General features: G+C 41.7%; 4 protein-coding genes across 11 annotated transcripts; 1 reads left to right on the top strand and 3 right to left on the bottom strand.

Moving 5' to 3' along the window:
• Positions 1–31,388: 31,388 nt before the first annotated feature.
• On the bottom strand, positions 31,389–42,487 carry CHAMP1 (chromosome alignment maintaining phosphoprotein 1). Of its 5 annotated transcripts, none has more exons than XM_042867817.1 (3): positions 42,410–42,487; positions 41,852–41,967; positions 31,389–35,039 (listed from the first exon to the last, which is right to left on the bottom strand). In XM_042867817.1, exon 3 carries the CDS (start codon positions 34,978–34,980, stop codon positions 32,167–32,169), a length of 2,814 nt encoding a protein of 937 aa, XP_042723751.1. In that variant the 5' UTR covers positions 34,981–35,039; positions 41,852–41,967; positions 42,410–42,487; the 3' UTR covers positions 31,389–32,166. The 5 variants fall into 5 exon arrangements, with proteins under 5 accessions (XP_042723751.1, XP_042723753.1, XP_042723752.1 ...); XM_042867819.1 differs by having other exon boundaries at positions 41,867–41,967; XM_042867818.1 differs by lacking the exon at positions 42,410–42,487 and adding an exon at positions 42,119–42,205.
• Positions 42,488–48,493: 6,006 nt separating this feature from the next.
• On the bottom strand, positions 48,494–68,540 carry UPF3A (UPF3A regulator of nonsense mediated mRNA decay). Its single transcript, XM_042868429.1, has 9 exons — positions 68,452–68,540; positions 68,010–68,116; positions 59,262–59,360; positions 59,061–59,171; positions 55,020–55,075; positions 54,770–54,928; positions 52,752–52,912; positions 50,574–50,868; positions 48,494–48,752 (listed from the first exon to the last, which is right to left on the bottom strand). Exons 2-9 carry the CDS (start codon positions 68,041–68,043, stop codon positions 48,579–48,581), a joined length of 1,089 nt encoding a protein of 362 aa, XP_042724363.1. The 5' UTR covers positions 68,044–68,116; positions 68,452–68,540; the 3' UTR covers positions 48,494–48,578.
• A 2,327-nt stretch (positions 68,541–70,867) lies between these two features.
• CDC16 (cell division cycle 16) lies at positions 70,868–90,067 on the bottom strand. 2 transcript variants are annotated; one of them, XM_042868145.1, is made up of 18 exons: positions 89,957–90,067; positions 89,549–89,603; positions 88,839–88,936; positions 88,155–88,193; positions 87,531–87,671; positions 85,473–85,632; positions 84,718–84,812; positions 83,985–84,118; positions 82,039–82,118; positions 80,515–80,564; positions 79,825–79,898; positions 78,126–78,251; positions 77,882–78,034; positions 77,375–77,438; positions 75,901–75,962; positions 73,782–73,917; positions 72,659–72,749; positions 70,868–72,223 (listed from the first exon to the last, which is right to left on the bottom strand). In XM_042868145.1, the coding sequence occupies exons 1-18, from the start codon at positions 90,002–90,004 to the stop codon at positions 71,958–71,960; spliced, it is 1,872 nt and encodes a 623-aa protein (XP_042724079.1). In that variant the 5' UTR covers positions 90,005–90,067; the 3' UTR covers positions 70,868–71,957. The 2 variants fall into 2 exon arrangements, with proteins under 2 accessions (XP_042724079.1, XP_042724080.1); XM_042868146.1 differs by lacking the exon at positions 89,957–90,067 and having other exon boundaries at positions 88,839–88,934.
• Positions 90,068–135,221: 45,154 nt separating this feature from the next.
• Positions 135,222–265,156, top strand: RASA3 (RAS p21 protein activator 3). 3 transcript variants are annotated; one of them, XM_042867738.1, is made up of 26 exons: positions 135,222–135,331; positions 170,109–170,226; positions 182,031–182,134; positions 194,321–194,415; positions 208,528–208,604; positions 229,837–229,917; positions 232,703–232,775; positions 236,823–236,902; positions 240,294–240,398; positions 240,923–240,948; positions 241,030–241,079; positions 241,914–242,062; positions 245,912–246,026; positions 246,933–247,007; positions 247,393–247,516; positions 248,812–248,918; positions 249,520–249,597; positions 250,418–250,495; positions 251,058–251,131; positions 252,100–252,147; positions 254,896–255,002; positions 255,958–256,040; positions 259,812–260,023; positions 260,795–260,898; positions 262,694–262,877; positions 263,285–265,156. In XM_042867738.1, the coding sequence occupies exons 1-26, from the start codon at positions 135,277–135,279 to the stop codon at positions 263,358–263,360; spliced, it is 2,478 nt and encodes an 825-aa protein (XP_042723672.1). In that variant the 5' UTR covers positions 135,222–135,276; the 3' UTR covers positions 263,361–265,156. The 3 variants fall into 3 exon arrangements, with proteins under 3 accessions (XP_042723672.1, XP_042723670.1, XP_042723671.1); XM_042867736.1 differs by having other exon boundaries at positions 240,923–241,079; XM_042867737.1 differs by lacking the exon at positions 252,100–252,147 and having other exon boundaries at positions 240,923–241,079.
• Positions 265,157–288,358: the final 23,202 nt, after the last annotated feature.

Here is a 288,358-nt window from a genome sequence, read left to right as displayed (position 1 = left end):
CACTTAAATGCGGTTACTCGTAAATGACAATGGAGCTGTGCTAGCCAGAACCTGCTGTACCAGACCATTTTTGCTCAGTGTGAGCCTCCTTGGTGGTGATTGCCACCAGACGGATTTCTGTGCTTAATATCTGTGCTTTAAATCTATTGTTTCTTTCCTTTGTCTTATGCCAAAATAGATTATTTTTTAATCTACAGAGTACATAGTATATCTGGAGAGCAAGCAAACACCAGCAGTCATATGCCCTTCCAAACAATGACACGCTGCCAAAATACTTGGATTAGAATTCTTCTACTGAATTATGTATGGGTTTGAGGCTTTATTCGTGCCTTTGTAACACACACACTTTTATGGTCACACCTTCCATCATACTTATATAAAGATGGCTTTGCAAAGAGGCTGTTCTTTCCAGAAATAACTATTTCCCCATTAAGATGGTTATCTCAGTACTCGTTCATAGGCAAATAATATTTCAGAGCTGAGCTATCCTGCCCATGACAGTAAGAATCTCTTATATACGTGGCAGAAATTTCTTGTGCCTTTTCTGTACTAGCAGGAGCAAATAGTTGTTTGATAGCGGTCTTTCAAGGACAGCAAGTTCCCTTCCAATTCAAATGATTCTATGATTCTAGGATTCAGAAATGACTTTCAGGAAGATCAAATACCAAAGAAGCAGAAGCAGTTTGCCCTGAATCAAGGTTTCACCTCAGGTGCCACTAACAAGCAGGAAGAGATCTCAAAAATTCCTTGATCTAATGGCTGTTCCTTAAATCCACAGATATGGGAATGCTAAATGGATTATACCATCAATACGAATTTCAGCTTCTTTTATTATCCGTACAGAGATCTCTCCCTCAGCAGATTGAAGCCATTTCAGAACAAGAGGTTTTGATTTTCTCCCACGAGCTCTAGACTTCCCCATCTGCTCACAGTGCAAGCTGGGAGCCCCAGGCACATTTATTTGCTCTGCGAGTCCTGACAGCAAACCAGTGCTGGGGCCCCAGGGACCTTCACTGGAGGAGATGGCAGCAGAACCTGCAAGTGCTGTCTCCTCATGGCTATTTGCATTCTCCTCCTGCTCTCTCTCTTCTTCTCACCTGGAAAGCAACTTAAGTTACATGGACAGATGCAGGAATTATGTCTTGGAGGTCCTTCTTTTACTGGCACAAGAAGCTTCAGTAACGTCACAATGCTGGGTTTTAATTGTTTGGTCAGAAAAAAAACTAAAATGCTTTTTGGGGAAAAAAAAATCTTTTGTTTCAGTTCTGGTTTCCTTTCAGAACGAAATGCATCTCTTTTCAGCTTTCTCTTTCAATGTTTCCTTCAAGTTCACTTCCTACTAAATGAAATATGAAAGAAAACGCTCAAAGCTGGTGCATTTTAGGTCAAACCAAGTAATTCATTTATCCTCAAATTCTTTTTCTCAAGCCTTTTGATTTCACCATCTGTTTTGGAAATGTTTCTCTTTCAATGCAAGTCAAAATATTTCTTTCTTTCTGCTTTTTCTGAACTCTCTCTGATTCAGGATGTCCACTATCCGTGCTGTCCTACTTCCAGATGAATAACCGAGACCTGCTTGCAGAGAAGACTTTTCAACACTGATAATTTAACACAGAGATTCTTAACTTTCTGATGAAAGAAATGGAAATATTTGTGATCCTTCATTTCAAGCATGAGCCAAATGCCAGCAGGCAGAAGATACTGCTTGTGATGAGTTGTAGCAAAAGGATGGTGCCAGCATGTTGTATAAAGCTGAGCCAGAAAATAAAAGGACGCGAGAGGAGATGAAACGTCTTTAGAAATACATTAACTTCAGATCTGGCTTGAAAGCATTTTCACTCCCAGCTGAGGAGTGCTTAGAGTTTGTTGTCCTGAAATCCTCAGGAACAAAATTTTAAGCAAAGTCAAGGCACTCCATGTGGATTTCAGGTTTTGCTTATTTAAAGCTTTCAGTTGTTGTCACTGCAGGCCTGACAATCTATGGGAAACTCCTGTATCTGTTCAAAGAATCTGCTCATGGGGGGCAACACTGATAGCTTCCTCACGTGGGGGCCCTTTGGACGTGGGTATGTGGCAGTACTTGGGACTGAGGCCCTGTGCTTGGGAGGGCTGGCCCAGAACTCTTTAGAGCACACATTCAAGAAAAAAAGAAAAAAAAAGAAAAGAAAAGATTATGGGAAAGATATTGGTTAAAAAAAAATCAGTTTTCCAGTACCCCATACATCTAAATATCTAATTCCATACACTTGAATGTCTAATGTGAAAGAATAAAAGGGATTGTTATATGAAATAATTCTACATCTGCAAGTGATTTTGAAGGCCAGCACATATGCTGCAGACATAAAAGGAAGCTAAACAAAGTAGACAGATGGTCAGTCACCAAATTAGATGCAATCAGAATATGGAAAGGTAATTTATCACACCCCCCTTCCCAGCTTTTCATGTAGATGCTGGACATGGCAAGCTGTTAATCTATCCTGATGAGTGCTTACAGTAGATCTGGGAGTTCTGAATGCTGCCAGACCTCATTTGCATTCCTCTACCTATGTCTGTGGTTTCAAAGTGCAGTAAATCCATTACTAGGAGCATTAGGACTCCTGGTAATCGTACACGTTGCAGCTACACAATGCAAGTGCTGACTTAGGCTTTGGTGCTTTGCAAGTTCCCACAATTTATTTGTTGTATTGGCAAGATTTTCTCCATGAGATCTAGCATCACCTGCTTGCACCTCTCTACCATTATGCTCAGTCACCTGCCATCCCTTGCAGCCAGCCTAAAAGCAGCATAAATCTCCTGCCACACGCTCCTCCTTCCCCAGGGACACAGGAATCACGTGCCCTGGGCTGATCCGCGTGACATCTGTGCTGGGATCTGGTGTGCACAGAGCCAGATTATGGCACCCCATTTTTTCCCTGCATTCCCCCATATGTTAAGACTGAGCATCCCTTGAGTAACAAATGTGCTGTTCTGATTTTTCATTTGACTTCCCCAGAAGATTTTGGAGCGCACCAGTTAATCCCAGCAGCAGGATGTGAAAGCCTGCCCCTGCATTTCAACTTCCCTTTTCCTCATTTTCATTTCTCTCTGCTATCCTAGAGGATCATGTAACTTCCCCCAAGCCAGAGGCTTAGCAAAGCCCATCTAACAGTGGCTCCTGGGGCTGAGGTCTGCCATGGTGCCACGATTCAGCAGCTGTGAGCAGTAGGGCTGCATTTGGAGAAGACAGCTCACCTGTTCCGGCACTCACTGTTTCCAATGAGATCTGCCCCTTTCCTTCCCAACCCCTGCTCTTCCTCAGCACACACTCCCATCCTTGCTGGTTCCCTCCAGTAAATGTATCCAGTTTACTGCCACAGCAAGGATTTACTTCTTTGTGGAGTTGGTTTCCTGCACTCTTAACAAAGGTGGATCAGAAAAGCACAAGTGTCAGGCTGAACAAATCAGCAATAGCAAAGGAAAGAAGGGGGCAGGTGCTTTTCGCAGCAATACTCCTCTACACTGATTGAGATTGTGTTGTCTAAACATACCTTTTGCTGTGCCCCCATCACTCACATTAACTACTAAGATCACAATGTAAGAAAGGGCAGAGACTTTTCCATACTGTAAGACTCTCCCACACTGTAGGACTTTCTCATACTATAATGACAGAAACACTAGAAGCAGCATTTAACACTGAACCTGTAGAAGACAAAACACAGGTTTGTGACCATTCACCTGTGCTTGTCCCTCTCCTGGGGTCCATACCACTAATGTAGAAACAACATAGGTTGCTCTGAAAATAATGCCTCCTATTTATTTCCATGGAAACTCCAACAGATACAAAGAGCACATTAACACTATTTGATAGAGCACATTCTCAACTACAAAACACTCTTTGTCAGCATAGTCGCCAGCAGTAGCTCTGCATTTTCATCAGCAATAAAAAAGAACCTGCATGTCATGCTTGTAAAAATCCTCACTAGCAGAGGTGACCACTGTTACACAGCTGCTGTGACAGCATCATTGCTAGGAAAATGTCATGCACGTCTCTTCTATCAGCTCAAACAGATAGAAGTTGGAAAGTGCCAAATCTGGACTATAGAGTGAATGTGGTAGGACGGTGCAGCCAGTCCAGTTCCCTGTTCATAATCTGCCTATTCATGCAAGTGAGCTGAGCAAGACATTCTGCATTTCGTGATGCGACATCTGTACATGGCTGTTTGGAACATGATTTGTCATTTATGTCACTGTTGCCACTGCCAAAACACACCACCCACTGCCTCACTGTGGTCACATCCACTGTTTGGTCTCCATAAGTGTTCATCAACCATCAGTGAATGTCAGTGGGTGCCATTTTGTCTGCATGGAGGAGTTCAGTGACACACCTTTACTTCATGCACTTCCACGTCAGACGCTATTCTGTCAGGATGCCCCTCTGCTGCCATCTGTCACATGGCAACAACATGTAATGGAATATTGGTGGGAAGATTCAGCTTCTACTGCCATACCATCATCTGCCTAAGATGTTGTGGGCCAACACAGCAAAATAGAAGGCATTACTTTTGGAGCAGCCCTTGTACATTAATGTGTAACTTGCATGTCTTTGCATGGCATGGAATAAAAAGTTCCATCACAATGTACCTGCTGGAGAGTACTTCTCTCTACTAGCATAACACAAGCTCACCACCATCCCTGCTGCTGTGTCTACTTCAGAGGGAAAGATTTTTTTCCCACTGTGTTTTGACAATTCTCTACTTTGTTTCCTTCTCAGTGACATATAAATTGGCAGGGATTTCTTCATCACTCTAACAAGACAAGGACCCATGCTGTATATCTACAGCCACGTGCTGAGAGACAGCTTCTAGGGAAATTACTTGTGTCATATCCATTTCTGCAAATGAGCTGGAGAATCTGCCACCAAATTTGGTGCTCCAGCAAGGAGCTGATTTCAAAAGTTGCCTACAGCAGTGTGAAATTACCTCCACCAAAACAGACCATTCCTGTGCAAAAAGACAGCTCCTTATGTTTGGGCTCCCTATGGCTCCTCTGTCTGACAAGGGATAATGCCCCTTGAAGATGCCAGATATACAGGTAGGCAGAAAACGCTACATACTATTTTAGACAACTTCAGAAAACTATGTCAATGGTTGGATCCCAGATGTTGCATCCAGTTTTTAATTTCTACTGCAATAAAAGGATCAAACAATAACTGTTGACCAGACACATGGTGCTGCAGAACACAACATGTCACTGTGGTCTACCTACTCCAGCCAACGTCTTGCCACAGGCCAGGGACCTTAGCTAACACACCTTCCCTTAGGTTACATAACAAGGTGCTCCTTGCCCAACAGATTGTTTCTGAAGCTACCAAAACAGAAAAGCTTATCAAAACCTATTCCTACTTGAAACATTCATATTGTTCAGTTTACTTGGGCGTTGTTCTCCTCAAGATGCTACACACTGTGTAACCTCCTCCAGATGAAAATAGGTTGAAGAGATAGGAAATACTTGTAGCAGTACTAATGATCAGGTCAAAAGCCAAGAGAAATATGTTGTCCCTGGTCCACTATTAGCATAATTAAGGAGAATTTGGACTTGGATCAGTCCAAACCTGGCAAACTTCATTGCTCTCTCGTTGCAGATGGGCTGGCACATTTCAGTCCTGCGCCAAGAACACAACCGCAGGTTCTGGGACTTTGGTTAGAGAAGGGTGGTCATCAATGGTTCTGTGTCCAGGTGGAGGCCGGTAACGAGCGGCGTCCCCCAGGGGTCTGCCTTGGGAGCGGTGCTCTTTAACATCTTTATCAATGACATCGATGACAGAATTGAGTGCACCCTCAGCAACTTTGCTGACGACACCAAGGCTGAGTGGTACAGTTGACATGGTGGAAGGAAAGGATGCCATTCAGAGAGATCTCAACAGGCTTGAAAGGTGGGCCCGGGTGAACCTGATGAGGTTCAACACAGCAGAGTGCAAGGTTTTGAACTTGGGCCGAAGGAATCCAAGGCATCCATACAGACTGGAAGGAGCAGCCCTTGAGAGCAGCCCTGCGGAGAAGGACTGGGGATTCCTGATGGATGAAAAGCTTAACATGAGCCAGCAGTGTGCTCCTGCAGCTCAGAAAGCAAATGGTATCCTGGGCTCCATCAGAAGAGCAGTGGCCAGCAGGGACAGGGAAGTCATTGTGCCTCTCTACTCTGCTCTTGTGAGGCCCCACCTGGAATGCTGAGTCCAGGTCTGGAGCCCCCAGTACAAGAAAGACAGGGAGCTGTTGGAGAGGGTCCAGAGGAGAGCCACAAAAATGATCAGAGGACAGGAGCACCTCCCCTACAACGACAGGCTGAGGGAGCTGGGCTTGTTCAGCCTGGAGAAAAGAAGGCTGCGGGGTGACCTCATTGTAGCCTTTCAGTACCTAAATGGAGCCTACAAACAGAAGGGGAGTCAACTCTCTGAAAGGGTAGATAACAGCAGGACAAGGGGAAATGGTTTTAAGTTGAGGGAGGGAAGATTTAGGTTGGATGTCAAGGGGAAGTTCTTTACAGAGAGAGTGGTGAGGTTGCCCAGAGAAGTTGTGGATGCGACATCCCTGGAGGTGTTCAAGGCCAGGTTGGATGGGGCCCTGGGCAGCCTGGTTTAGTGTTAAATGGGGAGGTTGGCAGAGGGGTTGGAGATTCATGATCCTTGAGGTCCCTTCCAACCCGGGCCATTCTGTGATTCTGTGATAGAAGCCACCAGCTTATAGATCTTAGCAGTGCTTTCTAATTAGCTTGAGTAGTTTGACTGCTACCACTGGCACATTTTCTTGTCCTGCTAGCAAGCTTTAGGAATTGGTCTCACCATTACATTTTCTCCCATTCTATACTGATTACATAATTCAGTGATAAACGTCAGATATTTAGATGCCTTATCCAAGGACTTGACATCAGTCATCTAGCCAACTCTATCTCTTTTTCTGTCAAACCAGGAGAAGTGAAAAAAAGGGGGAGAAAGCAACAGCTGGCAACAGATACCAAAGACCTCTGCTAATTCCCCTCAGAATTTCACAAAAGGATTATTGTCATCCAGGCTGCACAAAGAACAGCACTGCATGGGTGTATGCCAGTCCCCACAGGCCTGCTTGCCACTTTTTTACTCACTCACTCCCAGCCTTTAATGTAGGCAAATTCTGGTGCTGATGAAAGCAGCTATCCTGGCCAATTCAGTGTCTGCAAAACAGTGTGGCTTCATTACAAGAAGGGCACCTGGGAAGGGCTACCAACAGCTTTGCCAGCTTTCTGTTAATACAGGAGGGCCACAGAAAAGGCTTTTACATATCTTACACGAGCAAGATCATGCAGCAAACTTGACAGGAAAGACTGATCACCCCTTGAAACAATTCACTTACTTAAAGCATCACAGCTGGTACACAGAGCAGCACCAAGGGGCCTCCTCACCTGAGCCTCACACTCACAAGTTCTTTAATTTTTGTCTGAGGCTGGCCACAGGTGAGATGGGGAGAATGTCACAGAATGCTGTGGATTTTTTAAAGCAAAAAGCTCAAAGTCTGCAGCACGAGGATATTTTTTAAATAGCCAACCACAGCACAGCCAGAAAAAGAATGCAGTTCCTAATGTTGCTTGTCCCAAGGAGGAAAGGCTTCCTGATCTGGTTCTACTGCAGCTGCCACCTGCCACTTTTCCTTCTTGTTCCTCTTCTCTGTTTTGAGCCATCTGAGCAGGCAGCATCAGGGCCAGCAGAGCTGGGCAGGGGGCATGGCTCAATGAGAGGAGCTGAGTGAAGCCTTCCCTGTTTCCCAAAGAGGGTCTGAGTCTCTGTCTGCTCTGGGAAGTATGAAAAAGGAATTCCAACTGAAACAGCTACAAAATGATAGAGCTCAGTGTGGCACCTTTTGCCTATTTGGCTGCCTAGCTCCTTGTGACAGGCCCATGGCACAAACCCAGGGCTGACTCAGAGCTGATCCATGGATGGCGGAGAGCTTGTTAGCTTGTGAAATGGGGAGAGCAGTTAGACTCTCTGAGGGTTGCATATGGGTTGCTGGCCTCCAAATCAGGTATGGGAACCACTCATCTTGCTGTCAAATGGGAAATGAGAAAGTCCTTACCTTCATCTCTTCCCCTTGGTGCATGGCAAAATGAAAAGTCATCAAGCCACTTACAGAAAGAAAGGTAAAAGAAAGAGAGAAAGAAAGGTAAAAGCTTGCTGCTTCCTACAGAAAAGACTGGATTCTGGGCTGCCTGATTCCAAGGGAAAGGTGTGCATTAGTGCTGACACTGATTGCTTTGCTGTTTCCGACAGAGAAGAGACGATTGCCAGCCCGCAGAGGGAAAGCTGAAATGTTAATGCTGTCAGTAAGAAATTAGGGGGAAGAATTATTTTACCACACAAAATGTGTGGTACAATGGGAAGGAAATTACCAACTTCAGCTCTGAAGCTGAACTTAGCCTTATTGCTGAACCCAAGCAGAGTAGCATGCAGGCGTTTCCAGCCTATGACTGAGTCACCTTCAGAAGTTACAGATTTGCTGGTACATGCCCATAGCAAACACCCAAGATCTGATGGTGACTACAGGGCCATGCATCAAAAAGTAGAGGAGGGCATAATCTAATTCTGTTAAACCAAGAGTGCGAGCTAATTAAAAACGGAAACTAACCACCAGATCTGCAGTGATAACGTCAAATGAGGACATTGTTGGCATTTGATTACTTCTCTCTCAGCATCCTATCCTTCCAGATGGGAATTATTTGTACTTGGATTTGTGCTAAGTCTTTCATTAGTGTGCTTAGAAATTTATAGATGAAAAGATATACACAAGGCAAAAATAGCAACAATTATTATTTCTATGGTGATCTTTTCCATTAGTAAACGTTTAAAAATATGCACAATATGCTAAGTATGAGGCTTTATTACTTCCTTCATTTAACTCTATTATTACTTTGCAGTATATGTACTTCATTTCTTTTGCTTTATCTGGAGTAGTGCGTCCAGGCTTGCGGCCTCCAGCACAAGAAAGATGTGGAACTCTTGGAACCAGTCCAGAGGAGGACCATAAGATGATCAGATGGCTGGAGCACCTCTCCTGTGAAGAAAGGTTGAGGGAATTGGGCTTGTTTAGCTTGGAGAAGGCTCTGGGGAGACCTTACTGTGGCCTTCCAATATTTGAAGGGAGTATATAAACAGGAGGGGGAACGGCTGTTTCCAAGGGTGGATAGGACAAGGGGGAATGGTTTTAAACTGAGACAGGGGAGGTTTAGGTTAGATGTTAGGAGGAAGTTTTTCACACGAGGGTTGTGATGCACTGGAACAAGTTGCCCAAGGAGGTTGTGGATGTCCTATCTCTGGAGGCATTCAAGGCCAGGCTGGATGTGGCTCTGGGCAGCCTGGTCTGGTGGTTGGTGACCCTGCACATAGCAGGGGGTTGAAACTAGATGATCATTGTGGTCCTTTTCAACCCAGGTCATTCTATGATTCTATGATTCTGCAATCTCTGTGACAGACTCACTGTGAACTAGATCCTGCTGAACTAAGTGATATACAGAAAAGGAGGAGGTGAGCACTGCCCCAGCCCTTTAATCTGTTGGCAGTATGAAGAAGAGGAAACAATCAAAGGCTGACACAAAGGCAGTCAGTGCAATTGGCAGTAGTGCTAGTGCAGTAACTAGCCTGCTGTTACTGCTGCCGGGCAGCATGGTAAAATGGGATTTTAAGGAAAGGCTGTGAGGAAGGTCAGGAGGGGCCTTCGGTGATGCCTGTGGGGAATGGCTTTCTAAGAGAAAGGGAAGAAGTCTCAATACTTCTCATCAAGGTATTTCAGGCCTAGCACAGGACCACTCACGTAGGGGTACTGCAGAGGGTCATGGTTGCAATACAAAAGAAACACAAATAGGTTGTGAAATTTTGTTTAGTTACCCTTTGCATAGAAAATGCTGTACAAACTGAGAAGTATCTTGAAAAGCCTTCTGTTTCCAATGTTCCTCATCACATTTAGTCAAATGATCACAAAAGCTTGTTTGTACAGCAGTTCCACAAAGATTTGCATTTATATCCACAAAGAAAGGGCGCAAGACTGAAGGTTTGCCTCTTACTGTTACTAATTTGCTGTTGCTGTTGTTTGTTCACGCATGTGAATGGTTGCTTTGTACAATTTTTATACCTACTGTTCTGCAGTCATTTCCTGGATCATCATCTCATGTTTCCTGAAGCAGATCACAAACCAGGGATTTTCCCTAACCCCATGTCTGGAAGTGGGTTCAACTGTATTTGAAATAGCTTAAATGTCACCCAGCTAATGGCTGCTACCACCTCCAGTGACAGAGCAAGGAATGGGAAGACAATGAGTTTGGAGTATCTCTGCTCAGTTAAGCCACAGCTGACAGCTACAACCTGCTGTGGTGGCAGCGCAGCAGCAGGCCGTGCTGGAAGTCTTAGCAGAAGAGACAGACTTTTCAGGTAGGAAAATGCACAAATCTTTCAAACCAATTCCCACTGATGGTACTTTTATGTTCCATGCGATTGTGCAGCAGGGAACTCAAATGCTTTGCTACTTTGTATTAGAAAGAACGGAATTCAGGTTACAAAAGTCATGCGGCGCTACATTCGAAGTCAAGACCGGTGCAAAAAATCATCGAATCATAGAATCACAGAATCACTGAGGTTGGAAAAGACCTTAAAGATCACGGAGTCCAACCACAAGCTAACCATCCTACCCTAACTCTAACAACCCTTCTCTAAATCATGTCCCTGAGCACCACATCCAATGGTTTTTAAACACATCCAGGGATGGTGACTCAACCACCTCCCTGGGGAGCCAATTCCAGTGCTTCACAACCCTTTCTGTAAAGAAGTTTCTCCTCATATCCAACCTAAACCTCCCCTGCAAAGAGGGATGATGAAAAATGTCAGAGACGTTGCATGTTTTCTTAGAAGATATTGGAGCAAATTTGGCCATATTTTCTCTGAGAACAATGTGGTGAGCAACCTCTCTATTTTGAGAATTTTTACATTTCGTATGTCCTAAATTGAATGCTCTAATTTCTTCTGAAGAACATTATATTCTTTCCATAATACATCCTCTGACTCAGATGCCGAAAATCTGTTGCTAAAGCCTGCTGTCTATATTACCTGCCAGTATACTGAAAATGAGTAATGCTGAGAAGTAGAACAAATGTCCCTAAAGGGGAAGAAAACCCCTCTTTTCTTAGGAATGGAAAGCTTGATAAGGAGCAGAAATTGTTTAACAGGCCTTGCTTATTAACAAGAAAAGACAAAAAGATGTCTTAGGAGAGTTACAACCAGCACTAAGGACTTTGACTTAGAAAGAGACAGGGAGATAGAGACTAAGAGTCTAGAAAGACAGGCTAGAACAGCAGGCTGCTTCAGCACTAGACAAAGGCAATATAAAGCGAGGAATTCCCACATCTCAAAGCTTCAATATCACTCGTGCATTAATATTATCTAAGAGACTGCATTTAGTGTGACACCATCTTCCCACTCAAAGTTAGACCAAGTGCCCCTTCTGTCTGCCTGTCCCAGACATGTCAATCCTGCCAGTCCAATCCATGCCTTAGAGTCTCTCTTCTCATCAGTTAAGCACCTCTGAGGTTCTCATCATTTTACTCAGCACAGTCTACACAAATGTAGTAAGTATTGTGCAAAAACAGGAAGCACAGTGTGGCCATTCCTGGTGGAATTTTGCGATGGGACATGAGTTTTAACCAAACCCTGCATTGCATACATTGTTAATATCAAAGGACTTTGAATACACATTGAACAATCCATGGGCTTAGATGTAACATGTACTATCATTTCCAGGCATGTTTCTGGAGTAGACTGAGCTTTGATGCCAGTGAATGAGAAGGGACACCCTTAGAGGGAAGAGGATCCTTTCAGGAAAGTAAATAAAGACAGAGGAGGACTGAGAACTCGTGCACAGCTGATGAGGCTGCTCAATACTAGGAGAAGGGGCTGTGAGTGAGGAGTTTGTCAGGATCTGCTGATAACCAGCACTGAACATCAAAGTATAGCATTTCTCTGGATACAGGGCAGCATAAGGCCTTGCCACTTGGTTCTGAAATACCGACAAAGAGCAGCTGGGTCACACTTTAATATGGATTTAACAGGCATGCTGCTACAAGAGCTAAACCATAGCAATTGTTTCTTGCTGGAAGGAATCCTCACTCTCACTTGCTGAACAAAACACAAGTTCCAGTATTTTTTCCATACACTGAAACTAATTCTTAAGGTCTACATACTTTCTCAGAGAAGAGTTGTCAGATATGGAGTACACTGGAGGAATACTTCACCTCTTCAGGGAATGTGCTTGCAGAGAAAAATAGGCCCAGTGAACCCACCTAGAAGAGGTTAATCTTTGGAGGAGAAGCTAATGATGGATTACAGTGGCAAGGAACAGCCTATAAAGTCCTATAAAGTATTTCTGAATCCCTGCACTAACTCAGAGCACCTTGGTCTGGTGCCAGCACTTCATGCACCCATCATATTTGTGAACAGGCAACAGACAGAACCTAAAAACAACACGCGCCGTCTTACATCAATCACGTTACAGTTATTGTGGACACGTTACATGTGGGTGACAGAATGATGCTGTTGCTGGGAAAAATGCAGATATACTTCACAACGTGAATCTACTCCCACTCCTCCAGAGGAACACGAGAAGCCCTGCATTTCCCAAGACATTTTAAAAGATAATTCTAACTTCTGCTTCTCTTTCTTTACGTTACTAGACAGAGAGAAGGTGTAATAAGGATAATGCCTCTCCAGTAATAAATCAGTTCTGAACCAACTTCCCCTTGGAGGAGCTAAAGCTAAATTTTCCAGATTTATTTCTGAACATAGAGAGGTGGATGTGTCTTGCTCAAGTACAGCTTTGTAGGATGATCTGATCCAAAAATGGTTGCTTAGGCTTCCTGTATGGAGGTGGGTGTCTGAAACAAGGCAGATGACACGTAGGAGATGCCTACACACAGTAGCTGTGCCCCAAACATGGGAGGAGCCCAAGCCCTGGTCTGGGATGACACAGCAGTACACAGATGGCTGTGGTCAGATGGGGAATTCCACGAAGGGCAAGTAATCCTTTGTGGGGAGTGCAGTGCTTTGAGCAGGGTGCCAGGTCCCAGTTTCTCCTCTTCTAGGCACACAGCCCCATGGCTGCCAGCATGCCTCCAGAAGTTGGAAGTTAGTGAGAAGTGGATATTATTGCTTCGGAGGCTGGCAGCCAGCTAATCCCTACATGAAGTGGCAGCTGCCATTGAGCTCAAGAAATATGCACTTCACCACACACCTTGGAGCACCCGACCCAAGTGCCAACATTTCCAACTCTGGGAGACAAGTGGAGGGCAAACTTCCTGGGACAGCACAGGGCAAACCTTCAGCTGTGACTGAAGGGTGGGAGTCACGTTGTATGAAAAAGCTTTGTGTGGGAATGATACCTACCTTCACATCTCTGCTCTCAGTTCAGGCTTTTCTGCTGCCCTGATGCCAGCCGATCTGGAATGACTCACCACAGCGCGATGAAGCAGCAAACTGTGAGCACATTTCCTCGTGTTATCTAATGGTGATGCATTGGGGATGTTAATTAGAGAATCATCCTCACCCTGTCAGACTTTCTCCAGTGGAAACTGATTGCTAGGTGATTGTGAAACTGATGATCTGATAGCCACAAAAGCATTTAAGCTTACACACTGCCCTGCAGGTCACCTGCTAGGTAGCAATAACCACAAATATGTAAACAATGTAAAAAATGTAAAAAATGCAATAGATTAAAAAAAAAATCCACCTTTTTTTTTCTTTGTGAAAGTTTGCAGACTGTGCTGTTAACTCCTCTGAGGCCATAACAAAGCAGCAGATATAGAATTGCAGAATCATAGAATTGCTCAGGTTGGAAAAGACCTTCAAGATCATCAAGTCCAACTGCGACCTACATACTACCCTAACTCTAACAAACCTCTGCTAAATCACATCCTTGAGCAAATACTCATGTCAAAGAGCTGTGGATGGGGAATGAAAGCAATCTGCTGCCAAGGATGGCAGCAAAATCACATACCATCTCAAAGCAGGTCATTTCTGCAAGCACAGACAGCCACACAGGCTGGAGTCCTAGCAGTGAATGGTACCTCTATTTTTTTTGTCTCTGGAAGAGTATTTGCTTCCTGTTCATAGAATCATAGAATCACAAGGTTGGAAACAACCTATAAGATCATCCAGTCCAACCGTCTCCCCATTACCATTGCCACCACAAGCTACTAAATCACATCATGCAGCACATCATCTAGACACCTCTTGAACACTGCCAGGGATGGTGACTCCACCACCTCCCTGGGCAACCATTCCAGTGCCTGACCACTCTGAGAGGAAAAGTTCTTTCTTATGTCTAATCTTAACCTCCTCTGATACAGCTTGCGGCCATCTATACAGCAAGGAGAGTTCTGTGTTTTTTTGTTTTTCCTTTTCCAATGCATTTGGAGCTCTAGATTGCAAATACTATTTCTGTGGATAAAAAAAGGAACACAGCTTAAAGGAACTTAATGAAACCTGATCACAGAAACACAGAATGGCAAGGTTGGAAGGGACCTCAAAGATCATGAATCTCCAACCCCCCTGCCACATGCAGGGCCACCAACCTCCCCATTTAACACTAGACCAAGCTGCCCAGGGCCCCATCCAATCTGGCCTTGAACACCTCCAGGGATGGGGCCTTCTTTTCTCCAGGCTGAACAAGCCCAGTTCCCTCAGCTTGTCTTTGCAGGGGAGGTGCTCCAGTCCTCTGATCATCTTTGTGGCTCTCCTCTGGACCCTCTCCAACAGCTCCCTGTCCTTCTTGTACTGGGGCTCCAGACCTGGACTCAGCATTCCAGGTGGGGCCTCACAAGAGCAGAGCAGAGAGGGACAATCACATCCCTGTCCCTGCTGGCCACCCCTCTTCTGATGGAGCCCAGGATACCATTTGCCTTCCGAGCTGCAGGAGCACACTGCTGGCTCATGTTAAGCTTTTCATCCATCAGGAACCCTCGGTCCTTCTCCGCAGGGCTGCTCTCAAGGGCTGCTCCTTCCAGTCTGTATGGATGCCTGAGATAAGGATTACTATAGTCATGGTTGATAGCTCATGCCAGAAAATAACCTTGGTTTCAATTGTTTATAACTTTAAACAGATGGTCTGAAATTTTCCATTCTGACTTCAGTTTGATTTAGTGAAATGTTTGGAGGGGGGAGAGGTAGCCTCTGTTCTTGTCAGCTGTGAGAGATCGGGTGCTATGACAAGGGACACCAAGGGACACTTGCTTTTCATGTTAAAAATATAAAGGTTGCAGTGTCACCATCCTCAGCAGGAAGGAATGGCAGTTGGACAGGAAACGTGCTTTTCCTTAGAATCAGGTTACAAATGTCTGAAAAAATAGGCTGGATATGCTCAGTAAAGACATCCTAGGGACTTCTATCTTAATTTTCATAAGGGACATGAAACTACTCAAGTGTCCAAAGGAGGGCTACGAAGATGGTGAATGTTCTGAAGGGGAAAAAGTATGGGGAGCAGCTGAGGCCCCTGTGTGCTCAGCGCAGAGCAGAGGAGCTGAGGGGAGGCCTGATGGCGGCTGCAGCTCCTCACAGGGAGCGGAGGGGCAGCGCTGAGCTCTGCTCTGTGTGACAGCAACAGGGCCCGAGGGAACGGCATGGAGCTGTCAGGGAAAGGGGCTGCACCAGGGAGTGGTCAGGCCTTGGAAAAGAATCACAGAATCACAGTAGGGATTAGGAGGGTCCTCTGGAAATCATCAAGTCCAACCCTCCTGCTGAAGCAGGCTCCCTACAGCAGTTTGCAGATGAAAGCATCCAGGCAGGTTTTGACCCCAACTCCTCTGGGCAGCCTGTTCCAGTGCTCTTCACCCTCAAAGTCAAGTTGTTCTTTCTCATGCTCATATGGAACTTCTTGTGTTTCAGTTGGCACTCGTTGCCCCTTGTTCTGTCCTTGGGCACCATCAAAAAGAGCCTGGCGCCGTCCACTTGACTCCCACCCTTAAGATATTTATAAGCATTGACAAGATCTGTTCTCAGACTTCTCCAGGCTGAACAGCCCCAGGTCTCAGCCTGTCCTCATAAAGGCGATGCTCCAGGCCCCTCACCATCTTTGTGGACTTCCACTGGGCTCTCTGCAGCAGCTCCCTGTCTTTCTTGAATTGAGGAGCCCAAAAACAGACGCAGTATTCCAGATGTGGCCTCACCAGGGCAGAGTAGAGGGGGAGGATCACCCCCCTTGATTTCCTGGCCATGTTCTTTTTAAGGTACCCCAGAACCTGACTGACCTTCTTGGCCACCAGGGCACACTGCTGGCTCATGGCCAGCCTGTTGTCCACCAGGACACCCATGTCCTTCTCTGTAGAGCTCTTCTCCAGGAGGTCAGCCCCCAGCCTGTCCTGATGCATGTGGTTATTCCTCCCCAGATATAGGACTCTGTACTTGCTCTTGTTGAACCTCATAATGTTCCTCTCTGCTCAACTCTGCGGTCTGTCCAGGTCTCGCTGTAGGGCACCGCAGCCTTCTGGTGTGTCAGCCACTCCTCCCAGCTTCATATCATCAGCAAACTTGCTGAAGGTGGACTCTATCCCTTCATCCAGGTGACTGATGAAGTCATTAAATAAGACTAGACCCAGCACCCTTGGGAACACTGCTAGATGCAGGCCTCCAACCAGACTCTGCGCCCACTGATTACAATTCTCTCAGCTCTGCCATTCAGACTGTTCTCAATCCACCTAACTGTCCAATCATCTGTTCCACATTTCTTAAGCTTACCTATAAGGACGTTATGGGAAACACTGTCAGATGGTCTCCCGAGGGCAATGGTCACAGCCCCAAGCTACTGGAGTACAAGAAGCATTTGGACAATGCTCTCAGACATAGAGTTTAATTTTTGGGCGGTTCTGCATGGAGCCAGGTGTAGGAGTTGATTATCCTTGTGGGTCTCTTCTAGCTTGGGATGTTCTGTGCTTCTGTGATTTTCTGGAAACATCTCCAACTTAGAGCTGGGTAAGTCATCCCCGGTAAAAGCAGTTCCTTCGTATTCTTGGCCATCCTGAGTACAGCTGAGGAGCTGAGACCAGGATTCTTTTCTCTCCAGAATTTTGAGTTTCAGAAAGAAGCTAAGAAAAATTCTTCCCTACAGGGCTTACATTGAGTTATCTGGCTTGATTAAAGAAAAGGTCAAATGCCAGCTGCTCCAAAAACTGGTCTCTGTTCTTTGACAATGATACTCTGGTGTGATCCCTTGGCTGTTTTTGTCCCAGGCCTTCTGTACAGCCAGAGCAAATGACTCTGTGACTGTGCCATTGGTGACCCTTGGAATGCTGATTAGATGAGAACCAGGTGCTTTGCACTGAGGAAACTCATCCTTGGGCATATTCTTATCTAACAGCAGTGATGGATCCCCACTGTTTCTAGCTGCTGCCAGCACAGCAGGGAAGGAGCCTGAATTTATGCGTGAGGAGATACCAGCACTTGTCCTAACAAAGAAAACTGCTAAAGCAAAATGCACAGAAAATGATGGCTGGAACGCAGAATAAAGAGCAATCTGAAGTTTACCAGGTAGCTGCATTGTAAGAGAAAGATATCAGTACCATATAGGGTTGAAATAAGATTGAATACATAAGAAATATAAGATATCCCACCATATTCTGATGACATGTAATACATTTTTGTTAAGATACAATTGTGCCTCATTTGTTTTAATATCAAATCAACAAGAAAGCTTTCTTCTACATTAATGAACTTGAATCCCAGCAAGTTTGCTGTGTGAGTAAAAACACAAGAGGAGGGCAGGATCACAAAATAATACCCACTCATCAATCACACTGCCAGGGGATCTTGTTTCCAGCCCCCTGGATAAGTTAGTATTTCTCCCTAGAGTCCTGCTCACATAAGTGCCAATCAGCTCAGTCAGGGGAAGCACAGAGCTGTCTCAAGAGCATGAGCTGGGTCTGAAGCTCAGGAAAATCAACACTTCACCACTGTTTCTAACAGCACCCATGCGGAAACAGCCGCCAGAAAATGGCCTCATCTGTCTCTAAGCACTGCAGCTTCTTAAATCTCTAAATCAGCAATAAGCTTTTGCTCTCCTTTAGTAAACTGTTATGAAAACTGAAACATCTTTAACGCACCCTTGTTTTTTTCAATCTGCCAGTGGTGCTTGTGGCAGCGGACTGGAATGATTGCAGCAATAGGCAGAGGAGCCAGAGAGCTCTGGCCAAACGCCAGCCAGCTCGCATCCTCTCCAGTAACCAGGTTATGAGCATCAGGGAAATGATGTCCTTTCAAAGAAAACTGCTGAGGTCAACTGCTGAAATCTGTTGCTTGATGGGTTTTTAAGTACTTCTCTCCAGACCGCAGACGAAAGACACCAGGATAGGTTGAAGCACTTTTCGGAAGTGGACACACTGTATGTTAAGGTGTTGGAAGCCCGTGGTTCTTGCTCCTCTGTTCTTTGAGTGAGATTATCTGTGAGCCAGCCAGGGCCCAGTGAGTCATTGCTAAGGTCAGATGACAGCTTGTCTTCAGTGAGGGTCAGACCAAATCCTGATGCTTCACTTTTCTTGCTGATAGCGGGGTGGTAGGACAAAAGTCATGTGAGTTCATTGATAATCAGCCAAGAAAATAATGTTTGTGATCAGTTAGCCTAAGCTTCTTCAAAACTGTCTCTAGAATTCCCTGAGTTTCAGTTTGAACCAAAGTTGTTCCTTCAAACAGGAATTCATGCAGGGAGTCTGCTGGCTTAATGCTGTGTATGTTTGGGAAGAGATGAGGAACTGAACCATAGCAGCTTGCTATGAGATTAAAAAAAAAAAACAACAAAACAGACAGAAGGAAGACTTGGTTTTAAATATGATAGTGGCAACAAAAACATTCACATTTGTTCCAGTAAATTTAGCATCCAGAGTGAAGCTTTAAATGCCGCATCTTTTTTTATTATTATTTGTTATTGTTATTCATGGTGAACTTGCATATTTTGAATGAAAAACATTCTGAAAGACAAGGAGAAAATAATTTAAGAAAACAACTTTAATGTTAATATGCTTCAGTTGCTAACTGTGACTGGTATCATCCCGTCTCATCTCACCTATGCTATCCCAGGTATGTTTTCACCATGCTCATTAGAGAGGAATGTGAATGCCTTCTAACCATGCACTAAATGATGCCTCCAGCAGCTGTCATACCTCATTTGCTCTCTTCCCTTATCATCTCCCCAAGGCGAGATGAGTATCTGTAATGTTTTGATAGAGGTGTTTTCAGATGTACGTGCTGTTTATATTAGGTTGGACAGATGGAAGAAGTACACTTGATACTTGCAGTGAATGACAACACTTTTGTGTGATTCTAAATGTCATCTTCCTTGTCTGCTGTATATATTTCAACACTTGTTTTCACATTTTTGTGGCTTTAAGCCCCTGTCCCTAACACAAACTGCTTCATACTTCTTTTTCCAGAGCCCTCTATGAACTATTTTTGTGATCATATATTAAAACATTGCTTGCTGTACACTGGTGGAAATGGTGAGGGCTGTCTCAGTTGGACCAGGACATCTGGTCCGTGCAGCTCTCCTAGTGTGGGCTGCTTACTGCCACAGATTTATTCCCATGGGCTGTGCTGACATAAGCACTAAGGACCCATCCTTGGGGGCTGTGCTGCTTTAACTAAAATTTGCCTGATTGCACTGCTGCAAAGGCTGCACAGATGAGCCTTCGTGGCCTGAAATCCCAGTGAAGTGCTTTTGACTCAGGGCCACGCTGAAGAAAGGCAAGACTCTGCTTGTTTAGTCAGCAGATGAAAGTTGTCATACTAGAAATACCATTACGGCAAGATTAGCAGTGTATGGAACTTGTAATAATTAGTTATCCTACCAGCATATAAATAACAGGACAAACTGCTGACAAAAACCTTTATATACTTGTAGTGAATGGAAGTTAAGATGATGGCTGTTTTCAAAACCAGGAGGAGGTCTGACAATTTCTGTTTGACCCCTGACACATCTCGTGGGATGGACATTTTTTTCCTCAGAGGCTTATGATAAAATTCCCATGGTGGTTCACTAGGGCTCTTTTGTCAGAGCTTAGCCAAACATCTGCAGGATATCAGGCTGCAATATATACAGATTAAATCAGCCCTGGATAAAGAATCAGTGCTCTCCTGCAAAGCATTAAAAAGGAGGTGTTCTTTATGAGTCTGGCAAAAGAACATGAAGCATTGAATAAACTCTTGTAATTTAGGGAAGGGGAGTCTTTGTGCTATTTTTGTTTAAAAGTTTTGTTTAAAATGGGAACAGATGGAAGCGAGGTGTACTTCCCCTCATGGAAAAAGTGTGCCCCATAGCAGCACTGCTGCTGGAACAAGAAAATCTGATGGTACATGTGGTGCTCTTCTGGTGAACCATGCAGCTGGAGGAGTTCTCAGAAGGGACACCAGTGCCCACCACATTGCAGCCACATGTGGCAGTTCTGACATGTATGGATGACCTGTGCTACCTGGTGTAGGGAACCTGCTTTGGCAGGGGGGTTGGACTCGATGATCTCTGGAGGTCCCTTCCAACCCCTACAATTCTGTGATTCTGTGATTCTGTGATAATCCATGACAGCCCAATGGCTGCATTCAGAGAGACTCAGGCTCTCAGCAAACTTGCATGCAAGTTTCCAACTGATGTGGCCCATGAAGACCATCCGCCACGTTTCTGCAAGGTGTTTCCTATGCAGCCATGATCTTCAAATGCAGAGTCCCTGAGCAACTGTAAGCACAAATTACATGTTTATTTGTTACATTATTTTAAAAGTAAATGGACACTCCAGAATAGCTTTCAATGAAGCTACTTATTTAAAGAGCTTACAGGCACAGGGTCTCTGCTAGGCCAAACCATCCCTGGCAGAACTGACAGGAGAGCCTGGACAACATGCTCCAGCCAGACAGATAATGCCAGAAGGGATGCATTCTGCTCTTCCCATCTACCAGGACTCTGAGAACAGAGGCTCCTGGATGCCCAGAGCAGTGGTATCTGCTGCATTATCACCCGTGAGCATGTGGGGAGGAGGGGCAGAACAGGGCTCCCGTTACACAGCTGTGCTCCACAGAGTCTGCCGAGGGAGCACTGAGCCGTGGTATCCCTGTGCCTTCTTCTGGAGCTGGTTTGTAGAGAAAAAGAAGCCAGTTTGGAAATGCACATTAAAACAGAACCCAGTAAATGTGGTGGTTTTTCCCTACCAGAGTGTTTTTCTGTGGTTTTACATGCACAGGTAAGTGCTACTTGAGCCCTGTGCGTTTGGTGCTGCCTGCAGTGAGGCTGTTAAACACACACTCATCATCGTAGTCCAAATAACTACACCACCATAACCCAATGTGTGACACGATTCATGTTTAAGTTGGGAAAGCACAAGTGTCCAAGCAAAGATTAAGGAAGCATGGGCATCTTAGAGAAGCGGGGGCATTTACAATAAAAAATATATTACAATGTGAGGTAGAATCATAGAATCGTAGAATCATAGAATCATCAAGGCTGGAAAGACCTCTCAGATCATCCAGTCCAACCATCAGCCCACCCCTACCATTCCCACTGACCACATCTCTCACTGTCACATCCACACGGTTCTTAAACACCTCAGGGATGGTGACTCCAACACCTCTCTGGGCAGCCTGTGCCACTGCCTCACCATTCCTTCTGAGAAGAAATGTTGTCTAACACCCCACCTCAACCTCCCCTGGTACAACCTGAGGCCATTACTTTCCATCCTGTTGCTGTTACTGGGAGAAGAGGCCAAATTCCACTAAAATAATTACAAAGAAGTAACATAAAGAAAAGCTTGATTTATGATTCTTATAAAATTCTCAAGGTTCTTTCTTGGCAAAATCCATTCCACCAGCTTACTCATCCTACCCTGGGCCCAGCTGAGCAGCTCCCAGAAGGGGACTGCTGTGTGAGCACTGCAGTGTGAATGAGATGAGGTGGTATTCTGAGCTCCCCTCCCAGCAGAGCTGCACTGCAGATGACCAGCCTGCATGCAGAGCACCCAGCCTGTGTCTCACACCTTCCTTCATGCCTCTCATGCCACCGGTGACTCAGGGCAGGGAAAAGAGTCACCCTGAACTGCCAGCACCATAAATCATGTCCCACTGAAATGACATGGAAACGCAATCAAAACATCATGCTGATGAACTCAGCTTGTCTGCTGGATTTTGAACTCTGTACGCATCACCTATGATGTCAAAGGTACCAGCTCTAACCAAACAGCTGCAGCACAGCAGCAGGAACACTTCAGAATGGCCAAACACACCAACAGCATTTGCAGACGGGCGGTTGGACTCTGTGCTCCACCCAAGGAACAGGAACAGCGCTGTTTGCAGCCCTGATTATTCTTAGCTGAGTTGCCATGGAACAAAGCCTGGCTAATCCTGGTGGACTGATTCAGGAACAATCTCTAATCTTATTGCCTAATTCTGTATTGCTCCCATTAGGGCAGATTTTATCCCAGCTGTAAGAGCAGCGAGGTTTCAAGGAGCTGTCACTGTGCTGTTTGACTGGTAGCAGCACTGTCTCCTTATCAAGAAAAAGGGATTCTGTTTCTCTCTGAATCAGGATGAAACTTTTTCCCTTCCAGATGTAGATTAAATCTCCCTCATGATCTCCTTGAATTCACAGGACTCAGTACACATGAGTTCATGTGTTCCCCTGCACACTCAGTCAGTGGCGCTGCCTCAGTTGCTGGCTAATGACTGCTTCAGAGAACACACACGTAATGAGACAAATGAGCTTCTAATTGCACTGACTGGGTTTGCTTTTCCTGTTGCCAGCCCCACAGCCACCTTGCATCCACCATGAGTCCAACATCACAGCACTAACTTCAATACCTCAGCACCTCCTGGACATGAGGCAGCACCATGAGGGCATACGTGGTAAGGGCAGGAAGCCCAGCTGTGCAGCGGGAGCTTTGTGGGATAAATTCTGTGCTTTCTCCCTGGGTTGTGACTTAGAGGTGGACTGGGGGACAACCCAAAGGCACCCCATATCTCATGTATCAGAACACAGCTGTAAGGGCAAGGTGCACACACGTGTGGGGAAAGCTGTGCTCTGCAGGATGGTCAGGTAATGGAAAGGAGATGCTGGGGAAAGGAGTCCTGTTCCTGGCTGCAACTTGCTCCTTGCAGAAACATGTCCACAAAGACCTCCTTGAGTACATCCCCAGAAAAAAACCATGATGCTTCCTGCACCGAGCTGAGCTCAGCATGGTTGGAGCTCGTGTCCAGCCATGTTTCCTTTACAGAAGCTGTGCCGTAAGGTCACTGTGCCGTTCTGTTGGCTGTTGGAGATTCTGGGGAACAAAAACATTGGATGTAAGCCCTCCCCACTGGAGTGAACTTCAAAAGGATATTAAAAAATCACCGACATTGGAAGTATTTAAAGAGGAAGGGTGTTTTGAGACAGATGGTGACTGTAATTAACTTTGGCATTTTCTCTTATAAACCACTGAGTTTAAACTCAATTAGCCAGTGATTTTTTTCCCTTCTTTAATTAAATAAACCCAATTGCATCTCTTCAGCAGCCAGCCTGCATGCAAACAACCCAGAGGCCAGCTGCAAGACAAGCCCAGCCCAGCCAGCAGCCACCACAGCACTGGACAGCTCGGGGTCCCCCAAGGTTGTGCTCAGCACTGGGGTCCCCCAACAGGGCCCTGCCCAGTGCCCACACCACCCCAAGTGCCTGTGCTGCATTTGCAGGATGCCCGACACGGCTGCGGCACAACAGTGTCACTGCTGCTGGGCTTGCCAGTGGTGGGGCTTTTGTGTTCTGTGTGATTTATCAGCCAAACTGGAATCTTCACTTCAGCTGTTTGGACATAAATGTCCTGACATAGCGCAGAGGAGATAAATCATTCCAGTTGTGTTGCAAACGCAGAGGTATGCAAACCCTTCCTTGCAGCTTCAAGGCTGCAGAGAGGGCTGTGCCAGCAGTCCCGCCCCGCATCATTTGTCATAGGCATTTTGTCAGTTTGTCCCGCAGCAGGACATCACTGCTGAAAGGAGCATGTGCTTCCAAATGATCTGACCTTGTTTTGTATTTATTGTTCTCAATATAAAGAACATGGGTTTTAATACAAAAACAAGTGCTCCTCCTCCTCCCTGGGAGTCTCCAGAAGCTATCTGGCCATGGCCCTGGGCACCATGCTCTGGGTGGCCCTGCTGGGGAGGGGTGGGCCAGAGGGACCCAGAGAGCCCTGCCAGCATCAGCCACCCTGTGGCTATGTGGATTGAAAGAGCCTTACAGCTTCACCTGGGCTTCTTTAACCGAATGCGTCAAGGGATTTCTTACCAACAGCTTCAGAATATCTAATGATGGAAGTCTTCAGACTTCTCCCTCCTGATTCTTTGTGCCTCTTGATTGCAGTGTTTCACTGTTGAATAATTCCTAAAGAAGTTTGAAAGCAAGAGAGTTCTGGATTTTTTTTTCTCCATAAGCAAAGCAGGAAGGTTTTGGGTTGCCATGGCAGAGCTGTTACCTCTGTGTGTCCCTGTGTTTTCGATGACAACACAGTTGTGTTAAGGCTAAGCTGACCATTTGGCTTACCCCCATCAAATGAGTGCGAGGAGAGAGAATGCTGGAGCAGGCCCAGGCCCTCTTGTTGATACAATCTAATGCAGGACAGCAGTCTGGGGGCATGTTTGTACTTTATAACTGTAAACAGCTTTTGTCTCAGGAAGTTGAATAGCGCACGGCCTCATCCCAGCAGAATTCCTGGTTCTGGTCCTTCCATTGCCCTCAGTGCTGCAGTCAGATTGTTTTTTCAGGGATGAAATCAGTCTTTGAAATACCGGTATAAATAACACACGTGCTGTGTGGACAGGACACGTGTGCAGCAGGGAAGGGTTTCAAAGAAAATAAACAAGTGCCTTAAAACTGAGGTCTTGCATACAGTGGTAGAGAGGCTGGGCTCTGTAGGGCCAAAATTAATTCACCGCAACGAGGAGGAAAGCCCAGAGCTCATTTCTGAACCTATTGTTGAGGTGCTGTTATTCCATACGCGTGTTTAATAGGTGTAAAAACGATGCCCTATAGCTGAAGTACTCATACATTGCTCTGCAGCTCCCTCTAATGGATCGTTTGGCCAGAAGGGGGCTAAGGGCAGCAAATGCGATAAAGCAGCGCTCGCTGCAGACTAACACCGAGAGCTCCGCATCATTGCCGCTGTTATCTCTCCCCGTCCATTCCTCACTTCACTTTTATCTCAGCAGCTATTGCAGCTCGGCTTCTATGAGCTGAGGGGAGCAGGCACAGCTAAACAAGAAGGCGAAGGGCTGCAGCAGGGTGGGAGAGGTGGGAGACACTGGGGGACAGAGCTGGCACATTGCTCTGCAACCTGCTGAGTCCACATCAGTTGAAGTCTCTTAGGATCAGGGGTCTAAAGAATGTATTATGGCCTAAAGGCTGCTTGGCCTTCAGTTCTGAACTTTATCTTGGTTCTGAGATTTGCAGGAAGGAGGACATGAGGGAAAGCCGTGACAAAATCTCTCACATCTCAACAAGTGATACCCATAAAAATCATATTTCATTTGCACACACGACAGTCTCTTCCCATCACATTTCTATCTCGTGCTTATGCACACCAGCAAGATTCACTCTGATCCTTTGTGTCAAGCCCTACCTGCAGACAGCCACAACCCCGCTTTTTTTTTTTTTTTTCAGAAGAAGATAATATTCTATATTGCCTGTTATTTCAGATTCTGACTTTGAAACCACAGTGCTGTTTTAGAAGTGGAGGAAGAAGAGCAATGGAAAGGGCACTTGGCAGAAACAAGAGGAAAACAGTATTTAACAGAGTGCTAGCACCAGACTCTTTCTTCTGAGAAGAGTGGTGATGAAGTCTGGGCACAGGCTGTCCAGGAAGGTAGAGGAGTCACTGTCCCTGGAGGTGTTCCAGAACTGTGTGGATGTGGCACTGAGGGACGTGGTGGGGGTGGTGATGGTTGGACACGATGATCTTAGAGGTCTCTTCCAACCTGCATGGTTCCATAATTTAACCTCTACAGAAATAATAAATTGATGCAGTGAATGGTTTGAACTTCAAGCAATGGCACTGACCATTCAAGTGGGTGCTGCTGTGCCTGTCAGCAACAAAGAAAGTATTTCATTTAACAGGACACAGATGAGAGCACCTGAGGTGACTTGTGGCAGTGGATTAATTCAGGATATAAGCTTTTGGTCCACGTATGGCATTCTTGTTTGCTAAGCAGCATGTATCTCCTAGCCACCATTCAGCCCTACCTGATTTGCTCTGCCCCTTCTGGCTACTAAAACCCTGCCTGCACCACAGCAGGATACTTTGTTTAACCACTAATCCAGACGCCTGCAAATGATTCCCATCCTTAAAAAGAAATTTACAGCCAAGACTTCTTACAGACTTGTTTCTGCTTTGGGAATCACACAGGAGAGCTGTCCAACAACGAGAAGTTAAGGAATGGTGCCTGGATTAAGGCAAGCAGTAATCCCCTAAATATGACCTACAGCGGGGAGGTCACATCCCTATCTCTTTAGTGCACATATGCTCTTCATGTTAAGCCTCCTGTCCCATCTGTGAGGCTGCACCACCAATATATGTGTCACTGACACACTGAGACATATCAGCTACAGAAATCTGATTTCCTCCAACCTCCTCATCTGGTCACTCTCAGCTCTCTGAAACAAACCAGCACAGCATGCCAGTGGGCTGGCTTACATCTGCAGCAACAGCACTGCTGAGCAATTCAGGTCGTGTTTTTGGGAGAACTGAAGGAATTGGAGCTTTCTTCAGTCATTCCAACAGCATTGCTCTGTGATCACATACAACTCCAGTCCCTCCAGCTTGTTGGCCACCCTGCAAGCATTTGTGCATATTGCACACACTTGATCCAGACTTCCTTTCACCTTGTCATTTTTCCTAAGGTGTCTCCAGATGCCATGCTGTCCACATCTTTTATTTTCCACTCCTTTCCAAAGTTACTTTCACTTAAAAACAGGTTGTGATCTGCCTTTCCTAATCAGCTTTTCCACAGAATGACAGTATCATTAAGGTTGGGAAAGACCTCTCAGATCATCCAGTCCAATCACCAGTCCGTGCCCACCATGTCCACTGACCACGTCCCTCAGTACCACATCCACAGAGTACTTCAACAGTGACTCCACCTCCTCCCTGGGCAGCCTGTGCCAGTGCCAGATGCTGTGCGACAAACACATGAGCATCTGACACAGGTAATCAAGCAACAAGTTCCTGATACCGATACAAATCTCAGCTGCAGTCTAGGTGCAATTGGAGCTGCCCCACAGCCTGTCAGCAGGGCTCAGCCCAGAAGCCAGGGCTCAGCTAACCAAGCTCTCAGCATGTATACACGATGTATCCACATTGCCTGGGGTTATAACTTATGGTTTCAGCACTCTTTCACAACCCATAAAAAGAATCTTGCCTGGAACGGTCAGTGAAATACAGACTAAGAAGGTGGAGGCACTGAAGGAAAAGACCAGCCCAACAAGCAGCTGACTGATAAAGTAGATGTGAGGAAATCACACAGCTGAGTGACCAGGACACTCCTGCAAGCATCTCACCATGCAGTCCAGGATTCAGATGTTCTTCCAGCATTGCCATAAGCCCATCTGAGTCCACTGTCCCTTCTGTCCCTTTGTTTTGAGATGCAACATCCCCTGTGTCCAGTGCATGGGGCCTGCAGCTGCAAGGCAAGGCTGGTCAGCAGGCTGCCCTTGCTCCACAACACAAGGGAAAAAAAGCAGCCAGTTTCCAGCAGTATCAGCAAACTGCTCCTCATTGCCATAACGCTGTATGACTGCAGAGTGGACAGAAGAAAGGTGGTTATGATGTACCACAGGGGCAAGGGAGAAACTGCTACTTGTCTTTTTCCTCTTTTCCAGAGAGAACTTGCAGTTCCATTTCCCTGAGCTGAACATGAAGGGACAAGGCAGCTTCTTATGAAGTGGAGATGACAACGCTTCGCTAGTGGCAAAAAATAAAAATAAAATAAAATAAAATGAATAGATCTAACCTTGTGATTGTACAGCTGGGGAAAAAAATAGTCCGCCAAATAAAAATAAGCAAAAATTACTTTGATTTGGCTTCTATGAAAGGGACTAAAAATAAATACTTCTTTCAGAGGCCCTTTCTCCGAACAGGGGATTATGGAGGACACACAATCCTTGTATCAAAACACTGAATTAGTGAATCCAAAATGGTCTCAATTTTAAAAAGTGGTTTTTCCACAGTTAATTTGCTTATTAATACAAGAACCATTAGTGTTATATTAATATTCATGCTGCAGTGGTTGTACTCCAGATGATTCCTTTGATCTAGAACTGATCTACCAGGACAGACATTTAGTTACTCCTGGGTATGCTGAAGGAAATTAAAATATTTACTGCTGAAAATAACAATTATTGCAAGAAAATCCAGAGAATTTGAATGTTGGTGTTATACCCAACTATAAACTGAGCGTATACACCAAAGTTGGGGAATGATTGTACTATGCTGACTTACATTAGCATGCATTGTTTGTTACTGCAACAAAACAAGTGTTTCCCAACATTTGGGAAGCAGAGAAAACTAACCTTCAGACTTCTGTGCCATCATGAGTAAATTACTTGGTGTTTTTTGTTGACTTCCAGTTCCCTTGAGTCTTTCTACACTAAAATGCAGTCCACAGGACGTACCAAGCAGTAAGCCTCAAAATGCATTCAACTTACTTACATACAAATAGCAGCAGTTAAGTCATTTCTGAGTCTTAGAAGTTTTGCAAAACCAGGTCGAAAGCTTTCTGATATTTTATATATATAATTTTCAGTGTCAATTATGTGTAGGATGCCTATAGCTGTGATCTTTAAAAACAACTGATCAACGTCCAAGTGCTGATCCAGCCTGACTGTGCCTGCAGTTAAAAAAGCACATTTTGGACTTCTCCTTTGACTAAGAAATCCATTAGAAACCATTTTGTGTGATTGATTTTAGTGCACGCTGAACTAAATCATACAAACCTACAGGAAAGAAAATGCAAAGCATTATACGTGCACCAGGAATTGTTAATGTTACATACCTGAAAAGAAATTAATCGTGTTTTTTCAGATTACTACAAACCATACATAGAAAGCTTGGAATTCAGGTGCAGCCCCACACATCCATCTATTTCCTTCTCAGTTTCACACTCACTTCCATAAATCTCACATTCTCCAAGTTTTAAGTTGATTTATCTAGCTTCGATACTTCCTTAATCAACCTTTCTCACTCCCCATGGAAAGTAAGTACCAGAAGCTATGTATGCAATTATTTGACCACCACTTACTTACACACAGAATCACACAGAATCACAGAATCACCCGGGTTGGAAGGGACCCCAAGGATCATGTAGTTCCAACCCCCCTGCCTGGCAGGGCCACCAAACATACACATTCAGATCAGGTTGCCCAGGACCCCGTCCAACCTGGCCTTAAACACGTCCAAGGACGGAGCATCCACAACCTCCCTGGGCAGCCCGTTCCAGGGCCTAACCACTCTCCTAGTAAAGAACTTCCCCCTAACATCCAACCTAAATCTTCCCTCCTTCAACTTAAAACCATTTCCCCTAGTCCTGCTGTTATCAGCCCTTTTGAAGAGTTTACTCCCCTCCTGGGTGTAGGTTCCCTTCAGGTATTGATAGGCTGCAATGAGGTCACCCCGCAGCCTTCTCTTCTCCAGGCTGAATGCCTACTTACATGGAAGTCTGTTCAGTCCTGCTAGTAACAGCAGCACAATGGCAAGCAGTTCAACTTCTTCCCCTCTCCTGCCCTTGTTAAAATATTATGTATGAGCTCAGCAATAGTTGTGGTGACACAATCTGCTATACTCAATCCCTAAATTATTTTACATGATTAAAAAACTGTACTTAAAATATACACGAAAAATCCATCTTCAGCTCTAAAGAACTCACCTTAATTTCTTTGCAGCCCCGCTCCCACAGGAGTTCTACGCTTCCTCTACATTTGAAAATACCATTTCTAAAGAGATCTTTTTTTTTTTTTTTTCCTCAAACCAAGGTAATCTCTTCATAGCTGTATGCATCACCTATGAATCACTGCATACCTTGTATAGTCTGTGATACTGTATGTGGAATTTGTTTTTGCCTACTGCATTTCTCAGTACAGGCTATCAATGGCCTTCTGGTGGAAGGGTAGGGAACACCAGAGAACTGTCTTCTTTATACCTGACACACGTAATAATGCTCTTTTTCAGGCATGAGCAGCCCACATGGTTCAGACAGGGAAGGAACTGCAGTGTCTGTAATAGTTGTACTGTATAGAAACCTCTTGATTTTTTTCCCCAGTTCCTAGCCCCTAACCTGATTGTGTTCCTACACCAAACTTCACTTCCAAAAGCAAACTGAAGTTAGAACAAATCAGTTCAGAACCCAAAGGGTCTTCCTCATTGAAATGAGCCAGATCCATTCAGATTCCCACCAGATCATCCTACACATCTTAAGGACCTCAGAGCTAGCAGTGTGTACAGGAGAGGTGAAACAGCAGTCTGAACACAATACACACACCAGAAACGTCCTTCAATTTTCCATAAGCCATACTACTTCCAAGTCAAACAAATCCTACCTTGATTTCTTCCTGTTATCCAATGGCACGTGGCATATTTTTAACCAAAGGGCTGTGCCAAGATTGATTAAGTCATAGCCGCAGAGAAAGACAGCTTTTACACAAAGTAAAACTAGCAGAGCTTTAGTAGTCAAGAGCTGGATTAATGAACTAGTTGCTTAGATTTCTGTTCTTGCTCAAAGAAAGAAAAACAATCTAGAATTCTATTCTTGAGCCCATGGAAATACAAAGATGATGCTGCAATTGGCAGGATGGATTACAATCGCTTCTATGTAGGAGCAAGATTTCCTGCAAAGTGCTCTTAAGAGGAAGCAATGAGAAGACACCTAAATATAAAGCCTGAAATGCTTTCTTCCTCCCTTCCAGAATTCTTGAAACACAACACAGCAGGCACGACACAAGCTTCAACCAGATCACTCTGAAGCTCTCAGGTAGGAGCTTACAGATGGAGATCTCCCAGTCCGACAGCTTCTTGTTTGGTTGCTGTTGGTTTCAGGGCTGCTTTTTTTTTTTTCTTTTAATACTACCACCTTCCAATTCCACACTGACATGTACAACTGCTTCAGCCCACCCACGATTCAGCCTAGGGAAAATGAAACCTTTGTACTACCTGCATTTATAACCCATGCTCCTGCTGGATTACGGAGTGCTTACGTGAAGTACGCAGAGCCGAACTCTAGGGTGATTTTGCATCTTTTGTTGCCAAAGACAATACGTTGAACATGAAAAGTTCTGCTCTTGATTTGGAGGAAAAGAGAAATGGCCAATGCCAGGTTGGGGTGCTTTCTTTTATTGTTAAAAGATTAAAGCATAACATTTCACCAGATACAAGAAATGTATTTTTTCCTGACATTACAAACATCTGAATTATCAAGAGAAAATGTTGAGCTATACGTAATCTGACTTAATCCATCAATTTAATGTATATTAGTTCATGCTTAACACATGGCCAAAATACATAATCACAAAATAAGTACCTCAATGCTTCTAAAACTGAGACAAGAAAGACAGAGAATTGAGTGCAAGAAATTTCCAACAAATGACTATACACTCAATTACAACCTCAGGGCCAAGTTATTCCAGAAGGGTTGGTAGTTTCTCGTGCCTGGCTCATTCACTTTTAATTTGGTAAGAAATTTCATCTTAAAAATTTGATAAAAACATTTTTAAAAATAAGACATCTAACAAATGCAAAAAACCAAGCTCATTCTTCACAGAAATACATGGGTTGCTTGCCACTCCAGTCCTTAATTGCCTGTATGTTTTACAAATCTTTACAAAACTAGTTTGCATCCATTTTGGTTTCAAAAACATAGTACATCCAAAAAAATATGACTCTACTGATGGGTAATAAAAAGACATGGACATGTATTTAAAATGACTTTGAAAAGTAAATAATTTCAGTAAAACATCTATAAGACAAGTTAAACATAGTACAACAAACCATGCATCTTCTGACTTGTCAGATCAGCTAAACTACTCGGATAACATACAGCAACACTTCTGAACACTGTTGTAAATTCAGCTTTTCTAACACAAGGAAAAATACGAGTTAAATTTGTTCTTCAAGTGGTTCAAGGCTGTCCAAGTGTTTTTTAGGTGTATCATCATTATGACGGCTTTGGCAATGGGTTAAGTGTTTCTTAAAGCCTCGGGGAAAATTTGATTCAAAATTACAACGCGGACACTTCAATAAACTTTGACCATGAGCAGCAACATGGTTTTTAAGAAGGGACTCCAAGAGAAAAGCCTTGCCACATATCTTACATTTGTACGGGCTCTGCACGTTATGCTTGTTGACTAAATGATGCAAGACGGCACCTTTTTTCATCGCACGACAGCAACAAATTTTGCAGTAATATTTCCCCTTGCCACGCTTCATATACTTTGCTATTTCTTCCTCAGAAATGAAAGCCTCTTTCTCTTCGGTAAATTGAAGAACGCACTGCGGCTGACTGGGAGTAGTTGCACCTATTTTGCTCTCTATGCTGTAATCAGAAGATTCCATATCATACTGCTCTTGGTCACTGTTGGATTCTCGCTCCTTCATCTCCATCGAGTCCATCTCTGCTTTTCCACACTCACTGCTATTCAGTTCAGAATCTGAATTGTCCTGGTTTTCCTTCCTGGGCTTCTTTTTGGGGCATGAGTATAACATGTCTTCGGGTGATTCTTTGGCTAATATGGATTGTTCATCTGGTGAGAATAAGTCATCCAGTGGTTTCTGATCATCTAAACTGTGAGAAAGAAAGTCACTCTCACCAGACTCACTGGGTGTCTGGGGCTCAGAGGAAAAACCAGGAACACATTTGTGGGACTCGGAGAACAGGATGTTTCTTGGGATTTCAGAAGGTACAGTAGTTTCACTATGTCTCTGGACATCAGAGGACATAGAAGCAGCAGGTTTCTGCATCTCAGAAAATACAGCTTGCTTTTGAATATCAGGGGATACAGCAGATTTCTGGGAGTCAGGAAAAAGAGCTTGTTTCTGTGTGTCTGGAGAGACAGAATGAGCCTGTTTATGGGCCTCATTGAAGAGGCTGTGCTTCTGAATTTCAGGAGAAGTTGATTTCTGAGACTCCAAAAAGGAAGCATGGTCCTGAACTTCAGGGGAAATGGGAGCAAGTTTTTGGGCTTCAGAAAATAGGGCATGCTTCTGGACCTCAGGAGAAACAAGAGCTGACTTCTGCACTTCCGAACATAAGGCATGTTTTTGGCCTTCAGTAGAAGCAAGAGAAGCAGACACCTTATTTTGGGTCTCAGAAAAGACAGCGCGTTTCTGGACATCGGGAGAAACAGCAGGATTAGATTTACGTGACTCTGGGAACAGAGCTCTTTTACGAGGCTCAGGGAAATGGGATCGTTTCTGAACCTCGAAGGAAGCAGCAGAAGTGGACTTCTGAGTTTCAGAAAAGAACATAGATTTCCGGGACTCAGAGAGTTTCCAAGATTCAGGAGACACCGAGGAAGCAGGTTTACGGACCTCGGGAAAGAAAGAAGGCTTCCAAGAGTCAGAGGAAACAGCGTGACTGGATTTCCGAAGCTCAGCAGAAACAGGGGAAGAATGCTTCCACGTATCAGGGGACAGAACAGGTTTCCAGCCTTCTGGGTAAACAGATGAGATGGGTTTCCATGGCTCAGTAGAAACAAGAGTGGACTTCTGGGATTCAGAAAAAGACGTCGATTTCCACGAGTCAGATACGAGCCTCCTAGACTCTGGTGATGCAACAGGGCCAGACCTTCGGGACTCGGGGGCAGACCTTCGAGACTCTATGGAAGCCTTTGGAGCCCAGGGAGAAACCGTGGAAGACTTCTGCATTTCATGAGGCGCAGATCTCCAGGGTTCAGGGGAAACGGTGGGACCAGGTCTCCACGACTCTGGTGAAACTGCAGGAGCGGGCCTCCGGGTTTCAGGAGAAGAAGCAGAAGCAGGCCTACGCATTTGAGAAGCGTGCCTCCGAGGCTCCGGAGACACAGCCGGGGAATACCTTCGTGGTTCAGGGGATACAGCTGGAGTAGGTTTCTTTGGCTCTGGTGACACACCCGGGGAGTATCTACGGGGCTCTGGAGACACGGCTGGAGAATGGCGACGGGGCTCAGGTGATACAGCAGGGGAATGACGACGGGGCTCTGGAGACATTGCTGGGGAATGGCGACGGGGCTCTGGAGACACAGCCACGGCCGGTTTCTGTGGGTCTGGGGACCCTGCAGGGGCTGGCTTCTGTGGGTCAGGGGATGCATCAGGGGATTGTTTCTGTGGGTCGGGGGACGCATCAGGGGATGACCTTTCTGAGTCTGAGGACACAGCTGAGACTAATTTCTCCAGATCTGGAGACACAGCCTGAACTGACTTTTCTGAATCTGGGGACATGATCTGGGCTGGCTTCTCCGGCTCAGAGGAAGAAGTCTGAGCTGACTTCTGGGACTCTGGGGACACTGACGATTTCTGAAGCTTGGATTCAGATTTGGGGACTTCAGGAGAAAGAGCAGGTTTGAGAGACTCAGGGGAAGGGGTAGACTTCTGGGGCTCCACAGCACCATTCTTTTTGGAGGAATCTGAACCTCCTTCTACCTGTCCTTTCCGCTCCTCATTCCATTTCTCTGGTGCTGCATGTTGTGCCGTGATGTGATAATACACGTTGCAATACATCTTGCTGGTAAAGAAACATTTGTGGCAGTGGAACAGTTTTGCACTTTTTTGATAAAAGATAAGTTTCCCCAAACCAGCAGCATCCATTTCATCACAATACTCTGGGTGTATGGTGCCCATGTGAATCTGTATGTTTTCATAGTCCGTTCCTCTGAAGCTGCAGTGATCACACTCCAAGCGTTCTGTGGTTTTACGCAGTATCTGCAACATGTCCATTTTTCTACGTTAATAGTCTTCACAGCACTTCACCTTACAAAGAGCAAGCTTCAGAGTTCCTGAAACAAAGGGGGGGGGGGGGAAAAATCTGTACAGTTAGCTCTCAGTGTTCATTTTAGTTTTGTCAAATAACTGTATGTTCCCCCCCCTCCCTCCCATCATTTTCAGAAGCATAAGTTTTGCACGGGTACTAACTACTTCATAAACAAATGCAAATATAGGCCACTCTGGTTTTTCCAAGTCAGCTTGCATCAGTAGAACTTGAAAAAACAAAGCTTTATCTAACAGCAGGCCTTTCTAACAATGTAAAAAATACATAAGTAAATTCTAAGAAAAGAATCCAGGCAATGAAGAGTTAAGTTCACATTCCATTTGAGAAACATGACTTGCTTTCTCAGTTGTCCTTTCTTCCAAGACGTGGAGTGTTTTCGTTTATGTTATGCATGTAAACTGAAATCAGAAAGTACTTTGAAACAGTGCCAGTAAAAACAAGCCATTTCAAAACTGCATTCTCCATCATAAAATTCTGGAACAAATTAAATGTTTTTGATAAAACAAACAAAAAAAAATTCAGTAAGATAACAGAAGCCTAAATCCTACGCTCTGCCTTCTTCCATTAAACACTATTTTCCTTTCACTAATTACATGAAAAAATAAAAGCCACTGCTCATAAAAACTTTATCTATTGTAAGAACAATTTTTCCATTGTTTCATCTTGTTGCCCTAATAACATCAACAGTGCTATCTCAAAAACCAAACAGCAGTGACTTTTATCCAATCTGTGTGCCAGTCCTCATATACAAGATGTTTTGTTTGTTTCGGTGCAGGATGGCAACGTCTCAGAATTACTGTTTCTGTAAGACCTCATAAAAACCAACAAAAACACAGAAATGCTGCATCAAGAATGCAAAGCATTTATAATAATTTTGCTGTATTCCATCATCTCCATCAGAAGCTACCCCAATTACCTACCACAATAAATAGAAAATGAAGTCTGAATGATGTCTAAGCCACTTCCACCTAGACATGGATGTTACCACTGCTGAAAAGGAATATTTGGACATTTCTCAGTACTTATGTGAATTGCACACTTGATTTTTTTTTTCCACGCTACCACATCAACCTAATTTGTAAGACATACATCCAGATGTATCCAAAGTTTGTGTGTCAATTTAACATTATTTTTCCTGCTTGAGTGTATTTATAGATTAATAACTAGTCAAAAAATATGTTCCCAATGCAAGTTTTCTCAATTTACTCCTACAGCATTATTTTTAAGCTCTGGTTTCTTATGGAAATGAGACTTACACAAAAACATTGCCCTTCAGTGAATACCAATCAAATTGGGCAAAGCAAGATAAAAGCAGGTTACATTTCTACAAGTTTTGTGGAAAACAGAAACCGAGTAGCAGAAGGCTAAGGAAATGTAACCACTGAGGTAAAGGCTGAAGATTTCACTTAACTGTTACTGGTTCTGTTCAGCTTATAATTAGAACACGGCCAGTATACAACCAGTCTTAAAGCCTGCAGAACAAGCCGTGTCTGACTCTGGTTATAATGAGGGACAGAAGGAAAGCAGGCTAGCAGTACTGCTGAAGGATGGCATGGGCACAGCAAAAAAACCCAGCAAGGAGCTGGCTGAAGGTCAGAGGGCACACATTCATAGGAAACAAAGGTTCACTGGTATGGTGGTTCATGGAACGATGACTTTGCACATGCTGGATCTACGTGCTTTACATTAAGTACAGGAACAGGGAGCTTTTCAAAACAAGCACGTGTTCCAGTCAAGAAGCACGGTGAGTACACAGACAGAGCCTGAAGATGAATCATGCTTTACATGGATGAGGTATGAGAACAATGTGCATCTACACAAGAAGTAACTGCATGGCTCTACAATTATTGTAAATTATACAAGAACTCCTTCCAGTTCAATGTTCCAGCACTCCGAGGAACCACACAACGGTCTGTATCTGTGCAATAGCAAACAACTCGCCAAGTGGAAAAACCCATAGCAAGCCTTGTCCTAATGCTCCAACAGATCCAGAATTCCTCAGGAATTCAGGTTCTCTTCCTTTTTTTGGCTGAGAGATTTGCAGCAATGGGTGAGAAGGAAATTTTGAAAGTCAAAACCAACAGACTGATCACATGGCGCTATAGGAAACAAATGTGTTTTAACCCAATCTCAGCAAAACATAATCAGGACAATAACAACACACTGCACTAATCACATTTTCAGACCTGTAAGAGAATACAAATTGTCAATAAATCTGAATTCTCCATTCCCTCCCCCCCCTCCATGGAGAACAAAAAAAAAAAAAAAAAAAAAAAGGAAAAAAAGAAGTATTTTCCAACTGAAAAATATCACAGTATACAATACAGTTTTCCACGCAATCTCTTCTACCTTTTTTGTGATTTTCCTCTCCTTCACACAGAACCTGCATATTGCAATTTCAGGAGCTGTCGGTTACTTTCATCTCTTAACTCTACTTCACCCAGACTCCATCCTCTGCCTTTATTTGGACCTCTTACTTCACAATGAACATTTCCATTTTCTTTCAAATACAACATGAGAAGAAGTCCCTGCCTCCCTTCCACAAGCTGTCCCAGTTGCTGCTAAGTTTATCTGACCAGGAAGTGATTCTAGAAGTGGAAAACTTACAGGCACTTCCTCATTCTCATCTCCAGATATTAAAGGGTTGACATTCAGGGCTTTAATATATGAGTAACATTAAAGAGTTTGGGTTACTTTCTCTTGCACTCACCATGATTGATTTTTATTACTTCAGCGCACCGTAGCTGGCAGTCACTACAGAAGTGCCTCTTCTGCTGACATCTCTACTTAATTTAGGTGTACTACTGAGCAAGAGATCCTCAGTACTGCCACATCTTAGGCAATGACTATACAGAACAGTAACTCTAGCTTTAAAGTAGCTATTCTGAGACCAGTAACAAATGTGCATGGTGCTGAGCTACTACTAACTTGTACTGCCATTTAAATTAAGCAGGTTCACTGAGCATGCATCTGAACAGCCAGTCTGTAAGACTTTCTTGTTAACATCCTTACTCACTTCTCCTTTTGAGCTCAAAATGCCACTGCTTCCACATATCCGATTATTGCCCTCCTCTATCTTAAAGTCACAGAATGATTTGGGTTGGAAGGGACCTTAGAGACCACCTGGTTCCAGGCTGCCATCCAACCTGGTCTTCAACATCTCCAGGAAGGAGCACCCACAGATTCTCCGGACAGCCTGTGCCAGTGCCTTACCACACTCATGGTAAGGAATTTCCTCCTTGCATCTAATCTAAATGATAGTATCACAGAACCACTCGGGTTGGAAAAGACCTTAAAGATCACTGAGTCCAGCCACAACCTAACCATACTACCCTAACTCTAACAACCCTCCACTAAATCATGTCCCTGAGCAGGACATGATTGACACAACAAATCAACCCTCCTTTAGTTTAAAACTCTCATGTCTTACCCCACTGCTATGCACCCTGATAAAAAGACCCTCTCCAGTGTTCCTGCAGGCTGCCTTTTAAGCATGGAAGGCAACAACGATGTCTCTTCTCCAGGCTAAATAACTCCAGCTTTCTTAGCCTTTCTTTGTAGGAGAGGTGCTGCAGCCTCCAGTCAGCTATACTCAGCTTTGTCACATGGATAACTGCATGATTTGTATTTCTCTTTGCCTTCAAGCAGACCATATTTTAGACTGGAATGTGCCTTAGATGCTGCCTTGCATAGTTGGGTGCAGTTTGAAGAACAGCAAGTCACTGTTTTCCCAACAGCCCCAAGCCAGCCAGGCTAGCAACCATGTGGTCAATAACCAAGTTTCCATGGCTTGGGACCTGCATGAACTGTGATGTAGCACAACATTTGCTCAGCAGCATCTTTGAGACAACGCTAAACAAGGTGGACCATGCTGCTTCTTCATAAATGCTTCAAAGCAAAACTCAAAGGAACCTACCTCTACACTGCTCCAACTCCGGCCCATAAAAAGGGTAAAGACCCAGCAAAATGCCCCATGTGCATTTGACCAAATAGTAAGCTCAAACATTGCTCTGATCATCTGGAAGTCCCTTCTGAAGAAGTGTGAATCTCAGGATGAAGATCAAGCAGCATGCATGACAAACAAGATCCCACAAAAAACAACAGACATGACATGGATGTGGGAGTTTCTTTCAGACCTGCTGAAGATCCCTAAGATTAAAGAAGAGCTGCTGTCTGCACAAGTACAAATAACTGCTGTGCAGTTTTTCTAAATGCTCTGTCAGGTCCCAACCCACAGCTGCAGGACACACCATGCCACAGTGACTGCAGCTGAGGCTTCGTGCCACTTTGCAACTACACAGTGCTCTGGATTACTTAATTGCTATTGCTGCATCGCCTCCTGCTTTCCTCATTTTGCAGGACAAAACAAACCACAAATGCAGATATAACCAAACAGAACCAATTAACTATGTAAGAACACATTACAAGTGAAGCAGAAGGTTGAAGCCCTGCATTTACACTTGCCCTGTCCACACGTTCTGCTTCAAGACCAAGTACTGACAACAAAAGATGCCTCTACTACGATTCTGGAGTTTGCAGTAGTACTTCAGCTAAGGGCAGCCAAGGCTTCTTCAAATTTTTCCTGAGACATTAAGATTTCCAGTGAATCTGAACAGCAAAGTTCTCCTGTCTACAAACTCACCATACCCAGTTATCAAGCATGGCAACAGCGCTGGCACCAGCTCAGCTCTTAACTCGACCGCAGGTTTTTCCTGGCCTGTAGGGATACAGATCAACACCCAGGACTCAAGTGAAAATCTGATGAAGGGACTCAGCTTGTGTTAAGCTGAGCAACAGGAACAGTCCAAACTAATGCAGAAAGCAAACAGATCTCCAGATTCTTCCCCAGCAGGACTTATGGCCACTTCAGACTCAGTTCCAAGATTCAGCATCTCACTGTTTGTCAGGATCCCAGTACAGGATTAACCATTCATCCCAACACCTCTCACAAACCTCCCAGTGGCATAAAAGAAATCTGCAGGAGACCCTGCGTACCAGCAAACATTGGCCCAGCAGTAGGCAAACACAATGACACTGGCAACTAACAAAATGTCTCCACTTCTCAATCCCATTTCAATTCCATAGCTACACAACTGTTTAATAAACATTTTGTACTCTGTTGCAAAACTTAATGCATCTGTACAGAAGATAAGCTGTGATTGTCATGAGGCAGTGCCAGTGAAGCAAGGAAAGGCTCAAAGCTAAAGATCTACACTGCCTGTGAACATAGAAAATTACAGGTTGTTTCTAACAGGACATGTAGAATTTCAGAATATGGCAACAAGCAAACTGTTGTATCATCCTTCAAAACCAGTCCAACCTGGTTCTTAGTGACAGAAAGAGATATCCTTCTCTTCCTCTTGATAAAGAATTGATCCTAATGAGAGACAAGCAGAGAATGAGGATGTACAAAGCACATCAGGAGTGCAGCTTCAAAGGCCCTCAAAAGAAAGTCATATTTTATATGATTCCCTATATCCACATTGTTTTCTCCGTATCCAGTGGGACTTAAAAATAGTGCTGTCATCCACACAATCTTGAAAAATGAACAACATACTAGCATGAAGAAATGGTTTCCAGCAACCTCTCACACAAGTGCACAACACCATTCTATCAGTTCACCAAGCAAAGGACGAAGTAAGCCTACTCTCCTATAAATGTCTTCCTCAGATAATCCTCCCACTTTCCCAAGCTACCACTTGTTACAGCTTTGCTTTGCAGTGACAAACCCTGTCACCGCATAAGAAAGATGGCTCTTCACTTTCATCAGCAAAGCTCAGGCAAACACTTCAGCCACATCATCTGTCAACGAAGATGGTTGACTGTAAAGTTAATACCCAGCACCAGACAACTGGATACAGCTGCACCATCGCTTCCACCAGCAGGAACAGACCAGACTGCCACTGTGTTTAACCAAAGGGGAAAGTGACACATTCCTGCAGTGCCAAGAACTAGGTGGTAGCTGTCTTGTGGCAACACCATGCTTGGTGTTCACACACCTGAACCTGTGTGATGGCCAAAAAGAAACAGAAGCTCAGCTCCCACAGTGGTGAAGCAGAGCAGGTGCTTCCCAGCAATACACAGAGGAGATGTGAGAGTCGGCGCAACACATGGAGAACAAGAGGCAACACCATGCTCTTGCTAAACCACATAGCCCACAGGAACCTGACTGTACCAAGCTGCCCGCCACCAGCCACCCCCTTTGTGCAGTGCTCCATGAGCAGTGATTGCTGGGTCCAGCCTTTAGAACTGCACTAAGAATGGAGGCTCCAACACCCTGACCTCACTAGCCACCAACACTAAGATATGTGCTAGGAGAGCAGGCACCTGGTCCAGCAAGGGAGCTGTTGCACAATGCAGTCCCAGGTTCAACTCAGAGGAAAACTGAACAGTGACATCAGTGCTTAATGCAGATGGCTTGGAGAACATGAAGGATGTAGCACTTTACCTACCTCATGGGCCTTCTGTCTTTGCTAGAAGGATAGTCTACAGAGCAACATGAGATCCTAATACAAGACCTAAGGGCAACCCGAAGTACAAAGTATCTGACATCCACACTGTGGATGCGCCACCCCTGGAGGCATTCAAGGCCAGGCTGAATGTGGCTCTGGACAGCCTGGTCTGGTGGCTGGCAACTGTGCACATAGCAGGGCGTTGAAACTAGATGATCACTGTGGTCCTTTTCAACCCAGGTCATTTTATGTTTCTATGACATACCTACATCAAGACTAAGATAAGAAATTACCATTTCACATAATTCTGACAGGGCAGATTGCCTCTGTATTAGGCAATAAAGCACTACTAGTTTCCAAAACTGACCTCAAAATAACGTACTTCTGCAGAGCTGAGCCGATAAAGCACCACGGGATCAACCAGCGCACACAACCACGCCGTACCATACCCTTCCCGCGATGACCTCGGGCTAAGAACTCCACCTGCATTACACCGAAACAAAATGCGACGTGAGGACGGCTCAGGGAAGAGAAGAATGAAGTCCGGATCTCCACCTCCCCGACACGAACGGCTCAGCACGGCCCGCGCCCCAGCTCCTCCCGTTCCCTGCAGTAACGGCTCCCAGCTCCGTACCTCCCTCGCCGCGGGGCCCGGCTCGGCACGAGGCCGGTTCCGACCTCCCCGGCGGCATTTCCCGACGCTCCGCTCCCGCCCCGAGGTCTCCGGGCGGCGGCGGCGGCAGCAGCAGCAGCGTCGGTGGCCCGGCGCATCGCCGCCCCCCTGCCTCGCCCCCACCCGAACCCCGCGGCCCCCCGCCCGGCGGCCCCGAGGCGGCCCCGGCGGAGGGGAAGGCCCCGGCCCGCCGCCCGGGAGCAGAGGAGCCCGCTCGGCGCCGGGGAGGGCCGCCCCTCCGACCGCACTCACCGCCGAAGCACCTCCAGCGGCCGGGCACAGCCCAGGGAAGGAGGCGGCGGGCCGGGCCGGGCCGGCGGCGCTGGCGGGCTCAGGCCGTGCGAGGGGCGGGGAGGAGGAATAGCAGGAGGAGGATGGGGCGGGGGGACATGGGGGGGCGCCGGGAGGAGGCGCGCGGCCGAATGGCGGCCTCCTCACCGCCCCCCCCGGCCCGCCAGCCACCCAACCGGAAGCGCCGGCTCCGCTCGTGGCCCCGCCCCTCGCGGCCTCCCGCCTTCCCTCGCCGTGACGGGCGGGCGGCGCGCGGCGCCGGTCACGTGGTGCCGCCGTGAGGCGGAGCGGCGCCGCTCGGCCCGTGGAGGGGCCGCTGAGGAGGCGGGAGGCTACTGAGGCGCCAGTGGGGCGGTCACCTGCGGGACGGCGTGCGGGGTTTCTCCGGTCCGCATCTTGCCGTGTTATATTAAATTACAGATCTAAATTGTATTAAGGGGCGAATCTCTCGTTTACAGTGACGCCTGCAAAGATTGTGTTTAATTCGGAAAAGTCGCGTTCCCTTTGTCAATTCGGTACCCTTCTTCAAGCCAGCAGGCAGATGTCCCATGTCAGCTGTCGTGCTGGGTCACCCACTCAGCCCGTCTGTGTTCTGCTGTCCTCTACAATGCTCAGAAAGGCACTTCTGTGTGAAACCTACTCTTGTCTTGCTAAAACAGCGCTAGGTGAAGCTTTGTTTGGCCAGTGAAATACAGCTTTCTGTCTGGAAACACTTCTTTGCAGAAAGGGTTGTGAAGCACTGGAATTGGCTCCCCAGGGAGGTGGTTGAGTCACCATCCCTGGATGTGTTTAAAAGCCGTTTGGATGTGGTGCTCAGGGACATGATTTAGCGGAGGCTTGTTAGAGTTAGGGTAGGATGGTTAGCTTGTGGTTGGACTCTGTGATCTTTAAGGTCTTTTCCAACCTCAGTGATTCTATGATTCACAGTATTTGTGTAGCTGTGTTTAGTTCTGCCCCTTCCAAAACCACTTTGTTATTTATTTTGCCGGCATTTTAATATAAATATTTCATAGAATCATAGAATAGCAGCTGAGGTAAGAGGTCCTGTCCAGAAAGTAAACCCTGTAGTACCTTTTTTTCCTTTTAAAATCTCCTGACCGTTGGATCTTAGTCTAGTGCTTCTGAATAAATTGTTGGTCTTTTGCCAAAGGTTTTGGGCTACTGTATCTTGGATGCAAATTTCAGTAGCAATGAAATAACAAGGTCTTTTGGTAATGTTTATTTATAGCAGTAAGAATGAGAGTCACTGTGAAGAGCTGCCACATGCCATCACCACATTGAATGAAAGAATCTCAGATGTCCAGACATAAGGAGGAATAAAAGTTACAGTCCAAACTTTAAGGTTGTATTACTACCAGCTTTGATGTATTGATTTTATTCAGGGAAAAATGATTTGGGATGTTAGTAGGGAAATCTGTGACGTTGTCACCTGAGTACTATCAGCAAACAAGTTGGGTGTAAGGATATTTTAAGAGTAAATGAGAATAAATCTATGGGTGAGAAACATATCATCTTTTTCTGTTCAACGTCTTAAATCCTTTGATAGGTCATCCACAAAAGGCAGTACCCATCAGTATCTCTTCAGCCATGTTGCAGGCTGATTTCTGCTTTAAAGATCCTCAGCATAGTGCCAGTTGAACTTGAACCACCAAAACCAGGTGCTGGCTGTCCACTGGTCCTCGTGTTCAGACAGAGGGCTGTGTGAAGCCCTTTCCTGTCATGGGGACTGAGTGATGACTTAGTGCATGCTTGGTGGAGCCGAGCTCTGCACAGACCTAGCTTTATCCTGTCAATCTCGTAGTTTCATACTGATCTCTTAAAAACATATCTTAAAAATGTTTTCTAATGGTAAAATTCAGGGGAAAAAAAAGAAACATTTGACACATGGAGCTTCTTACCGTACCTTCAGTCAAGAAAATACTGTAAAAATAATTTCAGCCATCCCCATGAATATTTGGCTCAAAGTTTCCATAATTAACAAACATAATTTGAACAATTATATCTTTTCACACTTGCATTACAGAAAGCTTTCTCCCAGAAAGCTGGGAGAAAGGACAGCCTGCCAGGACTGAGATGAAGTAGTAGATGAAGTGGCAGACAGGTTTGGTGTTGCTGTGTACAGGTTAGGAGGAATGAGCGTGGTGGTGTCCTCACCACAGGAGACCCATCTTGAGCTCTGCTCTCCCTCACCCAGCAAAGGCTTCCACTGCATCTCCATCGCTGGTGCAGAGGTGAGGAGGCCCAGATGCAGGCATGCTCTCAAGCATGCACTAATGCCAGTAAGTAGAAAAAGTTTATTGCACTGTTACACTTCTGGAAATGAAAATCTCTGTTGTTGTTAAAGCTGCTCAGCATGCTGGGAATCTGTCAGACAGCTCTGACTTTATAGTAATGGCAAAAGATATTTTGAAAAGTGACATAATTTAAATGCTGTAATTTATACTGAATGCTCCTTCCTGCCTGCTGAGCACGATTCTGATGGGAAATGTTTCTCCAGAGAAAGCACAAATTTACATTTCTTTTTCAAGCGTGAAGTTCTGTGATACTTCCCTTCTTCTGGTTTTTGAAAGTCCTCTGTGGTTTTTGTTTGAACAATAGCACATCATAGAACAGTGCACATACGAAAAAAATCATAATAGCACAAAGTTAAACACAAAGTTAATTAAGAAATTAAATAACTGAGAGCTGGGTGACAGCAGTAATTGGCTTTCTTTTCTAAGTCTTTTGGCACGAGGATATTTTTAAAAGCAACTCAGACGCAAGAGTTTAATTCCTCTCCTTTAAAGGAGGTCCATCACTGATTTTGTCTGTTTTTTGGCTGTTTGGTTTGGTTTGGGTTTTTTTTGAGAAGAGAATGTGTCCACTCCATGTTTTATATGTGTTTGATACAGCAGTTATCATCGTTTGCCACCTGAGGATCTCTGGCTTACAGTGTGGGGAAAACCGCAAGACCTCCAAAACAAAAGCTTCTGCTCTCACTTTCAGATAGAATCTACATACAAACCTCAGCAGTGCTAAAACATCAACCAAAAAACATTAACCAAAACGTGCAGTGTTTTCAGAAGGGCTGGTAGTTGTCTCCCTGATCTGCTGTAACATCAGGTGGCATTTAGCAGTGATCCGTCACACCTCACAGCCCACACGGAGGCAGTATGTTTTGTCAGCACTCGTGGCTAAGTGTCTCTCTCTCTGTAGGTACAACGGGAACAGGCTGGCACCACAGATGGGGCACCTGCATGCTTTTTAGGTTCATTTCCTTTTGAATACAAGACGTGGATGTCGGAGTGGTCACTTGTCATCAGCTCCCAGCTCTTTATGCAAAGGCACATGACAGCAAGCTAAGGCTTGTTGCTCTTCTCCTATTCTCTGGGGAAAATCTTCCAGCCCAAACCGTGTATGCAGCGTGAAGAAGTAAGCCACGTATCTCCCAAGACTTTCTGGAAATGGCTCATAGCCATTTGTTTTTTATTAAAAATAAACAGCAGAATGTGTTTAAAAATGGAATCTGAAATTGGCAGAATGATGTTTGGGAACTGAATTGCCTGCTCTTGACAACTGCTACAGGCGTGAGTGCAGATTTTTTTACTGAATATTTATATCCCACATCCGTTTCCTTTGACACAATAGATCATGACAGAATGGAGCCTAACTCCATCTTGACAGACGAGGTGATTTCCATATTGCAAAATTCTGATGACCTTGGAATCCAGTAAGAAATAGGACAACAGAAATTGAGGGAGGCTATCAAGGTGGTGAAGATTTGTATTAAAGAAGAGAGCGCTATACTGTAAAAACAAAGAAGCAGATGGCACCGAAATCAGCTGTGATGCAACTAGATACAATTCCCGTTTCTCAGGGAAGCCGGATCTACTTTCAGCAAAGCTGAATTTGCAAAACAAAGTTGCTATTGTGGAAATAAAGCTCTCACGCCACAGTGACTCTGTACAAAGACAGGCTGCAAGCCTGCATTTATTTTGTGTCATCAGGAGGCGCATAGGAAAAAGAGCAAGCACTGAGCAGGTGGCAGCTCCTCCTGCCTGGCTTTCCCTGTGAATATCAATGTTCTGGATACCCCGTCTGTGCAGATGTGTAAACCCAAGGCCAGCTTCCCTGCAGTCAGATGGGATGCAGGTGTCCTAGTTAGTGAGGGGGTGACAGCTTTTCCCGAAATATGTGAATGTTGAAGCCCTGACAGTTTTTACTGAGTCAAGCTTTCAAGTCCAATCTTTGGTAACTAAAATGTGGCAAGTCCTCAAGTGGAAGTTTACTGCTACAGAAGCTATTTAGTTCCTCACCTATAATGCCACCAAGAGATACTTATAGCCCAAGCACGCATGGGATAGTGAGAAAGTAGCCTGGTAGCCACCTTTGGCCAAAAATACCAAGCACGTGAGCATGTGCACAAGCTCTTTTTCTCTTGCTCTTACAGGTTCCTCTCACAAACAAGACCCCTCCTTGAGCCAGCACAGCTCTGCCCACGTCCCCTGGGCACCTCAATGGGTTGCAAATGATTGCTTTTACACAGACCCCAATCCATTGAACCCTGTCTGCCTCTACTGCAGAACTGTCCTGGTTAGGTCTCCTTTTCAGACCAAGTCAGGCTCTTTCACACAGCCAGGAAGCTGAGCTCAAATCACTTCTCAGCAGACAGAATAAACCTGGTGAACAAGATAAACTTTAGATGAAGATAAAACCAAATGGTTTTCCAACAGTTGTTTCACTTAAGCTTTGAAGTAGTTTTAGTTGGCCTCTCACTTACATAGTTTGATATTAAAATTCTTCTCAATGCTATTTTTATCTGTTTCTGAGGAATACTGAGTAGCACAGCATTCTACTTATGGTTTTTTTTTTTAGAGTACAGACAAAAAAAAACCCCAAACTACAGAAGATCAGTTCTTAAAATCATAGTGAAAATCTTGTTGCTTTTATTCACGTAATGCTTAGTATCTTGGAAAATACAATCAATAAGTTTTCAGTTCTAGAACAACTAAATGTTATGCTTAACAAAATGCTAAAAGAGGATGTAAAAAATAAATGAATGTCTTACAATTAACTTAATCAACACAGCAGGTCTCGGTTTTGGATGACTGTGAAACTTTCAGCTGTAAAAGATGAGTGAGTTTTGCCCTTCCATAAACATGCAGCTGTTGTTGAAACCGATGGAAACACTGTAAATATATATATATACACACACATATATGTATGTGTCTGCATCAGAGGGCAGAATCTGACTTGGATCTTACAAAATGGGACTTTGCAGCTGACACTCGTGTTTGTTTTTCTTCAAACAAATCGAACTCTCACGTGTCTCACATTGTCCAGACCCTGCAACTGCAACTCACATCAAACATCAGCATATAAAAGGTCATCACTGTACAATCACTTTTTGAAAAGTCAGTGTCAAAACCATAAAAAAACCCAGCTAATTCAAGAAAACCAGACGCACTGTTTAAGTGCTGAGGTTTGTGTTAGCTTTTTTCTGCTTCAAGTACAAGAATCCATTAAAACATAAAAGGCAGAAGTGGCTCCAAAAATGACAAACACTCTAACAACACACTTGTAGCTTTACTAACACTTGTTAGACGCTGTAGTTAATTGAAAAACAATGTGAACACAACAAGGTACATACAGACACCCACTGCCATTCCTGTGCCCTGCAAACACTGCTGGCTGCAGAGCTCCCCGGGCTGCACAGCGCTGGGCAGCACCACCGTGTGCAGGAGAGGGCCCTGGGACTGCCAGGCACCTGACACACTGGAAGTGCTTCAGGCCTCACAATGACACAAATCCACATTTTGTTTCTTTAGACTTGGAAAGGTGAGATCACTTCTGAGGTTTTCTATAAATATTCCTTTAAAACTATTAGAGATTTGATATCTCAAGGTGAATCTAATAAAACATCAGACTGCTTTTACATTGGGCAAATGGTGTTCGCTCTGCTTTATGTAAAAAAGCAATCATATCCCTTTGTTGTAAGATACTTTATATATCTCCAGTCACTCTTTCCTTTATTTCAGAGGAAGTAAGAGAAAGCTATGACAATTTTGTTGATGGGCTTCTGAAACAGCTCTGTGTGGCGATGTTGAATCTGAAGTTCATCCCTTTCCACAAGTCTTTCCTCCAGTTTGTTTTATTCTGCTTCCTCACTCTTCTCAGAGCCACCTCCCACTGAGTTTTCCACCTCGTATTTTTTGTCAAGAGCTTCTTCAGAAGACTTCCCACTGCAGTCGTAGGCTTTACTCGTGGATCCCATATGCGTTCGGATGCGAGCCCCTGGCTGGTACAGCTGCATGGCTGGGCGATCCTAGGGGGGAGCAGATGAGGTTAACTCTCTGAGAAACCTGTGTGGGATACACAGGTGGGGTTTTAAAGAGATTAGTTTTTGTGAAGAAAGCAGATTTTGTGTTAAATTACTTCATGTATCGTAAGAGCTGGGAAAAAATGAAGTGTAAGGAAAATCAACTGAGTATTTAATATCTGTCTTGCTTCCAACACTATTCTTGAAAGCCAAGCATTTTGAATAAGTGAAGAAAGCTGTAAAAAGGAAAGATCTTATGACACATTTGACATAAACAAGGAGAAATACTGCTGGCTGTTATCAAACACAGTACTACTATGCATGCCTAGGTAAAACTCTGAAATATGTTGCTACCTTCACCAGCAGCAATCAGAAACGACAGCCTGCACACTTGCAACTTGGCAGATGAGTGAGAAATACTAACTATAAGCACAATGAAATGAGACAAACCAGTAGGCCCGTTAGCAGATAACAGCTAGAAAATGATCCTCAACTGAATGTGTTCAGTGCTGCTGACTCAGTCGCATGTGTGACCCAACAACACACTGATTTGACCACTGGGAAATGGGAGAAAAAGAGGAAAAGAGACCTTGAGCCTGCAAACAGGGAAGTTCCACAGCTCTTGCGAGTGCTTTTTATTCTTGAAATTTCAAGAATAAAATGTATTACAGAAACACTGCTTAAGAAGCCTTTTCCTAGTAGACTGTTTATTTTACTCACGCAAATACCAGTTTTTAATGTTATGGAGCAACCCATTCACCACAACCACAGCTTTTTGATCAAATTCTTGCATTAAGCTTTGCAAACAAAATAAGCAGCCTATTTTAAAACAGCCCTTTTTTTTTTTTTTCCCCACAAACTGACCCACACGGCTTGCATAGTGAGTCCACCCGGGCCAGCTTTGTATGTGATCCATATGGACTCATGCCACCATGTGACCAGCTCACTCCTTGGCAGCTCTCGCCCCCAACCCTTATCAGGAATTTGGTTTGAAAGAAGAGATTCACATGCTGAATAAATTTCTACACAAAATAATGTTTCAGTCATCTTGTGCAGAAAATCTAGGACCAGAACAGATAGAGAATGAGGTTGACAAGGATAACCACCTCCTGAAAAGACTCTGGCACATCCATGAAATCAGAGCCTGAGAAAAATGATGCCTGTGTCCCTAGGAGATGAGGAGGGACAGCTCTGCTACACACCCTGCTACCAGCCCCATTTGCACTGGTTTTGCACCTGTTCTTTCCCTGACATTGAACACAAATCCTAAGCAAACAACATCCTTCTCCAACGGACAGGTATACAATATTGAAGAAATGGCACATTCCTCTAAATACCTTCTGCATACCTAAATACTTTCTGAATTAGCTATTTAGATATGTCATTACTCACATTATGTCCTTAGTGATGTCCTGGCCAATTGTAAGGGCTTTATGGGCAGGGTAATGGAAACACAAAGATGAGCATGCCACAGTTGTTGAGTTTCATTGCAAACTAGAAGTGTAACAATTTTTAATAGGCTCATAAAATACAAGGCTTCCAAGAATAGCATTCTAAAAATGCTAGGATTGAAAGTAAGACAGAAGGTATTGTTGAATATGGTACATACAAATCAGCAGAGACCTGTGACCATAACTTATTTTAACTGCTGTTGTTCTTTGACGGCAATAAAAAGAAGTTGGGGTTTTACTGAAAATGAAATAAAGAATTGTTCTTTTTTTTTTTTTTTTTTAAAAAAGTATCTTTATGCTAAGTTTGCAAAAGGAAAACCTGTGATCTTGAAGCATATTTAACTAATGAAAGATTATCCTAAATGAATAAAAGAACCTTATTTCTTATGCGCTCCTTTTTGGATGCCATGTCATCACACTTGTCCTCTTTACCCAGTTTGTCTACTGCCTCCACAGTGAAGCTGTAGTTGTGGTTCCCTTTCTTTCCTCTGTCTTGGTTGTATCCTTTCCCCCATTTCAGCTCTTCTTCAGTCCTTCTCACAAACTTGTCAAACTCATAGTGAGTTCTATGCTTTCTGCCATCATCCAGTCGATACCTTTGCCTTTCAGGTTCTTTTTCTCGAAATCTTCTCTCCAAATCTCTTTGCTCTTTGTCACTATCATTTTGTGACCTGTATGAATGTAGAAAAAGAAAGGAAATCCAAGCAATAAACAGCTTAAAAAAAAAAAGCTATTGACATATGGAATACAAAGCTTCATTTCATCTTCAACAGTCTTTAGGTCAGTTATGTATGAAGGCTTTTTCCTTTAATAAAGAAGAGTTATGTGCAATTTTGCTGAATGTCTCACTTATGTATATCCAGCTCTCCATGATGCATTAAGTTCAAAAAGCAGCAGATAAAACTTTGCAAGCAAAATCTGGTTTTTGTGCACCTGCTGTGGGAGGCCTCTGCTCCAACCTTTATCCCCCTCTGCAATCCCTTATGTGGTTCCCCAGTGCTCCTCACATAACCCTGTGCTGCATCACCAGGTCTTGCGGCCGCTCTTGAGAAGAGCCGTACCTATGGACAAGAGTGCTACCTTGAAAGGAAGCATTCAGGGCCCAAAGGAACTGTGCACATCCTGCACAACCATTTATTAGCAAAAGTTATTCACTGACAAACATTGGAACTTTGGGGAGGTATCTGAAAATGAATGCTTGCGTTCCCAGCATTTATTTTGTCTCCAAACACTTTTGCCTACCTTAATATTTCTTTTTGTTGGGCATCATTACCTTATCACCACGTAATACTTAAATTTATGCTCTGCTGCAATGGGTTTATATTATAAAGACTCTTAGTTTGCAACATTTTGCTGCCTGTCTGATACAACTCTCAGCTCTCCCATTCACTTCATTGTTCCAGTTCAGCAAGCCTGCGCTTCTCTCATAAAACAAAACTGTAAATAATGAAGGAAGATTACAGAGCAGATTAAATTTTAAAAGCAGCAAATATGGGTAGTTTCTTTTTGTATGTTTCATACATTTGAATGCTTAAAATTGAAGGTCCTAGCAAGGCTCTGCAGCGTGTCGTGACCAAAGACAGGGGGCACACCCAGATTTGCTGCTGCAGAGCTTCCCAGTGCCTTGCTATCTCCTCCTGCAAGTGATGGAGGAACACTTGTGCCCAGTGAGAGGGAGACAGACCCCAGCTGCAGTATGGCCAGAGCAGCTTTCTACAGTTCAGTCACAGGGAAGAGGAGTGGAAACAAAGGGATAAGCAATAACTTGATTACAAAGTAAATGTAGAAAGCTATAGCTAGCAAGCCTTAAATCAGCCCCTCTTGTAGAGTTCCAAGTTCTGGTTTATTTCTGTGTCAATAACACAGTATCTATTTACCCTAATAATCAATAGTCATGATGAAGCAAGCACTTGGAAAGACAAGGTAACTTACTGTACATGCACAGCCAAAAGGATTCTCTTTTACACTTGGAAAAGCTATACTGATGCCTTGTTAAATTTACAGGATCATTACTGAAAATGCTATATGGCAGAACATAAAGCTTAGTCCATAAAAAGCCTTACTAGCAAAAAATTGACTTGCCCCTACGAGCATTTTTGGGCACTTTTCCTGTCCTGTTTTTCCTTTGCTGAAGAACATCAACTCAAGATTTCCTGAATATTTTCATTTTCCACCAGAGAATGGAAGTTTTCAGCACCTTTCAGGACCTTTCAGAACACGGCATGCTGAAACTTTGAGCCCATGTTTCAGGTCCCTGGTCACAGATAAAAGAGATGAGCAATATATGTATATTACTTTTCATGCAGAAATCCTTCCAATCTGGGATTTCAAAGCATTTCACAAATAACAAACTGCATCCACTATTACTACCATCAGGTCACTAAGTTGTTACTAAACACCTTTTACAAAAAGGACAGTGAGAGATTCATACACATGCAAAATGAAATCAGCTCCCTTCTGACGAACACCCAACCAAGCTCTTACATCCTGGCTAAGCCTTCAAATCAAAGATTTTTGGAACTAATTTGGAGCCTCTAAGATAAATAACACTTACTTCTCCTTAAGCTCTTTTAATGAACCTTCCAACGACTTGGATCTGATACTCCCAGGTCCAGGAGACTTATCCCACTTGTTTTCTTCAGTGTCAGCTTCTTCATCTTTTTCTTTGTGCCTCTCACTGGCTGGCTCATCTCCTTTTTCAGGCTTCTTAAGAAGCTAAAAATATTTGTTTATGTTATGACATAAAGTTATTATCTTTATATAACGGACATTTTAACAACGTATTGAATATAACAACGACCTGTTCAGATTTAAGATATCTTATTAAATGCTGTGAATATCTTTTATAAAGTATATATTTTTAAAAGTTATTTTTTTGAACAGCAGTTTCCTTTTGGTAAGGAGGTGCAGTCACTAACAGGCATTCACCAGCATGCTTTGAATTTGTCAAGAATATTGGAGAAAGCACTTACCTACTCTTCTTTCCTGAGTTTTATGTACAGTCAATGATTTCTTAGAAATCATGTAACAGCAGAGCTCAACGTCATTGCCAATAAAATAAAAGCAGAACCTCTACAATACTACAAGAAGAGCAGGATTAATAGTTCACTCCTTCAAGTATTATATATAAAATGTGTGATGCTATTTGGGACTGACTGGCATGTGGAAATTGGTGCTTCGTATGAATACACCTTAACAAAAATACAGACTGAAGGAAAATGAAGGAGTTAGCAGGAAATACTGTATTACTTTGTAACTTTGGAGATTAAACCTTTCAAGAATTCTGTTAATTCCTCAACAAATAATCCACACAGGGCAGTATCTAGAGTTACAGCAATAACCTCTATAGAAGGACCAAGTGTCTCAAGGTAGTCTTCTAACATTTCAATAACGAGTAGAATATCTCAACAAACTTTTCATTCCACCTTTTTTTTTTTTTCCCCTGAAAAGTTTTTATTCTTCAATACCTAGGAGAACCTACAATGTTTCTCTCAGGTAGTATTTTTCCTTTCCTCAGGGACAGAACTAGTTTTCAAGGTCACATTCCCATAGATGACAGATCAGAAATACTAGGGCTTTTTGGACAACAAATTTTGGGGAATATCTTTTAAAGGACAAGTCCCTTTTGTTCTGCAGTTCTAGAATGTTTGCCCTTACACACAAATATGAAAAAAGTGTAGCTGCTTCAGAACGTGCTGTTCCCATAAATTTAGATGGAGGCAAGTGTTGTCTGAGATGAAAAGGAAGAGGAGGAAGCTACATAGCTTTGTGCTTTGACTCCCTCACAAGATCTGGAGTGAATCTCTGCATCCTTACATCAGTTTACCTCATCAAAGACCTACCAAACTTTTCCAGCACTACCAAATTTAAATGAAGTGATTAGGTTTTTTTTATGTTTCTTGTCTTATACAAAGAAGGTTTTAAATGTGGAGACTTAATACCACAAAATGCATCCATCTAAGTCATTAAAAGTACATCCGTTCAGAGTGTTAAAATATAATACAGATTGAAATTATATATAATGTTGTTACTATATACAATTAGTATAGTTATATATGATAATATTTACACATTCTATGAAATCAATGTATAATTATAACATTATTAAAATATATCCTTATTTATAAATTATAACAAGCCTTTTTAATAACTGGGTAAAAGGATACTATTAAAATAAACCAGTTCTGAGCATAAACAAAAAACACCCTCAGCACATACGGCTAGATTTACACGACAAAGAGCTAAAAGCCATATTTGCATTAATGCTCTGATGTGTTAGCACAGAGCAATCTGGTTCTGTCAGGTTATGTCAGCACAGAATGTGGCATTGTTATATAAGGACATACAGTTGCCTGTCACTGTAACTGCATTAGCACATCATTGCATCTAAGGTTTTCAGTCAGGCTTTTCAACAACAGTGCTCAGCCTAAGCCTTACTTTATTCCTCCTTCCAGTAAAAACGACTTTGCTATCACCACACCATACCGTGGTACACGGTATAAACAGCCTGAAACCAAAAGAACTTCTGAGTAACTTCAGCAGAGGAGGTTTGCTTTGGTTTTGTTAAGGTACCTTGATCCTTATCTCTTTGTCAGAAATTTTCTTATGTTTCTCTGCTTCTTTCCTTTTACGTCTTTCCTCTTCTCTGCGTTTCCTTTTCTCTTCTTCTCTCAGACGCTTCTTCTCCAATTCCCTCCGCCTTCGTTCCTCCCTTTTCTCCTCTCGAATTCTCTGAAGAGTTCAAAACGATTAATTGTGAATTGCCCAAAGGAAAACCACTTGAAACATAAATGTTGAACTTCAGGCAAAAATCTGAACGTACCTGCTTTTCTAATTTTCTATTTTTAATATATTCCAAAAGGGGTGTTGTTCTTCTAGCTAAAACACAAAAAATTTGTGATATAGTGTTCAACTCCTAAAATATGTACTCATTTCTTTACTTCAGTACTAATCCCTTCTTTCTAACTTTATCTGCAAGAGAGCCAAATAATATATAAATCTATTTATTTTGTATGGATGGTGTTCCCATCATTCCATTTTAGAAGCACATTATTTGGGATTGTTGGTTTTTTTCTTTTGCTGATAGGGTAAGAAGCAACAGAGATATGTTGCTTGATTATTTAACTTTTAAATTTAAAATCATATATTTTCAGAAAATGGCATTTTTCTCTTGCTCATCAAAAAAATAACCGTGTTCAGTATCTAATTCTGCCACATTCCTACTACTGTATCTATTCCTCTTTTAACTTTTGTACATCAAAACCTAGTTAGATTGCTGTTCACGTACAGTCCACATATCTCACATATCACTCTTCAGTCCCAAATTTCAAAGTACATTATGAAAGAAACATTCTCATTCACATATAACATTTCCATTGGACTCCCATTTAGCATTCACCATTCCATGGAAAAACAAGAATAATAAAAGATAAATAGGATATAGGATATAGGATATAGGATATAGGATATAGGATACAACAAAGTGTCAACAGATTCAACAAAGCTCTGGTTTCCCAAATAACATATTTGGGTGATCATTTGCTGGATCACACAGCCATTCTTACGTTACAGAACTATCTTCACACCCCAAAATCAAGCCTAAGTCACTTGCCTGAGCCATCCTCAAATTCTACTGAAGCTTGAAGACATCATCAAATTTTGTATCATACATAAGGCACCTACGATTGTCAACGCTGAATTCAAATTTGAACCCACATACTGTGAGCAGAAAAGAATGTTACAGAAAATACTTAGCTAAAAAATGCTCTACAATTTTTACAGTCTCTTCCTGAAACCAGAAGAGAACAGCAAATGATACGATTTGGAAGAAAGAACAGAAAAGGCAAAAGAAAAAAAGAAATTCTCAATCAAATTTCAAATGGCGTAGCCGAAATCCAGACATACCCTCCTATCCCAAAACCATTTGAATGTTTTTGTTTAGAATATCTAAATAACTTAAGAGCAAAAAAACAAACAAACAAGAAACCTAAACAAAAAAGCTTTGTTGTGAAGTTATGAATTAATAAGTTTGATTTGATTCAGTGTTTATCTTTAGCAAATATCAATGTTCAAAAGCAAGAAGCAAAACAGACTTGCTGGTTTGGGATATTCCTCTCTCTACCCCATACTTCCAGTGCTTTTTCTTTCTTTCCTCTGTGCCCACAATTTCTGACAAATTTTAGGTCCTCACTGTCCTCCCTTCCAGTCTCCCAAATCTGCAGCTCTGCTGCCCTCTCCTGCCCCTGTAAATTCCCTGTCTGAGCATCTCTGGTCATTTCCACACGCTGGAATTGACCACAGATTGTCACCAGAAGGTATGAGGAAGAATCTGCCACACCAGGGGTCCAGCACCTGATTCTAGACATGACTAATGCTGTAGTGCAAGGGGTTGGATCAGAAATGGCAACATGGAAGTTCACAGAAGAGAGGCAGTGTGACGAGTACTATCAGAAGAGGAAGATAAAAAAAGATGCATATCAATAAAATTTGAATCATACTCCCCTCATTTATAAGCCTTACTCTAAATAAAAATCTAAGGTTTTTCTGTAAACGTTTAAGAAATGTTGAAAGAAAATACATTACAAAATGAAGAAATCCATCAGCAACAACTTTTATATTTTATCTTGCTTTCTACAAACAAGCCAGAAGAATGAGCTTACCTTTATCCTGTTACAGAGAAATTCTGTTTTATATCTCTCTGTCACACTGAAATTGAGGAGCTAACGCATCTGACGTGATGCACAAACCATGCTGGCTTGCAGTAGCAACGCTACCTGGAGAAATGCTGAGAATGTAAGGCCCAATTCTGCCAACAAAGTCCTGGGCACATCTTTCATTAACTTACGCAGTTATTAGCACCTTTGAAACTAGACATACACATAACCTAACGTCTCACACGCTTTTGCTATAAACTTGCCATCCACTGAAGTGATCTATGTTTTTGTACTGGTAGCAAAAAACAACTGATTAGATTTTCTGTGGTTTAACACACACAGACTGTTAACATTCCTTATGTCCAGCTGCTTTCAGGCAACTTTGTTATTTTGAAATCTGTGGCTCTCAAAGCTGATCATCTTCACTGCGAGTCAGAGTATTTTTAAGTTCATCTTTCTGGAAACTGTAGACTTTCTTAGAAAAAGTTGAGTGCTTGTGCTCTGCTCTTCAATACTAGGATGATTTGGGGGTAAATAAAAATTACTGGGGAAACTTCCATAGTGAGAAGAGCCACAGTGTTACTGATAACAGAATTTGCTAAATGGCCACAGTTCTGTAACTTCCATTTCCTCCACATTGTTGAAGTTCCACATCTTCCCAGCACACTATTAATTTATGCACATGAAGACAAACTAATGCTGCTCTGCATAAATGCTTGTTACACACAGGGACCAAAAAAAAAAAAAAAAAAAAAAGCAGGCTACTTTTAAATTATAGAGAAATAACAGCAAAAGTTGGTTTTTGGTTGGTTTTGTTTGTTTGTTTGTTTTTTCCTAGCAAATTGTCACACCAGGGGAAAGAGTGAGTGCTCTACAGGTTGTCACTTAGAGGTGCAGCACACCAATAATCCCTGTTACCCTGAAAGCTGAGTTCTGGCAGCTGCCAAGTTCCAGTATTCTGGAAAGAGTTATCTGTGTTTCTCAGTGTGATGTAGCACTATTATTTAGAGGCTTTGAAAAGACATAGATCACATCACATCTGCAATGAAAAATAGGTCTTCCATACCAGGAAAATTTTCTCTCAGTAATGTAAGAGTTCTGAAAGAGCTTTGACAATGTGCTAAAATGCAGAACTACTCCAAGCCAGAGCTGGGCAGGGCTTCTTGCCCTTAGCATGATGGTAGGGAGGCTTCATCACCTGTGACCACCTCCTGCAATGCTTACTGCTCCTCATCATTCATGTCTGTGCTGCAAACTCCTTTAACAGCTTTATTTTTCTCTATGTAGTTCAGTATTCTAACAGTCCTAGCAATTAAAATATTCTGACCTCAGAAAAACGTGAGCAGTCAGCACTGCTGTGCTGAGTGCTGCATTTCATCCCATCTGCTTTTTTTTTTTTCCACATCTTTCCAGGTCTGTTTTGTGCATCTTCTAATAACAGCCTTCTTCTACATGTTTGCTGATAGTCAAATAATTATCTAAAGCATGGCACTGCTGTGGAGTGTTACAGTCACTAAGTCAGTCCCATAAAGGTACTCTTTGAAAGACTGAATTGAAAAGAAGACAAAGCATCATATTTCTGTTATACAGCGCAATATGGATCACAGCACACAGTTTGCCCTTCGTTGACAACACACTCATGATTTGTGCTTGTAACTAGTAATATTCATATTGCTGAAACCTGTAATTGAAATTTGATGCAATTTGTTCAGGAAGATTTCAGCGATATCTTATTAAAGATTCCCCGTGAGACTGTGAAAGTCATGCTGCATGCATATAGAGAATAAAGCGTAGCCTTACTTTCAAAGCTTTTGCAAAAGCTTGCCCATGAGAACAGAGGTCATTTCATGTTTCACAATAAAAGCAGCTAATGTCAGAGAGCAACTGTTAGGCATTTAGCTATTTTATCTTTTGAAAATAAATCTTACATCTTTTTATAACACATCCGTAAGCATTTAGAAGTACGAAGGACCTAACTGAAGCCACTCCCCATGCAGAACTTCTGGTGAAGTCAAGTGATTCCATGCACGGAGCCTCAAAAGAACAGGAGAGGTGTTTCCTCTCACTACTTGGCTGGGGAATAAAATTCCTAAGTGTGATAACCTCAGCCTCTACCAGATTGAACAGGTCATATCATGCAGTAATACGTTAAAGATATAAAAATAATATATTAAATATTCTCAAAAATAAGAAAAGTCAAGAAAACAGACCAATGAGTTCCCTTGTTTTGGCCTCAATCTCTCCCAAAAGAGTCTCAGGATTGGCACAGATTTTCTCTTCATCAGCACAGTAACTTTCTAAAAATTTCCTATATTCTGGGTCTGTGAAGATAAATTTTTGAACTATGTTAGTACTTCACACGACAGAAATGGAATGTATTTTCCACTGTGACATCATGAAGGTATGCTTACCATCTTCAATGCTCCCAGCTTTGGCATCTTTCTTTTTCAACTTCTTTTTAGAAATCTTCTGAAATGGAGCAAATTCAACCACTGCAGGGTACTCCAAACCTTAAAAGAGATCATCACTTAATTTTTATTTTGGGAAGCATTCCTTGTATTCAAGTAAGGTTTTCCAAACCCTTCAAATCTGCGTTGGGTAGCCTTACTTGAAAGCAAAGGTGGATGTTTCTAAATTCCCATCCTAAATTTCTAAGGACGAATCGCACATGGCTGTATTTTGGATTCAAAACAAAATACTTTAATATTTGAATCACATACTTCAACATTATTATTATTACATTATTATTTTGACATGCTAGCAAAAGCTGTCAAAATGAAGACGAGTGCTGTTGCACAGTAAAAGTTTTACATTATCATTTATAATTCTCTTTCAATTCTTCAAAGATTGCCATTGAATAGAAAAAACTGACATCAAATCTCATGCTGACAAACGAGTAAGTACTACTGGGAGGTGAATTTTAAACAACTGAGCAACTTCTGTAACATTTTGTTGCCAGAAATCTTAATTTAAAAAAAAAACCCAACCAACCAAACAACTGGCTAATATACAGTCGAAAGAAATGCTGCCTTCTTTCAGAATTCTAAAACTCACAGTGTACAAGTGTGTGAAACTCTTCCTTCTGCTTTCTATTATGGTGAACTGCACAACTTCTAGTTTGTGTTTATGGGCTAGATTCTTTGGTTTTGAGTTTTGCCTTGCACCCTGGAATCGTCTTTGGATTGCTGTGAGGACAACATGTAGCTTTTGAATTTTGCCTGGTTTCCACTTAATGCAGGTTCAAGACCACACTTAGCTCAAGTCTACTGAAAATATGATTTAAATCTGTTAACCATTCTGAACCTAGTAATCCTTATTTTAGTTTGAGCCTCATAAATGAAACGCTGCCACAAGCTTCACTAGAAGGCACTTGCAATCCAAGCTTGGGCTTGATATTTGCAAACAACCATGCCAAACTGACTAGCTGTCTCCAAACTCAGTTTTGTAGTGCACACAATATTCTGGCTTCAATCCAGCATAACACTGAGGAATGTGCCTAATTTAGACTACGTGGAGTCTTGGCAAAATCATAAAAATAGTTTATTTCTACTTCAGCTAAAACAACCCAGCTGTTTCAGAGAAGAAGGCAAGATAAAACACAAACATTAAGGAACTCTGTTAGTAAGGAGTTGCCCTGTCTCCTACTTTACAGCAGAATTTGAAATCTGGCAATCACATACAGTGAGGAATGTGCTGTTCTCCACCTTTGGAAAAATCTATCCAAATCCAAGTTAGAAGCTTATCACAGAATTAACTGGTTTGGGTTGGAAGGGACCTCAAAGATCAGGCTGCCCAAAGCCCCATCCAACCTGGTCTTGAACACTTTGAGTGATGAAACATATGAAATATCTGAGGTAGGAAAAGCTGCAGAGATACTTATTAGTTTGGCAGACAGCTTCAACGGAGAATAACTCTCCAGTAAGACCAGACAAGACTATTTCACAGGACCTCTGCAACACTCAGCACACAAAATAGACAATGTTCAATAAAACCCACAAATCAAGTTTCTTTTTATACAACCCACGCAATTTCTAACAGAATCTGTGAGTGAGGCAAGGAACAGCTACAGTAACACACTGTTTCTTGGCTATGGCTGCTTAAAACTATTGTAGATCAGAATTTATGCACACCTACATTACAGAGATCTGTTGGACAAACTTGCAAACTGAACATTTCAAAGGCGGCAACTAATCTCATCACTCCTTTGCTTGCAACTCAAGATGTTCAGGCTCTTATCGACAAATACAGGTAAGCACACACAGTTATGGAAATCAGGCTGAAAGCATCTGAGGTTCTATCAAACATAAATGCTCTCTGAAAAGTCAAGGCATACATATCTCATATCGTGCAACCAAAATGGTGAGGACAATGTTTTGCTTTCTCAGAAGGGGAATGCATAGCACTGCTTTATCTCACAGAAACACACCAAAGAATCCAGCCACTCGTGCTTGCAATGTTTTGGGTCACTGTTGTGGTGAATTGTGAAGCTCACATAAGATAATGAATAGGATCCTGACAGTGTGCTGCTTGAGTTACAAAAATGCAGATGAATTGTGCACACCACGCAGACAAGCAAGACTGCATGGACAAATACATTTTTCACTTCATTATCTTTAAATAGCCAGATTTTGCTTTAGTGTACTTTTATGTAATTAACTGTATATTGAGGAAAAAAAAAAAGCTTAATTATAAAAAATGAAATGAATTAATGTTCTAAAATGGTATGTAGGTATGTATGTATTCACATGTAATATCTTACAAATAGTCCAACCTTTATTATCAATGAAGACATAGCCATCAAAGCGATCTCTAAAAAGAAGGATGTCCTCAGGATTTCTAAAGTTAATGTATGCTCTTGAGTAGAGATGAGGATAAAGGCTGCAACAAGAAACAATGTTATTTTCTGTTATTTACTGTTCCGTTCAGGCCTGGAAAAATGAAATAGATAGATCACACTGCCATTCTCATTCTCTTTGGGAAACGGCTACCTTAATCATGCATACTTAAGTCTCTACATACATATAAAAATATCTATTATGTCTATCAACTCTGTGACTGAATTCCTGATCCAACTGTGAAATTTATTCTGAGCAAATGTTTCTAGCTTGTTTTGTCTCCTTAAATTGCAGAGCATACGTTTCCATTTCGTAGGATCAAAGCTTGAAGTCTATTTGTTCATGACTTGAGAAATGAATAACAGCAGTGCTTTTGGAGAACTTCTTGGGCATGATAGGAAAGTCTTCCATTGCTGACACAGTAGAAGTAAAAGCTTTCAGTGAACTGGAAGTCGCCAAGCCATCACTGTATTTAAAGAGATTCCCACCTTAAAGAAAGATTAAATAACCTAATACTTGGCAAGCTAATATGCCGCATTCCATACAAATAAACTCAATTGGACATGTGCATGAATATGTATGCAATGTCTAATTGTGGAGAAAAATTACTGAACAAATCAAAAACCTTTTTTAGCAAAAGAAAGAACAGGTACTTACCCAATATAATTGTGATCCTTCAAGAATTTGTTGGCACTGGTTCCACTCTAAATATTAGCGTGCCAGATCAAAACCTCAGGGCTGGCACACCACCTCTACCAATGGAACTATGGTAATGTAATGCATTACCACTCATCAGCTAAGTGTCAGGTGCACACTTAACTCTCTCTCCCACACAATTATGATGTAAAAAGGTTTGGCTTAATCTGCTTTTAGTGATGTCTGCATGTTAATACATTTTTTTAATATACTTGAATGTATCTGATTTGAACGTGAGCCCATAAATTTAATATATCTGTATTCATCGTACTGCTGCCATACAAGCACTGTCTTAAGATAAACTCACCAGCAGCAGCAGAAGACAATCAGCACACACAGTTGCAACCAGATTTAAAATCACAGCTATTTCAGAATGAGATTTTCACATCCGGTGAGAAAGAGCAAAGATAGAGGTCACGTGTGTGGCATCTCAAAGAGTAACAGTTACTACAAGACAAGTAATCATTTTCTCTTTTTCAGATGTGTGTCTATGTGAATTCCACTTTGCATTTTGCAAGGTGACCAAAGAGCAGCACTGCTGATATCTAACCATGTTGTAAAATGCCCCAACTTGTGCTTGACATCGTAGTCAGGAGAAGCACAAAGTGCTTCAAGTGGAAGTTACAGTGGAAGTAAAGTCTTACACTTTACAAGTGCAAGAGGGCTTTTCTCACTTAGATGTTTTACAAGGTGCCTCTAAAGCATGCAGAAGATGCGCCCTCTAATTCTATGGAATTGTTATTTCATACATATTTATTCACTATTTTGACATTCTAGGAAGGGAATAGCCTTGAATGAACTGCAAGCAGGTATCACAGAAGCACAGGACGGCTCAGGCTGGCAGGGACCCTCTGGGTCCCTCTGGTCCAACCCCTGCTCCAGCAGGGCCACTCAGAGCAGGGTGCCCAGGGCCATGGGGCTTCAGAAGATCTCCAAGAAGGGAGGCAACCACAGAAATGCCTGACTGGGCACAGCTAGTGCTATGCTGTTGACACAAAGCAGTGCTGAAAGATGCTACACAGAGCACACTTCCTTATCCAGCACAGCTCACACAGGTGGTACAGTCTGCTCGCAGGAAACATCTAGACAGCTCAACCAAATGAGCATGGGTACATATGGCTGTGCTTTGCCATGGAGTTCTTCCACACACCCTGCAGAGTTCTACGTTATCAGATTTGCAAACCTCCGGTCTGCACATGAAACACAAGGCATCTCCAGGAGCGCGTGGAGTCATTAGCAACATGCAGTGCAGCAGAAACAAGCCAGCTTCCATCTCAGTGTTTTCAAAGCAAGAAAAAAAAGGATGAAATTTAACAGCTTTCATGATTTTTAACAGTATATACTGTCAAAAAGTAATATTAGAAAACTCTTTAGAAAACAGTAAGAGTTGCAAGTGTCTGCAAAGAAAGAAAGTCTACTGTGACACTTCATAGTTGTGCTGGAAGAAGTGCCTCTTAACTGCTGCATCAGCAAAGAAGTCTGGTAAGTGATGGCTCCCAGGAAGGAACAAACCTCTCTCACTTCCATGGTGATCACCATCCATCCATTTCCCATCTGATTCGGAAATATTATCTTTTCCAACATAGGATTTTTCTAACGTTTTTTGCTTAGACTTTGATATCAAAGTATCTTTCAAACAGAGAAACATGTATTAGTAAGAGAACAACGTGCATCTGGAACATGTAAATGTTCTCTGGACACAGTCCCTGGAAAGCAAGGATTTAGACTTTGTCTTCAAAAATAAGGGATCCAACGTAATTGAGATACATTTTAAGTCTTCAAGAACTTCACATCAGCAGAAACATACTAAATATACTAAACATACATACTAAAGCATGCTTGTCTACAGTGTGATATTGGTATGCACAGTAGCACAATCAAATTGGATTCTCTCTCCATTACTGTTGCCGTGTATCAGGGTAGAAGGTGACAGACAAATAGCTGTGACAATGCTTAGAAAGTACACGATGCAGTCACTTCTACAAATAAAGAGCCCGTCCTCAAACACGAGTGGGATATCAGTTACATAAAAGCCTGATCTGTGTTTCGGATCCCTTCAAGCTTTTTATCCAACAGCAGCAGTGCATCTGAAAAAAAGAATGCATGAAACTCAACTTCCAAATGGGAAGCTGACTAAACCTAGCAGATCAGAAATGCCTAATAGCAGCCTGGGTTTCAGGGACCTTCCAACTGCAGCTGCCTGCTCCAGATTCTCTCGCCATTTATCCATCCTCTAAGAACTCAGCAGTGCTGCTGAGCAGCAGAAAGCACATGCTTCACACGGCTGGGAGGCCACTGTGGCTGCCGTCCTCTCACAGGAAGGTACAGTCCAACTCTCTGAAGACATTGGAGAAAACAGCTTTTGCTCTGCAGGGCTTTGCCTTCCACACGAGTTCCCCAGGCACTGCTCTACAAAAGGGACCCTGGGCCCTGCACGTCTCCTCTTTTTCTCAATCATCTGCCAGCACAGATACCACCTGGGATTTGAAGTTCAGTTTCGAGATTGCATGGCTAGTTTTACCATCACACAGCTGGTTCTCTTTACCCATGTTTACTTTCTGTAAAGCTGCTTTCCATCCACATCATATTTTGGACAGATGCACTGCACATGATGCTGGCATCTCTGTGATATTAATTACAGGCATTTCTATGGAAATAACCCAGACAAGTCTGACTATTCACATGTCTTCACTTCAACATACAGTTTCTTTGCTTTCTGTTGTGCGCTGCAGGATATTCAATCTTTTAGGTAATGGGCATTTTTATAATACTAACTACAACATCCCCTTAAACTTTTCCGACAATTTCTACAACAAAAATGTTCTAAAAGCTATCTTTTTCTTATCTTTTAGCACCATTTTGTAAGAAGATACAGCAAGGTTGTTATCTAAAATATAAACAGTAACATATAATACCAACTTATCATTTGTGGTGCACATACATATGTACATACACATGCATTAACATACGTATATTAAATACATATATAAAATCAACATATAAATTTTGGAGTGCCCTGTAAACTCCTCCATCCACTCATGTGTTTAAGCATAATTTTGGATCAAACTTGATAACTCTTTGTACACCAAGCTAAAATCCACTGGCCTTCATCGTTGTCTCTACCTATTGCCATTCATACAGTGGATGGTACTGGTGTAATTTTTAATGAACTGAGCTTTCCCTTTTTACAGATAGAAAACAAGCACAATTTGTCTGGCAGCCAAGAATCAGCAACACCGCAGCTGTGGTGACCAACCAAGAACCACTGCCTCCTTTATCACACCACATGTGATTCCCTTAAAGGTGTTGTTCTTCAGTTCCTGCGTGCACGCTGCCATCCTGCAGTAGGAATGCTGTTTGCCTACAATGATCCTCCACAAAACACTGGGAAGCACCTATGATGGCAGAGGAGGAGTGTTGTTTGCAAGATTCTGTCTTTGATACAAGGTAAGGCATCAACTACTTGGCTGGCTTTCACAGAAGCAAAGCTCCTGTTCTCATCTCTTTACTCTTACATTTTTAGTGAGTTCTGCAGTCACTGCCAGTCTTGAGGGATGACCCAAGTCCTGCAGGAGCAGAGCTCAACCGCTGCACTAGAGTTCTAGAAGGCTCACAAACACACGCAGCCTTAAAAGAATATCTAGAAGATGTAGTTATTTTTTTGGCACCTGAGAACAAGACCGGACCACCAAGTAGGCAGCCTCTTCACTGTCAACTACAGGTAGCATGCTTATCAAACCCTCCTGAAGGCCACAGAATCAGTGACAAACACACTGCTTTGCTTGTATTTTGATACCAATGTACAAGAGAGAAAACGGAACTTAATGCAGTGAATCAAATGCATCAGAAAAAATGAATGAATTACAACACAAGAGTCAAACTTTGTGAAATGATTTTACTGAAATGGATGTAACAGTGTTACACAATAATGACATCTGAGTTATATGAAATTGTTAAAAGTTTTACAGTTTGGTTATAATAACAGGACATTATAAAATTACAAGTAACCTTTATCACAAGAACAGTAAAACCAGACTTGATATATGGATGCGTATCTTACAAAAACACATGGGTAGACCACAAATGTTTGTTCTGTCCTGTGGGGTGAGATGACCTTGGTAAGAAAAAAGAAGTCCTCTCTGAGCACAACAGGTAGGGGATGCTTAGAGGAAATGTATAAATAAGAGGAAACTACAAACTGACACTTCACCTACTGCATCATTTCAGCCATTTGCAGCCCAGGGACTTTGTAATTCAAAACTCACACCCTTGTGTTTAATAGGTCTTCATGGATTAATACTTGTATAGTTCAGTATTTGGCTTCTGAACCATTTTGAACCTCCATTTCTGACATTGTTCTCAAGCACAAAGTTGCACAGCTTAAGAGTGAAAAAGTATTATGTCTGTATTCCACAGCTGGAGAAAACTGAATGAACTATTACAAATTTCTGTTCTCTGGAATCCCCACATGGGGCTAAAATGGGATCTAACAGCATTTAAGGACAAACTTGTCTGCTTCTGAATCATAACCTGTCCATTTGTATGCCTCACTCTCCTTCCAAAAAGTGTCCTCCTCTCTGAGTAGCTTCTCCAAGCCATTCTTTCATTGGGTAGCATTTAATCTCTATGAATTCACTGCCACTCAACTTCCTGTATTGGTTGCTACTATGTGCCTGGTACAAGATCTAGAAAGAGTGGAATCAGTGGAAGACAAAAAGACCATGTATAGAAAACATGACCTGGGATGGGCAACATGATGCTGGTCCAGTAAAACAACAAATAGTCATAGAAAGCCAACTGTTGCCCGTTGCTTATCTTTCTGAAGACTGGTGATAACCTAGATTCTTAAGCCAACAACTGCTTTGGAAAGTTAAAATTTTCATTTTTGAACTGGTTCCTGGCATTTGCGCAGTTAGGATGAAGACACTCTTTGGAGAAAGCAAGCACCAAACTGTCACTAAACAGATATTGGTTACTTTTTGTGGAATTGACTCTGAGAGAACATGTATATATGTACATATATAAATATGTACGCCTATGGAGGATGATTCACCGCACACCAAGACAGCCTAAGCTGGGCAAGATGAATCACATCCTTTAGTTATTCTGAGCACAAGGAGATGTAGCAGATAGGATGCTTTGGTTACTTCTATGGTTAAATTCATCTAGAAATTGTTCTGTTCAAAAGGGAATGGCATTCTGCCACTGTGATACCGAGTATGTTAATGAATAAAAGTTGATTACTTGAAAAAAAAATTGGTATGAAATAAAGACAGGAATACATAAGCAAATTAAGAAATTGAGGTCGAATGGCACTCATGAAAAATTTGGTGATGTTTCCCCTCAGTTGTCTTTATCATAGCCAATAAACAACAATTTTTACTAATTAAAAGCAGGGTGATGGTTTCAAACAAAACTATGCTCTATTTGCACACAAAAAAAAATTGTTTTAAAACCGTTGAGTACATATGGAAGAGACAGGAATGTATTATCTCTGCAAATATATATATCCAAATATTTTATGTAACTTACAAATGGGCTCCATGGACAAAATAAGTAATTGAGTGTCCAAACTGCCTTAATAATGCTTTAAGCACCTGAAATCCTACACAGACAGCTCATCCTCACCTGGGATCAGCAGTGCAAAACTCAAAATAATCATGAGCAGGGAGAGGGTGTAGCTGCTCCTCCAGCTGCTCCTTGGTTAGACAAGGAGGGAGCCGTCGAATAACCACCTGCGTAGATAAAAGGGAGAGTTATCTTCCATCTGAATAGCACGAAAAAGACCAAATCGATCGCGCCGGTCCTCTTCTAAAAGCCCCTCCTTAACCTGGGAGCTGCGGCTGCAGCCTCAGCCTCGGTGTCCCTTGGAGGATCGGCGCTGGGCGGTACCCGGCAGCCCAGCACACCGCACACAGGACATCCGCGGCGCCGCTTTCCCGATGCGGCACGGGGGAAGGCAGCGCTCCCCACACGGTGCCGCGGTGCCTCAGCGCCCGCAGCCGCACCCCGCCACGAGCGCGGCGGTTACGCGCCCCCACCCCGCCACCCCCAGCCCCGCACCCCTCACTTTGCTCAGCGCCGTTTTTTTCTCATCTCGCAGTTTAACCGGCGCCGAGGGAAGCGGTGGGGCCGGGGACGGCGGCGGGTTGGGCGCGGTGTCCGGCTCCCGGCGCGGAGACTCCCGCCCCAGGGGAACCTCCATGGGTCGCTTCTCGCGGCCGCAGCCGCCGCCCCTCGCCGGTCCCAGCCCAGGCTCCCGCTCCGACCGCATGGAGCCGCCGCCCGCAGCGAGGCGGAAACCTCGCGAGAACTGCCCAGTTGCCGGGCGGAATCTCGCGAGACTTGGCTGAGGGGCGAAGGGAGTTCCTCCGCCCCCGGAGTAGCGACGGCGGGGCTGTCCTTGTCCTTGTGCGTCGCCATCGTTGTTCTCATCCCCGTCCTGTCTGCTGGATGTTCTGAGGAGAGGTGCTTTCAGGAATCCCGCAGGGCCTCCATTGTGTGCACAGAAAGGGCAATTGAAGAACCGTCCTATCGTGGTCCGCGAGCCCAATTGCCTTGTAGACAGCGGACACTTGGCTCTGCCCTCCCTGCCACAGCCTCAGCCACGTCTCCTGTGGCAGGATGGGAGCAGCAGTCATTGAATCACAGAACGGTTTGGTTTTGAAGGAACCTCAAAGCCGAGCCTGCCGTGGGCTGCCCCCACCAACTCAGGCTGCATGGAGTAGCACTCTACCTGCCCTTGACCACCTCCAGGGATGAGGCACCACAGCTTCTCTGGGCAGCTGTGCCACTGCCTCACTGCCCTCTCACTGAGAAATGTACCCCTGACATCTAATCTGAATCTTAGTTTCAAACCATTCCCCTTTGGCCTGGTGGGCTAGGGCTGAAAGCTAGCCAGGTGCTGGGGATGCCACACCATGAGGAAAGGGACAGTTGTTTCTGGCATCAGCTTGCAGGTCCTGTGTCCATGAGTTTTCAAATCATGAAAACCTTGAAGACAACAGCAGTGTCCCCCCACAGTGGGTTAGGATTGCTAGAGAGCAGGTTACGTGTAAGACGTTGCTTTAGCAGGCATGTTAGTCATAGGCTGGAGCAGGACAGGTACTGGGAGGCACAGCAGGAGATGCAGGTGCAAAGATGAAGATTCGGACAGAACACGAGCAGTAAACAGAAATAAGGAAAGAAGCTTTTCCTGAAGTCCTCTCTGAGGCATGCACAACATTAGCTTAACAAGCACTAACCTAATTGTATCTGCCTGAAGAACTGGAAGCCAAACCAGGCTTCATCAAGAATTCCTCTGATGTTGCCCAGGAAAAATCATTCACAGTCTAAGACATTTTGAAAATGTTTCCTTCTAGGTAACTTTTAGTGGCAATAAAGAAGGGCTAGCAACAACCAGCCAAAAAACTTCAGCAGATAGCTGCAGAATTGAAGGGTCATGACACATTGCCTTTAGAGCAAGAGCAGTTTTCTGTACCCTCCCTTTTCTCTCCACTCAGCCCCACTGACGACTTTTACACAGCGGTTCACAATTTTTCAACCTGAGAGATCAGACAGAGAAAAGCTTTTTAAGTGCTAGGCGAGTTCCCATACCTGATTTACACCCTAAGCATACAAATTTGTATTACAACAGCTCTGGAAGTGGCTAAGGGGCAAGCCAATTGCTCTCAGCAGTGCAGGAATACAACTAAGCAGGATTGCCATCAGAGCCAACACACCATCAGATCAGAACTGATATCAAATATTATCAATTTTTAAGACTAGTTAGTCAATGAAAAAAGCAGCAACATAGGAAAAAAAGAAAAAAATCCACAGACGTCCATGGCTGACATTAGCAAGAGGCCAGATTTGCTGGAGTATTTAGCCAACATGTATGTAGAAACTTCTTTCCGGGATGCATGACTAGAATCTTAAATTTACCTACTGTAGATTAAAAATAAACAAATGTATTATCATTTTATCATATCAAGACTGCTAATGAAAGAAGATAGACTACCAAAAAACAAGAAAAAAGGAAGATTTCAGTATATATGTATATACTTGGGCTCATCCCTTGTCTCTTCTTATTTATGAAAAGCATCAATAAAAATTAGTATAGGAAATATTTAATGACTTGCACTAGTATGCCACTTGTTTTTTAAACCATGTCCTAGTAAAGCAGATGAAAATTGTATCACACATGTTTTGTGCTGAAGATAGAACTGAAAAATGATTGTTTAAATGCCAACACGAATGTAGTGAAATACGGTATAAAAATTGTATTTTAGACCAATCATTCTATTTTGCTAAAAGACAAATTAGCTTTGTTTTTTTTTTTTTTTTTTTTTTTTTTTTAAACTTAATGAAAAATCCTTATCTACAGAAAAAGCTAGCTTTTGAGCACTGAAATACTTACTACTGAAGCCTGGACTATTAAACCTCAGAGAATCTTTTCTTTACATTAAATGTCAAAATCCAGCAAGAAGTCACGGAAGAAAAAATTATGACAGCTTGTAGCATTATGTTTTTAATTTTAAGCCCACCGTAGTGACATAGGTGAAACAGGCACAAAGGGAAAGGAGCTATTTACACAAAATACATTCAACATTCATACTATGAAGGCAGACAGACCCAATTCTGTTCAGTGGACGGACAAATCATTGCTTCTCTACAGAAACATATGCTTTAATTCATTGTTTTTCAGTGAGCCAATGGCATTTAAAAACACCACTCTAGAGACTTGTAAAAGTTTTATATTATTCAGTTTATCCTTTGCCTTGGCAAAACAACTGTGTGTAAAGAGAATGACTGCATTTTCTACAGAAGTACACTGTGGCTTACAACTTTATTATTACACTACTGAAAAATAGTTCAGGTATCATTCATTGCAGGAAACACCAATTTACCTCGGTATTTTCACCATTCATATTGTTGTCCCATCAGCTTACCAGAAACAGTTCTCACACGACCTCTCAGTAGCACAATATAGAATAACAACAAAGAAGCCAACAATAATTCGGACAAGGCATAACAAAGTAACATGCTTTGTCATCAATTTAATGCACGTCCAATTAGAGTCAAGTGATGGGAATCCACTGGAATCACTCTGTGAAGAAATACATACTTATGAAGTAGTAAGTGTAAAACCTCATGGATTTTTTGGTCTATTTACTAAGAAAGCATTCCTCACAGACGGGATGAAAACTCAGAAGCTACAATAATACTGTGTTAGACCTTGGCTAATCCATTTGGCAATACTGTAAACTCTTCCATGTTAGGTATTATTTTTAAACCTTCACAGTCTTACTGATGGCAGACACAAGGATCAGTAAACAGTTTTAAAAACATAATGTGCATTTATTTATTTGTTTTTACTTTATCACATATGATTAACTTTGTAGAAATAATAAAATTGGAAATAGTCCCTCATGTATTTTTTAATCATCCTTAAGGCAAGCATTATTTCTGTGGTGTTAAATACAGCATAGTAGTATGAATTCATATAAAAATAGCAAATTCCTGAAAGTATAACACCATAACAAAAACACTAAAACAAATACTTAGACAAAATGTGCCCACTATCAGAACTTATGGTCATGTACTGTGGTCTGACATTGATGTTTCTAGCATCATATCGCTTTCATTCATTTCTATCTCAAATGTTTCTTCCAGTGGACGGCTGGTATCAGTATTTGTCCTTTGATGTGATGTCTCTAACGTTACTATACCACTCTCATCCAGAGTCTGTCTTTCTATGTCAAATTCTCTGAAATCCCAGGCAGGTGAAATAATGTTCTTTAAGGTCTTCATTGTGTGTACATCAAAGTCATAACATCTTAGTTTGTCTTTGATCTCTGTTCCTAGGAAAACAGACAAACCATCAGTTTGTCCCTAACAAACATTCCCAAAACATATCACGAAACAATATCCAGAAACGACTCTGGTTCTCTGTGTATTCAGAACACTAAAGTTTAAGTGTTGGTCTGACAAAAATCTAGCAGCCTACTACCTACCTACACACACAAAGTAAAATTCAGATTCAAAGTCTATTACTAGAAGCAGCTGCCAGTTCCCTTCTCAGCTTTCTATGAGGGTTTTTTCATTGTTTAAAGTTGATACAACCCATGATGCATGTAAGGTATTTAACACAGCTGCATCGTTCTTCCAGATGTATTAACTGACAATATTGAGAAGAAACATCTGCTTCAATTGTGAGAAAAAATTGCTGGAAAAGCAGGATGACAGTAGACAGTCTTTTTGATGCAAGATCTCTCTCCAAGGATTCAATGACTTACCAATGTAAGCTTCAGAATCACCAATATACATTTCTATGCAATGTCCGAGCATTGTGACTGAAAACGTGTCATCCCTCCTAAGTCCAAGGGCCTATTAAAAAAAATAAAACAATAAAATAAAATCAAAACAGGAAAAAGTCTTTAGCTGCATAGAAAACCATTTGTATCTTAAGTCCGCTATTCTGAGTTTGTTGGTTGACAATGTGATCAAAGTAGTCCCTGCTGTAAAAGCAAAATACCGTGCAACCAAAATATTTTCATATGAACTGACTTAAGAAAGCAAACCACAAAAATACAACTAGAAATGGAAATGTATCCAGACAGAGAATCGCTCATAAGCCATGAAGATACACTAATAAAATAATTCTAAAAGCTGCAAGGAACTTAATTTTACATAGCTAAACTACAATTGATAATGAAATAGACTGAGACATACTTAAGTAATTACAATTAAATTTACATGATACAAGCTTCTAAGTACATATAACTGCAGCTAAATTCTCAACCCTATCAACCTGAATGCTGAAAAATCTAGCACTCACTGAAATTCACTGTTACTGAGTGAAGACATGAAAAAATCCAAAAACTGCCCTGGAAATAATAAAATACAATCACAGAATCATAGAATTGTTTGGGTTGGAAAAGACCTTAAAGATCACGGAGTCCAACCACAAGCTAACCATCCTACCCTAACTCTAACAACCCTCCGCTAAATCATGTCCCTGAGCACCACATCCAAACGGCTTTTAAACACATCCAGAAAAATCCATGACAACAGAAAGCGGCCTATTTTTAAAATCTACACTTAGTGCAGAATTTCTTTGAAGCATAGGTTGGAATTACTTCAAACCACTTCAGCTGTAGAAGTTGTTAACATACACACAACGTGTAGGATAATTCAGTTGGTTTACAAGAAGGATCCACCAACAGAGTTTAAAAAAGTGGCTTTAAAAAAAATAATGATTAGACTTAACTCATAGAAAACTAGGGAAGACTTCTTAAAAAAAATAAATAAAATGAACAGTAATTTGGGGGTTGGATAAAACATTCAATCTGTTCCAAAATCAAAACCAAATGAAATGGTAAATACAGACTCAGCGACCAGCGCTTTAAGCATACATACCGTATGAAAATAGTCAATAGCACTTTCAAAATTGCCCATAAGACTGTGTATGTAGCCAATGGCAGAGTAAGTGGAAGCGTTTTGAGGAATCAGTACTAGAGCCTGGCGATGGTATTCCAGTGCTTCTTCATACTTCCTGATGGGGTTAAATACAGAATATCTATTAGCAAGCTTCAGAACGGAAGATGTTGTTATAGTATTCTGTTGATAATTTCCTTACCTCTGTGACAGACAATCCTGTCAAGAACTTTGAAGTTTCTGATTTGTTTTCTTAACATAAAAAGCACACAAGAGTCACAGATGTTGATAATTTTCTTCCTCAGCATAATTGAGAAATCACTGTTCCCCTTATGTAGCGCAATAGCTGTCTGCAGCTAGGTCCCATTTGGAGAAAATTCTAGTCATTAGATATGGTAAATTTCTTTAGATATTTAATGCTGCTCACTGCAAAATTAGGTTTCTTTCTGTAGCTCTCATTTTTCTTCCCAGGGGAGTAAAGGAGCAATGAGACTGAATCACTCATTGTTCAAAATGAGAAAAGCTCCCCAAGCAGAAATTTCACAACCCTTTAGTGCTGCATACAGGACTTTTGTTACTTCCACTTTGACACCGTTTTCATTAGAACAGCAAGACTTACACAGTCACAATTTTTTTCAAGTGAGCCACGCTTTCTTTGAAAATTCTCTCTTACATAGACTGCTTATTGCATTTGTTTTTTTACAAACCAAGGATTAAGTGTATGTTATTGGTGCTACTGTCCAAAATTCAAGCGTCACATTTAGCATCCTATGGTACCAAGCTGGCAAAAATAAAGACAGCAATTGTCTATTCAAAAGAAATTTTCTTGTCTCTAGCTGTAATGAAATTAAGCAAACATCAATACATAATGTTGTTAAAGACAAAAATCAAGGCATAAAAATTTGCAGCTGCTTTCCTTTGCACAAAACTTTCACACAGCTTCAAATGTTAGTTTCAGTACACTATTGACCTGTCTGACTACCTACCACTCTATTTTAATGTGCTGTTTTCAAATTTCAACTACGCAGACCAGTCAGATTTTCAGATATGGACATTCTACCTTGTCAAAATGTACGTGCAGCTGCCTAAACTCTCATCTTCCTGAAAGACAGTTTACAAGGATGCGAAAATACACTGGATTGGCTTTCTGAACCTGAACAAATAGTAAAATGCAAGTCACCCTGAAAAGGATGTAATCAGTAACAAAGTTACTGCAAGAAATTAAAAAAGACAAAAGGAATTATAAATGAATTACTTGAAAAAAAAAAACCAAAACACGTTTTTTTCTTTGATTTTGTGAGAGCAGGTAACTATTATACATCAGTATTTCCCAACAAAAATGACAAATAATTGCAGTTCTAACACAAAACCATTACTATCAAAGCTAAAGCAGACATACAGCTTATATCTAACTGGAATCTTTTCATTGGCATCTTACTAACACGAACTGCAGTTAAAACCACAGCATTAAAAAATATATGGTACTGGTTAAACATAAGACAACACTTGTTAAAATTAAAGTAAGAGAGAACATTTATCAGCATTAAAACCACTAAAGCTTTCATATGCACTTTGCACTTCCTTTTTCTCTTCTCAGAGATGCAGATATGAAATGAAACATGAAGCAGTGCTGTCCTTAAAAGCCATAGAATAACATTTTATTGTTAAGGTCACTGAACACTGAGCTAAAGTAATAAAATAGAAGCTTAAGCACTGATCCAAGCAATGAATAGCATCAAAGGTGGTTTTGTGCTGAATTAATTCACTGGACATAGTCAAGCATGTCAGGATTGTGACAGTAGCTCATTTGCTTTCAGACCCATCTGAAGAGCTAAAAGCCTATGACCAGCTTTCTATTTAAGAACCAACAGCTAAGGAAAGGCTTTCACATTAAGTACTTTAACTTGCACATGAAAGACTGTCCATAAGGAGCAATCTGCGTACTTATTTTACACACGGATCTAGGGAACCTGGCTTTTCTTATAAGATGCTTCTACATTGCCCTCATGTGGTATACAATCCTGATGAAAACAAGGAGGCCCAGAAAAACACATTTTCTGTAGTATTACAGATAGTTGAAGCTCCTGTGATATCTACTTACTTCAGTTTTCGGCAGACGTGTCCTAAGTTGTTCAGTAAAGGCTCCCACTTATCAACTGTTATCTGCAAAATAATCAACAATTCAAGTAGCTGCAGCTTGCCAGATTGTAACTAAATCTTATAGGACTACTTAAACAACACACAAAAAACCCACACCCCATAACAAATGAAACAATTCAATCACAACCAAGAAGAACTTGGTTGTTTTAGTATCGCTGACACTTTAATACAAACTAAACAAAGTTTGTTTTCTACTTAACAAGAAGTCATACTTCAAGGTCTCAAAGCCTAGGAGAATTAAGACTCACAAATTAGATATTCATATTAAAAAAAATAAAAAATCATAAATGCTGTGGGTCTTTCTACTCTCTTCACCATAGTCTAACTTCATCTGCTCTAAATAAATGAGCTCATTTCTAAAACACACAGAAAACTATCCAACAAAATCCTTACAACAGTTTTCACTGAAATTGAAAAGTCATTTATTTGACTTGATCACATTAAGAATTTTGATTCAATAGAATAGTATCTCTAGTTCTTTTAGGTGCTTCCTACTCTAATTCTAAAATTCTGAAATTCCATGTGTGTGTTTCTACACATAACATTTAGTATTTCTATAAAGAAGAAAAAATGTCACACAAAAGAATTGAGGCTTCTGCATAAGTTTAAGCCTGATCTACAGTCTGTGGCTTTTGCACGTACAACAGTACAACCATAACTAAAATAAAACAAATCTATTTACACATTAGAGAGTTTATAAGTTAGCATCTATCTGGTTTATTTTAATAAATCTATGTCTTGTCCACATAGGATTGTGGTTTTTCAGTGCTTTCTACTTGTCAGAGGTTCACTGTTCTCCAGAAGCAAGGTCGTTATCTTGGTAGGAGATACACTGCTAACAAGTACTGCAGCATAAGGTAGCGTCCTCGTTAAATAAATTTCAGCTAAAAATCATTAGAAAGCTATCTGTAAGTTCACAGCTCAGCTAACTTTCAGGAAGTTAGTTAAGCATCCCTGGACCCACTCCCACACAGTCTCCATCTGGTAGAAAGAAAAAAAATCCACACCTACAGACTTCCAAAGAAAAGTGGAAGTGATTCCAGAACGCAGTTCCACATGGTAGAAGCTATCTTCCACACACGTACCCAATTCTACCTTCAGGCCAAAAACCATTCATTTACTAATACCTAAGACTAAGAATGCAACCTGGGTTCCATGCTTCCCAATCAACACTTACAGTTTTGTTCTGCTTTTGTTATCATTTGTTTTTAATTTCAAATTAAAACACACTTTTGGCCATTTCCAGTAGCATTAAAAATAACACATGATGACTCTCATCTGTAAAACTGAACACATAATTACAATGAGTTAGTCCAGACTTTGAAGTCATTCTATTGTGTTGCTTTTGCCTTCATAAAAAAAAACTTCCTGGAGTTGCATGGATTTATGATCACGTGTATTACGAGGAAAAATACCTCATTTCCAATAGCTTTGATTTTTTCCAGTGCATCGAGAAACCACTTTTCTGCAGTTTTCCAGCTAAATAATAGGAGTGGGGAGGAAAGAAAAGTGAATTAGCAAAGAGTTCTAATTACCAGCATGAGAAAACTGTATTACAATCAACAGTTCTTTGATCGTATTTGGTTGTATGAATGCAATCATCATTAAAAATGAAGCGATTTTGCCAAACGATCTTAATGGCTGACAAGACAAAGTTAAACAACAAAACAAACCAGAAGCAAACCAAGGATGTTCAATGAACAACTTCTATCCGTTATATTTTTTTCACAATATATTTGAAATCTCAAAAAGCCTTTACATTACCTAAATGAGGTAAATGTAGGTAAACATAAATATCACCTAACCAGGTGATACTTTACACTACAGAATACAAAGTAAGTACTTTAATAGATATAGTAGCACATCACATTTCAGAATAATCCTTCCTTAAAATTATATTTTATCGTGTTTTGCAAGCTTACTCTCCATTTTGAAATGCAACCACTCCAACTTCATGCATAACAAAAGGATCTTCAGGTGCAATACTTAAAGCTTGGCTAAAAAACCTTTCAGCTAGTTTCGAGTTGTTGGTCAAACCATATTCCAGTCCAATATAGAGCATTGGCAAATGACACCTAGAAAGAAAAATTCATAAGATACAGGTCAGTTTTCTCTACTACTTATGGACCAGCTTCAACTTTTCTGAATATGGCATTTGTGACATACCCTTTCATGAGCTGTGCAGCTGTGAAGTATGCAGCCATTGCTTGGTCGTGTTCACTCTCAACAGCAAACGAATGCCCGTATGCTATCCAGGCAGGTCCGTAGGTCCTCTCAAGTGTAGTAGCTTTGCTAAAAACAAGAGCAGATTACAAGCAGACATTTGAAATTGAATTTCATCTGCTTCAGACAGTACTTACATAGCAACATCATAAGACATTAGGTAGCTGTTAGGATAATCTTTCAGGACTGGATGTAAATAAAGGTCATGTTAAAAGTTTGAACTGTTCAACACTTACTAGTATCAAACATTTTCAAGAATTCCCTGTGTTATTTCTATTGCTGTTCATGGACACCAGAAATTACTTGACAATACTGAAAAGAAACAATTACATTAGGCAAACTGGGTAAAATATAGGAAAAGTCAGTAGTGACACACGGCGTATTAAATATATGTAAATTAACAATTAATGACAGACATGTCATATCCTTTTTTAAAAGTTTCCGATGTATTTCAGAAGTAACCTATTTGGTTACTTAGCCATCCTTAACAACCATTCAGTCTAAACCTTGCTTTGTCACAGTTAAACTTATTATCTTGAAGATCCCGGAGAAGAGTTTTCGGTCTTCTGGGACAAAACCTGACACAAAACATTGGCATCTTTCCATCCTACATCTTAGACAGCCTAAATCACTTCCAAAAACTTGCCCCATGAACCACTTCATCCAAAACTCTTGTTTGCTGCATTCTCTTAAATTCAATTCAAATGCCTCATATTCCTCCCAAGTTCCTTACATACATTGACTTGTTGGCATTACAATACAGCTTTGCTACGTTCTGACAAAACCTTGTTTTCCTACTTGGTGCTGAGCCCTTTTGCAAATCTGTAGGAATAGATGAGCATGCAGATACGTCCTTCTAGAGCAGTTGGAACAATCCTTTCCTTACATATTGCTGGCATAGTGCAGATGTGCCTTCTACCCTGTTCTGTGATGTCCCGTGACTCCAAAACAATGGTATGGGATGGCAGCCTGTGTTTTTATCCATGGTATCTCCAGATACTTTTCTAATGAACTACTGCCTAGCCTACAGTTAAGGCTAGCCTTGTAGTAGTACACTACCAAACCAATCTACTACAGGTTGGTTCAAGGCATCTCAATTAAGCTTACACTATCAAAACAAATGCTGTAACTTCACAGCTCTCCAACCAGTGTTGACAATCAACACACATCTATCACAGGAAAGAGCAGTGGACTGGCTGACCAGCCTACAAGTACAAGCCTGTTAGTGCAAAGAGAGAAGCAGAGAGCCAAACGGCAGGATTTTCTGTTTAACTCTTCAATTTTAGATTTGAAATCCAGACCTGGGAGAATGTCCAAGTGTCCTTAAGCTAAAAGCTGAGGCTGGATTACCTAGCCATAGTTAGCTAGGTGGCACGAACGAATGTAAGGAATGCACCTGCTCATAATAGGAAGGTGACTGACAAGAGATTCCATGTAAGCCTGTAAATAATTATTTTATCATCTGGAAGGTTCAGGTCTAAATTGTTTATACCCTGTTTCGGGTATAGCAAAAGAAATATTGCAGTATTAACCACCATATGAAACCTTCTGCTTACTCTGAGTTATAATAACAACTGTGAACACTAAATATTTACTTAGCGAATAAGAAACAAGATATGCAAGTGAGAAAAACAAGTTTTACCTGAGGTATCTTCTGGCATGTTCATTTTTGTGGCCAACCATGAGATAGTAGCAACCTACTGCAAACCACGACACCTACAGATTACAAACCAAGATAATTATTAGATATACAACATTGATTTCAGTGAAACATCATAGCAGGTTATACTTCACAGGGGAGCAGTGTATAGCAGATAGAATGCTGGCACGTTTACATCATTAAATGGGTTTGTTCAGCCTCAAGAAGAGAAAGTTAAGTGCAGAGCTAACTGCTGCCTTCAATTTTAGCTAATGATAGGGAATACAGAAGACAAAAGCCAGCCTCTTCTCACAAGGAGCACAGTGACAGGATGGGAGGCAGCATGGACAAGCTGCAATATGGGGAATTCAGACTAAATAAAAGGAAAACAATTTTCACAATGAAGCCAAACACTGAAACAGACTGCCAGAAAGGCTTAATTTATTATTATTATACACTTTGAATGATTATTCAAAGTGAAATCCTCACACTGAATGTTTTACAACTACTCTTACACCAAGAAATCTCTACATAAGAAAATTACAACGCAGAGAAAAAGGTGTGAACAATTTTACTCAGTTCTGATCATTATTTATTTATATTTATATTTACACACACACACACATCTCAAACTGACCATTACCACTTTTGCTTGCTTTTATTTAAGGAAAATGGAGGCTTAGAACAACTTACAGGATTATTTGGATACAAATCCACCAGTTTATGAGAAAGATAGAAGAGTTCTACAAAGGGGAAGAAACAAGAAAACAAAATTAAAATATGCTAAAACATTCAGATGTCTCTTGCCCCTTAGCTTCCTATGTGAATATGCAGCATGTCTAGTGCTATTAATACACCATGTACAAAAATGTTTTAGTGGTCGTGCTTCACACTGCCTCGATACAGAGGCACTTCTGCAACTAGATAAACCAAACAAAATGTATATTTGCAGTACACAAACAAGCAGCTACACATCTCACTCCTTAAGAACCCTGCAACAACTTTGGTAACTACCATACATCAAAGTAAATGCCTGCAGAACTACACTTAAATCTATTGTGTGAAGGTAGAACACAGTTCAGCTTTCTGCATCTAAAAATGTATAATGTATCGGCCAGATCAATTTCAAAATGAGTGTTCTATGCACTAACATGCCAAAGACTGGACAAAACCAACTTAAATATTCCATATGCTCCTTTGAATAACTACAATTATTTCTATTAGAAAATTGACCACAGATTACAGGAAGTAATCAGATACAGGATAACAATTTTAATGCCTTTTGAAATTGCATTACAGTACATAAACCAAGTGTTTCCTCAGAGCATGGTGTTTTTAAATTGATGAGTTCTGTACTTGAGTGCTCTGCATCAATTCCTCTGTTTCAGAAAAATCAAATATGAAAAAAAAAGGCTTAAAAAATACCAGCTTATTTATGAAAAGTTCTCAATGCAGACTTCAAGTAACTGAACACTGGAAATAACAGTACACCTACTGACCTATTTGTGTACTACAATGCACTATACTCAGAGACACTGTGAAACACACGAGCTCCTTATTCTATCTTCCAATTGGCATTGAAGACTTTCAAGGCCTTCACTTGATTTGCATGTTTATGTGCAGTTTGAAGTGAGAAGAAGTCATCCCAACTGCAAGTGAGCTATTCTCATGATTTCAAAGGTGTTCTCTGGTTATAGATTATTTCAACTAAAAGCAGACCTTTGCGATAGCAAAAGCAAGGAGAGAACACAGAAGCTTTTTAATATGGAAAAAACACTACCACTTAAGTATACACACTGCTAAGGAGTTCCTCCTACTTTAAATTACCATATTTTGTTGCTGGAGAAAATCACACCTAGATACTCTAGTAGAACAACTGAAAACAAGATAAAACAGTTGAAGTAGAACAGTACAATTCACAAACTTTTTGGGTACGTAGCCCAGGAATTGAAAGACAGTGACACTTGTGATCACAAGTGAGTACAGATTCTTTGCCCTGTCCTTCACCATTAGCTCTAGAACTCCATTCTTTTCCACTTAAGCATTATTCTCTCACAAATAAGAAGAGAAATACCCGTTTTTTTTCACATCATATTTTAGGAGTGGCTATTTTTAAAATAGCTTATAAGGGAATTTCTTGGCATCTTTGAATTTTTTTTTTTTAAATTGAAGCCTGGCAGTGTTCTTTTAACTGTCATTAAACGTTGTGGTTCTTACCATTTGCTTTATTAAGTTCCACAAGTGTCCCTATATGGACAGGTAAACAGTTTGCATGGAAAGGATCCTTTTCCATCACTCTAAAATAAACAAACAAATAAATTGAAATGCACATTTCAAAAGCTTTAACGTGTTTTGAAATAGTCTGCTTTTATATTGTGTAATGTTCCAGTTAATTACCCCTTTCAGCATTAGACTGCCATTTGTAACTAGACTGTGCCTATTACCAGCACAATAAAGGTTTAAGACCACAAAATAACCATTCATTTAACTTAACAAGACTAACACAACATCTTGGCAAGCTGAATATACAATTAGAATAACTACAACAACAAGAGAACACAGTATGTGTTTGCTTGCAGGTCACCTGTGATTTAACTAGCAGACAACAATATTACTGTTCTCTGTCCTATAAATTCCATGGGCTTGTCAGCAACTTTCCTGTAATGCTACTGTATTTTCTGTGCTTATGGAAATAGGCTCTACAATGTTAAGCAGCATGCCAGAGGAAACACAGTTAGCTCAGTTTTAATATTTTTATTTACAGTGACATTTAGAAATGGATTAGGTGCAGGACACAGCTTGTAGGCTTGCGCCCTTTTTCTAAGCACTGCCATTTGGTAAAGTAAACAGAGGGAAGCAAATGCCTTGAAATCTGCAGAATCTCTTCTATCAGAAGTACAAGAGCTATGACTCCGTTTTCCAAGACGTACACCTTCAGACAGTTAAGAGTTCTGTTGACATTTTAAAATAATTCAAAGTATTTCAAATTAAAACAAAAAAGTATAAAGGTTCCCTGTAAGATTCTAAGCATTTTTATTCTACAGACTTCTGAGATTCCCATTTGCAAGCTCTAGAATGTGTGATGGTCTCCTCTTTGACAGTCACGTGCTCCTGCCACTTTCTGCTAGAGGAGTGGAAATTATGAAGTTTCAGAGGAAAAAAAAATATATATGATTTAAATGACTTCACTGGAGTCATTTATTTCAGCAGAATCATGTTTTTTCTCAGTTGTTTAAGCTCACTAAAGCTGTCAGCATTCTCTGCAGCCTTTCCAGAAATCTTGCCTCTACTGGCTTCTAAAGGACACTCTATCTGATGATGGTTTGAGATAAGAAAAAACTGTTCTGTAAACTGAACCTTTACAAGACTCATATTCTGAGACTATGCAGTACACACACAAAACTAGTTTTCTTATGAGGTGAGCAGACGAAATAGCTCCAGAAGTATTGAGCGTTATGTTAGTTGAGAAGTAATCCATGTTGTTCTGATCCATCTGACAACCCAACAGTTGTGCACACCCTGGCTATGTAACAACTGACAGGCAATTTCACCACCAGAGAAATCATACTCTTTAACTAACCAACTGAACCAGATCTGTTTGTTCTGCAGGCCAGATCAAAAGCAGGCAGATAACATGAAAGAACAGAATGAACAGAAGAAAACAGCACAATGCTGATAAATTGGAGTTTTGCTCTGGATGATTTTGCTACAGATTACAGAAGCACGTACCACTGGGCAAAAACTACCCATTTTAACTGTCTGAAATTCTGTATCAAACTTATGCATGAAAGGGACAGAATAGCAAGGTCTGTTGTGCTAGGACAAGGGGAAATGGTTTCAAACTAGAAGAGAAGAGATTTAGATTGGATGTAAGAAAAACAGATGTTTTTTGTGATTAGGGTGGTGAAGCACTGGCACAGGTTGCCCAGAGAAGTGGTGGATGTCCCACCCCTGGAGATACTCAAGGTCAGACTGGACAGGGCTCTGCACACCCCAATCCAGCTGCAGTTGTCCTTGTTCACTGCAGGGGAGTTAGACTGTCCCCTGGCCTTTAAGGGCCCAACTCAAACGATCCTATGATGAATTGAACAGTCGCTCCAGTTATAATTACCATTCCACAAGACATTACAAAAAAACTCTTAAAAATTACTTTGTATACTTACAGTGAAGTACGCTTATAACACATCTTGAAGTCACAGTTATAATAATGTCTTTCAGCTAAAGACACTACTACATCCAGGTTTTCCTGAAGACCATTTACTGATTCAGGAATCAGTGTTTCACTGGGTTTATTATACTGCAAGACAAAAGAAACACAACTTGCAAATCCAATCTAATATCAGATATTTATTTAGTTCTAAAAGAACGTAGCTACATAAAGCTTACCATTCTTTGTTTTAAACTGAAAGTGAGTCAAATCTGTATTTGATAAAATGGTTCTTTACAATGTACTTTAAAAGCTCATTTAGAGCACGATAGATGCTTGATAATGTCCATATATGAAGTATGAGCTGTACAAATGAATATTGACTTGGATAAAGCTGGCTTCCAGTACTCTCACTTTCTCTTCAGAAAAAAAAAGAGTTTGGAAGGCTGTTGTTATGACCTGTTATTTTTAGGTAATGGACATTTTGCCTACATTGTTGATGTGCTTTTCCCCACCTAACCATTTCTCAGGAAATAAAGCTAAACCAGATGGGATTATATAAAACTATCATACTATCTTTCATCAAATGATATCTACTGCATCATAAATCATAAAACAAAATAATGACCAATACTACAAAGCACTCGTATTTCTAAAGTTCAGAGTAAAAACGCTAACAACGAACATTTTCACCTGGAGTCAAGATTTAAACACAACTGAACAGCTTTTTAGTCAGCTTATGGTTTTACCTTTTTCAATTTATTCTCAAATAAAAAGTGCAGCAATTCTTGTTCTTCTTCTGTACATTGCTTATTAAGAGGTAGAGATTCAAGAAGTTCCTTTTCTATAGAAATTAAAGAATAATTTAAAACAGTCACATTAGGGAAAAAACGACAAGAACAAACATAGTAAGAACTCAGATGCAAAAAAACAAAAAAAAACCAGTAAAGATGCATTAAAAAGAGAATATTAGTTATGGAAATTAATTATCAAATTCTCACTTCCTTCTAGACTTTTAAATGAAACTTAATGACATAGCACACCATTAGTGTAACTCATTTTACATGTCAGTTTACCTCTCAGAATGCTCTATTAAATAACACCTACTAACAGACAAGCAAAAACTAGTAGGATTTTGTGAATTCAAAGGCTGTGAAGTTGAAAACAAGAAAAAACATTGGTCAGGCTGAACAAAAAGCATGGGAGCTTCTGCAGCTAACAAATGAGACAGCTGGGTGACTCTGTTCCTTTTAATTCTTAGAACTGCAAGACTAAAAACTAATGTTCAAATATAATCTGCTCAAACTTATAATTTTCATTCATTTCAAAATAAAAAAAACCTTTTCATACGATCATCACCTAGTGCTTTCCTAGCAACTGAGGACAACTTTTACATCAGCTTTTAAACTCTGTATTGCATTATTTTTTTTTTAAATGCAGGAAAATGGCATATTAAGAAAGCAGATAAATTTTACTTGTATTTGAGAAATACTGCCATCCAGACCTTCTTGTGCAGTCAGCATATGGTGCGATGTTAAAAGATCAAATGCTTCAAAGCAGTAAACATCAAGCTTCAAGGCTTCTTTGTAGCTGTGTGTTGCTAGGGTTCTATTATCCAAAGCATCATAGATCTTCCCTCGCAAAAGGCATATAGAGCTCTTGATCTGGTGGAAAAGCAGGGCTGGAGGTCAAAGACTGAATCAATGTTTGCAATTTGCTTTTGAGCACAAATCAAATGGGCTCCCTGAAAAGTAAAAAGCATTCATGTATGATGGAACCTGGTATTCTAGCACTGTTTTCAAAGATAAAAGTTTCTATTAGTTTAAGAATCAAATTAATACGTTTTGAGGTTATTTACAGCCAGACAAATACACACTTGAAACAAGTAGAGGGAGGACAGGAGTCTGTATTTCCTACTTTGAGCATCCAACCTCTGCCACTGAATTGTAAAATAGATAAAATACATTCCTGTTACACTTCAAAGGGAAATGGACACTTCCACACCTCTTTCTTTTACACAACACACTTCTCATAAGACAAGAATGTCTCCAGTGAAGATGAAAAAGACCAACTCAGCAAACTCAGCTACTCTGGGTAAACGTATTTTTCTTTTCAATCTAAGACACAGACAGTAGTGAAAAGATAATTACTACCAAATAAGTGCTAGGGCACCTAATAACTAACACGTTCTTTCAAAACTCCAACCTTCAGCTCAATTAGAAGGCCACAGAACTGTCATCAAGTTACTTACAAAAAGGTTGTGAATTATGCATATATGTTGTCACACTAACCAGACAAATCAGCTTAGAAGTCTGCATACTAGAAAGAGTACAGCTGTTTTGACAACAATAAAACCTGGGAGGCTGGTAAAGAAAGGGTAATACTGTTCCCAGCTCACTCTCAGTCCAGAACAAGCATTGGTGCACACCAATCAAATAAGTACCTTTTGAAAAAGCTACGATCCTAGTGAGGAGTTTGATGTAAATTCCTTGTAACAGTTTCAACCTCATTAGTTCCCTCCTTTGGCAAACCAAACCTACTCACGAATGTGGGGAGAACTAAATTGTCCTAAGTATTCACGAAGAGAAGGGCTGAGGAAGTTGAGTTTTTTGACTGGATTATTTTTCAGACAAAATAATTGCTCAACTTAGTTCAAGAATCAGTCAACTAGATGCTAGGGCAGAAGTACCACGAAATGGGGAAAACACCAAAGGATGAAGAATGAACACTCAAAGCTGGGTTTTTTTTGTTTGTTTGTTTTTTTAAACTTTGTTAGCCTGGCTAGCTTAAATGTATCCATTAGGGTGCAACAGAGTAATTCAGTCTAATCCTCCTCTGGTTTAAGCCAATAAATATGTTTACATAATACAGTTTTAGAAAAGGGGAAGAAAAAAAAAAAAATCAGTTCACATTGACAATTTTACTCATTTTGCTGCTCCTGTTTTTCAGGGAAAAATCTGTTTGTCAGCCCCCCTGCTGTAGTTTCAGTTAATGAACTTCATTTTACATCCGGACAAACAAACTCTTCAACTCTAAATGCACACTGAGAATCCCCTCTGTGTGCCTACACAGAATTTTGTCCACTTAACTTCAAAAAACTTCACTCAATTGCCACATCATTTCCAAGTGTGACAACATGGAAGAAATTCTTTCATTAAAACAAATACCTACAGGAGAGGAAAACCTGCGTTATTATCATCTTAGAACCTGAAGCACAACTGAAAGAAATGTTATTTTACATTACCAAGACAGAAACTGCACTACAGAGCTAAAAGACTCTAAAAATCAATGCCAGATTGACAACATCCTTCTGTAAATTACTGGCAGGCACTTTGCAGGATGTTTCTGTAAAATGAAGATTTAAAGTTTTTTTCATACCTGCAAGTCAACACCTGACTTATGGGTTGAAAGAGGAATGATTCAGCATTTCTGAAAGCCACCTTATGCAGAAAGGAGTGCTTAGACACCTACAGCTTCAAAATTCGTACAGCTGCAAAATCACTTTCTGACTTCACACACACTTTTTAGTTATAAAAGTAGTTATTTTTAAAATGTCACTTACGGAAGATTGTGACATCTCCCAGTCTGTGGTACAGTCTTTCAATCCACTTTCATCCTTCATGTACTTCTCAAAGAGTCTTTTGTTGATTGGCTCTTCCATATCAAGGATATCCAAGGCCTGTTGATGTTCTTTGGCAGCATACTAGCCACAAATATGAGTGTGCAAAAAACAAGGTTGGGATTTGAAACATCCGTACGTTATGTGTCAATATACCTAGTGCTACATTTCAAAGGCAAAGATTATAACAACTAGTATTTGCCAGTAGGGTTTATGTCCAAATTTGAATTTACATGCATACATCATTTTACTGTTACTATCTATTAAATAAAACCATTTCACCAGCCACTTATAATACAGGACTTATATTAAAAATCATTCACATGCTTTTCCCACAAAATATTAGAGAAATATTTTCTTTCCTGTACAAAGGGTCAATTGGATTTCAGCACTACAGTACCACAATGGATACTCCAACAACCATACTGAAGGCTAAAGGTTGAAATCAACTGCCCCAAAATTTAAACTTGGTATTCTAATGAATGTTGAGCCTCAGCACATTTAATCTTCCCAAGACACAGCTATTATTTAGTTTGTTTCCAATAAAGGCAAAAAATGTGTACTCACATGACATCTAGCCGCAAGGTAGCGACATGCTTCATATAACTGAAAGAGAAGTTGCATTCATGTTAGTAATAAAGAAAGAGAACTCTCTCATTTTTCAATTGTACAGCTTCTCCTGCACTCTCATCCAAGGAAAAATCTTCCTGTTCAAAATGACTACTTAAGTCTGTAACTTCTCATACTCAAAGGACACTGTGTTCACTCTTGACCACACTCATTCGCAGAGCAGAGGACAACTAAAGTAACTACACTTTAAGCAACACCCCATCTCTCCACATCTGCTGCTGTTCCATCCTTGGACCCCTACCTTATCTGCGACCCACCTTGGGCCAATACATGGAACAGTTATGTTGGGAGAGATTATGAAGATTACTGACCAACTGCCTGACAACTTCACGGCTAAGCAGAAGTTACAGCACGTTACTGAGGGCATTGCCCAAATGCTCTGAGAACACTGACAGGCACCCATGTTGGTAGGAAGCCTTCCAGCACTTTATCTCCCTCATGGTAATGTTTCCTTATATCTAGTCTGAAATGTATTGCTGTATTTGATGCAGGTAAACTGCATTATGTAGGTTTTATAATCAATATTCCTGGGGACCTTAACCTCTGACAGCAAAGCAGCTGCTGTGGTTAACAACATTAGTTTGTAAGTGGAACAGCAGTAATTCATCTAAAATGACTTACCTTATCCAATTTACGAGACCGAAGGGCATGTGCTGCCCTATGATACTGAGCTGTTAGGTAAAGACACTGGGCCAACCAGTAGATATCTTGAGGTTCCTCTTAAAAATAAAGAGGAAATTATAAACCATCAATTGATACAATATCTTTAAACATTTTTATAAACCATCAATTGATACAATATCTTTAAACATTTTCATACAGAATATTTACTAGAAGAATATCTGTTTTCCACTATTCCAGCACACCACGATGTAAAGGATAATATGTATATAAAAACAACTTTCTATCACTGCAAGGTTAAAATGGAAAAAGTTTAGATTTCAAAACTAAAGACATGAGTGCATAAAAGAGTGAATACAATGAACTACTAGAAGTGCATGAGAAGGAGATAACAGTGATATAGATTTGAGAAAAAAACATCAATAAACAGCTGTCTATGGGAGCTGTAAGCTACCCTGCCCTTGGAAATAGCTGGAACACAAAACACAACTCAAAATTGTCTCCTACTGAAAAGATCAATGGAAAACTGAAGTGAAAGCTGATCAGACTTCTGCACTTCTATCCATGCTGGCTGAAGCAAAGCGTAATAATATAAAATACTAGTAGCCTAGGTTTTTTTGTGATGAAAGCCCTACCGCCATTCAAAGAAACGTAAGTAGACTTAACCAGAAAGAGGCGACTGAAGAACAAGGCAACATGCTAATGCTTACCATGAGACAATGAAGCCACTTTGTCTGCCCAGAACAGGGCACTCTGATACTGCTGCTGTAAAGGAATGATAGAAATTATTATGATGATTTACTGGAAATTTGTTTACCTAGCTTACCTTGAAATCTATTACACGTTGCTTGCATTTAATGTCGGATTACGTATGCAATGCCTAATGAATGGTGAATGCCATCTGAGCTCCTCACAAGTTCAAAAATCAGCGTGAAGGGGGCAGTCCCCCAGCATCGAAGGACACCAAGGTCAGCAACGTGAGACGGGGCAGTTCTGCAGTCGGTCCCCGCTGCCCTAGCTCAGCTCAGCTCAGCTGAGGGCCGAGTGCTCAGCCTGGGGTTATCCCGCGCCGGGCCTCAGCGAGGCCCCAGCCCAACTGCCGCCGCCCCGCGCCTCACCTGGTCGATGTAGTGCCGCACCCGCTTCCTCAGCCGCTCCAGGTTCATCCTCCCGCGGACCGTGTGAGAGCGCGGAGCCAGCCTCGATGGCAGCGCTCACCGCTCCGCCCGGCCGGGCGCGCTGCTGCCGTGCCGTGCCGCGCGGAGCCGCCCCTTCCGGCCCCGCTCGGCGCCGACCGTCCCCTTCCTGACGGGAGCCGCACCCCGAACGCCGCGTTCCGGGAGCGAGGCGGCTGCTGTAGGGTTGAGGGCATAAAAGACCGCCAGCTTCCTTTAAACTCGGTTAAGTCGTTTTTGCCTTACACGTGCCGGTCTGCTGACCTCTCACACATGTACAGCTTCTAAGCAGGACCCCAGGGGTCCGTCAGTGTTTAACATCTTTATCAGTGATGCAGATGATGGGATGGAGTGCACCCTCAGCAAGTGTGCTGATGGCACCAAGCTGAGAGGAGTGGTTGGTAAAGCAGGAGCGAGGGATGGCGTCAATAGGGAGATTTAGATTGGATGTCAGAGAGAAGATTTTTACTGAGAAAGCTCTTGGAGAGGGTCCAGAGGAGAGCCATGAAGATGATCAGGGGGCTGGAGCACCTCCCCTACAAAGACAGGCTGAGGCAGCTGGGATTGGTCAGCCTGGAGAAAGGAAGGCTGCGGGGTGACCTCATTGCAGCCTTTCAGTACCTAAAGGGAGCCTACAAACAGGAGGGGAGTCAGCTCTTTGAAAGGGTTGATAACAGCAGGACAAGAGGAAATGGTTTGAAGTTGAGGGAGGGAAGATTTAGGTTGGATGTCAGGGGGAAGTTCTTTACAGAGAGAGTGGTGAGGTGCTGGAACAGGCTGCCCAGAGAGGCTGTGGATGCCCTGTCCATCCCTGGAGGTGTTCAAGGCCAGGTTGGATGGGCCCCTGGGCAGCCTGGTCTATTATGTGATGCAGTGGCTGGCAGCCCTGCCTGTGGCAGGGGATGGAACTTGATGGTCCTTGAGATCCCTTCCAACCCAAACTGTTCTGTGATTTTGTAATTCAGTGAAAAGAAGCTCAGCTGGGATTTTCGTACTGTTTACAAACTAGCGAGTGGTGGAGCCCATAGTTTGCTTAAAAACATCACATCCTCCTCACAGATCAAGTGTAGTGGTAGCTCCCCAGAGCTCAGTATTTTCTAGTAGGCCAGTGAGCTGGTGAACCTGAGGAAAGAGCAAGGGATGCTTAACTATCTCAGCAGGACAGAAAGAGACAGGAGCTGGTGCTCATCTCTAAGGTAGAAGACTTGGTTGGGGAAGAAAAAAAAAGATACACAGGAAGCGTGGGGGTTGGAAGAGAAGAGTTTGCTCTTGTTGGGGTGGGTGAAGATGCTGATCATCTCAAGAGGAGCTGGTGTGACCTGTGTAGAAGATCTGCAACCTACAGCACCCTGGGGAGGCCCAAGAAGTGCTCTGCTTAGGTGAGAAAACTGAGACGCAGAAATGCATACAGGATATGTTATTCTTTTATCTCTATAGCTCTTATGTTGTCATATCAGAGTCCATTATCCCAGGTTGCTCTGCAATGCTTGTGTGTCATGTGCTGCTTTCTTGTGTTCTCATGAGAGCTTGGCTCATCCAAGTGAGTCACTGCACGGGTGGGAGCTGTGACATGTGCCTGAACTGCGTGAGGAGGCTCAAGCATGGCTGCTCTACAGGGCTCTGGCAGTTGGGTTCCAGGCCCCTTTCTGCAAAGGAGAGCCTTTGCCTTGCTGATCATGAAGTACCTTGTTGTTCAGAGAGCATCCATAGGCAGGCTAGTCCTTCTCTGGAAGTCATGGAGGAGTGTGGTCAAAGCAGGCTGAGCCATGGCACTGAGAACAACAAGCTGTGAGACAGTGATTGTGAGGTATTGGTTGAGAGGGGAAAATTGAATTTTAAGTTTTCTCACAACTATTTCAGTTTTTCTTTCAAATTCCAAAATAGTGATGTGCTATTGTGGGTAGAGCTCATGGATTGAGATAAAAACTCTCTACTTAGACAAAAAAAGAAGGGGGAAAAAGAATAATAGTAATGATAATATAATGTATATCTATACATCTCTGTCTCTCTCTGCATATATATAACAAATGATGTGCAACACAATTGCTCACCACCCTCTGACCAATGCCCAGTGAGTCCCCAAGCAGCACCTGCTGGTCCATCCAACTCTCCTCTTTTATAGTTTTTTTTCACATGATGTCATATGATGTAGAATATCCCTTTGGTCAGTTTATGTCATCTGTCCTGATTCTGTCTGCTCCCAGCTCCATGTACCCAACCCCCCTCCACCCCCAGACTTGCTGGCAGGATACCATGAGAAGCTGGGAAAACAAAATGTCCTTGGCTCTGCATGGCTCTGCTCAGCAGCAACTGAAACATTGGTGTGTTCTCAACATTGTTTTTCTCTGCAAGCCAAAACATGACACCACAAAGGAAAAATCAGCTCTGTCCTAATGGAAACCATGATGTGCTAAACTATTCTGATGGTGAAGTGGCATTGATATACATACTGCTTTGCTAGTAGTACTCAGAGACATGAAGGCAGGGAGAATCAGTTAAAAAATGCTTTAAAAATTTGCATTCTAGTATCTCAAATCTTGAGAGGAGGGGGAAGGATGCACAGTCATATTAAAACTTTCTCACTCTTGGAACTTTCTGTATTTTATCTGCACTGAGAACCTTCTTGCTTTTCTTTTTCTTTTGATCTAAAAATATCTTTAGGTGCTGTGTTCTCATAGCACACAGTAGCACACAGCTTCCTGCTGATGCTTTCTTTTTTTTTCTTTTTTTTTTTTTCCTGAATCAATTGCATGCTTGTTCATGTAAACTGGTTCCAGTTAAGGTGTGAATGTTCACTTTGGGGTTTTATGTAAAAAAGTTTTATATTGGAAAAATAAGTTCTTTTTCAGACTTGGGTATTGTAACTGAAGTGAGGTGGTACATCAGGGCTTTGGAATAGAGGACTATGTTGTGGTGAGAGAGATTCCTCAAATGCTCCAGCAGCAGATTGTCTTTCTGTGATGGTTTCAAAAACAGTTCCAACTCAGCTGTTTTGTGTAGATAAGAGGAAAATTTCCATCTGAACATCAGGAAGCACTTCTGTGCTGTGCAGGTGACAGAGCTCTGTGTCGTCACAGGAATTGGCAAATATATTTCACCTAGTTATGTTTAGCAGTGATCTAAGATTTTTTCGTTAATATGAGACAGATCAAACGATTGAATTTTGTTGACACTTAATCATTAATTAATTTAGAAATTAATAAGGTCATTTATTGAAATATGTAACGATTAAACTGCGACTTGATTACAGTTTCATGGATGACAAGATTTGCACTAACTTACTAACAGGATATCCTGTTAAATCAGTGTAGAAATGTGAAACAGATACTCACAGGAGCACACATGGATAACCAGAGATGTGGATCCAATAAAATATCTCAGCATCCACACTTGTGAAACAAGCATGTATCATTAAAGAACATATATGAATCGGGAGGTGGATGGAAGAAGAGTAAGCTAGCCTATCCTTAGCATTTCTCTCTAGTCGAGTTCAGAACAATACTCACAATACATTGGCATTCCTCCGTGGGTGATGACTGAGGCTGACTCAAGTGAGACAACTTTGCCCTGGCCACTGTTGATAGAGAGCCCTGAGGATTTGGTAACACGTGGGAGGCATGTATCTCAGGGAAATACTGTTCACTGCCTGTTGTGATCCATGAGAGCTCAAAGGGCCTCCCTTAGAATCACAATTTATAGGAGTATTGACTTTTGACAGGTGCTTTTTCATACCATACGTGTGATTCTGGTGTATGTGAGTGACCTTTTACTGCCCTGATTTTGAAGCCAGCGCTTGTCAAATAACTTGTGGGGATGCGTGACTCTGTTCCTAGGAAATAAGTCTTTGTTGGGTCATCTGCTGCTTGCTGTATATGGCTATCTGAATGATGTAAACTTAATGATATCTATTTTTTTTCCTAAAATAATAATTTTAATAGTTTTGGTATTTAGATTTGTTCTCTGCAGCAGGTTTTGATTTGTTGCAGTAGTGGTGAGTGCAGAGTGATTCCATTGAGTCCTGTGGTTAGTATCAGAAGTAACCAAAATCACATTTGGATTCAGTTTTTTTTCCAAGAGTTTAATTTTAGAAGACTTTTCTCTTTAACACATGCACCAGTATGGTTACCAGAGGTGCCAGAGATGCTTAAGGATGCTGTATGGGAAGTGCTGAACCACGGCCTGAACCTCTGATTGATCACCTGAGGTGAGCAATGAGTCAGCCATGGGAGCACAGGTGAAGGCAATTCACCCATTTAAGACCCATTTAAGAGCTGACTACCAGTGGGAAAGGATCTCTTCTGGAGATCCCTCCTCTGGAGTTTTGTAGTGAGCCCAGGACAGGGGCAAGCCTTCTATCTATTCTCTTTTTGTTATTATAACCTGCTTTGCCAAACTCTTTTGTTTATTTTATAATTATAACATCTTTATATACATTGAGTATACAGGTGCTTAATCTTCCTTGCTCAAAAGTCTTCGGAGAAACTTGTTTTAAGTCAATAAAGAAAACACAATTTCCTTTCACTTCGTGCTACTCATAATAAAATATGAAGCTGTCCAAGTTGAATTTTAACCCTACAAAAAGTATTTTGCACTGTAAAAGGCGCCATTTATTACAAAGCTCTACTACTCTCTACAGATAGGCTCCTCCATATGTAGAAGCTGTGGCATAGAAGTAAGACTTGCTCCTAAGAGATAATTTCTGCTTTGTTTAGATTTTCTTTTGGATTCTGTGTCCCTCAGATTTCTTCTGAGAAGCATATGAACTGGTTATGTTGGCTAGTATGCAAAGTAATATGGTTTCATAGGGGCTACCGAAGTAGAGGTAAAATCCAGAAAAAGTAGAGGTGGTGAGCCAAGCTGGGTGTGCTGGGAGACTGAAATGCTCCTGGCTTCCTTTGCCACCAGTCTAGATTATATCATTGACCTTGGTTCAGGAGGCCAAAGGAGTCTACAGTAGCCCCTGCACTGACCCTAGGTGGCTGTGTTTGAGGAGTGTGTGTACACAGGCTAGGAGGTATCTCAGTTAGAAGAGGATTCTGTGAAGTCCTCCCTGTAGGGACCCAGCAGCCTGACCTTTTCAAAATAGTGCCTGCTCCTAAACCCTCCATTACTCAGAACTGAAAATTCTTTGTGCATGTTTTCATACACAGAGCTACAGCACTGAAACAAACAAAAAACCCCCCACAACTATTTCATATGCCATAATGGTAGCGCTTACTGTTTAGTACAGTAAAGGTACAGGAACAAAAGACAGTGGGATAACTGGATGAAGAGCGAAGGAAGGAAGCAGACCATGCTTGTGAATCATAACATATGCATGGTCCGATATTTTAAGAACTTTGATGCTTGGGGCATGGGTCTGAATGGAAGCATTTAAGTAAAAAAAAAAAAACAAACTGTTGTTCAGTTGAAATGTGCATGTAATTGTGTGTGACAGGACTGTGTCTGCTTGATTAATTTGGAAAATTTGCTTTCTAAATTCACTAAAATAGTGAATAATATGAAAACTTTATCTCTTGACTATGAGATTGAGTCCCTATTGCAGGGAGTGCAGCTGGAGCAGATGCACACTTGATATTCATCTCCCTTGGCTTTGATGAGTACTGCTTGCTACTGCAGGTAGCAGCATGGACAAAAAGTAATCCATGGCACTCTTTCTGGTTAGCTGATATGAAATCCAATTTGTTGGCATTTCTTCTGAAGAAGTAAGCGTTTTGATTGTTCTATTGTGAAGGTGCAAAATTTGAAACAATTGTATACAGAAAATAACTTGTACTTCTCTCAGGTCGCTGTCTCAGAGATGCAACCTGCTTACAAGATGTTATACCTTGCCATTTCACAGAATCACAGAATCACAGAATTGTAGGGGTTGGAAGGGACCTCCAGAGATCATCGAGTCCAACCCCCCTGCCAAAGCAGGTTCCCTACAGCAGGTCACACAGGTAGGCATCCAGGCAGGTCTTGAACATCTCCAGAGAAGGAGACTCCACCACCTCCCTGGGCAGCCTGTTCCAGTGCTCCGTCACCTCACTGTAAAGAAGTTCCTTTGTATCCTTCAGTTCCACAAAGAAAATGAATCAATGACTGAGTGAGGTGCAATGTATGCAAAGCAGAAAATGTCCACAATTGACTAATGTAAGCTTATCTACTTCAACTTTTGACTTCCTTTGAAAGCGATTTTGTGGCATCTTTGGAATCATTTTTCTCCCCCTGTCTTTATTGGTGTGATTATCATTACCCTCTGAATGTTCTCTCTTTACTGATAGAGCTGCTTTAATGAATGTGTGGTCCATATCTGACCCTTGCATATGTCAGCATGTATGTCAGAGAAGCACTTCTCCATTCATAGTTTAAAAAAAAAATATTGCCACGAGCAGTAGATTAAAATCTCACATTAGCTAAGTGTTAGAGACATCACAATCACTGGACTGGCAGGTGCACTGAGTATTTTGCTTAATCACATTTGTATTTGGGCAGAGTTGTGCTCACAACGTGAATCCCCTCTTATGACATCCCTCAGTGCATGTTTAAGAGTGAGAACTGAGCATTCTTTTTCTCCAGACAGGTGGCTGAGTCTGTGACTCATTCACTGAGGGCTCTGCTGACTCCTGTGTTAAGACAGCACTGACTACTGCAGGCATTAACCTGAAGTTCCAAACTGTTTTTTGCTTCCTTGCTTTAGTTCCAATTTGCTGGTTTAAAGATGGTCTGATGTGACAAATAGGCATGGCTCTGCATCCTATAAATAAATGAGTACTCTGATGTTCTGTCAAAGACACAGCTTCTCACTGAGGCTGAGATAGATCACATCTTTACTGTACAGCAGAGAGAGATGCTTGTGAGCCAGGAAAGGCTGTCAGTCCTTGATACATATCAGTCCCAGTCATGTGTATCAAGGAGATCAGTAGTGAGAGGAGAACCTGATGATCCTCTGCATGAGGAAGGAAGTTCAGTAAATAGGATAAATACAGATCTCTCTGCAGTTGGCTACAATATATTATATTATGTATATACAGTGTTTATATGCAATATATAACAATATATAAAAATCCTTTTCAGGAGAAGCCTAACTAAACATTAACTAGATCTGCCAGTAGTGATTGCGTAAATTACATAGGTGACTGGAGGTGTGCTAGTGTATGTTCTAAAACAGCATGTTGTAGTGAAAGGAGACTTTATTGTTCATTTTATTCAGCTTCAACTGGCATTGCTTTGCTTGCACTAACAAGTAGGAGTAGAAATCATGATAATTTTACTAGATGTAAGTAGTCCTTAAGAATAGAAATACTATTTCTATTTTCTTACCAGACCAAAGAGGAGTTCTGCTGGTGAAGGTTAACTGCTGGAACTGCAATACTTTAATTTAAAGGATGCTCTCCTGCCCTCTAGTGTTAAAGTCATTCCAGATTACTGTGCAATTTTTGTCTCCAATTGCCTGACTTTGTGTGTGTGAGAGAGAGAATTTCTGTTGTCTCTGGGAAAGCTGAAAACTTACAAACTGATCCTTAGTCTAAGTGGAAAATGACATGGGGAGATGAAGAGGTTTTGAGCTTTCAGTGGTTGTCTGCGGTATTTCCTTTCTCATAATTATTACTGCATTCTCTCTCTCTCCCCTGATCTTTCAAGAGGATGACACAGTAGGTTGAAAAAATGTGTGAAGATGTTTATTAGGCAGTGATTTAGAAAAAGAAAACAACACATTTAATAACATTCAGTTTTCTGTTGATCCAAATTGCTATGTAAGTGTCAAAAGAACATACAAGTAGAATAGCTCTGTCTTTAAAAAATCTGTATGGAAATAAAAGAATGAACTTTGGTGTTCTTAGCCAAGAATAACTGTGAGTGTGTTATTTATACTTATTGACTAAGCTTGCCTTTGGAACACAGAAGGAAACTTGGGAACCTGATTGATGGCACCATCAGCAATGAGAAAACTTGCAGAGAGTTTCTGAGGGAAGAATAATAACTGGTCTGCAGGGACTGAGTATACTTTTAACATGGATAATCTCATCCTTTTCAAATGAAGATTAGTAAGATTAGGGATTACATATTTTTAATGCATGGAATAACAAAATGCATATTCAAACTCAGCTCAGTGAACTCGAGCTGATCTGGAAAAGGCAACACAAATTTAAGCATCTGTGCCTGTGAAGCATGTCTTCCTTCATTTGCCCTGGAGTCAGTCTGACTGCAGTGCTGCACCTTTTACAAGTTCAGGCTCTTAATTAGCCACTTCTTTTGCTGTGTTTTTATTTGTTCATTCTTTCTTTATTTGTGGTTTGCTAATGGAAGACCTCATTAAGTTCAAGTCAAACCAGATACTTTACATGAGGTTTTGGCTACATATGGTTTGTTTAATCTGGATTTGCAATGGCAATTGTAGTCTTTGGAGAACTGTACCTATTGTCTTGAATGTTTCATAAAATCATCATAGAAGATTTGGGTTGGAAGGGACCTTTAAAATCACCTGGTTTCAACCCCCTGCTATAGGCAGGGACATTACTCTCTAGACCAGGTTGCTCACAGTCCCATCCAGCCTGGCCTTGAATGCTTCCAGGGAGGGGGCATCCACAGCCTCACTGGGCAGCCTGTTCCAGTGTCTCACCACCCTCACAGTAAAGAATTTATTCCTAATATCTGATCTAAATCTACCCTCTTCCAGTTTAAAACCGTTTCCCCTTGTCCTGTCACTACATGCCCTTATAAAATGTCCCTCTCCAGCTTTCCCGTAGGCCTGGTTATCCTCATAGATAACAAAAATGTTGTAGAGCTGATGGCGTTGTCAAGCTTCGTTTTGCTATGTAAGTATGTTTATTTATGCAGCCATTATGCCTAAGATCTGAAGTTTCTCTTCCACTTACTTTCCAGATTCTTCTGCCCTTGCTTTTTACTCTCCTGTACCATACTTTAGATGCAGTTCAATCTCTTCCTTTTTGGTTTTCCTAAACGGTTGTCACCATAAAGAGCTGACATGTTGCACTATACAAGTGATGTAAAAACATGAGGGGTAAGATCATGTATTGGTCACATTTGTAACAATAGGCCTGGCTGGGGAAAAAAGAAATTGTATGGAGACTCTTTGTTCAAATAAAATGTCATCAACAAATCTGTCATCTGGATCTCGTTTAGATATCCATATTATGTGCCAATAGCAGATTTTGCTAGTGGGTTGTTTTTTTATTTCTATTTTCATTTTTTATAAGCTGCAGAATAATCCTCCAGCAAAAAGCAAAGGTGCTGCTAAAGAACACTAGGGGTCACTGTTAAACGCCATTTATTGAGCCTCGGGGCAACTTACAAACGGAACCTGTGTTCCTCACATCGATATATTGAGAATTTCAAGAGCTGGATATATTTTGTTTCACCTGAAGGAAGATAAGCAAACAGAAAGCAAGGCTGAACTAGGAAGACAAAGTCTCTCTTCTGTTCTGTGAGCTGTCTTTACAAGGGCAGAACTTCTGTTTGCCATCTTCTGTTTGCTTGTTTGACACTGCTTCCAGTGACTGTACAAATAATTCTTGTCCTCTTGTGGTGAGCAAACAGAGAAGGACCCTGCCTCCTGCTGGGTGCATGGAACCAAATGGGACCTGGAGTGTCATGGAGTGATATCAGCCAGCAGGTGTTGAGAAGTCTCCCAGCAGTGGCACCTTTAGCTCTTGTTCAGCACAGCCAGGCAGGCAGAGCCCCATTCCCTGGGCATTTCATTTTCTAACAGTGATTAATGAATTCTTCACAAGTATTTTAGGTTTGGAAATAATCACCTTTATTTTTTAGGCTAACAAGAAATGGGAGTTGCATCAGCCCCAAGTGTTTGTCCTGAGTACCATGGGAAATTAGAAAGCTTTCTGTAGCCTTCATTGCTTTCATCTTGTGCAGTGTGGGAAGCTGCAGGCGCTGGCTTGCACTGCAAGGGCACACCTCTTTGGGTCATATGTCTTTCCTCAGCAATATCACCTTGTGCGATCAAGATGTACTGCAGGGGAGAACTGGAACCTCAGAAAGTGTCTCTGCCAGCGTGGGTCCTTTTGGCTTGTGTGCTGAGTGGAGCGAGGAGGGAGATCTGGTGAGAGGGTTGGACAGTGCTGTGTTGGGGTGAAATCCCCTCTCTTCTTCTCCAGATGGATGAAGGAGCAGCTCTGTGTATAAATGCTGGTATCGGAAGTTTCAAGTGCTCCTGGTGTTTTGCAACTGTTGAGTGGCTGGTGATCTTTTATGATTTTAGAGATCTTTAAACTGAAAGTGAGATGAGCAGAGAAATAGTGGAGCCCTGCCCCACAGTGCCTACAATATGTGGTTGCTTCATGAGGAAAGCCAGAGCTGTAGTGATCTCTTACAGCAAGGCTTTACAGTAATGCCTCTGTTTTACTTGCTGCTCATGCTTGTGAGGCCCCACAGTATTATCCCTCTGTCAGCTTGGATTTATTAGATTTAAAAGCTATGCCCAATCAATGCAAATATTTTAGGGAATGTTTTAGGCATCAGTGGGTAGAACTGCAGTGGTTTGGTCATTAGGCAGGAAATGAGACAATTGTTGCTCCAAGCATTTCCACAGATGTCTATAGGGAAAAACCCGGTTTTGATGGACAGCTTATAGGATCCTTAACTCATCTGTTCTTGAAATTTTACATGGTAACCCTGTGATTAAATTATCTTCAGACAGGAGATAATAAATTTGAGAGAAATAAATATGACAAGTTGGAAGAAAAACACAGAGCTCTCAACATAGGCATGAAGGAGATGGAAGTGTTGCTCAGGGAGCTTCTGGAGGCAACAGAGGTGTGTGTAATAAATACAGTCCTAGAAACATTGCTGGTCTGTAAACCCTTAGCAGTTCAATTCACTGCACTCCGAGACGCTGAGGATATATTTTTTACTGCTTTTAGAAAGCAGAGGAATAACGTTATTGGTGCTATGATTGCTCCTACAGTAAAGGCAGTCAGTAATACAAGTTGTTATATCTGGTTCTGTTTGTGAGCTGGTAAAGAAAATGCGAGCATACTTTACTACTCATATTGATCACAAAATGTAAAGCAGGTGACTTTTCACCTGGGCTGAGAGTAAGTTCCATGCTTTTCTCTTTCAAAGCAAGACTCCTGAGCCTTACGTTAACATGCACCTGAAACTGCTTCGTTTCATTTCTGCTAGTGGTATTTCTCAAAGCACCATGGCTGCCAGTGCTTGTAAGACCTGTGTGAGTATGGGACCTGCCTATGTTTTGGATTGCACTGTGCTACAGTTAGATACATTTTACAAAAAGCAACAAATTCCATTGAAGAATCTGCCTTAAAACGCATCTCACCAGAATCATAAGGCAGCAACTGGAATGTTGTTTGTCGAGTTCAGGCTTCATATCTCATTTGTTCCTATTGGGTTCATTAGTAGATTCTGCACTTGCCTCAGGCAATAGCAACATGTTTCTTCGTGATGAAATGTGATCAGTTATTTGGATGTTGGTAGTAAGAATATAGGTGGCGTTTCTGTTGGTTTGGCATGAGTCTTAAGAGTTGCTTTTTTTCTAACTATGGACTTGGTTGTTTTAGCTTCTAGGATAATGCACTGGAAGCCCAGTACACCAGCCTTGTGTACTCCTGTTGTATGCTTTATGATCTTTGTGAAGTGACTCCCTTTTAGCATGTGTTCTCCTGCCCAACGGTTCTGGCAAAGCCTTCACCTGTTAACTTGATTGGACTTCACTCTTGTGATGCATGCAGATCTTCATCTCTGTATGGACTTTGCTTAAAATCTGCTTGGAGATCTTGCAGATCTAGTATCACAGAATGACCCGGGTTGGAAGGGACCTCAAGGATCATGAATCTCCAACCCCCCTGCCACATGCAGGGCCACCAACCTCCACATTTAATACCAGACCAGGCTGCCCAGGGCCCCATCCAATCTGGCCTTGAACACCTCCAGGGACGGGGCATCCACAACCTCTGTGGGCAGCCTGTTCCAGCACCTCACCACACTCATCTGTTCCAGCACCTCACCACACTCATAATAAAGAACTTAAAGGTTAAGCTGACACCTCAGCAATATCATACTAAAGAACAGCAGGTTACACCTGGAGGCAGGGCCTGTGCATCTGAGGAGGGACCTGCAGAGAGATCCCAGGTTCTGTCTCTCATAATCAGCTTTCTCTCAAAATCACCAGATTTCACTTTTTTCTTTCTTTCTTTCTTTTTCTTTTTCTTTTTTTTTTTTTTTTCAGCAGATGCAGGGATTGTTTTGTGTTTGCAAATAGCCAGAAGGGAATTCCTCTGGAGGAGGAAAACTTCTGTTGCCATAGAGCCAGATTCTGCATGATGCTCTGTCATTTTCCCTCCTCTTGCGTGGAAGCAGATGATAGGAAATGATAGATGATAGGAAAGGACTGAGGCTTGACATATCTCAAGGTCATTGCATGTGTGTGGCCATGCTAGGTTAACCACAACAGCAGTGGGGTGGGAGGCAGAAGGAACATATCTGGCAGGCCTTTCTGAGCACAGAACCATGCACAAGGGGCAGCTTTCTCCAACTTTTTGTCCCAGTCTCTACAACCTAAGCAGCCCTATGCAGTCTGCTGAATGAGCTCATTCTGATATTCAGGCTTTTCATTCTCATGAACTCAGCTAAGTTGAATTGTTTAGTCTTGCAGAAACTGTGAATTTGAAAACCACTTCCTAGAGCTTCACACGTTGGCCACAATCAAATTAACAGGGTCATTCTGTACAAGTGAATCACAAGTAGCAAGGCTTTAAATGAAGTGGGCGTTTCACCTCCCTGGGACACAAGTTCCTCATTTGGAATCTAGACGGAACGCATTTTTCTTGTGTGAAGAGAAAACTGTCATTTCCTTTTCTATTTATGAGATTTGCTCAATATGTATTACAGGAGACACATGGCATTCAGCAGCGATCTCGGTCACCTCTGTAGACAATAGGCTATACTTATTAACTTCCCAGTCCCTCTAAGGACATTCAAATGTGTTTCCAGAATTGTAAGCTGTCTATTGCACTCTTTGCAAATTTATTTCTCCATTTGCATAAATGAGCCAAGTTATATTTCAAGTTAAACAGAATGCTGCTTTAAGAGGACAGGGAGCTGAAAGGGAGTTCAGCGAATTGAAGTAATCAAGAGAAATCCAAAGCTTTTTACTGCTTATCATATTTATGTTGACCAGTCAGTGCATGGTTTAAGGGAAAAAGTTAAAGGTGTAACACAAAAAATGTGCCTGGGAGCAGTGAAGTGGCTGAAGCCTCCTCCCATCCACAAAGGTCGAAGAATAAAGCTGAAAGGTGGGACATGACATGCTCAGAGATGCAGACTCCCCATGAGCTTTTGTTAGGTCAATTGAAATGCAGTACTTCTCCCTCTTAATTGTTAGTCACACCTGTCCCCGTATGTTTGCTCAAGTTTATTTTGTGCAGCTGCTGCAAGCCCATGCCAGATGGTAACCTAGCTCCTGGAGTGTGCAGAAAAGAAGTGAAGGAACATGAAGGTCCCAGGTCCTCTGCAACTGCCTCTTCTTCTCCAAGGCCCTGATCCTTGAACTCAAGGGGACTTCTCTACTGGAAGAGATAGTAAAGTCAACTTTGCCTGCTTTAACCCAATGTGATTCCCTGCCCTTCGATTTTCGTGGCTTCAGCTTCTTGTGGTTGAGAGTGTGGTCAGATAAGGAATGTTTTGAAAATAGAAGCAAACATTTTGATTTGAACTTGATTATCTAATTAAGATGCAGAACCATATTTAGCCAGCCGACAAAAGCTAGTTTGATGTTTTGCTTTTGGTCTGACAGCACAGTGTGCTTTGAAACAGTGCATTTTATTTGGGCACCTGATTTTAAACTTCCAGATTGCTTTTTCCTTTAACTCCCATATGGTTTGTCATATAAGCCAAGTATGTTGTGGTGAGAATGTTTGTTGCACAGGATATGCAGACCAAATGCATCTAATTCTAATATCGGAGGTAACAGCATGCAAAGTAAAACTTAGAAGACCTAATTACAAGCAGGATTTTTACAAAGGGTATATGTTTACAAACTCGGCTGGAGAAGATATTTATCATTCTGAGAAATGATGAACATAAAGTCATGTTTACAGTGTAATAATTAGTTGCATCAGGATAATATGTTATGTAATGGAAAAAATGTGCAAGTGTGTACCTATACCAGCCTTGGTCCTTTTCTCAGAAAGGTCAGAGGATGAAAGTGTTGTGCCCTGTCAGGCAGCCAGCACCATTTTACAGCTGTTACTAGCTGCACTTGGCACAGAGGAAATAGGCCCTTGCCTACAGCTCGCAAAATCGAAGTCTGAAACGAGCTGCACAAAGCATTCAGCTCAGATCCCTAGCATACTTACATTAGTCTAGGTTCGAGTCTAGGCTGGCTCTGTTTGCCAGCACCTGTTTTCTGGAATTTTGTTTGATGTTCAGCAAAGTTTTGTATGGATCTTTTTTTTTTTTTTAACCCATATCTGAAGACTTACAAACTTTTGCAGGTTCTCATTACTGGCATTATAATATGATCTATGTTTTATACTTTTTTTTCCTTTTTTGGCTGGTGTCTTTAAGGGTTTGCAAATACTAGTTTTTATTTCTCACAATTGAGGTGAGGCTTGCTTTGGCTGATGTTCCAACATAATCTGAGGGACAGGGAGCTGACTTCATTGTTAGTGCAGATACACCTGAATGTTACCAATTACATGGTCTGGAGTGCTTCCATCTGCCAGCCTGTGCATCTTCTCATGCTGTTACATTAATTAATTGATCATGCTTTGTCTAGCCTAGGATATAGCTGTGGAAATAAAATACTTTAACTATTGGCTGCTAATATCTTCCAGAAGCGCAATTTAGGTTGTAAGAGTACTGCGAAGCACCATTAGAGGTCTGAGCTTTATCTTAAATCAGTTATCCAAAGTTCACTAACTCAGGTTAAAACAGCAGCAAAGATGAAATAATAGGAACTTTAATTTCACATAAGAAGATTACTTTAAAGACTGTATGAATGTGCTTAGCAACATGGAGATCAAACCGTTGCAAAAGACGTAAGCTAGCAAAGCTGCAGAGACTCTGTCTGGTGGGTAACCAGTATTTCCTGAAGGTTATACCCTCTTTGCTTGCCTTTCACAGTGGGTTTTCACAGGTGTTTCAGCTACAGCTGCATGCAGTTTGTTATGTACGTGCCCCCAGCAGCTGGCCCCAAATTCAGTTCCCATTGTCTCTGGGAATGGAACTATATGTGTGGTGAAGACTCAGCGTTTTGCGCTGTTAGCTTCTTGTATGTGTTCTGGTTTGTGCTAAGCCTCGTGGTAAGGAGTCTAGAAGTGAAATGAAGCTTGTGCTGTGCAGCCAGCCAGCATTGCTGTGCATGAGAATCCTGGCAGAGATGGAGATGTGAAATTAAAGTAATTATCGGTAACATGCTGTTCAGCAAATCCCACTTTCTGTTTCTGACACAGCAGCGGGATCAAATCAAAGGCCGCAGCCCCCACAACAAAGAGCTGGCAGCGCACAAAGGATGCAGCAAGCAGAGCCACGAAGGACAGCTCTGGAGAGGGGGAGGTGGGGGCCAGGAGCAATCGTCTGTCTCCTGATAATGACACCGATTTTCAGTGCAGCTATGCCAGCTGAGCTCCAGAAAGGCACCGGGGAATCCAGCTCAATGGCCTTTAATTTGTGCATATGTGTATAGATTATATATGACAGGCACAATTCCAAATGCTTTCCAAATCATGCCCCTGTGCTTAAACCCTAATACATAGATAATGCAGTTATGTGATAATCAAAGCAATCTTTCTCATATGGAAAACTGAAGCTCTTGGGGGGCAGAGTTTAATCAGTGCATTATTGAAATGAAAATTCCAGCCTTGCTGCAGTGATTATTTTACTAGGTGCCATATTTAATTCATGAAGAAAACTGAGTTTAAAATTGAAATGCAACTCAAAATTTGCTGGTTGATGCAGAATGAAAGATTAATTTGATGCAGGTTATGGGTGTCGCTGAAATAGATAAGAACAAAAATCTTTCTCATCGTTCTTGCTTTCTCATCTTTCTTATCTACGTTGAGTCTTTTTAATCAGATTCTTAAAAGGCTCAAAAGTTACAAGAAAACACTACAGAAAAGTAGCTGTGATTTACTGCATAGGCTCCATCTCTGTTTTTACCGAAGAAGATGAGGGTTTTCTTTCCTTTACCAACATGTGTAAATCTCAAACTTCTATTTGTTGAAGAAAAATGTCAACATTATTTATATGTATATATTTATTAAAAATGATCACTAGTTTGTGATATTCCCCCTTTTTCAGACGGGTGAATTGCCAGAAGATGGTACTGTGATACATTGCTTCTACATACATATTTTATGGCAGTTACCCTGCCTCTTGAGTTTCTGTGTTTTCCTACAGATTTGGCATGATTTATTTTAATTGAACAACAAAGAATCTGCTGATTCAAAAGAAAATACCACAGTGAAACAAATCTGAGTTATATTTGGCTAGTAAGGAAACGGGGGATGATGCCGGATGTGGAGGTGACCAGGACGTTCCATCCCAGCTTTCCTTCCTCATTTAACATTTCTTTGGCTGCTGTGGGTAGAATGATGCATGAGGGCTGAAACAACAGTAGGCATAGAGGTTTTGTCATTGCCTGTGCCTCTGACACAGTAGCAGAGGAGTTACAGCACCTCCATCTTCCTTCCTATAGGCTTCTTCTTTCCCAGCCTGGCAACATTCTTTCTCCCCCTGCCTGTTCTTTGCCCAGATTTATGCTTCTGCCCTGCACTGTGGGGCTGAGGCTGAAATCTGCCGCTGTCACCATGTGCTGCATCACCTGCACATAGCATTGCTCTGCTCCTGCCTGTTGCACTGTGCACACAACTGTGAATGCGACTGTGTGCTGCCCTATTAACATTTTCAGCCTTGCTCTGCAAGAGCAGCCTCCTCTGCTTGCGGGAAGGAAAATGCTGCAGTGGGAATAAAAGCAGTATGGTTTTATAGATAGCATGTGCAAAATCCCAGTAGAAGTTGGCTTGTAATTTGGAGAGCTGTAACAATGCTCCAGGATGACAAATTACGTAGTGTCTTCCTGTAGCCCAGTGAGATCTAGTGCTTCCCCACATTGTGGTTCATATGTTTGCTCAGACTCTAGATTTTCATCTGCAGAAGAGAATAATTGGACCTCTTGTTGGCAAGGAAGTGGCGTCCACAGATGGTATTCTGAGCACCAAACTCTCACTGACTTGTGAATGTGGGCCTTGAACTCTGTGGATGTCTGCCTGCAGATTTAAGTAAACGTGCCTGAATTTGCAGAATGAAGTGTCTGGGGACAGCTGAATTGGTTTCATAGTTAAGAATAGAGTTTGAATTCTTATAGCAGAGCTCCTTGCTTGGAGCTGGATTGTTCTGAAATGTAAACTGACCTTCAGGAAGCAGATGTGAATGGGGCGTTGGGAGTCAGGTGCATGTGTGACCCTCAGATTAATATGACAGCCGTTATGCTGGAGTTCCTCTTATCAATGGTAGAGATAACATTTCCATCCTTTATGGTAGGCTTCATGAAGGGATAAGCACGTTTTAATGCTGAAGGGCTAAATCAACAGCATAAACTCCAAGTCTTAACAAATTGCCATGCTGTTCTCTGTCTTAGAAAGCTCTGGATGACTCTGCTGCTTTCTCTACATTACCTTTTTGCAGCTGAAGTTTTTAAATACATCTAAGTTAACCTGTGTTAGTGTAGGTACATGCACATGTACTGTGTCCCTACTAAACAAACTGCCACATCTAAAACATAGGGTAATTAAGCTGACTTCAGTAAGGTTGGCCATGAGAGTCGAACATCTGTGTTGGGAAGGAAGAAAGATCCTTATCATTACAGCTTTATTGCTACATTGGTGATGTTTCCTTCATTCTGTCTTTCCAATTCTCCGGATTCTGGGGCATCAAGTGAAAATCCTTCCAAAGAAGATTTCTTAGCTTCATAAGAGCAAACTGGAAAACATGAACTCTACTTATTCTATACAGATTAACAATTCGGTTGTCAGTGTCACAATGTTGTATTTCAATACAATAATACAATCACAACAGCTCTTGAAAGCTTGGTTGATTTTTTTTTGAAACCACAAGCAATATGCTCACAGTTCGTTGTTTTTCCTTAAATCCAGAGCGTGGAAGTCCAGGTGAATGATATTCTCCAGAAGTCATGAAAACTGTGTTTAAAACACAAGCAAGTGGACAGGAACTAGCAGTTCAGGAATATTTAAGTAATATCCTCCTCTGTATTGTGATAAATTTAAAGAAATAATAATGAATATACTTGTATTTGGTGTTTGTCCAGATAAAAGAGGGGCGGTGGTGGTGAATATGAGATTACTCACTCCTAACTTGGACAAGCTCTGATTGTGTCCATAGTCATAGTTTTCCATGGTAACCGGTAGGGATTATTGAGTGGTGACAGTTTTTGCTGTGCTCCATGTGTTTCTATTGACCCTTAAAAGAGCTATTTTGGTGTTAAATACTGCCAGGCAGTGAGTAACCATTTTCCACTTTACTGAAGGAGTATGTGGCTTTACTCCTTCTTGCATCAGCTGTGGCCTTTATCTTAAATTCATCTTCAATGAACTGGTTCAGCTCACTAACACAGTGAAAACTATTTTCCTCTCCTATTTTATTTACATCTCTTTTGATGTGATTTCTTCATGTAAGGTTTTTATATCTACATTAATTGCAATAGTGGCTGTTAGCCTGGATTTATAGTAGTGAAAACAGATGCAGAATTTGACACCCAGCTTAACATTTCTGGTAACTCAACAGCTTTATTTTTTTTAATAGTGGAACTTTAGTTCTAAGTATTTGGCTTATAATCATGTCAGTGTTTCAGCAGTAGTGTTTCAACTTTGAAGGCAGGGATTTGAAGAGAGTAACATACCTGCTTTATTATAAGGCAGTTGCATGCAGACACACTTATTATCCTCTAGTTTGAAGCTTTTAAAGAATTTAGCTTGCTTCAATCCATAGAACTTGCTAAGGAGAGCCAGCCCCTCACAGAATGCCCTGACGATTCAACCTGGAACCATTCAGAGCATGGGACTTTGTGACTGTTTGACTATAGCCATAAAGGCATAGGACATAAGAAGGAAAAAAAGGTATTTTCTGTTGAAGCCAAGCCAGCCTCTTCCTTCTGCTAGTGAAGCTTTGATTCACTAGATTACTGTCTCGTGGGCTCTTGCTTAAAGGGTGCATGACTCTTCTCTTAGAAACAAAGTGCAGTTGGATGGAACAGCTGGCTTGTGCTTGCCTGATGTGACTGCTGGAACAGGCAAGCTCCACAACAGATGAGCCTGCCTGCCCTGCCACTCTCCCATTGCAGCTGATGGCTTGAGATGAGCCCTAGCCGGCTGGATGTGGGATCACCCCACCTGCACTGAGTCTGGGCGTACTCAATATGTTGCCACAGTGTGTCCTACTATTGCTTTGGGCAAACAGGGATCCTCTCTCCCTCTTGGCCCATGCACTAAGGCGTGATGAAGTTTTTCTGTCAAAGTGTGATCCTGCCATTGGAAGCTGTGAACTTTCTGAAGTCTGGAGTTCCTGGTTATACGGCACATTCACTGGCTGTGATAGCTGTTATTCCTGTCATAGGTTCAGTGCAATAGTCTTGTATTTCAGAGGTTCTGTGCTTCAGGAAATGGGCGGTCATCATTAGTGCTTTGGACATTGTTAATTGAACTGAAGTTAAAATGAGGAAGGAGAAAATGTCTTAAAAAGCATTCTCAAGTTCCAGGAGGCAAACAGTTATTGCTGGGATGTCTGTTTCAAAAGTTGGCAGCCTCCAAAATGATTAGAGATGAAATCCTACTTAAAGCAAGAGCTGGCATTTTTTCCTTCCTGCTTTGTTTCATTTCGTACTTCATCTGAAAGAACTGATGCTTCCTTGCTTTGCTAAGCTGAGATCATTTTGTGATTTTTTTATATACATTTTCTTTTGAAGAATTAAAAAAAAGTGAGTAATATGCATTTAAGAACATGAGTTTCTGTGCCCTGAGCACTGAATCAGTGATGGTCTAAAAGTGGTAGACTGTAACATGCAGAGAGCTTATGGGTCACGTGGTTCTGTTCCTCTTTCTTTCAAGCTGCTAAATCCCATTAAAAGGGAAACTAGAAACAAATCTTCTGTATTTTTAGTATTTTCTCTTAGGGAATGCAATCACCGTGACTGACACAAAAATTGCATAAAATCATGAGTAAAGAAGGAAGTGGTCTCTGTAGCTGTGCTGGGAGAATGTTGGTCCACTGAGCACTGTTCCTTGTAGGAAGAGGCTCACTGAGCCTCTGAAGGCATTTCAAAGCGCTCACTCTAAAGTATTTATCATCTTTCAGCTGGGTTTTCACTGGTGAGTTTTTCATACTGAGATGAAAACCATCACAAGGAGAAAAAAAGCCCTAATCTTGCTTTATTAGTAATGCTACAGTTCTTCAGTGATGGTCCTTTTCCCAGTAAGGCTCCTTCGTTGTCATCTTTTGTAAATACGAAGTAGTTTTGTTAGTGATTATAAAAGGAAATGGCTTTTATACCATCTTGCTTTATGCTTTTTTCACTGTAATGAAAACATGGTGCATTTAATATCTACACTCCTACAGGATACTTAAAACTACAGTATTCTAAACCGTATGGCCCCTTCTACCTGCTTCCCCCAGACAGCCCAGCTCATGCTGGAATTTCTCTCACAATTTTTGCTGCAAATAACAGTGTAGAGGAAAGGTTACCACTCTCACAAGACCAAGGAATCAAATAATGCTAATGCAATGTATGTTGATTTGCAATCCCAAAAGCAACTCATGAACCCCTGTTCTACTGGACAACTACGCCAGAAAAGGAGAGACTTCCAGAATAAGTCAAAGCAGAAGGCTGAGGACAGCAACATTTCCAAATGCCTTAGTTACCCAAGGGGGACTTTGAGTAAGAGCCCTTTGCTACTTCCTAAATTTTCACAGGAGACAGCTGGAATAATGCTATTTCTGGAACTCTCTTATTCTAGTTATCTTTTCCATTTCAGTGGTGGACATAGAATCATAGAATGATTTGCGTTGGAAGGGACCTTTAACATCACCTGGTTCCAACCCTCTGCTATAGGCAGGGACACCTCCCTCTAGACCACGTTGCTCACAGCCCCATCCAGCCTGGCCTTGAATGCTTCCAGGGAGGGGGCATCCACAGCCTCACTGGCAACCTGTTCCAGTGTCTCACCACTCTCACTCCTTCCTAATATCTAGTCTAAATCTACCCTCTTCCAGTTTAAAACCATTTCCCCTTGTTCTGTTGCTACATGTCCTTATAAAACATCTCTCCCAGCTTCCTATAGGCCCCCTCCAGGTACTGGAAGGCTGCTTTGGAGTCTCCCAGAACCAACTCTTCTCCAGGCTGGAGAACCCCAGCTCTCTCATCCTGCCCTCATAGGGGAGGTGCTCCAGTTCTCTGATCATCTTCGTGGCCATTTTCTGGACTCCAGCAGCTCCATGTCCTTCTTGTGCTGGAGGCCCCAGAACTGGATGCTGTACTCCAGGTGGAGTATCACAAGAGCAAGTAGAGGGGCAGAATCACCTCCCTTGACCTTCTGGTCACATTTCTCTTGATGCAATCCAGGATGTGGTTGGCCTTCTGGGCTGTAAGCACACATTGCTGGCTCATGTTGAATCTTTCATCCCCAAATCCTTCTCCTCAGGGCTGCTCTCGAGCCATTCTCTGCCCAACCTGTATCTGTGCTTGGAATTACTCTGACCTAGATGCAGGACCTTGCACTTGGCCTTGCTGAACTTCATGAAGTTGGCATGGTCCCACCTTTCAAGGCTGTCCATGTCCCACTAGATAGCATCCCTTCCCTCTAGCAAGTTGACTGCACCACTCAGCTTGGTGTCATCTGCAAACTTGCTGAGGGTGCACTTAGTCTCTCTGTCCATGTCATCTACAAAGATGTAAAATAATACCAGCCCCAGCACTAATCCCTGAGGAAAGCCACTCATCACCTGTCTCTACTTGGCCATGTTGCTGCTGACCGCAACTCTCTGTGTACAACCATCCAGCCAATTCCTTATTCTCCTTTCCTTATCCAGCTAGTGGTCCATCCATCAAATCCATTTTTCTCCAGGATGATCCCATTCTTTTTCTCTCGTTTTCTCTTTTTTTTGTCTTGTTTCTTTTCAAATTGTTCCTTCTGCCAGAAAAGAAAAAAATCAGTATAAATTTAGGTAAAATAAAGAACATGACGATACCTTGATTTCATAAGCCTCTATGATTTACTTTAAATTTATATCTTTATTTAAAATTTATTTATGAAAAATATTTATGTATTTAAATTGTAACAGAGAGAATGGTTGATGAGGAGAAGCATAATGTCATTTATTAGTGATTGACCATGGACTGGTGAACTATAAAAGCAAAAAGAAATCACTCAGTAGCACCATTGCAGATCTTGCCAAATACTTCCAGTGATCCTATGCTCAGCTCTGACTTCACTGCATTTCTCTGTTTAGCTGAAGAAATCTGTGGTAGATATTTCCAGCCTTCAAATGTTGTTACTGGCTGGAGCACAAAGGGTGGTGGTGAATGGAGTTAAATCTAGCTGGCAACAGGTCACAAGAAGTGTTTCCCACAGGTTGGTATTGGGGCCTATCCTGTTTAATTTTTTTATTGGTGACTGGGACAAGGGGACTGAGTGCACCCTCAGTAAGTTTGTAGATTACACCAGGTTGGAGAGAAGTGTTGATGTGCCTGAGGGTAGGAAGGCTCTACAGAGGAACCTGTTCAGGTTGGATTGCTGGGCTGAGGCCAACGGAATGAAGTTCAACAAGACAAGGTGCTGGGTCCTGCACTTTCTTCACAAGAATTCCATGTATCATTACTGGCTTGGAGTGGCTGGAGGGTTGCATGGAGGAAAGGTATCTAAAAGTGTTAGTAAATACTCAGCTAAACATGAGCCAGCAGTGTCCCCAGGTTAGCAAGAAAGCCAACGGCATCTGGGCTTTCATCAAAAATAGTGTTGCCAGCAGGAGCAAGGTGATTGTTATCCTGGACCTCAAGTACTGTGTTCAGATCTGGGCTTCTCACTACAAGAAAGACATTGAGGCCCTGGAGCATATCAAGAGAAGAGCAATGAAGCTGTGAGGGGTCTGGGGCACAAGTCTTGTGGGGAGTGGCTGAAGGAATGCTCAATCTGGAGAAGAGGAGGGTTGGTGGACATCCTCCTCTCTACAACGACCTGAAAGGAGGGGGTCAGCCTCTTCTCCCAGGTAACAGTGACAGGACAAGATGTTGTGCCGGGGAGATTCAGGTTGGATATTAGGAAGAATTTCTTGTCATAAGGAGTGGTGATGCACCGGCACAGGCTGCCCATAGAGCTGGTGGAGTTACCATCCCTAGAGATGTTCAAGAACCATGTGGATGTGGCAGTGAGGGACATGATTTAATGAGCAATATTGATGTAGGTGGACAGTTGCACTAGATATTCTTACTTGTCATTTCCAATGTTAATTATTCTATGATTCTTCACAATGGCTCAGCCATTTCTGAAGTGGAGTTTAGTAAAAGGATTTACTAGTGATAACTTCTTACAGATGTTCCAGTACCTACTGTTTATGGAGCACAGTCAACGTGGGGAAGGTTGCAGGTTGTGTTTACTTCTTTATAAGAATTTATTTATGCACTTGTTAAAGTCTGCAAAAATGAAAATATGGTCAAAATATAAATCCCTGGGGAAAAAATGTACTACCATAATTTTAGTACTTTCTTACTATGGAGCACCTGGTTTTACAACAAACCATTTTTAGTATAATTCTTCAGTTTGTAATGATAGTAATTAAAGCTGCTTAATATTTTGTAAAATAGAAGTCTCTCTTAATAGTTTCTTATTTCTTTGTCAAGTCTTACCTGTTTGGGTTGAAGCCTCCTATACTTTCTTTCTGCCTCATACTGAATAATTTTGGGAAGTGTTAGTAAAAGAGATATAGCTGCACTCAAGAATGGTCTCAGAATAAAGTTTGTGAGAAGTTCTGTGTCTTGTTTGCAATGCTAAACATTTTTTTATTGCTTCAAGTGCCTTGCCTCTCCTGAGAAAATCCTTAGGAACTCGAATTGAGACCAAATCCTATGGCAGAAGGATAGTCCTGGGATAAAAGAAATACCATTTACTGTCCTCAGGAAGCCTCAGGTAGATTTGGATGAGCTGCATCTTTGAAAATCTATTTGCATATGTTTAGAAGGAACCGGCTTCAGGAAGATTGAATTCAGTGTCCTCAGGCTAGTGGTAAAGGCTAATGTAGGGTGGAAGGGGTCTGAACCACACCCGTGTAGACTGAGTCATACTCTCATGACAGAGGACGCATCCCAAAAATCAGCACATACCACCCGGAGGCCCAGCAGGACTAGGTGATGCAGAGGGTGAGTAAAGGCAGAGGTGATTTCAGCTCTCTGCCTGGTGGGCAGTGCTGCCCACCTCTGTTTCCCTCTGGTTTTCAAGGAAATCTGGGAGTCTGAGTCGGCAGGCTCAAAGCCAGAGAGTTTGGTCATGGAAAGTTAAAGACTGTCAATATTCTGTTTCTGGGAAAGCCTGCTAATACCACATACAGCGGTTTTGTGTTGGTTTTTATTGTTGTTAAACTTATTTCCGTTAGTAATGAAAGTAAGAAGTGGATTACTTTGTGCAGAGTGGTCAATGTAGGTTTTGGAACCCTCAGTGATGGCCAAATTCCATTTGGTCACTGCAGACATTGCTGCAGTGTTTGGCTGTTTCTCTCAGGGAATTGTTAAGCCACTGCTTTAATGAATTAAACATTTTCTATTTAACCCATTTAACAAATGAGTTCAATGTTTTCTGTTTCTAAGAGCTGTCTTTCTGTGGAAGATAGTCTGACTGTAGAAAGCACAGCACTTAAAATCTAAAACTAAATGAAGTCTGAAAAGCACTCACGGATTCACAGTATCATAAAATCACTTGAGTTGGAAGAGGCTTCTCAGGATTATTCAGTCCAACTTTCAGCTCTATATAGTACCACCCAAAATCCAAACTGTGTCTGAGAACAGTGTCGGAACGCTCCTTCAACTCTGGCACTGGGGTCCGTGCCCACAGCCCTGTGCATCCCGCTCCATGCCCACCGCGCTGTGGTGCAGCCCCTTTCCCTGACCCCCAGCTGCCCTCCCCTGACAGCTCCATGCCGTTCCCTCGGGCCCTGTCGCTGTCACACAGAGCAGAGCTCAGCGCTGCCCCTCCGCTCCCTGTGAGGAGCTGCAGCACACTGCTGGCTCACATTCAATTTGCTGTCATCCAGAACTCCCAGATCCCTTTCCATGGAGCTGGTCTCCAGCTTCTCGTCCCCCAATCTGTACATAGATCCAGGGTTGCCCCATCCCAGGTGCGGAAGGTCACACTTGCTCTTGTTAAATTTCATACAATTGGTGATTTCCAAGCCTTTTAATTTGTCAAGCTCTTTTTGCAAGGCCTCTCTACCCTCAAGGGAATCAAGGGCTCCTCCCATCTTAATGTCCACAGAATCAGTACACCTGTACCCAGCTCATAGATGAGACCATTAAGGAGAACTGGTCCTAAAATGGAGCCCTGCGCAACCCCACCAGTGAGTGGCCACCAGCCTAACGTGACCCCATTTTCTGCAACATGTTGGCCAGAGGTGAGGCTCTCTGAGCCCAACCTTTCAGCCAGTTGTGAGCCCATTATGTTTTCGTCTGCTGGATGTTTTGAAAGAGACTATATAAAGCCAAAAGCACAGCAAAATGCTCTGTGTGCACTTCCCATCCAGAAATAAATGGGAAGGAAAAACAGAAGCTCAGGATTACCTTTTGGCTCTGTGATTTACACCGCCCACAAAGATATCTTACAACGTTGGCTGTGTATTTTTCAGCCCGTTGCCAATCCTCATGCCATCTCTGAACTCGATACTGCGGCTTAGAGTTTGTAACTCTATCCAGTATGGCACAGTTCTCTAGGTTCACTCTTTGCAGCTCCTGCTTTCATTGGTCTCTGTTTAAACTAGAGGGGAAAAACATATAAGCAGAATCAAACTTCTCAACAGTTACTCATGTTCCCACGCCTAGGAAGCCAGAATATGAAACATCTGTCAATCCTCTGTCATAGGAACGTTTGCCTAAGCTTTTTTACTTCTCCTACGGGGACTTTCTCCTCTGTGATCTGCATTAACCAACATTTACAACCCAATCCTTTTGTCCTCCTTAAAAGGACAGGTTTTGTTCATGGTCTTCCAAACAGAGAAGAGATTCGGTACGTTCTACAAGAGGAAAAACTGTGGGTTTAATCTTTTATCTCGAATTAGTGCCTGCCCTCCAGCCTGGAAATTGCTTTATTGCTGCAATGTAGGTGAGGACATGACTGGTGTCTGAGTTGCTCAATAAATCTGTTTCAGTTGCTTTGGTTTATGCCTTTATTTTGTTTACAAACCTGATGAACTGAGATGGGAAATACGAAGATAGAGATAAGCATATTACCGCAAACTTCTCGGAGTCCTCATCCTTCTGTGACTTCTTACGCTGAAATTTCCCAGGCAGCTAAGCTGATCTCATAGCAGTTTCCTATTACCAGAAAAGGAAGGACTTGGCTCTTTCCATTTCTCTCCCTGCTCCTTTCCCCATTGCTGCCAGCTTTGTGGTCTTCTCTATCCCTGGAATTCATCAGAACCTTTGTGGAAAGTGGCAGAAGAGCTGACCAGGGTTGTTTGGTTTTATCTGGTAGTTTTGTGCTGCTTTCTCAAGTTTTGTTAGGTTGAGGAGAGATTTGATAAAACCAGAATTGATCCAGTGTGAGTTTGCCACTTGAATTAGGAAAGGAGAGAGGGACTGGAAAGAAGGAGGATGCTCTTCTTCCATAACCTATGGAATCATACCTTTAGCAGCATATTTTACTGATGCTTGCTGATGCCTATGCTGATCTGGGCATTTGTCACTAGTGACAAGCGTGTAATGTCCAAGACATGATGTGGATTTACATGATATGGACATGACAAACTATCTCAGATCATTCCTGTCTTTCCAAGGAGCTGTTCAAATGTCAGGATGACAGCACTGAGTTGTACCTGAGTCAGTGGCGCCTGAGCTGCATTTTGCTGTCTGGAAACACTTTAGGGCCTGATGAGCAGTCAGTCTGTGATGAAGTAGTCTGTAAACGAATAACCAGAGATAACAACTATAACCTAAGCTATATAAACTATTCTCTGCTGTACAACCTGGGTTTTACCTTCACTTCAGAAGCCCGTGCACTTACTGCACACTTCTAGTGATATGAATTTCCTCATGAATCAAAAGTCTGTGAGATGGTTCTCTCGTAATAAATTTTCAAGGGATACTTTGCGTAGTCTCCTTTGAGGAGTAAATTATACCCTGAATTCTGCAAGTTTCCCGCTCCTGTTTTTTTAATTATTTTTAATTTCATCTCATCTGTAAGCTTTGGACCTCCTTCTTTCCAGTCATGTCTGTAGGAACAACTGGCAAAGTCAGTAGCAATGACTCACTTAGCAGTAACAACAGCTTTGCTACGTAATAGGTTTGCTTCATTTATTTCTCTGAAAGTAGGGCAATGTTCTCTTTCTTTTTTTTTTTTTTCACTCCCTTACTTGTTAAATTGAGAAACTAATTTAAAGGCATTGGATCTTATGTGACAGGGCAAACAAGTGACTTGCTGAATTGCTGATTATACCTAAGGCTGCCTTTTAAAGTAGGTGTCCTCACAAGGCAGGTTGTGTTATCTACACTTGTCACTGAAAAGGTAACTTGATCATTAGATAGAAATAGTGCTGCTGATGTTACCATTTTGCCTCATAGTCATTTTTGTTGTCCTTTTGTCCTCATGATGCAGGACACTTCCAGCAGTGAGTGGTTGTCTCTTCAGATGGCTGACAGTTGATCTTTCTTCAACTGTGTGTACAGAAGGAATAAGAAATGCTTCTGTTTTTACAAGACCACAATAAACAGCAGTGATGTATTGCGTGTACCTAAGTGTTCACCCCATCACCTTTACACACAGTGTGACAGACAGTGGTTAGATCAAACTCTGTGCTAGCGTTAAGAGAACCTGTCTTTCACCACTGCACTGGTGACCTACTGAGAGCAAACGCTTTGCAGTGCAGTGAATTTGACCCTAAACCACCCCCCTGTAGTCACAGCAAATGCATTTCATAAGTATAAGCAGAATTTCTGTAAATATTTGTCAATGTATATTCTAAGCTCATCATTATTCTTTATTCTATAGCAGCGTATATAGGCACTCATCAGAATGTGGAATTGTGATGAACACTGTACAGACAAGTGATGGGACTCATCCAGGCTCCTCTGAAGTCAATAAGAGTCCTGTTCGCTTGAGTGAGCTTAGGATCAAATTGTAATTTTTCCATTGACTTAAGTGAGGTTTGGATTCGGCCCAGTTGCAGCTCATTTTTGTCTTGGAGGAGCTGCAAGCAACCACTGGGTGTTAGAAACAAATGGAAAGAGATGTATGAGGCAGTACAAGCTAGTTCTGTTCGTCATTAGAAGGATTTCCTTGATTAGCCTTTTTCACTTTAGTTTTAAAACGGACACTGTTCATAATCTCAATTATTCCTGTAATTAATTATAATGGGTAAAATTGTGTCAAAAGTGAGAGTTGGAAGTTACTGCAGGGCATCTACTGCACCCGCCTTGTTTGCTAGGGTTTGTAACCAAAGCAGGTCAGATACTGGCCACACCATAGTACAAATGTACTTAAATACTGGTGCATTAAGTAATCCCTTCAGACTCTGAATTAACCTGTAAAGAAGAGCCTTTGGAAGTGATTTCTTTCTTTCTGGAGCACATTGATAAGAAGGAAGATGAGAAGGAGATTAGGAGTGTAGTCTCACTTCCAAGTAATGGGACCTGTACTTCAAAGGAACTAATTGGAGAGCAGCAAGTTCCTGTTTGGTTTGGTTTAGTTCTGTTAACATGTAGGGGGTTTGCCATTTCCATGTTAACATGTAGCAGTTTTCCATTTTCAGAGGAATTTTACCGGTGCTATTTTTACAGTAATAGAAAAACGTAACAACAGCAATTGAATCCTCATCCTAATATAGCGTATGATTTTATGCATGGGGAAGAAATGAGTTGTTTTGATAGTGAAATGATTTTAGAGTGCCTGGGGATTATTATGTCACATGGTTTGATGATAAACAATTTTAAGGAAATTAATTCCCAAGTCCTTATATGGGCAATGCTCCCACTGCCTGAGGGGCACCGTGTTATAAATTAAGTCTTTAAAAGGGTTGAGGTGCTCATATTTTTTACTGTTTTTTTTTTTTTTTTTAACTATTTTTTAAAATTGTTGTTGTTTCCTTTTTGTGAGCACTTAATTAGGTAACAACTGATTTTCCACTCTCATCTTTTAATAAAAATTTACCTCTTGGGAGCAGTAAGATTTTGAAGGATAACTTCCAGTCAAGGCTACCCATTGTTACTTCTTGTGCACTGAATCTGTTCACATCCTATTATTTAGCTCATTGCTCCATGTGCATCTTGATGACTGTGTTATTTATTCCTGATACATGAAAAAAATGTGTCATTTTTTTCCATGATTGTGCAGAAGTACCTTTTAAAAGGATACTTGAATGCTTTATTGCTTGTCAGTCTGAATGGATTAAATCAGTAATCAAAAAAGTAGAATAATGTATAGCTGAGAGTGTGCTACCCATGGTTCCTGATAGTCCTGTCACAGCAGTCCCTGGCAGAGGGAAAATAATGAAATTTTTGGCCATCTGGTAGTCTCTTTGTTTTCCTTGAGAGGAGATAATGAAGGTAAGCCTGGTAGCACTAAGTGAAACACCCGACAAACACTTTCAGCTTCCCCAACTTCAGATAAAGGTGGCTGTAAGCTGTACGGGCACTTGTGTCTACTAAGGGTTTTGCTGCCTGGATCTGCAAGAGAAAAGGAATGTTTATCCATTTTTGTTGGAAATACCCTTGCATATCATTACAGGAAATCTTTTAATTGTCATGTTCTGTTTTGCTAGCCAGCAGTAACCCTACTAAACATATGATTCATTGTATCAGCAAAGCCAGACTTGCTCAGAAGAAGAGTAGTGGGAAATTAAAATGTTAAAGGCAGCTGTTTCAAGTCTGCTGGTGCAGTCAGGTTACTGTAGTGGTGATAAAGGAGTCTCTAAGAGAAGGCAGACAGTTTTCATTATAGAACCACAAAGTTGTAGGAGTTGGAAGGGAGCTCTGGAGATCAGCCAGTCCAAAAATCAGCCTGCCTAAAGCAGGTTCCCTACAGTAGGTTACACAGGAAAGAGTCCAAGTGGGTCTTGAGTTATCTTCAGAGAAGGCAGCCTGTTCTGATGCTCTGTCACCCTCAAAGGAAAGATTCTTTTCCTTGTGTTTGCATGGAACTTCTGTGTGTTCCAGTTTGTGTCTGTTCCCTCTTACCCTGTTGCTGGGCACTGCCGAAAAGAGCCTGGCCCCATCCACTTGACATCTGCCCTTTAGATATTTATATGCATTGATAAGATTCCCCCTTAGCTTTCTCTTCCCCAGGCTGAACAGCCCCAGGTCTCTCAGCCTTTTAACTAGTGTAAGAAAGCCCCGGGTTTCCTGAGCTGTGCCAGGTTTTCCAGAGGGATGCAAATTCAGGATGCTGCTGGAAAGAAGTAAGCAACACTAGAAGCAACTTGTGTTGAAATTATTCCCAGGCCTCTTCTTATTAGCATTTTAAAAAGACTGTTAAAAACAAATTCTGGATCTAATTAGTTTAATGAAGTTAAAACAATAGCAGTACCTGGGGAGGAGGAATAAATTTTGAGTTGTCTTGAGCTGAAGAAACCACATGGAATAAATGGTGGCAATGGGGAGTAGAGTGGGAGGATTTAGAGAGATCTCTCTCTGGCTGGGCTTCTGTGGGGACTGCAACAATGCCATGATTTTTGTCACGAGATGCATGTGATAAAGAAGGTGAGTAATTTACAAAATGAATTGTGACTGCTGCAGTTTTCATCTTTGTCCAAAAACTTCTCAGCTTCTTGTGAAAACTTTCAGCTGCTTGCTTGTGGCAGTGGTCTGCAAGAAAGTGAATCTGCAAAGTAACTCATTTCTGCTGGGTGGCGGAACTGAATTCGGCAAGTCTGAGGGTTACAGTGGTTCTGGTTTCTGGCCCTGCTATCTCCTCTGCTTCGTCAGGCAGTATTTACTCTACTGAAATAATTTTTATAAAAAGAAGTAATTTTAATAAAACACAGAGTTTGTAAAAGAAGGTTGTTATTCTAACAATCAGTGGAAATCAGCAGAGTGAAGAGGAAAATGTTATAATTATGCAAGATGTGATTTTAATGTACAGATACGCAATTTGTTATCTACAACCTTGGAAAGCAAAAAGTGGCTTTAGAAACAAGTCTTCTTTGGAGTTCATATCAGTATAAATTTACTTTCTGTGAAAATGATATGATTAATTCCCCTTCTGTCCACTGGTGCTGTGGAACTTCAGGGCAGCCAGGTGGGACCTGAGGTGTCCACACTGTCTACCTGGAGAGCCTACTCCTTGGCCAATCCCATTGGGCACTTCTTGATCCAGGTGAGAACCCCACAGTAAAGAGCACAACTCTACCCTTGGTAGGCCACCCTGTGCCTGACATTACAGTCACTTGCTTTTCTTGAAGAAAAAATTCAGAAATGATCACTTGTGTTTACTCCAAGAGCAGTTGAGCTGTGGGAAATGTTTTGTTCCCTTTAAATACATTTCTTTGCTATATAGCAGTGGGATATCTAACCTCTATTCTTGGCCTCTGAATGCCCTTGTGTGCGCACTCAGTGCTCTGTATGCCAAACAAAGGAGAGTTCTGTAAGCATGATGGCTGCAGGGAGCATTTCTGCTGCGCTTCAACCAGTGCCCTGGTTTAAAACAGCGGCTATCAGGCGACCATACCGGTGTCCTAGCAAGCCTCTCAAGGTTAATTCACGCAGAAGGAAATGTAATTATTTATTTCAATATTGCCCATTTGATTAGGAAAATATCTCAAATTCAGTTCTCTACCTCATCTTTAACTTTTTCCCACCTGCAAGTCAAATTATGGGAACAATGCAAGGAAGGAAGGAAGGAAGATATTTTTATACAGTTAATGAAACAGACCCGGTTTGGAAATAATGAAGAACTACTTCTTCATATTAAAGCTAATTATATTGTGATACAATCTTCCTAAGGTAGCAATACAGTTGAATCATCACTGATTGTATTCACTGCTTATGTATTTTCAAAAGGAAGCAGTAATGTGTTATGGAGCAGATGACTGACCATCTTTTTCACTTCTGGTGAACATCACTGTGATAATTTTAGACGGACACAAAAGGCATACCTACTTTATGGGATATTCTCTAAACACGTCTCTTGTAACTTAGCACTGATTGTTCGCTTCCATAACAGTACTAAGAATGAGCAGAGATGAGCTGGAGCTTTTAGGTAAGCTTATTATTTCATGAAGGCTTTTGTTCTTTATCAGACAATTGTACCTCCCCTTTTCCTGTGCTCTTTGTACTTTGCTTTGTCCCATTTTAGCTGAAGATATTTACTGCCACAAGGTAAAACTGGCTGGTAGGCTCGATGCGTCTTGCACAAAGTGAAGCATCTCTGAGTCTGGGCTTTGGGGGAAAAAAAAAAAAAGAGAAAAAAAGCATGAGTAATATCAGCCTAAGCCTTCCTAAAGCAAAGCCCTGGAGACTTGTGGTATGTTTGTAGCCAGTCACGTGATGGTTGTCATGGTATTCTGCTAAGAAAAAGAATGAATAGCTGTGGTAGCATTTCAAACAATACATTTAACAACTAGCAAATGAGAACTGAACCTTGCAGCAAAGCATTCCAATGAGTATTTTATTCATATATAAAATAGATCACCAATTATGCTTCACTAGGCAGACCTGCCTCCTGCCAGTTAAGGAAAAAACAAGGTGTAAACTATTAATAATGCTTTATACGTCTCTGTAAATAAGCAGAGTACTGTATAGGAGGCTATCTTTTCTGAGTTATTAATTGGAAGGTATGCCTCAGTTAATGCAATGAACAAACCCACAGTGTGAGGTGTCATTTTTGCACTGCAATAACTTGTTTAAAACATTCTTTTTTTCATCTATATGTATGCACATTGCAAAAGCCACAGCAAAAAAAAAAAAAAGCTACAGTGTTTATAGCAAAACATTTCTGTTTTTTAATAGCCTCTTCAACTTTCTTTGTCCATATCCATGTGCTGTCTGATGGCTGTTGAGTTACTGAAAGCTCAAACAGGCCTGCAAAAGTCAGTTATTTACAAAAGTGACCAGTGGCTCTCGTGCAAGGCTGTCTTGAATTTCAGGCTTCACTGATGATGTTCAGCAGGGAGCCAAGAGGGCAAAGATGTTTCCTTGGGCCCACACAAAAATGGAAAAGCTGATTCTACTCCTTCAGCTCAGCTTGGTCTCCCCAGAACTGGGCCTCAGCAGACAGTTTGCTAGAGGTTTGACTGAGAGCTCCAAACTTCCCTCACCAGAGCTGCTCCGTGCCAGGAAAGAGAAGGAACAGCCCACTTGAGCACAGGGCTCTTTGTATTGATCATCTTACACTCAGTGTTTTGTGTAGATGCAGGGGAATGGCAGCACCTCCATCATCTTGCTGTCCAAGGCAGCTATTGCTGTGGAATTGAGCTTAGCACTCCCTTGAACCTGTATCTTGATTAACTTATCATAGAATTGTAGAATCATGGAATCACAGAATGGCTTGGGGTGGAAAGGACGTAAAAATCATCTACTTGCCATAAGCAGGGCTGCTTCCCCCCCCCAGCTCAGGCTGCCCAGGGCCCCATCCAACCTGGCCTTGAGCACCTGCAGGGATGGGGCACCACAGCTTCTCTGGGCAACTTCTGTGTTTATTTCTTAAACCTACTGTGAAATGGTGCTTAAACAACAGGAGCAGACATAAAATTAAAACTTTGATGCATACTAATTTTGATTTGTAAAACAATTATTTTCAGACAAATGATGAGAGAATTTAAAGAGTGTTTTCTTCCAGCTGCTGGGGCTTTTATTATTTTCTTGTTAATGTAACAGAAAGATAAGGAGACTATCAATACAAATACCAAGGTATAGAAAGCTGAAATGCATCTCTTCAAATGTATATGAAATCTAATGCACAATAATACAATGCTGTATTTTCTTCTTGGATGAGTAGGAGTGCTTAGACCCTCATCTGCTTGGCAGGGTCTCAGACTCTGTCTTTTAAATGCTGCATGTGTTATTGAGAGATGCAAAGGACACTAAATCCAAAGGAATTCAAAGGATTATCTTAACTGATGGTGATGAGTCCCTTAAAAAAATAAGGAAACATCCCTAATGTTGATGGCAGTGTGGCCTGCCAAGAACTTCCTACTGCTTCAGAAGTATGGTTCGTGACAGAAGGTATCATGAACAAACCAAAGGACTGGAGCTGCTATCTCTACAAGATGAAGCAGATATTCATCAAACATTTGTTCTTTAGATTTTACAAGTGTATTAAGTAATATTCATGGTAATTTCTGTGTTATGTGCAAACAGACTTGCATATGATTTCTCAGAACAGGCAAAGAATAAGTAAATATTGAACGTAAGATTTTTGAAGAAAAAAAAATTGTTTTCCAGTACATAAAAGGTATGTATATGTGCAGCTTTCACACAAAGCAGAAATAATTGTGTATCCTGTAGCATAAAATAAGTGTGTCAATAGCACTGCTTCTTTAATACATTAAGCTCAGAATGTGCTAAGCTCCCTTCCTGATACCTCAGCACCTAAGGCTCTCATAGGTTTCTCTTTTGATTTCTTTTTTAATTACTTTTTCTGATTTTTGTTCATACAAAACATAGGGCTGTAAGCTCTGCAGGGTGGTGCTGGTGCTAGGAACTGGAAGCGTGAGGTTAGCTCCCTCTTGGATTCTGCTGCAAGGTTAATGAATTGCTGGCCCTTCCACCTTCTTTGCTGAAGAAATAACCTGGCTCTGGTGCTGCCAGTTCAGCACCTGCTTATGTTTATGGCCAGGTACTAAAAAGGTCTTTGGAGATAATGTTGTTCACTATGAACAAAATCCCATTTCATGCTATTTGCTTTTGCTTTTAACTTTGTATATATAGTAAGAAAATATAAGAAGCTGAATATACATTTTCTGAAGTTTAAATGTTTTCTGTATGTTTGAAGAGGACAATAATATTTTTTGTTAGTAGCTTTCCTGGTTGTTTTACAGTCATGACAATTCCTCGCTTTACTTTATGAAGCATCTTAATGTGACCAACTCTGAGCACTTGAACGGACTGAGCTGCATGACTGAAGCCACTTGTGGGTGTGCTTGAGGATCATGCCCAATCTCCTTTCATTCACTGCCTTTCCCTGGATGAGCATTTGGAGATGCTGAGAGAAGCCAAAACGTTCTTCTGCCAGTTCAGTATGTTACATGATAAGATCCAAAGCTGTGACTTTGACCCTGCAAAGGCGCATACTTATCATAGAACTCAAAAGCAAACCACCCGGCCGAGGGGTTGAGGAGTCCGTCTATAGTCAGGGGGATAAAAAAAGCAACTGGAAAAAGCTGCTGGGGTGAGAGGGCACGCTCAGTCCCTGTGTGCAGTGTACCTGGACACTTCTATCTAAGGGCTGAGTGCTGTCATGATGAAGGAGGGAGGGCTGGGCACCTGCTACTGTACTAAAGCAGATTGCCAGATGCTTCCTTTATGCTTCACCCTTTATGGAAGCTTTGAGCAGGCATTAGTTTTTGGTTGGGAAGAAAAAAACTTGTTACCCACTTGTCAGAGAAATTGAGTGGAGGGACGGGGGGTGGGAATGGAAAAACATTGCTGTAGTTAAGTTTTATATATATGTATGTATCCATCAATGTTATATATATGATTTTAACTCTTTTGGACAATATTCAAGACCTACACAAAAAATGCCAGATAGCCTGGTGCTGACAGCTGGAGACTGATTTTTTACACAGTCTGGTAGTGATAGGACAAGGGGAGATGGTTTTAAACCAAAAGAAGGAAGACAGATTAGGTTTTTTTTTTCATTGAGAGGGCATTGAGGCGCTGACACAGTCTGCATAGAGAGGCTGTGGTGCCCCATCACTGGAAGGACTCAAGGCCAGGTTGGATGGGGCTCTGGGCAGCCTGAGCTGGTGGGGGGCAGCCCTGCCCATGGCAGGGAGTTGGAATTGGATGGGCTTTCAACCCTTGCAATGCAAATAATTCTGTGATTCTGACTAGAAACCAATGCCAACAGAAACACAGCTTGGTATGTGTGCAGGTGGGTGCGTGCTGGCATGCAGCAATGGGCTGTGGTTAGTGCTCACTGTGTGAGTATTGCTGCTCTGGAGCAGCCTGCTCAAGAAGCGTGTGTTGCTCTGCCCAGTGGTGTGTGCAGAAGAGCAGATGCCAGCATTAATCCTTACTAATGTGCGTTGCGCTGCATTTCAGATTTTGCTGTAAATTGCTAAGTAGTGCTTTCAGGACTTATACTACTTCTTCCTGCTCTAAACATCTAACTGCTTTAGTTAGTGGAGAAAGTTAGAAATTATAAATGTATTAGATGCCTGGATGTGAGCATTATCAGAGAGAGTGTTTTTCTTGCCTTTCCTTCTCTACTCCATCCCACAGACCCAGATAACCTTCAAAAATCACATGCATGACCAGAACTGCTGGGCTCACCTGCATGTCTTGCCAGCCTCATCCGTGCAAGGCAGAGAGGAAAGCAGGTCCTGCAATGCTGCTTTAGATTCACCCTCCGGCTTACTTGGATTCTTTGCCCTGGTTTACTGGCACCGAAGTAGCAAGTTGCAAGGCTCTGACGTTCTAAGAAATACCGCATCCAGATCCAAACCTCCCTCTTTTATTTTTATTTTTGAGTGAGAACAGATGTTTTGGACAGGCGGGTTTTGTTCCTCTGAAGGGTTTTGAGGGACAGCCATAATGGCAGAATGGCCCATCTCTCTTCAAATGAAGCTCAAAGCCGGTGTGGTTAAGGGAATAAATTCCCTGTGATCCCCTATGGCAGCACTATGCCAGTTTGGCAGTAGTTGGATGCTTTAATTTCAGTTTATATATCTTGTTTTCTGGTCAAATACAAGCAAATGACATTGTTCTCTGCAGATTCAGTTCCTATTTGCTTAAACAATGTCACAATAGTCCTTTTCAACCCAGGTCATTCTATGATTCTATGAATATGGGCTTTGTGTGAATGCACTAACAGCCCCTCATGTGCAAATCAACCTTCCCCCTGCGTGCAAGAGGAATATACTCTTGTCTTTAAGGAGGATATTCTGCTCTTTGGCATCTGTGCTTGCTTGATGAGTGACCAGAGCTTGCATCTGTGGAACTAAGTTGAGATATCACAGCTATTTCCAGCAGGTGGCGGATGATAATCGTGCTAGTAACCAAATCTGGGTACAAATGATGTGTTTTCCAGACTGTTTGCTCAGATATTGACTTAAATATACACATTATATAGTAGCCATAAATGTGTTTCCAACATCAATAAAATAAGATTGCATAATTGGAGCAGATTAGTAGTTACCCATGATAGTATGTAATTAAATGCTTGGGAATCAAGTGTGATATGATTTTTTTTTTTTTTTTTAAATTCAGCTTTGATTTTACTTTTTATCTCACAGATCAGAGAAATTGCTTCTATTCCAAAAACTTCCAAATAACCATCTGGCTAATTGTGTTTCATGCTATAAGATTATCTTTGCTCATGCACTGTGATGGGAGAGAGCTCCTCCATGCAGTCATTCCTGGATAATTAGCCTCTGCTAGAAAAAAATCAGCCTTAAAGCACGGTGCCAAATTGTGCTGCATTGTCTTTCTTAGGTAGCACCTTGCCAACAGAGTTCCCTGCGCAAGTGGTCCTACTGACTGAGTGAGGTATGTTTCCATTTAGCAGTCCCTAATGAGGACCGGATTTTGCTCCTTTTGCCCTTGTTGGATGTTACTCATGCCCATGACTAATCCCAGAGAGCTGAATGGAAGCTATTCACCAAGGAGAGCGAGCCTGGCTTTCACATGCTGACCCGCCACTGTTGACTTCAGTGGGAAATGGGATTTTTGACCAAATCGAAGACAACAGGATCTGACCCACAGTAAATGTGTGACTACATGGAAAAGTCTATTAAAAGCTTAGAGCCTCGTGTGGGATAGCTGTGTTACTCACAGTGCTGGTTGTGCATAAATCATGCAGAGCTTCTCCAAATTGATGTAAACTTTATAGCATCTGTCATATATCTTTCTTATGCCACAAAACTGGGTCATAGCTGGGAGCCCGAGAAGTGTTTGCTTTATGGGTGTTTTCAGGTAGGGGCTGGTAGTGTAATCCCTGTGGCTTCCCCCTGGGCACCATACCGCTCCCTGATGGTGATGGGAGGGAGAAGCTGCAGTATCAACTATCCTAAGGGTCCCCTTGGAAGAGATACTGCTGGCTCTGCTAAATTAAGGCAATCTGAAGCTTTGCCTTACAGTTGGAGAAAAAGGATAGAGTCTTGCGTTGTCCAATTAATTCTCATCCAGAACAGGAAAGAGCGTAAGTGAAGTAATGACATTAAAAAAAAACAACAAAAAAGGAAAGTGCTGATTATGGCTACCCATATGCAATGACTTGTGAAATAGGAACATTTATATGCCTGTTTGCTTAACCACGTATTTATTGTAAACAGCAGTACCCAATATTTTAAGAAAAGGCAGGAAGTCCCATTGCTGCTCAATTTTTCTTTCTCAGGATTGTCTGCTGCTGCTTTTGTGTGCTTACAGCAGGTCCACAAAAAGCTGATGTGGGAGAGATGAGAATGGATGCACATCTACTAAACTGCAGTAAAATTTACCACATTTCATTCTTGTATGTAATCACTGTGGGGTTGGGTTTTTTTTTCTTTCCCTGTAAGATTTTAATGCAATTTCATTACATTATAATCTTTTATGGAAGAATAAAGGGATTTGTTCCTTAATAGGAAATAAAAGCCAATGGGCTCAAGCAAAGCAGATATAAGCCAGGACACAGTGCTTCTACAAGTTTAACTTGAAGATATTTCATGTTGGTAAATATTTCATCAGGATACTGAATGTTCTGTGCTAGCTAGCTGTAGTGACTTGGATTTTAACACAGTTTCAGTTTTTAGAAGGACATCAGGCTGACAGATTTTTAGAAGTGCTGAAGAAAGAGCAAATTGTTCTTTTAAAAAATAATTTAAAAGCATACAACATGAAAATAAATTGTCCTATCTCGGCTATTGTAACAACCAGCTCTCACTGGCCCCTTTTTCCTGTAATTAAAGCCATTTTCTTTCTCTCTCCTGGCCTCTTCCTGGCCCAGCATTGCAGCAACAAGCAGCAAAAATGCGAGATTTTTTGCAAAGGCAAGTGGTAGGAACAATAGGTAGACTTCTCTTCAGCACCCAGGGTCCACAGTGGAGATCTTTGCTTTCTTCAAGTGTAGTAACCACAGTGTGAACCCCAGTTGTCCTGTTTCTAATGCATAGATCTACTATACTTTTATCCTGAGTGTATACACTGTATGTGTATATCTATGGCGTGCACACAGAGCTCAGTAACAGCCATCGCAGCAATGCCTGCTCTTTTCTGCGTTTCCTCTTCAATTAAACTTTGTCCCTTCTGTACTTGTGTGAAATCTGTATTCTCTTTTTGTCACTTACTTGCTCCCTTGGCCACATTTTGCTGACAAAACCTTTTCATCATTCTCTTCCTTTCCCTCTTTCATTCCGTGTAATGGCCGAAGTGTTTCTCTTTGCCAGACTGAACATACAGGCTGTTTCTTTAGTCTTTCTTCATTCCTCTGTAGTTATGTCAGATGCAGGCTCCTAATTTGCAGAGACACAGGTAATCCCAGGCTAATTCTTCATTTCCTCCTTTTGTAGGTTCATTATATTTCTGCCATACTTCAGTATGTATGAGGTCTGGGGGAGGGCTGGAGCGCTTTCCTGACCAGTTGATTCTAAGGCTTCTGGAGCAGATTTTTATTGTATTTTTTAACTTTTATTCTGAAGCCAGGCATCTGTGTGCTAAATTGGATATTCCCATATAGTCACACTTCTCTAAAGGTCACTGTTTTAGTAGTATCTTACTATTAAGAGATTTTGACCAAAAGTGTAAAGAATCTTTTGATTATTTTATTTTTTTGTCCCTTTTCTGGTAGCATTCTGGAGATGCGGGTCTTCACTGTAACAGTATGGCAACAAAAGCAACTCTCTGAAAACAAAAGAAAAAAACACCCCAAAATTAATGTTCAATGTTATTAACATGGTCAGTAGAATGTTAGGAATTGCTAGAAAAGGAAAACAGACCAAAGAAAAGAAAAATCGTCATTTCATTACATCCATTGGTGGTATCTTCATATTTGAATACTTGTTTCTTTCCTGTTCTTTGCACCTTCAGGAATGTTAAGTGTTGTGAAAGAAACAGAAGATGATCAGAGGCTTTTGTACAAGAAAAATAAGTGGGCTTTCAGGTCAGGGAAGAAGTGTTGGGGATGGAAAGGAAGTATAAAAATGGCCTACAAGTTCATAACTGCTGAAGGCAATTATAAACAGTTTGGTTATTGGCCAACACTTAAACACACAGAGAAGAATCTTTTCATGCAGTTCATAGCTAAAGCTTGTATTAGGAAGGAGAAAACTATGAACGGATTAAAAAAGTGATCCTATACAGTCACTAGAAAAGCTCTCTTGAGATAAATGCACAGCAACAAGCTTTGGGTGAAGAAATGGCTTATCTGTAGGTTACTGCAAGCTAGGTAATTATGTTGAAAGAAATTACTTGTCCAGTTCCTATACCATGTTATGAAGTATCTGCTAATGCACACTTGAAGGCTGAGGACACTGAGCTAGGCAAAAGTCTTCTGGTACAGCTCCTTATGTGACGTGGTCCTTGCAAAGCAGCCTGGCTGTCTATAGTTAGGTGTCTGGCAGAATGGAGCACTGTGGTCAGCGCTGCACAGAATTGCAATGGTTTCTCCAGCTTTCTCCAATATCACAGAATCATAGAATTGTAGGAGCTGGAAGGGACCTCAGAGATCATTGAGTCCAGCCCCCCTGCAAAGCAGGCCCCTACAGCAGGCTGCATAGGTAGGCATCCAGGTGGGTCTTGAATATCTCCAGAGCAGGAGAATCCACAACCCCCCTGGGCAGCTCGTTGCAGAGCTCCCTCACCCTCACTGTGAAGAAGTATGCTTGCAGTATGCTTGCCATGCTGGCAACACTTTAGTCTTTGAAATGTTTAGTTGTGGGTTTTTTTTTTCAGATTAAAACAATCTGTAGCGATTTTTCAGATTAAAATGATTTCTATGGCATAACACAGATGTACAGCATAAAACATTTCACAAAAGCAAGGGAGTTGCCACTTCACTTATGGGAAATCATTTGTGGGAAAATGAATAGCACATACATTTCCCTAAGATTGTTTAGCAACTCAGGGGCATAATTGAGAGTAGATTCATGATATCTCCATTAGCCTCTCTATTAATTGTGCACTTTATTTTCTCTCGATTTCCTGAGCACTTCATCTTTTCCCTTACAGGACAATGTCCCTGGTGTGGTTTGCCTGTTTGTTTGTTTTAATCTCTCATTCCCTCCTCTCCCCCCCTTCTTTTTTTTTTCCCATTTCATCTTGTTTTGAATGAAAGTTTGCTCATGCACACTACAGGCAGATCTGCTATGGGCCTTTTGCTTTCTGGGGCTCATGATAAGAACCTACGAAAATGCTAAGAAGCAGTAATACCACATAGATATAGGTAGCAACTCTGTGGTACCCAGAGGACAGTGGGCTCATATTTTGTTGGTTTCTTGCATAATGCAAAAGGAGATTAGAAAGCTTCTTATATTCTCTTTCCTCCCGAGAGAAAGCTATCACGGAGATCAAGAGAGGAAATGATTTTCTTGCCTGGCACAAATGAGTCAGAGAAAATGACCTTCTTTGTAGTCTAATTTAGACCGAAGAATCCTCTGAAGGGCTGGTAATATAAGCCCATATGGCCTGGATGAACAGAAGTTGGAAGAGATATTGTCATTAACAGACTCATTCATGTCTTAAAAAGCAGCATTTCACTTCGCCTGGATTTTTTGATCAGAATGCCAGCAGCTGCAAACCTCATGTTGCATGCACATGTTATCTGTAATACACATATATATGTGACATGTTGGTGTTGAGGTTTCATTTCAACAATGGAGATATTGAAAAAGCAATGCGCATTCCTCGGCTGCTTCTTATAATGCATTTAACATCTTTAAAAATACATATTCATGCAGTTTGGAAGCATTGATTTCATTTACATTGTTGGACTGCACAGCACGTAGATTTGGAGACAGATGTTTGTCACTGAGGCAGCAAAGAGCTTTTAGCTTCATGTCAAGAAAACAGAGACAACACAAAATAAACTAATGCACTGATACACAGAAGGACTCTCAGAGATCTTCAGCAGAAAAGGGCTGGTAGGAAACCTGAAGAGTAGCAGGGCAGCACAATGAACTAGAAGTAACAATTTGGAGATTCTTATATGAGGAAGCTAGATTATTCCATGGTGAAGAGGGTAAGAAGGCACCAGCCTTTTTTTTTTTCCTTTTCTTTTTTTCTTTTCTTTTTAACTTTCTGTACTTTTTGAGCAGTGTTTTGTTTCCAATGTTGTTCTACTCTGACTGTTGGTAATCGATTTCATAGGCATCTTCAACGTTTCTTTTATGGTGAGGCACTGAAGTTGGTGACACTGGACTGTTTTAAAGCAAAGTCTGTCTTTACTGTATTTATTTTTGCCACAGCCTCCCCAGACACATCCATGGTAAAGCCAGGTCATTCTGAAAACCATCCTTTGTGCTGTCCCTGCAGTGAGCCTGGAGGCATAGCCTCACGTAAGCACTAAAGCTCCCTAGACTGCTACTGTGACCCAGACACACTTTTGGAGAGGGAAGTTTTCTTTTCAGGTTGCATATAGTAATATGTATGAGCAAAGCATTTCAAAGTGTTTGAAGGACTTCTTGTTGTACATAATAAACAAATGGGAGTCATGACAGCTTTTTTTAACCAACACCACACACCCGTAAGAAAGTTGCAGGCAACACATAAGGTTGGAACATGAAGGGACAACTGTCATAGCAGCAGGGTGAACTTTTCCTGGGCCAAATTTTGAGAGTAATAGGTTCTGACTGAAAGTTGGGATGCATAGATAGGAGTGCCATGGCTAACTGAGAAGAGCACAGCTGCAAATTGGGAAGGATAGTCTGTTGAGTGTCTGCTGAGAGTAACTCTTACAGCAGCCAATGCTGGGAACAGAATTGATTTTTTTTAATGACTATTTTGGGGTCAACTTTCAGCAGATGAGAAAAGCTTTGACTGGGAAACAAGGTCAATTGAAGTCTTTATGTCCCAAAGGCAAACACAGAAATCAGAGAGAAGTAAAATGTTATGAAATATCTGTAGTATTTACAACAAGGAAACAGGTTTCTCCCTGGTCTTTTTGGGGAAGATTTATCAGTTCCCAGTATCAGCATGTAGAAGTTTCATTACTGAATCACCATAAGGATGCCTTCTTATTTTATTTATTTATTTATTTATTTATGTAAGCTCAATTTGTGAGCTTGAATGGGGTCGGCTTATAGGGATCCTGATAACAGAAGGAGGGAGTGCATCCATTTGCTTATAGCTGAAAGTCCTTATTTCTGCCTGTGTATGGTGCACAACACTTGTTTGCCATTCATCTTCAGTGAGGTGACTCAGTGGGCCTGCATTTATTTTGTGTAAATATGTTCAAGGTGGTGGCACATGTGTGGTGAAGGAGCAAAATCAACAACCACTGTATATCCCCCTTTTTTTTTTTTTTCCTTTCTTTTTTTTCTTTTTTTTCTGTGAGCATGTACAGAGTGTTACAGTGTGCATCCTCAAAAACTGTTTGACATATCCAGCATCTGAGAAGCCCAAATGGGCTGGCCGGTCTGGCTCAGCATCCTTCTGAAGCATCTTTGCCCAAGGAGGATGTGGATGCCCCATGCTTGGAGGCATTCAAGGCCAGGCTGGATGTGGCTCTGGGCAGCTTGGTCTAGTGGTTGGCGACCCAGCACACAGCAGAGGGTTGAAACCAGATGATCACTGTGGTCCTGGTCAACCCAGGCCATTCTATGATTAAAGTGGGAGCTCTGATCAGCATCCTTGTAGCTTCTGTTCAGGCCGTTGCTTGTGCTGGTTCTTGTCCAGCTAGAAAGTGAGGCAAAAATAGAGTAGTTAGGGTGACTGTGAGAGGTGAAATTGGGGCTATGGTGGGAAAATGGCAGAGGTTGTCAGGAGTGGGAGAACTGGGGGTATCACAGATAGAGACTCAGCAGGCAGAGGTGCTCTGGTGCTTCCAGTGAGCTGGAAGCGTGAGGGGGAACAGGCTGTATGTACAGGGTGGGTAAGACTGGGATATGTCACGGAGAGCACATTGCTGCGAGGAGGGAGTTGTGGAAGGGATATTGGCAAGTGGAAACCTGTGCTTTATAAAACCCCTTCGGTAACGTGCACAGAATCTGCTGTCCTCTGTGGAACTTGGTGCCACAGTCTGGCAACGAGTTCGTGCGCTCCTCAGCCCCAGCAAGCTGGGGACTTCTGGGGACTTCGTGGTGCCGATTTAAGGACGTGGACTGGCAGCGCCGTTCGGCTGAACATGCGGGCTGCCCTGCCGCGGCTGCGTCCCGCCGGGACTGCAATACGGCCTTCTCCGCTAAGGAGCGGCTCCCAGACAGCGGCCGCCTCCAGAGCGGCTCTCCCTCGGCTCTGCGGGGAGAAGAGTTCCAACACCGCTCCGACTCTCCTTCCCCTCACGCTGAAGAGCGGCCGCTCGCAACGGTCGCTCCGCGCCGCAGCCTCTGCCAACCTCCGGGCGCCGCGGGGCGGTTCCTCGCCCCCCTAAAACCCGGCGGGATGGAAGGGGGGCTGGAGGGATGGCTGAGGCGCGGCGCTCCAGCTGTTGCGGAGCACCGCAGCTCTCCCAACCCTCCCCCCCCCCACCCCCGTCAGGCAGCGGCCGCCGCCGGGTGCCCTCTGACCAATGAGGGGGCGGCGGCGGGGCGGGCGCTGCCAGCGCGAGGGGCGGGAGGCGGGCGCTGCGCCGCTCTGCGCTCTGTTCCGTTCCGTTCGGTGCTGGCTGGCGGCCCCGCTGCGAGCCGCGCGCTGCCTGCTCGTCCGCAGCGAGCAGCCCGCTGCCCCGGCACGGCACGGCCCAACGAGCGTCCGCGGCGAAGGAGCCCGAGCGCTGCCGAGCGGCGGCACCATGGCGGTGGAGGAAGAGGGGCTGCGGGTCTTCCAGAGCGTCAGGATTAAAATCGGTGAGGGCCGGGGGGCGGCTTCCGCGCTCCCTTCGCTCGGAAGTTTGAAGGCGGGCGCGGGGCTCCTCGGGCGGCAGAGGAGATGGGAGATGCTGGTAGCAGCGAGGGGCTGGGGAGTGCTCCGATGACCGCTTGAAGTTGTCCTGCTGCTGACTCCAGTTACCGGAGTTCCTGCAGAACGGCAGCGAGGGCTTTCGCTGCCTTGGATCGTGGGCAGCGGGTAGAAAAGCGACGTGCTTCGCTCGTGCGCGCTGCCTCGCTTGCACTCGCAGGCTGAAGGTCCGGGTGCGGGAGCGGCGCGGCGCTAAGAGGGCTGCAGCCGGCGCTGTATTGGCAGCCAGCAGGGGGCGGCGCTGAGCCCGCGCGGAGGGGACCGCTGTGCTCGGGGGATCGCGGCTGAAAGCTTCTGCGGGCTGGTGTTGGAAAGTTCAATGCTTCTCTGTTGCTGATCGCCTCTGCTGAAATCTGTCAGAAGAACGGAGGTGGCGGGAGTGGTTTGCGGTGGGTCGAGGGGGTGATTCTAACGGGCAAACCTTGTGAAGCGATTGTCATCTTAGAGCCTCCACCTGCAATTCCTTTTAGGCTTGTAGGCTTACTGCAGAAGACACCAGTGGGGGGGTAAGGAAGGTGTTCTGGAACGCTGCCTTGGCCAGCTATTCCCAGCAGCAAATCCGTTTGTCTTCTAGCAGTTCCCATTCTTGTGTTCTTCAGTTCTTTACAGAGAGAGTGGTGAGGTGCTGGAACAGGCTGCCCAGAGAGGTTGTGGATGCCCCGTCCTGGAGGTGTTCAAGGCCAGGTTGGATGGAGCCCTGGGCAGCCTGGTCTAGTATTAAATGGGGAGGTTGGTGGCCCTGCATGTAGCAGGGGGGTTGGAGATTCATAATCCTTCCAACCCGGGCCATTCTGTGATCTGTGTACCCCTCAGATTGCTCTTTTCTTTAATGAGAGGAGGCTTTGATAGGTCTTGTGACAGCTAAAGGGTAAGTCTTTGAGGGGTGAAGGATACGTTACTTCTCAATTTGCTTTGATTTATCACACTCTAGAGGTGGTCAAGCTTACAGTCAGTTCTGCCCTTTGGAAGACTGTTTCATGACTGATCTGAGCAACTTCCAGATGTTCTCGGCTTGATTCTCCATTGCCTGTAGCCTGTTTGTTGCAAATCAGGACTGGGGCACTGGTACACAAGTGTGCTTGGTGTGAATCTGGTGAAACACGGGGCTGATGCTTAGAAGAATCAGTGAAAATGCACTGCTAGGTCAGCATGGAGCACCTGTGGCTGCATCCCTTTCTTAACATAGGGGCCAGTGCAGCGTGTAGGCTTTGAGCTGTGCACCGGTTGGTAGCCTGAAAATGTTCATGTGTCCAAATGTAACGTATTGCTATGGCTGGATCTTGTGTTGTTTCCAAGGAGCTGCAGATAAATGAAGCTGTTTTCTGTGGCTGCTGCTGTTATCAGTTCTTCTGGAACTGATTTAGATGGGGAATGATATCCCCAGATTTTCTAAACGTTTCCCTGTTCTGAATAGTGCCGTTTTTAGTCTTGCTTGGATTTGTCCTCAGCCGTCTGTGTGATCTATTGAAAATGTGAACCCCTGAGCTGCTTAGGATCCCGTGTTCCCTCATTTGGTTGCGTTACCACCAATGTGCCATTTCCAAAAACATCCTCCTTGAGATACTGAAGTCATGGACCAACACCTTGAATGCTGTCAGTTGCTGTGGGTAGCACTGGTAGGGGGAATTGTTACTGTGCTGTCCTTTGTCCAATTTCTGGTTTATTCCGTGGTTTGTTGAATTGAAAGAACTCTGTGCCCCACTACTTCTGCTCACGTCTGCTGCAAGTAAGTGATGTACATTGAAATGAAAAATGAAATGCATGTGCTAATGACTCCACTTTTCAAATGTCTATTCGAAATTGATTTATTTTGGCTTTCCTTAGCTGAAACTGTTGTCCTCTTGTCTTTTTTTTTTTTTTCTTTCTCCTTAATAGAAAATTATTTTTACCGGAATCCCTTATGCATAAACAAAACAATGTGTCATGTAAGACTAAACAAACACTTCCTATAAGATTGCCACTTTGAGGAAGTGTGCAGTGCTGATATTTCCATGAGTCAGTGTTTCAAAACCTGAAAGGAAACAACAGAAGACTGTGGCTGACGATTGGCTGGAAAAACTACAAAGAGTGTGCTTCTGCTTGACAACATGACTTGTGTTGTGCTGTTAATAGTATTTAGTAAACATACTGTACCTAATTGCTCCTTTTTTCTCCTTAAATGGCATCAAATATTAAACATTCAGCTGAAAAAATAGAAGCTCATATTCATCATTTCTGCATTGGAAGGCTGCATCCTGGTTAGCGGAGAACTTTCTGGCAAGTTTTCCTTTGCGAGATTATTGAGCATCTAACAAAACCACTCACTTGTCTCCCTGTAAAGAAACAAGTGTTCCATGATTCCTAAAATCTAGTATTTGTGTCTCTAAGAGTATTAGGCTCCACTCTAAGATTGTGTTTTCTAGCTGTAACTAAGCTTGTTGTATAGGTTAAACTGTTCCATGGCTTTGGAACAATAATTGGGGCGGGGGAGTGCTGTATGTTACAGGAGCCCCAGGGGCCCCAGTTTACACAGTAGGACCCCTTTGCTCATCGTTTGACTTCAGAGGTCACAGTGGGCCACTCTCACAGTGCCAGTGCTGCTAAGAGTGTAAGGCATTCATGAACTTCTGAAGCTCGTTTGAAATGCCCAGAGATGGACCTTGTGTGGTTACAGTTGTCAGGGATGTGGTCTAACATGTGGGACTGCAGGCAGCATTGTTACTTCTGAGTGCTGTGTGGGATCAGAGATGCAAAACTGTACAATTTTCATGGTAGAGGTTGGCTGCTACCTCATGTGAGTTGGCACTGCGTTCACAGCTTATCCCATTCTAAGGATAAAAGCACCGCTTTTGAGCCTTCTGAAATCCCATTTATGTTGTGCTGATCCAGTCGTCTGTTGGTCTATAAACTGTGCTGTCTGTTTGACCCCTAACTTTGCTGTGCCTTCTTTGCTAACTCATAGAGAGCAACGTAGCTTCAGATATTGTGAAAGGAATTGAACTTTCCTTTGGAAGCTGAGTCGTAGGTGAAACCAGGGTATGAGTATTTACTGAAGTGCTTGTATCCTAGTGCTTAAACAGGTTGGTTGCCAAGAGAAGGTATTTGTTGCCCCTCGATCATGAAACTTGATATGGAATAAATCAATGAGAGGAACATCTCTCTGCATTTCTGTGAGGGTATAGAAAACCTGTCTTGACTCTGACAAACTTTAGGTTCCCATCAGTCTAATAATCCTAAGATTGATCAGGGAAATCCACTTTGCCTTGAGAAGATGTCCCTCGTAATGTTGTCTCTTGGGATTTACTGCCTTGTCTTAAGTGGAAGCAAGTAAGTGTGACTAAATATGCTCACTGCATAATACTGTAAAAGGATTTATTCCCATTTAAGTGGGGGGTGAAGTTGTTTGGTAGATATTTTTAGAAAAAGAGAATTTTTGCACGGATGCCCTGTATATAGATTTATCTCATAGTAGGCGATTATTTAGGAAACGGAAAATCATTGACATCTTTATAATGTTTCAAAGTTAGTGGACCAAGAGGTTAAGAAAGGAAGAAGAGTTATTTGCATCTCACCCTGAAAATATTCAAATCTTCTCAAGACTGTTTCTGCACGTCGGAAGGTTATCGAGTGCAATTCAAACTCACGCTGCATTAAAATAAAGCGGTAACTTATGCTGTTATTAATTGTCACTCTGAAAGCTATTCAAGGCTTGAGTCTGACGGGCCGTGGAGGGTGCAGAATGCATTATGCAGATTTTTCACCTCTGGCTTAATAGTTCAAACTGTGTGGAGTTTGGTAGCTGTTGTGTTGGGTGTGCTGAATGGCGTGGGGTTGGGAGCGGTGATGTTTTAGAGAAGGGGATGTGGGGCTGCCTGCAGGCTGTGAGGGACAGCTGGGGCTGGAGCGAGTGTGGGGAACAAGGTGCAGTTTCTCCAAGTAAGAGAAAGAAACTAAGGTGGCACTGGAAAATACATCAGTGAACTTATTTTGTGCAGAAATAAAGGATGCTTGTCTTTGGGGCAGCCAGCCTGACATCAGGTTATTCACAAATTAACTAATTAACTCTTTTTTTTTTTTTCTTTTTTTTTCTTTTAAGGAAGAAATGATTCTGTGCAAGAATGGAAGGCAGTGTGATTTGGCTTGTAGGCTGTGTAGAGTTAAATTTCAGTGAATGGAACCAACCATTAAACATCTGCTCAGAGCCTCTGATACCAGGAAGCACATTTTCTTTTTTTTTTTTTCTTTTGGAATTAATAAATTTGGAAAAAGTAATCTCTGCTGTGAGAGCTAATGGTGTTTTCTTGTCTTCTCATTGCGGTGATTATCTGCTGGTCTGAGTACCGAATGCTCTTACATGGGGATGTTATGTAAGTGCTGGATATCTTGGGTTCCTGGTTTTCCAGCAAATGCTTTTGAAAACTTTTTATTGCATTGGAACATTCTCCAAGTTCTTTTGTTCTGCTTTGTTTTCTTTTAAAAATGGATTAAAAACATATTCCTTAAATTATCGGGTTAAGTAGGTCCCAACGTTAGCTTCTGTGTTACCTCTTCTTTGGTCTCTGATGCCTGATGCTCATCTGTGTTTGGCACATGGCTTTGTGATATGCTAACATGAGTCAGTGGTTTGTGAAAAGTCATTCACTGCACTCGTGCTCCCATTTAAGGGATGCTTTCCCATGCCTGAAAGGTGTTTCATCCCAAAGCAAGATTAGAAAGCAGATTTAAAAGAGCAGCCCACTGCTAAACTACCCTTGATCTCACGCATTGGGTTAAAATTCTCAAAGGAGTTAAGCAGAGCAGACTGCAAATGGGCCATCAGATATTCTCCCTGTACTTTCTCAATCTGCGACTGATGAGGGACTGACAGATCTCTGTTGTAGGAGCCTGAATTGTGAATAATTGTGTTGGAGGCAGTAGTTACATTTCTCTGAGAGCTGAATTAAATCTGAGTAGCTCATGTAGCAGTTTGTCTCTTGGGGAGGAGCAGAAGGATGAGGCAAAATCCACTTAGAGTTGTTACGGAGTACTTAATACCTTTAATTTTGTCACAATTCACTTGTGGGTAAGTGCTCTGCAAAGTGGCGTTGGGAGAATAAATCTTTGGGCTTTCATGAGCGGAGGAAGAAGCTCAGAGTAAAAGATGAAAGATTGTAGTTTGCTGGATATGGGGAAAGATGTTAATAGCAGACATCATTTCAGCCCAGCAAAAGCTTAGCCACAGATACATAAAAGAAAAACAAATGTTTGCATGGCGGTGGGCTATCAGTGCATCTGAGGAGAAAGTCAAGCAAGGGATATATTAACAATAGTTACAACGTGTGCTGTTGTGTCTTACTGTTATGCCTTCAAACCTGCTAGCAGCAGGACTTTGGCTGTTTTGTGGTTGAATCACAGAGTTTGAGATACAGTCGGAGGTAGTAACAGATTGTATTTTATTAAATGGTACAGCTGGTCACACTCTTGCACATTCTGAATGGATATCTCAGCTTCTGCTTTTATCAACATCTGTTAAAACTTATGGAGAGGCAGTTCTTTCACAGGGCCTTTTTGATTTCTTCAGCATGGTGGACTGGTGACTGAATTTAGGATGCAACTAAAAGCTTTGTTTTGGAATAAAAACAAAACAAATCTCACTTCCTTCCTCCCTCTTCCTAACCTCTACCAAGGGAAAGCAACTTCCCTGAAACTTCATGTGTTGTTTTCCTCCTATAGAAGAACTTTCTAGGTGAAAGTTTTTGCAAGATGAAATGTGAATCTTTAAGATTATAAAGAACTGGATTTGTTTTTTTCTGTTTTCATTTCTCAGAGTTGTGAATGGGTCGTTACCAAGTGTTAGATGTGTTACAGATTCACTGGAGATTGTGGGGGATTTGAGGCTTTTGGTTTTTTTTCTCTCTCTTTTTACTATATGAGAAGAGAAGAAAGTGTTTGGATATCTGGGTTTTTTTTGAGGTCTTATGAGGAAAGAACAAAACCATTGAAGCCTTACAGCCTAGTCTGACCTCCTTTCCTGCTAGGTTTGGTTGGGAGTGCTGCTCTTCAGTTGTACATTCCAAACCTCGAATGTTTTACCTTCTTCTTTCTGGCTGGAGACTGCACTGCTGGTCGTTCCCTTTCCCACTGAGAGCACCAGGGCGAAAAGAAGAGCTCCTCATTAGCCCAACAGCTGTATCTTGCTGTTCCCTACTTGCTGCGGTGTCTGTGTGACTGCCTGCAATACCTCGAAAGCAGGAGTAGTGTGTAATGGGGAATTGCAGCAGTGGGAAAGGGGAGACAGGTTCACGTGTGTGTCAATGACTGTGGATTTGGGCAGGTAGCACTTGATGCATGTGTGTGTTATTGTACCTTACTTGTATATGCCTGCAGCAGGGGGATGAACAGTAGATGAAGCTTCTCACATGAGCCATCTGTGACACATTTGAGAAAAGCCTTGAAGATCATTTGAAAAGAAGAAATAATTTTCCCAGTAGTGATAGGAGGACTCTTTTGATAACGTAGGTCTGCGTCCCATAAGATGTAACCTTCAGCTTTCTTTTCATCTTTTACAGTGTCTTTGGGAGGAAACAGAATCGTCTGTTTGTCACTGTAGTTGTTACTCAAAAAGATTTCAAAATCCAGTTAGAAGAAGTCTGCCTTGCAAGGCCTGAGTTCGTGTTTCGAAAAAGGAACTTACAGCTCTGGAGACATGGGGTTACACAGGGAGCAGAAAGATGCTTGAGCTTGCAAAGGAGCTCTTTTTCCCAGGGTTCTACTGCTCTTTTTATTTTAATTTGTAAACTGAGGGAATAAAGTTGGAGTGATTGGTAACTGCTTTTTTTTTTAATTATTTTTTGCAATTTACAAATGTAAATACCCATTCAGTTCCAATTCTGCAGAAGATGCATAGTAGAAATGAACTGTGTGGTTCTTGGTTATCCTTGCTTTTAAGTTTCAGTCGGCTTTGGTGTTCCAAGAACTGGAAAACTGGCAGCTTGAAATACTTTTGCTTACAGTTGTGCTTCTGTTATGGCTGCTTATATAGAAATCCTGTGTTTAAAGAGGCAGCTCCAAAAAACCAGATGCTCTGACACTTGAGTTTCAAACTCTTTAGGCGAGAGGGGAAGAAGTTTATTTTTACTTCTGTTTCCAATTTCTTCCAAAAATATTTCTATTTACAAATTGTTTACAGCTACTTAGTTTTGTTCAAGAAGTCTAGAAGAAAACAGTGAGTGGTAGCCTCTTAGAAGGCTGCAGTTGATTCTTGCTTGTGTTTCCCAGCTGGTGTTGGAGTACATCTGGAATCTATGAAATTCCTTTCTTTGTTCCTCATTTCCTGTTCCATTCAGGACTGCACTGCAGCTTTCTGAAAGCTGTTTCTCTCGGTATCTTCTTCTGAGTTGTGTGTTTTAAAGCATTTAGCAAGGTCCTAGAAGTGGTTACTCGTTCCTTGTGTTTAACAGTGGAATTGAAGCATATCAGGCAACTTCTAAAGTGCTTTGTTTCATAATTTCAACGAAAAACAGTCTCAGTGATTTCTCTGGCAGTCATTCAGCTTCCAAAATTGTAGGCAGGAGGGTGGTAGGAAGAGAAGAAAAATCTGCTCGGTAGTATAAAAGCTCCCTTTCTTCCCCCCTCTCTCTTTCCCCTCTAGAACAATCGCCGGTTTGTGATACAAAATTAGATCTATTTTGCAGGCGACACAGAGTGTGACATTTTACAGTTGCTCTTATATTTTGGCTCGAGAGGCTGGAGAGTGCTGCTGGGCTCAAGAATGCAGCCTTGGAAAACTGAGCTGGGGGTGTGTGGCAAGGTGTGCGAGCGGTGCGCTGAGCCATCCCTCAGCCCCGCAGTGCTTGAAGAAAAGATTCACTGGCGTGAATTGCGTTGTTGCACATATCTAATAGTGACTGAGAGGGAATGCAGAACAGAACTGAGCTTACTTTTGGCAAGGCCGTTTTGTTCTGCCAACAAAACTCCTACCAGCAACAACAAAACAGGTGCTTTTATGACTGCTTTACATCCTGAAAATATCCGAGTGGCTGGCCTGAGTCTTCCAGAGCAAATCATAGAATCCTAGAATGGCTTGGGTTGGAAGGGACCTCAAGGATCATCAAGCTCCAACCCCCCAGCGGCTGCTTCTTTGCTTGTTGTCACCTGACAGCTGTGAGTGCTGCTGCTGAGATGGAGAGCCAAGCTGCTGCGTGCTGGCTGTACCCATGAAGATGTGCGGTGGCATCATGCCAGATCAGAACCTTCACGAGACACCTGCTATCGAATCTGGTTTGCATTAGGAGCATTGTGTCTCCTCTTCACACTGGCTCTTTTCCCTTCCATTTCTGAATTGCACAATCTCTCTGAAGTGGCAGCATTTTCTTTCTCATGAAGAACTTCACTATCACAGAAATATTTCTCTTATTTTTAGCTGCCTCTTCTAATGCAATCTAGCAGAGAGAAGCGAGGATTGCTGGCACTGTGAGACCTGTCAGGTCTCTGGAGATTGCATTTTCATATCTGCTGACTCCAGTTGCTATTTGGCTTCTCTTGATTCTTTTTTTTTTCAGAAACTATCATTGATTACAGGAAAAAGCTAGTAAATGCAGGTAGTTGTGAATTATGTTTATTCCTTGATCTTATAAGAAAATCGGGGCTAGTGCTACTTGTTTCCCCTGAGAAATGCAAAAATAGTGGAAGAGCTGTGAATCCAGCAGTTGTCTGAAATGCATCTTTCAACAGAGCACGTGGGGTACAGTATAAAATAACATATCTCCTATTTTTAGGGTCCTTAAACCTTCTGCAATTATACAAAAGTAATGGTACCGCTCAGCGTGGCTGAGAATTGGGTAAAACCAAAGTTACTTTGCTCTGTAGGTACTGATTGTCCCTCCCAGGTTGTGTTGAGCTTTGTTTCAGGGAGGCAGCATACATCCTAGCAAATGTGCATCTGCTCTACTGAAGTTGTAGAAGAGTTGTTCTCCCCTGAGGTTTATGCCCTGCTCTGACCATCAGTGAGGTCCTTGATGTCTGCAGATTCCCAGTAGCCTATGCCCAGTCTGGGTGTAGAGGCCTTCTTCAGGCCTCCAGCTGTACTTGGAATCTGCCTCTAACCTTGATTGCCTCCCAAGATCCAAGGAGTTGCGTTTTGCCTCCGTGCACCTAGTGCTTAATTTCTACTGGTTGTGTAAGCATTCCCCAGTATGTAAGCAGAAGGTACCCATTAGCTGTTGCTGCAGACCCTCTGAGATATGTTCCTCTTTGGAAAACTGTAGTTTTATAGTGTAGTTATTTGACATTTTGGCTGATATTCTGGTGTCATGTTGTTAAGCCATGAAGAAGCATGTTTGTGTTCTGTTAGCATCTGTTGGCCCAAAGTTAAGGTAGGATTTGACCCCAGCAGGTTTTTTTATTTCTGCAAACATTAGTCTTGCCCGCTGTAGATTGTTCCAAGCAGTTACGTTTGCTACATGCTGTTAGCCAACAGCTCTTGACTATTCCACCCGACTGCTGAGAGCACCAAAGTGCCACTAGCAGCAGTGTAGGCCAATGTGGCCACGATACTGTAGAAGAGGAGCTTCAGGGAATTGCTGCACATCAGGTCTTGCTGTCAGTGAGGAGAAAGGAGGTTGTGCTCACAGATCCAGTTTTGACCAGAGCCAGGTCTGGTCCCTCTCATTAGGAAGCAGAGAGCCAGGCTGGAGTGGTACCTGGAAATTGGGGTTGGTGCAGGGTTGGAGGGAAGTAGATTGCAAGACAGTGTAAGTGATATTCTATATTTGATTCCCCTTCCTGCCATTATGTGTTTTTTGTTGTTGTTTTTTTTTTCTTTTTTTTAGGCCTACTAAGCAAAATTGCTCCAGGTGGAGAAAAACCCGACAAATGTCACATTTTTTATTCAGACCCGCTCCTGCCTATCTGTTTTTAGAGTATTGAGGCAGGAGCTTTTGACAGGGAATTAAGAAGTGCTTGGGGGAATTGGGATGTTGGGATGTGGCAAAATAACTTCAGTAAAAATGAAGCTCTAACAGGCTGATAATTAGTGTGTTTTGACACCTGCTTTTGTGACAGTGTTCCAGAAAGCTGTGGGTTTGAAAGTAAAAAATATTCAAGTGAATGACTGTATTAAATCAACTTCAGGACTGAATGTAACTGATCTCTGTGATGGTCTAGCTGGAAATGTTGCATATGCTGTCATTACTGGAGTTTCATAGTGACGCCTACAGAATTTTTTCTATGCAACTGGTAATGGGAGTCAGTAATCCTTCAGGTAACAAAAAATTTGTACCTCATTCTGTTGAATGTAGACTTTTCTTTATTGTGCAAAGCGAATCTCTGGAATTGAGAGTGTAGTTTGTGCTCATGGGCCCTAATTTGGTGTGCTGGAAACTGAGTGTGCTGGGCCTCTGTATCTGGGGGAGTAGCAGGGTGTGGGAAGGATGGGCTGAAGCCCAGTCACTGCGTGCTACATTTTTTGTTTTGTGGTGCTTTGTTTGCTTGAATGATAGCTTTCTGTAGAGAACATGAGATTAATGTTGAAATAGGCCAGCATAGGATGAGGGTGATGGGAGTATAAAGCTGCAAAATGTCACTTTGAGCCAGTGGGTTGGCTTTATTTTAATCAGGATTTCTATTTATTTATTTTTAACAGACGTTAAAGTAAAATTATTGCACCAAAAAAAAAAAAAAAAAAAAAAAAAGCTTATTATCAAGAGCATGCTGAAGTATTTTTTGGGGGAGTGGAATGCTTAGTTGGTAATGTGAATTGTGTTGTAGGGCTGTGAATTGAGAGTGCCTAGGGGAGAGAGGGGAGGAGGTTGAGGCTTTACCTAAATTAAAAGTAACTCAAGAATATGCTGTTCCAAGTCTTCTGTGGTATTGATGGCGTCTCTAAATAGTCTTTAGTTATGCATGGACTTCAGGATCTGATCAGCACTTTCTAGGCTTGTATTCACACTGATGTTGGTTTGCAACCCTTTGAGCTGTCCAGATGGTTTGGCTCCAGACACTCAAGGCAATTGAGGGTAAGTTTGACCTGGCCTATTTTACATTCTTCTCAGGTGGTTTTTATTTATTTTTTTTCCCCTAAGATCATCAATTCCTTAATTAACCTTAATGAGTTTTTGTAATAATTATTTGAAAGACAGCCTGATGTAGGATAGTCACTGAAACACACAGGTGCTGTTCTGCTTGTAAGACAGCATGGATACTTGACTTATGTGCAGTCACAGCATGGTTTGGGCTGGAAGGGACCTCACAGCCCAGTCATCCCAACCCCTGCCATGGGCAGGGCTGCCCCCCCCAGCTCAGGCTGCCCAGGGCCCCATTCAACCTGGCCTTGAGCACCTGCAGGGATGGGGCACCACAGCTTCTCTGGGCAGCTGTGCCAGCGCCTCACTGCCCTCTGAGTATATGACCTTATGACATAGATAATCATTCAGGCTTATGAGCCAATCTGAGGCCAGTATACAGAAAGGAGTTTGCACTTCTGCTAAGCACTGGTGAGCTTCCAAAGTCAAACGTTTGAAATTGAGTGGTACCAGCATGGGGGTGGTCTAGTGGCCTCTTAGTCTGATGTCTATGTGAACATGAAACTCCAGCTATATGGGAATATATCTTACAAATGAAAAAAAACCACTGTGCTTCTTAAAGTCCATGAGATGGAAGGTACTTCGTGAGCAGTTCTGAACTCTGCTCCTGCACTGAAACACGCAGCTTACAGCACATCTATCCAGTTCAAAACCTGCTCTGAAAACGCTGGTGATGAGCTCTTTTGTTGTCCTGCTTGGCATTGCTGTGGAGTTGTTTGAGTTCTGTTTCTACATTTTTGAGTTTGAAGTGACTATCTTAAGTGGGAAACAGGGTTGAAAAATGGTATCTACCAGGCATAGTGACAATTGAGGGCTAATTCTGGATTTTTCTACCTGCTTCTCTTCTCCCCTCATCCTAAGCTTGGCACAAGCTCCCTGCACAGCTTACTTCAGCTGCCACAGTGACTGACTGGTATTTTTGCAAGCTGGACTTGGGGTTTCACCTCACGTTCTTCAAGAAGGAAAGTGCTGACTCTACAAACACGTGAGACTGGGACATCACTGTTGTGCTTGGTGGTCCTATTTCTGCTTTGTCTGTTCCCTGTGCGCCTTTCCCCTGGTAAGAAGTGAGGGGCAGGTAATTCCCAGAATGGGCTTCCAGCTGCAGGGGGAATGGAGCTGCTCTGGTCAAAGCAGTGCATAGGGCAGCAAGAGCCCTGCTAGGGGACGGTGTGGCAGAACACAAGGAGGATCCTGTTTCTCTGCCTGGCCAAGTCTTGTTTCCTTCCTTTTGAGATCCTGTTCTTGTCAATCTGCATTTTAATGCCTTCTGCGCCCTCCTGGACATCGTAGGGTTCTTGCAGTGAAAGCCCTGCCTGCCATATTCACTGCTGGGAGAATTAAATGCAATACAAGAACAAATAGCTCTCCCAAGGATCAGAGAAGACCCCAATTTCTGTTTTCTGGCATTTATTTTTTCTGTTTTAATGAAATCCCTATTTTAAAGCTTATTTTGAAGCAACGGGCTGCCTAGCAGCTTTAACATCTCCAGGAGGAGCTGACTTCTCCTGAGTTGATGTGACTGCTTTAGTTGAAACTCTTAAGGAGTGCAGGAGTTCAGCAGAAAACAGTTGTAGTGACTGTTCGGGTCTGGAGAATAGAAAGTAGGGAGGAAGCTATTATTAGGAAACCAGTACTAAATTGTTCCTTTCCCTTTCCTTCCCCTTGCATACCTCTCTCCCTCCTGCACCAGGACGTGTTCAGATGTTTCCCATCCTTCTGCAAGTTTTCACTGCAGTTATCGCCTTATGTAAGCTGACAGCAATGGGAATCCTAGCACTGCGCTACCACATGGAGGTGCCCATCCAGGTGTAGGGCATTGTTTTGTATGAGGGTAAGACCTGTGCTGTGGCTTCTCTTCTACTTTGTGGAGTCTGAATGGTGCAGAAAAGCCTGCCATAGCCTTAATAACAAATCTGACTTCTAGATGCTTACCTTTCTGAAAAGCCCCATGTCACTTAGGGAACAGGGGGCCCAGTGAGACTTCTAGCAGTGCTTTGTCGCACAGCTCCTTTTTGCCATCGGACTGCTCAGAGCTCAGGAGCTGTGGATCACAGCTGGCCTCAAGCTGAGGCTTTGGAGCCTGAGGACTGGGGGAGAACTGGTGCTTAGGGCCCTGGGACCTCTGATGTTGCCGTAAGGGCTTGTCTGGACCAGCGTTTCTCTAATAAAACTTTGCAGTTCCTCATCCTGGGGTAGCTGTGGTGGGAATCCTAAAGGGTGAAAAGAAGAAGTGCAGCTGCAATAACAGAAAACGGGGCTGCCTGTTTTGTAATGCTGACTGTGGCAATAAAACGCATCCTGTGTGTTGGGAGAGCCAACCTCCAACTGTGATTCTTGAAGTCACTGTGACTTGCTTTGTGAGGAGAGCATTTCCACAGCTATTTGTGGTTAACAGGGGGTGTGGGAGGCACTAGCTATTAGGTAGCTATTGCTACAGTATATAACGATGATTGCTAATTGGACTGTTGGGATGGAAAGAAAATAAATTCTCATGAAGCCCCCCTAACCTTTTGCAGCTGTGTTTTGTCCCTTTATTCATTTATTTGGCTAATAGCAAGCTCTCATTCTGTGACATTTTTAGTGATTTATTCTTCTTCCCTTTTTCTGCGGTTTGAAAACCATGTCCGATTTTGTGAAGTTTCTGGTGCGCATTCTTAACTTCTCCCTGGGCTGTGGCAAGCCTTCTCTTACATCATGTCAGCACCGTTCTGTCGATTAGCTGAAGGGAACTATTAGCATCATGGCTTTTTTCTTTCCTTTCTCTTTTCCTCTCCCCTATCCCAGACAGAAAGTCATAAGGACTTTTTAGACTTTCAGTGCTACATCAGTAGGAGCTGTATTGAAGGAGTTCTTGCAAAAGGCAGAAGGGCTGTATAGAGCTGCAAAAAATAAGCTTCTCAGCTTGACCTGTGGTTCTGCTAGGCTTGAGGTGAGTGGGTTCTCTCTGCATTTGAGTTTCCTTCTGCTTGAGAGGACAGCGGTTTGTCTTGGTCCTAGTAATGCTCTGCTTCCATGCAAGGGTGAGCAATGACTGGTGCTTTATAGATAGACGTGCAGTGCCACAGTCTTCCTCTTCCAGTTGAAAGTGTTAGAAGAATTAAGAATTTCAGTGTGAATCTCTTTTTTTAAATAAGATGAACAGTAACTCATTCAAAATGTTTTAAGTTGTAGTCTGAATGCCCATCATGGAAGGTTCACCTGTCTCTTTAACATGCACACGAAGTTTGCACTACGCAAGTTCAGTAATTCCTTGCAGCAAGCATTGCTGTGTATCTAAAGTTATCTTGCTTGTGTAAGAGCAGAGTGATGACAGAGAATCAAGTTAAGCAGAGAAGTAAAAAGACAGAGCAGTTGTGGGGGAAAGCTTTTCACAGTCACAGTACGAAGAATGTGGAAGAGGATCTCACTAAACCAAGGAGCAGGAAGAGCGAATTCCAAGTGTACAGTCAGTTATCACACATTCCTACCCACAGTGGCTTTCCTGTTAGTGCTGGGGTTTATGAGAGCGTTTTCACTAAAGCGTAGCGCTGCTTCTGGCACTGCCTGGGTTGGATTGGGTACCCTGAGCTGGAGGATGCGTCAAGGAGGTGGAAGTGGAGAGAAGTTGAAAGGACACGCTTATCTGGTTAAGTGGCTTCTTCCTTCCTGCTGGGAAGACCACAGAGCCGTGCTATCTATTCAGCAGACATCTTCTGTTGGGCGTGAACTGTTTGTAATTTGCACTTCTGAGCGATAAGTGAGAGAGCTTTATTAGAGATAGCCCATATGATACAGGTAGTTGTCATCAGGCATCTCTAATGGGGATCTGTCAGGGGAGCAAAGGAATGAGGAAGAAAGCTTGTTGCGCCCTGTGTCTTTTCTTTTGAATGTAGGCTTGATTTACAACATTACCTCTGCTTCTAGAAGAAAACAAGGCTGAGTCAGTGCTTAAAATTAGGAAGACAGCTTCTAATTTACAGCGCAGATCTTGGATGGAGGTGTTTACATCTACTTTGCATTTACAACAAGCTGAAGGAAGAGGTACCATTTAAACTGGTCTCAAAGTGGGACTAGAATAGAAGTCAGAACACCCCTTTGAGTTCTTCAGCTGGCAAACGAATAATGATTTGTCGGTTTTTAAATCTGTAATGTGGAATTGAATCAACTTTGGCTAGGCATGCCAGCAGCAGTTACACAACTCTGTTGGAATGGCAGCCTGTGCTGGACAGAGGATATCCCGTGAATTTGAGAATGAAGCCTGTGGATGATAAATGCCAAGGGAAGAGTTAATTTAATACTGGCTTTCCATAAATAGAAGAAATTGATTCATACAGTCACAGCTAGGGAATACATGAGCGTGTCTGTCTGAGACTTCAATGTCTTAGTTGAGATCACAAACACTGAATAAAATGCTGATCAGGTTGCAAAATCTGATTATCTTTTGCCTGTAGAATGCAGGTCAGAAAGACTAAGTTGTGCAGGAAGAAATGTCTTTGTTTCTGCCATTCTTCTCTTCACTGCTTGGATTTTAAAGCTTCAGAAACTTAGGCTATTCTAGACACTTCATTTTGTTATGATCTAGCGCAAAAAGTGAAGATTACCATCATATGATATTTGATGTTGCTGATAGAAGGAAAAGCCTTCTGTTCTGTAGCTCAGAACAGAAAAAGCCGTATGAAAAAGCAGCAAAATAAGTTCTGTCAAAAATGAAATTGAAGTTGTTGAAGCGTTAGCTGAACGAAGCTTCAGAGTTTAAAGTTGCTTGAAAGTTCTTTGGGGTTTTTATGTATTGCTGTATAATTTATACAATATATAAATACATATCCTACATTATAATTACGTAATTGTAGTATATAATCATGTAGGTAATTATACATGTGTAGTACATCTTGCTATTATATGCTATGTATAATAAAATATATGTGCAGATTCATATATTTATCTCCCTACCTGAAGCTTTGCACTTTTGAGGCGTACTGGCTAAAAATTACTGCAGCTAAGCATTGTGTGGAAGAATCACAGAAATCCTAGCTTGAGTTGTAGTAATGATATGGTCAGATTTTCCCAGAGAAGAGTTTCAGATGATCACTGTTTCTAAATGTGCTAGCCATCTGGAATGATATGTATGGTGGGTTTTGTTTTGTTTTCTTTTTTCCTTAGGTTGACTAGTTATGTGCACACACACACACCAGACGTTATCTTTTGGGTGAATTTTGTTGTCACAGTAAAGCTAGTGTCTGATAGCTCTGGTTATTTAATTCTTGGTTTTCTTTAGGGAAGGTGCTAGGACAGGCAGTGAAGACCCAGCTGCTGCGTTGATGGAGAAGGAGAATTGTAGAATCGTAGAATTGCTCAGGTTAAGAAGACCTTCAAGATCATCAAGTATGGCAGCCTGACCACACTACCCTAACTCTAACAACCCAGATGCACGAGTAGCTCTGCACATCTTCACTGGGGTTCGAGAAGTGCTGGAACTGACAGATACCATTTTGTTTGCACAAATGAATTCCTCTGCCTGCTTGAGGAAGGGAAAAAAAAAAAATAAAGGCACAAGTTGTAAGTTCTTCAGTGTGTACCAAACCAAGTAGTTATTTCTGAGACATCCTGTACCTACAAAATGGTGAACTGCAGTAGCGTTTCCTTTTCTACTCTCCAGCTACCAAGGCTTACAAACTGGGCTGGTAGTACTGGGCTCCACTAAAACCATACCTAAGAGTGTCTGAGGGGGGAAAAAACAAGAAAGGGAAATCTTTCATGCTGCCTTAAACTTGGTGTTTCTTTAAAGCGTGTGCTGAGAAGCACAGCTTCTGTTGTGTTTAAAGTTTTTTGCCTTACTCCTCAGTTGGTCCAGTGCAAGGAGCAACCAGTTGGGTTTATTCACGGCTGCCTGTCAAGAAATACTGCTGTTTGCTAGGAATTTTTAGAAACTTTTAAACAGTTGTTTCGACATGTGGTAGCTCAGTAATATGTGGTCTCCCTCAGCCTAAGTTTAAAATATAATAGCGATGTATTTATAGTTTCTTCTGCTCTTAAGGAGCGTGTGTGAAATGCAGTTGTTGGGCTGCCAGACCGATGCAAATAAAATCCCCTTGTTATGTTCACAAGGATAATTAGTATGGCTTACAATGTTTTTCATGCTGTTTTCCATTCTTATGAATCTTGATTGAAGTTGCAAATAAATACAGAAAAGAACACACCCATCTTTTCCACACCCATCTTAATGCTCCATAGGTGTTTGAGAGGTGATAAACCACATTCAGAGTGTTTTTGTAGGGAATCTAGAGCGGCAGCTTTGTGATCTAGGGTTCTGTGCAACCTGCAATCTTTTTATTCTTCTGTGCAATTTGATGTGTTCTTTGTTCTGCCCTTGTTTTTAGTATGTTAATTATGCTATCAAGCTGTTATATATTCTACTAGCAAAATAACATTTGGCAGCAGTTTTTGGTGTTTTTTTTTTTTAACTATCCCATTTGGAGATGCACGAGTGAAAGAAATCCTGTACAAGTGCCATGTTTTAGAGTTAATTTTTTTAAATTATCTAGCTCTTGTTATGTTGCCATCTGTTTTCCTCTAGCCTGAAGAGGAAACAGCTGTTGTGAATAATCTCAAGACAGTATTTTTAATAAAGTCTAATAGGTCTGCCTACCTTCAGCTTGCGTGTGTACCAGAATGAATAAGTGCTCCATTTAGGAAGAAAATATGGTTTAACGGTAGGAACTGTTCTGAGTTTTGGTTTTGCAGAGCAGTGATTCTGGTGCGTATCTCCAGAGTTGGGTTTGAGCATAGCTGGAGAGCTCTGGGAAAAGGGAGCACCCTGAGCTTGCTGCAGCTGCGTGCATGCAGAGGGCTGCTCTGCTGCTTCCGCCCCTTGGGTGCTGTGGTGGGAGCAGCTGGAGAGAAACTCAGAGCAAATACCATTCTGGGCACAATGCTTCGTGCTCAGACAGAGAATGAGTGCTGCTGGCAGTGAGTAGGATATGAGCGTGCTTGATGTGGCCAGCCGACGATTCCCTTGTGGGTTTTCTGGTTGTATTTTAGTCTTCATTTTAGTAAGGAGTGAAGGATCTGAGGAAAGAGATGCTACACAGCATAATGTACAGTCAAAGTGATGATTGTGATTCAGCTGAATTAAAGGGAAGACCGAATGAATGTAGACAAGTTGACTGTGAAAGTCTTGTGAAATCATATTTAAATCAGCTTGTTTGAGCTTTGGCAATGCAGTATGAACAAGACTCAGTACTGTTTTGCACAGATAGGTTTCCTTCAACGCTTCCTTTTGGAATATATAACTAGGCTTGGGGACCTTTGCTAGATAATTAGTTACTTGAAGTAAGAGGGCTCAGCAGTGAAGTGAGCAGTGGAGACTGGCAGAGAGCATCAAGTGGTGGCCAGGTAGCGTACAGCTGAAGTAAGAATGGTTGCTGGTTGAATTGGACCTGTTTATAAGTAGAGAGGCTTCTTGTTTTAGTGCTAACTTGAATAGGCGAGAGGCTTTGCTGTTTTTGAGTCTTTAGGTGACGGCATTATGGAACAATGCTAGTAAGAATAGCCTTGAAAGTGAGCCTGTAGTCTTAAGTTGCTGTGAGGCAGCAGCCTCGCATTTTTTTCAAGAGCATGCATACCATAAACCTGTTAGAAATGCATGTCTAATACTGTGTGGTCACACAAGCCCTTTATGTTTTGTCCCGTGTGCTGTCACTGCAGCCCTCCTCGGGTGACAAGGCAAATATCTGTGGCGTGATTTCATTAGGAACCTCTCCTGTGCTAGAGCTAATGGGTACAGAAGTTCTGTTTGGCCAAATCTGCTCTGCAGCATGAGTTCATCTAGCACACGTGAGGGTGTGAGGGGAAGATGAAACAGGTGTGGAACTGCCTGCTGGATAACCCCCTTTTAGCTTTTTTGTCTTTTGGGGTGGAATGAGGGTTGGAATTCTAGCTGTAAGAGACTGCAATGCAATCTGATTTGCAGATTAGTTAATATTAAAAATTAGGTATAATACTTGCCTTTGAGATTTCCTGCCAATTTGGTGCTGTTAGATAGCATTTGCTATCTTTCTCCAGAGGAATATCCTGTACGTGCCAAGAACGTACAATTACACAAACCCATTCTGTTTTATTTGGCTTTCAAAGGAGAGAAGTTCAAATTAATGTCTATGAAAACTCTCAAGGAAATGCATAAACATCAATGATCCAGAATGCTATCACCTAAGTGACTATACATAATTTTTAGAGAGTGTTATTTTTGCTTATCTTTCTTATCTTTGGTCAAATAGCAAATCTAGGTTTGTTCTCCCACATAGAAGGGTATCCTCTGCTTCACTTGGGAGCTTGCAGTGGGAGTGCTTCAGTTTCAGAACAAGTTAGATCTGGAGCCAAGAAAAAATAAAGTTTTCCTGTGCTGAAGGTTTTTAATATTCATATTCACAAATAGATTGCCTCCTGGAAGGGCAGTGGCTTCGCATCTGCTGACAACAGAGTGGGAGTTATGGCTATTTCAGATATTACAGTGCTGGAGCGTTTAGAGGTGAACTTAGACGTTGATGGGAGCTGTTGGGATTGTGGCTGCACTGTCCTGTGCTTCTGTTGTTTGTGCCCATGGCCATTAGCTTAGAGTCTCTCTGCCCCAGTGTTTTGGTGCAACACGCTCTGAGCACCTTCCCATAAGGGGAAAGACAAAAGCTGTTAAAGTGGTTGCTGTCATGAAGCCTTTCTGGGCAATTTGCTTTCTAACTCCTATGGTACCTTTCTCATAACCGAGTGTGCTTTGTGCAGTAAAGCCTTTGGGAGCTATTTTACCTCTCTGCACATGTAGCAGTGCTGCTAGGAGGTGTATCCTGCCAGCAATAAGATATTTCCTCTCTTGGTTACTGGGAGCCATTTGTCTGCCTTGCTCTTTTGTTCAGAGGGTCCAAATGCTTTGTCTCCTCCTGCTCTGTGTTGGTAAATCCTAACTTGTGTCTGATTTTTCTCCTCATGCGCTGTCACATAAGTAGGCAGGAGGCTTCTGAGCCCCAGTGGGTATAGTTGATCCTTTCTCTCTGTGCAGCAGCATCTGTTTCGCTGGGTTATCTTCACAAGCCTCTTTGTAGCTAGCCCTCACCTGCAGTTTCTGCAACATGTTGTGCAGTTGTATTAACAGATGCTGTAATGCAGTTTTCCAGAGCAGTTTTTCATCTGAGGAACTCAAGTTGTGTTTCGAATATGAAGTGTTACAGAGGGAGGTATTTTGAGTACAGGAGTTAGCTGTCTGCCTTATTATGCACAAGCACAGATGGAGTCTACAGCAGAACTGGGATGGAGTCCAGATCTTTAACTGAAAGAGCTAACGTCTTGCTTGGGAATACAAACTTCTTGCACAGAAGAGCTCTGCTATGTGGTATTGCTTTTCAAAGACAAGTAGGATCATTCCTGAAACTATGTGGGCATGAGTAAGGGGTTAACTGACGTTGAACAGCTTTTAACTCTTAGTGATTTTTCCAAAGAATCCTTGATCTTTTCTGTTAGCCAAATACCAGGTGTATGCATCCCCATCCCCCAGCATTAAAAATACTTACTATGCATGTCCGTGGGTTTGTGTCTGTAGCTCCTAAGTCTGTTCTACCCTAAAAGGTTAAAATGGCATCTTTTTATCCAGCAAATAGCTTTTGGTTATGTATGCCTATTTGCATGCTTTAAGTTTTACAGCTGCTTATTGTAAATGTCGGTGAGAAACTATCCTACTGTCAGTGAAAGTGTGTGATATAATCCAGAAGTCAACTTCATCTTGCATGTGACTATCAGAAGTATGTCCTGACTGCAGTCTGTGATTCTTTCATGAGCTGTGAATTCACATAGGGCTTTTGGGAAGTTGTTTAAAGTTAAGTGGATATTGCACAGGTATAACTTGACCAACAGATGCTTATTAACACTGACTGTGTGAGTTCACTCTTGGAATAAGTGTGAAGGGCTGGTTGCTTTCGATTTTTAAGTCGATGATAGAGCTAGTACATGCTGCATCTGCAAGCAGCATGTGGCAGGCAATGTTAGTGGTCAAACCATTGCCACTGAATAGCTGTGTCACCTTGCAACTGTGAAGTTGGATCTCGGTTTGATTGAGAAATGCTTTTGGTGTTAGATTTATTAACTGAGGTTAACAGCACATGTCTCTATCTATTTTGCGTTTGTATTTCCACCCTATCCAGTATCCTTTGCTTCCTCTCCCTTTTTTTTTTTTGAAGCTTACTCCTGCCTTTTCGTGGATGGACATTTCTTTGGGCTTAGTCATTTTGAGAAGGAGTGTCATCTGCATCCGTACAGATCTGGCTACGGTTGGACCTTTGCTATTGAAACTGTCAGAGCAGGTTTGTGCTGTGTGAGGCAGAGTTAGGAGCTGATGGTGTAAAAACAGAAGTTTGACCACATGTTTCAGAGCAGTTGCCAGTTGCCCCTCTTGTACATACTTTTCAATTCCCTCATTCTACACAAGTAGCTGAACGCTGCTCTGTCACTAGCTGTAAGTATGCAATGCACTGAGCAGTTCCACAGTGCTTTACAGCGGCTCATACGAGTAACTGATAAGCTGAAACTATGAGAAAATTAGGAAACTAACATTCATTGAGTTTCATTATGTTAATACTTTGCACAACTTAGAAAAAGAAGGTCGCTTTCCATTTTTAATATCCTGCTTTATACTTTGCATTAAAAAAAAAACCAGCCGGATCCTGGGCATTCAATGGAAAGTTATAAATTTCCATGTAAGCATGGATTTTAATCATATGAGCATTTTTAGAAATTATAGGGGAAAACTGTATTTTTGGCTGAGGTGTTTCTTAAAACTCTCAACAGCTTATACCAGTAACGTATTTATGTGCACACATCTGCACTAAGTAACTCCAGAACCCTGTGGCTTTGATCACTATTTTTAAAATAAATGATCATGCTCAACTCAGCTTCTTCTTGCTTGTTTTTCTTCACTGTTGTGCCTGTGTTATCTGTCCTCGAGGCTGAGGAGAGAAGAAGTAAACACTTTTTTCCTCTTCCCGCAGTTACTGAAGTTGGACAGTCTTGCATTTGGTTCTCATCACATTGCCGGCACAATGAGTCATTCGTTCTTGGTTTTGTTCCTTTGACCGAGATTCATGTGATGCTGCTGCTCTCAGGGAGATCAGATTAGTCACAGAAATCTTGTTTAAAAAATAAATTGTACCACAGGTTGATGCCTTGCTGACCAGTTATGTGGTGGTTGGTTTTTGTTTTGTTTTTTTTTTCTTCACTTTCTTTCCTTGCCTCTACTTGCTAGTTGAGATCAGCAGCATCGTTCTATTGAGAAATGTATTTTAGTCTTGGTAACTGATAGATGATTGGAGTCCCACTGAAATTAGTGTACTGTTAAATTCGGGACTCTTGGAATCTACAGTAATGCAGGTAAGTTTCTAGCAGTCCAGTGTGCTAAAATAAATCAAGCTGAAAATAGAACTTGCTTCACTATACTGCTGAGGAGAACAAAAATATATATTGCAGTTGTGGCAGTGGCAATGAACTTTGTGAAACATACATAATTTTCTTATTTTTAATGATAACAATATGAGATTTTTATCAAGCTTGTAGTGGTGTTTGAGAATTCCTGGTACCTGGAAATGTTTGATGGAGCTGAAATCAGGTGGACATTTCAAATGATGCTAGGATGGTGTTGGCAGCTTCCAGTCCCTGTTGTGAAACGTGTTATTATGAAGGCTCTGGAAGTTCTCTGTTTTGGTACAGTAAGATTTTATGGATGCTGATTCAGAAATAGGAGCCTGAAAGAGTAGCCATGCAAAAAACGTGAGGCGGCTGATCAAAGAAGATCCAGGAGAGCATGTGTGCTATGTGGCTGCAAGCCCTCAGCCTGGGCAGGGCCGGCAGCTGGCTGTGCTCTCTGTCTAGTCAATGGCCAGCAAGAGGAACTTCTTCAAATAGTAATTCAGAAAAACAAAACTCTGTTTGTGCTTTGAACCCTCTTAGGTGGAAGCCTGCACGAACCGTAGATGTTAATGCAGGCACCTGAATTGTGCGTCGTGTCAAAGTGGGAGCGGTGTCTGTTTTGTGCCTTGAAAGGCAGTAGGGGAGTATTGGAAGTTGCTGAAATGAAATAAACACTGTCACAGTTCATAGATGAAAGCCTGAGTGGAAGGGAAGATGAATTAATGTACCGCATTAAACTTTGATTATGGCTCTTTTGAACAGCAATATTTTCCATTTTTAAGTTGTTAACAGTGTTTTGATAAGAAAATGCTCATAAATCAGGCAGAGGTGCAGACCGATGAGGTAGAAAATGAGATTATGTACAGGAAGTTCAAACAGGGATTCTTTTGTGTACGTAGCTTTTTGTAGAGTTCTGCTTCTGCCCTCAGTTTTCAGTTGATTTTTGCAGCTATTGGACAATCAGAACTGTTGGAAGCATTCATTCACGTTGCTAGTTTTTCTGTCATGCATCTGCTTCACAGAGAATGTAGTGGCTAAACAGACATTAAAAAATTCAACTTTGGATGAACTTTGTAGGTATGCACGAACAGCTCATGGGGAATGCCCAGCTCCCAAAAATCATTGGCAGTTTTGAAGAATGCTCACCCTCTGGATGAGTCCCAACGAGCTCTGCTTCTTCGAGGGCTCTCTTTGACTCTTGCTCCCTTTTCTGTATAACTGCCGAAATGAAATGAACCTGTATTTCTTTGAAATTCATTTGCCTCTGTTACATTTGCTTATTCTGGAGGAGAATCTGATCCTGTATTTTAGCAGTTATTTTTTAGTGCGGGGCCAGTAGGTTGAGATGAAGCTTCAGCTGTAGTGAATTGCTTTGTATGTTTTGAGATGGAGCTCTGACCCTGTGACTTCAGGTCAAACAAGAATAACTGACTGCTTAGGTGATATTCTTTTGCACGTTCACATAATTTACCTGAAATGTTCTCCCATAAGGCACTACCACCCAGGAGACTGGGACCTTAGAGTAGGGTTTCTGGTTTTTTTCCACAGTTTTGCTTGACACCAATCAGCCAGTCCCACACACTGCATGAGTCTTGTGGGTGGGACTGTACAGCTCATACTGAAAAGGAAGCAGGTACTCTATGAGCTTGCAAGTCTGACATTTTCAAAGGCTTCAACTCAGGTTGATTCATACACATGTATTTTAGACTTGTATGGACTTCAGGGTTGTGAACAATGGGTGATGCTGGGAAAAGGGAAACAAATTGCTCCAGTACGTAACTTAAAAGCATGGAGCATTAATAATACTTTTCAATTTGCATGAGTCTGAAATAAACCATTTGAATATTTTTGACAGTAGGTTGCAAAAATACAGTTAAAAAATAAAATACATCCAAATTAGCTGGATGTTATATGTGTTATTCTTGTAAGGTGGGATGGTGTCGCTGATCTATGAAAGAAAAGGTACTTTATTGAAGTCATGCCAAAATATACTCATTTTTTTCAAGTATGCTTAAGCTGGCAAAGCACTCTGTCCTCTGAAAGCAAGAAACGGTTAGGAAATGAGGGGATAGAATTACTCAGAAATGTTTGCCCTTTGGAGATGAGTTACTGCACAAAGTTCTGTCAGAGTACTTGATCTTCATGCAGAAGAACTCGCAGTGTGTCCCTGGGCCCCATTAGACCTGATGAAATGTGGTGGTGGGCTTGCGAGGTGACAAAGGGCAGGTGACAGCTCAGCCTGGCAGAAGAGGGCAAGCACATTGGACAAGTAGCTGGCACTGTGATTTGCTTCCTTACGTCTAAGTCACTTTGTTTCTCTTCAACTGTATCTTCTTATTGAAAATTCTGTTTCAGCAACAAGTTAGGAATCTTACTGTTTAAAAATAAATCTCTGCTGACATGCCAAATTGAACGTTTGGGATCTTGGATGGCCACAGCCCAGTTCTGTCAGTGTGTGGCTGTTCTGTATCTAGCTGTTTTTAGAAGTGTGTGTGGTGAATGCATGGTGGCAGTAGCTAAAGCAGCCTGGGCTTTTGAGTGGAGCCACGTCGTCCGTTTTCTCTCCACAATTAGATCAGTAGGTCTGCAAAGCAGCTGCAATAATTCCTTGCTGATTTGCAGTCTTGAAGTGTAATTGTACAGCATTTCAAACCAGCAAGTGATCAATTTGTTCGTCAAGCTCAAATGCTTGTATGCAGCTTAAAATGTAGTGAGGAGAGTTGGGGCTGCAAACTAGCAGGAAGAAATTAGCAGCATCTACATAAAATCTTGTGCGTTGTCAGCATGCATCTGTGCAATACAGGCTGCTCAACAGTGAAATAAATCTTTGCTTTACTGGAAAAAGTGCTTGTAAATGAGGATCCGGCAAAACGAAAATTGTGAGTGATTTATGTAATACCTTCATCTGAGCATTGTGTTCAGTACCTGGGTGTCTTTGCAATATAGTGTTTGTCAGCCAGAATGAAATTCCAAATTGTTCTTGAATTATTATTATTTTTAGTTCAGCTCCCCACAATAAGCGTACAATCTGAGAACTGCTGATGACCTCATTTTTTTTCTTATAATGAAGGATTTGTTGTTAATTTTTTCTTTGTTACATAAAATACTCATTGTGCACAAGGGAGTGCATGATGTGTAGGTGGACTAGCACAGTACTGAAACCATGTAAAGCTTTAATGAGTTGTAGACTTGCCTGTTCTTGGCTTTACAGGAACTTGCTAATTACTGCAGGTTTGGAGGAGATTTCTGGGTTTGGATCTTTATGTGGAGAAGTGCAGACCTTCTTGCAGGAGAACAAGTTTTCACTCTAAAGAAGGGCCAGATCAAAGTAAGCTGGGGAGGTTTCAAAGCCTTTCACCTTCATGGTGAGAAATATTGTACGAGGAAGTATTCTGTGTACGAAGGAAGATGCTCTTTGTGCAGTTAATCCCTAACTTTTGGGGACTTTTCAATATTGCTTCGAGCTGCTGTGCTCTGAGTCACCCTGTTTCTCAGTAGCAAGGTTTTGTTTAGAGTGCTGTGGGGTCAGATGACCAAAATGAACTTGACCTAAACTTGATGCTGTGAAACTTTGGTTAGAGAAGGCAGTTCTAAAAGAGTAGCTCTGAAGCATGAGCAATTATGGACAACGGAGTCATTCATTGGATGAAAGTTACAGTTTCTTAACAGTGCTGGTAAAGCTTCAACTTTCCAGCAATTACTTCTTTTGTTATTAGCTTTTTATGTAAGCAAAAGACAGCCATTGACAGATTCGTATTTTTCATGTTACTGTAAAAGCTTTTAGTTGCTTGCTGTTGGTGATAGAAGTGATTAATGTCCTGGAAGAGAGGGGGCATTATTCCTTTTTCACTGCTTGCTTTTATTCCCACACAGCTGTGGCTTTTTGATCTACACTAAAAAAAAGGGGGGGGCCCCCCCCCGGGGGTAGGAATATACACAGATGTATAAAATTACCTGTTTTTTGGTCATCTGGATTCTGGTTTTGTGTGTGACAGGTGAAAACAGATACTTTCACATAAACTTTCACTTACACCGATACACTTGAGAACATTACTTTTGGTTTCCAGTGATGACGAGGCGCCTGAAGGTAGTTACAAGCAGAGCACAGAAACTCTCAGAAGGGAGCAGTTGAACTGATGTTGGATTTTGGTCACGTTTTGTTTGATGTTGTAAATCATTTGCTTGTGTTTCCTGCCTCATACTGTTCTTCCAAAAATAGCTGAAACTGCTAGCAGTTTGCCTGTGATGGAGTGGCCTGTTTAAAGTTACTTCCTCTGCCCCTCGCTCTCTCCCTCATGGCCTCCCACAGCAGATGTTCAGTGACTTCAGCTTTGCTGAGAGATGATCTTTAGAAATGCGAGGAAACCAATTTTTTTTTTTTTAATTAAAAAAAATATAACTAATTAAAAAAAAAAAAATCCAATGTGAAGGTCACGATGCAGAGGCACAGAACAACCTGTGTCCAATCCCTACATTACTGCAGTCAGTAGGAAAAACCTCAAGAGCCTCTGTTGAATGCAGCTGGGAAGTCACATGAGATGCATTCTGATCCAAAGTGTCATCTTCAGAATACAAGCTGGGTTGAAAAGTAGTGCATGTAAACTGCCTTTAATATTGTATCAACACTGATAAAGAGGCAGTTTGGTTAATTTATCAGTTCTTCTGCAGGAATACAAGAAAGTCACATCAAAGAAACTTGGAATGCTTACCTCAGCATGCAGCAGGAAAGCTGTGAATTCAGATCAAAACTCCTTGAGATCACCTCTTTCCTGGCAATATCCTCATTTAAAGTGATCTCTTCAAGTGTTCTTTTACACAGAATAGCTTCTATTTTCTAAAGAACGCAGCTGGACTTGAACAATTTCTGTTTTGTGGAGTTAAGTTACTATCCTAAGGGAATCTTTAGAGAAACTTGATTCCCCATGCTAAACATATATTGGCGAGTAGCTTGCAACCAGTTACATTAATCACTTGAGGAGAGTTGTTCTTCTCTTGTACAAAATCAAATTATCTTGCAGCTCTTCATTTTGAGAGCAGCTCTCATGGAGCTTGCTGTATAGATCTTTCCTACCAAGCTCTGGGATTTGATTAACAGCCCTTGTGCTGTGGGCACTTATCATTACATATCATTGCAGGATCTTTTGAGCCTCCTCTGTATTCACTGCCTCTTACAGGAAAAATAAGAATGCTAGTTTGGAGCTTCTTATTGCGCTCCAGTGCCTCTATTAGATCTGGAATAGTAAAGGAAAGCAGTTTGGATGGTGTGTGATAGATTTTCAGGAACGTAGAAGGCCTGGAAATCAGTGATGCAGGACAACTGGAATATTCACTTGCATGCAGGAAAAAGGGAATGCAGCCATTCAGAGTCGTAGGTCCAAGTCTATCCATAGTGTGGGCTGTAGTTGATTAGGTTTAGCTTTTGTTGCAGATTATAGAAAGACCTGTAATCTTCTGTCTCAGTACGTTTTGGATCAGAGGAAGACTGAGATGAAGATTCGTAACTGCTATAGAGTAAGTTCAGGAAAGTGATTGCCCTCTCGTATGTAGTACCGGTAAAACAACATCTCAAGTATTGTGTTCAGTTTTGGGTCCGTCACTACAAGAAGGGCATTGAGCTGATTGCATGTGTGCAGCAACAAAGCTGTTGAAAGGACTGGGAAATGAGTTACAGGGAGCAGCTGCAGGAACTGGGACTGTTCAGCCTGGAGGAGAGGAGGCTCAGGGGAGACCTTGTCACTCTCTACATCTGCCTGAAGAGAGTCTCTTACATGATGGGTGACAGCACAGGAGGAATTGGCCTCAAGTTGTGCTGGGGAAAATCTAGATTGAATACAGGGAAGAATTTCTTCACGGGGAAAGTGCTGAGGTCGTGGAGTGGGCTGCCTAGGGAGGTGGTGGGCTCACCATCCCCAGAGCTATTCAAGAGACTTGTGTTTGTGGTGCTCAGGGACATGGCTTAGTGGTGGGGTTTGTTCGGTCACAGTAACTGTTGGACTTGGTGATCTTGTGAGTCTTTTCCAACTGAATTATTCCATGATTACTGAGTTTACAGAGTGTCAGTATAGCACTACAACACTGTGTGTAATGCTGAAGTGCATCGTGCAAAAGGGATCTTAATGGATGCCAAATGTTTCTGTCTCTGATCTGTGAAGGAGCTAAAGCCCCCCTATATAAACGCTACATCTAAGTGGGTGTAAGAAGCTTCTGATGTTGAGGTATCATCTGGCATCGGTACTACAGTGGTCTTCAGTTTAGTTCCAAAGGGTTTGGGGTTGATGCTGCTTATTTCTGCCAAGCTCAGAGGGTTTTCACGTGATGCTCTTGCCTAAAACCTAGTAATTAATATATCATGGATTGTCTCCTTGCTGGTTACTTGTTGAAGCAGTGCTGTGCTATCGGGTTGTTGTGGGGTAGCTGTAAAGGCCCAGCTCATCAATACTGTTTCGTTGAGAAAGTGTTTTTCCTGAGAGTTGTACATAATAATCATTTCACGTGGAAAGAGGCTGGCAGGCCTGGGCTTACATTAAGAACAGGTCATCTAAAAATCTCATTTTCCAGATCATCAAAATCTGTTCACAGATGGCTATTTTTGACCTGGTTTAGAAATCTAGTGCAATCTGTCTCTTTGTGAGAGCAAAGTGTACGCCTGTGTAAATGTCCACAGTTGGAGCAAAGAGGGATTGCTGTGCAGATAGAGTGTTTCTAATCGCATCTGTTCTAAAGCAAATCTCTCTCTTTTTTTTTTTTTTTTTAATGCAAATATCAAAGCAAAGTGATGAATTCTCTGAGTTTATTGTAATTACAGGCTGAGTGACCCATATAGTTGTGTGGAGAGAACATTTTTTGACACCTAGCACATACTGCCTAAAAAGCATATAGTGATTTTTAACGTATTACAGAAGTACACTAGAGAATACTTACGTAACTCTATGGTATCACTGTAGTCTTTCAGGCTTCAGATTATTTTTTTCTCATTGCGTTTTCCTCTTTGGAAAGGCAGAAATAAATTGAACATTTCCCCTTTGAGTTATACACACTTTACCTACGTATTGGAATTACGTGCAAATATAATTGCATACTCTGCTTTCAAACATTATGTTAATTTCAGGTAATTACCACATTGACTATTCATGTGGTAAAGCGGTTTCCCCATGCAATAGAAGTTTTCCATCTATGGTCATTTTTGATTTCCCAGGCGACAAACAGGAACTGAGGAAATGGCCGCAAGTTGTACCAGAGGAGGTTTAGATTAGGCATAAGAAAAAGCTTTTTCTCTCAGAGGGTGGTCAGGCACTGGAATGGCTGCCCAGAGAGGTGGTGGAGTCGCCGTCCCTGGTAGTGTTCAAGGGGTGAATGGATGAGGAGCTGTGAGATATGGTTTAGTGCTTGTGGTAGCAGTGGCAATGGGAGGCAGGTTGGACTGGATGATCTTGTAGGTCTTTTCCAACCTTGTGATTCTGTGATTCTATGATATTAAAACGAATTAGTGTTAACTGTGTTCTTGTTGTGCTGTTGCAGTTACAAATGCATCTTACCACCCACCTCACTCCAAAAAAGCACATTTTGTAATTAAATGTTTGACTGCTTTCTCAGCGTTCAAAATTAAAGCAACAGATTCTGATCATTTGGAGTCCATACACAGTCCCAAATTGAAGTGCATCCAGGTATTTCTACATGTTTTATTGCTGTTGAGTGGTACTGTATTTTCCATTTTAATGAAACTTAATGTAAACATTAATTATGATTTTTCTAGCATCCTAATTTTTATGTGTATGCTGGTTTTTGTGCATGAGGAATTGTTTAGGCATAAATTCTGGTAGAGAATCAGATCTGTTGGTGTGTACATGTATTTTCCTTTTTTGTTTTTGCTTGATTTCTGGCTGTTGAAGGAATAAGGCTTTTCCCGAAGAGAGAAAGCATTAAAGAAGCATGAGATACTGGTATGGGTTTTTGTTGTTGTTGTTGTTATTTTTCAAATACCAATATCTGTATCGCTATAGAGAGTCTGGCAAAAGATAGGAGCAGCATTTCATTCTTGGTGTAAATCATTGCTCTGTTTTTGTTCTTGACATGCTTACCCAAGAGCTTGTTTGGAGAGAGCTTCCCGAACACACGGCAGCAGCAGAATGAATTGTTGTTTCTGGTTTGGATATCTTGCCCTTTTCAGATTCCAAGTCTTTCTGCATATTCCCTGAAGTCAAATGCAGCACTAAGGGAAGCTCAGTTGCTTTTATTGAATGTATGTATTGGATGTGGGGTTTTTTTTGTTTGTTTGGTTGGTTGCTGTATATTTAAAATAGTTTTGGAAGTGATGCTCTTCTGATAAAATCAAATATATTGCTGCTAGAGACAGCAAGGTGAATTTGTTGACACAAACTTTTTGTGAATGTGCTTAGATTGGCAGGTACGTGGAGCTGACCTAATGCTTAGAAGCGTGGGAGCAGCAAATTTCATTCCAGAAGGGTAGGAATGTTGTCTGGCAGTTGGGCATTCTGTGCTCTCCAGAAACCTGCACCTGGGGAAATATTTAAAATCAAAGATGACACAGTGCCACGTATCTGCGTTCAGTGAAAAATACCTGGTGCTTCCAGTTTAAGGTTGCAAAACCATAAGGATATGCATGCATGTGTGTGTATGTATATATACATATACATATATATATGTTTCTTTGCATGAATATCTTCAGAGCTTTTCTTGTTTTTGTTGGTTATGCTCACAAGCATCCAAGCAGTGCTGTTTTCTGCTGTATTTGCAGGAGAGCCTTTTTTTTTCTTCTTTTTATTGACAGTGTCTTACTAGAACGGGAATGTGTGGCATTGGGAAAAACAAGGAAGTTCTGAGGTTTTATCTTCCTCTTGTTACAGCCTGTTGCGTGCTCTCTGCCTAGCTGAGTGTGAGCTGTCTCTGCTGCCACAGCAGTCCATTTTTAGGCTGTAGTAACCCATTCATGAGAGAAAATAGCAGGTCAGTGAAGTATTCAGAATTGGATAGTCTATTTGTTTAGAGACTTATCCAAAATACCTAATGAGAACTATTTGTATAGCTGAACTTAGTTTTGCTAAGTTTAGCTACTCGGTGCTAAGCTGAGTGCATTACACAGATCAGTTAGGATCATCTGTATTAAAAGTGTGCAGTAGCAGGGATAGAGGGGAAAAGCATTGCAAACTTACATCGATTACTGTCAGGGCTTCCAAATGGAAGCCTTACACTTCAAAACAAACTGCATCCATGTTAAACTGTCAAAGTCTTAGACATCTTAAGAAACACTCCTATTTCTTATTCAGAAGGTCTTAAAGGTGAGTGGACCTTTTGTCTGCCAACTCTCTCTAAAGTCTCTGGCATGCTGCTGCCTCACAAATGCGGAGAGGAAAAAAGAGTAGAGTTGAAAACATTACTGATGAAAAGTGCCTACCCTATACAGATAGGTTAAATTATGAAATTCTTGCCCAAATCACTTGATCTCATTAGATCTGGAATATAGAAGTGTTGTGTGACTGTATGACTGTACCTAGTGATTTGTGCTTGCTTTCTTTTTTCTGAAGAAATACTGTCCAAACTGTTCAGCTTCATTGTGGATAGCAAAGCAGTGCTGTAGAGGAACGTTTTTTTTCTTGGAGGAATCTAAAGAGCAACTGAGGCTCTAACAGAGTGCATTTGTTGACATAAAATGTCTGGCTGGAGAGTTGAATTTTTAGCTGTGCTTGAAAGCTTGACAGATTTTTCTTTCTCAGCTAGTCAGTGCTGGAGGAATCTAAACAGCCCTTGGTTGTTGGCAGTGTTGGGAATAAACTGCATTTCTTTTTTTGCAAGCTCCTTCTCAAGTCAGTAACATGATTAATATGTGAGGTTGGTCAATTAATCCCTTGTTCTGGCCTCAGTGGCTTTTCGGAGCCTTTTAAAGTAATTTCTTTCTTCCAATATTTGTAGGGAGTGGATAAACAGGAGGGAAACTGACTGTTTATGAGGGTGGACAGTGATAGGACAAGGGGGAAAGGTTTTAAACTGAGACAGGGGAGGTTTAAGTTAGATGTTAGGAAGAAGCTTTTCACACAGAGGGCGATGACACACTGGAACAGGTTGCCCAAGGAGGCTGTGGATGCCCCATCCCTGGGGCATCCATTCAAGGCCAGGCTGGATGTGGCTCTGGGCAGCCTGGTCTGGTGGTTGGTGACCCTTCATGTAGTAGGAGGGTTGAAACCAGATGATCACTGTGGTCCTTTTCAACCCAGGCCATTCTATGATTCTGTGAAATGGGAAAAATACCTCCTTCCCTGTGTGTCTCGTTTTCTAATGTTGTGATGGTGATCTTTCCTTTGCAGACTGCAGGTATTGGCTGATGCCACTGGTTATTCTCATTTGCATTGCATTAGGTTTTAATATTGGCGGGTTTTCTTCTCTAAGTCTACTAAAAAGGAGAATTGAGTTTTAAAATACAATTCCTACAGTCTTACAGTCCTACAGATGAAGTCTTAGCCTAAAGCCCTTAAATGACTGTTGTGCGCCTCAGAAAGCTGCCTAGGAATCAAGCACATGGAATCCAAAAGTAGTTTCTGTGTACGTTTGTGTTGGAGTGGGAAGTGGGAAAAGTGCAGAAAAAGAGGAATTGCTTTTATTTTCCCTCTTCAGTTTTGAGCATGACAAGTTTTGTCTCGTCCTCTTGGAAGAGCTGTGGGAGTAGCATGGCAGCCCCAGGGGAAGACCTCCTGATTGTGCATCTATTGAAACTCGTCACCACGTGCTCTCCCTGGGGATCTTCACTCAATAATCCAGAGAAGAGGCTGGTTTCACGTGGTTTTAGTGTGAGAGCACAGAGCTTGGCATCTATGAGTTTAGTGTGTTTGATGCTTGACCTCAGGTGGATAAGAGTTGGAGTTTTATCACAGCAGAACAGAATTCAGTGCAGGTTGTACCAGTCCTCAGTAATCCTCAATATATTTTTGGCCAGAGCTGCTGTAGTTAAACCATTGCTAGCACTGTGGCTTAATTCAGAGCCACACTAAGTGCACTAACAGATGTTGTAGTCACACCTGTGAATTACCGTGCAGCCAGCTTTTTTAATATCATGTCTCACATCTCTAGAGGAGGTTGGAAGAAAGCTAGCAAGTTGTGTCAGCTGAGTTGGGAGTGAACTTATGCAGAGGAACACTGAAGTGAGGAATTGATACATGAAATATGTGTTAATTCATGCTTTTCCTGCACCAGCTGGAGGTGAGGTTATAATAGTTACTGTCATTTAGAGTTTCTTTCCCTACTAGCAAACAAACTTTTGTTCCCTTGGACTGTGCTTCTGTGCTTTATCTAGCAAAAGCAATCTAGTTACCGCATGCACTGTGGACTTACCTCTAGGCTTCATCCTTTGAGTTTAAAACACTCATTCAGGTAGTGCTAAGGTGCTTTAGCAAAGCCTTAGGGAGCAATGCCCACTTTCCTGGTTGAGAGTTTGACCTCATCAGTCTGTCAAGGAGATTTAACACCCAGCTTTGTTTTTAATGGATACATGAGAGACAAACTTGTTTTACTCTTGATTTTTGCTCATCTGTTTTGTAGCTTCTTGCTTCTCTTCCTTTTGTTGTTTTTGTTTGTTGTTCTGTAGGATACACATGTTTCTTGTTGCAGTTTTGAAACAAACATTCAATATGAAGAGTATTAGTGAGTTGCATGGTACCTTTGTGTGAGGATATTAGGCAGCTTAGTGCTGGTTACTTCATCCAAATGCTTGAAAGCCCAGTGTGTGGCATAAGGCACCGACTGAAGTGACTTGTTTCCATCTCAGCATCTGGGCAAGCAAAAAGCTGAGGGTCAGTCCTCATTTGCCAGGTTCTAAAAATGTCTTCAAGATCAAATCAGCAGGCTGTATTGGAAAGCTTTATTACCATGTTGTTTTGTATTCCTGGCATCTTATGGGTGGACTGATGAAAACAAAAGTTTGGAAGGAAGCAATGTGCTCTCAGATACATGCTGGCAGATCAGAGGCAATAAACTGAGCTGTTGCTGAACCTGGCTGCTGCTGAACTCTGAACTTGGGGGCTGTCAGGAGCTGCTGTACTGGAAACAGAATGCTGCTGCTCAACTTAATAGAGACTTATCACTTAGGAAGCATTCACTTCAGCCTTTTTCCTGATGCTGCATTAGATAGCTGACTAATTTGTAAGTAACTTCCTAATATATAATCCTCCTGTCTTTTTTTTTTCTTTCTTGACTTCAGGTGAAGCCAAAAATCTTCCTACATACCCGGGGCCAAACAAGATGAGGGATTGCTACTGTACTGTAAACCTGGACCAGGAGGAGGTTTTCAGGACCAAAATTGTGGAAAAGTCATTATGGTAACAAATACTCTATGCATTGTTCTGTTAACTCTTCTCAATACTCTGAACTTTTCTGCTTATTGTGTTTGTGTAATGTTCCATAAACACTTTTTTGGGGGAGTAAAGGATGTGCATGATTCTCTTTCCAGTTTTAAGAGCACTGTATTGATAAAAGTGTTAGTGCTGTGATTCTTATTTGTATATATGGGAAGGCATCTCCACCATGGCAAGCCACATAAACTGTTCTCCAAAGAGTGTGCATCCAGTGCTCCTTTCTTTTTGCAGTGTTATTTGGAGCTTCCCTAAACTTTTTAGTTCTGAGCTCCATTTTGCAGCTATCTATGAGGAGTTTTGCATTGCTAGTATCTGGAATTCAGGATTCATGTATTCTTTTTATCATGGAGCTGCAGCTAATTGAGACAGGCGTCTGATGGTCAGACCTTTCGTTTATCTTGTATGCTTCCTGTGAGGTTATAGAAGCCAAATGTGGAAGGAAACAGAACAAGAAGCATGTAACAAAAGTTAGAACACTTTCTCCTGGAAATCCCCAAGTATCAGCAATTGAAAGAAGGCTGGGCATAGATGTATACTCTGGCAAGTGAAGTCTTTTTTATATTTTCTTACATATTGTCAGCAAAAGAAAGTCAAACATAAAACTTTTATCTTCAGGTATAAAGTGGGAAAAGAGAGTAATATAGTTAGGAATCTGGTGTTTGCCTTGTTGCAAATAGCTTGCTCTGAGAAACAGCTCTAATTCACTTCCCCACCCCCAAGTACCATGCACACAATAAAAAGGAGAGTTTGAATAGCTTGAAGTGGGATTTAGTGCCTTAAGTCGCTTTAATTGTTCTCTTGTAATTTTTTAAGTCTTTGTTCCTCAACTTATCTTCTGATGGGATGCACTGGGGTCCATAACGAAGACTGTTGATTTTTGAGGCTTTTAGATTGGCTAAACACAATGAGAGGAAGTGTTTTTCTATGACAGGGTTTGGAGTGCATCTAACTTCATTTAACCAGTATGCTTTTTTACAATAGCTGATGAGAAATGTCCCTGGACCAGTTCTTTCTCTAGAAGAGACTTTGTCATTTATTTAAATGCAGTCTTACATCAACCAGCTGCAGCCCTATTGCTCACAACCAGACAGTGCACAGTTGGTGTTTTTGCTAGATGATCATTAAAGTCCTTCACAGGGAGGATGAAGTGGGGGAGCGAGGGGTGTATGATAATAGTTGATGTCATTTCCTTGAACTAATCCAATTATTTTTTCTTTTGAGAAAATAACTGTATGTAGAAGGCATGAGCAACAAGTGTTGCTCTTTTAGTGGGGAAAATTTCCTCTGTCTTTAGGTGTCATTATAAAGCTGAAGAGACTGTGCAGAAACTGGAAGGTTTCTCGTTTCCTGTAGAGCTGAATTCCTTTTATCTTTTGAGGTAAATTCAGAGCAGAGAAACACAATGGTCAGAGACCAGGAAAACATAACTGGGTGATGAAAGGTTAAAAGATAGGAATTGTTTAGTATGGAAAAGAGGGCTGACCATACACAAATCTGTAAGCATATTTTTAAAAAATTGTGAGAGAGGGAATTGTTCTGTATGTCTAGTATGGCATCTAGTATAGTATACTGCAAGTAATAGATTTAAATTGCAGTAGGGAAGGAAATTTATTAGGTTTGTTATGAAGGAAATCTTCCTGTTCTTAAAGATTCTGAAGCATTGCAGTAGATTCCCATCTTTAGCACTGATAGATTATATATAACTGGTCCTGACCAACATATTGAAAACTTCCTGCTTTGAGACAGTAGTAGACCAGATGACCTCTCAAAATCCTTTGCAGTCCCATTTTCCCTGCTGTAAGGATTGACTAATGGTGATCTTTATGTTTATTCTCCCAGTGAATTTACCTCTTCCATGGTTGTCTTGACTGTCTTTCTGTCTGTAGGCTTCTATTTGCAAGCACTATTTTTTAAAAACTTGTTTCTTCATCCCTGAAAATCCACTTAAACACTGTATTAACACGTGGATTTTGCCTTGATCCAGATAGATGTTTCTCTGGCCTTGTTTTTCTTCCATGAAAACAAACAGCAAAACAAAAGTGCAGACCCAAATACCCCAAAATCCAAAATACATCCCAAAAATCCCAAATACATCAGTGGTAAAATTGGGATGTGCTCCCAATCTGTTGATCGTGATTGCTTTTATTTAGTGAGGAACACTCAAACAGCTGTATAATCTTTCATATGATTACATTTAAATATATTTAAACAAGTGCATAGACTTCTAGAGGAGGACGTTTTTGAAATCAGACAGTGCAGTGCTAGCCTATTGTTCTTTCTAAGATGAGCACATAACTGAGAAGCCAGTAATGTTGTTACGTTCTTTAATGCTTGTTTGTAAACTGATTGAACTCATTGACTAACCATAAATTATTGAGCAGGTAGATTTCTGTGCCCTAAAGCCCTTGTAATTTGTATGCAGCAGAGAAATCTTTGCTTTCATATATAGTGTTTGCCAGGCACTCGCCAACGTATCAGGGAAGTATGTGCTGGGTGCCTTTTTCTGAGGTATCACTGCTGTAATCCGTGACGTTACGTGGAAGCTGGGACATAGAGCTGGGCCACAGCATGGCTAAAATAGCAGAGTCCTGCCTGACCATCCATGTGGCTGGCATAGAAGGCTGTGCTGTTCAGGCCCATTTTCTGTTCCCTACCACTTCACTGATGACATGAGGTTGGGTTACTGGTCACAGCTAGCGAAAAAGTAATAAGAATTGTCTGCATTTTCACTTCTACTGGTTATTCCTCTGTATTTGATTTACTTTTTTTTCATAGTTGATGAAATAGTTTTTCGTGTAGCTTATGAAAAAATCTTCTGTGCGAATCTCTGAATTGAGGGGTGTTTCATATGCAGCTCTACCAATTTTGAAACGGTGTCTTCTCATACAAAACTGTGTGTCCTGGAGAATCCTATCTTTTCCAGCATGTCTGCATAAAATGACTTTTTTTAATGTGCATGAAAGGATTTGTAATTACAAGTTGCACTGAAACGCTGCCTTGTGTACTTGGGAATCCAAGAGTGCATGATAATGGTTATTCTGTTGGGATTTTCTTTGTGTGTGTGTGTTGTTTTTTAACTTCATTAATTTTCTGTTAAGCAGTTTAAAACAAACAAAGAAACACCAAAACAACATATGTTTCTCCAGGCAGGCCTTCTGATGTAAAATTCAAGTAGGACCAGTGAATGGAGAGGAAGGATGCCGTTCCTTGTCTTTCCCAGAAGGACTTGCATGAGGGACCAGTTCTGGCTTGCTTTGGGTGTCTGTGGCAGAGCCTTCACACTCTGACTCATGATCTCCTGTATTTTGCATTGAGACTCTAAGAAGTTATCTCCCTGAGCTCTGCTCTAATCTTCTGCAACAGATTTGTATTTTATCAGGCTGTGGCAGAGGCATGGGAAGACAACTGAGATCAGTAACCTCTTAAATCAACAGAAAATAAATCATTCAGAGTGTTAAGAACTGAACCAGGTCATCCTGTTGCCCATTCCAGTGCTCTTACCACTGCTCTTGAGAGATTTTCCGTGAGCATGGTGCCCTTTATCTAAGTTTGCATCATAAAAACTGAGAGCAGCCAGCATGGTGAACCTTAACACCCCTGTTCAGCAGTCAGGTGGGACTCATAAATTGCAAGCAGGAATTTAAGTTATTCCTGCCATCTTGTTTCTCTTGGCTCTAGTTAAGCTGAATGATGGCACTCGTGCCTTGTGAGGGCTGCTATGAGGATTACTTGGTAGTATCTGACCAAATACACCAAGTTCTTTACATAGAGAGTGGTGAGGTGCTGGAACAGGCTGCCCAGAGAGGCTGTGGATGCCCCGTCCCTGAAGGTGTTCCAGGCCAGGTTGGATGGGGCCCTGGGCAACCTGGTATTAAATATATTATATTATTATATATAATTATAGTATTAAATGTGGAGGTTGGTGGCCCTGCATGTGGCAGGGGGGTTGGAGATTCATGATCCTTGAGGTCCCTTCCAACCTGGGCCATTCTGTGATTCTGTGACATGGGCTGGTCCTTCTCTGAAATTGCAGGGAAGTGTGAAAGTCCTGTTTATGTGGGGTGGCTCAGAGTCATTTAACTTCTCTGGGGGTCCGTGGACAAGCAGGATTAGTGTGCATGTTGATCAGAGGAATCTTTCCAGGTTCCCAGGAAGAGAACCTTGAACTATGCGAGTAGATGGAAGCGAATCTTGAAACAGTGCTTTTTTCATAAATTCCTTGGCATGAGCTTTTAGTAAATTCTGAGTGGGTCACGTGCTAGTCGAAAGAGAGAGGACAGTTAGAGTGGGGATCTAATAAACTTTTCTGTTTAAGCGTTTGTCTTTCAGTATTTATACTACTATCACAGAGAATGGCCCTGAATATAATTGGATCTACTCATGAAACCTAGCAGAGATGGATGTGAAGCCCCTTATGTATTTTGTGTCTAAAGAAATGAGTGAGGTTGTTGTGTTCGTTATTTTTTTTCAATGCATAGATTTACAACATTTTTTAGGTCTGAGCTACAAATAAGCAACCTGACAGTAGTTTTGCCTGTAAATCTCTTTTGCTGAACCAACTCTTACCTTCCCCCATGAGCAGCTCCAGACTTCAGGCACTACTGTCAGGGGCTTGTTCTAGCAGCAGAGCTTCCCGAAGGATAAACTTTCTTGGCTTGTTGGCATTAAGACTGACTTTGCCTTGGCTGTTTCCATCAGATGTTTCCATTCACTTAAAGGGCAGTGTCAGCTGCAACAGGAAATCAAGGCAGCTTCTCAAATCATAGGTGAAGAATGGAAGGAATGTGACATCTCTAAATTTGTTTCAAGGATATGAATAAAAGCAAAAACTGTCACACATTAAGAATCAAATGGCTGACGCTGTGTGCTTTAGAGAGATGAGCCAAGCATCTTGAGTCTGTCATTATTTAGTTCTCCACTATTTCACTGAGGAATTTTTCACGTGCTAAACATAGTGATCAAAGCCTGAATGAAAAAGAAAATGAAGCCAGAAGCACTTTCTCCACCCACAGTCCTTTTTTTTTTTTTTCCCTTCGTAGTTTCCAGTGAAAGAAACAGTGTGCTTGTGAGTGTGTAGTGAAATGTGCTGTAAGTTCAGTTATGGCCGCATTCCCTTCCACAGGAGGTAGTTATGTTTGTTTTACTATCAGGTCTGGTAACAAATTCAGTTGATAGCTTGCAGAACTTTCTCTAAATAATTCTGGTATTGTATTTTACGTTTTGTGTTGTTTTTTTTGTTTGTTTGTTTGTTTTTAAATTCTGGGCTTGCTCAGACACTGTTTTCCAGTGTGTGGAGTTCACGGCTGCATGGCTAAACTTCTCTTGCGTTCTGATAACATCTTGGATGCAGGCCAGTTCTCAAGTTTTAAACACATAGTTGTTTCCCTTAGTTGGACTGTTGCCAAAATCAGCTCAGTTAGCTGCTTCCACGTTCTTAGGTTGCCAGCTCACCTCTTTGAAGTAGCAGCTTTCCCCAGACCAGAGGTCTTGAGTACAGAGGCTGAACTGGACGCTGCAGCATGTCTTCTGCTGTCTGCATGTTCCGTAGCTTCTCTCTCACCTGCTCCCAACTCTCAGCATGCTGTTAGTTTCTGGGATCTGCCATCTTCTGCATCTGACTGTAGCTGACCATGGCTTTAATTCCTATTAAAAGTAGATTTCAATTCTGAAGCGTCCCAAGCCTTTAAAGGAAAGGATAAGATGGCTGTGGATACAACTTTGGCCTGGTCAGGGTTATTGTTGAAGGCAAGGACTGCATGGTCATGTAGGGAAGTAATACAGCTGGGAAGGGTGCCAGGAAAGGAAGCAGGACTTAATGGAAGGAGGAGAATGAAGTGAGCCTTGAGACCAAGGCAGGGTTTATGAATGAGAGCATTTATTCACACAAAAAACCACCCATATGAGTAACAATTGTTGGTGCTGTAAGCTGCTTTGAGCCATTAAAAAAAAAAACACAAAACAATAATAATAAAAAAAAACCAACAATGCAGCTGTAATGTGACTTCTGTTTGTGTGTGTCGTCTTACAGAATATTTTGGGAGGTGACTAGGGGCCAAACGGCTGCTACTTAAAGTTATCATAATCCCTGTAAGCCTCATTGAGCCAAACCAGCAACTGTCAAGTGAGGACGGTAACTATAGCTCGTGTGTCTGTCTCCGTGTTCTGATATTAGGGGAGAGAAAATGCACACCACTTTATTTTTTCTCTGTGTGGTAAGGGTGCTTGTGGCTCTAACGCAGCGCTGCCATTTGGGTGCCTGCACAGCGACGTGAGAAAAAAAATTGCTTGGGCTTAGCGGATGTCTGGAAGACTGCAGTCTGCACTCTAACAATGGGCATAGGTGGTATGTTTGGATTTGGATGTTGCCTTGTGTGCCATGTACTTCCTGCTGTGTGTACTCTGCCAAATGTGTGCTTCAAATATAATACTGGGTATTTTTAATAAGCTGTGTAAGGAAGCGACCATGACATCTGCCAACTTTGGCTTCTAAAGATCCTGTCTTATTTGCCTGTCTTCTTGTAGCTCTGTGTCTAGTAGGAGACTGAAGTGTATTCACATTTTATTTGGCTGGCTGTTCCTGCTTTGAATAAACCTTCTCTTCTCTTCTTCCCCTCCTCACCCCCATCCCTTTACATATGCTGCTAAGCATAGCATAAAACATATTAGCCAAGCAATAGAAGAGGCTTAGTAGTAGAAACAAGCAAGCGTACTCCTTTGTACAGACTGATTTTGCTTCCAGCTCACATTGAGATGTGAACTCTGGTCTTCAGTTCATGCAGCAGGATGAATCCAGTATTTCTAAACCATTTGAAATAGTCAGAGGATGTGGAGTTGTCTGCAGCATGTTAATAGTCTTTACTTCCAAGCAAAAGAAGCACTTTAAAAAAAATCGATACACAAAGAATTTTGGTTTCAGGGGTTTCATTATTATTCATCATGCAACTCTTTCACTTCATCCACTGAACTGCTAGTGCCAAAACAAAAACAAAACTGATTTAGTGAGTCTTAAGATATGGAGAAATGAACACGGGGTGATTTTGCAGCACAGACTAAAACTAAATAAATGTATCTGTTCTGAGATTAACTGAGAAGAAGAGATTTCATCAAGTCAGTACCGTTTCCAGTGATTTTGGTAGATAGCCTAGGGTATGGAATTCAAGTTGCAAGTCTGCCTGTGGAGTTTAGTAGAACATGTAAAAGTGAACAAACTTGAATTTTTTTTTAAGACCCTGTTCATCATGTTTGTAGTGAAGATTCTCTTCCTTATTTGCTTTCGTTCTACTTGCACAGTAATATGTTTCTCCTCCTCCCTGTCTTCTCCTGAGAAAATCCATCACCAGAGCATTAGAGGAGATTCAGAAATAAATACCTTTAAATGGGAAGGGCTTCAGGATGAGTAAAACAACACATGGAGGGAACTTTCTGGATTTGATTTCCTGGTATTCTTGCTCCCTCCATTGTACCAGTCTTGATGTTTTTACTTCACTGCTTTTTCTCAACAAAGCTTTGCATATCTTCTGTCACAGCAGGTGCAGAAGCTCCTAGGGAAAACCTCGTAAGGAGAGATCATATGGCATCTGTGTCTGTGAGTGTACTTGCACTGTGTAAAAGCTGCCCAGGGAGGTGATTGGGTCACCGTCCCTGGAGATGTTAAAGGAACATTTAGGTTTGGTACTGAGGGACGTAGTTTAGCTGGGAAGTATTGGTGGTAGGTGGATAGTTGGACTGGATAATCTTGGGGATCTTTTCCAAGAGATCTTAGTGATTATGTAATTCTGAGCTGGATGGTAAGACAGCCCTGCACTTTTGGAGAAAAGCACTGCTTTCCTCCTTCAGAGGATAGCAAGGGGTGATGGAAAACCTGAAGGTTTTCGTTTTAAACACTGGTGATCTTTCTCCATAGTCTCAGATCCTGTGAGAAACATAAGAGCTGGTGACTTAGGAACAGCCCATTTCCTAAGTCAGTAGTAACTGATACGTGCACTGCCACTCTTTTCATCACTATGATAACAGAACTAAAAAGAAATGAGTAATAGTTTAAAGCTTAAAGAAGGTAGATTTGGCTTAGACATAAAGAAGAAGGCTTTTATGGTGAGAGTGCCAAGGCACGGGTACAGGTTGTTCAGAGAGGTGTTTGATGCCCCATCCCTGGAGACATTCAAGGCCAGGCTGCATCAATCCCGGGCAACCTGATCGATCTGTGATGTCCCTGTTTATGACAGGGGAGTTGGACTGGATGACTTTTAAAGGTCTTTCCAACTCTAAGGATTCTATGATTCCATAAATAGTGTTTGTTTTTAAATGTAGTGGTCTTGAGCGATGAAGCTGTTTTTGCAAATGCTTCTGTGTTCAGTGTGGAAGGAGACTGATTAGCCCCTTATAGTGGACATCCTTTACTGCAGTCTTTGTGAAATCCTGTCACTAGCATGCTCCCCTTAGCTACTGTTTGAAGTCTGTAAGGTCCTGAAATGATGGCAGTGCTAGTCTTCTCCTTCAGCTGTGACCATACCAATGTGCAACCCATGCTGTGAGGTTAAGGGAAGGGTACCCTTGTTGTTTCTCCTCCTCAAATGAATACTGTTTCTTATGAGCATACCTTTAGTCTCCAATGAAATCTGAACTCAGAACTTGGAGGTTGGATCTGAACTCACTGGATTCTGCAAGATTCCTGAGTTTTCAGCGGGGTTAGTTCTAGTATTTGTTTTGGAGGATCTTGTCAGACTCTTGAGGGCTGTGTAAGCAGATGCTGCTGTTTTTTATTAATTGCCATGTCAAAATAAAAGTACTCACTGAAGCTGTCTGACTAACTAGCTGTTGGGGGACAGAGGGAGTCATCTATCTGTTCTCTTGGGGAAAAAAAAAACACAAACCATTCTGGAGCCCTGGGGCTCATGCTCACAGTAACGTGGCTTGGGAAATAAATCATGGAATTTGCCTGCTGCGACCTCTTACTCTTCAGGTCTGGGTGGGAGATAGCAATGGTATTGTTCTGAGGGGATGCACAGAGGATAAGCACACAGTGAACTGGAAGCTCAAATCATTTGTGTGGTTACTTTAGATTCCCTCAAAACGAAGATATTATTTCTATACGAAATAAATGAAGATACTATTACAAAGTTTCACAAATTGAGGTGGGTGAGGATCAGATTTATCTTAATGTTTCCTCACAGTCAAAACTTTGCTGGGTAATTATCCGAGGGAGAGTGAGTGTACTCGGGCTGGAGACCTGCTTGGTTTTATTAGGAATGCAGCGTGACTCAGGCGTGTTACCTGAGTGGTGGAAGGCTATGAAGGGCTATGAGATCTTGGAGGGGTTAAGCCAAGTGACGAGATGTGATCTGTGCACGGCTAGCTCAGTCTTCATAGCATTTCTTCTATTAGTTAATTAGTCTCTTTCAGTTACCATGTATTGGATTAGATACTTCCTGTTGTCCATTCTGCTTTTCTGAACATTGTGTGTGTTTTGCTTCGGTATGGTCTTAGATATCTTCTGCCTCTGAGCAGCACTCGTGATAATGATTAATACAGGATTTGCCAAAGAAGCCATTTGATGTCTGTTTTCTGCTCTTTCTCCCCAGAATCAGCTGAGCTGAATTAAAGTAAGCTTTATGGTGTGTGTGCATTTCCGATAAACTGAAGCTTCTCTAATATTCTTGATAGAGAAACGGGTATATAATCCACAGTTCATTAACTATCATTTCATGCTAAGATCATTAGCGAATAAGTTCATCTGTCATATTCTTCCAGTGGAAAGGGCAATTTTATGGATGAACAGAGTATTAGAGCTCAGAACGATGCAAGTGTTTTGCATACACAGTGCCCTAAATATCTGGGTGATGCTTATGCATTTCTGTCACCCCTTTGTGGGTTAAGCCTGAGCATAAAAACGTGCACCATATGCATAGAATGGGAATTTGGAGCTGCCCAAAGCATGGCCTCTGGGATAGTTGGGTAGCAGTCAGTTTAGTAGAAACCTCTTGTTTCAGAGTGTCTGGATATTTTGTACCTGGAACAGTGGCTGCTGAATTCTTGGTTCCGAATGAAATCTCTGAGCAGAATGAGTGAAGATGATTTAACTGAGAGCACTGAATTGGAGGCAGTAGATGGGATGGATATAGCATTCAGCTGCCATCTCCAACCCTTAGATTTTCTCCTGTCTTCACAGCAGGGATGATTAAGTGGGTCACGGTGCTTTGATTTATGGCTGGGTGCGTTTATTTCAAGGAATGGGAGACTGTTTCAGTGGGGAAATTTTGACTTGTGTGTGCACCGTTGGCTTTGCTGTTTATCTAGTGTGTTTTTCCTTGTGGCTGATGGACTAGTAACTCCACCAAAATGTTGTTACTGTGTTTTGAGAGATGCCTCTGGATGGTATGATATGCATCTATTTCCTCAAACACAGTGATGAACTTGTTTGTGTTGTGATGCTCAGTGCATTGAATGATATTTGCCAGCTAGCTTGTGAGACGATTAGAGGATTTTGGGGTAGTGTATTTTCAGAAATGGCAGAAATACAAGCAGAAGTATTTGAGTGGTGTATATATATATTTGAGTAATATACCTGTGCTTTGGTGACCTGAAAGACATTGAGGGAATAACATCTGCTGACAAACAGGAGGCTGAAAAATCAAAAGTTAATGCTATGACATTTTGTAACATAAAAAAGCTTTCAGTAATGATTAAATCTACAGTACGGTTCTATCTCCTATCTTCATGCTTAGCCAAGCCAATAAAGAGGTCTGTATTTAAAAGGGGAAGAAAAAGCCTGCTGGCTTTGAGCTTGTTAGGATGTGAGATTTATATTGAAGTTTACCTCTGCCATACTTGCTGTATTTGTCTGTATGACTCAAATTGCATCCACCAATTTAGATTTGCTGAAGCATGAGTGACTTGGAATTAAAAATCTGTGGTAAAATGGTAGACCTGTCAATGAATAAATAATGTTGATAAATGCTTATAGTTCTTAGAAATAATTCCTCAACCGTATAATTGGATAGACAGGAACTGAAAAGATTGCTTTTAGGGGGTTTGAGTTTTTTTTTTCCCCCATTTAAATAGGTGCAGTCTAAAGAAAGCCCATAAGTCTCTGAAAGATTTTCATGCTGAGATTGGGCTTTTTATTTCTATGTTTTTAAAATCTTGTCTTACTATAAAAGAACTTATTCTATAAAACCCTACAAGCAGTAATAGATCTGCAGGGCTACCAGGTAACAAGCATCAAGTCAGCTGCCAGGCTTAGCTAGTACCAGTTGACTGAACTCGTCTTTTAATTGGAAACTTTGGAAGGTTTGAAAAGAAGGCTGCAGACATTTAAGTAAACAAAATCCTTTAAAAAGTATGTATGCATTCCTTAATCCATGCTGTATTTTGCATATCCTGTTCATCTGTGTGCTTTTGTGATCTCTGTTGTATAGTCTGTTGTAAGCCTTGTGTGGCAGCAGGGACCTCCATATTCAACAAACTATATGTAAACAAATCATAAGGTCTCTGCCCTCCTTCTGTTAAGGGCTCTTGTTTTTCCAAATAGAAACAAATACTTGCTCTTTTTTCACACTAGGAAATCTTCTTCTGTGGGCATTTAAGGTAGGTGGGAAGAGTAACATTGGAATGGTGCTTGAAGGTGTACTTTCATGGGTGGGAGTGATCACTGCAGTCCAGTGTGATGTCCTTAGTGTGAAATGTAAGGATGCTGGCTCCTCCAGGATACCAACACTAATTTCTTTCTCTTTGTGTGTGTGTATCTGTATGTTGTTTTTTTCCTTACCCAGCCCCTTCTATGGAGAAGACTTTTACTGTGAAATTCCTCGGACCTTTCGCCATCTGTCATTTTATATTTTTGACAGAGATGTTTTTCGAAGGGATTCCATCATAGGTATGTGATCATATAAATTATTATTTTATTATAGCTTCTCTTGGACTTCTAACTACTAGATCATATATAGTCTTACGAGTTGGGATCTTGCTATGTCTGACCATGACAGTGGTAAGTAGCGCTCAGTATTCTTTTTGTCAGATGACAAAAGTGCCTTGGATATTACATATAGAGAAAGCTGGGAGATAAGTGCTGTTTAATCAAAATAGTCAATAAAGCATCACCTAAATGTCACAACATTTTTTACTGTAAATTTTTTAAATGCAGAGTCTTCAGTCTTGCAGTACTGTAGGGCTCACTACAGTTACCTGCATGAAATGTTGTTAAACTGTGACCGTGGTAATGAGATGGAGAGTAATAGATACAGGTCATAGGTACAGCACAATGGTGACAGATTTTTATAACCAGTGTTAGAGCAAACTGTTGCTTATTTCGGGCAGGGTGTCTGCCAGATATTATTTGCCTTGCATGTCACATGCAGCAAACTAGATAAGAGCAAATTTATCTCTGTAATAAAGGTCTTTTAAAAACCTCTAGAAGTTTAATAATTATCTCTGAGAGGAACAGTTTCCATTTAAAGTTATTTTAGCTGTTTTTCATAGAATCATAGAATGGCCTGGCTTGAAAAGGACCACAATGATCATCTAGTTTCAACCCCCCTGCTATGTGCAGGGTTGCCAACTAGCAGACCAGGCTGCTCACATCCAGCCTGGCCTTGAAAGCCTCCAGGGATGGGGCATCATTTTTGCTTGCTTGATTTTTTTTTTTTTTTTTTCCCTTTCTTTTTAAATTCAGTTTCTCAATTTTAATTTTGAAGTCATGCCTGACTGTTATTTAAGAAAAAATTATAGTATGGCTGTAGCTATCAGTAATACGTGTATGTTTTGTCAGAATTCCTAGTGAGGAAATTGTCTGATGCTGAGCAACAGTGTGTATAATGCTATGAAAAGCAGTAATGTTAATATGCCTAAAGTAGTGATGCTGATCTCTGTATATGTCCTCACATTACACTGGTTTGTCATGCAGTTGCTAGCTTCGTCTTTTTGTTTAAATTGTTGTTTTACATTTTACATACCCACTAAGGAATTCTTTGTCACTAATTGGGATCATTGTATTTAAAACAGGTAAATATGCATTTCCCTCAGTCACAAACAAGTATCGACTATCGTGAATTAAGGACTTTCTTGTTTCTCCAGCTGTTTAGATTCTGCTGAATTTCCAAAGTAAAACTTGATAGTTAAACCAACTTTCATGGAAGTGTAGAACATCCTGAGTAGGAAGGGACCTACGAGGACCATCAAGTCCAACTCCACAAGGACCATCCAAAAATCAGTCTGTATGACCGAGAGATCTGTCAGAATGTTCTGTGAAGTCCTGCATTCGGGCCGTGCCCACAGCCCTGTGCATCCCGCTCCATGCCCACGGCGCTGTGCTGCAGCCCCTTTCCCTGACCCGCAGCTGCCCTCCCCTGACAGCTCCATGCCGTTCCCTCGGGCCCTGTCGCTGTCACACAGAGCAGAGCTCAGCGCTGCCCCTCCGCTCCCTGTGAGGAGCTGCACCGCCATCAGGCCTCCCCTCAGCTCTTCTGCTCTGCGCTGAGCACACACAGGGGACTCAGCCGCTTCTCATGAGTCTTTCCCCTCCAAACCCTTCAGCCTCTTCATAGTCCTCCTTTGGACACTCTGGATAATGCTGGATGTTTTGTCCAGAAGGATGCTGTGAGAAATAGTATTAAAGGCTTTACTGAAGTAAATTCAAAATATAAGCTAAATCCAGGTTCCCTTGGCAGGAGGGTTTGCAGCTGGCAGAGCATATTACCTAAGCACTAGAATGCCTTTTGCTTTTAATTTGAAAATTACAAATTCTTAGTATGATTCTTGGTGCTTGTAACTTCTTGAGACAGGGAGTTATGTTTGCTATTGTAGTATGCTAGATTGCAAATGTTTAGAAATCTATTTAGGTAAAATTCATGTTTGTTTCGGAGGAAGAGCACGGTGAGAGACCTTAGTGAGAGTACCAAGTAAACGCAGTGCAGTAACAGACAAAGCTGTGGGCGCTTCCCTTAAGAAGCAAGAATTCCATCTTCCAGACTTACCATGAAATAAGTCAGTTTTACTCTTCTGAACTGTGTGGTAGCAACTTAAACTACCCGTTCCTGAGAAAATGCTTTTGCACAGGAAGAACTCCTAGTAGTGTCCAGACACACGTGTACTTTGCAGAAAAAGCATTAGGTAAAGTATTAGGGTGGAGGTGAGGTAACTGAAAATGAATGTTTAGCTCTGGCGTATGCATCCTGGGGAGAAAGGAGGTCAGTTTATGATTTGTGAGTGAGTTTTGGGAAAGCTTTTTGGTCTCTCTGATCTCCAGTTTTCTTCTTGTAACATGGAGGCAATACTGCCTTTCTTTCAACTTCTCAGTTTCCCACTGTTGAAATCATCTCATCTCCTATGTGTCACTGGTTTTCTGCAGCTGCAGTGGCCCATAAGTTGGCAGGCCGTGGGCTGGTATTTTTCTTGCTAAGGGCTTTACTTTCTCTCAAAACAAGGATTTTTGAACACTTGACACAAACCAGACCCATGAAATTGCCAACAGAGAAGTGCAAATTGTCTCCTTTTCTCCATGTTTCCTTAGTTCCTATTTTAATAATCAAGCTCTGACATTGGAGGGCAATTCTTCAGGAGCTTCTGGAGTAATCTTCTCTGAAAGCTGCTGAGAGCAGCTTGTGAAAAGAAAAACTTGCAGATGATGCAGACAGACCTTTTTTGGATTCTTGAAAGATTGATCAGGTTAGAATTTTTTTTTTTTTAAATCTGATTTTTAATACCTCTTCAGAGAAGTGAGGTACTGTTCCTGCAATGTGTAACTTGTTTTTGTGTTGGTTTTTTTTTATGCATTCGAATGCAGAATCCATACGTAGGCAGACTGATGCCTATCCCTACTCATCTAGCACCAAAAAGCAAAATTCCAGTGATGCTGATTTACACTGAAATTTTACAGTGCATATTAAGCTATTCTAGTCTGAGTTTCCCTCTTCTCCATCTTTTCTCCTCCTTCCTTATCATAAGCACGTTGTAAAGAACATTTCAAAGATGTGGACATGTCACAAATATCTAAAAGGCACTGGAGAGAAGAAAAATCCAGAATTACTGTCACCTTCTGATACTAATTATGTAACTTTTGCTTGTAATTGGAAAATATTCTGGAAGGAGAACATTGCTCTGAAGTAAGTGCATGGGGGTATTTTCTGGTGATTTATTGAACAGGAATCATCAACAGCAAAACTAAGTAGTGGAGGTTTTGATGGGCTTTTTTTTGTTTTGGATGACAATTATTTTATAGGAACAAACTGTGTGGTATTTAAAGGAAAAAGCTACTCTGAACTTTCAACTTCATCTTAAGAGACATTTTGCTGAGGAGACTTGAAGAAGGGAGGTTAGGAAGAAGTCTCTACTGAAAATGTTTGGTTAGCTTAATGCTGGAATAAGCTCGTCTCCACTGAAATGCTGAATCCCATGAATAGGGGCCCTTTGTTTGCATTACAGAGATTGATTGTTGTATTATGTCACTGTGAGACATTTCTGCTGAAGAACATGTGGTTACCCATGCTCATCCAGCAGTGAACTTTCTCAAAGAAGGGAATCGTGGGTTGTGTTCTTCCATCTAGGGAGACTGGTTTTAAGTTCAGATGTTTCTTAGCTTGTGAATTTGCCTTGTTTCCTGTGTGATATGGCATGTACCAGACATCTTCTTGTATTGTTTGTTTGGCTGGTTTTGAGTGGGTTTCAAGAGGGAAAGAGAATGTCTGTGTGTGTTACAGTGGGTGAGAATTTGTTAATTAGTGATTTTTATTTTTATTCTTTAAGGTGGCTGGCTAGTAAAGTGCCTTTTGAATCACTTTAATTTTGCTAGAACTTTCTCTTGATGCTGCAGTGCTGCTTTCCAGGGTGACTAGAACTTAGAGTAGGCATGCTCTTATTTATTTAAATATGAAGTACAAGTCTGTGATGATAAGCTCTCTGACATTCAAAATGTGAGTCTGTGTGTGACAGATGAGAATGCTTAAGCTACCAAAACCGGAAGGAGTGGGGGCAAGAAAATGAAAAACAAGAACCCCCTGAAACCTCTGATAGAAACTTCCGAGGAGAAGCAGGCATATTCAGAATCTGGAACACGTGTAGCAGATATGTTTGTGGAACATACTGAAGTGTTTTGGCGTACAGGATGGGAGGGTTGTTGAGATACAAGATATCTTTGAGTTTGCATGTTTGTTTATTACGTTTGTGTTTCCCTAATGATAATTTGCTAAGTCGTGTAGGATTTTGTTAGCTAAAAATACGGATCTGGAAGAACTGTGTCTTGGAAGAATTTTGGATACCAGTTGAGATGCAAATATAAAGAAGAAATGCACATCTCAGAGGACATGGAATATGATTTGGCTTTTCTTGATAAAATGTGAAGTGTACAGTTACTGTGCAGATAAAATAGCCTTAAGTTGTCCTTTGATAATGTATGCCTTGACTGTTAATGGCTGAAGTTTGGTATGCGTATAGATGTGTGTAGAATGTTGGGATGCCTTGAGTAGGAAATGTACTACTGAAAGTAAAGGTAAATTCTGTTTAAATTTAGATACTTTTTTGGTTGGTTTTCAAATCATAAAGTAGAAACAGCAGCTCCCTGCTCCCCAGCACTTCATTTATTTTGGTAACAAATGCATGTAACTGACTTGCTAACATCTATATAATGCATGATCCTGAACAGAGTAAAATGGAGTTACGGTGAAGCTCTGAGGGAAAGAAAGAAGTGTACTGGATCAAATCATGTCCCTGTTACTGCACTGGGGAGTATGAACTTTCTTTCACATGCCTGAGTTACTCCTGACTGAGGGGAAGGTTTGGTTGCAGTCCTAGTGAGTGTGAAATTTTACTGAAGAAAAAACAATACAACCATGGATGTCGCACGCCTCAGCTCTTCAGTGCAAGGACAGAAGGCTAACAGAGAGAAGATTAATAAGTCATTCTGCTATGTACATTTACTACAACTCACTGCTCTAAGCCACTTTTATAGAGGTTATTAGGTGTGCTGTACACCAAATTGAAAGTCTCTGGGCCTCTGTATTCTGGCAGGCTGTAACTGTTTTCCTTGCTTAATACTAGATGAGGTGAAGCAAGTAAGGCAATAGGAAAAAAAAAAAGTGCCTGCAGAGGTAATTAAACTTAGATGCTCTAGGCTAAATTAGATGAAACCAAATTGTAGCTGATAGGCATTCTCACAGAATAAGAGCACCCTGGAACTGAAAATTGGTTGAGGTTTGCACATTACAGGTGACTGCGCCTTTGTTAATAAGTACTTCAGGGCTGAGGAGGTGTGTTTGTAGAGTTGCCGCTACAAGCAAGCTGTCTATTGCTTTTGGGTAATTGTTGCCAAATGTAGCTGAAATGTCACCATTTGAATATTTTTTTTTGGATTTTAAGGAGAGTTGAAAAAGAATCTTCTTGCTAACCTATGCTTTTTGATAGATAAGAAGGGAAAGATCTTCAAATACAACATAAAGCAGAGATCTATATTGTAGTAGAAAACTATTCTCTTTGTCCTCTGCTTAGGCAGAAGTCAAAACTTGGTTTACTGTTTCTGTGGTGTACTGGTGGATGACATGGGATTGATATCTACTCAATGTGGTGTAAATATAGCTACTAATGAAATAAAGGAAACAGATGACTGTGTCCCACAGTGACAAGTCTTAGAAAACTGTAAACTGGAATTATCCTCAGAAGATTCTCTACAGTTGTGTAGAAAGCCTAAAATAAACACTTTCTGCAGAGAATAATTTGTTGGGGTGCACTCACAGTATGTTTTAGCATAACAGATGATCATAAAAGCAGGAAAACAAAATTGAGCTTTCAAAAATGCACATTTTTCCTTTATACTCCTACAAGTGCATATTACAAACAAAGCTTAGAACCTGAAATGTCCTTTTACACAGTCCCCCATTCTTACCAGTGACACTGTTCATAATGCCTGCATTGAGATATCATAGATTTATCCTTCCATCACAAACATACCTCTAGCTAGCATAGATCGAGCTGGGCTTACTGTATTTTCTTGAGTACTTATCTCAGAACGAGGAGTTATTAAGTAGCCTCTTTTGGACTTACGTCTTGCTTGTACTAAGACTGAACCTGTGAAGACAACTCAATAGCAGTGACTGCTGGTGGGAGTACCTGTAAGAGGCTGATGCTGGTGGACTTGCAGTGTGCCCTTGTGGCCAAAAAGACCAATGGCTTACTGGGGTGCATTAAAAAGAGCGTGGCCAGCAGGTCAAAGGAGGTGATCCTCCCCCTCTACTCTGCCCTGGTAAGACCTCATCTGGAGTACTGCGTCCAGTTCTGGGCTCCCCAGTACAAAAAAGACAGGGATCTCTTGGGAAGAGTCCAGCAGAGGGCCACGAAGATGGTGAAGGGCCTGGAGCATCTCTCCTATGAGGAAAGGCTGAGTGAACTGGGTCTGTTCAGCCTTGAGAAAAGGAGACTGAGAGGGGACCTGATCCAGGTCTATAAATATCTGAGGTGTGGGGGGCAGAATGGCGAGGCCGGACTGTTTTCAGTGGTGAATGGAGACAGGACAAGGGGAAACGGCCAGAAACTGCAGCATAGGAAGTTCTGCACAAACATGCGCAAGAACTTCTTTACAGTGAGGTGACGGAGCACTGGAACAGGCTGCCCAGGGAGGTGGTGGAGTCTCCTTCTCTGGAGATGTTCAAGACCTGCCTGGATGCCTACCTGTGCTACCTGCTGTAGGGAACCTGCTTTGGCAGGGGGGTTGGACTCGATGATCTCTGGAGGTCCCTTCCAACCCCTACAATTTTGTGATTCTGTGTGATTCTGTGATTCTGTGACTTGGTTGTCCAGTGCAAGCAACATGCTGAAGGGCATGAGTGCCTGCTGGAGGCAAAGCAAATGACAGTGACTGCACTTCAAGGGGGATAAGCCATGGACTAGCCATTTCTCAGGTGTAGATTCGTTTAAATGACCCAGACAGCAGTTGGCAGAGAGCTTATCCCAGTGTGGTTATGCAGCTAGTTCTTCAAGGGGGTGAAGGGGAGGGTAGAAATTGTCATATAAGACAGGAGAGCTAACATGGTAGAGGGTAGTCTGTGCAGTGCAGCACCTTTCTTCTTTTAATGTTAGAAGCTATGTTTTAATCGCAAGCCTACTCCTCTCTGCCTTATTAAGACAAATCCTAAGAAGGGTAAAAATGGGTATCAGAAGTCTTTTTATATTTGCACTAATTATTCAAAAAACAGATGAAAATGGGGTTATGAGTGTAGTCTACCTCAGTCCTCTTTGTAGGCTATACTGCTGCTATGCTGGAATGTCACCACTATACCATTGTCACCACTAATTCTTAGCAGTGGTGGCAGGTGGTCTGGCAGTACTTGCTCTTCATGGTGCACAGCACAGGAGCCAGTAAGGAGTCATTCTGGTGCTTCTAAGGCTGTTTGACCTTCTGCTGCCTCTAATTCCTGTTATTATCTTTCTAATCCTCAACTAGAGAGATGACTTATATCAATATTTTTCCATGCCTCGGGAGGGGTAAGCAGATTTGTAGAGTTCCTAAGCAGTGAAAGCATCTACCCCTTTTTGTCTTGCAGATTTTTTTTATTTCACGACAAATAATCGTTTATGAGGATAATTATAAAATTTTACATAGTCTGAAATAGTTAGCACTGCTTTTTGGCTGGAGATTTCAAGGTTATAGAAGCCTTTCACAGCCTAAGCTGATTAAAATCAATTCTGATTTGTCCTTAGTCTTCCCAGCAGATGAAAGTGATTCTCCTTGTGCACCGTCAGATCAATTATTTTAAATGAATTCAATGATATAGTGGGTCTGTGTACTTAGCAGAAAACAACTTCTGAACTGGCCCCCATGACCTCTTACTGCCTGATATTGCTGGACATAGGAGGTGAAGTAGTCTCTACTCAGACCCTAGAGAAGACTGAATTAATTAGTCATTTGGTACCTCTTAACGTGTGACTGAGACCTAAGCCTTTGCTATAAATTATATATAATATATGTAATTAACAATGCTACAGATAATGTCAATGGAGAATAGAAGGTTGCTATGACTAGATGGAGCTGAGTTTCAAACTCCATGCTAAGTCTTAGTATGGAAATGTTAAGCCCTTACTGAAGCTCAGAGATGTGCAAAGGCAAGCTCTTGGCCTGCCAGTAGCAAAGGCAAAGGCATTGACTTGCCTGGGAAGACCATTTGGAACTCCAGTGAGGGACAAGCATGGAAGGTGCACTGTACTCACAACACTTTCTCAGGAGGTGAGGCCAGAAATCTGTACCTATCTCTGCTGCATATTTTTGCCACTAACCTTCTCCCACCACCTGTCTTCCCACTGTGTCAATATGCCTTGAGTTGTCAAGCAAGTCAGTTGAAATGATCTATGTGTCAGCCCACACATGACTCCTGAAGCTTATTTGTTCCTACTTTCTCCTCCTCCAATATGTTTATTTTTGTTGTTTGGTGTTTTTGAAGTTGAATTGGCTTCTTCAGCAATTTAAGTCCAGCATGCTGCAGGGACAAAAGTGCATGGTAGTGAAAGTCTTTGCACCCTTAGGACTATAAAGGCCCTGAGTAGTGCCTTCAGTCACCACGTGCTGGCTGTGTGTTTAGAAGAACAAGTTGCTGGTGCTTTGTTTTTTCTGCTGAAGAGGTTCCCAGGTGGGCATCAAGTGTGGAACGTCACATCTTTGTTTTGAATGCAAGGCTTAGGATTTAAACGTGCCAGATCTGTTGTGTGAATTTGGGCAATATAGAAAAAGTGACTGCCATGTGGATGAGAAACATGCAGAAGAGTGTGTGGATTGCCCCCATGCATCTCCAGCCTGAGGTCCTGACAAATACTGGACACTGGGAAATGAATTAGTTCAGAGTAGAAGAATGCTTTTAACTAATCTCTGTTGGTTGAGAAGATTATTTACTTTTAAAACCTTGTAACTGAAGTGACTAAATATCACTCAGCATGTTCTTCTGTCTCCTGCCTCCTCCCATGCAGTGTCTAAAAGCACGAACTAACACAGGCAGGCTTTCTGCAGCCCTGGGTGGCTTGAGGAAACCAGCATAAATGATGAGTTGCCTCAGAGACAAGATTTGGAGTCTGTCACTGCTGTCTGGCAGCAGCCCAGGTTTTGAGGAGTGCTGTGCAGTAGGGTTAAGTTTGGGAGCATGCTGAGGAATCTCAAAGAGAAAAAGCCCTCTAAGTGAGCGGCAGCAAACCTTTTGGACTTCTGGCGTCACGTTTATCTTCAAGGAAAACCATAGGCCTTTACTATGTGGTATCAGTGCAAATGACAGATGCTGACAGCTTGTGCTTGTTCACCTAGAGTTAACCCAGTTCTTCTGAGCCCAGAAGTTGTTCCTGCTGCTGCATTGGCCAACTGGAGACCGAGCAAGGCTATAAGGAATGGGGCGAGACCCAACTGTCCTCAGTGCTGGCACTGGGCCTTAGAGAGCCTTGTGGTGCCAAAGCATGGCTTTGGTAGGCGTGTGGACATGGCCCCTACAGACTGGGAGTTATTAATAGACATTCTGTAGGCTGCTGCTGTACATGGAACTATTAAACAGGGCAGGTTAAACAATCCACCCTGTCAGTAATATACTTCTACGTATGTTTAGACTAGCTAAAGTATAGGTCCTTTCTTTACTCTCCACCAACCCCCACCAACACGCACACATTTTCCCACTAGATTTTTCTTCTTTGTGAATCACTTGGTATACAGTGAAAAGCCCTGGATTCCATCCAGCCTGGCCAATAAGTTTCACTCGTTAATAAGAACTGCTTGTGTGCAGAGCAAACAGTCCTCTTCGGTTTCCTAATCAAAACAGTTGTGCTGCCATGTTAACCCTTTTGGAGCTGGAGGCACAGATTGCTGTGCTACCTACCTGCTGATGAGGCAGTTGGACCTGCATGGGTTGGCTTTGCCGTGCCAAATTCAGGGAGCCCATACTAAAAGAGAAGACAGTCACACCTTTTCAGCTCCGTACTGGTGCTGATATTGCTGAAATAATCCCTGAGCTTTCCACAAGGAGTGTCCTTTTGGGGGAGGAGATGGTTGAAAGAGATCGAAAGATACTGGCAACACACACCTGTGAAGTGTGTGTTACCCTGCAGTCAGGTGAGGGATTTCTGCAAGAGGCTGAAGAGTATGGCAAGGATAGCAAGCATGGAAGGTAAACAATCTCAGATAAAGTCCACAGCAATTATTGAAAAGCCATGCCTTTAAACACTCTGACCAAGTGTTTTAGAGAAACTAGGTTACACACATACTGCTGTAGTTAGAGAATACAAGCAATAGCTGTGAAAATACGCAGCCATCAGTACAGAGGTTCTCAGCAGCATACCTTCATATCTTCTCTTCAGCACATTTCACGTTTAACCTTTCTGCCGTATTGCTTTGTAGTTCTGTGTAATTTACTGTTTTTCTAAGTAATTTCAATCACTAGTCCTGCATTTGTGGTGCACTTAATCTGCTGTGGTAATCTCTAGTGTAAAGCTTACTAGGAGATGGATCTGGTAATCTGCAAAGGATGAGCAAGGGAGGAGCGTGCCGGGGGCAGAGGAAGCAAGGTGTGGGAGAAGTGGGGCAGAAGCTTTGTGGAAGCAAGAGCAGAAACCATGTCAGATGCTGAGGAGGGCAGCTGTGGTAGGGTGGCCGAGCTGTTTAGAGACTGGGACTGAAAGTCAGGAAACTGTCACCAAAAGTAGCTTGAGCGTGCCAGAAGAATGCCACAGCAGCTGCCACACAGTGCAGGGAAGCAGCCCAGCAGATGGGGGAACCAGGGGGAACTCCATAAGGCAAAGGCCAAAATTTGAGGGAATGGAGAAGCGTAATATCATGGTTACTTTGAGACTTACAGAAACTTCTAGATTTCAGACTCTCAATCGAGCTGCATAGATTTAGGGAGCCTTGGAAACCTGTTTTTTACTGTGACTTGTGTCACTTGGCTTATTTTGTCTTGCAGGGTTTGATTGAAGTCTCTATTTCTGCAGCAGAGCAGTGGTTGCGAACTGTATGCAACTGACTCGCTCTAGCAGAAAGGTCTGTTACCAAACCATGCTGCCAAAAAGTGGCTTTCTTGATCCCCATGAGCATCTGTTGCTGTCCTGGATTCTTTCATTTTGAACATGGTTCCTCAGGCACTGAATATGCAGCACCCAACCCAAAGCTGCTTCCAGAGGGCATGTGATCGTCAGGCATGCCATGCTCCGCTTCATATATACAAAGAAAGAAACTTGGAAAAAGTTTTGTTATCCCTCTGAGAGTGCTTTACATAATGCCTGAGAGGCTGGACGAGATGAAAGTTCCAGCTTTACATATGTGTTAGCCCCTAGCTTGCATATACATTAGTTCACTGCATGGAACTGGCTTCTGTTGCCATAACTTCCAAAAAAGCAAATTGGGTGGCAGTAAGGGGGGGGTTGAAAAAGGTATGGGGAAAAGCTCCACTGTGTTTTCTCTCTCAACAGTCAGAATTAGTGTGTGAGTGGTAGTACTTGGGTGGCCCTGGGCTGTGGGATATGAGTCCTGCAAGGCTGGAGTGCAGTTGATACGTCTTTTACTGCTTCGAGTGGCAAACTGACTGGGCCTCACGTGCAGATCTGGGAGTCAGCCCTGACGTGGTGTTCCTAGTTGCTGTGCCTCTCCTATGAAAATACAGTAAAATGTTCTTTTCAATAACTGCATGCTTGGAAATTTATTTTGGGATTCTTACAGGCATCTGCATCAAAAATCTCAAACAAACACCTTCCCCATCAACCTCCAACCATTTTTGATCTTTTTCCACCACATGTTTAATTGTCATGTCAAAGTAGTAACATTTTTACTGCAAGCATGCTTGTAAACCCATCCACACAGCACTGTGCTTCCTTTGGTCTGTGATGCGAGTATGATGTTATGAATTTTAAAGTCTTTCACAATATGAAGTGGAAAAAAGTGTTAATCAGAAAGAATTATGTATTGTGCTTAAAAAAAAAAATGCCCTGAAGAAGTCTTTCCTTGTTCTGAAGCATTTTTTGAGTAGTCCATTAATCAGTGTTTTAAACCCATTTTTGATGGAAACGTACTTTAGGGGAGCTATAGCGTATCTTAAACTGTGCTTCTGGTTTGTTTTATTTACAGGAAAGGTAGCTATTCAGAAAGAAGATCTGCAGAAGTATCATAACAGAGACACCTGGTTTCAACTCCAGCATGTTGATGCCGATTCGGAAGTACAGGTGAGGTGATCTTGACAAAGGAGTGTTTGTAACAGGGCCGTGTAATTGCTTCATGGGCTCCATGGCCCAAGGACAGGTGTGTTGCATCACTGCAAAAGAGAAGTATTGCTTATTGGTATGGACTGTGCTTCATTGATATTTGCAGCTTGTATGGGATGTTTGTGCATAGGCTGAATTATGAGTGTGCTTAAGTCAATGGGGCCAGGATTCTGCTCACAGAAATAATTAAAACTTAGTGAACTACCAGGATTACTAATACAAGGAAGAGCGTGGTTATCTGCTAGATATCAAATAACTTCAAAACTTTATAAATAACTGTTGTAACTGTTGATTCCTTGGGGAGTTGAGCCAGCTTGAAGATAGTGCCTGCACAGATACTATCTTAAAGGATTATATGGGCAGGTTGTCACAGGAATGGCAACAAGTACATCTCAGACAAAACAAAAAAAAACCAAACAACATAAAACAAAAAACCTATTCCTTGCCAGATTTCTGGGCCCTGCTCCAAGCTGTTGGAGTGCTGAAGATAATATCGCTTTACCTCTGCTTCTACTTCTCCCTCTACCTCTACTGAGTTTGGTACTTGCAGACAGTGGTGCACAAAACAACTCCTTCTTTTTTCATTGTAAAAGTTTCTGATTTCTATCACAATGTTAGGTCTTGTGAATACAGTCATGATAACAAAACAAAAAATTAAAGTGCTGTAGCAGAGTATTAAGTGTATATAATTCAGTTACTTTACTAATTTTTTTCTATTTAAAAACAACAACAGCAACAACAAAACAATAAAAACCAAACCCACTTTTGAACCACAGTGTTCACTTAGGATCTGAGATATTGTCTGACTTGTGCAACAATCTCCAGTAAATTTAATGGGAAATGCTGCTGAGGTAAGTGTCTGCTAGGGTTAGAAATAACGTAATAGTTTTCAGTTTGCACACTGGTCTGCCCATACTAAGTCAAAAAATGGCATATTGAAAATCATTGCAAAACGTAGCGTGGTTATGTATAGTGGAGCATATGCAATAGCATATTCAAGGGTAGGTTTTCTGTTTATTTGGAGTGACACATCATAAGCTGTTGTACACATGATGCAAAGAAAGCCTCATAACAGCCTGTTCAGTCTGTAACATTCTCCTGTAGAATATCGATCCTCTTTAATGCCACATTTCGATGCTGATGGTGATGGAAAGGCTTTTAATAGCCTTTTAACATTGAAGTCTATTTCGTTTACCCTTGCCTCCCTTTCTTCTTACCCCAGAACCTCTTGTGACAGTGACTTTAGAACAATAGGTTTAGTGTTTATTTCCTGCTGGATACAAAAACTTTCCCTTTATAATGTATCAGTTGAAAAACACTGATATTTGGATAATCTTCTGCATAGTTTATTTTGGTGTAATGTTTATGCAGAATGAGCTTGAGGAATCTTTTTAGACCCAGGGTACTTTCTAGGACAGCACAGGTGATTTAGACTGTGAGCTGAAATGTTTGCAGCCAGTTTTTGGAGAGAAGAGGAACACGATGTTTGCTGGAAAGCATATTCCCTGTTTTTAATTGCACAGTTTATCACTTCCCCTGTTTCTTTACAAGAGCCCAAGGGTTAAAAGCAATTTCTGCACTCTGTAATAAACATTTATCACAACTAGTTTAAAAATGAATAGCACTCTGATGGTTTTATCTATTTACTTAATTTTTCCACAGTCTTTTTATTAAGTATTATATTATGTCTTAATATTAAGTCTTTATATTATATGAGGGCTTTGTGCTTTACGAAACAGTGGGAGCAAATTTGTAAATATTTTGTAGAAATTTTTATGTATGGGAAGATAGTCAAATGATTGAGTATTTTGGTTTGTGTTTTTTATAGTTGTGGTATGTCAGTATACAACCTTCTCCTAAACACTTTTGCATTTATAAGAGAAAAGAGCATTTGTAATGTTAAATATGCAGTGTTTTCAGTTTTTCTCCCATTTTAAGGAAAATCATTTAAGACATTCTAGGTGATTAATACTTGTAATGACTCATACTAATACTAAAAATCAGAAAGTTATTTTAGTGCGGCAGCTGTAGGTTTATCATTCTAGCAGTTGTCCCCATTGGCCACATATGTAGGGGATAAACACTGAAACGTGCCAGGAAGTGCCTGAATCTTACTTCTCTTTTAGTCAGTCAGCGGCCTTAATACTATTTTCCATGTCATAGAGCACTTTATGGCTGTTTAGTTATGCATCAGAGCACTGCATTGAGGCAAGCTACTGTCACTCCCACACTCTGAATAGAGTGAGAACTAAGTGTCAATGAGAGTGTGACCTGCTTGAGGTCATACAAGTCATAGTGATGAATTTAAAACAAACAGAACAAAACAAAAGGACTGGTTTCTAATTTTCTCTAATCATTGGGCCATGATATGACAAAAAGCCTAAGTGTTCGTGTGCAATTGTTGTTTGCCAAGCCTGAAAATATCCAGGTTTTAAGCACACCAAATAGCAGAATCAGAAATTGCAAACCAGCTTAGAATCAGTGGATTATTAAAATATTAATGACATATTAATGATCTTGGGTGCCTTGGTTCTCAGATGCCCTGCTCTGGGACACGTCCAGCCTTATTTTCGAGAACGGAAGGATTGACTTGAAATTGTGGATAACAGCATTTCTGATGTAAAACTGGTATTTTTAGCTGGCTATCTGCAGTGTGCATAATGAGAATTTTGTTATTGACGTGGTTTGGACTTCACTTCTGTGAGTTATGGAAGTGATACAAATTTTGAAACGGAAATACTTCTCTCTGTTTTCCAATATAGGGATTGATATGTGGTAGGAAAATCAATTTCATTTTTTTGCAAATGGAAATGAATGTTGAATTCCAGTGTAATGGAAGTGGAGTGCATTTTTTAAGAGTCACTATCCCTGGAGACGTTCAAGATCCATGCAGATATGGCACTGCGGGACATGGTTAGTGGGCAAGGTAGTGATGGTGTTGGAGTAGATAATCTTAGTGGTCTTTTCCAACCTTAACAATTCTATGGTACTATTTCCACAATTTTTTCTCAGAATCTACTGCTTCAATTATTCTGATGCTGTAATCAAAATATTGGTGATAACGTATAACAGCATCAGACACAGTTGCTGAGATATTTAGCTCAGGGCTTTGTGATTAGTCTTACAGTTTTCCAACTCTGCTAATTCTTACTGTCTTACAAAGATGTTTTGTATTGTCAGGAGTCAAGCTAAGACTGATAAGCTTTATGGTAGATGAGAGTGTTACTGACAATTGGACTGCTTAATCATCAGTCTACACAGTTATGAGCACTGCTGTCAGATGCTTTAATGCCACAGCCATTCCTTGCTTGACAGGAAGACGTACCTAAGTTCTGCATGATTGCTCATCTTGAAGGAAAAAAGTGGGCATTGTCCATCTGGGCAAAGAGTGGCTAAAAGGCAGGTTGTCTTACAGCCTGCTGCTGTTCCATGTGCTGCACACTCCCGTGCCAAGTGGTAGAGATGCTCTGCAGCAACTCAGTCCACAGGTGCAGATTAGGCTTTACCAGCCCACATGTCTTTTGTGGCTTTGGTTCATCGTTTGTTTCAACATTCACCATGCTGTCAGCAAACTAGCTAGTTCACTGTGGGCAACATAGTCAGATGCACCTGAATTTCCCTTAATTTGAGAAAGTATCTAGCAGCAGCCTTAGAACAAAGTGGTGTGTATTTCAGCAATGGACAGTAATTGCTTTTTGAGGTCAACAGGTTTTTATTCTAGTGGTGAATTGGTGCCCTACAGCTTACTAGCTGTTTTAGCTTCTTATAGCTTTTTAATATCATTTCCTTCTGCAGTCCTGTTAGTACGTACTCCAATTGCAGTTCAGATATAACCTGCATGATAAGACTGTTGTGCTGTAGGGAGTTTAAGTTTAAGCTCCTCTGTGAGACAGATTATTGAAGTTAACCAAAATTATAATTGTTTGTCGTATGAGTATGAAATCACATCTTCTGATGGAGCCTGCTAGCTCCTCATTGGGACACTACAGTGCCTACAGCTAAATATGTGTCTCACAGTGCAAGTGCTTGAATGTTTCAGTGGAAATAAAGCAGGACTTGGACCATTACTGGAAACATTAATATTTTATCTCAGTGCAATAATTAAACCAATGGGGCAGCCTCAGCTGAGAGTGGAAGGATTGACAGCAGAGGACAGAAGTTGGTAAGCTGTTTGCACTCAGTAAAAGCATGGTCTTGCACACTTCCCATACAGTGTGTCTCTGCTAGCTGTTTGTCTTTCAGGACTTGCCGTTTTCTCATTCTCATGCATTTTGATAACTGGAAGCAACAATTTGCTATGCCGCTGTGTGTACGTGTCTCCTGATCCATAAATGATTGCCTTTCCTCCACATGCAGAAGTTTACTTGACAGTAACTGATTCACTATTTGCCTGGGGCAGCAGACGACAGGTTCTCCCAGTGGTCCATATGCTCTCAGTAAAGTCTGATCCCAAGCACACATCTGACCTTTCAAAACCAGAAAAGGTCTCTTAGCAGTTTTCTTTTTTTTTTTCCCCCCCCCATGGTAACTTCAGCCCTTCACAGTTCAATCTGTTTTGTGAAGCTTGAACTCTGCAACCCAAATACCCTTTGTGCATATGTAATCAGTGAAATGATTACCCTGCCTGTGGCAGTTGGGTTGAAACTAGATAGATGATCTTTGAGGTCCCTTCCAACCCAAGCCATTCTATGATATGTTTGTATGATAGGAACCAGAGACATTCTGACTAATTTCAGAATGCACTAGTGTGTTCCAAACAATATAGTCAGTGTATGTAAGAGGGAGAAAAATACAGGGAGAGTTGCATTCTGACATGTTTTCCTATGCAGGCTCTTGCATTAAAAAGATCCCATTTTCAAGTGTTCTTTGAGTTGCTTCCTCCACAGCAGTGACAAATGTAGAATAGTCATGTTCTCTTGCAACAGAGTTCTCAGTATTAAATGGCAGTGTGTTTTCAAAGCCAGTCATGCTCAAGGTCTTACGTAAAATTAGAAGAGGACCTAAAAAAAATAACACAAGTAAAACCTGACATGAAAACTTAAAAATTGCTCATTTCCCTTTCCTTCTCGTAAGAGCTTTGATGTGTCTGAAATGTATCTACTGAGTTATTGAAAGTATGTAAGAGGCAGAAAACCAACACTGAGGAAGCAAATTGTCTCGCGTTTTAACCTTCTTGTATTCAAGACCTTGTGTGAAGTGATGTTAAGAAATAATTTCTTCAAACACCAAAAGTCCTTTCCTTGGCTACTACATTAGCATTTTGCTTATCCAGGCCTTTCATTGTGTTGAACTGTGCCTGTTCTTGAGTGTGGAGTAATATAACTATCAGTCAGTGGGCTGTACATTATGAGTGGAAAACATTGGACATAGGTATAACTGAAGAATATGTATATAATCCTTTTGTAGGTAGAAATCTATGGAAATCACTTTTGTTGCTGAAAATCACTACTGGCTCTGTAATGCTTGCTGTATTTTAGATGGAAGAATATATTCAGGGCACAGTGTGCTGCTCAGAAAAACTCTACTCCTTTGTCAGCACCTTCCCATTGAAAGCAGCATCTGTATTCCACGCATCAAGTTCATGAATGAAATCCTGGCCTTGCCAGGGTGGGAGGCTTGCCACTATTTCAGCAGAGCCAGGATTTCACCACAAGCTTTTGAATTAGCTCTACTAAATTCAGTCCTGTTTGACAGTTGAAGAAGTTGATCCCAGATCATCAGAGGAGTTTGGGGATGTGTTACTGTTGCTTTCTTTTGCCCTACTTTCATAATATTGTGGAAGTTGCCATGGTCTTTCCCTGTGTCTGTCTGTTTCCTGTTCTATAAAAGGCATTAATTTATATATGCAGAGAGCAAACTGTACTGAACTTGAATGGTTCCAATGTTAATTGTTACTTTTCTGGAGTATATGGGCTCGAAGATAAATGAGGTTAAGCAAATTGTCTTTAGGAGCAACTGCATTAGGGTGATAGCACTCCAGTGACTGATAGAAATGTCTGCTCTGTTGAACAGTGAAGAGCATTGCATGCCTACTGTCCAACTCTGAAATTAACAGTGTTTGTGTAGATATTTAAATTCTTCTGGCATGAAGATGAGTCACCGACACATTCTGTGCAACCCCACTGTAAGCATGACTGTATGCAAATCTCAAAAGAAGAAGCTGCTTCCAGATTTGGTATCGGCTTTCCACCACAGGCAGGAAATAAATGGGTGTTACCCTCTTTTTAAATGAACAGTGGGTTTTAGATTTCCCCTCTTTCAGTTGTTTTGAAAAGATGTGAAATCTCTGTTTTGATGAAGTGGGAAGATTCTCAAGGCTGCATGCCTACCAGTATAATTATTTCAGAGAACTGAATTGCTTACTGATGTTTAAATGTTTCATAAGAATGTCCATGTTAATAAAAAGGAATGTTTATTAACCTGATCCTGCTTTGTTGCTGTATTGAGTTTACATGTTAGGGGTTTTGAAGCTGTGAGCAGAGCCCAGCAGTGCCCCATGGCTGTCACAGCCAGCTCCAGCTGCTGCAAAGGGAGCCTCCACTGCCAGAGCTGAGCCACAAGCAATGCTGGGTGTGCTCTGGGAGAGCAGAGTAAGGAAGGGAGAACTGCTTTTCTACAGCAGCTGGGAGTGAGAAATGTGAGAGAAATGGCCCTGAAGGCACCAGGGTCAGTGCAGGAGGAGGGCAGGAGGTGCTCCAGGCATGGAGCAGAAGCTCCTGCAGCCCAGGAGAGGCCCTTGGAGGAGCAGAAGCTCCTGCAGCCCAGGAGAGGCCTTTGGAGGAGCAGGCAGTGGCTCCACAGCCCACGGACACCGTGCTGAGCAGTTGTCCATGCACAGCCAGCCATGGAGGAGCCTGTGGGGCAGCAGTGGAGGAGGCCCGTAGAGAGTCCTGCAGGAGTAGGCCTGAGCTTGGAGCTGCAGCCACTGGAGAGGGGCCTACAGTGGGGCAAGAGGGCCGGGGGGGCTCTGCCCATGGGGACCCATGTGAAGCAATGCCTTAAGGGTAGGCCCTGTGGTATGGAGCCAAGTTGCTGAGTGCTGGGGGAGCTGCGGCCTGTGGGAATCCCATGGGGATCAGCTCAGGACGGATGGAAGCCCTTGTGGAGTAAGGGCAGAGTGATCATGGAGGAGTGGCAGAGACAATGTTATGGACTGATAGCTGCCTCTATTTCTTTTTCCTCTGTGCTGCTTGAGGGGAGGAGATAGAAGAGGTTGGATAGGGGAAACGTGTTTTTAATCTGCTTATAGTTCTCACTGCTCTAATCCGTTAGGAATAGAAAATAAAATATCTTAATCTCCCTGTGGTGATTCTGTTTTGCCTGTGGTGGTAATTGGTGAGCAGTCTCCATGTCCTTCTCCCAAACCTTAGTTTCTTTCGTATTTTCTCTCCCTATTCTTTTAAGGAGGGAGAGTGAGAGAATGATATGGTGGAATTTAGCTGCCCATCAGGGTGAAACCACAATGGTGACAAGACTTCCTCCCTATGTGGATGTGAGAGCACTGAGTTCAGACTTACCAGCACAGACAGGCAAGACAGTCTATCTGGTTTTTCTCTGTTACTTCTCAAAAGCTAGCCAAGAAACATGGCGTGTGGTACAGAGCACCTACTGATGAATAATAACTTTGCATTGTTTCAAAAAACATACTTGGATTTTCCATCTGCAGAGCACAGTTTGTCTGAGGAAAAGAATCAGGTACCTGATAGTTGCATCATTTATTGTATCAAAGTATTTGAGAGGGACACAACAAATTTCAGGGCTGACAAATTACAAGATTTTTGGTCATATTCTTCCTTTGGAAAATTGTAAGGGTTAACGCTGCGCCATGTGAAGGTGCTTTGTCAGTTACTGAGTGGTTGTGACGTGCTTGCATTTGTTTGCACATATAGAGACTGACCAGACATCAGTTCTGCTCTGCATAGCAGTTACAAATCCATTCAGTGTTCATTAGATCTGTTATACTTTCATCAGTAACAGTCTGGATTTTATTCCAGATCTTTGTGTGCAGCACCGTGGTCCAACAGTCCATCTGAGGTGATCTGGAGCCTGACCCTTACACCTTTCCCAGCTGCCTGCTGTCCTCTGCTAAAGGAGAAGTTTTTACAGCAGCAGATGCAGGCAGCAAAGCAGACAAGCTCACCCTTCTGACCCATGCATGCCGTTGTGTTGTGACCTTAGATGGGGCTGCTCTTCGTATTGCAGAGCTGGATTTACTGAAAGCACAAACTGCACCCTTACTCTTTCTTCCATTACCTCACAGGCAGCATTTAATGAGCCGTTAGAAATTGGTAGGTTTTATTGTTTGTTTCTAAGCTTTACCAGTGCCAGAAAATGACATCTCAGAAAGCTTCCCAAGAGGGTGTCAAAATGGACTGGATCTAGTTACTTCTGCCTGAAAAAAAATTTGGAAAGACAGATGCAGCAATAGTACAGCTCATCCCATCGTTTCCAATGGTCTCTGTACAAAAGCAAGTTTTTCCAAGGCTCCTTTCTGCAGACTGCTTTCAGTGAAATGCCTAGCAGTGATTTTCCTGTAGCAAGGGAAAGTAAACCAACGTCACAGGGGATGTTACAGTCCTCAATTTACGAGATTCCAAAATAATGAGATGCTGGTATTGGCCACGGGCCAGTTCGTGTCATCTGCTTTGTCTAGCCCTCTCCCACAACCCATTCCTGTTCCATCTCTTCCCTTCTTCATCTTTCAGAGTTGGAGTGATACTGCTTGCAGCCGTTCTGTACCAGCAGGAGGAAGAGTGAAGAGCCAAAGGAGGGTCCCAGTCCCTCTTCCTGTACTTCTGAGCAATGAGCAGGGTTGAGCTGAGCTGCAGAGCTGGTCCGATTGAGCTGTGCTGGAATAAGGGTCCCCATGTGAGATAAAGCTTTGAAAACTTCCATGCACACACGCTCTCACTTTAGAGGTGAAAAGTGTGCAACAAAGGTAGACTAGTGAGAACTGGCATGATGGGTGACCATCAGTTATCCAGCAGCCTTGATTGGTACATTTTTTACCGGTCTTCTGGTATCTTCTATTGTTATTTTGCATATGATCCTCATATGTGACGATAGTTGTCTCGGTATTTTATATTCATCCAAGCAAATTTGGATATTTTGTATATTGTTGTTTAGAGTTAGCGATATATATGTTGTTAACATCTTCACTTTTTAACGGTGAAGTATTTTTGAAAAGTGTCCCACAGTACAAAAAGAATGTACTTAGTGCAGATGTAGTTGGTACTTCCTTGAAGATATGACTTAATGTATCAGGTTAACTCCTGTTTTTCAAACTTCAGCAGACTGTCAAGAGTACTTTGTGCATTTGCTGGAGCTTAGGAAGCAGCTTAGAGATTCCTAGTATTTGTCAGTGCTGTTTTTGTTTTTTTTTTTTAACTTTTTCCCTGGATCACAAAGATCAGACCCAGGGGAAAATTGAATTAACTCTCAATCACAGAGCTGTAGGGTGTGAGTTAAATTTCAGCTTAAAATGTGTGCTCATTACTGCACTAAGAAACGTGGTGTGCCAAGCGGTGTGTCCCTCCATCTCCTGCACTGTGGGGATGCTGCCTCTAAGGCCCAGCCTTTGCTAAAAATGTTAGAAGTGACTTGTACCAGCGTGGCAGAACTCTGTCAAAACAATAACCGTAGGATAATTTGTAGGTGCGTGTTTTCTTTCCTCACTCGACATACTGTGTTTAAATTAAACCAGAAATTTGCAACTGCTGGAAATGTGATACAGGTAAGTAGTGTCTGTATGCTTCTACTTACTGTACAGCTGTCTTCTGGTGTTTCCGTCTTTGGTAACTTACAGTTACATTCCAAGGAGAAATGAAATGGTGTAGACAAGCTTTTCCTGTAACGGTAAAAACAGAACTTGGATTCTGTTTTTCTTTCCTTTGCAAGGTTATGATTAGCTTCAGTTTGTTTTTCAGTCATTTGTGTGGTGTATTTCTTGATGCTTGGTAGCATTAACATGACTTGTTAACAAGGCTAGAACTTAATTCTGTTATTTTCTTAGGAAAGGCAATCTTTAACAAGCGTGTATTTTTTCTTAGGATGGCCTTTTGAATGTTTTGTTCATTACTGATTTCCTTTTGAGTGTTCTTTACTTGCCTGCAAGAAATTCAATCTACTGATGACTTCTTTAATCAGGGACTGAAAAATGGAACCTGGCTGGTCCCATTATGGAGTTTTGGATGTGAGTAGGAAGGACACTTGACCTATCAACCCACCCATCTATATCATCTTGAGATTATGAATAATGAAGCGTTGTTCAGCAATTGAGTTGATACTCCTTCAGCAGCTCGTTCCTTGAAAAAAATCCTACTCTTCCAAATGTGAAGTGTATGCTAATGAATGTAGTTCTTTCTAGGAACATCCTGATGTATTTTCTACGTAAATGTTTTAGTTATTAACACATTCTACTTCAAAGTTGTCAAACCTTCAGATTCTTTTCTGAGTGTGTTTGCTGTAATGAAGGAAAAAAAAAAAAAACCCAAAACCCTCTTTCTGATAGGACACAGGCTTGGGACTGATCCTGGCTGTAGTCCTTGGATCCATAACAAAGATTTTCTCAGAACCAAGGCATGATGCTTCAGGTGCAGAACATGGGCTCCATACTTTGTATTCTGCTTCATTGTCTGATTGTTCCTGCTTACAAATGCTGTCATCAGCTGTGGGCACCTAATACAGTTGAAGGTTCTACCTGTTATTATAGTAGTTCTTATAGTAATAAAAAATATAGATATATTTGATATTGTAACTGTTGATGTTCTGTTGAGTTAAATTGTATGTAAATATATAATCTTTCTGTTTGTTACATTCAGTATAGATGATTAGCTGACCTTCTGTTAAGTCTTGATTTTTATAGTACTGATTTATTGCATGGTTTTCTGTCCTCTCTTGGAAAAACATGCTATCTTTGTAAACCAACAACAACTAGCATTGTGAGGAAGTAAACTTACTTATGTTTTGTCTAACAGCACTAGTGATTTGAGAAAAAGCATGCTGTTTACATAGAAGTAACATTTTCTATGAATTAAGCCTGCAAGTAAGTTACGTATTTAAATATATAAAATAAGCCTTATTTAAATATACTTACATATTTGAGTTTTTAATTGGAAGTAAGGAAGTTGTCTGGGAATAGTCACAAGGCTGCCAGGCTGAGTGATCTTGTGACCTTCGTTTTGCTATTTGAAGCTTTGAGTCACTTTCTCAGCAGCTGGCCATTTTCTGAGTCTTCTCCAGAGAAAAATGAGAGCTAAAAGAAACATGGCTTTCAGCCTGGAGGAGGTTGCACTGTATTTTTTCTTAATGTAGTTGGGAAAATGTGTGAAGTGCTGCTTACTCGAGAGCATTTTTGGAGCTTAATTTTGGAAGTAGGCAGCTTCTGTTATAATTACTTAATTTGAGCTGCATCTAGCAAACTGGCACTGTAAACAAGTTTACATTCAGGCTCACTTAAGTGTATGAAAGCATTCTTTATTTCCTGAGAGAGATCAGTCTTGCCTTTAAGTCAGCAGATGTATCTCTGTAAAAACACTTTACCTTCTTGGCGTTTTTCTACAAGAGGATATTTTCTCTAGAGTTCCTAAATCTCTTTCCCTGTCTCTTAACTCCTTCAAAGCTCATTGCTGGTTTCTCTGATGAAGATAATATGGAGGATATCAACAAAGGTGGCAGCAGTGGTTATACAGGTTCATAATCTAAATTTGTTCTCTAGAGCCCCATAGTTTAGCTCTAGTGATAAAAAATGTGGAAGAGAGAGCAGTGAAAAACATTGAAGAACACTGGAAAATAAAGCCAGAAAGCTGTCCTGCGTACTCCAAGCACTCAGCCAGCTCTTCTTAGTTCCTGGTACCTGTATGTATGATTGTCTCTGTAGCAGGAAAAAGTTTTAAACAGGTGGATCTAGAAGTGGCCTTATGCATTTGTGCAGGAAATGCTTGCCTTGTTCATGAGGACAGGCTCAGTTTGGGAACGAAATGACATAGGCTGAAGTTTGTGTGCAGTGTAAGGATAAAGGAGGGGATTGATTTCTTCGTTAAAATGGACATGAAAAATCAGGAGTATGAGCCACAAGCTCCATGGGATTTCATTTATATAGCTTGGAGGGACCTTGTTTTCTTGTTTTCTGTACGAACAGCAGTGTCATTTGCCATAGGAAAACAAGGAAGCATGAAGTGAATTCAGCATTGTGCAGTAAAACTAGTCTGTAGTAGGAAGTGTATTGAAGGAAGGAAAAAGAGACTACTGCAGTAATAAATGCTGTTATTCACTGATTTCCTCGGGACAAGCCTTCAGGCACTGGCTTCTCAGAGGGAGTGTGAGGCATTGGCACAGGCTGCCCTGGGAGGTGGTGGAGACAGGATACCTGGAGGTGTTCAAAAGACATGGAGATATGGCACTGAGTAATATGGTAGCAAGCATGGTGGTGATGGGCTGACACTTGAACTAGATGAGCTGAGAGGTCTTTTCCAGCCTTTATGATTCTATGATTCAGAGTTTGTTTGTACTGCTAAACGTAGGAGGGCTGGGAAATGAGCTTGAGCTGAACTTCTGAGTGTCTGTGCCATTTGTTAGTGCACTCCCCGCTCTACTTCCATCTGCTTTCACCAGCTTTCTTCCAGACGAATTTGCTGCAAAGGAGGTGGATCTTAACAACATAATACAAGTAGGGGTCAGGGTTTGATCTTCAGTCCCTTCTGTTTCTCAGGATAGGCATCCTTTGGCTGGAGTTCTGGTGATGTGAAAAAAGAGGAGAAGTCAGATCTGGAAGATATTACAAAAGGGTTGGCAATGTGAGTTGAGATAACATTGAGTCAACAATTCCACCTACATTAGAGCTAGTGGGGTACATTTTAGGGTGCTTTGGTAACAAGGGTGGAGTGGAAGTAGTTTTAAAGATGAATGACTCAATTTTGGCCATCATGATAGAAAAAAAGATGATTGGACAACACTGGCATGTCAGAACAGATTAACAACAAAATTTATTTTCTGTTTACTCTATCCATATATGGTAATAGTTTTTGCCAGTGGAACCAGATGCACGTGTTTTGAAATGTAATAGACCTAATTGTGCAGTCTGTATTTGTGATTTGACTTTATTTTCTTGGCATGTTAGAGCATCAGATTTTGGCCCAAGTTGCAATAAATTCAGTGTGACAATTTGGAGTTGAAGACCATATAGCAAGTTGATGCTATGAATGCTAGTGATGTGTTTGACTTTTTTTTTTCTCTTTAGTTGCCCTCTGTAATTTTACTGGAACTTGTATCACAATTTTATCTTATTTCTTAATTTTTGGCCCCTTCAGTTTTCCAATGTTTTAATCACAGAATCACAGAATCACAGAATGGCCCGGATTGGAAGAGACCTCAAGGATCATGAATCTCCAACCCCCCTGCCCGTGGTGCGCCCTGCAGGGCCACCAACCTCCCCATTTAACACTAGACCAGGCTGCCCAGGGGCCCATCCAACCTGGCCTTGAACACCTCCAGGGACGGGGCATCCACAACCTCTCTGGGCAGCCTGTTCCAGCACCTCACCACTCTCTCTGTAGAGAACTTCCCCCTGACATCCAGCCTTAATCTTCCCTCCCTCAACTTAAAAATCATTTTCCTTTGTCCTGCAGTTATCTACCCTTTCAAAGAGTTGACTCCCCTCCTGTTCAGAGGCTCCCTTTAGGTACAGAAAGGCTGCAATTTATAACACACTGATGTGATACCTTTTCAGTGATTGTGCTGGAGATCTTTGTTTGATATTTATAATGCTAAATACAAATAAAGCTACAACAAAATATTTTGTCTCCAGATCTCAGACACGCCATTTCCCTCGGTTAGTAAAACACACAGAAATAAAAAAGGGCGGGGTGGAAATGAAGGATGATGCACTGAAATCAAGTGAAGTGGCTGTAGAACTGGATTCCTTAAGAAATAAAATATGTCAGCTGCACAACTGTTAACTAATCTTTAAACCTCTCCTGGAATTGCTTGTGTTAACCAACTCGTTTTGTTTCCAGTTGGAATGGTGTGGCTGGGTATGCACATGATTTTTCATGCGTCATTTTTTGTCGGTTTCAGGGAAAGGTCCACCTGGAGCTGAGACTGAGCGAAGTCATAACAGACACCGGTGTCGTCTGCCATAAGCTTGCAACACGGTAGGACTTAAAGCTATGAGGAAATACAGTTACATACAGTATGCAGTGGTTCATTTTAGAATCGTTTGGGGAATCGTGGCATTGACTGGAAATTCGACGTTCTTAGGGTCAGATCTTAGTTACGGCTTTGTTAATCTGCGATATTCCTATGAATTTTTTTACAGGATGAGATTTTTTTTGTTCTCCTTTTCTGCATGTAATTGACATGATTTTCTTCCTAACACTTTAAATGTTAATAAATCAGTTAGTCATTTTAGAAATCGTAAAAACACATCCAAGGCTAATATCCTTCTGATTTGCATTTTAAGGGCGTTACTAGTTAAGTGAAGTTGTAGCGTAGCTTATGTGGTAGCAGGGTGTTACAAAGCTGACTCAACAATCAAAAGTCTGCTGTCAGTTATTAAAGCAGTCTCAGAATCTCACTTAAATTACCTGAAACCTAGGACTCAAATAGACATCAAGATTTTGCCTTCATACGAGGAGTCAGAAGGCCATTGCCCAATGACCATAACAGACCTTTCAGACGGTTACTTCAGGAGCAGTGGCAGTACTGGTTGGCTTCTGTCAGAAATCTACCTTGTGTTCTGTGTGTGGCAGAATGTCATCAAAATTGAAGTGTTAGTATCATACATTTCCAGCTGGTTGGTAATTATTTCAATAGAGAAATGCTCTGCTAGTGAAATTGTGACCAACCTTATTTTCAGACCAATATTTGACATTTCTTTGTTGTTGCCTCTGCAAAGGCTTTGCTTAAAAAGATACAGTAGTCTTTGCAGCTGGGATCTATTAACAAATGCAGGTGTTCCAGGAGGTTGATCTCCATCCTTCTAGGCTCACGTGAACATTTGGAGTTTGTGATCTTGTATGCCTGTGTATGTCTTTTCTAGGCACATAGTCCCTACCAAAGCTCTGTGAGTAGGCATCTTTGAAATCTTCTGCTCTGTAGTCTGCCAGTTAAAAAAAAAAAACAACATAAAAATCTGATGAAGCATGGTGAAATTTGCTGTGTAGGCACTGATCTCCAGGGCTTTTGCTAACACAAACCACTTGAACAGAGCTGTACCTCTTTGAGGTCTAAAGTTGCCATATCAGTATAGCTGTACATCATGTTGAAGGCCCCAGCCTTCATTTAACTACTGCTTGAGGACTCTTTTTTGTGTCTTTCGCCATTTTATAATTTGAATATGACCAAGTCATGGTGTTTCTGAGAAACTGGTTTTCAAACCTGAAACTATTGTGTCCTAGGCTGGCATCTTTTGCTGAAGCGTTATTTCTGTTGTCATAGATCCTAGGGCTTTGCACGAGAGGGGGAAATGAAAAGTGGAAAACGATGGTTTGTTGTCCTACTCCACTGTCTGTCACCTGTGTGAGGGCAGATGTGTATATGGGGTGTTTGGACCAGTGAGCTTATCACTACACTTGGACTGTTCCTCGCAGCAGGCCCAGAGGATAGTGCCTAGAGAGCGAAAAGGAGCAGAATTGTTCCAATTATCAGTTTCATTTGCTTTAGTCTTTCTGGAAGTGAGCAGAGCACTCTTATGTGGTGCAGTGCAGCAGGAAAGGCCTCTGTCTTTATCCTTTGAACTTCAGCTGTGAAGTAACACCATGGGGTGTCTGGCTCTTTGCCAGCAGAGATTACATGAAACATCCTTTCACTCTCACCATGATCTGTTTTGAACAGTTAGGTGATATACTGAAGGACTTTCAAAAGTGTTTTTCTCACTTTGTTTTTGTTTTGAGGGATTATGCCATACCACAGCCAGATTTTGTCTTCAGTTAAATCAGATCTTGGTAACATTGCAATGCCAGTCCTTTTTTCCAGTGATATTCCTGAAATGCTAGAAATACAAGTCTGAAATGGTCCTTCTTAAAGTCTTAAATGTACAGTTTTTTGCTTCATGGAGAGCAATAAGGCAGTATCAACTTTTGATGCAGCATTTTTTTCTACCTTTCTATTCATCTGACCAGCCAGATTTTAAATCAAATTCTTGCCTTTGTGGCCTTGCTTTAAAGACTGTTCCTTTTACTCTGTTCAGTACAAAGAAAATACTTTGAATGGCTTACACAGCATTCTGTAATTTTGGTTTTGAATGTATTGTTCAGTAAAAACAACGTATTAACTGAAATGTGTGTAAAAATTCCAAGGTTTTAGCCACTGGCCTGTAATGCTCAGAGGTGTTTGTTTGTTTGTTTTTAAACTTAGATCAAGCTCTTGGGTCTTAAAAACAAAACCTGAAAATCAGATCCCATGCAGTCTTTTGTCTGCTGAAGGTATCTTTCCTGGAGTCTTCCTGCAATCCAAGCACTCTGTTTGGCTGTGGCTAGTTTCCACAGCTATTTGTTATTTGGGTGGTAGATCGGAGGGAATTCAGAAATAAAAATCCTTCTAGAGTATGTAGTTCTATTGGTGCAGGTTTTTATGGCAGTCTGTCTTAAGAATGTCTTATGAATGAGAAAGACACAGGGAATAGTATGGAAAAGGAAAGGGGAATGATTACATCAGGAAGAAAAGCACAGAATGTCATTTGGCATTTTCTTCAAGGTGCACGTTTTTGTTAGGGAGGTATACAGCAAACTGCAGCTTTATAATGCTTTTCAGCACTGTCTGAAGCCTATTTCAGGTTTGTTCATAGGTATTTTGGTTGTAGTGCATAGACATGCAAGAAAGAAGAGCAGTAATTAAGCAGTGCTTCACTAGATTGATATGGAACCAGAAGTTGCCAAGTGAGAAGAATGGCAAAGATGGGAGGCAGAACCTTTGTTATAGGTGATTCATGAAGTAAAAGTAGAGACTGGGTGAATTAGAGGAGTGCAGCTACCAGATGAATGTGGTGAAAATAACTGTTGATTTTATTTTTTAATTTTTTTTATTTTTTGAACAGCTCATGCATTTGTTGCAGTGCAGAAACAAGACAAAGGTGTAAAACTGTGACAACTGAGAGCTTGTCATCCCGTGAACTTCCTTGACTTCCTATACATTTTTCCTTTTTATTTTTCTCCTTAGATGAATTTTGGGACTCTTGGAGGCAGGAAATGATTATTCTGCAAGCTACACATAGATAAAGCTGATTAAACAATCCAGGAGAACAAAAAACTGCTTCCAGTGAGCAACTATTTAAAAATACCTTGAAGACTTTTGCCTTTTTAAGCACTGGCATAATGCTTGTATTTTACAGACATGTAGTCTGAATAAAAACAAGGACTAATTGGAAAACTTATTTTTGCCTATCTATTAAATGAATAAATATGAGTTGTCTTACCAGCTCACCCACAGGTCGTATCTTCAGTACTGAGCCCTGTGTGCATTGCCACCACCACTATTTTCTGGAATATCTTGACAGCAGCTGGGGCCTCTGCTCAGCAGTCTGCAGCCCTGTGGAGCGTGCTGTGAACAATTAGCTCAATGAGAGGATGGCAAAATTCATCTGAATGGAAAAGGAAATTAAAATTGCTAAGTACTGAGCTCTTGAGCATTAAGTAGTAGATTATTTAAAACGTGAAAGGTATGTGAGATTCCTTAGCCTCCGCAGAGGAAGCAAAAAAAAAAAAATGAGTTCAAAACTGTTACCTAATAGCTTCTCCCTAGGAAGCATTCAGTACTTTCATTTAGCCCTAAACCACTAAGCTGTTGTGCTTCATTAGAACCCTTCCCAGGCCCTAGTTTCTGCCAGCTGCTACAGCACAATCTCTTGGACTGAATCTCTGTAAAAGAGATTATAAGGAGAAGCTTAGTGGATTTAAAAGTTACACTGACAATACAGATGCAGGCACCACACTCAGACTTCTTGTGTCCTCAGGCGGCTCCTGCTGTCATCTTCAGTGAAAACCAGAGCTCTCACTTCTTGCGTGCTTCATCAGGGAGTTCTTTGCTACTCTTGGGTTTCCCTCTGTGGAATTGCTGTGAAACTTGGTGGTCCTAGTCACTGAGTTGGGCAAAGTATCAACTGAGACTCTTTGGGTCCCTCATGTCCTTGTTAAAGGATTTGGAATGAAGTGTTTTGTTAGAATAGTTTGGTTGGAACATGCAGTCAGAGATCATCCAGTTCAACTGATGTATGTTCATGCCATATAGAGAGAGAATGCCTTCAGCCTAATGAGCACAGACTCAGCCTAATGAGCACAGAGCTCCAGTGCTTGTCAAGTAAAAGAAGACATGTATGGGCTTCACAGCCTGGTATCTTTGTGTAACTGCATTTGTACTAACTACAGTTGTGCCATGAAATGAGCCATCATGAGTACAAAGTATGCTAAGAAAAGGTCTTAATATGTAGGCTCTGGTTTCTCCCTCTGTAGGTTCTGGTTTCTTCACTTGCAGGTCATCTCAGGTTGTCTTTTCCCACGCTGTTTAGAACAACAGCCTTCCTGGACCTCTGCACAGTCAGCTGCTGCTTTTTATTGCTACCAGCATCTAGTTTTACCTTTAACTAGCTGTTAAATGAAGGCCATCTCTTACCTGTCAAGTGCTTTGTCATATGCCAGGGATGTATATGTTTGTGAATGTTTTAAGATAATGAGTCTATGGAATTAAGTGCTCAGAACTCCTATGCCTCCTTGCTTGTGTCCATACCTATCGTTTGTGGTGACACAAGGTTCTTGGCTGCTGCTTGAGCAGTGGTATATTTTATTTTTTAGCCCTCACGTTTTTTAAGTTGAATCAGGCCTTAGTCCTGTACATCCAAGAAACTACACCATTCTCCAGTGCAAAAGACAGAAAATGAGCAGCGAGTAACAGGGAAGGATGCTCCCACAGCCATGCCAGTTTTAAACATTCGGACTAAGTCATGAGCAGTTTGTGTATCTGTATTCCATGACTGCCTTTGGAAAACAATGGATTGTGCTTCTCCCTTTGATTTTTTCAGTCTCCACTTTCCATATGCAGATATCCTTCCATCTTCACAACACTAGTGCTCAGAAGGGAGCCCTAGACCTTTTGTAGAACGTTGCCTACCATCTTTAAAGCAGAACCTGTGCAGTCTGTTTGTGTTCAGCACAGAAGGGTGGTCTGTCAGAGGCTTAAGACCTCTGAGCTGTTCCAGCTGTCTGTCATCTTGCAGAAGAGTGTAGGTTATGATCAGTAGATGTGTGCATTTTTATTTATTTAACAAACAGAAGGGCTCAATATTTAATAAAGGAAAGGGTTCATGCAGATAACGTTGTAGAAAGTCTGTAGGCTTTGCTTTGATTATACTACCAGAGGCAACATTTAGAAGCGGCGTTCTGTATTTAGCAAGATGACGTCTGACTTCCAGAATGCCTAGAGGGACAGGCCACTGAGCTCCTGTTGAAAGTCAGCGTGAGCTGGGAGTCTGGCTCCCTGATATTCCTCTGAGAATTCCAGCATGTGTATGTAATTAGTCACATTTAAATGTCTGTATTTATTCAGTGTCCCCAGCTGCTCCTTCAAGTGTTGTCTTATGTCTTGTCTCTCTCTTAGGTTTAAAAAAGCTTGGAAACATCTACTTTGGAGAACTTTCCACCCCTCTACTCTTAATTTTGTTCTTTCTCTCTGTCATGGTAAATCTATGCAGTTGAAGCAGCCACTGTCTTCCATACGTAGGGACACAGTTTTCCAGTGAGTGGTTCACAAGTCTGCAAATACACAAGCAATGCCAAAGTTTTATTTGATAAATGAAGCATTTGTAGTGAGTGTGTAGTGAGTGTAGTCATGGTGTGGAGGATTTGGCTGCTCTACATTAATTTATGAATTGAACTTAAATGCGGTGCAATTCTTTAGAACTGTCTGAGATGCATTCTGACCATATGGGACACAGTTAAATGGGCTGTGCTTGCAAGGGCACTCAGGAAAGGAAACAATAAGTAGATACAACATCTCTAAAATAAACACTTCAGAGGTCATTAAGAGAATAGTGACTGATCTGTGGGTGTTGAGGAGCTTTAAAAGCTCTTCTGAAGAGGAAAGGGGGAAGGTAAGGAGAGAGTCATTTGTCAAGTGTCTTTAAAGCCAGTCTCTGCTTAGCGTTGTGTGTGCTGAGACACAGTGACTGTAGCCCAGCCTTGGCTGCCATGTGGGTAGAGCACAGACTGTGCAGTAGGCAGCATCTGCTTTCTAACTGCTCACATGAGCTTTGCTGGAAAGTGGTGTGGGCAGCATGTTGCTTACAGGTTAGCAGCCAGTGACCTAAAAACAGCCTGGCTTTCTGTAACTTGAAATTCTCCTATCACAACAACATGGCATTTCTTAGGTTAGGAGAAATGATACTCTGTTTTGAAAATTTTAAGTGGTCAACCTCTGTGTACCAAGTCTAGTTGGAAGAGCTGAGATAAAGGCTATTCCTGTTCATGGATTAGCAGTCTGAATTCTAACTTAAGAATTAGGGGAAAACATGATCCCATCTTGACTAGTGAAGGTTTGCTGTTGTCACCAGTGATTGTGTTTGGAGGTGCCTTGAAAAACTACAGGAGTGCAGCTTGTCTTTCATCCATGGAATATATTTAAATGTATAAAATAAAAACAAATAGGCATAATCTTTGAGTCAGCTTTGAGCTGGAAACTTTTCTTTACTAATTAGGTTCCTTCCTGTTTTTCTCATCTATGATGAAGCAAGTTTTCTTTCCTCTAGATAACGATCTTCATCAGATCCCAGGAATTGGTTAAGAAAGCGTCAAAAGGGTTGGATTAGCAAGAGAACTTTGAAATGCGGGACTGTATTGTGTCTGTGACACAAAAGAGCAAAATGTGTCTGCTTTTTTTGTCATGGCTGTATCTGTGATGCTGATAAGAGCGGAAAACAGGAGTTCAGAAAGGGTAGAAAAGTTTTAGATATGCTTTTCTGTGCTGTTTTTGTTGTTTTGTTGTTGTTTGTTTTGTTTTGTTTGCTTGCTTTGCATGCCATTTCAGTGCAGAAAACTCTGGGGCCCTTTATTGCCACAAGACGATTCAGTCTTTCCCAGTACTCCAGTTTGCTGTAGTAGGGTAGATGTGAATCCCAGTTTTGAAATGGAGAGCTCTAGTTATTTGTCAGCACAGAGTTTGACCCTCTCTTGAGGGTGCTGCACCATCCAGTATTTCTCTTTTCCAAATTGGAAGTTGCATTCCGTTCACATTCAGTCCATGAACCACCTTGCCACATGGGTTTGCTGTTTCTGTGTTTAAGGAACATAATGTTTGTATGCTGCTTTAGATAAATTTCTACTCCACTGCACAGAAAGGCAGCCTACAGCCAGGTTTGAACTTGCTTCAGGGTCAAATGAAGCTTATGTTCCTGCCCAAAATATGAGCTGAATCAGTTAGGGAAGAAATGGTATTGCTGACTACAAGCAGGGAGGTTTAACGTAACGCATTGATTGAACGCAGTTTATATCACGGGATTTTGAAAAAATCAACTTTCGTTTGCTGCTGGTAAGGAATGCTAACGAGGGCATAAAGTAGTTTCAAGGCTTAATTTTCAGTAAATGTATGCATCCATTAAAATGCATCACAGCCTCCTCTCTCTAGAGAGCAAACCCTGCATCATGTTATGCTTTTTCTTGCAGGGTGGCATCCTAGTTGTGCTTTTATTCTTGCAGTGTTTCATAACAAATTCATAGAGGAAAATTGCTCACAGATGAAATCACACAGTATCTGGTATTTTATTATGAAATGCTGCAGTGCTGTCGGTATTGGGGAATAGGGAAGGTAATGGAGAAGGAATGGATATGACTCTCTGTTCAAGGTTTTAGCACAGTACATAGGTTTTCCTTTCTCCTGGCTCTGGTGCTGTTGAGGATAAAATGCCTGCCATCTAAGCAGATCTCTCCCCTTTGCTTCTCTATTACCACCAAAACTTTTCTGGACTTCTTGTGGTCTCCATCAAAACTCCCTATGACTATAAATATCACCTTTTCCTGCTGCCTAATTTCCCACTAACTGAAGTATCTGTTTCACCCTTTGTTTTTGTATTCAGTGTTTCTTCAGTGCTTCTCTGTTTCTGAAATTCTTTCTGTTCATTCAAGTCACAAGCAAGTATCTGGTTATTTGTAGCACTAATTAAGAGCATCTTTTTTGATTAGGCCTTTTGGCAGCAGACCAAGCATTAAAAAACAAAACAAAACCTTAACCATTTTGAGATTGAATCGAAGCCTGACTGTGGAATAAATATAAGGCTTATTTTGTAATGCAAGACTGGAATGCAGCTTTTCTAGGCCAGTCTATTTCAACAATAGGTGCCACTGTTTAAATAACGTGACGGCACTTCCTGTTTTAGCCAGAGTAAACATCGTCTGGGATTATACATTGAAGCAAAGTATTCAAGCATAAATCCTTCTGATAAATGATTTTTAACTTCCAACTCTACATGAGGTCACAGTGTTAGAGGCAGTTGAGAGCATTAAAGAGCATTCCTGTTGGATCTGTATTTGTAAGAGGCACGTGAATTTTGAGATCTGTGAGTTGGTACCGCCTTGAGATACTGGCAGTACCCCAGGTGTCAGCCTTTCCCATTTCAGCGATGTCCTCCAATGGCAATCATCTGGAGCAGTCAGTTGCTTTTGAGGTGAGTCCCTAGGAGAAAACAGTGGCCTGTGTCAAAAAGCTCTGACGTACATAGTATGTAGTGTAACATAAAGGCTGTTTCATTCTGAATGATTGCTGGAATTCCTGTAGCTTTCATGACAGTTACCAACCAAAACCAGTGTTAGTGAAGCTTCTGAAGCGACAGCGCAATGGGATGCGATGGAAGTTAAAATCACACTTCTCTTTGAAATTGTTATCTGTTGCTGCAGGAGCAGTGCTTGACAAGGTGATGTTTAGATAGCAGCAAAGGAAGCTGCTCCTAATAGAGGAAACTGCAGGGTAAAGGGGAAGTCAAAGTGCCCCAGGTGTTGAAGTTGGGCTTTTTATTTCCATTTTTTTAAATTCTTTTTTTTCAAGTATAAGGAAAGCTGAGACATGGTACACAATGCATAGGAAACACTCTTCATTAACTCTATTGTTTGCAGAACTATTTGTTGAGAGGAAGCGATGGCAAAAAGTCTGCCTGTGTATGTGACAATAATGAGAAAATTTTCCAACACCATCTTTCCCAACACTAGCCTGATGACCTAGAAATCATATTCTCATTGCTGGGTATGTCGTTGCACTGGAGTTTATCTAGTTATGAGCCAATGCTTTGCACAGTCACATAGCTAAAATCATCAGATGTCTCCTTTTTATTTTTGTTGTTTTCTTTTTCTTGGTGTAGACATTTGACTTGGTACAATGTATGTACCTGTCACTGTGTGTACTGATGGGTTTCAGGCTACAAAGGTTCACCAAGCCACTATCACGTGCAGCCCTTCCTTCCCTGGGGATGCTCTCTTCACAGCTAGTGGATTTACCAAAATGTAGGGCCAGAGCATCTTTTGACATCTCTACCACTCTTTCAAGTTTTGTGAAAATCACTGACTGATTCTAAAAATCACCTGGGGAGATTGGCAAAATGCAAATAGGATTTCCTCAGAGCCTTTATCTTGGGAAGGTCAGGCTGTAAGGATGCTGCTAGACTTGAAAACATTCACAGAAAAGCTACAGGAGGAACTGAAGACCTGGCAAATGTGTCTTAGGGTGACAGTGTTTGATTTATGCAAGAAAAACCTCACAGTGATGAAACCTTAGTGTGTATTGTACTCAGAGAAGGGACCTTCTGATTGCATGATTACTTATTCTTACCACAGTGACACCCGATGATTGGAAGCTAAAGGCTGATCTAGTGGGAAACAAGTAGTGAAGCACTTTTTTTGTTGCTATTCATTATCATTAATCAGTGAACAATTTCCTGTAGAATGCTGTGAGGATGTTTTTATCATTGTGAGTCCTTTGGGCTTGGTCTTGATTTCTTTCAAGAAAGTGCTCTGAGGATGTAATGAATATTACGAGCTCAGGCACAACTTGACTAGTTGGCAGATTTAATCACCATAATGAAGGAGGTCAGACTTTGCAGTTCTCATGGTTTCTTTTGGTCCCCGAGTACAAGGATATACTTAATGCAAGTATGAACTGTTTGTGTAATAAGTGGAATTATAAAGTTGATGTGGGCTACTAATTACATCTGGTTATACCAGAATGCCCACCTGACCATGTCCTCATTTGCATCTCATTTTTCACTAAGAAGTTCTAAAGTGACAGTACATTAAGCATTTGTTTAAAGAGAGCATGCTTTGTGTTGTTTCTCATCACCAAAGATCTTAGTGTTGTATAGGACAACTGTGTAACTGCACTTCATGAAGTTGCCTTCTTTGGGATGGATTACCATGGGTTTTTAGCTGAGCACAGGACTCATGACTGGGCTTTCAAGGTAGAGTGCAAAGTGGGACAGTGTGCAATTGGAAACTGTCAACAACGTGCTTACTGCTTTATTCCTTCTAGGGTACCAGGTTGGCCATTCCAGTGTGCTCTGAGTGTGCAGGAAACTTTACCTGGTGCTTTATCCCATCCAGCTACTCAAAGTATTTTGTCTTCCATTAAAATCCTGTACCTTCCTCTCCAGTAATCTTCTGGGGATTATTCTGTGGTGATTCAGGTGTAGGCCCTCAGTTGGAAAAATCTAAATCATTGAACGCTTTGAAAGGCTATCTATAAAAGCAATAAATGTATGCATTTTTAAAGGAGAACACACCAGGCAGGATCATTGCAGGTGGGTATTTTCCTTATGTCTTAAAAATACTGGAGAGTCTGAGGAGTCTGCTGCTTCACAGCTGTGTTATTTCAGAGGACAGTGCTAAAGTTACAGTATGTCTGCATGAACCATTTGTGTTTCTGCAGAAGGACCCAAAACGTTGTTTCTGTGTTGTACACAGCATGTGATCCTCTGGGCACAAAACGCTATGGCTCATCTCCAGGAGAGATGGTCCCCATTTCTGCTGAGGCCTATAAAGGGATAGGCTATATAAAGGGATATAAAGGGATATAAAGGGATAGGCAATGGCAGGAACCAGGAGCACCAGCAGCCATGCCTATGTATCATGCCTATGTATCAAAAGAAAGGACAGCAGTTGGGCTAGAAAAGTGTTACAGCAGCTCTGAAAGGCTGCACATGTATTGCTTACATGTGTGCTGTTTCAGTGCATCTGAATTTTAGTAATTTTAGCATAATCAAGTGTGAGTGAGTGGCCCTGTAGGACCAGGGGAGAAATCCATACATATTAAGTCAACATTCTGTGACAGCTGTTTTTTACATGAATGGTTTATGAATTCTATTTAATCTCTCCTCTTGCCAAATCAGAGACATCAAGGAATGTATATTTTTAGTTAATTTCCTAGGAAAGTTTATTATAAACTTTGTCTGTTGATGGCTGTGATGTTTGTGCATCTTAGAATGAATAGCTCTATGTGCCTTGCTGGAAAAGTTGAGATAAATTGAACTTAGCAAGCCTGACCTGTCTTTCTTTTTGGATAATGAGAAAAGACTCCTAAAGCTGTGTTTCTTGGCTGCCCCTCACAAACTTGGTGTACCTGAATACTGATCTAAATTTCACATATTTAATGTGTTTTATCTTTTAATAAACAGTAGCTTTTCAGAATTGAATGCTGTGATTTGAGTTAGATGTATGATACCATATGAGTTGTGTGTAGGTTTTGTTGTTTTTCTTCTCTGTTTGGTTACTGTGCTGTCTATAATCACAATGGGATAAGTTAAGAGTGGTTTTTTTTTTTTTTAGCTGACTAAATCTGGACAGCATCAAGTTATCAGTAATATATTTAGAATTCTACATACAAGAGAGCATTTCCATGAGAGCTGTGACATAAATCACATAACCTTAGTCCATTTCTCTTATCAAAATTAATTCAGTGCATCAGCATTACTTTGGGACTTGGTTGACAGCTTAACTGACGTTAGGTTTCAGTAGAGGTGATGAATCAGCTTAATTTCAACTCCCCAATGCAAGTACTGCATCTGGAAGAAAGATTAAAACCCTTTCATTATAAGTACTGTTAATCAAGACCACAGATCATCTGATTATTCATATAAATAAAGTCAAAGGTTATTCTGACCTGTTTCAAAGTTATGTTTTTAAAGTATTAAAAGTTGTACCTACCTGTGGTGAGCTAAGGCATGCCAAATACAGAAGGTTGTAGCCTCCATGTAGATTGAACAACTACCGCTTAATTTCTTTTGACCTCTGAGTTTATTTGATCTCTTCATTTAGGAAGGTGTATTTGCTGCTATGAGTATATACATTTAATTAGGTAGAGCAATGATACAAGAATCTGTATGAAAGAGTTGTCAAAGATTACTCAGTAGAAAAAAACATTATATTTGGACTAGATCGTACTGAGAGGAAACTTGCTGGGCATTCAGGCTGTCAGTGCCTTTGCTGAAGTCATCTCATTCCCATCCTTCACCTTCCTGTTCTTCCTTGTGCCCCACTGCCACTTTAAGAGTTGTTGAGATTTGATCCAGTAGGATTACTGCACCCCGTGGTCAAAGGGCGTTGTTGGCAAGAAATTTCAGTGCTTTTCTCTTACATATGCTCTCTTCAGGCCCTCTTAACTGGGAGAGATAGAGGTCTGTCCATGCAGGTTGTCTACCAGCATGTCAGATCTTTTATTCTTTTTATTTATGTTACCATCTGTGGCCAACCTGGGATAGCTGTTTGACTTGACTATGCTTGTCACCTAGGAAGAAATCCTTACTCAGTAATTAGACAGAAAACCTTTATGAAGTCAGGGATATGCTCCTTCTGTTGTGCCTTTTTCTTTGTTTCTTCTAGTTGAATACTTCCCTTCTTGTCTCCTCCAGGGTATCTTATTTTCTTCTCTCTGCATTAAATTCTATAAGGCTTCTGGTCTTAGTCTCTCATCTCATAACTTTTTTACTTACCACATAATCAGATCCCTGTCAGTAGACTCAAAAGCTCTTTCTTTGAGTGATTCCTGAATTGCTTTTTTTTGTAATTTTTGCCCTGCCGTGTGTCACAGCCTCTGAATGAATTTCAGTCATTCCAAGACTAGCTTCTTCATTTTGTCATCCATCTTTTTGTATCATTATCAATCTGTCAAATGTTTGGAGATGTTTGTGGCCTCAGATGACTGGCGGGAGGGAAAATCAGGACGTGCTTATGCAGCTTATTTTGTTTGCCTTTGTATTCAAGCATGTACTCAGGGACATCCACAAGTGTCCTGGAAGGTTTATGCCAAATGCAAGTAGTTCCTTCCTGGATGCAGATGAAACTTGAGCAGACATCAAGTCAAAGATTACTGCAGTTTGCTTTCCATAAAACCTGCATATCCCATACAGCACACAGTGCACTGTCTCGAGGCCAGCTGGTATTACCAAGCAGAAGAAAAGGAGATGGGAGACTTTGGTGTCACTAGCCAGCTTCATTAAGCAGGCTATAGCTGCCTTGCTGTGTCTCAGACTTGCATACTGTGTTTTGGTCTTTGGCTTTTTTTTCTTCCTTATCTGCTGTACAGACAGTATCTCACTTCTTCCATTTCGTGTTGCCTTAGGCTACAGTCAGCTGAGCTAAAGCTGTTGTTGAGGCACTAATCGTTGTCAAGGCTGCATATCATAATTGTAATCATTTTGTGCTTTCCTCTTTTTACATTCCTCACCATGCTGCTTTCACACAAATGCTTCTGCAGCTGCCTTGATGTATTGACCTGTTCTTTGGCTTCCTGCCGTACTGTATCAAATTGGATTTTTTTTTTCTTTCCTTACAAGAATCAATATAGTTCTGCCATTAGGCAAATTCATCCTTTCCTGTTAGCACCTACTCTTCTGTATTGCTCTTCCCTTGTAATTTTTACATACTAACTGCTTTGCTGCAACTTATATTTGAATCTTTTGTCTCCTCTGAAAATCAACATGTGCTACAAAATTCTCCTCCTCCTCACCATTTCTCTTTACTCTCTCATAGCTCAGCTCTTGCTCTGTGTTAATAATTGAGGCTGCAAGTCAGGGAACAAGGCAGGAGGAAATGCTGATGTCAGTGCCAGTAACAGTCACTAAATCAGTGCAATTCAGAATTTTGGCAAGCTTGTGTCTTTGCTGAAGCCCTCAGGGCACTGTCACTGAAGATATTTTTTATTTTTATTTTTAAATATATTAACCTAACTAAAAATGTTTCTGAAGTGGCTTTTAGGGAACTTGCAGCTCTTCTGTAATTGTCTCATAAACCGGATGAACTGCTGATGAATTAACTCTTTGTCCTGTGAGAACTGTAGGGCTAACACCCACTTTTTATTCTGTTTTCTTTATTTAGTACAGAGTACAGATGGTGCTCTGCAAATGTAGGGTTTCAGGAGTCATTCTAGAAATGATATTGGGAAGCAGTTTTGATGGTTCAAATTGTAGAACAGCTCCCATATTAATAGCAGAGAAGAGTCCATGTGATTTTAAACTGTCAAGAAATGTTTAGATTTATACTGACATGGTACTTTTTTTGCAGTTTATCTGAAGTGATCATGGTTTGAGCAATACATATATATCAACAATATTTCTTCTTCTTTATGTTTACTAAAATGATTTTTTGCAGTGCCTGTAGTTTTCCTGTAGTATCTCTAGTATTATTCACTTCAGCTTGTGAAACAAGGGCTGCCCTCACTACTTTTTCTTAGCATTCTAGATATTATTAGTTGGCCATGTATGAATATTTGTTCCTGTTCTGCTTCAAAATGTCCCCAGTAAATATCTTGGAAATGAATCGTTGCTCAAACCCAAACAATTAAATCCTCTTCCTCTGTTCTGCCTGGAGGAAGTCACCATTAACAGTCCTGTGTTAGCAAGAGTTATGTGTGCATGGCAGAAATGCTGTCACATGAATGGCAAAAAGTGACTCCAATTAAGCTCCTATTAACTCTCTAAGAGTTTAAGGGGATGGCATGTGGTTTATTGTTTGTAAGCCAGAACACGGTTGTTCACTGAAAAATGCAAACAACAAAACTCCCTAAAGGAGAGTGGTTTTCTGTAGAAGCAGTAAAAAGAAATGGAGGGGCATGCTTAAGAGAAGCAGCGTGGCTGAGGATTCATTAAAGGCTCTGGCTTCTTTACTGGAGAGATGGAGAAATGTAGTGCAGAAGTGGCTTGAAAAATTACAATGATAAAAATGAATAATGATGTGTTTTATTCAGGATTGCTGTATCTATTGGGACTTTGTCCCATCCTTTCCCAAATTCACTCTAGCAAGCACTGCCAATGGTCATCAGACACCATTGTAACATACTGTGTTAGAGCAGGAACATAAGATGAGGGTGAGCCAGAACACATCACTGTGGGTTGTAGATCATTTCTGGTATGTTGGAACCACATCCAAAGGCAGCTGGTTGATTCCCAGGGGGAAAAGCAGACAGGTGAAAAGCATACTACTAAGAAACTGATGTTTGAAACTCACTTTGGTAGAAGCAGATAACTTCCGGAAGAATAGGTACTTTTGAAATCATCTCTTACTAGAGTTAGCCTAGCAGGAACGGACATTACCTTTTGGCTTCAAATGTTCATCCAGAGGATATAAGGCTGGACTCATACACTGATGCTGTATACCATCCTAATTCCCCAGGAACATGGTCAAAGCATTGCCTGCGTATGGGTTGGTATGGAAACTTTCAGGACATTGAGGCATAATTGCTATAGTGTTTTAGATGGTGGATGCAGAATGTAATTTATCACCAGCATTGAGTAAATTGTGAAAATGTATGCCTTGTTCCAGAAACCACAGGCCTCTCAGCTAGCATAGAGTCAAAAATGTTGAGTGTTTGTTCTGTCCCGAATGCAGATCTAACAGATTACTATTCAGAAGTGAACAGTTCAAGATAGAGCAATTGGTCAGACCAAAAACCCAGGAAGCTCTGAATATGTCTGATAAAGAATTACAAGTGCAGTCATGCTGTGATGCACTCTTCTGGCCTCCTGAAATTTATGATTCAGGGAATTCCTGAGCTAGACATAGTATCTTTTTGCATAGTAGTTGTGGAGGCAGATGCATCCAGGTAAAACCACTTTAAAGCACATGAATATGACTGGCTTAGCAAGGTCTTGGTCCCATGCAGATCAAGGGAGTAAGGAGAAGGCATTGGAACAGTTCCTGCTTGCAGTGCAAGAAGAAAGGTGATTCACAGACCTAAGAGCAGCAGCCATATACCAGCATGGCTATGAGATTGGCCAAGTCATGCTTGGAAGTCTGTCGTGCAGCGATAACCTCAAAGTCATCATGCATGTCTGTGCTGGAAGAGAAACGACATTCAAAAATGAACTGAATGTGACATGTTTGATTATCCCTGAGAAAGCACTCTGAGTGGTTTATATGTTTTAAGATGATCCTATGGTCAGTAGGAAAAAAAAAAAAAAGAAACTAAGAAAGTAAGTCACATACCCTGAACTTTGCAATGTCCCTAGTATGTAAATACCTAACCATAAGCCAAAAATGCATTCTTTGGATCACAGTCATGACAGATGTGCCACAAAGTTGTATTTAAGTTGATAATTCTCAGTCTAGTCAGACTTGCTGCGCAAAGCACTGAATATTCAAGTTGTGACTAGGTGACTAGAGCAAGCAATGAGAGGGGAGTCTCTTGACTTCAAACAGATTTGGGGAAGAATGTGACTGTAACCAAAACAAACTCAGATGAGACAAGGCTTTCAGATAAAGGAACTCTTAATCTCACTAACATGAAATGGTGGAACAAGCAGATGCTCCAAATGAAAATTAATAAAATTTGCTGAGCATTAAGATTTATCTTAGGCATCTTGTACGTATGTGAAAACAGTTACAATACATGGATTATGTTCACTGATAGATTGTGTAGGAAAAGTGTATTTTCTGTTGAGGAATCAGTGAGAAAACAGCCAGATTTGAGATAAGGGAATGGGAATGCTGTAGTGTTCCTAGGTTGAAGCTGAGGGAAGAGCTGAGCTGACTAGGTACTCTGGAAGTACCTTAGGCTGCCATTTCCTGGGGAAGTGGTTTGATCTGGAAAGCTGTAAGTGCAGCTGTATCTCCTCTCAGTCCTCTTGTCCATGTCTGCCTTTGCATCGGTTGCACATCCTGGCTCCCAAAGATGCTGATGACACATGTGCATCCCTGACTAATCAGAAAACCTATAATTTTCAAATAATTTTTGTGATTCCAAGAAAGGGGTGTGGAACTCCCACAGACTTGGATCGCTCTGATGTTGCTTGCCTGTGCTAGGCCTGATCTTGAGGTATGATCGTTTTAGAGGCTCTCAGAGACTACAGCCTACAGCTCTTGGTTGGCAGCCCAGAGGCAGGAATGCCTGAGCGTTCAGCTGTGAGCTGCTTAGTCTTTGATGAAAAATCTTCCCTTTTGTCAAAATTTCTGCTCCTGCCTCTCTCTTGACTTCTGTAATCAAGCAATTCAAAGGCAAGGGGACATGCTCATGATGTGTTTGGGTTTGAGGTTTTCTCTTACCCTCTGGGAATTTTCCAAAGCATATTTAGTTTTGTGAAGGTTTGGTCATAAACCACATCGAAAACTGAAATCTCTTGTTCCTTGAAACCTGTTAATTTTATAAACCACAAGTAAAATATAGCAGGCAGCTGTGTTAAGAGTTTTCCCATATGACCTGCCAGTAACCTTAGCCCAGCCCAAGCATGTACTGGCTGCAAGGGATTGCTAACCATTTCCCAGCTGGGCTGTAGACAGCTAATGAGCAGAAACTACCAGTTGGACGGAAGAGGGTCTAGCAGCTACCAGACATTTTCGCTCTGGGGGCTGATGAGTCAACTTGTAATTTGTGAATAAGCTTGATTGCGTAGAATTTTTTCATTATCTTGCTACATCTATATTAAATTAATTCTGCAGATGATTTGAGCAAGAGCTCTAATCATTTTTACTGTCTTTTTTCACTGCTTCCTACTCCACTTTCCACTGCTTTAGTAGAGAAAGTATTATGCATTTTTTTCCTCATAATCCAGATATCAACATTAATAATATGATACCAGTGTGGGAGAATTGGGGCTTTGTTTTATTTTATCTCTGAGTAGTGTCATTTTGTTCTAGCGCTTTTCTGTCTTATACATTAAAGCAAGTATTTTGGTAACAGATTGGGAGAGAAGGAATGTTAATTTACCTAACAACTTTCCCATGACTGAAGAAAATGGCCATAACGAAAGCAGGTCTAGAATTACAACTACTAGTTTCTTACAACTAGAGCATGTTTGTGTTTTGCTGACTTCTTCTGCCTATTCTCACAGTACTTAGTAAGAGACAAGAACCAAAACGGACCTTTCTCCAGACGTTGCCTTCCTTCCTCAATGTCCTGTCTTCAGTCTTTTGCCTGCTTTCTCCAACATCCTTAAACAATAACTCTTAAAAATTACCTGAAAGGCTTTGAATGCCATTCATGTCAGTGTCTGTTTCCTGTTTTTCCACACTTTGTTTCTTTCAAGGTTGTTTTTGCTTGTTCTTATTCCCACTGCAGGCAGAAAAACATCTTCCTTAAGTCATCATGGCTTTAAGAGAATATCTGTGTATTCTGATTTACTTGGTTGGTTGGTTTGGTTGCTGTTTCTTGGTGTTTTGTGTTGTTGTCTTTTTTTTTTTTTTTTTTTCCCAGAGAACACAAAACACTACCCTACTATTTTAAACACATCTCTGGTTTAGCCCAGAGCTGTTTCTAATATTTGCTGCTGAATGATGCTTCAAATATGGCACGGTAGTTCCAGTGTTACACCCTTCTTGATCAGCAGTTTAGGCATTCCTGAGCAGGAGGAGGCTTCTGGACCATTATACTTTCATAGCTCCCTGCAAACCTGCAGTTCATTATCTGTATAATCTCACTTCGAAGCCCTGTGTTCTTTTGGCCTCTGTGACATCCTGTGACAATATGTTTTGCAATCTCATTATGCATTGTGTGGAAAAAGAACTTCCTTTTGTTTATTTTAAACCTGCTGCCTGCTCATTTCATTGTTTGCCCCCTAATTCTTGTTTCGTGAGGAAATGTTCTTCACATCATTCATGATTTTATGAGCTGTTCATGAATGGATAACTTCTGTCTTCTGAGATGAGCCGTACAAACATGGAGAGCACACGAAATCAAGAGGCATTTTGCTTGCTGCTTAGTTTTTTAGAGCACACTTGATTCAAGATGCCAGAGCCCAGTGTTACTGTGTTCCTTCTGACCAGCTAATGATACCGCTTGTTGATGGAACCATCAGTGACAGCTGAAGTGATGGTGTCAGAGTACTATCCGCAAAAACCATCAGGCTTTTTTATAGGTGGTGGTATGAGAGTAAACCCTGTTGTTGTGCATGTGTGTACTTAGAGTATGCTTGTGTGTATGGATAACTTCATGCTTTCCAGCATTCAAATGCATCTCTGATTTTATTTTGTAGTGCTCTATGTGTCCTCAAGTTTAGATCACGCTCTCTGGGATCCTTTTCTATTGTCCACATATTCTGAAAGGACTGCTTTTATTAAAACAGGAATAACTCTGTCTCTGAACATGCTTTCATTGTGTAACTTTCAAATAACTCTTCCTGTATGGATGAGAGCTGACTTGGAAACCATTCACGAACAGCAGAAAATTGGCTGACTGCTAGAAAGCCATTGAGCTAATGTTTCATTTCAATGAACTTAAAGGCTGCCTTAAGGAAGCAGTGGAAGGGGGTTGGGGGTTGACACTGACACGTAGTGTGCCGTTCTTCTGTTCACATACGAAACCATCCGAAAGAATGACCAGCAGGCACACTTACAGAGTGTTTCTCTGTGAATATAGTGTTGTTAGGATAAAGAGTGCTGGCAAAGAAGTGACCTCTCCTGCACTCACAAGAAAAATCCAGCTGGACCTGACCCTTCTTAAAGGCTTTCTGCTCGTACTTCCAGGTTTTCCACCTCTACTTCTTGCTACTCTGCCTGAAGGCTGTAGCGTGGAGTTCCCTGTAAATCTTTCTATTCATGCTTACCTTTTTTGAATGTAAAAAGTAGCGTTTTCCTTTCAAATTGGAATACTTGGGGACTGTTTGTATTAAGCCAATTATTTAGCCCTTATCCTAGGTCAGGGAATCCAACTGTAAATACAGTGTACTACTTCCTCTGCCTGTGTGTGGCGCCTTCGAGTGATCTTCAGGTTTTCTGTACTTGCTGCGTGAACTTATCTAGATTGGATTAGGGCAGAACTTCCTCTGGTAAAAGTAGGTGTCTGTATCGGATCCATCACTGTAGTCATCCCTTTATGTGGAGTAAGTAAAAGTTCTGTGGTTAAGCTGCCTATGAAGCCCACACCATATGTTACAAAATATTTCCTTTGTGGATAAAATTGTGGAACACTGTTAACTGACTTTTGTCTACTGATTTATTTATTTATTTTTCTGAATCAAAGTTGCTGTCATTGAAAGCAGTACAATGGATCTCAGTGTTTTTATAGCTGATTTTATAGCACCCAGGTACCTTTTATACCGTGCCGGGGGAGTATCACTCTACGAGAGCAGTGCTACTCCCCTGTTTAAAGCAGAGCTTGTTTCAGAAGGGAGAGCCCTGGCACTAACCTCTCTCCTTTTATTTTCATTTTGTGCTGCGTTGCTCAGCAGGTTTTAGCTTTATGGATTATTTTTTCATTGGTTGTGGCTTTTTTTTTGTTTTTTTTTTTTTTTTTTCCAAAGAGATGTTGAAATCAGAGTGCAAAAGTACAGATTTCTCACCTTGGCTTGCAAGAGAAACCCATTTGTTACGTTTTGTCCCTGCAGTGTCTGTTCTCTGACTTTTTCAGTGGAAAGCCGCTGGAAGTGTTTCTTTTTTCTAATTTGTTTTTTCAAAGTTTAATGGAGAAAGATGATAAGACATGCGGTCTGTGGGACTGCAGTTAACACAGCCTGTGCCAAATCTTGTCCAAAGAGCAGAGGCCTTTGTAGACATGATTCTGATAAATTACTTGACTACTGCAGGGATGTGTGTGTGTGATTTTGCTTTTTAATCCTTTGTTACAGAAATAAACTCTGGATGTCACTGTCTGCTGAATAAATTGTTAGAGACTTTTCAGGAGTTGACTGTTCCCATCTTGACAGCATGCCCTTTTTTTCATGGACCTTAAGCTGTTCTAGTTGAACAGTAAGAGTTCTTCAAGTTAAGATTTCTCTGCAATTTAACTTTAATTTTGTCCATGTTAAAGTTATTATTTAAGACCATACATTCTCAAGTTTTAGTTACATATTAGATCCTTGTGCTTAGCTACATTTTAATTCTCTAGTAAAAGATATTGTGAAAACGGAGCAGGATGAAGATGCATAGCTTGTATTTTCTTTCCAGTCTCTTCCTATTTTATTGACCTGCTTGTCTGCTATTTTTTTTCTTCTTTTTACAGAGTTCTAGAATGCCAAGGCCTTCCCATTGTGAATGGGCAGTGTGATCCCTATGCCACTGTTACCTTAGCAGGACCTTCCAGGCAAGTATTTGCTCCTTCAAAAACTTCCATTTCATAAGGATATTTTCTGTTTCCTTGGTCTAGAAACCTCTATTCTCAGGTAGACAGAATATTTAGAGAGCAGTGAAATAAAGTATTTATGTGTCTATGTATGAACTACTAGGGTATACTCAAGTAAGTAATTTGATGCTTACTTCAGTTTTGCTTTATATAAAGGTCTGAATAATTTTACTATCTTGGAGTATGTAATTTGTGGTTAGGTTTAATTTGTGCATCTTCTCACCTCATAGTTGGAGGCCATTTTTCTTTAACAAATTTATTGCCTAATTTTGGGCAAGGACAGAAGAGAAAGCTGAACGCATCAACATCGTGGAGAACTTGCATTTGTATGTGAATATTTAGAGTCTTTTATGCTTTTGGGGTGTGACAGATTAAGGTATATATAGAAAACCTTAGGTAGCTCAATCCTGTAATTTGATATGTGTGGATGTAATAGCATGGATAAAATTTTAGATTCTGCATAATCATATTTAGCTTAAATAGCAGATTAAATTTTCCTGTTCTTTTCCAGAATTGATCATGCTGTTGGATGTCACAGTTTTGTTTCTGTTTATGTAGAGGGTCACCTTTCATGGGTGTGACATATTAGAAAAAAAATCACAGCTCTCCTCTGAACCCCCAAGTATTTTGTAGCATAGGCTACAACATATAACGTATAATATTTTACAATAATTTATTAAAATCAGCATAAGTGAAATGCATTCTTGACAAATACCTTGCGTGCAGAAGAGTCTTTGAGGCTGGTCTGTATTCCTCATTTTTCCTAGGTGTCCTATGTCATTTGTATCTTAACGAGCTGTGTATTTGAATTGTACACTTTGTCTCTTTAAGCATATAATTTCTTTCAGATGGCACTGGGTGTTAATAACTGAAACTGTATGGAGATCTCTTGACTAACTCTAGTACCCTTGAATGTCTAAACTTGCCTCTCTTCATCTGTTCCCCCTCCCCTGCCTTTGGATAACGTACAACAGCTGATAACATACTTTCCTTTAAAATAAGGAGCACAGCTCCATCTTGTTCCTATCTGTTTTTGTTTCATTTTCTGTTCGGGAGAGAAGGCTTGTCTCCTATCTTCAGCAAGCAGCACGCAGCTTATTCCTATCCAGTGCTTTAATTGCCCAATAATTGTGCCTGCTTTAATCATCTCCCGTTCTACATCCTGCTTCCCAGTCCCCTCCCTGATGGGCTTATCAGTAAAGAGGTTGATTGGCAAGTGTGACTGATGAGATGGGATAGGCAATCAGCCCCATGTCCTGCAGGCGATTAGTCTCTTATCTCTCATCTCCTCCTAGGAACAGTGAGGTATTTTTAATCTGTGTATCTTCTCTTCTCTGTTTTTTTCATTGCCTCCCCTTTTAGGAGAGGGAAAGCTGCTTTTGCTGCTGTATTTTATGCAGTGCCGAGCATAAAAACATCAACAAATGCTCTGTTATTTATTCTGTAGTTTATACTTACAGAGCCAACAGATCTCTCAGCTGGAGCTGGTTCAGGAAAAGCACTGTATACTTGTGGGCTGGACCTTTCAAATCACATCAGAAACATGTAGTGGCAATAGAAATTTAACCCAGCTTTGCTTGCCCACTGTGTATGTATATGTCCAGTTAATAAAAACAGGTACAAGCTACCTAAGCAGCTTTGCTGCACAAGAAATGAGGAATAGATTCTGGAATGAAATAATTAGTAGGTCAGTTTTCCTCTTGGTAGGTGCAGCTCTCTATCTCTGTCTGTTTTATCTGTGCTTTGTTGCTGGGGAGCTTTAGGGGAAGATGTGACACAGGACAATACAGTTTCTCACTTGTATGTAACTAGAAGAAACAAGCATAGGTTTGTAGCAATTATCCGTGATGTGGAATACATTGGCTGGCTCTAGCCCATTAGCAAACAGTTAGATGTCTGTATTCTAAAATGCAGATACAGGTGGATGATGCTGCCTAGAGACAAATGAATGAGCAGTGCTAAACTTTGTCAGGCCTGTTCCCCAGTGGTTTAAGGGATCATAGAATCACGTAGGATCACAGAATCTGGATAAAATGGAGGTCTGCCATGTGTTGTTCCTACAGAGCAGTAGAAATTAGAGACTTCTGCTCAGCACTGCTCACTGTAGTTCAACAACATACCATTTACTAGGGGCTGTTGTGGCTGCAGGGAAGAGAGTGGTATATACCAATTAAAATCTGACTTTTTAAGTTTAAGGAAAGTGAGGCTTTAAAAAGAAGCCTGAAGACCTTCCGTGCTCTACTGCTCCTTTGAAAAACTTCTTCGTTCTTGTGAGAAAAAATGTTTTTTTGATTGTTTAACACCACTGAAAAGCATTCATTGATTCCTCAGGCTAAGGTTATAAAATATAAAATACAGAAATATCTATATCAGTCCTCCTGACTCCTGTGCTCTTAGGGTATGAGAATATCTTGAGCAGACTCTCCCCTCAAATATTGTTATTCAAAGCTTCATTCCTGCAAGTCATTTTGTTCAGATACAAGATGCTGCTGGATCAAGAAAGTAGGAAATCAGAACTCAAGGACTTAGTTTAAGAAAGGATAGCAAAATGTGATTACTGCTACTTGAGAGAAATAGGCTGCAGTGAATCCTCTCTTAAGTGTGTGTGTGTTTGCATGCCTTGCGTGCTGCAGCCACATGGCGTGCCAGTTTTACCAAATGAGTGACCGTTTGTTCTTCAGTGGCTGTGTTCTAAGATCATGCTTCTGCTGATGCTTTCTTACACTTTTTTCTTTTCTTTATTCAGATCGGAAGCCAAAAAGACTAAAGTTAAAAAGAAGACCAACAATCCACATTTTGATGAAGTGTTTTATTTTGAGGTTGGTATTTCAAAGGAATGGGTGATAAGCTGAAATACTATACTGTAGATAGTTGGCACAGCATCCTGCCCCGTGTTGTGCCAGCTGTCTTCTTTGAAGGCTGTTTCAAAGCAGTGCTGGGGAAAGAAGTATCCAGGGTCAGACTAGATGTCTGCTGAAGCAGTATGTTGCTTCAGCCCAGGTGCTCTGAGGCAGATGCTTCCACACGGGCACTTCTCCTGAGTAGCAGGCTTTACTCAACCCAGGTATAACTCAATCCAGACGAGTTTTGAGAGAGTTAAGAATGAGCTTTTATATATGCGTATTTTTTCTGGCTTGTGGTTTTATGGCAGCTCCACCCTTCTTTTCCAGGCAATGGGGGGAAGGTTGTCTCAGAGGAGCAGTGAAAACCATAGTGGAAAGATACTTTTTAAAAAGAATGTTTCAGCAGTCTACCAGTCTCCTGTAATACTAGCACATGAAGCCCCTACAACTTTATCTAACACAGAACATTTTCAACAAGTGCAGTTAAGACAACGTATAACTCTTGAAGTGCTAGTTTTGGTTCTTTTTGGCAAAAGTACACGTAATTGTGGTGTGGTCCTTACCTACACGTGCATGTGTTTATAATATGGATGCCCCTTGAAACTTTTCGTTCTATCTGTAAAGTATGTGAATCTTTCTCTTTTATTTCTCTCTTGGACATTTTAGTCTTGGTCTGCACTGAATTGTTCTATTTCAGTAGATACCTCAAAATCCAATCTGGTGTAATTTAATCAGTGAAAAGCCAGAATAGTAATACCGTGCAGTTGGCATATCACTGGTAAGCCCTGCTTATTCCTATGTCATGCATTATCCAGGTTGCATCTGCATCAGCAGCTGCTGGCATGGTACTGGGGATGTGATTTTGAGAGTTAGTCCTAGGGCACAGGCAGCTAACTGTGTTAGGAGATGCAAGGAGAGAGGAACCAGACAAGCACTGTTGCACAAAGTGCACGCATCCTGCATGCAGTGCCTGTGAGTGGCCTTACTGCTGTCATCCACCCAGTCTGCTCACTGCTGTCTTTGCTTAGAAGCTGACAGTTGAACCAAGTGATCTGAAGTCAGTCATACCAATAGCAGTGCACTCTTGTTGATGTATTTGAGGAACAGATACTCAAGTTCTTAATTGGCACTTTCTTGCTGCCCAAATAAGTGGAAGCCCTGAGGCTTGGTCAGGGTAATCTTTCCTTCAGTAATTCATCAAATCTCTTCCTAGGCTGTATTCACTGCAGCTTTACCTTTGACTAGCCCTGAGCCCTTATGGGGCTGACCTGACTCATATGATTGTGTTGCACTGAGTGGGGAGGAGAGATCCCGTGGTACTGAATACTGAAACTGCACTGCCGTGTCTGTATTCAGGATTTCGGTCTGTCAGCTGTTCCAGAGCTGCAGCCTTTGGCAGTGAAACAGGAGTAATGTTCTGTGTTAATAAACTAGAATGGACTTCCTGATTCTTAACATAGGCAGTTCTGGAGGTGTCTGACAGTGAGAGCTTTTTAATGAGCCTAATCAAGGAATTCAGCTTGTATATCACAAAGCTTTACCTGTCTCTTTCCTCTGCCTTCTGTGTGCTGCAGAAATAGTGAACATTTGGTATTTAAACACTGAGCTTGGCAGGTGGTGCCAGATGGGGAGAGGAAAGAGAGGAGCAGAATGCACCTTCCAGCTGGAGCTGAGGAAGGGGGCTGGTGGTTTTCTTTGCCTGCCTTTATGCTAAGAGCTGAGTTGCTTGCAAGTATCTATAAAAGCAAAACTTGAACTGGAACCCATACCCTCACTGTTCTGCTAACTCAAAGTAAAGGGTTTTCTGTGTGGGTAAGGACAATGCTTGGACAGTATGTGAAACAGCCCTCAGTGCCAACAGAGCCATCATAAATTTATGTCATTTTGAGTAGTTGGTATATACCAGGCTAAATGTCTCCAAGGAATAAGGTTCAGTAGCACTGCTAGGGCTGGAGAATACATTCACTAATGAGACGTGGGCAGACCTGTAGCTAACCTGATTCCTGTGGAGCTGCGCAGATTCATGCTGTTGACAGACGTATCATTTACTGCTTCCAAACAGTTTCATCAGCTTTCCTGCAGTCTGCTAGCACAGCAATTGGCCATGGCTCTAAGGAAGAAGAAAATCTGTAGAAGTCAGTGAAGACATGCATTCCTTTCTGCAGCAAAATAGATTTAATTAGCTAAATGGAAAACAGCTTATCATTGATTTGGAAGATTTAAGGGCTTGCTTAAGGATGCTACAAGTGAAACTTGCACCTGATGATTTGGAGCCATTTTCACCACCACTTCAGCTGCAGCAGTGAAGAAGCTTAGATGTACAAAGCTACAGGGAAATCTCCCACTCATGAAGGAAGTAGTGCTGGGAGCCTGTTTGCAAACCCAACTGTGCTAAAAATTGAGCAACTGATAAATAAGCTTGTCAGTTTGCCATCTGAGATGAAAGTTCCCTAATATCTAATTCCATCCTTGAAACTGATGGGCTTATTAGGATGCTCTTTTTAGCATTTTTGATTGACCTGCATACTAAGCAGTCATGCAGATGAACAGAGGAACCTCATGCATGCAGACTCCAGCAAAGCTTCTTAGAAAAGTGTTTACTTGAAAGGGGTGTGCCATAAGTTACATGTCTGTTGTAACTTTTTGCAACTCATGTCTTTCAGGTAATAAACAGTACAGTTTGCTTTCTTATTCAGAACTACACCATTATCTTTACAATGCTAATACAAAATACATAACTTTCAGTTATATAGGATGATTTATTGAAGCCACAGTGAAGATGGTTGCAAGCGTAGGGGGGAGAAAAATTGTTCTGAGCTGCTGATATTGTAGGATGCATTTAAATTACCATGATATTAGGCTTACTGGTGCATTTCATTTGGTTTTGGGCTAGAACATTTGGTACCCAGTGCTGCTATGGTACCTTTGTATTCATGTGTATCACCTTGAAAATGGAGCCTTCTCTTAAGCACACAAAAGACTGTTGGGTGTCAATCTGAAGATTCTTTTCTAATTTCTCTCTATCTGTGCAGCTACATCTTTGGCTCTCTTGTTTGTTCTGTCTGCATCTGATGTAACAAGAAGTCAAGTTTACAATAAAAGCCAGTTTTTGTGAGTGGGAAGCATTAAGCCACATGAGTATTTAAACATTCAATAAAGCTGAGCTTCTGTGTGCAACCAAGAGCTGAACCCACACATCATACGCACTTGTGTTTGGTCGGTTCCTGCTGTGGTTTCAGCTGGGTGGGGTAGCCTTTTTCTCAAGTTTCTGACACACTATGAAAAAAACAAAACTATCAAAGGCTTTTTTAGATCATACTAGAAAAGAGATTTTAAGAAATGTTTGTACAAAAGCTTTCTTTTGCTAATGCTCTACACCTGCAGCTTATCTTCCCATTCTTTTCTACCCATGCTTTCCTTTATCAGTGTTGCAAATGTGGTTGCAGTGCACCTGATTCTAAATTCTGACATACGTAGCACAGTGTAGCATCTCTTAGACAGTTGATCTGCTCGGTACATTTTGTGGGGGTGTGATAAATCGAATTCCAGGATACCATGACAGGCTGAACTTCCCAATTTTAATTGGATCCATTGTAAAATGTTTTTAGTGGTGGTTTTGCTTTTCACCTCTCTCTTCTTCAGAATGCCTCAGGCATCTGTTGCACAGCTGTACTTAAGGCATGGGTATTAATTGCCCCTTTATTTCTTTTGATAGTGGTATTCATTTGCATGTTTTTTTTTCTTTTGACAATGTAAACTCAAAGTGCTGTAGTAATATTAAAGACGTTCTTTCTCTGGTAAATAAAGTATGAAGTGTTTAGTTACCTTTGAATAAGATTCTTACCACGTCTCTATAGTGGGGAATCTGCAGTCTACAGGTTTATTACCATGCTTGAATGTTTTCATAATCAGGGATGGATTCCTTGCTGATAGTCAAATGCCACAGTGTTCCAGAGCTTTGTAGAAGTAACAGAGAAATGCTTTTGTATCAGTTTAATTTGTTAAAGGTTCCTCTTTTTTTAGGTTACAAGACCGAGTAGCTACAACAAGAAATCCCAATTTGATATTGAAGATGTCGATGAAGTTGACAAAATGGAGATTAGGTAATACAAAATAGCTTCTACTGATAATCTTCCAAAGTTATGTGCTTTGTAGTAGAGTGTTTTTTCAAAATGACAAGCATGATTTCATTGTTGGTGACTCAAAGAGGACTCTTTGTCTCTGCATCTATTCCTTTAACTGCATGATCCTGTAGATCCTATATGAATTTGTGACAGTTGTGCTGTGGGAGACATCCTCGTTATTTTCCTCAGTATCCTTTCTCTGTGTGTATAACGTGCATGTGTGTATGCTCATGTGCATTTATCATTGAGTGCAGCCTTTTATGTCTGGTCTCTCTTTCAGCCCTCCTTCCCTCAGTTTCCCAGGAGAGCCCAAGAGCTCTGTGATGCTCTTTGTTAAAGGATCTGTTTTCTTTTGTCGCTTAATTTTAGCAACCAAGATAAGGTCCTCCTTCCCTGAAAGGAAACTCTTGAGCTGAAATTTTCTCTGGGTCTGAGGCAGTTTCTCTTCTCTTTTTCCTGCCAGAATGTAACCCCTTCTTGTGAGGCTGGGTACCATCCATTGCACAGGAAAGAAGTAACTCTTATTTCAAAAACAAAACAACCCCACCCACCCACTTACTGCTATTTTAAAACTTGCAGAGGCCTGTCAACAGTGTTTGTGGGGATGGGTGAAAGGTCAGAGTGGGGAGGAAACAGTAGGGGTTGCAAAGCCTTGTGGCATCTCATGTGTGAGGTACTGTTGCATACCTGAAACTTAAAGGTTTAGTCCATCTGGTGATCTGCACAGCAGGTGTGGAAACTGCTTTATCCACATACACGTGTGGTGTGGTATTTCTTCTTTCTCCTAGGATTTAGAGAAAGAAAAGTTGAGGAGGAAGGGCATCCCTCTTACTCCTTTCTCTCCAGGTGCTCCCACTGGAGAGTCAGTGAGGGCTCCCCTCTCAAAACATTCCCTAGTCCCTTCAGAAGCATTACTGGCAGTAAGAGGGGGACCAGACAAGGGGAACATTCCCACCAAGCAAGATGTTTGTGTTAATGAATGAATGAGAGCTGCCATGTTACCTTCTACTTTGCCTGTCAACTGCTGGTTCATGTAGCCCGTTACTGTAATATCACAGCACTGCATGGCCATTAATAGACGTGTGTTTGCCAGGACTCTGTGAGACAGGAAAGGGAGATTATTTGTATGCAAGAGACACAAGAGATGTAAATGAATTTCAAAAAAGTGTTCCATTCCTTAACAACAAAACATCACGATGTGACGCAAAAGACTAGTAAAGTAGCTGGGAAAGACTAAGCACTTAAATAATACGTGAAAGTAGGTAAAGAATTAGTTTTGGTTGGGCAAACTGTTTGCTCAGACAGTTTGTCCCATATAAGACAGAGTGGTTTTGTTTCCATCTCGGGTTCTTCTCCCAGCCCCCTCATTTCCTCCGCTCTGTTTTCTAAGAGTGAGATTGCCCCCATGCCCTCTGGATGGATCATACAATTAATGGGTTTGGGGGTTTGTTTTCTTTTTCTCTCCTGAGAAAATACCATTCCACAGAGTACAGAGGCAACTCAGTCTCTCATGGTTTTTCTCTAAAGCTATGAAAGTTTCTCTTTTTGAGTGGGTGTAGGAAGTTGCAGGCAGAGCATATCAGCACTAAAGGACCAGATGTTCTGGTGAAATTCATTGTTTCTCCTCCTCCTCTCTGTTGTTCTTTCTTCCTCTCTGTCAGCAGTGTCTGACCATTTTAGAATAAAGCTTTAGACTCCAGGGTCTTGTGTATAGTATTTTCTTTTAATTTTACTTTTACTTATGCTTTATGCCTCAAGCACACAAAACAATAATGTCAGAATTTGAATGCCTGCTTTGCTTATTGTACAGCATGAGATCTGCCTTGAGTTTTGAATTCCTCTCCTGCTGAAACATTTTACTGTTCTTACATTTACTTTTTTTTCTGTAACTTCAGTTGCTGTAGGGCATGCCCTTCGGAAGTGTGTGAGGCTGTGTATGTTTCAAAGTGTTACTGCCAGTGAGCATCTAAAAGGCATTTACATAAACTAGAAACCAGTTGCCTGTAAATACTTTGTAAATGCAGAGTTGGACTATGTGTAAATAACCTTCTAAAAATCCCTTCCTGAAGCTGCACTTAGCCATTTGAATTAGTTTGTAAGATTGCAATCAACTGAATATGGAGAAAAAATAGAGAAGATAGGATTTTCAAAGACTTCTCCTGTTGGGTCATTTTTGCACTGCAGGAAAAAAAAAAAGTTAAAATATTAGAGTTTGAAGAACTTAAACTAGCAGGCACGTAACATGAGCTTTTGACATGTCTGGCATATGAAACTCGATGCATGAGACAGAGAGGCAAGACTCAGGGGATTTAGAAGTGACATTCTCTGCACTTGCATAAGGTAGGAAAAACCTCTAACAGGACTAGCAGTCCTCATTCTTTGACAACCTACTGTGACTTGCTTGAGACTAGGAAGGTGGTGTAAGTATGTCCATAATCAAATGATTTTGCACCTTATCCAGATTACAGTTAGTTCTCCTGGAAATCTTCATTATTCAAGAACCTGCATTTTTTCCCATACAGTCTTTTTTCCCCAGAGTTTAAGGCATATTGAGACTGTGAAAAGTTCTTAGCTGTGATTGTTGTAAACTGAAAATGCCTCTTTGAGAAAGCCTTAAAATATGTACAGAAATATCTGTCCTAGAGTTTGAAACCCTCACTCTGAGATGGGTATTGTAGCATTTATCCACAAATGCCAGGTTAGACACCAGTACTTCTACTTTGAATCTAAGAGCAATTGTTTTACATCCTGAATGTTAAAGAGTGCATGAAAGGCAAGGAACCATCATCTAACAGAATTTCCATGTATGAGGAACTAAGCAACAGAAATTGCATAGATTACAGATAATACACATGTGATACTGTGTGGTAGAACAGTCCTATTATTTGTACAGAAGAACTTTAGGTGCAGCAAATATGTAAGCTTGACATGGTGAATCTTCCCAGAAGCTAGAGCATTGGGAAAGGCTGAGTAGAAATTCAGCCTCACTCTTCAAACTTTCATTACACTGCTGGTAATGAAATCAGCCCGAGACTGAAGGTCTCTGGACATTTTTTGCCATGGTATTCATTTTATCTGTATTTTTTCCTTTATCTGGGATATGCAGAGAGCCCCTGGATGTTTATCAATAGGGACTGTGGAAACAATACAGATGAGGAAAAGGTATTCTAGATGATTTTTCACTGGTGTTTCATGGAGATGAGCTGTAAGGCTCCAGAAGTCAACCTTAGCCTCTTAACTGTTTGAAAACCAGCACTGTACATTTTGGAACTTTCTAACTCCTGGGCTTGAGGAGAAAAACCAACAAAATTCAAATAAAAGAAAGTTTTATTTATTCCTTATCTTTTAAAATGACTTCTTTTTGTTGCAGAGTTGATCTCTGGAATGCCAGTAACTTGAAGTTTGGAGATGAGTTTCTAGGAGAACTGAGACTTCCTTTGAAATTTCTGCGACAGTCTAGCTCTTATGAAGCATGGTACTTGACATTTTTCTTTCAGAGTATGAGTAGAAACATACATTTGCTGTGAAGTCTTTGAATAATTACTTCTGTGTGATAAGGTTTAAATGGATTTAATTTGTATCTATAATTAAGTAAGCAAACCAAAATGATCTTAGCAGATGTAAGAGCAAGAAGTTTTGATAATCTGACTAGAGATTTGAGTATGTCTCTGTGTAGCATGTGCGAATTTTAATACCTTGAGTTTTTGATATTATTTACTGCAATTCAATAGCAGTGCCATAATTTTATGAAAATGTGGGGGTTTTTTTGATATGTTACATCAGCACAAATCGTAACGATCAGAACTTTCCATGTTGGAGTTGGTGCTAAATACACTAACATTAACAAATGATTAAATTTTTTGATTCAGAACTCTCAAGAAATTTAATAAGTTTGTAGAGATTGTTTGTATCACTAATCTATAGCTTTTCTATATGCTTATGTGTAGGCTGAGATAATCTTGTGTTTCAGCACAAACATTATCTATTTTTGCATTACAGGTATTTCCTGCAGCCCAGAGATAATGGTAACAAGTCACTGAAACCTGATGACCTTGGTTCCTTAAGGTTAAATGTGGTTTACACTGAGGACCATGTTTTTTCCTCAGACTATTACAGTCCACTTAGAGACCTCCTGCTAAAATCTGCAGATGTTGAGGTAATTTGCTTGTGCTGCTTGTTGTTTACCTGTAATTCATCCTCGCAGGGTTCCCCCTGAATGTTAGGCACAGTCTTGTTGGCACCATAGGTGAATAATTACCAGAATCTTCAACTTCTTTCTTCTTACACCCAAGGATCTTGTTAAGCTCTGCATATCCTTCATGGTTGTTTTCTGTCCTTACAGAAAAGATCTTTATCTGCATATAGTACGGTGGGTGGAGGCACACCCAGGAACACCAGTGGTTTTAACAGCAGCATATTCTCTGTGGCTTTCTAATTTTACGTGTGAAAATGCAAAGTAAACTTCAGTTTGATCAATTTGTTTTCCTTTATTGGAGAGGAACTAGTTTACTTGCATAATTTAAAAACAAAACAAAATGAGAAAACAAAACAATCCCAAACAGAGAACCAACTCTAAAATGTCACAAGGATGGACTTCATCTGCCATTGTGTATAGTTTTAGCGTTTGACTTGGACCTGAGGTTTGAGTGTTGATTTTTTCAGTTCCAGAACTGGTTTCTGTTACTATAGTCTGAAAATGGGGAGGTTTATAGTTCTTCAGTTGCTTCCCAGGCAATGGTCACATTCAGTGAAAAGTCAACTGTTAAAAATGCAGGAAAAAGACTGCACTGCAATAGTTTTTAAATTGCTGCCCTCTTCTGATCAAAACTTAAAGCCAACTAAAACTGGAATGTGAGGCCCAACCGTGTTATGTTTAGACATGTTTAGGTAACTGACCACTGCAATTGTTATGTGGGTTTGTGCACTAAGGAATTAATTATGCTTGTGCTATAAAGATCTCTCAAAGTTTTTATTCCTTTTTACTCTTCAGCCTGTCTCAGCATCAGCTGCACACATTTTGGGTGAAGTTTGCAGAGAAAAACAGGAAGCAGCCATACCTCTCGTCAGGCTTTTCCTACACTATGGCAGAATTGTGCCTTTCATAAGTGCCATTGCAAGTGCTGAAGTGAAGAGGACTCAGTAAGTATCGACAAACTAATTGCTGTCAAGCTCTGTGTTGGCTTGTGGTAGGATCCTACGCTCAGTTTCTGAAACTAAATGCAATTTCAAAATAAATTGTTGAAGTTGCTCCTTTTCCTCCCAGCTAAGCCAGGAAGCCATTGTGCAGCAGGCAAACTATGACTTAGCTGCCATTATGGAAAGATGGTGATGGTTATAAGCTCTTCAGAAGGGATAGGCAAGGAACGAGGGGTGGTGGTGTGGCTCTCTCTATATTTGAAAGTGTTTTGATGTTGTTGAGCTTGGGGCTGGGAATGATAAGGCTGAATCTCTATGGGTAAGGATCAGGGAGACACCAGCAATGTGGCCATCCTGGTGGAGGACTGTTATAGACAACTTAACCAGGATGAAGAGACAGATGAGGTGTACTATGAACAGCTGGCAGAAGTTGCACAATCGCTAGCCGTTGTTCTCATGAGGGACTTCAACTTCAGTCTAGTTGACTACCCTTGGGGGTACCATCCCCTCTGACCTGGATGTATCAAATGGGGAGCAGAATAAACCCTTGATGATTCAGGTGGAAACAGTTACAGATCTACTGCTCCATCTGGACTGCCACAAGTCCATGGGGTTGGTGGTATCCACCCAAGAGTGCTGAGGGAGCTGGCGGAGATGATAGCCAAGCCACTTTGCATCATCCAGCATTCCTGGTTGACCAGATGGGTCCCAGAGGACTGGAGGCTTGCCAGTGTGACTCCTATCTACAAAAAGGATTGTGAGGAGGATCCAGGGAGCTACAGGCCTGTCAGTCTGACCTCTGTACCAAGTAAGATTATGGAGCAGATCATCTTGAGGGAGATCACACGGCATGTGTGGGATCAGACCTGGCCAGCATAGGTTCATCAAAGGCAGGTCCTGCTTGACCAATCTGATCTCCTTCTATGATCAAATGACTTGCCTGGTGGATGAAGGAAAGGCTGTTGACAGTCTACCTAGACTTCAGCAAAGCCTTCAACACTGTTTCCCACAGTATTCTCCTTGAGATACTGATACCTATAGCTTAGATCGATAACACTCTTTGCTGGGTAAAGAACTGGATGTGTGGCTGGGCCCAGAAGGTGGTTGGTAAGTGGAGTTAAATCCAGCTAGCAATCAGTAACAAGTGGTGTTCCCCAAGGGTTGATACTGGGGCCTGTCCAATATCTCTGTTGATGACCTGGATGAGAGAATTGAGCGCACTCGGTAAGTTTGCAGATGACTCCAATTTGGGGGCAAGTGTTGATCTGCCTCAGAGTAGGAAGAATCTACAGAGGGACCTATTCAGATTAGATTGACAGACTGAGGCCAATGGGATCAAGTTCAGTAAGACAAAGTACTGGGACCTGCACTTTGGCCTCAACAACCCTAGGCAACACTACAGGCTTGGGGCAGAGTGGTTGGAAGACTATGTAGAGGAAACAGACCTGGTGGTATTGTTTGATGCTTGGCTGAACGTGAGCCGGCAGTGTGCTCAGGTGGCCAAAAAGGCCAATGGCATTCTGGCTTGTATCAGAAACAGTGTTGCCAGCAAGAGCAGGGAAATGATCATCCCTTTGTACTCAGCTCCAGTGAGGCCACAGCTCGAGTACTGTGTTCAGTTTTGAGTGCCTCACTACAAGGAAGGCATCAAGACACTGGAGCTTGTTCAAAGAAGGACAACAAAGCTGTGAGAGGTCCAGCACAAGTCTTACGGGGAGCAGCTGAGGGAGCTGAGGTTGTTTAGTCTGGAGAAGAGGAGTCTTGGGGTGACCTTATTACTCTCTACACTTACCTGAAAGGAGGTTGTGGCAAGGTGGGGGTCAGCCACTTCTCCCATGTAACTAGTAATAAGACTAGAGGGAATGGCTTTAAGTTGCCCCAGGGGAGATTCAGGTTAGGAAATACTTCTCTGAGAGAGCAGTCAGGCACTGGCACAGGCTGCTCAGGAAGGTGGTAAAGTCACCGTCCCTGGAAGTGTTCAAGAAACGTTTAGATGCTGTACTGAGGGACATGGTTTAGTGGGAAATCTTGGTGATGTGTGGATGGTTGGACTGGATGATCTTAGAGGTCTTTTCCAGCCTTGGTGATTCTGTCATTCTAATGTCAGTGTTGTTTATAAAATTTCTGAAGAACTGGTGAGTTTCATTTGAGGAGGAATTCCCATCATGTTTTACAAAATTTACTTGGAAAACTGTTGTAAGGTCCGAGAGCAGGGAATTTCACTCTGTTCTCTGCATTGGTAGTTTGATAATAACTGTAAAAACCTTCAGCTGTTCATGTGAAATAATTTCAGCTTCAGAATATGCTAATAAGCCATTTTGCACTGAGTAAAAGTGTTTGCTGGACTTGTTCTAAACAAAAAGCAAATTTCTTCCTAAATATGAATATTTAAGGCAAGCTGTGTGTCTAATCTTTCAAATTAGAGGGCTGAGAAACAAAGACAGGGTTGGATCGGGCATTGGATAACAGAAAACAGAATCTTTTTTTTCTGCTCACTCTTTGTAAGTAATTTATGTGACTTACAGATGTTCTGGCAATGTAGTGGTGTAAGAGTATTTACACCAGACTAGTCTCAAAGAGCAGATACTGCTACAAGCCTTGTGCCTACATAATCATGCCATTGGCTGACAATAGAAGAGCCAATAGGTAGTGAAGGAGAATGACAGACTTGGGTTCTGAAGTACAGCTCCTCAGTACAAAATAAAGACTTCGTGTGAGTTGCCTTTCTTTCAGTGTGCCTGGGGGTTAGGGCGTTTTTCTTCCTGTAGGTGTGTGTTTTTCTGTGCTTCAGGTTGGCTGGAACTGCTTGGTTGATGCAGCATGAGGTAATTTGCTGCTCCCTAGTCAGTCATGTTCCTGAGATAAAATGGCAAAGATGTTTGTTTTCATGACTTTTTGGGCATTGTAGCAGGCAGGGAGCTTACTTTTTTAATTAAAAAAAAAGAAAAAAAAGAGTCCTGTTATTCATTGCTTGAATGAGTACAGCTGTGGTAAGCTATAAGCAGCAGAGAAGATGTTAGTGTGTATACAAGAACTAACAAACTTGATCTGATATCTGTAGTCAATTTTTGATCATATATGTGTAAAAGACAGTTGCTTATATATGGATCTACATAACTAAAATTAATATACAACTTTCAGTTGAGTTTTCAAAATGCAACAACAAAAAAAGTCTTGTGATAGTGCAGAGAGATAATTTTTAGCAGATTGCCATGGCCATGTATCTAGTACGAGAACAATTCTGTGGAGGTGATTTTTCAGAAAAATGTGAGAATATGTGAGAGTACACACAGGTCTGTTTAGAATTGGAATCTGTGTTATGTTTAATAGTGTTATTGCAGGGCAGTGCTGTGGGTCACTTAAAAGAGATGCCTGTGTCACTGGAGCTGGTGTTTTCATCTCCCTCCCAGTTTACAACCATTTATTTGGAAGAAGAAGGTCATTTGTGATGTCCAGTGTTGTTACAAGACTGATATTGCTCCCTTCCTTCCCTTACTCAAATAAATGCTGTTCAGTAGCGTGTGAAAACAGGTGCAGTTTCCCTTGTTTGTATTGTAAACCCTTTTGAGCCTACATTGTTCCCTTGTGTTTGGATGGTGTAGAGAGGCTTCTGCAGACTGTGTGAACACACCAAAAAATCTTTAGTCCCTCAGGATTTAACGTGATTGCTGCTTTTCTGTTACAGCCTGGAAGTGACTACATAACTGCATCTAATGGCAGGCTTATGTCAAAAGGAATTTTTGTTTATGTGTTCAGAAGCGTATTTTCATCACCTTTAAGTGCTGCTTGTATTTCCATATGTTAGCAGTTTATTACAAAGAGACTAAATTACAGAAAATTGTTCACTTCTAGAGATCCAAACACCATTTTCAGAGGAAACTCATTAACTTCCAAGTGCATCGACGAGACAATGAAACTGGCAGGGATGCATTATCTGCAAGTTACACTAAAGCCAATTATAGATGAGGTAAGATCATTTAAGACTTTTTTTTTTTAATTAAAATGTCACTTCAGAAGGCCTTCAGGGAGCAGGTGCTGTTTTTCCTTCTAATTTTAAGTGATTTGTAGGAAAAAGAGTTAAGAACCTGTTTCTACATACATTGAAATCTTTTTTGTTAGTTTAGCTTAGCCACAACTGAGTCACCCAGTTCTGAAACAATTGGATTGTATTAAAGGAAATTGAAAGTTTCCACCTGTCTAACAAAATTAAATTATGCCATTTTAAAACATCTACCACATATTGTTTCTGAGAAATTAATAAAGTAGTAACTGCAAGGGATAAAGGACATATACAGCAGAAAGCTGCTGGAAGCTGTAGCTGAGACATCTCATCTTTAAAGAAATTAAATTATTCTTAGATAACTGTGTATGTGATGTATATATTGTAGCAATGGTTTATTATCTGTCCAGTCCAGAGTGGTGGGTGTGGGGTTCTTAGTGCAATAATTGAGCAATACTCTCAGACCACAGACTTCCTTCAAATGATTTGACAGTTTCTTCAGCAGTTGGTTTACTGTTTCATCAAAAACATGTTCAGTTGTTAAAGAACATAGATATACTTTGAAAATTTACTCTTTTAGCAAAATAGGGCTTTTCCTGAGCAGTCTTGCATGAGAGCATCTGAATTATTTTCGTCTCATCTGAAAGAAAGAATAGAACAAATTAATGACTCCTTTTGGAAAAAATGAAGGTTGCTGGTAATTTACCTTTGGTGCTTTGTCAAGAAAAAAGTACAAATTATGCACTTGGCTTTTTACACAAAAAGTAGGTGAGGATTTTTGCATAATCCTCTTCTTGAATCCTTTGTTCTTCTTGAAAAGTTTATTAAAAAGTAAACTAATATATTAATTGTGTACTGTATCTTTTTTTCTAGATCTGCCAGGTACATAAACCTTGTGAAATCGATCCTGTGAAATTAAAAGATGGTGAAAACCTGGAAAATAACAGGGTATGCATTAGATTTTGAAGATAGAGTGTCTGTTACCTTGTGTAACTTAGGCTCTCAGATATCATTATAATTGGTTGTGAGGATAACAGCCTGTGTCTCTTATGTCTCTAGCAGTATCACACAAGAAAGTGCTGTGAAAAGAAGGAATATGTCATACTAGTGTATATGTTGATGTTTGTTTTTTATATGGATAACATTATTACTCTTAAATACGTACATTCATTGAAGGGAGTATCACTAAATGTGAGACTGTTTTACAAGTATATAATGTTAAAAGTGAGGATTTCTTACCAATGATCCCATTATGAATAAAACCAGGAATAATACTGCTTTCCATAACCAAAAAAAAAAAAAAAAAAATTGTTGTAATTGTTGTTTGTTTCAGGAAAATCTGAGGCAGTATGTTGATCGCATTTTTACTGTCATTACAAAATCTGGTGTAAGCTGTCCTACAGTGATGTGTGATATTTTCTTTTCTTTGAGAGAATCAGCTGCTAAACGTTTTCAAGGTGAGTTTCAATATATTATTCTACTTTATATCTCTGATAGGTGTAGTGTAGGTGCAGTCTAGAAGCCTCTGTGATTCATGATACTTTTACTAATTGGACAACGTATTATCCCAAATATGATTTGAATTCTGTTTTTTCCCTGATCATTCATTTTGCAAAAAACATGACTTTAGGTGATCATGAGCTTTCCTTAAACATCATTCAAAGGAAGACAGCATTTTAAGTGAGCATTTTGTTGGTACATGTTTATGGTTCCTATTTACAATTTACCCTGAGTTTTCAAATGTTCACGTTTTTATGATGGCTTATTCTGCAGATTCATAGAATTGTGTGTTGAAAAGGCCTGTGTTGAAAAGGACCACAATGATCATCTAGTTTCACCCACCCCCTGCTACATGCAGGGTCGCCAGCCACCAGACCAGGCTGCCCAGAGCCACATCCAGCCTGGCCTTGAATGCCTCCAGGGATGGGGCATCCACAACCTCCTTGGGCAACCTGTTCCAGTGCGTCACCACCCTCTGTGTGAAAAACTTCCTCCTAGTATCTAACCTAAACCTCCCCTGTCTCAATTTAAGACCATTCCCCCTTGTCCTATTACTGTCCACCCTTGTAAACAGCCTTTCCCCCTCCTGTTTATATGCTTCCTTCAAGTATAGGAAGGCCACAATGAGGTCTCCCTGAAGACTTCTCTTCTCCAAGCTAAGCAAGCCCAGTTTCCTCAACAGGTCCTCATCTGGACCTGTTCCAAGAGTTCCACATCTTTCCTGTGCTGGAGGCCCCAGGCCTGTACTCCAGATGGGCCGAGTAGAGGGGGAGATCACCTCCTTCTCCCTGCTGGCCACTTATCTTTGAATGCATCCCAGAATATAGTTGGCCTTTCGGGCTGCAAGCACACACTGCTGGCTCCTTCCATGCAGCTGAATTATTTTCTGCTCATACATCAGCTTGTAATAATGACCAATCTATAAATTAGAGGAGTTGTTGTGATTTCATTGTCCTAGGAAAACCATGTGCTGCAGAAGTTTTCTCACTGTCATGAAGGCACTTTTCCACTCCCTAATAGTTGTTTTAGTTTGTGAGAATAAGCAGGCAGTGCCAAACCAGAATCAAGCAAAACAGCTAACATGTATTTTCGTGAAGGGCAGCAAATTATAATAATGAAGATTGAAGTTGTAAATCATATGTATTTCCAGCAAATGTTTAACTTTATGAAGGCATTCTGGTAATTTCAGAAGGTTTTGAAGGAAGTATTATTGAAATATTGAGTAGAGGTATTTTTGTTTTGTTTTATATAGGTGACCCAGATGTGAGGTATACAGCTGTCAGCAGCTTTATTTTCTTGAGATTCTTTGCTCCTGCCATTCTTTCTCCAAACCTCTTTCAGCTTACACCACACCATCCAGTAAGTACTGCATCACTATTTCTAGCTATGCCTATAGTTCTACCACCATATTCTGTCTAGCAAGATTCTTTTCTACATTATTTCAGTAATCCCTAGGAGAAATAGCTTTGTTAGTTCAAAGATCTGCTAGGTCTGTCTTGCATATGGGAACCTATGTTGAATGACAGTTATGTGAAGAACGTGGGAAGTATGGAAGGAACAGTGAACTTTAAGGTCAGACAAGGTAGATAATCTTAGTTACTCTGGAAAATATGATCACTCCTTCATTTATACTGTCTTAAATTAATGCTAGATTGATCGCCAGCAACAGTTGGAGGTATTTTGACTGTTAAGCAACTTATCCAAACTTTTCATGGAAGACCTGAGCAGTTTTCAAGACAGGTGCCTCTTTAGTTTTGCATGTCATTACTCTCCAGAGAACCCAGGGCAATAGCTGTGATGCATGGTGACAAGAGTCAAAAACGTTTGAAAGAAACAACTATTTTTCTGTAGTGTTTTATTGAATCTTTTTCAATTTTATGTTAATTTTCTACAAGAGGAGAAAAAAATAAGAAATATTTTAAGTCTTCAATCTGAATAATGCTACTGTTATCTTTCCTAGGACCCACAGACTTCTCGAACTTTGACACTTATCTCTAAAACTATTCAAACATTGGGCAGCCTATCAAAATCTAAATCTGTAAGTTTATCGTTTTCATTTAAAGGTTTAATTTGAGAAAGTGATTTTTTTAAGCTTTTATCACCCATTCTAATTAAGCCTTGAAAATTCTTGAGTTGCACTAGTCTTAAACAAAACTCTTTTTGTCTGTTGTGATTATCAGCCTCACACTCGTGGCAGAATTAAGCTTGTCTTAATCTGAACTACATTTTAGTAAAGCAAAATTGTATGACCAACCTAGAAGACTGTTCCAGGGCATTGCGTTCCTTAATTGAGAAGAATCTCCCGTTAAGGGAAATGACTGTGTTTTCCTTTTCATGCTAATTTAGTTTCCAGTCAGTCAGTGCTGAAATTAGATTTAGTTGTCCATGCGCTGGATTTCTAATTGAAGTAAAACTTGTATGCTTAAGGCACCAAATGACTATATCTGGTGGAAGTTTGGGCTTCCTGGTGGTGTAGTTACCATTCACATGGGCGACGACAGATGAATCTGTACCTTAACTATGAATCCTTCTAGTCTACAGAATTCCTTACCCTATATTTTTTCAGAGTTAGGACCAGGATCAAAAGCCAAAGCAGAGGCTTGAAGCTTTTGAACAGTACATTAATTGTAGTAAGCAAGAATTTGGAATGTGTTCTACTACCTTTTTGAGGTAGAAATTTGGTAATACTTTTTTGAATGTGTGCTGTACAATAGGAGAGTCTATTTTCATTTATTTTACCTCTGGACAGGGAAAAAAAACCTCTTTGGTGATTTTTGTCATGGTCTACTGCTATTGAGAATAACAATTTGAGGTACAAACTGTATTATGACATGCATGATTTTGATTTTGTATTTCAGGCAAATTTCAAGGAATCCTACATGGCTACTTTTTATGACTATTTTAATGAACAGAAATACGCAGATGCAGTAAAAAATGTACGTAATGCTTGTGAATGTTCTGAATAATCCTTAGGGGCTGTTGAGATTGAAGCTCGGAATCCTATTATGTACTGTTTGTAAACCAGGAAGTGTGTGCTAGAAAAAGCAGACTCCTGATAATTGTGATAGTTTTTTGGAAACTTGTATCAAATTATGTGCATGTAGGATTAGAATCTCTTTAGATCTGCTTCTATTTAGTAATTAGGTTGGATCAGTAAGGCTGTTGAATTGAGCTTAAGTCACGTGCATACTTCACAGAGTGTTGCAGATCTGTGATGAAAATTGCTTAGTACAAAAGTAATTGAAAGATACGTTTTACAAAGAAAATGCTTGGAGAAGAAGCACTGGTCATCTGCAGTTTTTGCACTTAGTGACATTTGTGCTATTTTTAGTTTACAACACAGGAAAGCTCCCAAATTCCTCAAATATCTGCCAGTACCCTTCTGTTTAAATACTTCTACAGTATTTCCTTGCAGTGCTATATTGTACAGATGTTTAAGATTTTAACTTTTTTACTGCTGTACTGTCATTTTATCTATTATTTTTGTTCACCTTCTAGTTTCTAGATTTAATTTCATCTTCAGGAAGGAGAGATCACAAGAGCATAGAGCAACCTATACTACTTAAGGAAGGGTAAGCATGCACGTGCAACAACACCTTCTAAATATGTGCTTGCTACTGTTCTAAGGCAGCTATCTTTTTCTCCACCCCTATTCCATCTGTATGTTCAGAAAAGAGTGTAGGAAGATTGTTGTACTGCTGTTTCTACTTTCTCTGGCTGCTATAATTGATTTCAACATCCTTTCACTTAATTTAAACATCTTAAATTTAAGTGTGCTTTGGAATATATGGAGGAAAAAGAAGCCTGTAGACCTTAATCAGCACAGCTAAAGCAGAATGAGTTTAAATCAGCACTATATTAAGATCAAGTTCAATTTCCTTTTTTAAACGACTGTGAACAAAAGCTGTAAAATGCAGATACTGCGTATCTTAGTGAGGGCAAAGAATTTGCTTCTGCTGCCCTATTAAATCCATATGCTAATCAATTTCAGGGCCATTTTGAGGGAAACTTGTCATGCATTTGGAACAGGTTCCTGTAATAGTATCTTTCTGTTTCATGGAACCATGTTATGTGTACCATATTAGTTTTAGAGACTAATTATTGGCAATTTTTTTGTGTTTGAAAAACGGGTTTTGAAGGTCATCTGTGTGCACTGTGAGAACAGCTTCTTTGGACTAAGAGGAAGAAAGTAAAAATCCAAATTCTTCCTGTCAGACCTTAATAAGATGAGCTGCTGCTGCTGAAAGTAAGCTGTCATGGTATTTCCACATCGTGCAAAAGTTAGGTTTTCAGTGAAAGCGTGACCCCTTCCAGTTAGCCTCTGCAGTTCACTTCTCTGATGAGGGTCTGTCCCTAGAAGCAAGTTTCTCTGTTTTAATTCTGTACATTTATCATTCTTTTGTTTTTGAAAGTAAATGTATAGTTTGTAACATTTTCCCTCTAACTCTAAAACATGATTTTTTTCTGCCTCTGTCTTTCTTTTGCTCCTGTCTGATTTTTTTCTGTCTTTTCTTGCTCGGCCTGTGGCTGCTGTTGTAAGGACTCTTAAACTAACAGTAAAGAAAGTTGATGGTAATAGTTCATGCAGGTAAGATGGTAGGGGCAGTTGGTGCTTTGCTGTAGCTACTGGCTGACAGCATGTCCTTCCTTCACAGCAGTAGTCTTGTCTGACTTAACTTTGGGAAGGAAGTAGTCTGTTTAACAATCCTGAAACGCCTGTGTAAAAGTAGCAGAGATCATTCTGTTATTTATTTCTTAACGCTGACCAAATCCTTTTTTTTCCTTTCTTCCTTAAAACAAAAACCTGCTGAAAGTAGAGATTATGGACTTCTATGTATAGGCAGAGGCTCCAAGAAGCACTGAGATTTGCTTAATATTCATTGTATATATCCCGATGAACTCACTGAAAGTAGTTAAGAGGTTGCACTTCAAGGCACTTCTTGAGCAGCATTCATGTAAATTGTTCTCAAGGTTATAGAGTGGGCTTCAGCTCTCTGTTTTTCCCAGTGTTTTGCATTATTGCCATACTGTGTCGTGGAAGATGGGTGGGAATTTTTTTCCAGATTGATTGGCTGGTTAGTGGGGTTTCTGCTTGTCTTTGCAATGTTTTTATTTCATTTCCTTTTCTTTTTTTTTTTTCCTTTTTAAAAAATCTATCCTTCTATTAAGAATATCTAAATGGAAAGCTATAGCGTATGTACTCTTGTACTTGAATGCACAGTACCAAAAATTTTAGTTACTGGCACTTGGTTTGCTGGCATGGATCATGCCATCACTGCTTGATAGCTGTCTGCCTGGCTCTTCCCAAAAGGAGGAAAACGAAAAGGAGAATTAGTCTTACCTTTCTTGTGGGTAAAAGTTGCATGCTGACGCTTCTAAGTAAAGCTAAGGCAGATCCAAACTCGGGTCTACCATAACCACAAGAAGAAAAGGTTTCTCCAGCCACACAGCACTGGAATGGATTTTATCTTAGACTGTTTTGTTTTTTTCCTTTGTGCTGCTGAATATTTGCTCAGACTTCTCACACATTCTGCAAATATTGGAAACAAATCCTATTAAGTTGACCTTGAAACTTAAGTGGTTTTGAACACTGCTCACCTATCCGTGAGAAATAAAAGCATGTTCTTCCCTCAGCTATGTCAGCAAAGAAGAATTAAATTAGAAATGTGCTCTTAGCTCTGCAGTATGGAATTTGCTTTTCTTAAACAGGGAGGCTCAGTAGGCATATACGGTTTTGAGTAACCTTTTAAGTGTTGGCATGAAAAGAAAGAGAAACTGACCTGAAGAGCATATTGTCCAGCCCAAGGATATTTGCTCTTCCCTTGAAATTTGCCTTAACCTTGAAATATGAAGTCTGCCACCAATCCAGTCAGTCTGGTGATGACTTCAATCACATGGTTGAGTTAAATCTTTCTTAAGGAATCCTAGTACTGAGACAGTAACTGACCATTTAAAAAATGGAACTGAGTGTGACTAAGAATGATTAATGAAGAATATATGTATCTTTTGCTGTGTACATTGTTGTCAGCTTTTGCCCATACAGCTTTGAATGAGCAGAGGGCACCAGCCTAGCTGGTCACAAAACAGTTAAAGTCTGAAGGAGCTTGGGCTTCTGTTGGATCTTTAAAGAGTCCTACAGTTCAGTTGGATGCAATGTAATTGTTTCTGACTGAAGATACCAGAAGCAAGAAATAGGATTGCCTGGTCTAAGCATTTTATCTCTGCTGTTGAAAATCTTCAGCCAAATCACTCCCTATTCTCTCTGTATGCTCTTTCTGCTCTATAGTGCCTTCTTACGTGATAAGAAGAGGTGCTCTGTACTGAATAGTTTTTAATGGCTCTACTGTGCAATTATTTATTTTGCACAATAGTTAATGTAACGTAATGTGTAAAGTAGCTGTTAACAGCTCCCTACTGCACACACATCCTACACCAGAAATGAGGCTGAGCAATATGAAGTTACCAGGCTTTCCAAAGTCACCTTGAAGCTTTTGGATTGATTTAGTGGTTAGGAATTTGGTGGATGCATCACAGTTCCTTGCAAGCTAATTCAAGTTTGAAATTAATTAAAACTGACGACTCAATAAATGAATGCCCTTCATCTGAAAAAGAAAAAAAAGAAGAAGAAAAAAAAAAGGAGGGAGTTCTAGCTTTCAATCATCAAATTGCTTTGTATGTGACTGAATATCCATTTCTAACTGCAGCATCAATATGCAATTGCAAATGGCATTGTGGAACGTGGTGATTTTTTCTAGAGCATGAGAGTGACTAAAGCATGTAAGCACAGACCCTGTGCTCCAGAAGCTTTATACCTGCTTTTTAATTGTTAAATTTACTTTAAAAATTTTGAGCTTAAAAATTTAAAAAAAAAAAAGAAAAAAAGAAAGAAAAAAAGAAAGAAGACTTACAGAGTCTTGTGTTGTCACGCTTAACAGGTCCTTTTTCTGCTGCATTAGGAAATCTTTTAGCTGCATTTGTAACTGCAGAAAGAGCACATGCTGCAGTTCAGCTAATCAACTAGAATCCCTGTGTACACTACAAATCAATCTATGTGTCTTACCCTGTACTGAGATCTGGAAAAAAGGACAACTTTAACTAACAGATGCACTAAACCTATCCAAATGTGACTTTCCTTTTCTTGTCAAGAGAAGGCCTCAATAATGAGAAAACACCGTGTCCCTTCCTAAAGCTTTGCAAGTGCCATTGTGTGTGTGTATATATATGTATATATGTGTATACCTATATACATAAATACATATTTTATATGTATGCATATATAGCTATGTAAGTATAAGATCTGGTATATTGTTGTAACAGCTGTTGTCCTGTTTACTAGGTTCATGATCAAGAGAGCACAGGGAAGAAAACGATTTGGTATGAAGAACTTCAAGAAGAGATGGTTCCGCCTGACAAATCATGAGTTTACATATCAGAAAAGCAAAGGTAACAGAGGTTTGCTAGTCTCTTTTTAGAATACATTGAAGCAAAGATTAAATCTACTATAAGAACTGACTGAGATCTAAGTCTGTATCTATAGAAGGCACAGTACAGAGAAGTCTTGTCAGCCTGTATGTTCTTGCCCTTTCTTTGATAATCCTGTACTGATAGCTAGAGAAAGTTCTTCAATAACATAGGACTATATAAATAAGCAGAAATTTTCATAGTATTTGTTTAATATTAGATACTAAGCATCATCTCTAGGTTTCAGTTACCTAGTAAATAGTCTGAAAACAAAATAGTCAAGGAAACAAAACTCAGGAGCTCAAATTCCTTGCACTGTTGTGTGGTTTTTTTTACTGGACATTGTCAAATGCATTTCTCATGATTTTTATAAATTCTGTAGAATTGACATAACTGACTGCAGTCTGCTTGGGGTTTGACTGCAAGCTTTGAGCCTGCAAACATTTGTTCCCTTAATGCTGCCTAATATCAAAAATTTTGCTTTTGATAGTTTAATTCCAGTAGTTCAGTAGTACACAACAAATATCACTCCCATCTATCAAATGAATAAATGTGGAGTGAGAAAGATGAAAAAAGATGTCCAGATAATGACAGTTGTCATTTCACACTCAACTTTGAGATCTTACATCACCACCATAAGCCTGGTTCAGCTGAGAGGACAGTAATGATTTCTTTCACCTCCTCAGGAAATATAGTGTGTCTTGCTGCAGTAGTCAGTTTCTCAGAGATTTGCTAGCATAACATAATGCTGCTGAAAGCAGAAATGAAATTAAGGTAATGCTTCAAGTCTGTCCTGGTAAATCCCTGCTGAGTGAAAGGTTTTTTTCTATGCAGTCAAAATGATCTTCATAGGAACTGAATCAGCCGTCAGAATAAGGGCATAGGGTGAAGTTGAGTTTTGAATAAGTTGCTGAGCCTCTGTGTATGTACTCTGCAGGTGATCACCCTCTGTGTAGCATTCCTATTGAAAACATTCTGGCAGTGGAAAGACTGGAGGAGGAATCCTTTAAAATGAAAAATGTAAGTAGGTCATCTTTGTTAACTTCCTTGTTAGGTTGGTCTGGATCCACCAGACTAATCACCTTTTTCCCTTTTGTAACTCGGATTGGGTTTCTATTGAAAGATGTACAACCACAGCTGCTTACTCTATATATAGTAGCAGGAGTTTCCAAAAGTACAGCCCATTCAGATTCTTACCAGCACAGTCAGCAGTCCTTGGGTTTCGTGATCCACAGCACACTCGGTACTGATCACTGCTGATCAGCTGTCTGGGCTCCATAGTGTTGGACACAGGTATGGTAATCACGTCTCTGCCCTTTCTGTCGGACCTCTCTGTTGTGAAGGAACTGACTGCTTCTGTTTGTGGAGGATCATAGACGTGCAGCTGAGATAAAACTTTCTGGGTATTGAGAGGAGCTGAGCTGTAATTCCGATTAACTCTTCAGTCAAGGCAGTCTTTAGCTTACGCTGAGTTTGCTGGGCTGAAATGCATTCAGAATATCTCTTTTTTTAAAAGATTTATTATAGGAAAAAATATCCTTTTATTGTTAACGATAGAAAATATTACTGTGAGCATGAACAGAAACCATGAATTGCTTTGGATTCTGAAATACCTTATGAAAATAAAGGTAACTACATCTGTTCAAGAAAGTAAGATTCAGAGTGTTTCCAAGAGCAGTAGAAAACACCATTATCACCTTCCCATAGTGATGTTTGTATTCCCATGCTGTGGAATACTGCAATGAGAGCAGAATCCTCAAAAATCCACATCAGGTGTATTTGTAACACACAGTCCGTCATGGGTGCTAACTGTGATTAAAGATGCATATTTTCTATAAGCATTCTGTATGTACTTGTGCTCTAAGTTATACCAAATTTATTTCCATCACTCCTGATAAAGCAACATGTCTGGCAGTAAAGCCAGTAAGTCTGTATTGCCTTTCAAGTAGTCTTCATTTTCCTTACGCACACTGCAGGGCGTGGAGTGTGGATCTAAGTATTCAGATTTTCTGTGTTGTGTGAGAATCAGCTGGTGTTTTTGACAGTTTAAAGGTCTTGGCAACCACTTGAAATTCTTGACTTAGTTGTTGGCTTCTCGGTAACATTTGCCCTATGCTAGTTCACTTAGGTTGGTATCCCCTTACATAAAGCCATACCCCTTAAATTTTTTCTTTTGTTCAAATGCAGAAGGATCCATTTACCCTGCAGGACAATGAAATTCTCTTTCCTGTCGTCATGTGTCGATAGAAGTTGAGCTACACGCTCGTCTTTCCTTCCATCTTCTTCTTCCCTTTTGTCCCCATTATCCAAACCTTGATTGCCAGTTATGGTCTGAAAAGTTTTATTTAAAAGACTCTCTTCTCCAGTATTTTGACAGTGCTGGACTGACTTTAGCAACTCCTCTATTTCTGATATGTTAGTCTTTGTGACTTTCTGGTTATTGTTTGGAGTCTGTAAAGATACTAAGTACAGGGAAATTACTGTTGTCTCTTCTGTTTCATGCTGAAAGTGACACTGTAGTTACAAAAAAGCTGTTCATTCACAAATTAGCAAATATATTTGCAAGACATTTTGAAAGATCTCAAGAGAAGAAAAGATTGTGCCTGGTATGATCCTGCAACATTCTCCCCAAGGGCAGACAGTGCCTGATCTGTTGGTCTTCTGTGATGCAGTGACAGCATCAGTGGACAAAGGAACTGATGTTGTCTACTTGGAATTATGCAAGGCCTTTGACATGCTCCCACACCACGTCCTTACATCTAAATTGAAGATATATAGATCTGAAGATTGGACTGTTTAGTAGATAAAGAATTGATTGGATGATCTTAGCCAGAGGGTTGTTGTCAGTGGTTCTGTGTCCAGGTGGAGGCTGGTCATAAGTGATGTGGGGTCTGTCTTGAATCCAGTGCTCTTCACCATGTTTATCAGAGACATAGTGGGATTGAGTGTACCCTCAGCAGGTTTACTGACGACATCAAGCTGATTGGTACAGTTGACACAATAAAAGGGAGTGATACTGTCCAGAGGGAACTGGACACACTCGAAAAGTGGGATCACAACAGTCAAATGAGATTTAACAAGACCAGAGTACATGGTGTTGCCCTTGGGTCAAGGAAATCCTGGATATGAGTACAAAGAAGAACTCATTGTGAGCAGCCCTGCAGAGAAGAAGTGGGGGATCCTGGTGGATGGAAAGCTGGGCATGAGCCAGCAGTGTGCTCGTGCAGCCCAGAAGGCCAACAGTATCCTGGGCTGCATGAAGAGAGGGGTGGCCAGCAGGGAGAGGGAGGTGATTGTCTTCCTCTACACTGCCCTTGTGAAGCCCCAGGTGAAGTACTTCATCCAAGACTGGTACCCCCAGTACAGGAAACGCGGAGCTGTTGGAGAGGGTCCAGAGGAGGAGCACAAGGGCCACTGAAAGAGGTTTCAATTAGATTTTAGGAGGAACTATTTTACTTGGAGGGTGGGAAGGATCTGGAACAGGTTGCCCAGATAAGTTGTGAATGCCGTATCCTTGAAAGCATTCAGGGCCAGGTTGGATGGAATTGTGGGCAAACTGATTTAGCAGTTGGCAACCTTGCCCTTGGCAGAGTGTTGCAACTAGGTGATCTTTAAAGTCTCCTCCAACCTAAGCCATTCTTTTATTCTACGACCTGCCAGGTGCAGAATTCATACCAATATTTTGAATCTTTGTAACACACAAAGATGAATTTCTGTTTTCTTAGAAAAACAGAATATCCTGAGTAGGAAAGAGACCCACAAGGATCGTTGACTGCACCTCCTGGCTCCACACAGGACCACCACAAATATATGTCTAGAGAGAGAGAGAGAGAGAGACAGAGACATATATTTGTGTATGTACACATAAATATATATTTTTTTGTGTTGCATCTTTGTTTCTTCAGAAGGACCAAAGAGAAATCAGCTGTTTGGAAAATAATATTCAACATGATCTGGACAGTGCAGTGTCTAGCCATTTGAATAATTGAATGGAAAAGTAGAGTAGGAAAAGGATAGTTTAGGAATACCTGATAAGGAAAACCCATTGAAGTGAAGTTTTTGCAGAAGATAAGAGGAAATGATCAGTGTGTGAGTTTTGATCAGTGTAATCAAGCAATACGTCTTGAAACCTGTGTCTTCAAGGGGAAGAAAATAGAGGCAATTTTGCCATCTTGGAGCAGAAGCTGTTTTGGACAGGCAAGGGAGCTCTTATTTAGATACTAAGTGCCCAAACTGTAATGCAGAATTAATGTGTGGTTATTTGAACCAGGCAATTAAAGAGAAACAGAGAAAACTGCAGCTACAGTGCAGAACTGTGGAAGTTAGTAACAGCAAAAAATCATGTTGAAGTAAGCGTTAAAAAGACTAGAGATGTGGCAGTTAGAGCAAAGCTGCCCCAAAGGCTGGATCTAGACTCTCATTATTTCTCTTAATGTTTCTGTTCAGCTCTGTGTTGGTTCCTTCTTCCAGCCATCCAAAACACTTGGAGCTGCAGCATTACTAAAATTGCATCCCTGAGGCTGACAACAAATCTTGCTGAGGCCCAACAAGCAAGTTGATACTAGCTGCTTGTAAATCACCTCCTTCAGGAACAGTATCTTGTTCCTTGTACCAGATGGAAAGTCTTGTTTCAAGGGCACATTTGTTTCTTCATTTTGCATTGAAATATATTTATTTGTACATTCTTTTAGTATGCCTGGTTTTTACTGTAATAAATTGATCAGTCTAAGTCCTCTAAACTCAGCGAGTCATTCTGGTAGTTTATTCTGTGGTTTACTTCTGTGTTTGCAGATGTTCCAGGTGATCCAGCCTGAAAGAAGAGTCTTGTATATTCAAGCAAACAACTGTGTGGAGGCCAAGGACTGGATTGATATACTCACCAAAGTTAGCCAGTGCAACAAGAAGCGCCTCACAGTCTACCATCCCTCTGCCTATCTTAATGGCCACTGGCTTTGCTGTAAAGCTACTGCAGATAATACTCCTGGCTGCACACCTTGCACAGGGTAAGGATTGGTAACACGCAGATCTGTATACTGCCAGGAAAAGGTGGATTGCTGCAGTGTGGCAGGAATGCAGGTACCAAGATGAGTCTGATATGCAGGCATTGTGGTGTTTTAAGAGGTCATCTTTGCTGACACACAGATGCTGTCAGTATCTGCATATTCTAATCAAACAGTTGAAATTTTTAGAGTTCAGAACCTTGATAGGAGTTGACTGTGGGATAAAATATTTTGATTCTGATCATCTGCAATTAGAAAATAAGCCAGAAATCCATTCAGTGTTCTGTTCGTAAATTTCTGAAACAGATAAGCATCTCCTTCTGGGTTTAATTCTAAACCAGTCTTTTCTGAGCAGGTTACTCATGGTCTCTGTTAATGCAGAGATACTGTCTTGTTTCTAGGAAACTTATTTTCATCTAAACTGAGGAAAGCAGCAAGTCTGTAGTGGTAGTTTTTCTCAGAATATAAAACCCGGATAGCTGGGAAAATACAGTGCTTTGGCTCCTCCATCTGGTTATAACAGATGGATTCATCAAAATGTCTGGATTCTGAGTCTACTCTTTCAAGTCACAGTGAAAACATGCTGGATAAATCCAGGCATAGAGAAGTTTGAATCTGTCTTCCTTTTCTCTTGGGAAAATCTGGAGGTTTTGTGCTCTGTTACATACAGTTTGTCATCTTTCAGGAATACTGCTTCCATCCTTTGTTGAGTTCTTCACACCGTAACACACTGTTTAACATCTAACTCCTACTTCTCTTCCTGATGTCTTGCAGAGGCCTACCAGCTAATATACAACTGGATATAGATGGAGATAGAGAAACTGAGCGCATCTACTCTCTTTTCAACTTATATATGCCAAAATTGGAGAAAATGCAAGGTGAGGCTGAAACATCTTTGCAACTCTGACACACTTAGCAAGGCGAAAATATCTTTGAAAAATGGTGTGTGTTAGTTGCACCAGCCTAGCAGATCAAATCCTCTTCAGCCATTATTTGTTTCCCCTTCTGCTATCTAGACGCAGTTGTATGAATTATTTTTGGTGCAATGTGCAGTCTCATAGTCTGTGCAGAGTTTTTTATATAATAAAAAGTTATTTGAAATATGGTCTTAATGATCCTGAAATACCGTAGGCACAGAGCATAGTCTGGATGTTCTGAATTGACAAATCACTGTGTGGCCTAAGCCAGAAGTTTCCTGATCCTGAAAAGAAGCACCAGCAAAGTTGAGGTTTCATTGCAACATGGTTTTGTATTACCAGATATATATGTATTACCAGAATGCGCCATGTGCACATTCCCTGGTTCAGATCCCCAGAACATGCTGGATCCAAACGGATTTCCTAGGCAGGCTCTTTCAGAATCGTCAACAAAAGCTCAGCGTTGGGTGTCTGTGGAACGATGAGAAGTGGTGTTTGGGCTGAGAAGCCCTTAAGAGCTGTGGGGAACAAAGATGTGACATGAAGGACAAAAGAAAGAAGAAACAGCAGAGGAAGTACTGGTAGACATGCCAAGGAAAGTATCCGGTATACACGGTGCCAGACTTAAAATCCCAGTTTAGCACAGGGAGTGGCAGGGAAGCCTTCACTGTGGCACTGATCTTATAATAGCACTTGATTTTATAATATGAGATAAGCTGGTGGTGTCAAACACACAGATTGGAAAGCACTTTAATCCAGTCCTGGATGCCATGCAATTGCGAACTTAAGATCCTCCACCACTTCCGAGCTGTCTGAACCAATGCCCAGCCTTCCCCTGTTCCGAATCCCCGCTGCCAGCGCCAGCATTGAGTTTCAGTGTCAGGGAAAAGGACGCAGGTTTGGCACAGACAGCGCAGCAAGGGGAAGGTAACTGGACAGCTGAGACTGAAAGAGCAGTAGAGCTGGAAAGCTGAGGAAAAAGAGTGAAACGCTCTCTCCCTCCTGATGTGCTCCCCTTTGATGATGAAGTAGATCACATGATAGATGTGATGCACATGTCCATGTAAGCGGTGTCTTGATGTAGCCAGGAAGGCTTCCTGCATAGGATAGAATGTGATATTACATATGACTTATGCTTAGTGTGTTTCCTTGAAAAGGCAGCAGTCATGACACACTCTGCTTGTGCTTGTTGTATGTATCTTTTGCAGAGCAATGTTGTAAAACATCTTCCATGACTAGTGCAACCTGTAAGTGTTTAGAATTCAGTCTGTTGTGAAGCTCTGTACTTAATGCTGTGTATGACAGTAACCCGTCCTTCTGACAAATAAACATTTGATTTCACAAAGCCCAATCCTGCAGCAAGCAGATAGTTCCCAAGTTCTGTCAGAGTTCCCAAAATGTCTTTGTAGTAGTGCTAGTGATAATGTAGGTGGAAGCATTGCCTGTACAGCATGGGACAGAGTTGTGCAAAGCCAGGAGCAGCTGCCAAGCTTGCTGCCCTTTCTTTATAAGACTAAGAGGAGGGAGTGGGCATAAGCCAGCTGCTGTGCCTTCAAACAGCCCAGCAAAGGGCAGGGAACTGCTCCTTCTGCTGTTGATGTTGGCCACAGTTCTGTGGTAGCTATAATGATAAAAAGCAAGGACAACTGCTGGCCTGTATGAATCCTAAACCGAGTACTTTTAGTCTGCTTGTCCCACTTTTTCTTTTCTCCTACCTATCTGATACCTATTTGTGTACTTTTATTTTTTTCTGTAGAGGCCTGCGGCAGCAAATCTGTGTACGATGGACCTGAGGAGGAGGAATATTCTACATTCATCATAGATGACCCTAAAGAGACGTATAAAACACTAAAGCTGATTATTGAAGGTGTTGGAACTTTAGAGCAAGAGCATGCTCAGTATAAGAGGGATAAGTTTAAGAAGACAAAATATGGAAGCCAGTAAGTATGAGTTGTCCCAACAGGCCAACATTTCAACAATGGTATTTCCCTTCCTTGTGTTCTGGCCTTTACCACATTCATATTGCTATCACAACATGTCAAATATTTATAGCACTAGGAATTTCTAAATGTTTGGTTTTAATTCATGAAAATAATTCATAAAAATAAAATATGCCTGATTAATTTTTAGCCTGTGCACATGAAGTGAGCAATAAAGACAGTAAACACCAGGATCAATTCAGCAGTCCATCAGTTCCTCCACTTCTAAGGAAGATGTAATATGTAATTACAATTTTAATTTTGAAAGTCAAACTTAGGCAAAACATTGTGTATGTTCACTTTCTGTTCTGACGTTGCGATGTCCTGGCAGAAAATTCTACATGTAATACTTCTTTTTTTAATTCTAGAGAACATCCTATTGGTGACAAGAGCTTCCAGACGTACATTAGGCAGCAGTCAGAGATCTCAGCACATTCCATATGAAGTGTGAAGGATGTCACAGACAGTGCTGAAGAGTCGATCGGTGACGCTAAACAGCAAAGTAAAGGGAAGCCACACATGTAGCAAAATGTATGGATAAGTGTCAAGCTTACAAACTTTGAGACTTGCTAAACGTATCGTCTTTTCAAGAAACTGTTCTAATAGTTGCTATGCACTTTATTCATCTGGTTATTGACAGATGATAAAACTCTGCCTTCTAGGCAGTTGTTGTCTTGTGTATTTTTAAATTTGCTTTGGTTTCTTGGAATCTAGTGATCAGTTCAATGATCAAGGTGTGTGGACTTCATCTTGACGACTCCCATGCAGTTCCTTACGTTTCAGAAACCAGGCGTGCTGCCAACGTGCAGCATTTTCTAGAGTTGTTGTTTGTAACTGTTTTTGTTCCTGATTAATGTATATTATGCCACACCCCTGCGTGCTCTCTTAGGAAAGGCTTAGTAACACTTTGCTTTTAATGCCTGCATTTAGTTAAGCAGCAGAGAAAAAAGCTCTTAGGGTAATAATCTCTTTTGTTGTAGCGTGTATTATGAGTAGGCCGAGGTGCAGGCCTTTTGTTTTTACAGCAGCATAATTTTTTGCTAAACGTGCACAGTTTTTAATAGAAATTCAGATCTGAATGGTACTTTTGATATTTTTGAGATACAAAGTCATTTCTCCGGACACATTCAGCAGACTTTGGTTTTGAAGATGAAATCTCAGTGGTGTAACGAAGCTGACTCTCACAGATGTGAGTAAGAAAGAAATGAACTGAGGTCAAAGCTACGTGTCCCTTTTTATACAGACTGGTGATTATAATGTTTGAAAGTCTGCCAGCTGAAAGGCAAAGTAAGCTGGTTTTCATGACCTTGTAGCGCCGCAGCAAGGAGGATGAATAGAACACGTCTGGCAGATGAGACACGCTGAGTCCCAGGCACAAAAGCTGTTGAGATGACTTTTATGTGAGAGGATGTTTAAGCACTGGAGTCTGCGCTGTCCTTATACTGCTTGCTTTTCTGGAAAATAGATTTCTACTTTTCCAAAACCGTTTTTAAATACTTTTTTTTTTTTAAAGAGACCTGCTAAAGGGTGTTTAGTATATTAACACATATATGGTAACTTGTTAATGTTCTGAGTGTAGTAAAAAATGGAATGAGCTGCGTATCTCACTAATACCAACAAAAGTCATTAAGGAGGGGAATAAAGATCTGCTAAACATTAGATATATATTTATGTATGCTATTTAGTTGTACTCGGTAACTTTCCTCTGTATAAGGGTCTGATTTACAGAACATCTAGCTTTGATGGCACAGAAGCCTGCATGATGGACTTTATGCTTCTGTGGGGTAGAAGCTAGTTTTGGTGTTCAGCTGAATTGGAACAGAAAACATTGAACTATCAGTTTAATGTGAAGGTGTCTGTATCTTTGCTTAAAGTGTTACAGAGTAACTCTCAACTGTGTCCTCCTTGCATCCCATATGAGTTAAGATGGCTGAATTACTTTGAATGCCTCTGTTTCTTAGTGATGCTCTTAGGAATGAGGTTTTCTTCTTGTTTGACTATATAGTAGACCACCTCCTAGTAGACAGTAGATGATCTTTTATTCATTCATCTTCACCCAGCAGACTGGGGAAAGGGAAATAATGACGCATTGCAGAGATGCATTTTGGACTCCAAGCTTTTAGCTGCCATGAACTGCAATTTTTAACATGTATTTGTAACTTAATATTGTTTATAAAATACTAATGACCTGTTATGTGTGTTCTACTTGCCAATTAAAAGAAATGTTTTATTTCTGAAAACTGAGTCTCTTTAGATTCACCGTGGTCACCAGGGGTGACTGTTGGCAGAGCATCAGCTGATCAAGTTGGCCTGTGGATGGAGATCCTTGTGAGTGCCAACCAGAACCAGTCTGTGCTGGGGCTGCTGTGTCTCAGACTCACTCTTTTTTCTATATCCGCTCCTTTCCTCGGGTCAGCACAGCCCCTGTGGGATTCTGTATTGAGCCAAACTGAGCACCTGAGCCAGCCAGCCATAATCTAATGCAGCAAAGAAAGCAGCTACTGCTCAACTATAGATCACCTTGGTTCTTTGTGTTACTACGTAGTTGCTGTTGCTGTCAGGGACCCTGAAAGGACAGGAGGGAAGAGTGGGAGTGCAGCACCCTGCATTTAGATTAGCCCACCACCTGTCTGAACAGGACTTGTTCTGTAACAAAACATGGGCACACCTTGGTTTTTGCAAGTCATCCTGTTCTGTGGTCGTTTTCTTCAGTATCTGTGGAGGGTTTATATTGTTTATTAGTCCTCCCTGGAGACTCGTGAATGAAGCTTTGGCTCTGAGATGTTCTGGGACAAGCTGCACTCATTGTTCTGTTGGGGGTATTTGCAGGAAGGCTTGTCGGCAGCACTGCTGGGAGAGAAAGCTGTGTGAACTGACTCATTCAGGAGCATGTGTTAATGTAGCTCCTGTTCAAGGTAACCCCTGCTGCTGTATAGGATATCTCCAGCTGTCACTGCAACAGAGATGTGCATTTGATGAGAAATATCTGGAAAAGTACTTCTGCAGATGCACTCTAGCTGAATGACAGGAGTGGTTTAAAAGGTAGGCAGCTGGGAAAGAAAAGCAAAATGATTGTGGACGACACACCACCAGTTATCATCTTGAAGATGAACACAATATGCACGTGTGTGTTTCTGCTGAGGAATTGTATACCTTTCTGTATAAGCAAGGTTTAAAGTGGTAGTAAACTGACGCAGGATTTGTAGGAAATAAGAAGATGCCATGGGTGTGGCATGCAATTAAGGAAAAGGGCAGCCAGGGCCTCTCTGACCCTCACTGAGGCTCTCAGAAGTCAGCACCAGTGACTGCTGCCTAATAAATGAAAAACCAGTGGGAAATTCTGTCTGTACGAGACACTGATTTGTGACCGAGAGGACTGGCTGTATGATGAGGCTATCAGAGACCCCTTTTAAGATGTGATTCTTAGCTCCATCCCTTCTCTGCAATACTTCACACTGTTTCGAGGTCATTTCAACTTCTAATCCTGTAAGCATGCTTAGTATAATGGGCTGTGTAAGAAGACTGCAGTGGGAGATGCAGAGCTATGTGCCACCAGAGGCTGGGATGCCGTGCAACGCTTGGAGATAAAGGACAGCGTCTTTCCAAGAGCCACCACCTTGTATTCATCTCTGCTGGAGAAAAAGACTAGCAAGCTGTCTGGCAAAGGTTTGCTTCGGACTCTGAGCTAATGTCATTAAACAGTAAATGAGTTATTTCAAAGCTCAAGTGGGCATCGAGGGAAAAACAGGGTTTTAAGATAGAAGCACAGTATTCCCACATGTGCAAGATTCTGAATCTGGGCTGTGTAAGAAAAGACTGGAAGAAGCCATTGTAGAGCAAAGAATTGTTTCGGGTACCTAAAATAACACAAGATAAAACAGGATTCTTGGAGACTCATTGTGAGCCTAGAGACCAGCCCTCCTGACTGAACAATGAGAATGGGAGCTATTCACTTTAACACAGAAGCTGCAAAAAAAGGCCACTTTTTGAAATGCCTCATGTTTTGCTTTCTTCAGCAAGGTTTTCTGTTTTACAGCTCAGCTGCAAGTCCTACTTCTCATCCTGTCCAGAAGCCATGTGTCAGGCATTGCATTAAAAGGAGGAAGGCGTGGAAGTCTGCATGGGGATAGATGAAGACCCCACAGGAAACAAAGTCTGTGTTCCCAGTCAACTCCAGAACAACCATTTTGGGTTGGATCTCACCCTCCTTGGATAGGAAGCAGCCAGCCCCCTCTGAAGGGTGACTCGCAATTTTAGGCTACATCCTGAGGATGAAATTCATCAAACTAAAAGTTTTCAATTCCCTTCCACTGCAGTGAGGAACCTAGTGTGATTGGTTTGAGTTGATGGTAAAGACATCTAAAGCCGGTGAGGCAAAATCCACCCAAGGGTGATAGGAGAGAAGCCCCGCTGCCGCGATGGGCATTGGTACTCTTTTCTCACTCTCATTTTGCAGCCGTGACCCCCTTGCAAGCCCCTGTTCTCACATCGCTCTTTCCCTGCTGCCCGTGGTGTCACAGGGAAGGCTCAGACCGCTAGGTGGGAGTGCTCTCACGCAGGAGCCGTCCCACAGCATTGCTCAACACTGCACTCTTTTGCTACGAATCCAACCTGAAGAATGCCGTGAGTGCTCTTCTGTCAGCATACGTTCACGCTGGGTCTGCGCATTCCAGCTCACGTGGCACAACAGCGTGGACCTGAACGGGGTGTGAGCACTCACTGCCTTCCCCTTTCTGCTCTGCTCCCTCATGCTGGCTCTTAATTCTTGCTCTGCTGCATGCTGGGTTGGGCACGAAGCTGGAGCTGCTCCAACAGCACCTGGCGTACCATGAAGCAGGCCAGGACAAGGCATCCCCCCAACAGCTCCTGAGCAGACAGATTCATGTTTCCAATGTGTTTTTAACTGATACCTGCAATGTAAAAGGATGTTTCTTCTTGGCAGAGGGCTAAATCCTTCCCTTTCTTAGTGAAGAGGGACAAGAGATTCCCTTGCTGCAGCTCATGGCCTGGGGTTGTCGGCCATACATTTATTTCCAGGGCAGCCGGGAGGAAAACTGAAGGCCACACAGCCTTAAAGCATTGGGAGCACAGCAACCATCATACCTGTGATAGAGCTGACCCACGGGACTTATCTTCTGAAAACAGGGCTGGGAAAAGATTTAAAGAAGAAACATGTCGAGGGTAGTAGCATTCTTTAATTAAAAAGAATGTTTTTCTGAGCATGAGCAAAAGGAGAGTAGTATGCTGTTGGTGCTGCACCGTGTGGCTGCAGAGCATCTCTCAAGGACACGGCCTGGAAGAGGCAGCATAAATCTCTTCTGTTGTGTGGCTTCACCCCCAACTACCCCAGCTGAGTGCAGATCAGATTTTTTTCTGTTTGTGCTGCCTGCTTTTCCCTGGAAGGCACGTGATGGTTGAGCTGCAGATATCACTTCCTAAGAAATATTTGCCCGAGGTTGGAGCCAGCGCTGGGCCTTGAGGTTGCAGTGCTTCTCAGCCAGCCCCTCTTCTGCCATGCCACTACTGAAGCACAGCGTCCTGTGTCACCCTGGGAACACTCATGCCAGGCAGGGCTCTGCTGATGGCGCTGGGGCCCATGCCAGGGGCTGAGCCTCTTGCACACTGGCTGGCTTCCGGCTCTGGATCACCCAACGTTGGCTGTGAGGCCTAACAAGGACCAGCAGATGCTAATTAAAACAGAAAAGCTAGAGCTTCAGCTTGGTTTGTTCTTATGAATTGCCTGCATGACTTGGAGGAGTTACACCTGTTATATGATGTGGTGCTCAGTGAGAAGAGAGGAGCTCTTGTTATAATGGTTATTCCCATAGGGTCACCATACTCCTCTTCTTCACACTTGTGTTATAACCTACCTCGCTCCAATCTGCTATGTGGGTTCCTGCTCCTGCTCTGTCTTATAGGACCTGGTGGGCAACAGTGTGCTCTGGTGTCCAAGAAAGCCAGTGGTATCCTGGGGCAGATTAGAAAGAATGTGGCTGTCAGACTGAGGGAGTTGATCCTCCCACCCTACACAGCCCTGATGAGACCACATCTAGAACATTGTATCTAGTTTTGGGCTCCTCAGTACAAAAAAGACAGGGAACTGCTGGAGGGAGAGTCCAGCACAGGGCCATGAAGATGATTGGAGGCCTGGAGCATCTCCTGTACAAGGACAGGCTGAGAGACCTGGGGCTATTCTGTAATCATTGTTACCGGAGCAAATATGTCATTTACAGCACTGGGCTTGCAGGGGGCCAGCCAGGCATCTCTACAAGCTGGATTTCTTCACTCTATCTGACCAACTGATGTGCTTGGCAACAGAGTACAAAAACAATGCTAGAGGCTGCCATGGAGAAACATGGATGTGCTGTAGGCCTTAATCTGATGTTTTCCAGACAAAGCCTCTGTCTGGCAGCAGATTGCACTCTTCTCAGATTATTCAGCATCTTCAAAAGACAACTAATGCATTCAAATCCAGCTGTCCAGGGATAGATTTGCCAGTTCTTCCCTGTTTCTGACTATTTCTTCATGCACCTAACCAAAAAACACATTAACTCTTTTGGCTACAGCCTGGAGCTAGAATCTCCTGTTCTGTTTCAATTCAAACTTGTAAATTTGTTTAGAACCCTGCTTTCCACTCCCTTTGTTCTAGCAGGGGGTTGGACTAGACGATCTCTGGAGGTGCCTTTCATCCCCTACAACGGTTCTGTGAGCATCACCATCTTTCCATGTCTACCCTCTGTGCTCAGGGTGTTGTGTGTACTTGAGCCTTGCTCAGCCCAGGTAGGATCAGTGCTCACCAGCATTTGCCAGGGCCTAGAGGCACTGTAATCGTAGCATCATAGATTCATAGATCACCTACACCAACCACCAGTCCATCCCCACCATGCCCATTAACCACGTCCTTCAGTGCCACATCCCCACAGTTCTTGAACACCTCCAGAGACAGTGACTCCATCACCTCTCTGGGCAGCATGAGCCAATGCATCGCCACTCAGATGAAAGGAACAATATGAGCATCAGCACTGAAAGACTGTGTTTCGTATCAGGAACCGGGAAGCCTGAAAGGAAAAAAAAAGACCAAGAAACTCAGACATGACCCGACTCATGAAGCACAACTTACTTAGCATGGTGGTTAACCTAATCTCTTATTCTAGTCAACGTGAAATGACAGATGACTTGTGCCTTCGGAAGTGCTACTTGAGAAACTGAAGCAAATTAGCATTGGACTGTGCTGTGTATAGCTCAGTGGTGCTGCCTCATGGCCAGTGAGAAAACTGCTTTTTCCTCCTATTTCTCCTTTTCAAAGTTTTGTTAGAACAGGCTGTAGAGAAATCACTCAGGACTTCTCAATATACTGTTACTGGACCTGTTTACTGTCTTTTTTCCTCCATTTGGTGCCTCCTGACCTCTTTTCCTTTCAACACAACCTAAAAAAACTTCATAAAACCTGGTAAAAGAGAGTCTTATGTCTCAGAAACTTGATTTGGACTGGAAACCTCTGATTCTCATTCACTGGCATGTTTACAGTTCCCCTGCAGGCCATTTCTATGCTGCTCAATAAAAGATGGCCAGAGACCCATACTGAGGTGGGGCCTCTTTGGCCCCAAGACATATTTTTGTTCCTGCCTGCTTTCAGCACAAAGGGCCACAATCAATGCGAGGCACCGAGTGCAGCCCACCAGCCAAGTGCTGTACAGAAACCAAAGAGTCGTGGAAGCATTAAGATTGCAGAAGACCACTAAAACCATCGTGTCCACTACGTGGGCACCATCATGCCCATCCCCACCATGCCCAGTAAACATGTCCTTCAGTGCCACATCTCCACATTACTTCAACACCTCCAGGGGCAGTGACTCCACCACCTTCCTAAGCAGCCTGTGCCACTGCCTCATCACTCTTTCTGAGAAGAAATTTTTCCTAGTATCCATCATGAATCTCCCCTGGAGCAACTTGAAGCCATTCCCTCTCATCCTATCGCTGTCACCTGGGAGAAGAGGCTGACTCCCACCTCACCACCACCTCCTTTTAGGTCATTGTAGAGAGCAATAAGGTCTACCCTGAGCCTCCTCCAGACTAAACAATTCCAGTTCCCTCAGCTGCTCCGCATAAGACTTGTGCTCCAGACCCCTCACAGCTCCATTGCCTTTCTCTGTACATTCTCCAGGGCCTCAACGTCGTTCTTGTAGTAAGGGGCCCAGAACTGAAAGGAAGAGCATGCCCCCTGTTCAGTGTCTTTATGACCTAGCTGGGGTTGCTGCAAAGAAAAGAAAGCCTGCAGCCATTGGGGAGCTTAAACCTGCAGAGCAAAACTTGTTGTGGCTGCCCATCCACTGGGGCTCACTCCTCTTGGAGCAACCATCATCTCTCCTCCACCCAACTGCCTGGTGTGAGACCCCTGTCAAGAGAGCTTCTCCCACGGTGGCAGACAGTCATTGTTCCCCTTGCGCACAAAAACTGGCTCTGATGGCTGGAAGCCACCTCAGAGGGTCCTGTAAAAAAGCAGAGCAGCATACTGCGAAACCAGCTTGGAACACCCAACACTGGGTCTGATGCAGTGTGAGATTTTGGGTGGCAGAGCCAAGTCAGTGCCAAAAGGCAAGAGCTGTGGAGGAAAGGGATGGACATTACCGCTGGCTAAACTTGAATGGAGGCTTTATTCAGCCAGGCAGCTCCTCCCTGCCCTCCTCGTGGGACCTCGAAGAAGTGCTCAGTGAGCTACAGGAAAATTTACACAACGTCCCAGCGCTGTTTACTTCCTGCTGGTGGGGACACAGGGTTTCCAAGAATCCCATGAGTGTGTGACATGTGCTGAGCTGCCAGGCAGCAGAGTGCCGGCTATGCAAGTCTGCAGGCAGCGGGATGGAGGAGCCTGGCCAAAGTGCTTTATTGGCACTTTGTTCTTTCAAAAAACATTCCGAAACTTAAAACAAGTTTAAGTCACTAGCAAGCCCCATGGAACATCGGTATTGCTTGTGTGGACTAATATTTATATGGAGGACTTTGTTAGCTTGACTTCTTTTTTTAAGGTGTTGATATATAGAGACATGTTAATTGTAATGCTTTGTCACAAGTGCAAAATTCTGACAGCTTCAGCTTGAGGAAATAAAACATTAAACTTCAGCTTGCAAAATGGGATCCAGCTGCTGTTAATATAAAGTAACTCTCAAGATAATAAAATCGAGAAAGGACCTTTCCTGTTTTCTTTGTTCATCTACATCTATGTATTCATGGCTACTGAAAACTGAGAGAACAAGGAATAACAAAACTGAATAACATAGCAGTAAGTGTAAGTCCATTGTCAGTGGTGACATTTCTCTGATATCTCTGCACTTTGTGGTAAGTCAGGGTCTCCAAGGATTACACAGTTGAAAAGCATACACAGAAAGCCATGACTGTGTGTCAGCAAGCTGCTCAGGGGTGCACACTCCTCTCTGTGCCACAGGATGCCAGCAGGTGCTGGCACAGTCTCAGCCAAGTTGTAGTCAAAGCAAGGTAGGTGCAATATTGCATGCAAAAAGAGAAAAAAGAAGCCATCAGGATAAGCCACACAGCACAAGCATCCAGAAATACAAGTCGTATGTTCTCCAGCACTGCTTGCCAAGGTTTTCAATATCTCCGACTCCTAAAGTGTGGGTTCTCTGTGTTTATTTCCACTTCTTTTATTACATCCCTTCCTTTTTTAGTTGTCTTTCATGGATCCTTTAAAGTTGGACATCATCTGAAACCATCATCCTCTGGAAGAGACCAACTTTGGCAAGAACAGCTCACAGTATGTGCCAGGCACGTGAGCTGCAGTACTGCAGAATGAGGCTCTCACCCATTTTTCAAGAGTGTCCCAGCTATGACATGAAGCAGCAACTTCCACAGAAGGAAGAAAATAGCTTTTATATATTTTCCTTGAATTCTTTTGTGTGTCAGAAAAGGTGCACGTGACCCAGCCTGTGTGAGACAGTCACCAGGTAAAGAGACTTCCCTTATCATATTCCCTGTGTTGTGATGTGTTTGTGCACAGTGCTGCTCAAGGACAGATTTGATCAAAGGCTCCTGGATGCATTTCTGTAAGCATACAGTGCTGTCCCAGTAGGGACAGCCTTTGGAGGCTCTTGGGCACTTTGCATAGGGATCACTGGGTGACAGTTCAACCTTTCTCCTTTGGGCTTGGACATCAGCAAATCTCCCTTTTCAAACTGCTGATGTGAGGATGGCTCTTTGGGTTGCTGCTCCTGCATTCCCAAATGAGGAAAACCCCTTTCAGAGCCTCCAGTCTACTTTATAGACCCATCCGTTGTGCTTTGGTGAACAGTGCTTTCACCAGAGCATTAGTATAAAGTCCAAAACACTCTCTACCACAGGCAGCTGCATCAGACACCCTGCCAAACTTCTCTTTTTAATGTATTTTCATTTATCATCCACCACTGCTTTAATTTTTTATCCTTTTACCAGATGTGCTTTGCATACCTTACAGACACTCACAGTACTGTGATCCACCCCTTGCTCTCCTCTTGCAAGTCTCAATCCTGCCTGTGCATTCCATTGGTTTCACATTTCCAGAAGTTTCTGGTCCTCCAGTCCTGCTGGCTTGGCACTTTGTTTTGGTCCTCAGCTTCAGCCTTAGGCTAGGAAGCTCCTTGGCTCTGCATGCATTTTTATATGAGTTGGGGGGCACTAACAGTGAGTAGGAGATCCAAAACTTAAGGATTGTACTTCACAAACCATGTGTGTACATCAGGCCCTTGCTTCTTGGAGCACCGCCCTTACTGGAAGTTCATATGAATTCAGAAACAGACTGGGGAAATCCATGATCAAGAAGAAATGTGTGAACAGAAAGACCTCCACCTCAGCAAACTGTTCACCAAATGCTGAAGGAAGTGCGTTCACCTGTTTCTATGCTCTTTCCCTGCATCTGCTTGCGGCTGAGTTGGAAATGGAATTGGGATTTGGCATGTTTCAACCATTCTGACATGCCCAAGATCAATGTGTATATCCAGACCCCTTTTGTCCATGTTAATTCCAGTATATCTTCCCCAGAGACACGGTACATGGCTTCTCCTTCTGATTGCTTTGAAGTTTCAAACCACTGCTTTGGGTATTTTTGCATTTGAATATTTTCAAATTACTGCCTAGTTTGAAAGCTATTGATTCACTCACTCTTTGAAATACTGTGAGAGTTAAGGAAATATAAATGATGCAAAGGAGTTTCTGAGCCAGAGCCACTTCAGTCATAGACAAAGCTCACAAAATCTTCAAGTCTGATGGCAAAAAGTGCTCCATGCAAACCTCTCCACTTCCTCCCTGTGCCGGGATCCTCACTGCTGTAAGGGGTTGTCTAATGTCCATCCTGGACACATCTGGATCTGCTCTTTTACTCGGTCTCCTGGTTCTATGGTCTTGAGAAGCTCTGGCTTTAGGAACATTTCCAGTATGGTGTATTCTGAAGAGGGCCTCCAGGACACCTCTGGACAACTCTTAGCAGAGCTGTGTTCCCAACTTCAGCCCTTTTGGAGAGATCAAGCAGGAAAATTGATTCTCTGCATTGCAGACAGGCGACTGCTCTAGGTTCAGTGTTGGTGGTAACAGAAATTTAAACCACTTATCAAAGCTGAGAGCACTTTTCAAGTTATTGTTCTACTATGGCACAGAAGATAGGCTTCCCAAAGTTTTCCATGAGACTTCCTTGTTCCCAGCAGAGATAACACCAAAGTTAAAACGGACTCAAACCAGTTCAAAGATGTAAATCATTTCCGTGTAGAGGAACTGACCTCTGGATGAAAAATTCAGTGGTTGTAGGAGCAAGGACTCCACACTGCCCACATCTCATTGACAGGCTTGAGTGGTTTCCTTCAGGTCATCACAGGAAACCGCACTCCTGCAACTGTGTTCAGTGCTGGTCTTTTACCTGCAAGACTTCCTGATGGTTGGTCAAGTGAGAGTCAGCATAGAACAGATTCATCACATGTACATCAAGCATAAAAAAAACACTGAAAATAAGGACGTGTTCAACTGCAGCATGTATTTGTATCTTCAGCAACTGTATTGAGTAAGGTCATTAATCTTCAGTAGATTTTATCAGGAGTAAGCTGTCTTCTATGAAAAATTTTGTTTGCCTTTCCCCTGTTCAGTTACTACATGCAATATGTGGCAAAATTCCCTCCATACCTGTGGGTTGGCAGCTCCAGTGGACTCTGCTTCCCTCCATCTGTGCAACTTCTGGGTCATTTGGCAGATTTTAAGCTGTGGCCCTTAGTTTGGGAGAACTGATGCCCTCTCTAGTTGGCTATTTTGGTACTTTTGGTAAGATTACAGCTGTTCACCAGCTTGTAAGATACAGTTTCATTATAAGCTCAAGCAGGTTTTCATGGCTGCTGACGGCATAAATTATTGAATTGCTGGGCAGTTTTACTTTCGGCACTGACAAGCAGGACTGATCACAACCCACAGTTCAGGCTGTATTTTGCAACGTCCTTGAAGGGTCAGTCACTCCCTTTTTCTTCTTGTTTTCTTCTTCTTCAAGTTTTCTTCTTGTCCTAGGGCTTTTGAGCCTGAACATCAAAGTCAGGCACAATGGGAAGTGATTATTTAGGAATCTTTAGAAATTTAGGAATTATTTAGGTCCTGAGGGCGCTCAAAATCAGGTAATGCTCAGCCATCATCTCTAATGGGGGTTAGTGCCTTCACGTGCCTTCATCTTCACATTGTACACCTGTGCTTCTTCACAGAATCACTCAGTGGCAGGAGCTGGAAGGGACCTCTGGGGATCATCTGGTCCAATGCCCTGCTAAAGCGAGTTCCCTACAGCAGGTTGCAGGCAGGTCCTCTGTGTTGACACACTTGAAGAAACACCTTTGAGTGTGCAAGGTACTTTCACACACTGCTGGAGAACAATTTTTTGGCACCTAAAATGCATATGGGAGCTCACTATCTAAAATCAGGCAGTATGGGTTCCACCCCTGCCCCCTGTGCTTTCTTCAGCAGATGTTTTCTTTACAGCAGCCTCAGAGCACTGAGAGACAGTGACGTGGCTTGTGTGGCTCTCTTTGCTGGAAACCATAAGGTTAAATACTGTAAACTGTTGGACAAAGCAGGCCAGAGTGTCCTGTGGGATCAATCCTGCCCTCACTGAAGTCAATGGGAACTTCAATTTTGCTGGCTGTTGTGAATTATTGTTTAAATTATTGCATCATTCTGGGACTGAACTTACCAAACACATAAAGAGTTTATTATCCTGTGCTGGCATGACAGCAATCATATTTTCTATTCCCTTTATCATGCACCTCTAGGCTTTCAAAATTATAACCTGTCATCTCTTGTGTGCAGGAACATCTTGCCATTTATTACAGTAAATTCATGATCTTGGTTGTTTTTGAGCACTGAGAATTGGAAGGACTGATCTCAAATTGCAGTTCATTTCTTACTGTTTAAGACTCTACCAGCTTGGACCTTGTGTACACACTTGGAAAACCTGAGATGTGTGTACAACTAACTCACTCCATCAGAATAATATTCCCTATTATAAAGGAAATAAAAAATATGATTTGTTAAAGTGGGACCCAAATGGGAAAGGTACTACTTATGGGGAAGGTATCTGCCTAGTCTGACCCGATTTTGTGAGTGGTGTTCAGTGTTTATCTTATCTTCACTGTTTTCCAGAAATGAAACATAGTGACTTGGAAGGGTTCATCCCCGAACTGTATGTGTCTGCATATATAAAAATGCTATGGAAAATGAGATACAGGCACTTGGTCCTCTCATGAGCTCTTGTTGAAAATTATCCCATCCACACTTCTTTGAACTCTGACATTGAATGGCCTGATCCAAAAACCTCACTGGGACTATTCAGAGGGCTTTCACTGGGCTTTGAAAAAAACTTCTAGCAAAAGTGTAACCTTCTTGAAAGACTGAATGGTAATCCAGCATTTTATCTAGACGAGGGTTGTCCCACCAGGCACTCTGAGCTAGCAACCCACATTGGGCAGGATTCAAAAGCAGAGCACCTCCTGAGGGTGTGGTTCTCCCATACAATACCTCTGTCTTGTGGGTGTTTGATTTTTGTGGTATTTGCTCATATTTTGGCATTGATGCAAGCTTCTCTGTCCTTTGAAACATGAAGATTTTTACCACACAGAAGAATAAATCAATAATCTGAGTTGAGACTCGTCATGGACTAGGCTTGTCTGGAGCTGCCTCCTGGCAACCATTGAAATTAACTTCTTTTAGCACTTCTGTCGTTGCACTTTACAGAGGCCAGAAAACCATATGCAAACAGAATGAGGTGCAGCCTTCAGCTACTTCACACCAGGCACTTCCTCTGAGTGTCAAGAAAACTTGTCACGAGCAGCAGATGCTGCTTCCCAACATTGCTTGGAAGCGTTTCGTGGCTGCAGAGGTAAGGCCTTGGAACAGAGAGAAATAACCTGGGTGGGTTATTCTGAGACTCCTGCTTAGGAGGAAGGGCATACAGAAACATGGCAGCAACGGTAGGCCTTCTGAGAGATGTCATTCATCACCTGCGTGTCCAGGACATCAATCCCTAATCAAGGAGGACAACACCGGGCATTTGCCATTTGCCTCTTCCCTTGCAGATCAGTGCTCACAATATCAGGAGTGGCGCAGCTGAGAAGCAGCAAGCACCCACACCTAGCAGAAAGAGGATGTTTCCTGATAGAATTATAGCTTAAGCTCAGCAAAAGTATTCAGATTTTTGGTTTCTGTGGTTACAGGCAAAGTTTCTTCACATGATCACATCAGCTGAAGCATACAAGTCCTGCCAGGAAGGATTTCATGCTGAATTTTTTTGCTTCCTCAAAGAGAAAATTGATTTCACTTAAGCTCCCCAGGGATGCTTTGAAAAAAACTTCTAGCAGTAAATTCTGGCAGAGATCTACAAGATCTTCAGCCTTCTGTGCCTTGTTTCTTTAAAAATCAAGCGCATCATGGTCAAGCAAGTGCTCATGTGAACTGAACTTTGATGAGTTCCAAAAGAAGTGAAGCTATGGAAGGAAAACCTTGAGAAGAAAGAGTACAAGATATAGATTCCAAGAGTTAACTACAACTGCTGTGCTTCTGGAGACTATTGCAGCAGTATGTGCTCCAAGCTCAGCATTGTTTGGGCCACAGCTTTTAGTCTTGCACATCTTCACTTACAACTCTTGAAAAATACAATGAAATGCTCCAAGATAGTTTTGAAATAAGTCAAGCGTGACTCCAATTCAACAAAAGTGTGTCATTTTTAGGCTTAGAGTGTTTTACCCTTTATTGGCTCTGTAAAGTTCAAATCTGCAAAATGTGGTGCTATTTGTACCACCAGCCCTGCGTGCCCCTCCTGGGCAGCAGTCAGGAGCAGATCTAGGTTTCCAGGGGCAGGGGCAGGGACCAGCACTTCATTTCTTCAGCACTTGCTCTGAGGCCAAGCCACAGTGCAAAGGAAGCAATGTGTGGCTGGAAAAGACGTGCAACCCTGTCACCCCATTTCAGCAATCTGCAATGCCATTTTCAGCCATGCCCCTGAATGGTAATGAAAACCAAAGGCTATCATATACCCAAAGCTCTCAACTCGACAAGGGCTTGGTGGCAGCCATGGGTAGCTTAGCCAGACCTCTTGCCTCCAACACTTTGTTTTCCACATCACTGTAAACCAGGCTTTGAGTAGAGCTTGGTCTCCTCTTATTCTGGACCTGCATATGGGCTGCCCTTTGTTGCATCAGACCAAACCACCAAGTCACCATCCCTGAAGGTGTTCAAGAACTCTGTGGATATGGCACTAAAGGATATGGTTAATGGGCATGGTGGGGATGGACTGCTGGTTGGAATAGATGATCTTAGAGGTCTTCTCCAGCCTTAATGATTCTATGATTCTAAGCCATTGCAGCACAGCTGTTTGAAAATGGGACATCTGCAGTCCACAATCAGAAGATTGGATGAAGTGTTAATTTTGGAAACAGAAGAGCAATTTAATGAACTATGGCTCTTTCTCCTCCTGAGAAGTTACCAGCATTCAGAACAGCTGAGAGGAGGCGATTTGTAAACACATCCCAAGCAGATTGGCACAAGCTGGGCACAGGGGCATAGGGGCGATCACTGTGACACTGGTTAGCAAATGTGACTAATCACTCTCATATGTTTCCTCCAGGCAGCCCAGAGATTTCCATGAGGAGTCTGTTTTACAGTTTCCCTAAAGGGTAATTAGCAGCAATAAAAATGTTTTTGAAATTACTGCCTGGTTTATAGCACGCACAACAGAAGAGCTTTGAATTCCAGCATCAGCTATGATGATGAGGCATGAAATGCCTCGCAACCCATGAGTAGTCCAAAACAAAGGAGTGTTTTGCCTCGGCATCATACAGCAGCAGCAGCAGCCTGGGACATGCCGTGGAGGCATTGCTGCAGGCAGAACAGAAACATAAAAACAAATACTGTCTTTAACCACTATTCAAAATAAAAGAAACAGGAATATCTCTTATGGGAACTACATTCAGAGCTGTGCTCCCACATGGAGATGGTTGGAATCAGCAGGAGATAGTGATTCTGTACCTTTGCTTATTTGAGGAAATTGGCAAGGGGAAGAAGTTCACTGCTATGGTGTCTATTGATCAGGCTTGTGTCCTCTCCTGAACCCCTCAGTTACCTCTTCATGTTCACATTTCAAAATGTTTCTGGGCAGCTTGTAGGCTCCTTTCATAAGCCAGAAGGGAAAAGCTTGGAAGGGATGCAAGCTGGTGGGCATGCAGTGGGCTCTTTGCTGAGCCTTGAGGGTTATGGAGCTCTGTGCTCGTGCCACTGGGGACTTCAGCTCATGGAGACAGAGTGTTTTTCCTTCCAGGTGGATCAAAATAAAGAGCAATAGGAAATCCCATGAACTATATTGCAACCAGAGATGGATGGCAAGCAGTAGTGAACATGCGAGAGTTAGCATAGCTATGGTAAGTAGTGATCCCAGTTGAACTCCAGGTGTTCCTTTTTCCTTCCTCTTTCCAGTGGATTTTGGGCCTTGCACAACACCTCACTGCAGACATCTTCCATTTTGCCTCCTGCATGGTACAGGCAGCACATTGCTGCTGCCACCTCATCAGTGAAGATAAATGTAATCCGCAAGAGTGCTGTGACTGACAGTGAAATAGACTTTGTTTTTAATGGGATACACCAAGATCTTTTCCCTTTATTGTAGCTTTAAACTGCACAGCGTTTAACAGTAGGTACGTGAGCAGTCTGACATGGCCAATACATTAACACTGATTAATGGGGAGTTGGTTAGACTGCTCATTTGTTTGTTGTCAGGAATCAAAGTCTATCTGAGAAATCACTAGAATGGTACAGTAATAATCTTCACCTATTAATCAATTAGAGCACTAGAAAATACCACGCTTAAAGACTTTTTCTCTAGATTACCACATTGCTCTTCACATCTGTTAATGCCATAGATGGAAAAGAGCATCTCATTAGAAAACCAACTACTGCTTTGGCTCAGAGGATGTAGTAAATCTTGTAATCAAATGCATAAACATAGAGTTACGAGACCCTGCATGTGTTATGAATGAATAAAAGACTTATATTCCTTCAATTAGTGGATAGAGTCAGTTTTTAAAAAGGGCTTTTTTTTTTTTTTAAACTGTTATATTAGTAGTAATCAATAATAAATTTTACACTCAAAGACTAAAAATTGTAGAGGGAGTATTTTTCAGAATAGAGTGCTGTGGATGAAAATATATTTCCACAAGGAAAATTAGGCAAATGAGCTGGTCCATGTTACTTGGCTTAAACTCCAAAATAATATTCAAGTTCTCTAAGAGCTTTGATGGGTTCCTGGTTGGCATTATAAGTTAAGCATCAACTGGGTTGTGAATGAAACTGTACGGTTTTCATGTTGATTGCAAAGACACAACCTCTCTTTGTCTCGCTATTGGCAAAACGTAGTTCTATAGAGATGGTTAGGATAGCAGATTAAGCCTTGCTTTACTGCAGTGATGCTTTATCATCTAACTATAGTGACATTTAACAAGATTAGATTTAAAGAGTCTCTAGCCCTACCCTGTGCTGACACTGGAAGAGGCAGGACCCGGCACCAAAGAGAAAGCATTTTCCTCAGGATCACCAGAAGCATGTCCACTACTGTCCTTTCATAGCACATAACCACAGAAGCTGCAAGAATATGGGGAATGTAAGGACCTGAGGAATACTCAGCATCTGGAAAGCTTTGAACAGACCTCTACTGCTTTCCAGTCAAGCGTGCATGCATGGGGCTAATGCAGCACGCAAGAGCTTCAGGGAAATCATACCTTTGACTGTTTGATGAGAGATTAAGATACAATAAGTGAAAGTAGGTCAAGAAGTGTTGCCAGAAGGACCCAAGAGCACACTGTTATTAAATACAAACCGCCACCAAAGCACTACAATGTTTGGTATGCACGAACGATGAGAAAGTCGTTGCTGCTTGGCAGTATCAGAGTTTGGAAGCTATCAGATGATGGTATGTTTTTCCAAAGGCATTTCTCATCAAGGGATGCAAGCCATTCTCGTAAAGTTAATAGCTGCAGGCCAGCTCAGAGTCCTGGGAGCCAGATCCCACTCATTTTCCTCATGATTATAACGTGAAGGAACAAAGGGCTATATCCTGCCATTGATACTTTTTCATGGCCAAAGCTTGAGGCCCCAGATATAGATCAATGGCAGGATACAGTCACAATGCCCTGAACTGAGCTAAAATAATGGTGTCTTCCTCTTTCAACTTGATATGAGGTAGCGTGTAATGAAGACCAGATTTTTCTTTTGAACAAGTTGTCAAAGTATCTGTTGAGTCCTGATAAAGGAATTATTGAAATAGCATATCCACACCTCAGCACTTCAACAAAACTAGCAAATGAGTTATATTACACCACACCACTATGAGAAGCCTTTGCAGATCCTTTTAGCTCAGCCTTTACAGGTCTAAAATCTTGATGGAGACCACAACTGGAGTCGTTACCAATAAAATGAGCCAACTTAGAAGATGATCATAGAATCACAGAGACGCTAAGGCTGGAAAGGACCATTAAGACCATCTAATTTAACCAATCTATTCAATGATAGAGAATACTTCTCCATAGCACTCAGTAGGAGCTTTGCCTTGTCTTTCAGTTTATGCAGACTGGAATCTGTGCAATAAAACTGTATTTTGGAGCTTGCTGGCTATCTACTGAGTCACTGAATGTCTTCCTTTCTTTATAGTGTGTACATTACCCCATGGATCAGTAAAAATATCAGCCACAGAGATCTCAGATGAACAATATTTTTGGAAGTTGGCTTATTCTTCTACCAGTGGTTATCAGTCCAAACAACTCACGGCAGCTCCATTTCTCTTTAAACTTTTCTTGCCTCACAGTTGGAGGTAACATTTCAAAACATCTGGAAGGGTGCTATTTGTTTTTCTTCCCAAAGTCTCCACAAAGATGTTGTGGATAACCACAAAAGGATCATCCACATTCCTTTATGGTAGTACATGGGGAGATGGTTTATTCAAAACCAGAGCATACTTTAAACACACGCCAAGCCAAAGTGCATTGAGTCCCAGAATGGAGCTCTGGAGAATCCACTCTGACTGTTGACAGCCCTGGCTCTGAAAAGCAGTGTCTGCACTGTCCAATACTAACAGGGTCTGTGACAGTGCTGCAAGAAGCCACCAAGGTTGAGGCAAAACAACCGGGCCATCTGGGGCTGTTTAGCTGTTCTTGCTGTGTGATACCATATCTTGGCACGAGGGTCTGGAGCTCCAGCAAAATCAGCCATGACAAAGTTTTCTGAGCTTAGTCAGAAGCAACCATTATTTTTTTCTCTGCAAAGAAGCGGAATTCACTCACTTTTGCATATCTGAGAGCAACTTGACTGATAGGTGCAGCTGGAGAGCAGTGCCTTTTGCTGCTGATCACCTGGACAATGTGAAATGCTGAGAAAGGCAGAGCTCGTTAGGCTTTATTGCACTGCAGATGTTTACAGCTACAGTGTTAGTTCTTGTCCCTATAACAGAGGACATGCCTGCATCCAGGGCCAGCTATTGGCACAGCCATCAGTCAGGATCACCCTGGCCCTCACCTCCAGTGCCACGTGGCTTTTTTTTTCACACAGACTTGCCTTCTCCCAGGAGGAGCTGGCATATGTTAGCACATAATATCACAGTGGTCAGACTTTTCCCTTCATGGAGGCAAACTGGAGAGTCTGTCAGTTGACATTTCGGAGAGAGATGTTCCTCTCGCTTGCTGGGATGAGCTTGCTCATGGTGCTGTTGCTAATGTCATACGAACAAATGGGAGCAGGAGCCCAGCAGCCACATCCACAGCCTGGTGGAGAACAGCTGGGCAGCTGCCCCACACTAACAGCACTGCAGAGATATTGGTGCCTTCACAAGGGAGGAAAAATGGGGGCCAGCTGCCCTGCATGATGCCCATGATGCAATCTGCAGAGCATGAAATGACAGTCCCTGCAAACTAAGCCTGCTGCGTTTGCCTGTGCCTGAGGGAATAGCAATGTTTGAGTTGCACTGTGAGGTTGCCTGAGGTAGAGCTGAACATATGTTTTCCTGGTTCACTGAAGGATAAGAGTCTGGGGACCTCAGGAGAAAGCTGAATAGAGCTGAACTCCTGCAAGTTTGGCTGTGCATCCTTGGCAGCTGCCAGATGCACGCATTGTCTTCAGGGTTGCGGTTGTGTTCTGGTTTGCTTACATTTTTGCCCTCACTCTGTCAGATGCACACCAGCTACCCACAACGTAAGATAATGATGCCCCAAGCAGCGCTTTTTTTCCCAGCTGTTGCCCTCATGGAAGAGAGCCTCTGACTTGCGCACACTGAACTGTGGAAATATAAAACTTGGTAACCTGAGACTGCTTGTTTGCATTGAAGAACGTGTGAATCTGCAATTGCTGAGATTAATATGTTCCTGTAGCCACAGTTTGACTTTGAATTTGAAAAGTTTTGCAGAATTTTAGTCAGCCTGAAAATTAATGGGAAGGGAAAAGACCCCCAGAAGGACATCAATGTGTCCTGGGAGAAGGAGAATGGACAAGGTCTCGTTTCTAGTGGTCTTTTTCTGTTTGGTGACTTCTGCAACCTACTGTAGTAACTCAGCAGCCATCCCAACCTCTGCACTCTCTGTTCTTTGCTTTTATTTTATAGACTGCACGAACTACCTCTCCAATATATGGAAGACTGGAGCATCTCTCTCATGAAGCAGGCTGAGGCAGTTGAGCTTGTTCAGCCTGGAGAAGAGACACATGGCCTGCCAGTGGCCTGCCAGCACTTAACGGGAGCTCACAAGCAGGAAGAAAATCAACCTTTTACATGAGTAGATAGGGATAGGACAAAGGGGAAGGGTTTTAAACGAAAAGAGGGGAGATTCAGATTAAACGTCAGGGGGAAATTTTTCACAGAGAGGGCAGTGAGGCGCTAATAACAGCTGCTCAGAGAAGCTGTGGTGCCCCATCCCTGCAGGTGCTCAAGTCCAGGTTGAATGGGGCCCTGGGCAGCCTGAGCTGGGGGGGGGGCAGCCCTGCCCATGGCAGGGGATGGGGATGGGTGGGCTGTGAGGTCACCTCCAACCCATACCATTCTGTGATTCTATGAATATACAATTGAATTCATATGTCATTAATGACAGAAAAGAAAATCAGAAAATCTAAGAAGAGGGAAGACACAACTCTAAAACAACAGTGGCCAAAGAAATATCCTCATGACTTTCCCAAGATTCCTGGCCTCCTCCCATATCATCTCCAGTTCCTTCCCATGTACCTGCTTGTGTCACCCACCATCTCTGATGCAATGTGGAGCCAGTAAGGATGGAGCTTTCTTTCCTTTCCCTCTCATAATGGTTTTGATTTTTTCCTTTTATCCTACGTGGCTGCTTATCTTGTAAGCATGCAGTGTCTTAGAAACTGCTGCCTGCAACCATATTAAACCCAGCTAGCAAGGGCTGCATGTGTGTCAAAATTGGTTTGAAATGAGATTACAGACAGATGGGCACTTGGCTGCACAGGCCACATTGCATGTGGAAATCAAGCTAATATGTACTTCAATAGTTGTGTGTATGAGAGAGCTTTTGTCTTTAATTAGCTGCTATTCTAGAATTTTATATTCTTTGTCTGCTTTAATTATAGCATTGAAGATTTTTCTTCACCTGTCAAACTCTTTTGCTTACTCTACTTCGTTGGATCCCTCATGTATGTAGAATAGCATGTATGCTTTAGCTGCAAAAAGACTGCCCTCTGAATGAAGTTATCCTTGATTTGTAAACTTGTCTGATCATTAAGAACTGATCTGCTGGATTTATGGAGAGCTGGGCTGATGACAGAAAAGGTCTCCATCTTATCATCACGAAATCTGATGAATACCTTGTGAGATCAAAGCCTGTGCTCAGCCTTAAAGGCCAGAAGTTAACACAAGCTGAAGTCCCAGTCCATGCATACAGTAGAGCTCTTTGTTCTCTTAAAAAAGCCATATTAAAGCATTCAAAGGAAATTAAGGATATTTGGATCCCTAACTGCCATGAATATGCCATGAAAGATGCATGTAGATGCACAGCTTTTCCAGAGGAGCAGAACTTGCAAAGTAGTTCTTTGCAACTCAACAAAAGAGAGCCATGCCTTGACCTCATGAAGTATTGCAGAGCTCACATTTGTGCTGCTTATGTCAGACTCTAGCTGACTCCCCAGCGATTTTCTGTCCCCATTCCATTCTTTCTTCTCTGTTGAACAGAATAGATACCATTTCTATAGCATCTCAAGATGAAGACTCTACAAGTGATAGGATAAAATCATAAGAAAAAAGATTTGATGCTTGGAGTTATTAATAGTGTAGGAGTCTTTCCACTTGGCAGCAGAGATATTGATAAGAAATTTGTGACCTTGAAGCTGCCATGTACTTCATTTGTGGACATGCCATTGCATTCAAATTGAATTTGGACAATATGTTTTGCACTGAGTGATTTCCAGAAAAGCTTCACCCTGTTGGAATTTTTAGTGAGCTACTTGCCCAGCCATCCACATGAGTGCCTCATGTAACATTTGATCCTTTGGAGAACAACCATGGATGAAATCACACAAAATGTTGTGCAACTCTGTTCTTCTCAATTAGGAGCTTGGAAGTAACAAATACACTGCGATGCGATTCCTTTCTTTCTTTGACTTCCCATCAATAAGAAAAAAATATATTCCTCTTCTGGAAAGCAGAAGCTTTTTCAGCCAGTATATTGGCACATCTGTGAAACATACAGGATTGCTTCAAAACAGCAACTTCCTTCAGAAAGGAAATGGCAGTGAGTTTCTTCTTAAGTCATTGGACAGTCATGTAATGATGGGAGCTCATCCTGCATTCAGCAGATCTCTGCCGTCCTCAGCTGACTGGAGCCCTTAATGCTGCACTCCCTTTCAGTGGCTACGTGGGCACTCAAGCTCCTGAGTGCCTGATTCCTCCTATTCCCCCCATGGCTTTGTGTGCATCTGCTGCCTGTCTTAGCCCAGACATCTGTACCCCAACATGTGGATCTGACAACCTATCCCTCCCTCTGCCAGAAATAATTCCCACACCCAGGCTCTGGCAAAGCCAGTCTCGACACATCTCCACCCCAGCTACTTCACATGACCTTCTTGAGCACCAAGAGCCCTGTACCTTGTGGTGGCCCTGGAAGGAACACACTGCCCACTAGCCCTGGGACTCCTTGGAGAGCCAAATCTCCCCCAGCGTGCACCATCCCTCCATCTGCGACCTGCTGAGAACCAAGAGCCCATGTGGCCAAAGAGTTTCTATATGGCTGTTTGCATCCTCTCCTAGGAGGTATTTTGAACTTCCCATGAGATGTCCCTCCGTATGGAAGCACTGCTTGAAGCAACAACAGGTCCACCTTTGGGTGCTGAGCAAGATCACCAGCCTGCGGCACCCCACACCATGGCCACGCAGACAGCAGCCCCCTCAGCTCTGAAGAAACTACCTCCAGCTCCTCTTTCTTCTGTTGTTACAAGTAGCACTTCATTTCAGATGTGCGCTCCTCCTCCCTTCCATTTTGTAGCTGTGGAAGCCTGCTCCCTGAGTCAAATGGCACGAAGAAATGAATGGCTGGGACATTTGGAGCATTGCTTGAAGATTCCTTGCTCATCTGAAATGGATGCACAGGCAGTCACTGCTAAGGCATGTCAGGAATGGAGATGAATGAAGACTGAGGAAGAGACGGGAGAACTATGTCTAGACAAACAACTGATGATGATGTTTGGGTTGCTGATTTTGCAGTTGTCTTCGTAATGAACTGGCCGGGTTCTGCACTGGGGTTTTTTAAAGCTCATGGAGGCCATATTTATTCTATGGCTGTTTTTTTCTTTTTTCTTTTTTTTTTCTTTTCTTTTTTCCAATGCTCAGTTTGCTTATAAAACAACATCACGTTAAAAACCATTTAATCTTTTGTGAGGTCTCCTCCTCCTTCCATTTAAAGCACATTCTCCAGGAGCCACAGTCTGCTTCTTAATGATCACACTGGGAAAATGTTTGTGTTGCTAATATCTTACTTTGTCTGCTGAATAATAAAATAGAAATTGTGCCTGCATAAGGTAAGAATTTAAAATAAATTCAAATAGACAAGCCACACATGTAGCCAAGATGTTAATTGACTCCTAGATTCCTGGGGAAGGGGATTTCATCACCAGCCTGATTTTGAGCAGAAAAATCTGCCTACAGCTCATCACAAGGCTAATTTGAAGCACCAGCTTCTTTAAAAGCCTGTGTGCTAGCATAAGAAAACTGAGAGGAGATAACCAAGAGAAGAAACACAACTGCCTGTGTACACAATTCCTGCACCCCAATCAGCCTCTCTGCTTGACCAGCACATAGGAGCTGATGTAATTGTCCTGTAATCTACTATGGATATAATTGAAACCTGCTGCAAAACTGGGCTTTTCTTATTAAGTGCTTGGGGATTGTAACTGTGAAGCTTCACAATTTTACAGTACTTTCTATTGCTTGTCCTGTATAGTAAATAAAATCTTCAAAAACTGGCTTTCTTCTCAAGTTTATTGTTTTTGTAATGATTCCAGTAACTACCACATCACTGAATATCTTTTAAAACACTTGAACAGGCATAAAAATTTATGATAAACAGTTGAATTTGGAGGGAAAAGTACAACTGCAGTAACTCACAGCCTTGTCTTTCCATGTTCAGCTGTAAAATTTTTTCTTATTTTCCTCCATACACTTATTTTCCAACAGTCTGACTACCTGCTCCAAAAGAAACACATTTTTTTTAACTTGGAATCATGCAAGCATTGCAAGTAATCTAATAGGAACATATAGTCACAATACTACAAAACTCACTGTGCTCTGATTCTGTGATTTATGCTCTTTTTTTGGTTACTTCATTACCATTAGATGTTGTTGAAAGAGACAAAATGAATACAAATGATTATGGTTTGAAATAACAAAAAGGAAAGGCATTTTTCATGCC

Source organism: Lagopus leucura, unplaced genomic scaffold, assembly GCF_019238085.1.
Source record: "Lagopus leucura isolate 7727_CA_CO unplaced genomic scaffold, USGS_WTPT01 Super-Scaffold_100001, whole genome shotgun sequence".
Taxonomy (NCBI): domain Eukaryota; kingdom Metazoa; phylum Chordata; class Aves; order Galliformes; family Phasianidae; genus Lagopus; species Lagopus leucura.
The sequence above is the reverse complement of the archived record's forward strand: the minus strand, read 5'-3'. Positions and strand labels throughout refer to the sequence as shown.

Excerpts from the sequence above, each read along its gene's own strand:
- CHAMP1 (XM_042867817.1), bottom strand. The coding sequence starts at position 34,980 with ATGGACATGTTGCAGATACTGCGTAAAACCACAGAACGCTTGGAGTGT.
- UPF3A (XM_042868429.1), bottom strand. The coding sequence starts at position 68,043 with ATGATTATTTTGAGTTTTGCACTGCTGATCCCAG. Across the intron at positions 52,913-54,769 it reads ACAAAGAGATAAGGATCAAG|CTTCTTAAGAAGCCTGAAAA; the intron begins GTACCTTAACAA and ends AAATATTTTTAG. Across the intron at positions 48,753-50,573 it reads AGGAGCGCATAAGAAATAAG|GATCGCCCAGCCATGCAGCT; the intron begins GTTCTTTTATTC and ends GCTCCCCCCTAG.
- CDC16 (XM_042868145.1), bottom strand. The coding sequence starts at position 90,004 with ATGAACCTGGAGCGGCTGAGGAAGCGGGTGCGGCACTACATCGACCAG. Across the intron at positions 87,672-88,154 it reads ACCTTGCGGCTAGATGTCAT|TATGCTGCCAAAGAACATCA; the intron begins GTGAGTACACAT and ends ATTTGTGGCTAG. Across the intron at positions 72,224-72,658 it reads TGATTCTGAAGCTTACATTG|GAACAGAGATCAAAGACAAA; the intron begins GTAAGTCATTGA and ends CTGTTTTCCTAG.
- RASA3 (XM_042867736.1), top strand. The coding sequence starts at position 135,277 with ATGGCGGTGGAGGAAGAGGGGCTGCGGGTCTTCCAGAGCGTCAGGATT. Across the intron at positions 242,063-245,911 it reads GCTGAAGTGAAGAGGACTCA|AGATCCAAACACCATTTTCA; the intron begins GTAAGTATCGAC and ends GTTCACTTCTAG. Across the intron at positions 260,899-262,693 it reads AAAATTGGAGAAAATGCAAG|AGGCCTGCGGCAGCAAATCT; the intron begins GTGAGGCTGAAA and ends TTTTTTCTGTAG.